Source organism: Dicentrarchus labrax, unplaced genomic scaffold (genome assembly GCF_905237075.1).
Source record: "Dicentrarchus labrax unplaced genomic scaffold, dlabrax2021, whole genome shotgun sequence".
Lineage (NCBI taxonomy): Eukaryota > Metazoa > Chordata > Actinopteri > Moronidae > Dicentrarchus > Dicentrarchus labrax.
The window spans coordinates 11,409,148-11,642,830 of record NW_026136715.1 but is presented as its reverse complement, the minus strand read 5'-3'; the positions used below and the strand labels follow the sequence as shown (position 1 = coordinate 11,642,830).

At 39.7% G+C, this 233,683-nt stretch overlaps 19 protein-coding genes and 1 long non-coding RNA gene across 47 annotated transcripts; 11 read left to right on the top strand and 9 right to left on the bottom strand.

Moving 5' to 3' along the window:
• Window positions 1–2,720: 2,720 nt before the first annotated feature.
• Window positions 2,721–16,414, bottom strand: LOC127376836 (DDB1- and CUL4-associated factor 1). Its single transcript, XM_051424149.1, has 25 exons — window positions 16,230–16,414; window positions 15,357–15,477; window positions 15,166–15,242; window positions 14,999–15,072; window positions 14,794–14,907; window positions 14,197–14,334; window positions 13,403–13,999; window positions 12,995–13,096; window positions 12,740–12,898; window positions 12,244–12,423; window positions 11,875–12,084; window positions 11,567–11,736; window positions 11,316–11,440; window positions 10,693–10,928; window positions 8,961–10,036; window positions 8,667–8,865; window positions 8,214–8,296; window positions 7,715–7,799; window positions 7,383–7,616; window positions 6,829–6,922; window positions 6,205–6,309; window positions 5,951–6,024; window positions 5,753–5,848; window positions 5,368–5,641; window positions 2,721–4,067 (listed from the first exon to the last, which is right to left on the bottom strand). The coding sequence occupies exons 2-25, from the start codon at window positions 15,467–15,469 to the stop codon at window positions 4,012–4,014; spliced, it is 4,671 nt and encodes a 1,556-aa protein (XP_051280109.1). The 5' UTR covers window positions 15,470–15,477; window positions 16,230–16,414; the 3' UTR covers window positions 2,721–4,011.
• Window positions 16,415–16,477: 63 nt separating this feature from the next.
• On the bottom strand, window positions 16,478–21,819 carry ssuh2rs1 (ssu-2 homolog, related sequence 1). 4 transcript variants are annotated; one of them, XM_051424156.1, is made up of 13 exons: window positions 21,584–21,819; window positions 21,242–21,303; window positions 20,563–20,670; window positions 19,518–19,593; window positions 19,218–19,347; window positions 18,936–18,996; window positions 18,706–18,827; window positions 18,555–18,617; window positions 18,379–18,461; window positions 18,176–18,268; window positions 17,922–18,027; window positions 17,367–17,474; window positions 16,478–17,240 (listed from the first exon to the last, which is right to left on the bottom strand). In XM_051424156.1, the coding sequence occupies exons 1-13, from the start codon at window positions 21,607–21,609 to the stop codon at window positions 17,100–17,102; spliced, it is 1,179 nt and encodes a 392-aa protein (XP_051280116.1). In that variant the 5' UTR covers window positions 21,610–21,819; the 3' UTR covers window positions 16,478–17,099. The 4 variants fall into 4 exon arrangements, with proteins under 4 accessions (XP_051280116.1, XP_051280117.1, XP_051280119.1 ...); XM_051424157.1 differs by lacking the exon at window positions 21,584–21,819 and adding an exon at window positions 21,427–21,566; XM_051424159.1 differs by lacking the exon at window positions 21,242–21,303.
• A 150-nt stretch (window positions 21,820–21,969) lies between these two features.
• rpl32 (ribosomal protein L32) lies at window positions 21,970–25,796 on the top strand. Its single transcript, XM_051424160.1, has 4 exons — window positions 21,970–22,112; window positions 22,795–22,895; window positions 23,008–23,189; window positions 25,632–25,796. The coding sequence occupies exons 2-4, from the start codon at window positions 22,800–22,802 to the stop codon at window positions 25,759–25,761; spliced, it is 408 nt and encodes a 135-aa protein (XP_051280120.1). The 5' UTR covers window positions 21,970–22,112; window positions 22,795–22,799; the 3' UTR covers window positions 25,762–25,796.
• A 2,337-nt stretch (window positions 25,797–28,133) lies between these two features.
• On the top strand, window positions 28,134–62,932 carry grip2a (glutamate receptor interacting protein 2a). Of its 6 annotated transcripts, none has more exons than XM_051424152.1 (24): window positions 28,138–28,582; window positions 34,162–34,242; window positions 34,985–35,123; window positions 37,433–37,578; window positions 38,796–38,879; window positions 38,965–39,040; window positions 39,625–39,770; window positions 42,175–42,322; window positions 42,418–42,587; window positions 45,822–45,950; window positions 46,223–46,348; window positions 47,785–47,971; window positions 50,371–50,516; window positions 50,613–50,693; window positions 51,082–51,145; window positions 51,605–51,750; window positions 53,140–53,284; window positions 53,584–53,723; window positions 54,422–54,604; window positions 54,693–54,852; window positions 56,756–56,870; window positions 57,175–57,399; window positions 60,197–60,343; window positions 60,890–62,932. In XM_051424152.1, the coding sequence occupies exons 1-24, from the start codon at window positions 28,405–28,407 to the stop codon at window positions 61,085–61,087; spliced, it is 3,360 nt and encodes a 1,119-aa protein (XP_051280112.1). In that variant the 5' UTR covers window positions 28,138–28,404; the 3' UTR covers window positions 61,088–62,932. The 6 variants fall into 6 exon arrangements, with proteins under 6 accessions (XP_051280115.1, XP_051280112.1, XP_051280111.1 ...); XM_051424151.1 differs by having other exon boundaries at window positions 28,139–28,582; window positions 34,988–35,123; window positions 46,187–46,348; XM_051424150.1 differs by having other exon boundaries at window positions 28,139–28,582; window positions 46,187–46,348.
• A 2,168-nt stretch (window positions 62,933–65,100) lies between these two features.
• On the bottom strand, window positions 65,101–83,135 carry slc6a6a (solute carrier family 6 member 6a). 2 transcript variants are annotated; one of them, XM_051424247.1, is made up of 15 exons: window positions 82,998–83,128; window positions 80,363–80,490; window positions 78,198–78,427; window positions 77,965–78,099; window positions 75,728–75,962; window positions 75,001–75,133; window positions 74,161–74,295; window positions 73,642–73,745; window positions 73,373–73,497; window positions 71,777–71,889; window positions 70,071–70,208; window positions 69,528–69,630; window positions 68,608–68,708; window positions 68,304–68,474; window positions 65,101–66,903 (listed from the first exon to the last, which is right to left on the bottom strand). In XM_051424247.1, exons 2-15 carry the CDS (start codon window positions 80,371–80,373, stop codon window positions 66,748–66,750), a joined length of 1,890 nt encoding a protein of 629 aa, XP_051280207.1. In that variant the 5' UTR covers window positions 80,374–80,490; window positions 82,998–83,128; the 3' UTR covers window positions 65,101–66,747. The 2 variants fall into 2 exon arrangements, with proteins under 2 accessions (XP_051280207.1, XP_051280208.1); XM_051424248.1 differs by lacking the exon at window positions 80,363–80,490 and having other exon boundaries at window positions 82,998–83,135.
• A 9,288-nt stretch (window positions 83,136–92,423) lies between these two features.
• Window positions 92,424–100,021, bottom strand: abtb1 (ankyrin repeat and BTB (POZ) domain containing 1). Its single transcript, XM_051424249.1, has 12 exons — window positions 99,779–100,021; window positions 98,921–98,983; window positions 98,764–98,819; window positions 98,455–98,599; window positions 98,174–98,333; window positions 98,028–98,073; window positions 97,131–97,247; window positions 96,852–96,964; window positions 96,654–96,752; window positions 96,393–96,560; window positions 94,824–95,024; window positions 92,424–93,496 (listed from the first exon to the last, which is right to left on the bottom strand). Exons 1-12 carry the CDS (start codon window positions 99,832–99,834, stop codon window positions 93,290–93,292), a joined length of 1,431 nt encoding a protein of 476 aa, XP_051280209.1. The 5' UTR covers window positions 99,835–100,021; the 3' UTR covers window positions 92,424–93,289.
• A 1,327-nt stretch (window positions 100,022–101,348) lies between these two features.
• LOC127377570 (deoxyribonuclease-1) lies at window positions 101,349–106,083 on the bottom strand. 5 transcript variants are annotated; one of them, XM_051425586.1, is made up of 10 exons: window positions 105,228–106,083; window positions 105,035–105,138; window positions 104,632–104,720; window positions 104,454–104,540; window positions 104,260–104,372; window positions 103,649–103,761; window positions 103,255–103,412; window positions 103,075–103,171; window positions 102,843–102,972; window positions 101,349–101,574 (listed from the first exon to the last, which is right to left on the bottom strand). In XM_051425586.1, the coding sequence occupies exons 2-10, from the start codon at window positions 105,113–105,115 to the stop codon at window positions 101,453–101,455; spliced, it is 990 nt and encodes a 329-aa protein (XP_051281546.1). In that variant the 5' UTR covers window positions 105,116–105,138; window positions 105,228–106,083; the 3' UTR covers window positions 101,349–101,452. The 5 variants fall into 5 exon arrangements, with proteins under 5 accessions (XP_051281546.1, XP_051281550.1, XP_051281548.1 ...); XM_051425590.1 differs by having other exon boundaries at window positions 102,855–102,972; XM_051425588.1 differs by having other exon boundaries at window positions 105,035–105,127.
• Window positions 106,084–106,303: 220 nt separating this feature from the next.
• On the top strand, window positions 106,304–110,404 carry si:dkey-222n6.2 (intermediate filament protein ON3). The gene is made up of 9 exons (XM_051425585.1): window positions 106,304–106,688; window positions 106,838–107,046; window positions 107,178–107,238; window positions 107,428–107,523; window positions 107,660–107,824; window positions 107,976–108,101; window positions 108,271–108,491; window positions 109,963–110,009; window positions 110,120–110,404. The coding sequence occupies exons 1-9, from the start codon at window positions 106,425–106,427 to the stop codon at window positions 110,200–110,202; spliced, it is 1,272 nt and encodes a 423-aa protein (XP_051281545.1). The 5' UTR covers window positions 106,304–106,424; the 3' UTR covers window positions 110,203–110,404.
• A 1,402-nt stretch (window positions 110,405–111,806) lies between these two features.
• On the top strand, window positions 111,807–116,439 carry si:ch73-233m11.2 (NACHT, LRR and PYD domains-containing protein 12). The gene is made up of 10 exons (XM_051424966.1): window positions 111,807–111,838; window positions 112,499–112,656; window positions 112,844–114,449; window positions 114,547–114,708; window positions 114,796–114,969; window positions 115,074–115,247; window positions 115,427–115,600; window positions 115,706–115,879; window positions 115,970–116,137; window positions 116,242–116,439. The coding sequence occupies exons 1-10, from the start codon at window positions 111,807–111,809 to the stop codon at window positions 116,309–116,311; spliced, it is 2,892 nt and encodes a 963-aa protein (XP_051280926.1). The 3' UTR covers window positions 116,312–116,439.
• A 159-nt stretch (window positions 116,440–116,598) lies between these two features.
• Window positions 116,599–122,432, bottom strand: LOC127378089 (ceramide synthase 5). Its single transcript, XM_051426652.1, has 10 exons — window positions 122,257–122,432; window positions 120,774–120,876; window positions 120,475–120,605; window positions 120,064–120,121; window positions 119,853–119,903; window positions 119,617–119,709; window positions 118,856–118,984; window positions 118,272–118,378; window positions 117,956–118,112; window positions 116,599–117,263 (listed from the first exon to the last, which is right to left on the bottom strand). The coding sequence occupies exons 1-10, from the start codon at window positions 122,430–122,432 to the stop codon at window positions 117,120–117,122; spliced, it is 1,149 nt and encodes a 382-aa protein (XP_051282612.1). The 3' UTR covers window positions 116,599–117,119.
• A 1-nt stretch (window position 122,433) lies between these two features.
• On the top strand, window positions 122,434–133,628 carry slmapb (sarcolemma associated protein b). Of its 3 annotated transcripts, XM_051426649.1 has the most exons (11): window positions 122,434–122,580; window positions 125,420–125,600; window positions 125,915–125,974; window positions 127,941–128,069; window positions 128,168–128,242; window positions 128,333–128,635; window positions 129,833–130,103; window positions 130,277–130,448; window positions 132,031–132,165; window positions 132,670–132,757; window positions 133,158–133,628. In XM_051426649.1, exons 3-10 carry the CDS (start codon window positions 125,923–125,925, stop codon window positions 132,751–132,753), a joined length of 1,221 nt encoding a protein of 406 aa, XP_051282609.1. In that variant the 5' UTR covers window positions 122,434–122,580; window positions 125,420–125,600; window positions 125,915–125,922; the 3' UTR covers window positions 132,754–132,757; window positions 133,158–133,628. The 3 variants fall into 3 exon arrangements, with proteins under 3 accessions (XP_051282609.1, XP_051282611.1, XP_051282610.1); XM_051426651.1 differs by lacking the exon at window positions 132,670–132,757; XM_051426650.1 differs by lacking the exon at window positions 125,420–125,600 and having other exon boundaries at window positions 122,444–122,580.
• A 2,133-nt stretch (window positions 133,629–135,761) lies between these two features.
• On the top strand, window positions 135,762–144,276 carry abhd6b (abhydrolase domain containing 6, acylglycerol lipase b). Of its 2 annotated transcripts, XM_051426653.1 has the most exons (9): window positions 135,762–139,730; window positions 139,908–140,039; window positions 140,806–140,962; window positions 141,574–141,687; window positions 141,803–141,935; window positions 143,133–143,311; window positions 143,401–143,455; window positions 143,554–143,654; window positions 143,877–144,276. In XM_051426653.1, the coding sequence occupies exons 2-9, from the start codon at window positions 139,915–139,917 to the stop codon at window positions 144,054–144,056; spliced, it is 1,044 nt and encodes a 347-aa protein (XP_051282613.1). In that variant the 5' UTR covers window positions 135,762–139,730; window positions 139,908–139,914; the 3' UTR covers window positions 144,057–144,276. The 2 variants fall into 2 exon arrangements, with proteins under 2 accessions (XP_051282613.1, XP_051282614.1); XM_051426654.1 differs by having other exon boundaries at window positions 135,765–140,039; window positions 143,133–143,290.
• A 97-nt stretch (window positions 144,277–144,373) lies between these two features.
• On the top strand, window positions 144,374–148,057 carry kctd6b (potassium channel tetramerization domain containing 6b). Of its 4 annotated transcripts, XM_051426658.1 has the most exons (3): window positions 144,374–144,539; window positions 145,588–145,689; window positions 146,438–148,057. In XM_051426658.1, the coding sequence occupies exons 2-3, from the start codon at window positions 145,663–145,665 to the stop codon at window positions 147,122–147,124; spliced, it is 714 nt and encodes a 237-aa protein (XP_051282618.1). In that variant the 5' UTR covers window positions 144,374–144,539; window positions 145,588–145,662; the 3' UTR covers window positions 147,125–148,057. The 4 variants fall into 4 exon arrangements, with proteins under 4 accessions (XP_051282618.1, XP_051282621.1, XP_051282620.1 ...); XM_051426661.1 differs by lacking the exon at window positions 145,588–145,689; XM_051426660.1 differs by lacking the exon at window positions 144,374–144,539 and having other exon boundaries at window positions 144,546–145,870.
• Window positions 148,058–149,048: 991 nt separating this feature from the next.
• LOC127378094 (small integral membrane protein 4) lies at window positions 149,049–152,056 on the top strand. The gene is made up of 2 exons (XM_051426662.1): window positions 149,049–149,345; window positions 151,366–152,056. Exons 1-2 carry the CDS (start codon window positions 149,192–149,194, stop codon window positions 151,455–151,457), a joined length of 246 nt encoding a protein of 81 aa, XP_051282622.1. The 5' UTR covers window positions 149,049–149,191; the 3' UTR covers window positions 151,458–152,056.
• Window positions 151,627–153,810, bottom strand: ognb (osteoglycin, paralog b). The gene is made up of 6 exons (XM_051426655.1): window positions 153,633–153,810; window positions 153,443–153,515; window positions 152,992–153,156; window positions 152,694–152,896; window positions 152,482–152,574; window positions 151,627–152,330 (listed from the first exon to the last, which is right to left on the bottom strand). The coding sequence occupies exons 1-6, from the start codon at window positions 153,729–153,731 to the stop codon at window positions 152,160–152,162; spliced, it is 804 nt and encodes a 267-aa protein (XP_051282615.1). The 5' UTR covers window positions 153,732–153,810; the 3' UTR covers window positions 151,627–152,159.
• Window positions 153,811–155,749: 1,939 nt separating this feature from the next.
• Window positions 155,750–160,784, top strand: LOC127378092 (14-3-3 protein beta/alpha-1). The gene is made up of 6 exons (XM_051426657.1): window positions 155,750–155,858; window positions 157,052–157,353; window positions 157,490–157,613; window positions 158,311–158,474; window positions 158,671–158,766; window positions 158,865–160,784. Exons 2-6 carry the CDS (start codon window positions 157,060–157,062, stop codon window positions 158,919–158,921), a joined length of 735 nt encoding a protein of 244 aa, XP_051282617.1. The 5' UTR covers window positions 155,750–155,858; window positions 157,052–157,059; the 3' UTR covers window positions 158,922–160,784.
• Window positions 160,785–160,926: 142 nt separating this feature from the next.
• On the top strand, window positions 160,927–168,614 carry pabpc1l (poly(A) binding protein, cytoplasmic 1-like). Of its 6 annotated transcripts, none has more exons than XR_007887820.1 (17): window positions 160,927–161,180; window positions 162,406–162,613; window positions 163,110–163,303; window positions 163,577–163,692; window positions 163,916–164,002; window positions 164,355–164,494; window positions 164,633–164,727; window positions 164,922–165,059; window positions 165,564–165,659; window positions 165,901–166,161; window positions 166,364–166,451; window positions 166,534–166,653; window positions 166,754–166,890; window positions 167,398–167,506; window positions 167,600–167,730; window positions 167,948–168,083; window positions 168,431–168,614. XR_007887820.1 is itself a non-coding variant. In XM_051426643.1 (17 exons), exons 2-16 carry the CDS (start codon window positions 162,418–162,420, stop codon window positions 168,008–168,010), a joined length of 1,971 nt encoding a protein of 656 aa, XP_051282603.1. In that variant the 5' UTR covers window positions 160,927–161,180; window positions 162,406–162,417; the 3' UTR covers window positions 168,011–168,023; window positions 168,431–168,614. The 6 variants fall into 6 exon arrangements, 5 of the variants coding, with proteins under 5 accessions (XP_051282603.1, XP_051282604.1, XP_051282602.1 ...); XM_051426643.1 differs by having other exon boundaries at window positions 167,948–168,023; XM_051426644.1 differs by having other exon boundaries at window positions 166,754–166,854; window positions 167,948–168,614.
• Window positions 168,615–170,144: 1,530 nt separating this feature from the next.
• LOC127377285 (RNA-binding protein 39) lies at window positions 170,145–177,570 on the bottom strand. 2 transcript variants are annotated; one of them, XM_051425023.1, is made up of 15 exons: window positions 177,318–177,570; window positions 176,362–176,419; window positions 174,651–174,700; window positions 174,350–174,541; window positions 173,870–173,923; window positions 173,570–173,687; window positions 173,321–173,479; window positions 172,944–173,081; window positions 172,787–172,852; window positions 172,492–172,696; window positions 171,805–171,891; window positions 171,618–171,714; window positions 171,043–171,148; window positions 170,795–170,873; window positions 170,145–170,706 (listed from the first exon to the last, which is right to left on the bottom strand). In XM_051425023.1, exons 2-15 carry the CDS (start codon window positions 176,410–176,412, stop codon window positions 170,606–170,608), a joined length of 1,503 nt encoding a protein of 500 aa, XP_051280983.1. In that variant the 5' UTR covers window positions 176,413–176,419; window positions 177,318–177,570; the 3' UTR covers window positions 170,145–170,605. The 2 variants fall into 2 exon arrangements, with proteins under 2 accessions (XP_051280983.1, XP_051280985.1); XM_051425025.1 differs by having other exon boundaries at window positions 173,327–173,479.
• Window positions 177,571–179,064: 1,494 nt separating this feature from the next.
• On the bottom strand, window positions 179,065–224,701 carry slc12a5b (solute carrier family 12 member 5b). 3 transcript variants are annotated; one of them, XM_051425651.1, is made up of 27 exons: window positions 224,164–224,684; window positions 202,955–203,058; window positions 202,686–202,826; window positions 198,900–199,046; window positions 197,358–197,412; window positions 197,140–197,270; window positions 196,066–196,313; window positions 195,762–195,973; window positions 195,508–195,675; window positions 194,508–194,606; window positions 194,112–194,169; window positions 193,303–193,477; window positions 192,690–192,808; window positions 192,443–192,541; window positions 191,945–192,064; window positions 191,647–191,751; window positions 191,306–191,474; window positions 190,998–191,193; window positions 190,460–190,629; window positions 190,162–190,293; window positions 189,885–189,992; window positions 189,474–189,590; window positions 189,029–189,231; window positions 188,767–188,781; window positions 188,546–188,661; window positions 186,166–186,167; window positions 179,065–182,642 (listed from the first exon to the last, which is right to left on the bottom strand). In XM_051425651.1, exons 1-27 carry the CDS (start codon window positions 224,216–224,218, stop codon window positions 181,344–181,346), a joined length of 4,563 nt encoding a protein of 1,520 aa, XP_051281611.1. In that variant the 5' UTR covers window positions 224,219–224,684; the 3' UTR covers window positions 179,065–181,343. The 3 variants fall into 3 exon arrangements, with proteins under 3 accessions (XP_051281611.1, XP_051281610.1, XP_051281609.1); XM_051425650.1 differs by lacking the exon at window positions 179,065–182,642 and having other exon boundaries at window positions 184,789–187,978; window positions 188,528–188,661; window positions 189,029–189,204; window positions 224,164–224,701; XM_051425649.1 differs by lacking the exon at window positions 179,065–182,642 and having other exon boundaries at window positions 184,789–187,978; window positions 188,528–188,661; window positions 224,164–224,699.
• On the top strand, window positions 224,284–231,019 carry LOC127377600 (uncharacterized). Its single transcript, XR_007887714.1, has 2 exons — window positions 224,284–224,373; window positions 230,888–231,019. It is a non-coding gene; the product is annotated as an uncharacterized LOC127377600 (long non-coding RNA).
• Window positions 231,020–233,683: the final 2,664 nt, after the last annotated feature.

Here is a 233,683-nt window from a genome sequence, read left to right as displayed (position 1 = left end):
TATGACCTGGGACTTGAGTGGAAACTTGTTACTTGCAACAACAAAAAAACAGGATTTGTTCCCACATGAGCTGCATCTGTAGATGTGACTGTAAGTGGTGAGTTCAAGGCCTGGAGCTGTATTGTTTTTAAATACATTTTATTTATTCTGTTAACTATTCAATTGTGTTTTCAGTGAATTGTATCTCCACACTTGCTTTTTTCTAAGCCTCCACCTTGTTGGGAACAAGTCTGGTGGAGAAGTCATAGTGAACTATTTACTTATTATTTAAAATACTAATTCAGAGGCAGTAACAGTAAGTGTAAGCTGACTGATTTGAATTCTAATGACGTTCTTGTGATGCACTGAATTTAGTTGAGACATCGTGTGGATTGAGTTTATGGCACATCGGTGTATCATGAAGTGACTCACTGCTGTTAAAATAGTCTGTGGGGTAACGATGAACACTATGAACACTGCGCACTCTGCTTTGCTGTGAAGCTTCAAACCTGCCGGGTTAACAGTCTACACAAAATCCACCAATATGACCTTCTAATTATTTCAGTGTGGCTGAAGGGCAGACGACTTTGAGCCACAGTATGGAGTAGAACATACTTAATAAACACAGGCTCATACTTGTGAACATTTCAGGTACATCATTCGTGTTTTTCCGAGCCGTCTCGACAAGATCTTGACTTTTAAACCAGATGAATGTGAAGTATAGTACCAAAAGCTCTTTGTCATATACAGTATCTCACCCATTGCTCAATGCATGTCTGGTAATTTCAGTGCACAAAGTTGTCTTGTCCTATAGACAAGGCAATCATGAGAAGAAAAAAAGAGTGATTTGGTGAATATTGAGCGTCCAGTGAGTTTGATGTAGTGTGGGAGGGAGGGCAGTATTCAGCAGGGTAATTTCTCTCCATCATAGCGACGTTGTGACTGACTCCCATCTGTCTATTACTTCAAGTGGAACACTGTGGGCGGTGTTCCAATCACATACATAAAGCTGGAGGAGTGTGGGGCGTTTTACAAGCTAAATAAGCATCCCAGCTAATAAACATTTGAGAAAAAAATAAAATAACAACCTTCCATCATACTTGCTAAAAATGTGCTTAAGTGAGGCTACTGCATGCAAATGGTAAAAGCCTGACACAAAGGACATTTAAAAGGATAAAAGATTTGAATAATACCTTGTGCACTTATAATACTTGTTCAGCTTGGGAAGAGCTGTGGCTACATTTAGCTCAGATGCAGCAGCAGTGTGAGGATGAGACACAGGGCCACTGCAAACAGGGATTGCCTAATACAGTGAGAGCTGCTATCTGTTTCAACACTCCCAAAGCCAGCAGACAATATAAGAGCCAGCCGAGGAGGTAATAAGAAGCATGTCCTACCAACTCATCCATCACCTGCCTTCACACAAACACACACATTCTTATTTCTTTACACTCCTCAGGATCATACATTTCATGCACTCAGTGCTCCCCGTGCAAATAATCACTGTCTATACACATGGACACACACGTGCCTGTGCAGGCGCGCGCACACGCACGATTTAGGAGACTTATTTGATCCTTCTTAATGTGGTTCTGGTGACTATTTTAATGTGTTCTATTATTAACTGTGGGGGAGGCCACAGGAAAATTTTGTGGCAAATCCCAGCATGCACAATTCGACAATGAAGAGACCTGAGTAATGTCACTTTATATAAAGGCATATAAACACTTTAAAGGGCAATAACGATGTTAATTCACCTGCAACAAATGTTAAGCATAAGTGATATATGACTAATGTACATATATAATGTGTGTGTATATATATATATAAATATATATCTAAACTCAGCTGCTGCTCATTGTTGATGCAAATGCACACTTCCCCATGCAGACTGTCTATCAGCTGTATTTCCTGCATGGTTCCAGCCTGGAAACTGATCTCATCTTACTGGAAATCAGAATAATTAACCAAAACTAACATTACTGATATGTAAAGTAAGATTTTTGCCTAACTGTTGAGGCACACGATTGATAACATATTACAGTGCACACGGTAGCTCGGCTGGTAAAGTGTAGGCTGATTACTTACTGCAGCAGCCCATATTTGATTCCAACCTACAGCTCTTTACTGCTCGCCCCACCCTCTCTCTACCCCCTTTCCTGTTTATCTTCAACTATGCTATGAAATAAAGGCATAACCCCCCCCCCAAAAAAAAAAATGTTTTAAATTAACATATTACAATAATCTTTATTTGCTGAGGAGGATCTGTTTTGCAAGAGAGACCCAATTGCAGCTTAGAGAAACAGAATAGAGAAAAGACACAACAAAGCCAGTCATACACAAGCACATAACAAGCATCATCAGAAACAATCACAGACATGTCTAAAAACATCCAAAACGATAAAACATTTAAATTCATCCAACTGGACCAATCTTCAAGTGTTAAAGGCCTTTATAATTTTTAGTAGATGTACTTTGACGGGTGCAACTGTCCCCAAGGATTACGTTGCAGTCAGTGAGGGCTCATTTCACAGCAGCCAGAATATTATCATATCTAACTTATTGAATTGAGGGTTTATTTTTTACTTTCCCAACAAAGTCGGTTTTGGTGAGGTTTATTTTGTTTCTGTCCAGTTTGTTTTACAATGATCTGCCAGGTAAAATCACCGTTGTGGCAGTGAATGTTGTTACAAACTTCAAATGAAGCCTCATTCACACTTCATTAAAGAAGCACACAAAACTAATTTTGCTGGTTTATTTATAGTAAAAATACTTTAGATACATACAAGCTGTACATAAACCATCTCAAGAAAGTCAACATAAAAGTCTCCTTATGGAAAATAAATCAGGCAAAATGAATAGATACAAGGCAAAAATCATGAAACGTTTGCACTGCTTTCAAAAGCGTGCAAGTACAAGGCATTTGTTTTCACAATGTTGAGAATTTGAAGCCTCCCCACTCAATCAGAGGAAACTCAAACTTGAAATGAAAATATCTGCTCAATTTCAGCACCATCTTGTATTTCCAATGCTTCTAAGCTCTCTTTTTCTATTCCACTTTGTTATTAGTCCTGAACCAAAGTCACTATGATAAATTCTGTGACTTTATCAACAGCACAAAACCCTGTAATCTTTGTAAGAAACATCCACTAAACCCAAATCCTTGTGTGGCACAATAAAGGGGTGTAAAAGAACAAAATGATAGAGAGCTGTAGAAGACTCTATATGTCATGTGTTGACAGTGAGTAGGTGTGTCAATATTTTTGTTACAGTGTCCACACTAGTTATGGTTTCTTCAGCAAGAGCACAAAGCTGATTTAATTTTCCTATTTACATAATGAAATCAGGAGGCGATGTTCACAAATGGCACTGCTGTGTGTGGCATTTTGGTCATCTGTTTTATGGTGAAAGCAAAACCAGAATGTGGGTTTGATGCTTGATGAACTATCGGCAACATGTTTGTGCATTACATTAGCTGCCTAATTCAATACTTTAGTACTTTTTGGTGATTATTCTAGGTGACAGAGCTTTATATCCTTTTCCACACACAAATGCAGATGCACAGCCCTGCAATGTAAGCCTTTTCACCTTAAAACACTAATATGTGACCAAACAGAGGCTTGTTAAGTGAGTGAATCAATATCAAATGAATAGGCTCATTTAAAGAGCCGTAAATATGATAAAATATAAAACTTTTCTTCACTGCATCTGCACACTAGCCATTTCGCTCATCATCAAGCCCACTTGTTTTATAAAACTATATCAAATACAATCATTTTTGCCCACCAGTAAGTCAATTTGTGTGCATTGTTTTTTTTTCCCCCCATCGATTGTTCTCACTTGGTCCTGTCACTCAGAGTATCAATATGTGTGGACACCTACTGTTTCAAACTGGCAGTGCTCCAAGTTATCTCCCACCTTATCTGTTGATATTATCCTCTTTTCTTGCCTCCTTTTCTGCAGCTAAAATGTCTGTGCGGCAGAAGTCTTGACATCTTGTCCGGTTCCTCGGTCCCAGATGCCAACGGCTCCTCACTCATTCAGGGATAAGATGATGTCATCCTCAAGGTCAGAGTTGTCGGAGCTGTCTGTTTGTGCGACAGACAAATACAGATTTTTAGGAATGTGGGAATACAGAGACTTGGTGCTGCATTGGTTAGTGGGTAAAAAGTAAAAGTGCCAGAATGGCAAAAACAAAGCAGCTTTGGCAAAATGTGAAAGAGCACCACACGCATTTTTTTCCCTCTCAAATTCATGCTTCCTCTGTTATTCTCTCAACGTCTGGAATAAACCAAGACAGCAGTTTTTAAATTCCACTGGGGAAGACAACGTTTCTTCACAGTGACCAGACAAGCAGAGAAACTGGACCAAACATCAGCCTCATTGCATCACTTACCTGAGACTGCAGATCGGGGCCCCATTCTTCAAACATAGCTCAACTTATGCAGGCCAACATGCTGTTATCAGGCTAGAAGATCCTGTTAATTCTCATCCAGCTAAATGGTTTTTGGAACGTAGATAAGTCCTCAATAACAGTGCACTCTTATTTTGAAATAATGGCAACTCTAGTTGAGAGCTGAAACGATCTTAAGTATCCATATAACTAACTGTGCCAATCATATGATTACACTTACATGAGGTAGGTGTTGGGAAGCCTCCCAGCATGCACTTGGCCAACAGATTCATGTACGGTCTAAATGTATGTGTGTTCTTCAATTATTGATTCTAGTGTTATATAATTACTTATTATGAGTGAATAATTTACCTTTTGTTTATAAACTCACTACAGTTTACACGTACTGTTTCAATCCATTACAGTCTGTTCTAACTATGCAAGTACCAGTCATAAATGTTACTGTTCAAATGACAAAACCTCATCATAAATGTTACTGTTAAATGTCAAATGTCAACAATCACTAACGTGACTTCTTAACACAAATATGTGGAAGTTATGAACAAAGTGCACCAATTTCTCTCTTGTTGGCTGCAAAAGAACCAACACAAAAGTCTTCTTCTAGTCCCATCATTAGAGGAAGTGAAGACCCAGGGGGATTGCTCAGGCTTGTGGGAGCTGACCAATCTGAGCAGACCGGGCTCATCGGGAGGAGGGGGTCAGGAGGTCAAACCGAGTGTGTCAGACACAGGGTGAATAAAAGTGCTGCAGCTATGGCCAATATGACAAAATAATGTCTTTTTTGAACATTTAAGCATGTAAACTTATTATAGTATATCCCCAAATACAAATATGAACCTGAACATGACCTTAGTATAAAGAACAGGGCCCAGACAATCAAAAAGTAAATAAAACATACAATAAATAACAATATAGTACGATTTTATAAGAACCTGTTGACACCCGACATATAGCTCACTTTAAGCGCCACTCACCATTGTCGCCATCCAGATCAACGTCGTCATTATCAGAGTCATCGTCGTCATTGTCATCGTCATCTTCGTCATCCCCAACGTCGACATCCTCTTCAAGAAGGCGTGCCACCTCTTCATCAGAGGGAGAGAATTCGTCATTCCCATCATCCTCCTCTTCGTCGTCCTCATCTTCTCCACCGTTCTCATTCTCCAGCTCGGCAATAAGGGGATCTGTATCAACATCATCGTCTGAATCCTCGTCGTCGTCGTCGTCTTCCTCCTGATCGTCATCCTCCTGGTGCACAGATGACCAATAAAAAAGGTAAATTAAAATGGATCTTTAACCTCTGCCCAAAGGAACCAAAGAGGTGCTGCAATAGCTAAAGTAAAAGAACAAAATTAGAACCTGGTCCTCCTCATCCTCCTCCTCTTCCTCTGCAAGTCTCTGCCGACCAACTTCATACAGCCTGCACACTGTGTCAGTGTTTACAGAGTCTTGGTTCTACAAGACAGGCAGGTAGAAAAAGAAGTTAAATATTTCATATATTTAAAGATATAAGAAAAACAATTGCATTCTAATGCCACATTATGATGAAGAATTTACCTCAATCACAGCCAGGTAGCAATCTTTGGTATCAGTGCACAGGTCAAATATATTCCTCTTGACATCAATCGTGGCTGAGAAGAGAGCAAAGATATGTCAGAAGTCAATCTCTGAAAATATTATCATAAATGACAAAATATTACATATACAGTAATTAATAATAAGTGGGACGAAAAAAATGTCTCCAAGCAAAACTCCTTAATTATTACATAAGAAAAGATTAGTTCAAATTAGGTGAAGGCAGGAAGCCTTACCAATAGGTTTGTAGTCTGTGGCGTTAAAAGTCCTGAATGACGAACCAAACGGACTTTTCATCTGCATCTCCATCATGTCGTCTTCGTCATCGGCCTGCAACATTGCTGCAAAGAGCAACCGTATGAGTGAGAGAGTAAATAAAAACTGTGCACAGCAAGCTGGTTTAGTCATAGTTCGGGCTCCTGAGAGGTTCAAGTGGTCGTTGTATGGGCAGAGCCATTACGGTTCTTCCTGTGGGGTGGCGTGAACCAGCTGGTTCTTTCTGTTCCCAGTCCAACACAGAGGCTTCTGCCCATATGGCTCTGAGCGACTGTGGTACCCCACACACACACACACACACACACACACACACACACACACACACACACACACACACACACACACACACACACACACACACACACACACACACACACACACACACACACACACACACACACACACACACACACACACAACTACAGGCTCTGTTCACACCTCTCATCAAATACACACATGCTCACTTTGGTTCATAATCACTCAAAACACACCTTTCACACACTTGCACTGACTGTGGAGTGAGTTGTAGGCTCAATGCCAAGTGCTCTCTACATTACCCATCATGCAGTGGCTTCTGTGTTTACCTCCATAGATGACAGTGCCATTGTTGTTGAAGACTATTCTGCACTGGTCCAGAGCAGGAACTGTGTGGAGAAGGTGGAAAGTCCGCAGATCCCACTGAAACTCCCACTAAGGAACATTACATTCTTCTTTATTTGTATCAACTAAATCTGCTATGAATTTAATTACATATTTAATGTTTAGCAGTGAAATAAAAGCTCAATAGTCATCCTATCATAGGAGCCACTACAAATTTAAACAGTGATACAATAATTTTTTTGGTCCTGGTTAGATTTATGAAATGTTAGACCATACATTCATTAAGTAAATGTTAAACAAGCACTCTTGAACCACAATAATGCAATCACTTTTAGCTGTTTGTTTTAGCAATTAATTTGGAAGATTATGTAGGTCTCTTAAATAGGGCAATATTTTTTCACTGTGTAGCAGATGACATGTTTATCATAAACATGTTATCTGCTACACAGCCGCTAGCATGGCTGTAGACTCTTATTGTTGTTTGAAGAGATTAGGGACGTGTTAGCCTGAATCCCAAGTATTGAAGTCTCAGGGATACAATTTCCGTGTTTACGATGACCTCCAAGCCGTTGGGATGGAACACGCCACTGATGTTCATGTTGAACTTGTCAAACTTATGGATGGCCTGAGCCGTCCGGACATCCCACAGCACGCCGTCATTCAGTACCAGGTCATCTGTCGGGTTGAAGGTGGCACAATTCCTCTTGTAGTTGTTAGCCAGGTCTGGGTTGTTTAAAGTCAGAGTTACCTGACCCGTTTGAATGTCATAAATCTAGCGAGAAGAGAAGAGCAAGAATGTAAGCATTTACACTGATCTGTTGATGTTTCTATGATTTCATATTATCACGTAAATTAAATGCAGATACGTACTCGTGCTATATGTTCCTTTGTCCCGATGACTCGATCTTGTGAAAGCTTACTGAACTCCACGTAATGGTCACCCAGAAAGGAATGCCTGAAGACAAGAGCAGCAGCATTTCAACATTTAATCAAAAACATGGAGAAGATTAAAACTTTGTTTTTCTAATTTCTTCCATCGGCAGAGTCTCAGTATGGCCTTGGTTAAACTGTGCAGATGAATGAATGAAGTGCTTGTGTCCCATGAACTGAAGACTGCAGCCCTCCGGCTTTTAGAGTGCATAATTAAACAGCACGTCATCTCCCTCTCGTGACAGAATAAAGCTGCCAAATCACTGGGCAGAGACCACATACATGGAGGCAGTGGGATGACCGACTACCGATAGATCAACGGTTGCTTTCTGGCAATTTTGCTGTTGTTTGAATATCTAAGAGTTTTATTGAAGTGAACACATTTTGTATGTATGCTGGTAAAAATATGAGTTCAGTCTCTTGTGCAAACATCACTTACTTCATGATGAACACAGATTTCATGCCCCACAGTGCAGACAGAGGGTAACTCCAAGAGGCTGATGTTAAAAGCAAAGAGCCATCCTAGAAATACAAAATATTATGGTGAATATATAACATATAAACATACTCTGCTTAGAATAATAACAATAATATGTGTCTGATATTATATTAGATACATTTCATCACAAAAAAAAAAAAAAAAACAATAATACATGAATACGCAAATATTGTTCATTTTTTTCACATACTTGTGTAAGTTGCATATTGGACCATGATTAACTTCAAAACTAGTCACAAATTCATGCTTGTATGTCTTAATCTCAGATCTCTAAGTAAAAAAATAGGTTTTAAATAAAGGAAACGTAAAGGAAAAGTAAGATTACATAAAATAAAAAAAAACAGCAAGACATAGCATAAAATTGTTGATGTATTAGCAACTTTCTCTACGGACCCGTGAGGGCTCCAGGTGAGTGATGGCTGAACTGTGACAGCTGTAGCTTGCTTCCTCCTGGCCTGTAAACACATTGTACAGTTTGAGCTGCCCTGTGCACGTCCCGAGCATCAAGAACCGCTCACGAGCTGAGAAGGCACAACACATGAATCCGCTCTCGTCCTCCTCTGCCTCCCTGAACACGGAGATGGGACGGAACCTGCAAAACGGAAAATAAAGAAGGTAGACAAATGGTTGTGGAAAGTGGATCCCACTTAGTGCTCAAGGTAGGAAACATGAATCTAACAAACCTACCTGCTGAAGATGAGATGTCTGTCAAAGCAACCTCCATCCACTCCTCCGTATTTAGGATATATAACCCTGCGTGTGTGTCGGGATGTAAAGTTGATGGGTGCTTGGCGTCTCTGTTTGGGCTCTGGACACTGATGGGGGGTGAAGAGAGAGAAAGGTGGGCATGTTGCCACAGGGTTTTTGCAGCGTGCATGCTGTTCCCTCAGGTACTCTGTGATGATGCTGTCTAGCGCAGGAGGGGAGGGCAGGTGTCGGTCAAACTGCTTCTTCATGGCCGGACTCTGGCTGAAGGCCCCATGGTCAGACTTCTGCCTCAGCACGCGAGGTTTTTTGCAGGTCACCACTCCGCACCCTGTTTGCCGTTCGCGGGAGAAGACAATTCGTCCAATCAGTGGGGAGCCATTGCTACAGTGGGGGAAAGACGTTGAGGGGAAAGCAGTAGAAGAAGACCCAGCGGGTTGTGATGTTGAGGGGCGTGTTTGTGGATTGCTGGATCCTGGGGTGGACGAATGAGATGGAGGATTTCCAAGTCTTGACCCAACACCGTTGGCCAGGCGTGGGGTGCGGGGTAGAGTGGCAACAGGGGAGGCAGGTAGGGGAGGAGCAACGGGAGGGAAAGAAGAAGTTGAATGTGTAGAATGAGTCAAACATGCCATTGGGAGATCTGCCTCTTTGGTGAGAGTGATGGCTGTGTCGTGAAGGCCTTTGGCCACAAGGTGGTTTCTAATAAGCAGCAGCAGCTCTTTCTCAGGGAAGGAGATCCTGGACTGAGCGACCACACTGGCCCTCTGCAGCCACGCCAGAGATACGTCCGTACCAATCAGCAACGGTTTCCCAGAGATCCTTTCTATCAGCTCAGCCGCAAACTTACAGAACTTGACATGTTCGCTGCGTTTGTCCTGGAGGACAGGCTCCTTCATGAGCTGCTGGATGTGTCCGCTGCTGAACAAAGGCAGCTTGCTGATGATCTGTCTGACGGAGCTGGAGCGAGACAGCCCCACCAGAGCCTTGCAGGTCAGAGCTCGGATCTGATCTGCATCTGTAATGGGCATCTTCACCGTCAGCAAGGACAGCAGCACCTACAGGACAGAGGAGGAGAAAAAAAAGGCTAGGAGAAACTGCTGTCCCACAATTCTTTGCTCAGGCAGCACAAAACTCACAATAAGGACATTATGAAAGGCAACTTTCATACAAAGATTTATGATTTTATGATGATAAAATGTGTGATTTACAAAACCGACTAAACAACATTACATGTTTTCATGCCGTAAATATCCCCTAGTCCAAGTATAGGTCGAACCTCTTTGCAAGATGGAGACATCCTTCTGTTGTGCAAGTGTATGTCAACTGATGTCACAGAAACAGATTTTTTTTGTTGCTTGTGAATAAGCATAATGTCTGTCTGGTAAAAGTGTCCTAAGGCATACACTGAGCCCCAAATCTCCTGCTGTGAAGTATTGCGCCATTCGTCGAGCTGCACTGCATTCAGTGTATGGATGTGCATGTGTTTGTGGGTGAATGTGAAGTTTTCAAAAGTGCTTTAAAAGATAAAGGGACTTTATAAATCCAGTCCATTTAACACAGTAGCTCTAAGCAGCACCTGTCACAAAGCATCAATGTCTTTAAATTTCATTCTTACTAGGAAGAGGTCACATTGTGTGAATGCTTTAAAAACCTTAAAAAAATATATCAAAAATCAAAAAGGCTTCCGGTCACTGGTATAAATTAACTCTACCTTGATGCCATTGTTGGACTGCACCACATTCCACATTTTGGTGAGCACACTCTCACTGGCTTTGGTCTGCTGAGGCAGGCGGCGGCGGGGAGTGCCTGCGATGAATTTGCCAATGCTGGACATGCGTTTGTCTGGAGCACAGACGCAGTTGATGACGACCTGCAGAGCCGACTTCTGAATCTCGGCATCATTTACAAATACCTCACCCTCTGCCACTGCCAGGACTATACTCATCCCTGAGAGAGGAAAAACAAACTGAATGAAAAACCTTTCAAAAAAAATAATACTTGAAGTGGAGCCATCTCTCAGCAGGGCTGGGCACAGGCTTTATGAAATAACCAAAAATTAAAATACAAAGCTACTGGCATGTTATTACATTCTGTGGACAGCAATACTAATACTAATTTTAATGCACTACATTTCCAAAAAGCACAGGGTTCACTATGGACACATTTACAATAACAGCTGCTAACACAACATATTGTATGCCATGCTGCTTGAATGTGTTAGTGACTATTGGCTGTTTATTTTCATATCGTTGTTTCATATAAAATACAAAACATTTCAATATGAACATATTCTAACGTTTCAAAGATGGCTCTATGCACACTGATAAGACTTACCAACAGTGGAAACAGAGGATCCGCCCTCATCAAGCACAGCCACAGCCTCAGACAACAACAGCTGGGTCTTTGGGACAACGGTAAGGATACTCAGGATGTCAAGGGCATAACGCACCGTATCGCTCCTAGCCGGAAAGGAAAATAGTCACATCACAAGTCATTTAATGAGTACAAGAGGGAACTGTTCTTTTTGTAAAAAAAAAAAAAAAAAAGTAAAAGGCAATAGGTTAAAATTACTGTCTGGCCCACACCTGCCATAGTAGGTCCTCCAGTCACAGGCAATGGAAATGAGCTGCAGGAGGAGCTGGACACAAGACAGCTTGTGAAAGACCTCCGCTGGTTCCCAGTACAATCGAAGTGGACCATACTCTATCAGAAACTCCATCATTTCCACCACCTGCTCACGGCTGTAGCTGACCGCCTGGGAAACGAGACAAGAACAAAAATTATCACTAGGGAAGGAACTCCTCCATCAACAACTAAAGCATAAACAACATAAACATGTTTAAATGAGTTGTCCAGTCATGTCAATCTCACTTATCCTTTGTCCTCTGTGTACCTTATAGTAGGGTTGGGAGTGAATGGGGGCACCTCCCTCCGTGCGCTGCAGGGACTGCTTCACCTGTTCTACCTTGATTGCCAGATGGGCCTCAAAGTACCTGCGCAGGGCCATGCAGGTGTGCTTGGCCGTCTGCCTGCTGGAGAAAATCTCATCATCACTCAGCAGCGCTCCCTGGTCCTCAGGATTCAGGATCTCCAGTGTGCTAATCTGGAAACGGTTCAAATCACACATTACCACACAATCAGCATTATGCCATGTTGAGTAATAGCTGTTCAGTTCATCAGTTCTTGAAATGTATCCTATTTTCTGTGAATGATACAGATGTTTGCATGATTAACAGTGAGGATCCAGTGTGGTTTGTCCTACCAGATTGACGAGGCGTCGGAGCCCGTCCTGCCTGTCAAAGAGCTCGAGGACGGCACGGAAAGAAAAGGAGATGGAGAAAAACATGGTGGCGTGGCAACAGCCGGACGCATGCGAGCATTCCAGTAGCCACAGCGTGTAACCAACCACATCTGACAGGATGGAGTGGGGCAACATGCACACCTTGAGGAGAGGACAAACCAGTGAATACAAATGTGCACTCCGACTAGAGCTATGTAATACGGATGAATCTAGTTTCATTTTACATCAAATACCAATATTAATGTCACAATGATTTTGTGAACGAATATGTTATTTTAATAAATAAAGTTTGTATAGCCCTTTTAAGAATGAGAATTTATACATATTTTGCACTGCAATATGACACATTGGCAGTACTTTATATTTTCCTTTGGCACATACAGTACACATAAAAAAAACGTTTTGTTGGCAAAATGATGGCAATATTCCAGCTTATAGATGTGTGTCTGCTTTGTACCCTTTCCATGGCGTCCTGGTTATAGGCAAGGTAGTAGAGGCACAGAGACACTCCAGTAGCAGCCATAGATGGCCTGGGGATTTCCAGCAACTTCTGAACTCCTCCATGAGCCACAAACTCTGCAGCAAATTTCTTGTGCAGCAGCAGAGACGCCAAGTACTGCGAGAGGAGAGGAAAGAAGAGAAATACGTCTAAAAGTGCTTGACCTTTTGTTCCGGCAACATGTTGGGTCAACAACAGGAGGCAAGGGTTTACCTTCAGTGCCTCAAAGGTGAGCTGCACATCATTGGTCTGCTTTAGATCCATGTAATGCATGAGCAGCTCACGAGCTCCCATCTGCATGAATACCGCCAGCAGCTGCAGGTAGAGGGAGAAATTGAAAGAATTTCACGTAAATTATATATATTTGCTTTACAACTGAACCCTGTGAACGGCATTAAGTATTATATAAATATATATAATATTATAATATAATATACAATATAATATTATAAAACTTTAAAACCACTTTTTCATAGTACCAGAACAGAACAGCAAATTTTATTTAATCATAATTAAAGAAGACTGACATCTGCTGGAGAGTCTGTGTCAAGACAAGGGAAATGCATAACTTGCACAAAGTAAGAAATAAAGCAGTGTGTAGGGTGATGGTAATGGACAAACCTCCTGATACTCTCCCAGAGGTGTGAGATACTGCAGGATGAGTCTCTGCTCAATCTCTGGGGTCAGAGGGTACAGATGATAGTTGTTGCCAATCACCCAGGGGCTCATCTCAGACCAGCTGCTGTTGGAAAGCTCACTGAAGTTCCGCTCTGGCTCGGGCAAAGAGAAATTTAGCTTGTGTTTTGAGGTCCTGCCGCTCTCCCTCTCTGCCTTTCTTCTTAGGTAACTGCTGCCATCAGACACACTTTGGTGTGTCAGCGAACCCGGGGCAGACATGGGCTTCATCATGGTTTTTACAGCCGAGTTGGCACGGCTGCTGGTCTTATGAGGGGAGTTGAGACGGAACGAAAGCTCGTTTTCAGGCTCGATGGTTGAGAGGGGAATTTCGCCATCCTCTTCTGGCCCCGTCCCCTCCCTTTCACCTCTGTTTCTGCCCGGTATGAAGGGCTTCTCTTCAAAGGCTCCGTCAATAGTCTCCTCATCCAAAGGTAGCAAAGGCTCACTCAAAGTCTTCCTGGGGCTGGGCCGTTTGATATCCCTTTTGTTCTCAGCATCCTTATCCTGAAGCTCACGCAGCCGATGTAGCATCAAAGGCACCTGTTAAAGTAAAGCATGACAAACAAATTAATGGAAAGTTTCTACTCCACACCAGCTTCTAACAATGAGCAGATTGCTCTGATGATTTGTGGGATAAGACAGTTTTATCAGGTGTTACCTTGTCTAACACTATGGTGCTTTCACATTATTCATTAAAATATAACTGACATTAGAGACAGCAAATATTCCCTACTGACCAAAACAGAGTTCTCCTCCCTGTAGTTGGCTGCAATGTCCTGGTTCTCCATCGCGCCAGCCAACAAGCCTGTGGCATAGATTCTGAGGGGCTGCTCGGCCTCCTGGGCCCACTTAAACAGCCTTTCAACTATGCCCTCCTGAGAAGAACCAACACATGAAAATGGTGAAATACACACGGAAACAAGAACATGAAAAGATTCGTACTCAGAAAAATGTTACGACTACTGTTTTTTTTACCCAACTTGATCTTACATTTTTGGCAGATAAAAATCTATGATCGCTTCATTACAATTTCATAAGTGCTGGGTTTTTAGTTTAGATTCACTTTTTTCGAATTAAAAACGAGGTTGCAATTTATCTATGTCCTCATGTTATCCTGCCTTTACACACATATATAATGTTGCTGGTAGAAGGCGTGTCAACATGAATTACTTAATACACCTTTAACTGCTTTAACACAGCATGTTGGATATGTATCTGAAATCTACATTACAGGATAACATAACAGCTGAAATAAATGTGACACATTGTTTGAACAAGAGAACACAGGAAACACTAAGTGCTGTTATCTTATCATGCACCCAGAAATAACCCACCTTTTCCTGAAAGACCACAGCTGTCTCCAATCCAGGCATGATGTTCTGAAGCAGGCGACAAGCTGCTGCATTAAGGGAAAATTCTCTGCTGGTCATCACATAGCTATTCACCAGCTACAAAGGGAAGAAAAAAAGAAGTCACTTTCTGACTCAGATGCAACATATTGCCCTTGATTTTGCATAAAAATAGTCCATCCATTCTTACTGTGTTCATAAAGTCATCATTCTTGAACAGGATCTTGAGCAGGTGCCCTAACACACATTCTGGATCAGCTCTCCCTAGTGGCCAAGAGGGAAATGTCAAAAACATACACAATAAAATCTCTAGTAATCTAGCCATCATGTGTTTTTTTTTGTTTGTTTTTTTCATACCAGGATGTCGATCATCAAAAGGGTCAGGGTCCGCTTTGTGGTACTCCTCCGTCTCTTTCTCAACAAGCTCAGAGATTCTGAAAGTTACAGCGCATCAACACATTTACCAACCCTCACGTCACAATCGCCAAAACTTGTGGAAACTAACTCATCATAAAACTTTAAAAGACACAAGGAGCGTCAGTACTGACTTGGTGAGGATGTTAACCAGCTCCTGTGTGCTGCCTTGTTGCTCCCTCTCCCACTGTTCCAGTAGAGCAGTCAGCTCTGCCTTTGAGTCCACACTGGCAGATGCCGACGCCATAGCGCAGCCTGTCAGGATGGTATGCACTTAATATGTATTCATTTTAGTATTAATCCATTAATAACAATCCAGTGCACTCTTATCTCCTGCTCCAGATGGGGGTTTAACCAAGTATGCAGTTGTAAGATGTGACTTATAATCACAAAAAGTCAACAAAAACACCAGTGAACACAGGAAACCATGACTGCTGTTGCACACATATACAGTGTATATATTAAGCTACGGTCAGGACGGACAAAAGGCATAAGAAGCGGATTTTTTTTTTGCTCCATTGCTTCAGATAACTGTGCAGGTGCAGCTGCCCTCCAGGGACTGCAACTGTCAAACATGCAAGGACTATTACTTATCAAGTTAGCATACAGATTAACATATCTTAGCATAGGTTCTGATTTGACTGGGAACTATAACACACAGCTCCAACATTTTGCATGCTCTCCTACATTCACTCACAGCCGATACTTACTGTACCAAACTCTAGACACTGCCTGTTGCGATGTACGGCTAACGGTTAGCTGGACTGTGGCTAAACAAGGAAGCTGGTATACTGAGCTAACTTAGCTTGCTAGCGACCACTTCTGGGTCGCAGTGTTACAGTGTACAGCAAGACCGAGCAGTCCCGGCGTGTATGAGACATTGTGTTGGATTCAGCTCCTACTCCAACAAACGAAACCTGCCTGTACAGGTAACCTAGCACTGAGGTGTTAGCTCGCAGCATCACAGGTAAAAAACCTAGGCTACCTAGCTAGCATGCTAACTTTACCTCGTTGTTCCGCTCGGTTCTTCTCCGGTTTCACCAGATTTACCAAGACTCGTACCCACCGAGTCAAGTCCAGACTTGACCGCTCCTGGGTGAATATCCACGTATCGATCACCGTTTCACAGCCAAAGCTTGATTTGCTTTATTGTAGCTTTGTGTTCACGGTTTATTATCATTATGGCGAACACGTTCCGCACGTCATTTCGCGAGCGACAGTCCACTTTTAATGACGAAACGATTCAACAGCAAAACATTGCGAAATACAATTTATTCAGCGAGTACATGAAGTACATTACAATACAGTTACACTTAATGTTCTGCAAGGTCAAACACAGGTAACAAAAAAAAAAATTACAGGAACCTTAAAAACGATTAGTTTTGGGTTAGGATCAAATACATATTAGTAACATAAAAACGTATTACTAGTGCAAAAATAATGTTCAATATGAAAATAGGTGTGTTTTTTTTAGTGGTGATAAGAAAGAATTGACTGCTGCCATTTAAGAGCAAAGATTTGGATTCAGGGATATATAGTATAATTATGGTTTATATTCTGTCAGTAAGCAGCTCATTTCTGTGGTGCATGCATACAACTAGCACGTAACAAATAACTTTATAATCATTTGTGATCTTGTAGTAGTTAGTAAAAGGTAAATTGACTGTATGTGTGGAAGATTCAACACTATTTATTCAAGAGGCAACATCAGTTCTATCGAATCTGAGAGATTTCATTGGTTAAATGCCTCTTTTTAACTGCAGTAAACATCCAACTTTAATAAGGACGTGTCAGCAGAACTGACTTATGAGTAAAACTGATTTATTTAGATATCCAATGATCTGGAAAGTTAAGGCCTTCATTCACAACCATTGCAATTACATTACAGCACAGCAACAGGTAGCAGGATAGTTATCTGCATTAACTTTGAACTCATTCCCGTAAACAAAGTAAATGTGTGATTTCCCTTTCCATGAGTAGGTCACCTTGGTGACAGGGATCAGCTCTATGGTTTGACGCTGCAGACAAAGAAAGCAAATATGAACATGTCACATACAGTAATCACAAGCATTGTCAAGTCCATTAACAATGACAAAATGTTATTATTTTATTTATTAAAATAAATATAGCAGATGCACTCTTACCTGTTGTAGAATGCGTGATGTCTGGGAGTACTTGCCCTGGTGTTCATTGACAATGCGCTGTGAAGCATTCACCACTGTAGGGTCTGGGAAGCCCATCACTGGGTACACCTGCACAGGTAATCCATTATAAGTGCTGATTCACTGTCAGTGTTTATATGACAGTTCATTTATTGGTCGACAGATCGAGCAGGATAAAAAAGTTGCAATGTGCTTCTGTGTGTTCAACCCATGTTTTGGCAGTGTCCAAAACACAGTTAACGGTAAAAACATGCATAAAACTGAAGCAAATAGACTTTAAGCCTACAAAGAGGCTTCAAGCCACAATGTGTTACATTATGTGAGCTGTTGAAACCATTGAGTTGACAGCCTGTAAGCCTGTTTTTGTAGATATACAGGTAAAGGTATATAAGGAACAACTGTACCACCAAAAAGCATGCATGATTATCAGAGTATAATAAGTCAGGCAACATTTCTGCCACCAAAATCTGTGCAATCTGCATGTTTTAGGTATGAAGAAAGCATAATCTTCCCTGTAAAAAAATAAGAAATGTTTACCATGTACTGAGAGTCTCTGAAGAGCTCCTTGCCAGACACCTTGCTGAGGTTGTCCACCTGCAGTCCACTTGACTGTTCCACAACATAGTTATCAGAGTTGTTGGTCCTGAAAACATGTACATAAAAAAACAATAAATCCTGTTACAGTCAAATTAACAGTGTAAAGGAACCATTAAATGTTGATGAGCTTCAGATTGTTAAGAAAGACTATTTATTGCATGGGTTAAGTCAGACAGATGTTGAGGAAGTAGCACCATTTCACAGTGAGGTTGATGTAGACCAGAAGCTGTTGTTTTCCACGACACGTGTCACATTGCTTCGATCCTTGCCCTTGACAGTGGCTGCAACTGTAAACAGAATAATCATTAAAAACTATCAGTATCTTTTAGGAGAAGCAGAAACTGTACTGAACTTACTGAAATTTTTACTTAATTAGAAATCAGTGGGGAACACTTACTTTTCCCTCCCTCTGCCACTGCAGTGGTGGCATCGATCATCTCCGTGGCGGTAACCAGATCCATTGCAGACCCAACAAACTTTCTGACAGGAGCAAGAAAACAAATCATATCATCAGATGATCTCTCTGAAGGTCTTAAAGTAACTGTTTTAATGAAGTCTGTGGAAGTTACTTACATTACCGGCACCAGCACAGTCTTTGCAAGGTTTTCTCCCCATTCCCACACAAACATGGCAGCTCTGTATGTGAAATGTTTGTGGTCAGTAAAGATCTCTAAAAGAAATTACAGGAGATTTTTCTTCTCCAAACACGTGTTGTATAATTTACCTTCACAGATGATGTGTAGGGAACCTTGATAATCTGTTGGCCATCGAGAAAAAAACTGGGAGCTTGGGCAGGAATATCCCAAGGCCCTGGAGGTGACTGGGAATAGGCATCCACTGGTTGTCCTGATCCAAAAATAATATTAGATTATCAGTATCATTAAGTAGCTGACTGATGGAAGAAGACAGAGAATTCAACTCATGCAACTGATGCACAAGGTAATAGTACTGTACCATTGTATGGCTTGTGACTCCACTCTGTAGATCTTGATTCAGTGAAGGTTTCCAGGCGGTACTAAAACAAAGCATGGGTGGAGAAAACAAACAAGAGTAAAGCACCTCTTCAGTTTGGTTATATTAAATGATCTACAGCCATTCACTTTGTATATTCATCGACTGAACACACCACAAAACCATTATACAACCTGTGAGTTCTATTGATTGTAATGTCCTTCTAACAGACTTTTCAAACACACACACACACACACACACACACACACACAGACCTCCTCTTACCCTGTAGGTATTGAATGCCTCCATGCTGGTGATCACGCCATCCTTTGCTGGTGCTGAACTGTAGCAGCACTTGCTGGAGGCAAACAGGGCAAATGCCTCCCGGGCAGTATCTTCACTTATAGATGGGATACTGTGAGCAGTGAGGGAATGAGATACAGTATGTCATCTAGTCTTTTAAGAGGAAGTAGTGTCTCATAGTGCATTAAGTGCTTAGACTGCATTCATTTTGCATTAAGAATGGAAAATGTTTTGTAATAACCTTAGTCATGGTGAAAAAAAAGGAAAAGATCTGGGGCTTACTTCCAGTGTGGTTGCTCGGGTCCAGGTTCAGGCTGAGGAGCAGGGTAAGCAGGCATGGGAGGAGGAAGAAATCCGCCTACAGCAGATAGAGAAAGTTCCCTTTACACAGATTATAATTTATGTTTTGATTGACACTGTCAGAAAGGCATTAATGTAATTGTATGTTTATTACTGAAGCTGTAGTTTGCAGTAGTGTTACACTGGGCTGCATTATATTTAGAGATAATTCTAAATTACAAACATGAGTGGGGGTCAAATATTAGAAACACATTTCACAATAATGCAACGCCACCACTAACAACTACCTCAGTTATACAAATACAGTTGCATTCGAGCTTGGGAAGTAACGTCTGACATGTGAGCAACGTAATCAGGATACAAAGAAAAAGGAAACCATAATCCATTACGGTTACATTTAATTAAAAAAGTTGACTTTTATGCCATATATAAAAACCCTATATATCTCACAGTTGCTAATGCATTATCCTGGAAATCTTTCACTGGGTTGTAATATCACCATTAATTTGTCGTCATTGAAAAGAGGAACAACATCACAGTACAGCGAAGTTAAGCCTTCCAGCTGTGAAAATGGTCCACAGGATACTGCCTGAATTTGCTTAATGAAGAGCAAGTTTTTATTTATTTTAAAATACATCGGGCAGAGCACACCTTTCGATGCTAAACCCCCCATTTTCTTTTTTAAGGTTACATTTTTCTGTGTTTTATAGAACACGCTCAAGTAAAATCCATCTTACATCTCTTTATTTAAATCTTTGGTATTGAGGTAATCCAAAAAGAACAGAAAGTAATAAAGTTACATTATTTAATATTAATATATAATTTTTATAACAGGTAATTAGTAATTGTATAGGACTTGCATTAACACTAAAAACTAAACATATAGGCCTAAGCTGCGTAAAAGGTAGAATATGTAACAGAGCAGTTGTACTGGATTTAAAATGGATAAAGGGAGTGAACATGACAGTAATGTGAGATATATTTTCTTACAACAGAACTACTAAGGAGTACGTGCGGCATACTGTACCTCCTCCTCCAGCTACTGTTCCTTCATAGCCAGGCACGCTGTCAAAATACATACTGGCTGGAGGAGCGGTGGGGCCCTGCAAGCCAGCTGCGGGTGGGGCGAACATTGCTAAAACAAACCAGAATAACCAGTTCAGTCATGTGGAGAGATATAGACTTTTAGAACGTTAAATCTTGTAAAGTTTCCCTGCATTACACAAACCACAAAGCTCATTAAAAAAAACTGTCGGACACATCACTTAATCTTCTCAGTAAATCCAGCTGAATACTAAGTCTTCCCAGGTACGTCCAAAGTTGTTGTTTCTACATCAGAAGACAGTGTCGTGAGTGAGTGACTTACCTTGTCCCTCCGCGTTAATATCCATTCTGAGATGATTTACAGGCACTTTTAAGACTCTAAAACACAGGTAGTATCTTTAACAAGCACTACAACTGATGGCAGGGGGGTGGGGGGGAGGATACAAAAAAAAAGTAGTAGCGCACTCAACATCCACTGCCACCGCTGTGACTCCAACCTCACATAACCTGCACGTCGCAAATGACGTCACCCAGATGTGTAAGTGCACGGAAGCGTGCAATTCTGACGCTGACTGGTTGTTTTACGAGCTTTATGTCTTAACAAAATAGGTTTAAAGTTTAGTTAAAAACAAAACAAAAAAAAACATAGAATTGGCTCTTACCAGGCCCTCCTTCTGCTGCTGGCATATAACCGGGATTGGCCACTCCATACGTGCGATTTTGGCTGTTAAGTAACGGGAAACGAAAGTTAAGAAACTATACCCTCTTACTCACTTACTCACTCTTTGGGTTTGTGAAAGAGGCCCACACACACACACACACACACACAACATAAAGCGACGGTCACCTCAATAAAGGCCGAGACTCCATTTAAATCCAAAGCGCTGGGGGGGGAATAACCAAAACACAAGAAAAATACAAACCACCTAAGTTAAGTCTTCATATGTGCTCTAATCACGGGGAAATACCACTCATCATGTGACTAAAACAACTTAATGATTTACCTTTTATACTCCACCCCCGTGTGCATGTCGCTGTGTTACCGCCTCTTCCCCTTAAACGGAAATAAAACTATTTTGTGGTCTTTTCTTTTGGTTTAGCTTGAGAGTTGACGCTTCTTACGTGCTGCACTAATTTCCGAGCATATTGTCAACGGTACAAAAGTACAGGAGACCCTCCGCCTTTTCCCAGCACAGAACCCCCTCCGTCCAGGAAGTGCGCACCCCCTCTATTATGAGAAGTAAACAGATGTAAAATATGGGCCTACAGATGTGATACGGCCTCAAAACATACCGATACAACATTCAGTGAACGACAACAAACACTGGGAGATTCATAGTGTTTCATTAAATAGGTTTTGAGACAGACGTGTCCATTTCAGCACACCACAGGCGCCTTAAAAGTGCTTCTGGACGCGGATGTTTAAAAAAGAAGTTAAAGAAATACAGTACCCATAAGCCTTTGCGGCACTCGCGGAAGTCCTTTTCTCTCCTTCCGCCGTCGCTGAAGTCCCTTTTGGATTTACATCGGCGGGTGAGTCCGTACAATCTGTGTTAATCCGCGCAATTAACGGCAGTATTTGACCATCCCGACGCGGTTTATCGATCATAAACGTTCACTCTATACATGTTGTGTGAAATTAACCGTTTTATCGTCACCAACCGTCAATTGTGTGTCGTTGTGCTCTTGAAGCGGTTGCCCGGTTGCTAGCGCGCTCTAACGGGGTTGTAGTACTCTGCTAAGGCCCGCCGTACAGCGTGGTTTACAGACGAGTGCTGTGAAATAATAAATGACAGTGGCCAACATTATAAACATATATATATTTTGTATTTCTGTTAAGGTTTTGTTGTTGGAGCCGAGTGCCTGAAGTAGCGTGGCTAGCTAGCTGAACATTGCCTGTATCGTAGAGGCTAACACGTTTACCTGGAGGCTCAATACACTTTGAAGAGACTTGGTTATGTACTTTATTAATTGCTGTTAGCGGCAGACTCATTTTGTATGTGTGAGCTAGTGGGGTTTACAAATGTTGTTAGTTGTCTGAACCTCAACACTTTATACCTATTCTCCACACATTTGCTCGCCTTTAGACAGCGATGTATGCGAACTAGTTTCTAGGAGTGTGCAGCATGTTGTGCTACAGTGTTAATGCTGCAACACTGAAGCTGAGGTAACTATGCTTAATTGGTTGTAACCTGAATTTTTTTTCTGTCCTCAGTCACCATGGCAGCCCTCAGGCCCCTCACAAAGCCCAAGATTGTCAAAAAGAGAACCAAGAAGTTCATTCGCCATCAATCTGACAGATATGTGAAGATTGCGGTAAGAGCCTGCATATCACACTAGACATGCTCAGCGAGTCGGACCCGTGCTTTTACTTGTAATTTTTGGTCTTGCAAGCAATTAATCCTTAATGTTTTTCATATCTGAACAGAAAAACTGGCGTAAGCCCAGAGGTATTGACAACAGGGTCCGCAGGCGGTTCAAGGGTCAGATGCTGATGCCCAACATCGGTTATGGTAGCAACAAGAAGACCAAGTACATGCTGCCCACTGGCTTCAAGAAGTTCCTGGTGCACAATGTCAAGGAGCTCGAGGTCCTGATGATGAGTAACAAGTAAGTTGTGTGCATATACTGTAAAAGGGTGTAATTATTTTTCCTTCATACCAATAGGTATGTAGGTATTAAGCTTGCAAAAGGGTTGTTGTATTAGTAAATATGAGATACCTGCTCAGACTTCCATTGCCACTTCAGTATAGATAATAGAAGGGAATATAATTAAGTACAAAAGCAAAGTGTTTGACTAAAGCTTTCACATTTCACGCTACACAAGCTTTTAATGGATTGATTGAACAACTGTCTTGACTAAATGTGACTTTGCGTTAAGAGATATTATTGTTGTTGTAAATGTAATTTCCCTTGAGTACCACAAAATAAATTCCAGATAAGACCACCTACGTCTATACACCTCAAGGGGCAAAGTGGGTGAAGTGACCCCTGAATGGCATTTTGTTAAGGTGTAAGATATAAGGATTTTATTAAACAGACTAAATACAGTAGGCTACAGTACGCATGTTCCAACAACATATCAAAAAGCCATCTTAGTCAGACACTACTCTGACAGTGTCTTTGTTATAGTCTGGTACTTGACATCTGATTTGAATATTGAGAGTTACAGGTGCTTGTTGAGCTTTATGTTACAAATATTTGGCTTTTATAAAAGCAGGAACCTGGTATGAGGAAGTCAAAGATAGTTTATCACTTATCACTTTCTAATTGCTGCCTTCACAACAACCTGCTACTGACAATAACCTAGTTTAACTAGAAAGTATTAGCTGTGTTAAAAGAGGAGTTTGTAAGACAATCATTTGGGTAAAAAGGCTTATGGCTGTCTTTTTCATACGGTTTCACTGAAGTTGTTAAAAGATTAATATAATAATCAAAATCACAGTGACACAGATGCAATCTATTACACAAATCACTTATAGGAATTTAATTTCCAGGACTCTGCCTTTTGATCACCCTTCTTGCCTCCCTTGCATTGTAAACTGTAGAAAACCATGGAGGATAATTGTAATGAAGTCATTCATGGGTTTCTGGAGGGAATGGCTTAGCATTAGGATGTGTTTTCATCTTGTCAGTTTACCTTAAGCCTGAAATGAAAAGTATGAATAACACAGTGGAGCTCAGCTGGTGCGTGCAGGTGTCAGTTACTATGCCTGTCAAGCAAGCACCACTCAAAGAATAACCTTTAATGGTGCAGTCACATTATCCTGTTTTGATTTCAATGAAGAAGGGCTGAGATTATTTTGCTTCGTCCTGGATTGATCCCTGATGTTGCTGGGTCAATTTCACAAAGAGTTTAATCTCTCCGAATTTAGACCTACAAAATAACAACCTGCCAAGTCCAGCAAATTTCAGAGAGGGGATTGAATTGATCTGCTGTCCAGAGATTGCAACTGTATGCTGCAATGGCAGGGATAGATGATTTGATTCCAAAGGTGTGGGTGGGAAATTTGCACCAGACAAATGCTGGTAAAATATGAAAGTGGCTTTTATACACAGAATGATTTCTGGGTAATGATTCATCTGTCAGTAGTTGGCACATGTTCACATTTAAATTTAATTCCCCACACATAACATGAAACCTGTGCAATGTGAGCCATCTATCACGCTTAAATATCCCGCCTGTTAATTGCCTCAGGAGTGAGTAGACTAACACTTGTCAACAATGTCTAAAATACGAAGGAAACAATCTGATTCAAGGGAGTTGTTTGGTTATCCCAACCTTTTTTTTGAAGGGCTCATCTAGTAGTAGTTTGAGCGGTCAGTCACTATTATTGAGCACATAAATCTATGGGAATGCCACTTTGGTCAAGGAGTATATATTTTGCTGTTTAGCAGCAATATAGCAAGCAAAATGTTGTAACAGCAAGTTAAGGAAAAAACAGTTTAACAGAAATTTAGGTTACTCAGCTGTTTTGTGAACTTTAATCACTAAACTATCTGACTCCAGTTGCTTCCAGATATGATGGTATTGATTTTAGTACAAGTTTCACCTTTTCTTCAAAATGGACTCTGTTTATCAGAAGTTCAGAGAGCATGTTAAGACATTTCCCACCTTTTTTACTGTTTGGATGAGTGGGAAAGTTTAACAGACTGTTAAATTTAAGTATTTTACTTGTAGTTGGCATTGTTGGCTTTGGGTTATCTGTTCTATCTGTAGTTTAGTGGCTACTTTGCATTTAATGTAGGATGGGTGCTATAGAATTGGCTTTTTATAGTGTGGTGTTTTTTAGTTGTCATGACCTCCCTTTACTACCACGTTGGAAAATATCAGCGTGACTTTTAGCGCATATAGAAGAATTGTAATTGCAGCATGATTAAGGTACAGTGTATTTAAATGTATAAATGTCCATCAGAAACATTCTTCAGTTAATGCCAAGACCATAAGCAACAGAAATTATAAATGATAAATCGGGCTACAAAGCTGCTGTAACACTAATAGTTGTAACACAGAACATCATGTCATTGACCCTAACACCTCTCCCTCTGTAGGACTCACTGTGCTGAGATCGCCCACAACGTGTCCTCCAAGAACAGGAAGCTGATTGTGGAGAGGGCAGCTCAGCTGGCCATCAAGATCACCAACCCCAACGCCAGGCTCAGGAGCGAGGAGAACGAATAAACTGGTTATTCACAATAAATGTTTAAAAATAGAAACTGGCTTTTGGATCATTTTTTTTGCACCTCCATTGCTCTTCAGCAGTACTGTCACACAAGTCTGGAAAAGTTTCAACTTGATAATAAACGGACTGGCTTATCTCTAGTTTTAAATTGAGTGGCTCATTTGTTAGCTAGGAAATTTGGATGCAACAAACTTGAAATTGTACTAATTCAAATTTGTGTCAAACCCAATAACAGCAAATATTTCAAATGCATTAATTTTATTTATCCTTCTACTTAATCAACATTGCCTGTATGTCTGAAGTTAATGTTGAGGAATAGCAAAGGCACTCAATAAGGTTTTATTTTCATAAGCATGAAAAACATTGCATTTGTCCCTAAATTAAACCAGCATCACTGGTGGAGGGAAATCTAATTTCCAAAAGGAAATGTAACAGGTGGTGACGTGACCAGGGAGTTATAAATGGGTAGTTCATTCCGGGTATGATACTTCAGAGACTACAGCTATTTTCACATGGTGCACAGGCGTCAAAATAGTACAGAAATGCTCTTGCACATGAGTTGGCGTCTACACTGATGGCTACGGAGCCGGTTGTATTCTCCCGTGGGTAAATGGGGTTATTCCTCAGCTCCTTCCAGATGACTGGACGCTGGAACAGAACAAAAGGGGCAAGATGCCTGAAGAAGAGTGTTGACCCATATTGTGAATGGAAGGAGGCACCTAACTTTGTACACTTGCTGTTTTCTGTCCAAGGATGTGATCTGGGGTAGCTTTTTTTGAAAGAGAACATGCTTTTACAGTTTGTAAGGCTTCTTGCTGTCAAAGAACATTCTGGACTCCCATCTTTTTTCTTTTTTTCTTTTTTTACTTTTAGCCAAATTATTCCAGGTCGTCAGATCTTGAGCTTTGAGTTATTCTGAGATGAGTCAGCATGAGTGCATGAAAGCTGAGTTTGGACATTTTGAAAAGACAGAATGGACTGTGTCAGTGTAGTCTATAGTTTAAGATTGAAAGGAATTTAAGGGTCACTCCAACAATATTGATACTACATTTCCTATAATGCAGCTTCTTAATGTCTCTGAATAGGCCCTCCCTGACTGGTAAATTTCCATTTGTTCCCAATTTTGACACATTCAACTAATCAAAAGTACCTCTGTGCAAGTTAGGGGTATTTTCAGTGGAAAGTACTTGTAAGTACTCCTTTATACTTTATTCTACAGTTAATTTCAGAGGCATATGTTGTACTATATACTCCACTACATTTGTCTGGCAGCTACCATTCAAATTTGCAGATTTAGATTTTACATACAAAACATGATCAACTTCTTAAATATAATGCATCAGTATGGATTGAATTAACAAACAGCACATAAAGTAGTTAAAATGAGCTCCACTTTGACTGGATTTAAGTTGTTATTTGATTTGAGTACTTCTTCCACCACTGATCACAAGGCAGTTCGTCACACTCTTAAAGATTTGTCTCCAATCTAATCGAAGATAACTCTGATGAAATCACTATGACATTATACAGCTGTTTTCACAGGCTGAGCAGCAGATGTGGCAAAAGTACACCCATTTACTCAAGTAGAAGTACAGAACCTTGTGTAAAAAAAAAAATGTAGTAGAAGTACTGGTTAAACTTATTTACTCAAGTAAAAGTGAAAAAGTACAGGCTCCTTAAGAGGTTTCTCTTTAGGACATTTGTACCGGCTGTTTCTTTCAAAGCTAACTGAAAAAGTCTTGGTGCTAGGGGGTACCTGTCAAATACATTTAGGCTAAAGTAACAAGCCTGTCTTAAAATGTAAGTAGCAGAAAGTACAGATATTACTAAAAATGTAGAGGGTCAAAGTAACAGACAGAAAAATAGATACTTCAGTATCGTACAGATACCTGAAAAATAACTTAAACAAAGTACAAAGTTCCTCTTCTGAGCAGCGCCAACCATGAGCAGCCAACTGATCTTAACGTGTAAAACTGGTTGAGAGCTCTTTTAAATAGCACACTGTATAAGGTAAGGCTTTAAGACCACGAAGAAGGCCGCACTGTCTTCTCCCAGGTTTTTGGCAAGGAGTCAGTCTGTTATTACGTGTCAGCATGGTTAGACAAATCCACAGCTGATACTCTGATGTAATATCAATAGATTAAATAAAATGTTATCCAAATGTTATTGCCTTGAAATGGCAGCTCAGACTGTATATTGTTTTGTGATGTTCAGAGCCGGCTCCCTGCAGAGAAAGTTTCCATTGCATTCTGGCAGCCAAGCTGTGCCCCACAGCCCTGAGCCCTCTGCCATCTGTTCCTGCAAAACTGACATTGCCAGAGATGCAAAAAACATAACATTTATTTAGCCAGTCAGCTTGTGGCTGTTTGGAACTGAAGGACGTGAATTACCAGGGATGGTTGGAGAGGAAAAAACGTCACAGGGTTAGATCCGAATCTCTCCTCTTTTTTAAAAAAAAACAACAACCTGGACCTGTTTGTGGAGTGGCTTGGAAAGACTCACCTGAGAGGACTGGAAGTCCTCCAGAGAGGGAGGAGAACATGAAAACAGCAGGACAGGCAGCTACAGCAATGTCTGCGAGATGTGTGTGAGTGTGTCAGGGAGAGGACAGAATCCGTTTATTCCTTGTCACTGGTCAGAAAATGAACATGTCAGCAAGGTTAGTGTTTGGGAAGGGGCACCTCACTCCCAAGCAGCTCTCCTTCGCTTTCCCTCAAACAGATTCTCTGAGGAAAGGTGGTCGGTCTGCAGGAGGAAAGAGGAGGATGTTCTCTTTTTCTCTCAGATGTCGACTGGGCATCATCAGAGGGAGAACCAAAGGTAAAGCCGACAAGTCATTCTTTGAAATGGAAATGTATTCAGTTGATGTTTTTAATATTGTAGAGCACATCTGAGACTTTGGAGAAGTTATTTGACAATTTATGCACTGTTAGAAAGGAAGAATTTAGTTGCAGACACAAAAATTACTTCACTTTAATACGTTTTATTTGTAATTAATTCCCCTAATAATCATCAAATTACATACATTACCTGAATTAATTAAAAAAGTTAAATTGTGTGCTGCAGGCCTTTTAATATGAGCATTTTTTGACTGAAACCTTAAAACCGAACATTACATCATGAGTGTGTGTGTGACACATCCTTATCCTTTTGGCTCTTTTGTTTTTTGTTGTCACACACTGATCCGTGCTGGCTGACAAATGAATTAGTAATTCTGCTTTTCACTTGCAACTAGATCAGATCACCATAAGATGGCAGTGTGGTCAGATTGATTGAGGAGCAGGACACGATTCAGGCCCTCCTTTTTAGAATACTCACTTTGTCTATGTATAATGAAAATGTGGGCTATTTTCAGAAGGGCTATTTTTACGATCATATCGATGAAAGGTTGTAAAAATGTACAAACCGGCACTAAATAGTGAATACAGTCATAAGTCATTCTCTTCTTGAGAGTCTTAAAGCACCTTTTCAGTCTTCTTCCTTAGTTTGTTTCTTTTCTGGTTTAGCATCCTTAACCTCTGCTTCTATGCCAAGGTCACTGCAAAAATCGTATTAATACATTATCTACATCAATCATGTTGATTTCTGGTCTAACGGAAGAGCAAAATAAGTCAATTTTTATTATAACCCAACGTTTGCCGGCCTGTTCCCAGAGGCTTTTATCAGTCCAACACACTGCTCCGTCTTCCTTTTTTCTTTATTCTGTTGGAAATTAATTAGTCTCGCTCTGAAAGACTACACTCGCTCACATTGTAAATGGGGTATTAAGGACAAAAGTCTCAGAGGAAATTATCTACACCGAAGAGTATTGTGTCCACTGGAACAGCTGACTAATTAGGCTCCACGCAACAGCGGGTAGAAACACGGAAAAATGTTTGTAATCACTTCACACATCTGTAAAATAAGCAGTTGTAGAACAGAGGGGTTAATTTCACATTGTGTGTTTTGGAGTGCTGTGTGGGGCTTGCTGGTGCTGTGCATTGGGATTTTTTTTTATTTCCCATTTGCTGTCTCCAAAGTCTCAGTGATGACAACAATTTGTGCAGTGACCAAAACAAATGAGGCAGAAGAGGCTCAGGGGGGGGGCTGCCAGTGAGGCTGGAGGAGGGTGTTTGTTGTTGTTGGCGTTGGTGGCTGCAGTGGGGATCAGGAAGTGGCAGGCGTCGGGGCTTATGTGCATGACAAATGGTCAGACAGGTGTGGCATCGGGGTCAGACAGCAGACCCGTTAGCCCTTCTGCATTTGGGTGGAGGGACCTTCAGCAGGCCCGGGGATTAGCAGAGGGTCATTTCACCCTCCCGAGGGGGAAACATGAGATGCCGGGTTTTGGTAGAAGTGTGTTTAATTTCCACACAGTCACTCAGATTCCCTAATATTATTTTTTTGCTTCTTTTTGGACACTATTTATTTTCACATGACGACAGTGTGATGAGAAGTGGAATCTGTTATCACAGCCTTGTGCACGACAACTGCACTTTTATGAATAACAGTGTGACATGTTCTCAAGCAGGCAGCTGTTCTGCGCAGGAATTTTGCATATTCATTTTCGATTATGAGCTTGTGTGTTTGTGTGTGTCTGTGTGCGTGAGGGAGAGATACTAGCAGATACAAGCTCTTTGAAATGGGTGCAGTCTCTATGTGAGAAAAACGTGACACTGTGCAGGGCTCAGTCTGACAATGAATGTGCAGGTGGTGTTAATTGTGTCGACAGTTGAGTGTGTGCAGTTTTGTCGTGTCTTAATCTCAGTGTGTGTGTGTATTTGTGTGTGGGTGGGATTGAGGATGTGCATACGAGGGGTTTTTGACTTGGTGGGAAATGGATAAAGAGTGAGCATGTGCATGTGTGTGTGTGTGTGTGTGCTGGGGGAGGGAGTGACTATCGTGTGTGCCTGCCTCACTGAACCCCTCTGGCAGAGGGAGAGAGAGGGAGCAAACACACTCACTCTAGCTCTGTATGAGAGAGAGACGGGTTGTGTGTGAGCTCATGTGAGTGTATGAACAGAGGATGATGAACCCTCTGGAAAAGGACGAATGATTTGTAAGAATAGCTCAAAAATGGAACCACGGCAAGATGGCAAGAAAAGGACATGAACCGTTGCTCTCCCTGCCTTGGATTTTTATAGAAAAAGAAAGCTTGGTAGATTTATAGTTTTGAAGAATGAGGGAAATAATTTAACATTGACATCTTTTTGTCAACAAGTTTGAACAGAGGAGAGAACTAGAGACCTTCTGAGGATCAGAATTTGCCCTCTGGAGCTCAATTCCTCGCTGGGTTTTACAAGCAGGGACAAGGGTTAAGGCAATGCTGGACTTGGGGCAAAGGAATGAAGAAACGAAGATGGTGTTTGTGTTTTATCTGAGCGGCTGAGACTCGGCCTCTCTACTTTTTTTATTTTTACCTCAGCTGGAACCTCAGCTCTCTGCCCACTACTACAGATCAGCAAGGTTACTTCCCAAGGGTGGCTGCGCTGACTAAACTCCAGCCATGCTGTGTGGTCTGAGGAGAGACACTAAGAACAGCATTGGTAAGAGCACCGCACTTTGATCTCTGCAGAGTGAAGAGGGTCAGTTTGTGTGCTGTAAATGAGGATTTGTGGCAGGAAGAGGGGGTTCAGTGATGGCCCGGATTGTTTACTAACCTGTAAAGAGCTGCTTATGTCTTAAATGTGTGTTTAATCTGAGGGCCAGCATCTGTAACTGAAAAGTATTACCCCAATGGTCCTTTTTGTAATCTGTAATCCATAAAGCCTGAATGCAAACAAATTTAAATGTAGAATCCTTACAGAGCGTGTATTATGGCTGTGATGGGTTGAAAGAGATTTAAATGTGAGTGGACTCGACCACCCGCTCTGCATACCATCCTGCCATGTGTAATTGGGGCAGATATAGCGACGTAAACTGGGTCTGGCAGGGCCCAGTTTATAAATAAAGTTTTTCATCTGAAAATAGAATTATGATTTCATTGTCATTGTCAGTGACGCCCCCGTATTTAACCTACATCCTGATTGGTTATGAGAGGGATGGCAAACAGTGCCCTGGATTTAACCAGGAGTTAATTAACTCACCACATATTTATGCAGAAGCGTAGAATTTTATTTCAGTCAGTGCGACGCTCTGAGGTCCTTTACATGCAGCTCTTGTGGCAAAACCTCCTCCCTGAGCTAATAACTAACCTCCTGTCAAGGTTTTTTATTTATTTTTTTATCAATAGTTGTTTTATTGTTGGGGCTGTTTATTAATCAGCTCCGTCCTGATCTTAATTCTAGCCCTAAGATTAAATGATACATGTTATTTTAAGCTGGAGGAGGATTGTAGGGGGATGGCTTGGTGGTACAGTAGCGTTCAGTCACGTGTAGAGCATTGGGTCTGTGTTACCCAGAGCTAATGGTGCCTTTTGACTGCAATGACAGCTGCCGGACTGTCAGGGGCCCTCAGGAGTCCGCGTGGTTGGTTATGGGGCTTTTGCCCAGCATAATGTGTTTGTGATGTGTCACTCACTTTGTGTATGTGTGTTTGTGCCTCACAGCTACTGGATAGGATACGTGTGCAAGGATGTGTGTAAATTAGTGTGAAATACCATATTATGCATATGTATGTTCTGTACATTGCCATCATATGCAAAGTCCAGTTAAGATATTTCCGCAGTTAAGGTCTGACTCATGCAGCTGTGCGCACAAGAAGGCTGAATGTTCTTCTTTACTGCAGGGCATGCCCAAAGGTTTTGGGTCAGAGAGGATTTGACAAATGATCCATGCTTCTGTCTAAAGGCCTCATCTTCAGTTGGGCAGATGTGGACACTTGATGTGGACGGAGGGAAGGCAGTGAGTTTGATGCCCTCCGAGCACCTCTCCTGCTTCCTCCAGTTCAGTCTTTACAAATCAACACAGATAGAAATTGATATACTGTCAGGCCTGCAGAAAAAAATGGAGAGAACTGACAACCCTCAAATTTTTAAATATTATATTATACATATGTATAGTGCAACATGAGTGAAGTTTAGACAAATATATTTTGTCACTCCTATTATAATTATAGCCTGAGTCTTGGGGGAGGTAAACAGGAAGAGTGATGTGACAATGGATGCAGCGAGTCCTGGTGTGGACTACAACTTGATTCCCATTCTTTTAGCCTATATTTGTATTCACATTTTGGCAAATTGGTATCATAAAAAGTTTGAAAAAAAAATCTGATCTGAGCAATTAATCAGAATTAAGCGCTAATGATTGCTGTGTGAACACAGCTTTACAATCCTTTGTGAGTGGCTTTATGGACCTTTAACCTATTGTTTTATGACATCCTCAGAAAGCATAAGTTACACCGAATCTAAAATTATGTGTATTATGTCTGTGTTTTCTGATTTGACTGAGTTATGACTCCAAGAAGGAGTTCTATTTTTGATGAAAATTGCAGTAATCAGGCGCTTAAGTTTCAAAAGTACCGTAATTGCCTCCTCTTGTTTCTAAATTACACAGTGTGTGGGGGAAAAAAAGTTTTTAACCAGTCTCTGTATCAAAGCAGTCACTGGAGACTTTAACTTGTGATGACTTAAGTTTTGATGCAGGTAGCGTACATCACTAGCATGGCCCCTCTGCTCTTAAAAAAGAGGACTTGCACAGCTTCTCTTTAAGTTTGTAATATGATGTTCAATCACTGTGCCGGACAGCTGAAAAGGTAATCCGCAGTGGACAGGATTAAAGAAGTGCCTAGTCAAGTTTCTTCATCACTGTGACTGCTGACATGCTTGTGTGACTGCATTATTCAGGTTCAGATGGCCGAGCAGTGGCTCTGCTAATCTGAGGCCAGCCCTGTGCTGTGTCAGAAATGGGTCCGACTGTGGGTGGGGAAAAAAAACCCCAAAAATTAGTATCCTTGCAGAGCAGATTGAACATTTCCCGGCTTTCTGTAGCAGCTGCTGTAAATGACATGAAAATGATGATTTTCTCTCCATGCCCCAACAGTCCATTAACCGCATGCTGTTCCTTCAGGAAAATTCCCATGCTTTAGTGGTCGCATACATCAAGCTCGCCGCAAATGCATTCTTGTGTTAAATTAATGGTTTTCAAGGGTCTCTGCTGCAGACAGAGAGTAGCTATTTTAAACCTGTGACCCTTTTTATAGGATTGTCGTGGAAACAAAGTGGACTGACCTTCCAGGGTCCTGAGTTCACTCTGTTTCAGTTGGCTAATGCCTGACGGATGGATGTGGCTGTTGGCTAAGTGCTGTTTCCCTCCCAGAGCCCTCTAGTTACCCAGGGTGCAGTTCAAAGCATCAAAGTGTGTGTAGCTGTCATGATGTAGAATGAATGGTCGTGTTCATTTAGCCTTCTGCTGCAGAGTTCCCCTCCATGTCACCACAGTGCTTCATAACAACACCTCCATGCCTCCCTGCTGTCTCTTCAGATGAAGGACCGTACTCAAAGGGGAACAAGGAGTCCGGTGCAACTGACCAATCACATTCGTCCCACAGGCGGAGCTTCTCAGGTACAATACAGTCAAACCTGACTTCATATCATTTTGTTTCCTATCTCATATCTGATTCATGCTGCTCCCAATTCACCTACATCCGCAGAAAGAAGAAGAGTCATGCCGTGTTGGAGGTTTTTGTGTGCATGTGGAGGCCTGTGTCTGCTGTGTTTTACTTGATGTTGCACTGTTTTGAATGCTTAGATAAGGGTAAAAAAAATGCTTGTGTGGCATACCTGTCATTTGTACTAAACCACACTAGACCTCACATAGAACAATTTAACAGCGCAGCACAATGTGGACCTCAAGACAGAATGAGTCCTTTGATGACACTATATAGCCACATATCAATCAGAGTTATGGTCAAACTCATTTTCATTCACTTAAGAATACAATTGGATTTCCATTTATGACCTGATGAGTCTGCGGTAAACTGTCTTTTTGCAATAACGCACCGAATTTCTTTCCATCATCAGTATTTAGCGTGGCAATAAAACAGGCTCTATCCTTCTCCTCCTCCTCTTCCTCCTCCTCCTGAACCCGTCACAAAGATTCACTCAGATTGAGAGAAGTGAAGGAACAAGGAAAAGACAGGACAGTGAGAAAATAAAGTATGTGGTCGTGTGTCAGAGAGCATCTCAATGAGAGATTCAGGAGAGAGATGAAGAAAGGAGTCGTTCGTTGCCTATCAGACAGGGTGATTCTGTCAAGCAGACGCTAATGCTGACTGTGGATCTGTTCCTGTGTCTGTATCTGTCAGCAGAGGAGTACCGTGGAGTGACCACGGTGGACCTGATGAAAAGGGAAGGCAGCAGCCTTGGCCTCACCATCTCCGGAGGGTCTGATAAGGACGGCAAGCCCAGAGTGTCAAACCTACGGCCAGGTGGGCTAGCTGCCAGGTGAGATTTCTGCTCTGTGATGCGGTTAAAACCTGGCAACCACACCAAGCTGTCCAGACTTGTTATTCTGCTCCCACAAACGTACACGTGTTGCAAAGATACTAACTGCAGGGCTGTAGGCGTTGTGTTAGATCAGCTTGATGCTGTCTCACAGAGTAATACCCTAACACTGCTTATTTGTAAGGAAAGTCCCCAAGAAGCCACAAAAGATATGTCCTTAAATTGAGATTTTTCATTTTGTATTGTCATTTCATGCTCAATTCACTGTATGGTGCCAATGATTCAATACAAACCTTTTGTGAGCTTAGATTGCTTCATTAAGATTAAATGAAACTAATTTTCCCTCGACAATGTTACGCTCATTTTCCCCAACATCAGCCACATGATAAGAAAATGTAGCAGCTGGACTCACGTTTAATGATGATTAAGCAGCGTGTGACTGAAGTGTAACACACGCATGCACACACAGTTTTGTAAGAATGACACAGCCCCTCTGAAAATGTCTAGGCCAAATATGCCATCGCTTGTCAAGTCCAAGGAGGTTTAAAGACAGACACTGTGCTAATTCATCCAAGCAGCTTGTCTTCCCACAGCTGAGTTCATTCTTGTGTGGAAGTGCTAGCTAATTTACTGGGTTGAGAGACACTCAGGCAGACAGGAGAGAGACCGGCAGTGACATTGTGTGATGAGACCGGACCGGATGACAGGCCGCGCGGCTCTGCTGGTTAAGACGTCTCTCTCTGTCTGCTGTCAGTGGTGACTGGCAGTAGCCCAAAGGTGAGACAGGGCAAGCAGGCCAGAGCATCTATTTAATTAATTTTCTCTTCAATGAGCAGCATGTTGACTCATAATGTCATATGTGAGACACCATGTACAATCATCTCTGTCAGTGTCGGAAGAGGAGACGCTTTCAGCCATCCCACCCCAGCATCCGCTCACTGCTCTACATAGCTGGCTCTGTATGTTAGTCTACATACTGCAAGGAGATTCATAATCAAATCATCATCGCTGTCTGGACACAAGTTAATACAACCAACCACGATAACTTGTGTAAATATTTAAAACATTAGACAGCGCTTGTTTTATTTCTCACACAGTGGGATCACACAGCAAAAGATCTGCCAGAATATGTTTATCAGATTAGACATTTGCATCTCATTTCGATCAAAACTGGATCAAATTGTTTTGGGGCCAAAATGTGCAGTTGGTCCCCTTTTGTTGCAACTAACTGAAACACAGTCTTCCTCAAATGTGAGTGTACTGCAGGGGGTACGTGAGATTAAATACCAAAAAAAAGTTAATTAAAAAAACATTAGTCATGCATAATTCCTAAGATAATTAATACATTAAATAAAAATCTGTAAATGTAAGTGCAATAAACCACGTTTTATATTCTTATTTTCCTTCTTTAACTGCTGTCAAAGCTCACAGAGGGTTAAATAAGAGGAAGAAGAAGAAGAAGAAGAAAGCAACAAAAGCAATCCTGTTCATGGTGATGGTAGTTCACTGTGAGCCGCAATCGGATCAAAAGCAAGGAAACAGACTGTGCCCAGAAAAGAGTTTGATCACTGCAGTGGCCTGCCACCAAGAATGACAAAGAAGCACAGTGAAGCACAAGCCCGTATTTCTTACAAAGTTCTGAATGCAACTTATCATTAAAAAGACGCAGTGCAATTCAACACCAATGCCATCTAGTGTTATTGCTACCATGAATTTAGTGATGGATTCTAAATATTTTGAAGTTATGCATTTGAGTGTTTTTCAGTTACATGGTTTCTGTTTAATAAATCAAACACTGATGGTGCAGAGCTGTATTGTACCTCTTTATATAAGCTTTTTTCTTTTCTATCAAAAATGTTTTCCACTGCTCAGCAAGCCCAAGGGGTACACAGCTGAGAAAATATTTCAAAAGGGGTACGTGTTGAAATAAGTTTGATAACCACTGCTGTAACAAACAGGTAGTACACTGAGTTTAGAGAGATGAGAGTGAAAGTTTTGAGCCGTAAAACCCAAAACAGTGAGCTGAAAGTGGGTAAAAAGCTCTGTAAGGCTAAGGAAGACTGCAGAGTTGTTGATAAATCTCTGTGTGTCCATCACTACAAGCCACATCACATTACAGATGTTTGCAGCTTAAAAATAAGCCCCTCACCACAATGATCTTATCTTGGGTGATAATGCAGAATTGAGTTGATATCTGATATTGTGGTGCAAAGCATGAAACTGTCCCTGGTGGTGTGCGGCCTCAAGGCAGTATGCTCAGTTTGTAATCCAGCCTTGATCTTTAATGGTCTGCCCTTAACTTTCCACAGGAGTGACCAGCTGAATGTTGGAGACTACATCAAGTCAGTGAACGGCATCAACCTGTCAAAGCTCCGCCATGATGAGATTATCAGCCTGCTGAAGAACATCGGGGAGCGAGTGGTGCTCGAGGTGGAGTACGAGCTGCCTCCGTTCGGTAGGTGAAGTTCTGTAAGATAAATATTCTGCCCTGTAGTCCAACAGATGCTCAGACATTTAGAGAAGGGCTGTCATTAAAACAAAGGCTTTGTATTTTCAAATGCACACAGGTGAGAAATTACTGGGCTAATAAATAAGCTTATTAGTTAAGGCTGCAGATCATAAAATGGGTTATGACCTCCAGACAGTGACATTTAACATCCATAGGACTCAACACATGCTGCTAGAACAAGAGTGGCATACCATATCAGCCACTTTTTGATCTCTGTGCTGGTGGATATCCCTTTGGAGAAAGTTAAAGATACTAGACTCTTGGGTATCACTTTGAACCACCATCTCTCTTGATCTCAGCACATTGATTATTTAAAAAAAAAAAGTTGGGATTGGGAAGTTATTTGAAAGATAAAGTTCTTTAGAGAACTTATTCATAGTTTTAAACCAATCTACATCAAACACGATTTAAATAATTTATCTTTCTAATGTTTATTAGTTCATCCAGAATCTAGGCTCCAGACAATAAAACAAAACAGAAAAACTGGCGTCAGACAGGAAAACCCAAATGATGCAGGTCGTGTTGAGGAAGGCTCAATGTGAAATTTAAGCATCTCATGTCTCTTCTATCTACACTGTGGCCTTTTATGTCCTCTTCAGGTGCTTTAATTTCCTACCACACCAAAACACATGCATTTTAATTGTAAAATATAATCTCCCAGTAAGCACTGATCTGAATAGTTTAAAACTGAGCTTAATTTGGTTTAAAAGTTACTGTTTTTTAGTAGCATTTGCATATTTGAGTGAATTATAGTCATTAAAAGTGTGTTGAAACAACAGTTATATCCCTGATGGCTAAAATTGTCATCAAAATTTAGCCCAGATTTAACCTCGACATCTAGACATCTTTCGACCTGCAAATCAATACTTATTGGGTTTCCTTTATCAAGGCACCGGCCTTAGAAACAGAGTAGGTCCCCAGGCGCTGCACTGCAGCTGCTGACTGCTCTTAAATCATTAGTATGGGTCAAATAGAGAGAATTCATTTCCCCACTGAGATTAATTAAACACATTTCCTCAATGCTTTGTTCATTGTCATGATTCAGCACTTAGAACACTCAGATGGCACTATGATCAAACTTTTGAGAAAGCTCTATACATTCATTTTATGTGTAGCTTTAGAGGAGTCTGGTAATAATTCTGTCCTTTCCTCTCTGCTCTTAGTCCAGAACCCCTCAGGAGTCATAACCAAAACCATTGAAGTGTGTTTACACAAGGAGGGAAACAGCTTTGGGTTTGTCATGAGAGGTAGGTGGATGCGATATTTTTGTGTAAATCCTTCAGTAAAAATAATTAGCTTTAGCTTATTTATTCTCTGTGTTTTGTTTTATAGGAGGCTTTCATGAGGACTGGCGCAGGTCGCGTCCTCTGGTGGTTACATGCGTCAGGCCTGGAGGACCCGCTGACAGGTGAGGACATTGTAGTGTAGCTTTATGTGTCTTAGCTGTGCGTGAATGAACCCATTCAAATTATTGTATGTGTGCATGCATGCATGTTTCTATTGTGTGTATATTTAGATGGCTCAAAGGATATGTGTTTTATTGATTGCCTCATCTTTGTCTGCAATTAAAATATTTGTTTATCACCCACGTAGGATTATAATTGATTGTAAACCCACAATATCTTTATGCACACATTATTTCTTTTGCATCAGTCTGTGCTCAGGCTGCTGCAATAGAAATTGTGGCTGTGACACATATATTGTGTGTTATCTTGAAAGCAGAAAGGGCACTGCTCATCCTGAGGCTAATGCAACATTGCACTTTTCCCCATGAAAACTGAGAGCACCATAACACTGGAGCAAACGTAATTCGCCATCAAAGACTTTACGGTCGTTTATCTCATTTATCCTCCATCTCACCTGGGAAGGGACACTCATGTGGAACTGTTTAATGATTTACTGTGACTGGTGCTTAAACGCTTGTATGAGCATCTTGTGCTGATCGCTTGTGTTTTATATTTTCTCTCTCTTTCTCCTAATGTGTTTCTCCAGAGAGAGCACTTTGAAGGCCGGAGACAGAGTATTGAGCATAGACGGGATGCCTTTAAACAGAGAGAAGCATGCTGACGCTTTGACCATGCTGATGCAGAGTGGCCAGGAAGCCCTGTTCCTGATTGAGTATGACGTCTCTGTCATGGGTGAGCAAACACACACACACACACACACACACACACACAGACACACACACACAGACTATGTGGAGGCATGGTAGGGCAGTGTTGCTCTGAGGGTAAATAATGTGGCCGTTTGGCTGCATGGATGTGAGTGAGTGTCTGTGCTGGAGACGCCACTAGGAGAGTCACACTGGCCCATGAGCACACTTCAACAGGGGAAGGGTAGATGGGTAATATTCAGTGTTTTATTGTAATGTGTTGAGCTCTCTACACTTGGCAGGTTTAATCCCAATATTTAAAAAAAATATTACATTTTGTACCAGTACATTTTGTACTTGTCTTTATTTTTCAGGCAGTTTGTTAACACATTTTTTTAACATCATAAAACAAGGTTGGATGTGAGCAGTAGTCAGAGATCTTATGGTATGTCCCTAAGCCCTGGTAATGCCACATTCTGTATTTCTAGGGGCAGGATGACAGGCTTTCAAATGAGTGTTTTAAAGGGCCACTCCAGTACTGTACTTCTATAAAGTTGAGGGATTCACAAGAGACGGTTTACAAGTAGAATGGTCAAAATCAAAGCAGCAGAGGCCAAGATATCCAAATTTTTTGTAAAGGTCCAAAGAAAATACTACATTTCCCATGATGCAACTAGCTAGCATCTTTTTATTAGAACTTCCCAGTCTTTCAAACTCCACATTTCAGTTTGTAGGCTTCCTGATATAAATGTGTAGTCGTGCACAGGCCAAGATAATCCTGATGACATCACTATGACCTCATCTGGTATATGGAGTATAAACTTCACATAGGGTTAAGTCTCTAATGCAAAAAATAATAGTAATCCACAATTCCCCTCAAATGACTTAGAAATTAAGTAACAAACCTGTTTTTAAAATGTAAGGAGTAGAAAGTACAGGTATTTGTGTAAAAATGTAAGGGGGTAAATATAAAAACAGAATAATACAGAAAAATAAATACTAAAGTTAAGTAGAGATACTGAAAAAACTACTTAAGTACAGTAATGAAATATTTGTACTTTGATACTTTTGCCCTCTACTGTTGAGTACTACTAAACTGACTTTTACATGTGAAATAGGTGGAATGCCCCTTTAAATTAATTGTTGATGGAATTTAGTAGACAGTAAATATCAATATTATTTTGCCGCACAGGTTTCATTTGTTAATGTTTCTTTCTTTCATTTTTTGACTCCATGTTGTGAAAAGGAGCAACCACCAGCACAAGTCAGTTTCACTGTGAGTGTACAAAGTGAATCAAATCTATTTTGAGCTCCTCACCACTGGGTCAAAAAGTAGTAAAATATGCCTCTGAAGACAGGAACTCACTACAGTGTATAACCTCCATTTGGTCATGGTGACTAATTCTCCATAAGATCACAAACTCTGCACTGCTCTGAGCAAAATAGGGCAGGTCACCAAGGACAGTTGACACACATTATCTTTCTGTCTCCAGACCAGAACCAGTCAGAGGGTTCACAAGTGAAATCTGGAAAATAAATGTAACATTATTTTTCAGTTTAAGCTGGTTACAGATTTGTCAAATGCTCAAGCTCACTCTCTGTAACATCGTTGCAATTCTCAAAACATTAAGATCAATCACCACATAATTTTATACTGAGCAGCACAAGACTTAATTTGTCCTGCAAAAGAAGTGAAGTGCTCAGTCAAAAGTAGCAAGGTGAAATGTTGAGTTGGCTCTTTAAGGAGGAGACTTTAGTTTTTGCAAGATTTATAGAAAATGCATGGCAGTTAAGAAAGAGAGAAATGTATCCAACATAATAAGACATTTAGGTTATGTAAATTGAATGTTATGAAATGTTCAGTGTTTATCATAGTGAAAGCTCTTTGAATAAAGCTCCTGTTGAGGTCTTCACCGTGCCCTTATCTTGTGAGATGTACTTTAAGTTTAGCTCTTAAATAATAATCCAAACTTTAAAAATAACAATTTCATTTAGTTTTCACAGAAATTATTGACAGAAATGAATGAAATGCTGAGATATAGGCCAAGCTGTGTATATTTTTAAAGTTTTCTTGCACCTCTTAAAATGAAGAAGGCCTCGCGACTGCCTGTGAAGCTTTGGCGACCCCTAGCGGGAGGTCGGGAACCTGTGGTCTAAATGATAGCTGAGGAGCTGCATCTGTAATCTACATTGTACAGCAGTCAATAAATTGCACTAAACCCTGACAATAAGCATGTTTCTAAATGAATCTGAAGACTCACCTGTTGTCAGTTCTTGGGGAATTATGACAATACCAGATTAATGAAAATATGAAACATTTATGTGTAAAAGGTTATGGTGTTTGGGTGCAGTATTTTACATGTAGGAGTTTACACAATGAGCATCCAGTTACAGATCCATCCAGTAATCTTGATGATCTCTATCATGTCTGTGTGTCTTATCTGTTTCAGAGGCAGTGCAGCAAGCCTCAGGCCCTCTGCTGGTGGAGATAGTGAAAAGTCACTCTGCCAGCCTGGGGATCAGCCTCACCACCACAATATACAGGAACAAACAAGTTATTATTATTGACAAGATAAAGCCAGCCAGCGTGGTGGAAAGGTGAAACTAGAATCTTACATTATTCTGCTCCACAGACACTTTCCTGTTAAACAACAACTTTCCTGATACAACCTGCCGCTTTCTCACTCTCTCAGGTGTGGAGCACTGCATGTAGGTGACATCCTTCTTTCTATAGACGGGACCAGCACAGAGCACTGTTCTCTGATGGAGGCCACGCAGCTGCTTGCCAGTACTTCTGATGTTGTAAAACTGGAGATTCTCCCAGCCAGTCAGAGCAGGCTACCTGTCAGACCTCAAGACACAGGTATGTCCCAGAGGTGATGCAAAAAAACAGCAAATAGATTGCAACAGAAAAAGCAAATCAGAGACTTCTGAGAATCAACAGCAAAAGAGTAAATCATCTGAGACAAAGCCAGTGATAAGCATGACTATATATTATTTAGGGCTTCAACTAACAATATTTCATTGTTGATAGTTTTATTGATGTGTAAAATCTCAGAAAATGGTGCAAATGGTGCCTGTTTTTGTTCAACTGAGCATCAAAAACTCAAAGATACTTAATTTATAATAGTATACATCAGAGAAAAACAGCAAATCTTCACATTTGAGAAGCTGGTATTTTAAATAATTTATGATAATTGTTAGAAAATAATTTTCTATGGATTAAATCTGCAGATTTAAGAACTAATAAAATAATGTATGATGTTTTTACCATATCATGCAGCCCTAATTGCAGGGTGGCATATTCTCAAAGCTGTGCTAAAAGACAAGAGTGCAATTAATAATGATTAGAAAAAAGAAATATGAAGGTTTAATTTTTATGTGACTTTATGCTTCTGTTCCACTATAATTTTACATTTTACTCCACTATAAAGTATCTAGTTACTCGTTAGTCACTTTACAGATTAAAATTTTACATAATAGAAACACTTATAAAATACAACATATCGAGATTAAAGATGAAACCAGAACCAGTGGTTTACAACCTTTTGGCCTATGACCTCTTACTTAAAGAGGAGTCTGTGAAAGAGGTCAAATTTCTTAATATTTCACAAACACGAACGGTATCTAAATTAGATAAATTAGCTCCACCCCAACTAGCAGCAGTAAAAAGCTGCTTACATATTGTTGCATCAGTTCAAACAATCTAAAAATGTTCAATATTTTTGAGTGTATTTAGTTAAAAAGACTCCTGTACTTTTACTTGTAATATTGTATTTCTGCAGCGTGATAGTGGTACTTGTACTTAAGTAAAGGATCTGAGTACTTCTTCCACCACTTCATGTAATAAAGGTATTAAAATATGTGTATATTAACCTGGTGGGCTTTAAATGTTTTTAAGTATATGTAAAATGTATAAATGTCACAATTTTATATCAAAATATAAAATAAAATTCTGTACATGTTCGAGTGAAAATATGCAAATACATAGGTCAATGCAACGGATTCACAGAGGACAATGTCGACTAATTGACTAATTATTTCAGTGCTACGTGATTTAAATCCTTTGAAGAAGTTCCGCATGTACATTGTGGAGAATATAAAGTAGACCTGCTGGAGTTCCAGCATGTTCTCCTCACTATATTGTTACTGGTCTGCTCTTAGCCGTTTTACCTACAGCTGTAAAGAGCCTGGCTGCCTCCCAGCTGCCTTCTTTCATGTACTGTGAATCAGCCTGTGTGTATATGTGTGTGTGTGTGTGTGCGCGCACACTGCCGACCACAATCCCTCTGCCTTTTGGGTACACACTCGGCCTCTTATGCATACCAACAAGCCACACACACAAACACACTTTTCTCTGTCAGAGATCATGTTCGTGCCATGTCCTGCAGGCTTATTTCTGGGTCAGCAGCTGCAGGGGCTCCTTAACATGTAAGCATGAGAAGAATCACACAACATGACAAAGAGAAATAAGATGTAGTTTAGTCTTCTGTTGGGTCACTGTATTCTTTCTTCTGCTATTTCTTTCTTTATCCCTTGTTAATTTTTTATCTGGTCCACTCTTCAGTGTTTCACTTTTATTTTTGCCAAACTTTCATCCTAATTTACAGGCTTATTTCCTCTAAAGACAACATACAGATGATACTTTCTAAGTAAAATTATTTAACTGCACTGGCTCCTGTTGACCATTAAACAACCTCAATTCAAAGTGCAGCCCAGGTGTCACTTCTCTATGATATTACAGGCATGTATCTTCTGAAATTCCTATTCAGTAATTATTCACTGAATAGGCGCCATGACGTTTTGATAAAACTATATTTTCACAGCTTCTTCTCTCCCCCCTCCGAGGATAAAGCATGATTATAAGATGCAATTTGTCTAATCTCCTGTGGGGATTTAATAAGACTGATATGGCCACTAAGAGATTAGGAGTTAATGTTTCTTTCCACCCGCGTAGATCAGGAAAAAAACACAATTTCTTGGAGAGCTTCCCCTAGGTGAGCTTAACATAAGCTGCCAGAGCCAAAGCTTTACAGGTTTTGATTGAGTCCGATAGAAACTGGTTCTCCGTAAAGGGCTGGAGGTTTCTCCTGCGAGTGTTCTGATTACATACGGTTGGATTTAACCAGGTTCCTTGAATATGGCAAACATCCCAGGCACTACCGCAGTCATGCATGTTTCCAGCAAATCCTCCATCCATGTGAGCAAGTTGTCAGAGATTAGACCCCTGCAAATGAAGCAGCGAGGATTACTGTCACATGTAACACTCTGTGACAATTTTAGCTAAAAGAATCTGTAAAGGAAAGTTAATTATTGAGGTTAGTGTCACACGAGGGGTCAGTTGATTCCCTTTAAGTGCTTCACAGATACTGTTTGACTGAATGCGCTGCGTTATGCAGGCTTTGACATGAGGGATAAGACGCCTTTCAGAATTACCAACAATCTGTGCTCTCCATTTGGTTTAAAGCAGGAAAAGTCAACAGAATAGCTTTAAAAAAAAAAAAAAAGAATATTATCACACAGGATTAAATTAAAACACAGTTAGACCAAACTGTCTGCCAATCAGAGGCAGAAACAGACACCATGCATCATCAGCAATCAAGCTTTCAGCTGTTCCCAATCAAGGTCAAGCCTCATGCCTCCTAACAGCCAGTATCACTTCCTGCTGAGCGTAACAACATCATGCCCAGTGGTCAACTTTCTCAGACTGTTTTTGCACCTTCGGGCTCTTTTGAATATGAAATTATAAAAATGATCTCCAGTTTGCACTTAGCTTTTTGGAAGCTTGCTAGTAAAAGTAAGATTTTTTTTTTTTTTTTACCACATTCCATTCAGCCAACTCAGCTCTGTGTGTCTAAGTGATTCTCAGATGCTCATCAAAATACATTAAACCACAGGATTTAATCTAGTGTACCATGACGAAAACATCAAATATCAATTACTCTGCTCTGAATTATCCTCCAGGCACTGTGCAGTGTGGTACAAATTTAGACATGGGAATGAAAGCGTGATTTCATGGGTAGAATTTAGAAAAGTATACAACAGAGGAGTGGATTTGGTTTACTTAATGGATGTGTTTGCCTCCGTACTGCTGCAGTAAAAGTGCAGAAGAGCAACCATCATCACTGGGACCAAAGCAGCAACTACTGCCATCCCCCACATGCCAGCCACGGCAAGACATGGAGCAGCCCAAGCCACCCACACAACCAGCAGGACCACTGCAAATGTAAGTTATCACTTGTGACAGCACTGCTGCTGGCGAGACACCATAGCAGGAGCTTTTTTTTCTTCAGCACGTTTCTTAAATCGTTTCCACGAGGTTTATTCCAACACTGCATTTCTTTCTTTAGTTCCCATGAGCGTATTCTGCAGCTGTGGACGTGAATAAAAATGTCATGGTTGATGTGATTCGCTCGAACTGTACAAGGCTTTTGATACGTGTAGTGCTATGTCTCCTTTCAGCTCTGGTGAGTGGTGGCTTCTCCCCTTCCTCCACAGCCACCTCAGGCTTCAGCAGCCAGGGTAGCAACACGTTGCCCTGCCCCATCCCTCCGATCGCTCCCAACAGCCCCCGCAGCTCGACTGGCAAGAGGAGGAACAGGAAGAAGGACCACAAGAGCTCACGTATGACAAACCGCCTTCCTTTTTGTTCCACGTTAAAGCATTGGTTCAAGCCATTTACATGAAACATATTTCCTCATTTAAAGCTGGTGTGTAGTGCAGATTGTTTTGGTTTTTTTCTCCCTGAGGTGTGTGAGATTTACAGGTGTGTGTACCTCTCTATAAAATGCAATACAATTTAAACAGCACCACAAACTGCAGCCTCCAGAAAATGATTATGAAGTTGAATCAACACCTCTTTAAAACAGAATATTATAACCTGCAGGACTGTTGTATTAGACTGCATTATTTTTAGCTAAGTGCTCCTAATAAACTGGTATCTGAGTGTAAACCTACCAGATTTCTGCCTCCAGCTTTGCTCTTTAACGCAAACATATTTTTATTACTTTTTGGCAGTTTGATATATACAGTACAGTTATCCATACATACAGGCTTGTAGTTGTAGGCTTATTTATAGTATCAGTGGACAAATGAATGCATTAAAAATAAAAGAGATAAATGTAGTACTTGTTAAAACAAGATAATCTTCATCACTGGACAGTTTTTATAGATATTTTTCAGTGTGAATTCAGTAGCGTAGTAGTAGGCGTCCCCGCTACCAACGTTCATGTCACCCTCATGATGAATCATAATCACTGAACCCTTTAACTACTCTTAACTTTAGGGGTTAGGGTTAGCGCCATCATCAGGTCAAAATTTCAATGTGTCAGATACTTTGATTTTATGGCCAAAGACCTAAATACACACTAAACGGAGATGGTGAAGATGGTAAACATATCTGTTAAACATCAGCATGTTGTCATTGTGAGCATGTTAGCATTAGCATTTAGCTGAAAGCACCGCTGTGCCTAAGTACAGACTCACAGAGCTGCTAATATGATCTGTAGACTCTTATTATTGTGCGAATCACAAATGAAGATCTATTAGTATAGGGAATGTGACGTCATCAACAGCAAGTCGGACACTTTTAGAAGACACCAACTGTGACTTATGATGTGAGAGTGTCCTCCAAAAATGGCAGCGCTGCCCCAGAATGCTCTGTGAGTTGAGTCAGACATCTCAAAACCCAATTGAATGAAAACCAAAAGCTTCCTGCAGGGCTGAATCCCCTTGCTAAGATAGATGGATATATTTATAATTTAGGTGAACTTACCCTTTAAATATTTATTTGCAGTGCTGTTACAACACCTTTCCCTCCCGTTTTGCCCCCTCGCTGTGTTAACAGATTTGTCTGATCACTGACGTAAACACGACTGACGTAAACTCTGATATGTGACTCACTTCCCTTTCCATTCCCATGTTGTCTCTGTGGGTGCATGTCTCTTCCCCTTACCCTCTTCCATTTTTTGTCTCCCACAATCCTTCTCTTGCTCCATTTATCTGCCACTTCTCCACTATTATCCCTCTCTGATGTGTCCCCTCCCTCCCTGTCCCTCTAGTATCTCTGGCGTCCAGTTCTGTCGGCCCAGGGGGGCAGGTTTTTCATGTGGAAACAAGTGAAGTCATCCTGAGGGGGGATCCGCTCACAGGTTTTGGGATCCAGCTGCAGGGGGGTGTCTTTGCCACAGAAACCCTGTCCGCTCCCCCAGTCATCCGCTTTATTGAGCCCGACAGCCCAGCTGAGAGGTAACGCACTGAGACACCTAACCAGTAAACAAATATCATATAGGGAGTCACCTTGAACGAGACGGCCCCAGTGCTAATCATTCAGCCACATGTGAAAAAAGGCAAATTATAGCCTGGTGTCTCTCTGAGTATTTCAACTGAAGGCATTAGAGCTGCGTTAGTATAATGCAGAGGTTCACAAAATGGGCCTAAAGAAGGGGTCACAAGACAAATTTGAGGGGTCATAAGATGATTAAAAGCAGAAAAACATACTGTGTACTGTGCAAAGTAATGCTTATCTTTTCAGAATCTCATCTAATCTTTGCTTTTCATTATCAGTGCTAGCAGCGTGGCTCTGGGTGGCAGTCAGTCTGTCCACCACTTTGGTTCGGATTGATCAATAACTATTTAATGAATTCTCATAACATTTTGTAGACATTCATGGATTCAGGATGAATCCCAATAGCTTAAGTGATCCCCTGACTATTCCTCCAGCACCAATTTAATTTATGACTTTGATACTCAGCCATTCCCATCAGCCTCAGTTTTGCCAACAGAATTGTATAAAAAGCTTCCTAAACAGGAAATAATCTGCTCAACGTCATCCAAATCACTCGTTCTACACAAAAATCTTGCTGTTACTGAGTTCACTGTTTGGGTTCATTGTACAGTTTTAAATATAATGTGAAATTTCCATAAAAAATGTCAGCCAGTTGTCATCAGTTTACCAAATGAAAGAAAAAGGGTCCTTTTTTTAAGGAAAGAAGTTGGGAACCACTGTGCTAGACTAAGTGAACGTGGTAAAAAAAAAAAACACCAGCCAAACATAAGCATGTTGGCATTGTCATTGTGAGTATGTTAGCATGCTTCGTTTTAAGGGCTTTAGTGCTTGTCACCTCTTGGCGTGGTGACGTTTTATTTCCTTAGTGAGGGAGGTCACAGCCCTAAAAGGTCAACAGATGTTCTCAGTAATTTGTAATGACAGTAACTTTAGTCTCGAGTGTGTTTCTGACTAATGTAGAGGAGCAGTCATCTGCAGCAGTACATGTATCACACATTATTCATGAGCCATTGATTCAGCCAGTGTTTCTCTTTTTAATGGTGAAAAGCATCCTATTGGTATGTAGCATTGTATTGATCAAGACTACGTGTTGCAGTCTAATTAACACACAGCTCCGGATCAGGCCAGTGCATTGTATCTGTCCTTGTCTTGCAAGATTAATGACGGTGTCTGTGCCGGCAGTGCAGGGCCATCTCCCCTGGGTCTTGTAACACGATTAGTCCAGCAGCACTTGGACAGGAGTGACTCAAGTACAGCATCCGACTGTGATGTTGGTGTCTCAGCCTCCACACAAGGTTAATGAGCAGCGGTGGTTAGTGAATTAATATCAGTTGACAGTGCTTCGGCGTTTGCCCTTGCAATTAGGGGTCTGATTAAATGTGTGATATGTGTGATTATTTTTTATTTTCTGTATGTGTGCTCACTGACTGAGGTGATTTTGTAAGTTCAATCTAGGTCAGTGAGCCAGTGTGTTCGTGTCAAGACTAGAGGCAATGTGTCATTTTATAGATGAAATTTTATACCTTCAGCCTATGAGACGTGGTGTCTGTGTGTGCTGAATGTGGCACTTGTCAGAATAATTTCACTGAAAGCTTTGCTGATGGTTAGATTAATTAATTATAAAGACAGAGAGTTATTCACCCAAAATGTTGGCGATTGATTAATCTTAAATTATTCATGAAGCAAAGGTTGGTTTTGTTTTTAAATGTTTTTTTTATTTAATATCCTTGAGACACTCTTTAGTTTTACTTGCTGATATATTTAAATAATATTTGTATCTGTTTTAATTATGTGTGTATGGGATGACTGCATTAGTTTTAATGAGGTTTACATAAAAAACTGGCAGCTAAGTGTGTGTATATGTAATTTGTTCTTTCTTGATCTTAATGAAACCTGAATAAATGAAGATTACCTAACTAAAGATGACATATTCAGACTAAACAATTAACGGATTGACTGGGGGGGGGGGTTTTACTAATCGACAATTAGAATAATTATTATTTTCTGCTGTAGCTAGAATTCAGGACAGTTATTTAACACTATACAAGGTTGTATAATGAAATGAAAGTCTGCAGTTCCTTCATGCTACACACAATAAAAAGATAATTAAATTTACAGAATAACATAGAAAATAAATAAAATAAAATAAACCAATACATATACAGTTATTTATACACATTATATACATACACGCACACACTCTGGAAATAATTGGGAAGTACATATTTTGAATTTGTGTCTGGGGAAATGTAAACAGCAGTAACAAGTTAGTGCTAATATCCATTTTATTTTTTAATCCTGTTGCTTTTACACCATTATAAAAACTGCTTTTTGTGTGTGTTTTTTTTCCTGTGTGAAGGTGTGGGCTGCTGCAGGTTGGGGACAGACTGTTGTCCATTAATGGGATCCCAACTGAAGATGGCACTTTGGAGGAAGCCCATCAGCTGCTCAGAGACTCCGCACTGGCCAATAAGGTCACAGTGGAGATTGAGTTTGATGTTGCAGGTATCATGTTGTGAATTTCTTATTTCTTATTGTGAGCTCTTGTTACATTTGTGCCTTCCTTCCTCACATTTATCTTTTACTTTTAAATCCAATTAGAGTCAGTGGTTCCCAGCAGTGGCACCTTCCACGTTAAACTACCCAAGAGGAGAGGAGTGGAGCTTGGCATCACCATCAGTGGTGAGTTTGTCAGCATAGAGTCATACAGCAGGGGGCAGTGTTGCTCAGTAATGCTCCACAGACCTGCACGCTGTAAATGTCCTTTTGAATCAATGTTCTGTGATCCATAAAACACAAGGCTTCCAAAACCATGAGGGCACATACCTCATTACCTCTGAATAATACTGGCCTGTACCAGCATTCATCATGACCCTTTCAGCTCTAACTAACTCTGAAAAACACGGACAGGAAGCTTAATTAGTGCAACAAAAAGAAAAGAAAGTTGAGGGTTTTGTTTTTTGTTTTTTTTAATGTTTCCAAGTTTACACTGTCTTATCTTCTCATCCTACTCATCGTCATCCTCATCCTAGAATAAAAAAACATGTGAATTTTTCTTCTGTTTTAACAGCAAGTAAGAAACCTGGCAAGCCCCTCATCATCTCTGACATCAGGAAAGGAAGCATAGCACACAGGTATGTCCTATAAACACACAGCTAATGATATTACTGCTGAACACACATTACAGCTCTCACAGCAGTTAGTCATGTAATTGTTCTTGGAAATGCAAAAGCGGTCCGTGGCTTTCAGTTCCGGTGCAGGTCACATTAGAGAGACGTCATTTTGCTTTACAGTGCAGGGGGTGAAGTAGGTTCTAGGTTCTAGGCTTATGTGGGATTATTCACGAGCAAAATAAAATTGTTGTGAATCCACTGTGTAATACAAGCCTAATTGGATTAAGCTATCAAAACTGGATCAGTAGGGCAGCCACATTTCAGAAGGGCTCAGTGTTGATTAGGTTGAGGGTGAGGTTACGGTCACCCCCAAGAATCCCACTGAGACACCAGGCTAATAGGATTCTCATACTGAGTCAGGAGATGCAGCTCCCTGGTCCCAGTTAATAGTTGTGATCCTCTTGCTCTTGTGTCTGTTAGAACAGGCACTCTGGAGCCTGGAGACAGGCTTCTGGCCATCGACAGTGTGCGTCTGGAGAACTGCACCATGGAGGACGCCATGCACGTCCTGCAGCAGGCCGAGGACATGGTCAAACTCCGCATCCAGAAAGATGAGGACAACATTGGTACAAATAATGCCTTCAAACACCAAATACACATCCTGTATAGAAGCAGCAGTGGGAAATAACCAAGTACATTAACTCAAGTATTGTACTTAAGGACAATATTTACATTTGATGCTACTTTATGCTTCAACTCCATGATAAACTATATATAATATATATATAATAAATTACATTTAAACCAGTTCCAGTTCCTTTTTGCCTTGTGACCCCTTATAAATAAGCATTGTCCTAGTTGAGGCCACTTGATGTCTATAAGTTAAATCAAAAAGTGATTTCTCGTTTTAAACGTCTCCAGTGATTTCATTTAAATAACTGTTTGAGGCCTAAAGAAGTAAAATGATCCACATTTTCACCAAAAAGGACTGGACTTGGGCTGCAACTAACCCTTCATAAGTCTTGCCTGGAGCCTCTGTGCCTCTGTGCTCCGATAACAGTTGTGCAAGCTTCGATTAACTTTCTCCTTTCCTTCTTCCTGTCTGCCCGTCTGTGTTTAAAAGATAAAGCAACACATAGAGCCAAGTTAAGTTAGATAATGTTAGCAAAATGCTATCTAACTAGCTAGGGTAACTAATGATTGATGTAAATTAGTTATCTTGTTAGCTGGCATTTTGCTAACATTACCTAGCTAATTTAAGATGTGATGTCATTTCTGTCTTCAAACCATCCTCAAAATGTGGTTGTCTTTTCAACATAGACGAACCTAGCAGGTAGCAGATCCGAGTACAGGAACGAAGAAAGTTGGGAGCACAGAACAAAAATGGGGCGGGACTCAAGACTGGTCAATTCTTTGCTTTATTGATTTTCTTTATTTTATTTTTGGTCCATATAAATATCAGATAATAGTAACAAATGTCTATTTCAGGTTGCCAGAGCCCAAGTTGACATATTCAAATGTCTTGTTTTGTCGCCAAACAGTCCAAACTCCAAATATATACATTTTAATATATTAGAAAATTAAGAAAAACAGCTAATATTAATATTCCAAAATCTGGAACCAATTTTCTGTTGTCATTGTATCGGCTCTACTCTGGATTAATTACCCAGCTGTATATAAAATAGTTAAAGTAGCTCCAAGTACTGACAATGTAATCATGTCATAAGATCTTTTTACTGATAATACTTCTGTACTTTCACTTAAATAATAGTTTGACTTTCTCTCTTGTATAGGTACTTTTACTTAAGTAAATAATGTGAATATTTCCACTGTGTATAAGCCATACAAAAATTCTAAATCAGTACAATGAGTTAAATAGCTCCTATTATTTATCCATTTACACAAACATTTTAACATTTTATCATAAAATTGTTCTATCTTCGCAGGGTTTGTAACATCTGTGTAATGTTGAGTCTTATTTATGGTATCTCTACTGTCTCCCGCTATTGCTATAGATGAGTTGGAGATGTCCGGCTCTATAATCTACACAGTTGAGCTGAAGAGATATAACGGACCACTCGGCATCACAATTTCTGGCACAGAGGAACCCTTTGACCCCATCGTCATTTCTGGCCTCACTAAGAAAGGCCTGGCAGAGAGGTGAGGAATGGGGATTAAGATGGTTTTAGAAGATGGTAACACTTAAATTAGGCTATTGTTAGTCATATCTGCAAAGGAAACCTTTTTCTTTTTGTCATTGTTAGCATGTTAGCTCAGTTTTCTTTCTTTTTTTCTAAAATAAAGAAGACTGTTAACAATGGTTGTCTCGTCTTTTTCTGTAACAATAAGCCTCTTTGTTCCCGTCTCAGTCAGCGCACTGGCAGTCTGACAGGCCCGCCTGCCGGTACTGTCTGGTATACTCTGGTATCTCTGTCTCCTCTGCTCTCCTAACCCTGCAGGACCGGAGCCATCCATATAGGAGACCGAGTCCTGGCCATTAATGGGGTCAGTCTGAAAGGAAAGCCACTGAGCGAAGCCATCCATCTCCTGCAGATGGCCGGGGAGTCAGTCACCCTCAAGATCAAAAAACAAGCAGACAGTATGTTTTTTATTTTTTATTTTAGTTATTATTATATTATTTATTTTCCCTTTTTAAAGGTCCAGTGTGTAACATTTAGGAGGATATATTGATTAATGTGTAATCACCTGAAAACACAAACCTTCATGTTTCTACAGTAGCCCAGAACGGGCAAACTGAGTTTTGCAGCCACAGTAGTTTCTCCTTTAAATACAGACGCGAGCAGTGTTCAGTTAGTTGCAATCTGCAACTTAACTGCTGGACGCCACTAAATCCTATACACTGGACCCGTATTTACCCATAGCAGTTGATTAAAACTGATCTTACAAATACAGCTGCAGTATTGAGGGGAAAAAAACAAGCAAAATAGAATTTTTCTATAGTTTTAGTCTGATGGTAATTTTTTCCATGAATCTTCCAGCCCAGTTGAGCCAGTGTTCACTTATACATTGCCTTCATCCTTTGCAGATTGTATGTTTATTTATATGCAACTTAATAGCACATACACTTACATAGCACTTTTCAGTAGTGGGAAAAGAGTAGAGGGAGAAAATTAGACAAAGATAAAGTTAGTTTTAATATTGATTTAGTTCTTTCTGAGGCCTAAAGGCAGTGAAAGTGAGGCAGTTTTTATTTTTGCATTTAAAAAAAAAAAAAAGAGGCAGGAAGTGAGTTTCTTCCTTGTTTAATGCTGATTTGACACTCGTGTTCATTCCCAGAGTCTGATGGTCGGCAGCTTCCGGACAGAGAAGCTGGCTTTCTAAGTGACACAGAGGATGAACTGACAGACTTCCAGAAGACCAGTAAACACTCAGAGGTCTACTCTGCCACTGTACCCAGTATAGACTCTGCAATGAGCTCCTGGGATAGCTCAGGGTTTGATGCAGGCTACGGTAGCCAAGGTGAGGTCCACTAGACGCTCACTGCCTAAAAATTACCCATCTCCTTACTTGCATCTAATGAGGTCAGTTGATTTTCTTGCTTTTTCAGGGACTTATCTTCACAAAGCATCCGATATATTGCTCAATCCAAATGAGTGGCGGCGTACGAAGCACAGGAGCCAAACCAGTTCCAGCTCTGCAGGCCTAGTCCACCACCCAGCGCTGTACGATGGGAGATTCACTGAGGATGAGTGGGACAAGATACCTGGGTAAGCGCACACAGCTGCTGTTTACTTCCTGTTGACATCTTGTTTTCTGCCATTGCAGCTTTTAAGTGTTTTTGATTTCATTGTAAAGGGCATATTTAATTTAAATCATATTCTGCATACAGGCAGTGGTGGAAAGTAACAAAGTGCATTTACTCAAGAACTGTACTTAAGTAAATTTTGGGGGTAGTCGGACTTGGACGTAGTTACTTTACATAAAACACATATAATAAGTTTAAAAAATATAAAACATTCTTGAGATTAAACCAGTTCCCAACCTTCTTGGTTTGTGATCTCCCTGACAATAAAGCAGTGCTTAGTCAGGACTAAGGGGCAACCTCTGTGGCTGGAAAATGAAGCCAACAAAAACTGCAGTTCCTCGAACGGCCACTTGAGGTTGGCTGCAGAAGTGGGTCAATCCTCCATATGGCCCAAAAAATGCCCAACTTTACAGCAGAACTAAACATGATTACAGCCGGGTCCAAAAAATGAGCAAAATATCCCGTTCATGACAACTGTACGGGCGTGAATTTTAAAATGTTGAGGTTTAAACTTTTGCATAATTAAGGAAATGGCCGCTTTGAGTGACAGGTGTGTGCTGTCACAGGCAGCTGTTTTCAGTAACCAGGCTTCATTCAGCCCACCTCTGCTCCACTTATGCTCCACCTCTTTACCCCAGCTGCCCCCACTGAGCTTGCACAGCTCTTCAGAATTTTATGGGGGACGTTACGGGACGTTATACAGTCTCTGGTTGGGGACCCTTGTCATGTGTCAGATTCCTATAAATTACCTACCTAACCCTCTAAACTTCTCACATTGGTTTTGTTTGAATAACTGTTAAGAGACCTAACAATTATTAAATTATCCAGTATTTCACAAAAAAAGCAAAGATTTGAGAAAAGCCCCAAAAATGAATACAAAGTTGTGTAACTTATTTCCTGCCTCATTAATCATCTCATGACCCCTCAGATACATTTTATGACACTTTGGAGGGGTCTGACCCCTTACTAAACAACCTAACTGTATATAAAGTAGTTTCTTCCCCTAAACTAGTAACAACAGTTAAAGGCAGTTTACACATTTTTGCATTAGTATTAACAATCATATGATTCAGTTATAGGGGGCATTTTACTGCACATCGACACTTTCACTTTTGATACTTTTAAGTGTATTATGCTCATAATACTTCTACTGAATTCAGGACTTTTACTTACATTGGTACTTTTACTTAAGTAAAGGACCTGAGTACATTTTCCACCACTGTGTATAAATAAAAGCTTCTGTGATTTTCTTTTCCCGTGTTCGGGTTCATTAACTAAAGCAAACTGAATTACTTTCTCTTCATTTTGTGTTGTATGCTTTCATGTTTTGAGCTTTTCCAAACTGTCCTTTTCTCTTCTTTCTCAGGTATTCTCTTTCTCATCTGCTTTACTAACTGCCCACGAGCTCTTTGGTGTTTCACATAGATGCATCTTTTCTGTCACCCTTTGTCCACACCAAAAAAACGTTTCCTCAGAATGCACCTAAAGCGCCCAAGGATACATCAGCCTTATCTGTCTCTTCACACTTGACTTCTTTTTTTTTTTTTTCCTGAACTTTTGTGTCACATGCTTTCAATTTTCTGCTATTTTTTGGGGGGTGACGTTACTTTTGTTTTAAAAAAAAGAAAAAAAAAAAAGAAAAAGAAACTCTTAAAGGCTTTTATCTAATCTAGCGGACTCCTCAGCGTTCGAGCTGCCACAAGTGAGAGAATTTACAATAAACCCTGAATGTGGTCGTGAGAGTTTTTCAAAAGGGATTCTCCAGCACTCAGCCCAAAAACTGCATTTCCCATGCTGCTTTTGTAAGCAGCGGGCCTCAAGACCCACAGGGCTGCTCTCATGTTCTGGTTCCTGCGTTGTCATAGATTCATCAGCCCTCCTCGTTGCCATGGCACCCTGAACCAGGAAGACAGCTTCTGGTCCCAGGCTCTGCAGGACCTCGAGACCTGCGGCCAGTCAGAGATTCTCAGGGAGCTGGAGGTAGGCCACGCCTGTCATCTCCAACCCCCCTTCTCCTCCATCTGCTTTGTCCTACTAGTGTATTCATAGACCGGTGTCAGCCTAAATGACCATGCCAGATAAAGCATTATGATAATCGCCAGAGTGTGTAATCTGTTATTAAATCTGACAAGACAGGCCGGGCACCTGCTGCCATACTGACCGGCTTTTACGCAATGCCCTGGCCTCTTATCAGACTCTGTGTACACAAGAGAGGTTACATGTTTGTTTATGTACTTGTTCATACGGAAATGATAATCCCTTTTTAAATTTTGTGCTCTTTCAGGCATCCATGACAGGTAGCGCTCTTAGTCTGTACCTAGAGGAGAGCAAGACCAACGAAGACTCAATGTTTCAGTCTGAAATTAGTCCTATTAAGAGGGAGGGAATTCATGGCGACCCCAAGAACAAAAGCAACCTGAACATGCCAACTGGAGCCAGAGACGTACCATCCCGGGGCAAAGGGGACCCCCCTGACATTTTGTCCCCTACCACCCTGGCACTTCACAAGGTAGTTCTGTTGGCAAATAATTAAACTTAATGTGTAAGGAATAAACACTTTAGATTAAAGCCCACAAATTACAATGTGAATATTTTCTACCAATTACATAATTACTTGCTACCCAGAGGAGAACAAGGGGCTAACAAATTTGGAGTCAGGAGGGTCCAATTGCTTAACCTTTGTAATTTTATAGTTTCTGTGAAAGAAGTCAAGCTCTTTCACTTGGACCCCAACGTTAAACTTTTGTTAGCATGGCGCTGCCATTTTAGGGGACTGAAAATGTTAACTTTTGAAACCCGTTCCAAAGTGCAATCTTCTGAAGCCACACCTCCATTACCCTTGGTGTGTGAACTGATAAAACGCTTTCGCTTCAAAAAATGGTGAAGACATGGCCTCACTTTGCACATTACTATTATGTTTTTAACAGCGACAACATTGGCGAACTATCAAGCTTTTTTTTGTGTTGCAAGCTCTGCTGAGTTTATTAACACTCTTCCAGCAAAGTGTAGAGTTGCTGCACCATTATGTGATCAGCGGAGACGCAACACAAATCGCCACACACATTTGCCCATCTGCCACAGCAGAAGTGTAGCAAAAGTCACCAATTGAGAGTCCTGGTGTAACCGATGAATTGTCAATATTTCCAACTCTTGGAGCAAATACAATACAGCCATTAATATGTATGTCTGCATTTACAGATTTATCTGCACTTTTTCAGATCTTTATACATATTTACAGATTCTTGTACGCATTTACAAATCTGATTATGCACGTGAATTGAGATACTGTTACTCAAGTCTCTTTTTTTTTTTTTTTTGCTACAATAATGGCACCATATTTTTTGCAAAACCGTTGATGTGTAAATAAGGACTGAGTCAGTTAGACATTGTCTTGTCTGAGGATGCTCTTCTCCAAACTCAGCATTGATCATGAGGTTGATCCTATACTGGATCCTAAAACTACATTACTGTTTTCATTTTAAGCACATATAAATTAAATATTTCATAAATACAGCTATAAAGGTGTACCCTGCTTCCCAGACTTAATGTTTTGATCCCCAACAACAATAATAATAATAATAATAATAAACATTTTACCATATAATTTACCAAAGTATTTTTATACTTTATCACATTTTCCATTCCTGGTAACAATATTAGTGTACCCTGTAATTAAGTACATAAAAACACTTCCCTCATAAACACAAAATTCTCCCTTGAGTCCATTAAGCCAGCCTCTTCCCTTGAACTAGCAGATTTCTATTATTCATTATTATAGATACTAATCCATAATTTTATTTTATTGATACCGCATTTAGTTTGTTGTACTTCCACTGTAATTTGTGGGCAGTATTAATGAAACATCGAGGCCAAAATGGGATAATTGATTGATCCGTCAGCTGCACTCACAGCCTGATGAACATGGTATAAACAACAGTGCCTGCGTGCCTCCTTCACTTGGCTCATTGTGCCTGTCGGTACAGTGTAACTGGACCCAGTGGATACCCGGCCAGTCAGGACTTGCAGTGTGTACAACAAAAACACACAACACTCATTATACATTGCCTTAGCAGCAAGCACATGCTGTGACTCCAGCCAGCGCTTCTGTACTTGTTTGGTGTCATGTGTGCATCTCACTGTGCTGTGTTTGACTGAGCGACTGACTGGGCTCAAACTAAGGGAGTAATAACAGAGCATGTCACAGTCCTGCAGTGTGGAAATGTTTTGAGTTGACACATCTTACATGATGTCATGGAAAGTCATCAAGTCCCACCTTTTTGAAGCTGTTTCTTGTTATGGTTAAAGCTGCTGACCTTGTTATAGAATAGGTCTAAATCCAAAGAGAAACCAATGACACAGAGGCATGTGTCTTCAAAAACTATTTGTAGTTTTTGGTAATGTTTAGTATATACAGAATGTGGATGGTGGACACAATAAAAGACACCTGTGCAGTGCTGTGATATACAGTACAATAGCTGTGTAACCGTTATTGTGTCCAACCCCATGTGTTTTTTCACCTGGCCACTGAATTAAGTTGTAATTTTCTTTTCAAAAGTTAGATGAGAAGATCCATACCACTCTCACATTTGTTGGTATAATATGAAGCTGCATCCAGTCTAGAAAGTCACCGTTTATGAGGAAAGGAAAACAAGATGCATGTTAAATAATGAGCTTTAGAGCTGTTATCTTTGGCTTTTTCCTTCTGTTTCCTGTTCTAGTTTTAAATTAACTGTCTCCAGCTTCATATTAAACAGACGGATATGAGAGTGCCATCCTTCTTCTCATTTTAACTCTTCTTTTTCATTTTATTTAATAATTTATTTTCATTTCCTGTCTGTTAAAGGAAAAACATATCAAAATCTGTTTGCTGTTTACGACAGGAAGAGTACAACTCACTCAGCCTGTGTGAATAGTTTTGTAACGTCTTCTGAGACTCTGAAAGGAGCTTTGTTAAGTTATCTCTGCCTGGTCTCGGAAACTTTAAATTTTTAACGTAAAGCCTGAAACCGGAGATCTGCAGTTGGGAAGTTGCAGACATTTAGGAGGCAACTGGATCTAATAAAAGATGCTATTGAGTTGCATTATTAGAAGGATCCAATATTTGTGGACTTTTACTCAACAGCATGAGTAAAGTCAATATCTGGCATTCTGCTATATCAATTTTTGACCATCCTTTTTAAATCTGTCTCTCACAAATCCCCCAACTTTATGAGAGTGCAATGCAGAATGGCTGGAGTACATTTTATATGTGTAAAAGCCTTAAAGACACAATCCCTGTGTAACTCTGACGTCTCCTGTGTTTGCAGGTGACCATAAGGAAGGACCTTGAGAGCTGTGACTTTGGTTTTAGTGTATCCGATGGGCTCCTGGAAAAAGGGGTTTATGTCAACATGATCCGCCCTGATGGCCCCGCTGACCAAGCAGGGTTAAAACCTTTTGACCGAATTCTTCAGGTACTTTTTACGTCAACCAAAAATACGTTTAAAGAAATTTAGACATTTTGGGAAATTCCCTTTCTGATCAGAGTTATATGATAAGATCAACACCAGTATCGTGTCTGTACACTAAAGCCAACCATCTCCTGGCCTTATTGGGAAAATTGGGAAATTAACTCCTTCAGAGTGTTAGATAAAAATATTGATACCAGTCTCATGTCTGTTTGTTAAAAATGAAGTGACAGCCAGGAGACGGTTAGCTTAGCATAACAACCTAGAAAAGGGGAAACAGATAGCCTATTCTTGTGAATTTTGTGTAACCTCTCCATTTATACATTTAAAATTTTGTTTAAGGTTTTTTTCTTGCTGTTTCCTGTCTAATGTTGTATTATTTACCAAAAAAAAGTCTTAACTTTTTACCTTTTTGTATAGTTTATTTTTCTTTTCTTTATGCTATTTTATCATAGTTTCTAAATGGAGTGTTTCCCTGGTCAAACTATTCATTTTAAAGAAATGTTATAGCATGTTGAATGGTGAATAATTTGATTGATTCTGGTGTTCCAGGTGAACCGTGTCAGGACCAGGGACTTGGACTGTTGTCTAACAGTGCCCCTAATTATAGAGGCAGGAGACTGCCTGGACTTGGTCATTAGCAGGAATCCACTGGCAGCAGCAGACACCCAACTGCCCGACGACTGTGACGACCCTTCCAACCCCCTTTTCTGCTTTCCAGAGCGCAGGACCAACAGCATCGCCCTGTGACCACAAACACTAGCTTTTGAAAGCACCGTAGCGTCGGGACCCTCACACACATCACGGACGGTTAAGTTTGTCACATTGTACCTCTCAGACAGACCTTCACACTCATGTTCAACACACCTAAAAGCATCTCTCACTCACAAAGATACAAGTGCATGTGTTCACTATTGCCAGTTTTAGTCACTGTGTTCACATGATTCAGAGGAGGCTCTGGCTTCAGGGCAACCCCCTCCCTCCCAACCACTTCCCTCTCGAGAGGCAAAGCCACATGCAGGATTATATAAGAGGGGGAGTCATAGCTTCTGACTGAGCCAGAATATCAACACACACGCCTCAGCTCTGGAGAGAGTCAAATGCTGGACACACTGCACGTTTTTACTATCTTTTGCTTTAATGAGCTTCATGCTTCCATTGTAAGAACATTTACCCAGTTGTGTATTTCTTTTTGTTGTACACAAAATATGCACATGCAATGCTTCACATGCATATAAAACACACACACATACACACAGGGTGTTAATGGTCTCAAGGTTTAAATCACGTTGTGCGTATTTTAGTTATTTCGGCCACAACTTGGCTCACTGCCCTCGTTTCCAGTCTCTCCTCCACGCTGCCTGGCCCAGAGAGGTGACAGTGCCTCCAAATAGACAAAATATGCTCTCTGTTACTTGCCAAGTATCATTAACTACATTTTAAAGCCCCTTATATCTTAATACCAGGAGTGCTTGTAAAGACACTCTAACCTTTTATGTTTTAAAGTGGGTGTCCCCGATGGATAAATAGTTTCTGAATGATTTAATTTTTTTGTTCCTGTTTCGATGACTCATCCACATGTTTACAAAGATATTGTTTTCCGTTTCACATTCTGTACATGTTTCTTTCTAACACTGCGTTTGCACATGATGCACATTTCTCTGACATGATCTCTACCCTTTCACTTTTTCACACCTCACTTTCACTATGTGAATCTGCGTCTCTGTGGCATTGCACCAGAATGACTTATGGGTTGGTTTGTGGTCAATCACTGATGCTTCCTTAAGTGAATCACTCATCCTTTCCCCCAAACGGAGGATGAAATGCCTTTCAATTTTCAGTGATGAATGATTTTCTTGTTTTCACTTTCACATGTGACTGGATTCATTTCAGTTTTATTCCTCTCTGCAGTAGCTGTTTTTCCTACCAGTATCTATAAGCATGTTAAGCATGCATAGGGTTTGTCCTCAGAAAGTAGCTCTTCCTTACACTAAAACAACATCGGAGTAATCTGTTTGCTCCAACAGATTCTTTGTGAGGATGCTCCCTTTTTTATCATGACATTGTGTTTTTATAAAGCTTTTGTGTAAGAAAATTTGGCCTGCTCATCCAGCTGCCTCTCTGGTAATAAGAAACATTGTTTCATGTGTTGGCTGAAGTGAAGATGTGAGATAGTTGCACTGTCCCGTTTAGAGCAGCCTGAGACTGATTAATCCTTGGGATGGTAACTTTTTTCAATCTGATTTCAGACTCATGTCTTATATTAAATGTCATGTTGTATACAGAGGCCTATTTTTAAGGTTTTATATTAATTTGCTGTAATGTACCTTTTATTTTACTGTATAATGTATCATGGTATGCAGTGCTTTTTATTTACATTACAAGCACATACAGTATAGTATCTTCACGTAAGCTGTGATACTGAATGTGGCTGTACATTTTCTTTGGTTAATTTCCACGTCCTCCCTGAATACGTCAGGAATCATTTCAAAGGAACTTGAAAGATTTATTGGATATTATTTTATTTTTGTTATTTATTTATTATAAATTAAGAAATGTATTACTTTTTATGGGAATAAAGTTATGAAACCGTAATGGATTTACGCTGTTTGATTTGGCTCTCCCCAACTAGAATATGCACACTGACTTAAACGTGTGTCAATACTAAGGTTTAATGCAAAATCGTATGTCTGTTAAGGTGATTCACCACTTGGATCCAGACTGAAATATCCCAACAACTATTTAATGTAGAGCCATAATATTTGGTTCAGGCATTCATGTTTTGCTCAAGATTAATTGTAATCACTTTTTTGATAACCTGATAAACCTTTCATGTAGCACCATCATCTGGTTAACAACATTTAGTTATTACTGAACTAATGACATTCCCATCAGCCTCAGCTACACTTTTACTGCAAATTTAGTGAATGTTAGCATGCTAAACTACATTGGAAACTACATTGGTGACCACAAACTTACCGACTTGACATGTTAGCATGTTAACATCAGTGTGAGTATGTCAGCATTTAGCTTACACACCCACTGTGCCCAAGTCCAGCTGCTACCATGGTTGTAGACTTAAAGCATCAGTTTGTAGGATTTAGTAGCTTTTATTGGTGAAGTTGCAGATTGCAAACAACTGAACACTGCTCGCGTCTATATTGAGGGAGTGAGTACGGGCTGTGAAGTGTCTCGGAGAATCTGGTAGCTGCGAAAAATGCAAAAGGCCTGATCTAGAGCCAGTGTTTTATTTGTCTGTTCATGGCTACTGTAGAAACATGGCGGGCTCTGCAGAAGAGGACCTGCTCCCTGTGCAGATATAAACGGCTCACAACAAAAACACAATGATTATTATTTGAATATGGTCATTTGTTTTCCCCAGATTTGATAATACAAACTACTAACTACCACTACAAACACTAAGTACGTGTCTCTTAAATGACTCTTCACAGAAATGCATCTGCAAGCTCAGATAACAGGATTTCACGAAGTGCTGTCCAGTTTCCATGAAGCATTTGGAGCCCTGGATTCCCCCCTGTATCCAGGTGACGTGAATATAAAGTGTTTGGGGGTTCAGTCCTCCAAGGGCTTAGGACGGACAGTGGGTCACTGAGACATGCCCAAATAAGCCAGTTCAATCTTTGTGGGTGAGATGTCAATGCAGTTGCCACCTGCTGTGGGGGTGGGATGAACACCCTGAAAAATTTAGGACAAGTGTCAATGAGCCGTCGCAGGGAGTTGGGAGAGGTCGGGGTTGCATCGGTATTATAAATACATATAGATAGCTATTTCAGAGGTGGTATCAAAATGTATTGTATATGATTTGTATAAGTAGCCTTTACTCAAAATAGACAGTATTGATGGAGGTTGGAAGAGGGAAACAGTTATATGATCAAATGTACTGCTCACAGTTAAAGTCTGAAGGAAACAATACTCGGTAGTGTTTGAGCTCTAGTGAAGAGTCACATGCAACAACGTTCTCTAAACTAAAGACTAGAGGCTGTGCACCCACCACTTAGAACTTTTAGTTAAGTCATCTTGAAATTTAAGAGCTGCAATAATATCCAGCTTGGTGTCATTCCAGCGGGGCCTTCATGTCTATGAAGACAGATAAAATGATATTGTGATGAAATCTGGTCTCTAAATCATCCCTCATGTAATGCTACATCTCTTTTCAACAAACAACTCTTTCAATATGCAGTCATGATTATCATGCCACCAACCTTTCGGTGCTTCCTGGAGCAACAGGTAATTGGACATTTTATATAGTGTTTTTGTAAATATATCTACAGGGTAAACTAAAATACTCTGCAGAACCAATTACAGTTTGATACGCTACCAAACCTACAACTACTACAACTCAGATGGAGGAGTTATTGAAGAATAGATGGGTTATGTTTCCAAAATGACGACAGGGTTACTCGCCAATCTTGGGCAAAGTTGTTTTAGGGTTAGGGAAGAAAAGGGGTTCAAATCTTGGAATAATGTATAAAATAATTATAATATACTATAATAGTATAATTTCTTTATCCCACTAACAATGGTGTTTTATTGGTACCAAATTCATACAGCAAAATGACACAGTTAATCCTGGTTTATATTATAAAGGGGGTTACATGTTAATCACTTAATAATTATTTCAGCCTCAAAAACAAAATATCTGACACATGGACATACAGATGGACATTTTTCCAATTTGCAGGAATAAACGCTTCAGAGACGTTTATATATTTAAAGAATGAAAGAATTATTGACACAAAAAGTTCCAAAGAAAAAGATGTTTATTGATAATCTATATAGAAATGATGCAATGTGCATCTCGGAGGGGACAACTGTGAGACAAAAATACTTTGGTACACTTTAATTTCCAAGTAGCACGAGAATTTTACGGACAAAGCAGCACGGTACGGTGTGGTGGCTCCTGCACATGCTTCAGGATAACAATTCCTTCAGATTTTGTATTTAACTGTGCAAGTTGTTGCATTATTGAACATTTGAAACAGTTATTTTAAATTTGATGCTGCATTTTGAACGAGCAAGGAATGCCATTGCTTCAACGAATATTGCACACTGAAAAATGTAATCCAGGCTCACAATGTAATTGATATTTAGAACACAAATTGCTGAGTTTTCAGTAACATGAATTAATTGATGATGTTCATATGATGTACAGTATAAAATTGTTACAAAAAGGCATATGTGATTTACAAACAATTCAAATTCTACAATACTAATGCCTAAACTGAACATTAAAAACTAGAATCCAGTGGTAGTTCTGCAGAGCACGTCTGCTGCGGACATGAGCACAATGGAGAGCTGTTAGGATGTTTAGGGAAAAAAAGTATGTTTTACTTTTTAAGTGATGTTCTCACAGATCCTACAAATAATTATGAATCAGAATGTTTGTTGTCAGATTTCTACTCTATTTTGTCATTGTCTTAAGGAGACAACTAGATACTGTATATCAAAGTTTACAATATCAAAAGGTTAGAAGCTAAAAATATTTCCTCCTGAAATGAGTTGCAAATGTAACTGCAATACCTTGCAACAATAAAAACAAATACTACAATAAAGGTGAAACGACATATAAAGTGCAAAGAGAGGTTTCAATAAATGCACTGGGACTGACTATAGTAGTCACACAGGCTGTGTACAAATACTCTAAAAATGCCACTTCCCTTTTCTCCTTACTTCCTCTTCCTTAGCTGTTTTTCTCTTTTATTATTTTGTGGATGGATCTTATTATGAATGCATTTCTCACAGTATTTGGCCAAGGCCTTGTTTAACTTGTAACTTAAAGGACGTCAAGCAAGATTAACTCTATACACTGCATATTGCCACGCAACTTTACGCATATGTACTCTGATAGATGTGGGCGGCTCGTGGTACATTCATTTTCACTGCAGGGATGAACAACAACAACAATAACAACAACAAGAGATTAGACGTTATCTTGGGGCAACGAGACTGCCACAATCACGTGAGGGTGTTTAGACGAATTTTCTACCTTTTTAAACGGTTAATTACTCGTTTAGTTTACTGAATTTATGTGAAGTGAGAATTTCTTCTATTACACCAAAAAAAAAAAAAGCTAATTCCTCGTCTCTCCGGAATCAACAAAAGGTAGTAAACATTGAACATCTTCTATCTCAAAATTCTGCCTAAACTGAGATCAGTGCCAACTACAGCGACAACAATTGTAACATCAACAATATTGATATAGTAAAAAATAAAAAACAATTACAAGAGAAAAAAATTACAACAATAATATATAACTCTCTTCATAGAAATCAAACCAGAGTATCTCTAACGTGAATATATTGGACAATGTAAACCTACCATTATCAGTGTTAGCAAATATGATATTAACACAGAAAGCACACCAATCTTATTCCTCTCACAGAGAGCGCTCACATCATTGTTTCTACAATGGTGTGGGTGGGCTTGATCAAGCCATTGTTCCCGTTTGGATCCAGGGGCTGTGTCAGCTCGCTGCCCTTCAAGTTGTACTCTTTTGGGCGAGAACTCACGCCTGACTTCGCCGGGGCTGCCACAGCTTTGATCCTCTGAGGAAAGGACATTTGAAGTTAGAATAATGATCATCACAAACTGGTTTAAGGCTCAATATGACAGCTATCACAGTTTAAAATACATTTCAAGATACACCATTTATTAAAGCAATAGTTTATAATAGTAATAGACCATTTTGGGGAATATGCTTGCCAAGAGTTAGTTGAGAGGATCAATACCATTGTCATGTTTGTATGCTAAATATGAGTCTACAGCCAGCCAGCCAGCCTTGGTAACGGCAAAGGGAGAATTGACTCTTGACAGACCGTTATGACCTGCAGGGCAATGGTCATGTGACCAACTGGAGTAGGATAGCTAGCACTACCGCTAGCGAGCTAATGAGCTAGCATGTTTACTGCCAGCTGACCCCTATTGGCTGTATGAGCTGTTACAGCGTTAATTAACTGACAATATTGACTGGGGGTTTGACGATCTTGTTTCATGAGTTTGTATTTTAAAAATGGTGCAATGGACACATCTCAGAAGAAATTGATGACTGATTATTACTTTTGTTGTCTAATAACAATGGCACTGAGCTGTATCTCTTCATTATTTGACATTTCTCTAGACTAATGTTAACATCAGCTAACCATAAGCGACCTTCTGTTGCTTAGATAGCTATTAAGTCTTTACTTTGTTTCTCCCATGATCATAAATTTTACATGGTAGACAAGCTAGCAATGCTACCAAAAATGAGCGCACTGCTGTCTCATTCACTGATGTGACTTTACATGCAGTAGTTCAAACTACCCATCCGTCCAAAACCCGCATATAAAATATCCCCTGGGACTGAATGCACATTGCTCCAAATATCAGTTTTTCTGAAAATACTTACTCTGGTATCCCCAACTTACGTACCTAACTGACACACTTATGATCTTTTCCTGAACCTAATCAAGTAGTTTTGGTGCCTAAACCTAACCAAACTGTGACCGTTTCACAACATTAACAACGGATATATTGTTGTTACCAGGACAACGAAGGTTACCTGACCTAGGTCCCCTGACTTCATCCTGTCCTGCATGTCCAATTATACAGATATTCAGGGGAAAAAGAGTATATTTTCGGAAAAACTGGCCTTCAGAGCATGGCCTTTTCTTTCCGAGATAATGGGCTGTCGAACAAATTGGCTTCTAGTCCAATGGGACATTTTTCGGACTACTGGGGTTTCCAAATAGTTGGTCGTTGGAGTAATTGGTGGTCCCCATTCTGGTAACCTTTGGACTGAGCCAGACTAAGCTGTTTGCAAAGCTAAGCTAATAATCTCCTGGCTTCATAGTCACGGTACAGATATGAGATATCGATATCGATCCTTTCATTTAACTCTGAGAGAAAGAAAAGTGTATTTCAGACTATTTCCATCAGTTGCTTTAAAAGCAGTTAGGAGTCAGCTCACCTCGATCAGGGGTCCTTCAGACTGTAAGATCTTGATGACCATCACCATGGGGATGCAGATCATGGAGGACAGGGCCAAACACCAGCCCAGACCGATGGCCCAGTCAGGGTACTCATACACCTTGTTATAGGTCAAAGGCTTGTACTTCACCAGGGAGAAGACAAAGCAGCCCTGACAAACAAACACATGCCTCTTTTAGTATAAGTTACATCTCTCTGTGACCTTGAAAGTAGCAGCATTTGCCACATGTCCATGAGCCCAACACAATAAATTGACACTTCATAAGCTGTTGCTGATCTCTCACCATGCAGAGGACAGGAGTGATTATGGTCCAGCTCCATTTCATCCATGGGTTTGGTCTGTAGCCAATCATATCCTCAAGTCCATCATAGAAATTATCAACTCCTATGCAACACAAAGACGAAAAAGAATAACATGAGTTCTTGCACAAGTTTGTCAAAATAGTGAACATCACGTGCGTTTGTTATTATGGAATGACCTTCTTATCCACCCTTGGAAATGAGGTTTATGGCCCCTTATCTCTGTTATCGGCCCTAAACTGCAGCATGTATTACCACTGGGTCACGTCCCATGTAGTGTTTATAGTATAAACAGTCTTGCTTTGTCAGTTATAATTAGCTCACTAGGTCATCCTTTATCTTCTGTGTTGACTGTAATAAACTATGCATTTATTTATGGATGACATATGGAAATTATCATTCATTTAGAGGAATTATCTTGTGTTTACTAACAGAATATTTTGTAGGTTATTTCAGGGAATATTTGATTTTTGTCTGGACTGACACATTGAAGAACTGTTCAGATATGTGTAGTACACAGTTTATTCTGAACCCCTTAATCTGAACCTTGGGGAAACATACTTAGCCTCACAGTCACAATAACATACATATAGTACAGGTTTAGAGTTACTTTTTCTCATTAGGCTAAATCATTGTCTGTCATTAATAGTAGGATCAAATCTGGTGGGAGGCAACCCGGGATAGCCAACCACAATCTAGTGCAGGACCAACACCATGCCCAACCCCCCCCCCACCACCACCACCACGCCCCTGCATACAGTTAAACATATTTACTACTGATGTGGAAAGGAGCACAAGGACACCTTTGTTTACCGCCAAGAGATCATTTGTGCACTTCGGGATCATTACTTTGAAAAACGACACACACTACAGAAAGCTATCACATAGACTCGCTTCCACTTACCATAAACCCAGGCAACAGCAATGCATTCAAAGAATGCAACCCACAAAAGGCACACACCACTGGCTGCATAGTAGTCAAAGAGTTGAAACACGTACATGCCACCCTGGAAAAAGAAATGAAGGAAAGCTGCATTAATTATCTCTCTGATGTGTGTGGAGGGAATGAAAGTCACAGAGATAGAAGGGGGTATCAAAGCAGAGGGGGTGAGTGTTGGGGGGGGGTTGAAAGCGGTGCACAAGAATGCTGGCACCCTACCAATAGAGGCAGAGTTGAACAGGTGCTGAGACGTCATTGAAGCACGGTTAACTGCTAAACGGAAAACGGCATTCCGAATTGTTCCATTCAGACACACAGGATGTGAGTGGTGAAGGTGGTGGGGAGCCATATTTGGTCGTAACAATGCAGCAGCCAACAGGCAAGTGGAAAGTTTTTGGCGTTATCGCTGCTGCTGATCCGAATACACATTCTCTTTTTCCTTCTCTAAACAGGATAAGCAGCAGAAGTGAAGGGAGCAGAGGCTTTATGAAGTGTTGGTGAACTTACTTTTGTTACCATGGCGAGTCCCAGGAGATAGCTTATGCAACACATCACAGCTATAAAGATCTCTCGTCGGTAACCCTTCCTGAGGACGGAAGGATATAGATCCACAATAGAGGTGATCTGTCCTTCCACTTCAACAAACTGTGGAGACAAAAGCAGCTATTAAGTTTTCATAGGAAGAAAAAAAAAATCAATGTTTCTTTCTGTGTGCATGCAGCTCTTGTTTTGCCTTTACAATCCAGTGATTAGAGAATGAGAGCTGTCTTTGTTGGGCAGTAATGAGAATTTAAACAGGGCTCCTCTCTGCAGCACTAGTTTGTTGCTACCAAGACACAACAGAAACAAAACAACAGTGAATCACTGTCTCCATCTCCCCGTCTGTGTCTCTCTCCCGCTCCCCTGTGTCTACACATTGCCTCATAAGCTACATAATGTCATAACAAAATTATGAAATTGTTCCTATTTATCAAAGTATGCTGTCTTTTTGCACCAAGAACATGCGCCTTTGTTGCATGAGAACCAAACAAAAACCTCTTACATAACAGTGGCATGTACGTGTGAGCGATGTTAACAATATATAGCATTCAGGACTACAAATCTGCATGAAATTTATGGTCAGAAATGTACCCACACACACACACACACACACACACACACACACACTTACACATACACGCTGTCATTGGCACCATTTCTCTCATGGCCATAGCTGCATTTACATGTGCTCAAATTTAGAGCATCGGCCTGATCTTGCAGTTGGCTGAGATGAGTAGCCGGCCATGTGCAGCACTGAGTTAGCACAGGAGTAGAATTACACTTGGAGGCAGGAAATGTGATATAGCCGGAGAATCCCTCGGGCACACACTTGTGTTTTGTCTGCTTAGATTATCTTCTCTTAATCAAAGATCTGCCTCCTATCAAAGCTAGATGGCTTCCATACACGCTATTATAATGACTTCTTCTCCTAACTAAATGTTTGGCAAACATCCATCAACTTCTAAAAACGTAATTTGTGGTATTAGAAGGCATTAAAAGGGCTATAATCCTCACACAGTGTGGTTAGAGCGGTTTGTAAAATGCCTTTGTGAGAACAGGCTACTTTGTCTGTCAGTTATCTGATACCTTGGAGACGTTAGATGTGGATCAGAGAGACACTAAATGTGTTTTACACATTGGGGCTGGCAAGGGCCAACTAACCCATGGGACCTGGCAAGTGTCTGTGTGCAATTCATGGGCAGTACACCAACTAACTGTCGATGTAACTATGTAACTATTCTATTCTCGCTTAAGAAGCACCTTCAGAGCACAGTGAACACCAGCTCCTAAATCATAGTATGATCCCTCCGGTCTCTGATCTCACTGCACAGTAAGGAAACGCTCCAGAAAGCCCGCTCCATCCTTCAGGACCCCAGCTATGTCCTACACGTGCTCTGCAGCTAGGACTAACTGGAGGATGGCTACCTTCATACAGGAGGCTGGTTGCTAACTAAACTCCAGTTTTATCCCTCCTTCTATCACGCCTTGGACTTACCTCCACACTTATTGGCCCTACCGCTGCTCTTTGTTTATCATGTCTTGTCTTTACATGTCCTGTGCGTATGTTCTCTTTAACTATGCCTGCCTCAGGAATTGCCCCTCGCGGATAAATAGAGTTGAGTCAAATTAAAATGTACATAGCTTGGCACCACAGTCATTGTGAAAATACTGACCTGGCTATCAAGGCCCAGAAGCAGCAGCATGATAAAGAAGAGGATGGCCCACAGGGTTGGCAGCGGCATCATGGACACAGCTTTAGGGTAGGCGATGAAGGCCAAGCCAGGACCTGGAAGGAGAACATAATGGGGATGGGGAGATGGGGCGGAAGACAGAATTAACATTTCTATCAGATTTCAGCTTGGACGACATGAGGGGATTCGAAAAATGTATGTAAAGATTGAGCTAGAGAAGCTGAGCGGGGTCTGGCACTGCCAATAAGCTACAAGAAATATCAGCTACCGTAAAATGTCCAACAACTGACTGACGTGGGATGAATGTAACTTTATGTTTATTCTATTCTATGTGTTGAGTGGCTTTAAGGAAATAAAAGTGTTTATTCATGCTCTAGTGTCCTTTTCGTGTTTATTTGCAGGACAAATATCAACCACCATATCAAACTGCACATACTGACATACATAAATACCTTCTGTTTATACTGTATATAACATCATCAGCCCATTCTACTGTCTGTATATGCACTTACTGCTACTGTGTGCAAGATGGTGAGATGCCAAACTGCATTTCTTTGTACTGATATTTACTGTGTGCAAAAATAATCTAATCTAATGTAATCTAATCTAATCTAAACAAAGCAAATGAGGATTTTAGCAAAGCCAAGAACCAGTTCAGCAGGATATAATAAGAGCATGAGACAGAGTCAGAAATCACATAAGCTAGTGCCTCAGTTGAACAGCTGAGCAAAATACAGGTCATTTCTCTATGAAGAAATGCTGTAATTTATGAATTTTCATTGTTTTCATATATGATGGAATATCTTCTATGTACACACTAGCATGCCATCACAGAATATCTGTCATTATCATACAATTGTAGTTTGATCTCACATGATTATATTCAAGTTGCAGTCTCAAAGATAGCAAGAGTTTAATTTTAACTGAACAGAGCGAGCATGCTGAAAGAAGACGCATCTCCTTCAAAGTCCACATAGAGTTTAAAGGAAGGCAGAAACAGAACCGGTGGCGTCCACCTCAGGAGATCCACAGCTTGTTAACAGAACTGGCCTTACAGTGCAGTGCTGCTGGTCAGAAATATCACCTCAGGGTGCCAGTGCACATACAGTAGAGTACAAACAGTACGGTGCCAATCTTCTGAGCAATGTCCCCTGGTCAAAAAGATGTAAAGCTACGAAATGACACGGGCAGGTTGAATGTGGGACTTTGAACACCTGTAATAATGATGATGGCCCGGAACAAGAGCTCTTTAACACGACAGTTCATTGTGTAGCTACAACACACAGCACTTGACCGATACAATGTAATCTGTCCTCAGAAGAGGTGGAACATGTTTCACACTGAGGTAACAATTCTGTTTCTTTAAAGCTTTTATTCAAGGAGTGTGCAATTGCCGATACCTCTACATTTCAGCATCATCGTTTCCGAGACTTAAATAAATTACTTGAATTACTTTTTTCCCCTCTTTGCTGTTGCTTGACTATCTCTTTTGAGTTTCCAATTGTCTTATCTTTTTTTTTTTTTTCGTTTGGCAGCAGCGCCCACCATCACTGCTGCCATCACCTTGGACCCTCGTACCTGACTCTGCCACATCGGCAATGTCCACCCCTTGTTCTTGTGCCATGAAGCCCAGGACGGAAAATATTGCGAAGCCAGACACAAAACTGGTACCGCTGTTGAGGCCTCCCAGCAGCAAACAGTCCCTATGTCACACATATGTCATGGAGGTTGTTAATGAACACAGGCGGAACCGAAGTTCCCATTTTCTTTTCACGCAACCGTCTCTGACACGAGTTGCTGTCACTACTACAGTCCCGATTCTCCCCCCCAGCGAAAACACAGCTCACCTGTAGCAGTTGTATTTGTATTTGTTGTAGCTCCCAAGTGACGTCATGGCTCCCAGGCAAATGGCGTAGGAGAAGAAAATCTGGGTTCCTGCATCAATCCACACCTGAGGAGACAGAGGAAGAGGTTCAGTGTTTTCCAGACAAATTTTATCCTTACAGTCAGCAACAAGTGATTGCTCTCATATTTTAAGCTGATAGCATTAACTACACAATAGGCAGATTCCATGAGACGGATGAGAAGTCTGATACCACTTCAATATCTGTCTGGTAAATATGAAGCTACTGCAGCCGGTTAGCTTAGCTTAGCATAAGGACTGGAGACAGAGGGAAGCCTGGCTGTGTCCAAAGGTAATCAGCACAGCACTGGATTTTGTTACTTTTAGACAATGTTTTTATGCTATACATAAAATCAGAAACAGTTCATTTAGTACCTGGAGGCAGAAATGTGAAAGATATGAGGGGGAGTTAGAGAAGGGAGTTATTACAGAAAAAGAGGAGATGAAGAGTTCTTGATCCTACCTCTGGATCTTGTAGGCGGGTCAGGTCAGGGTAAAGGTAAAATTTGATCCCTTCAGATGCCCCGGGCAGGGTCACTCCACGCACCAACAGAACAATCAGCATCACAAATGGAAAAGTTGCTGTTATGTACACCACCTAGAGAGGAAAAAGGAATTATTAATCAAAATACTGAACAGCATACTTATGACTCATCATCATACTTGAGATATAATTGGATAAACTCAACTTCCTTTTTAAGTTCTCATTTCAAACTCCTATTTTTCCGACAGCAGGACAAAATAAACACTGTTCTTGTTACCTGGTAACAATTCCTCCCTACCCCAAGTATTTTTACAGAGAAAAAGGAGGTAAGGTTTGTGAACAGTGATGCAATGCCTACATTAGTCATGACAAGGATTTGAGATAGAGTGCATGCACAATAGAGCACAAAGCACGCTCCTCACTTTCTGAATCATTATCTGATTAAAGATTAACGGTGAACATTTTAAGGCACAATAATCCACAAAAGCCATAAATAGTTCTTATTAACGTTAATAATGTTCCTCACACAGTTCCTCCTGTTGGCTCTGGCCCAGTTTCTGTCCCACTAACAGAAACAGAGAGCAGGGCTAAGGAGCGGCAATAAACTGTTTACAGCCGACAGTGAGTCTGGCCAACAAGTAACTTCGAGGACAGCAGAGGCTTGTGTCTTTAAATCAACCACATTAACTGCCTACCAAGCATGTGGGTTTTCTCTGAGCAACAGTGTTTTGTCATTGACTTGTTGGGCTAAAAAGTAAAGGCCAAACAGCATCCAGGCAACACAATAAGTACAGGATGTGTCTACGCCTCAGCACTCACTTTCCCAGTGGACTTGACTCCCTTCCAGATGCAGAAGAAGCAGATAACCCACACTGCAAGGAGACACAGGGCCAGGTCCCACTTCAGGGGCCCTATGTCCTCAATCCCAGTGGAGATGCTAAGGACGTTCCGTCTGCAGAGGATACAGAAGCACAAAAGAGGTTTGTGGGACTCAAAACAGAAGAGGTTATCTTGTACATTTTCAAAACACACCCAAGGAGTCATGTGGCATCCCTAGATTGTGACCATAAGAGACTCATAAAAATGACAATAAAAGTGAAAATCAAACAGACACATGACTCGGTCTTTCTGTGCCATTTTGCTGTCCAGAGTATGAATATACTAAAATGGTGAGAAGACTATTCAGAAAAGCTTTGTGTGTCTAATGCTGCATAATCTGATTTAGTGCTGCTTATTGTGATAAATCGTCATCAAATTCAAACAAAGCGAATGGGCATGAAAAAGTTTGCAGTTGATATTTCAGTTTAGTTTGACAACTTAAGTCAAACTTTGAGGAGCTGCAGTGAATGTATAAGAACGTGTCGTGCAAATAAAGTTTATAATAAACTGGGAGAGAGAAAGTAAACTGCCTTTTGTAGGAACTGCTCTTGTTCAAACACATTTACGCAAGCAAGATAAAGAGGCAGTGTTACTTTAGTATATTCACGTGTGTGTGTGTGTGTGTGTGTGTGTGTGTGTGTTAGGCATGCTGTCAGTAACTACTCACTCCCAGAACTCGGTGACGGGGGAGGTAAAGTTGGTAATGTTGGCTGCCAGCCACAGGGTCTTGTTCTTTCGGACTGTGTCCTCTACACAGAATTCAGTGTTCCAGGGCTGCTTGCATTTTGCCCAGGGGAGCTCCGGCTGAAAGCATTGAATCAGGTAGTAGAGTCCCCAGGCCAAGATCACGATGTAATAGACGTTCAGTAGAGATACAATCACAACAGAGGCATAGCCAATACCTGGAGAGGAGAGGGGAAGAAGGTAGGTTTTAACATCAGCTCAAGATATCATCCAAGACGATATGATTTCTATTTTCTTCACATCTTACAATTAAGCTTTGTGATAGCTGAGTTTAAACATGCAAAGACTGTTCACATGGTGAACATGTTGGCTATTTACACATCCAGCAGATACAGAGCAACATTAGCATTCACTTGGAGTTGTAAGTCCAGTATTCACTCTCTCCTTTAGCTTCTTTTTTGGTCTCCACCAACTCCTGAGAGAAATGTCTGCCAGAGTAACTAAACCCTATCCTGAAAACCTTTGTATATGGGTATTTATGTACTAGTGTTGTTGATTGATTCAGGTCAAAATCTTTACATTTTACTGCAAATATTTGAATTCTACATATTTTGCTATAAGTGGTTGAAACCCGGCTATTGCAATTGAATTTTGCTATTGGCTGATCTGAAGGCAGTGGTAGCAGCTTTCGTCTCCAGCGTCCGCTCCTATAAAAACCTCCACTCTGCAGACTGTGGCCTGCTATGTAGCAATAGCCACAGACAGCCTCTTAGCCTCTTTGAGCCACTAGCTTAACTAACGTTACAACACAGGAACCACACAGAAACTTTTACAAATGGCCATTAATGTGCTTCTAGTGACCAGGGGGACTCTCTATGTTTCCAACGCGGAAATAGAGGGACAGCAGCTGCTTGTGGCTGGTTAGCTGGGTTAGCTATGACTACCGGCAGCTGTACTCCTGCTACACTGAGCAGTAGTCAGTCTGTCACTCAGGTCGGTGTTACCGCCGGCATCATATACTGGGTGGCCACAAGGCCACGCCCCCTGTTTGAGTGAGGGTAGACTGCTGAACAAGCTTAAAAACAACAGCAAAAGAACAACTAACTCTTTATTAGCTTCCCAAGCTCGACTCTCCTATCTACTGTTATAATGTCCTTAGTGTTTTTACACTATTTTTAGATGACTTTGCCATGAACCTATGCACAGAAATCCCCGGTACTCTTCCAATGCTCAAGAGTATTTTTAAACTCATCATCTCTGCGCCCCCACCTCCTTGTTCCCACATTCCAAAAGCAAACTGATAGACAAGTCAATGCTGTGACAGGTGGGTGTGTACGTATATTCAACTGTGTGCTGGTGTGCAGGGAGTAAAGTCATGAATACTCCATGTGATAAAAACATGTGAACGCTGGGGGGGGGACAATGGGAGGATTTGTGATTGGCCGGTTTTGGGGCCACTTGTGGACTTTCTCTGGTGTGCCAGACGCTGCGCCAGATGGACAGACAGCAGTCTCAGCGCTCTGTGAATAGTGGAGACCATCAGCAGCTGCTAGAGATCCGGTGCCGCACAGTTTCCTCTCTTTTCATGTCGCGTCCTGCGTGCGAACATGAGTAAGGGTGTGACGGCAGCTGCTGAGGGTGCCATGCCTTAGTGCTTGTCTACAGCTGTCACTCAAACGTATGAGGGGCTGCACCTAATGAGAGGCCCTGGAGTCTTGGAGTATCAGTAGCTCGTGGTGATCTCAGGTCAAGAGACCGGTTGAGAGAACCCAACCCTGACAACACTGGCACAGCACACATACAGTATTTATAATATCCTATAAGCTGAGACAAAACAAGTGAATCCAAACTGCAGCTCTGTGTCAACAAAAATGATCTTTTCATGCAGACCTGCTGTGTGAGACTGTACCCATTGCTAGGCAACTTGATGTTTGCTAGTCTGTTTCCACGGTAACCGAGAAGTCATCAAATCCATTATACACACCAAATCTGCAATCCAAGGATGACTTTTCTTGTTTTGGAGCACCATCAAGCATGTGGTGATCATGTTTACATAAATGTGTGTGTGTGCATGTTTATAGTTTTATACGTTTTAGTAAATGAGCCTTTTACTCGCGTTAAATATTAAATGATCTAGTCAGGAATGATTTGTGCTGTGAGGCACATCCTCTTCTTCTGTGTCTGTGTGAGCATGTGCAGTGTTTGTGTGCTCAGACTGACCAGTGAAGATGGGGCAGAGCTTGGCCCAGCAGGTGATCCCTCCTTCAGAGGTGTACTGGCCCAGTGCAACCTCCAGGAAGAACACAGGCAGGCCACCCCCAAATAGGAAGATGAAGTAAGGGATGAGAAATGCACCTGGGTAATGAATACAGAAAACAAGTCAGTTTAAGACGTCTTCTTGCTACGCCAAAGGCTTAACACAATGGCATCTGCTGTGTGTGTCCGCTGCCTACCTCCACCATTTTTATAACAAAGGTAAGGGAAGCGCCAGACGTTTCCTAATCCGACGAAGCCTCCCGCCACAGACAGGACAAAGTCGAGCTTACTGGCCCACTTCTCTCTCTGAGGAGCCTTGCCTTCGGCCTCGTCCTCGGGCCTCGTGCCTGGGCTCTTCCCCGGTGAAGGTTTCAGGGTGTCCTTGTGAAAGTCCTTGAGGCATTGGAGCTTCTCTTTTTGTGCCATGCTGTGGGTGGCAAAAATAGAGAAAGGACATGTAAGATGACAAAGACAAACAGAGAGAGAGACAGAGGTGAGCGGGATAAGACAGATAGGTAGGAGCATTAGGTAGATGATTAGGGAGTCTCCTGATTGTGTTACCGCGTGCTGTGTAACCACTGAGTACATGATATACAGTACTATGTCACTAATCTTGCTAATCCTAACAACTGATGCATGGAGGTCATTCAGTCTAGAGAAGTGTTTGGGGAGCTGATTTGCGCTGATGTGACAGCCACACAACACCACACATCTCACAGTGCAATCAAACAGTGAAAAGGCCCACTGTGCGTCTTTATCTGCCTCAATCTTTCAATCAATCTGTGGATAATCAGAGTATTTTGGTTTTAAGGAAAAACATCTACACTAAAAAGAACAAAAACTGCCAGACAACCATCTTGGTGACAGCGCGTGCACATTGACAACAGTGTTTCTGATTAGCTGTACTTAAAGTTCTCTGTTTTCCATCGAGTCTCAGGGTGGGGCTTTTCTTCTCAGAAGGGGGTACATTGTCACTGAAGGAAAAAGGAAGGGAATGTTTGGACATGATACACGCCCTTAAGACCTCGCCAGACCTTGCTGGAAAGTTTCCTTTTAGCTTTCTTCTTATGCTACTGTATCAGCAACAAGTCAGCCCAGCGTAATCCAAATTTAGAGAAGAAGATATCCCTCTGCATTCCCAAAGCCCTGGCTGCTCCCCGGAAGATACAACAGCTTAAGTTTACTTTAGTGTTTACACTGTAAACCTCCTTTCCAAGAAAGACAGGATTTGTTATTACCGACGGAGGTATCCTATTTCCCGGCATGAGCCAAAGAGGAGAAAAGAAAACCTTATAGGACAGGAATAACTGAGTAAGACACGTCAAGACTGAATGGGATTTAAGCTCCCCGCTGGCGTATAATAAAGAACAAACGAGGGACAATGAGGAAGCTATAATTAATTGTAAGATATGAGATTAATTGGGATACTAGTTCTCTTCCTTTAAGGGAAGAAGTCTGCATAACATTGCATACTTCCCCTTAAATTTAGACTGCGTTGTTTATCAAAGCTCTGACAAAAGAACAAGTTGTACTGAAAAGTGTCAATCCTTCAAAGTATGAGTTTTGTACAAAATGTAAAACCGCTAAGAACAAATGGAACATTTTAAAAATGGACAGTAATGTCAGAGCAGAATAACAATTATCACAGTGATAATAACAACGTTCCCCTCGCAGAAATCTGCACTTCTACCAGCGACCACATTTAAGGAGAAGATACCCTGAAAGCTTTCACATTCCTACCGGGAACAATGTGTCTGCTCACTTAATCAACACTTGAACAACAACCCCTCCACCCCCCTGTGTGTGCACACTGCGTCCCATCGTTTTCTGCAATTTCTCTCTTCCTGTTATGCATGACAAGTCAACTTGAACCACATTTCCATTCTCAGACCTCCTTATATAACTGGATCAGTTCTTGCACACACTGTTTCTCATCCTGTTTGCTGTCTCTCTCTTTATCCCCTTTGACTCTGGTCTGCTCAGCGTATGTTTTCACCTGCCTGCATGGTGTTAGGAGGCTGTCTGCCCGCCAGATAAGACTTAAGGCAAACTGTCCTGGGATTTAAGCCCAGACATACTTGACTACAAATTCCCTAAAATAAAAATAAAGAACAGTTTTGTTTCTACAGAAAGCCTCACTGATGTACAGTTGAAAATCACTCTTTCTACAGAGACATGTATCACAAAAAGTCAACAATGAAATCTATTGGCAGTTCTCCCTTTATTTATTTAACCTTTTAACATACAAATACACTCTTAAAATATCCACAAAAGCATTACACTTTGATTTGACTATTTTTAAGCCCATTCATGCAGAAAAAATTAAACTCTCCTTTCCGGCAAAGCAGTTTAGAAAACTTACATTTCCTTCATGGCTGCGACTATGTATAGAGTCCTTCTCTCTCAGCTGTCACCATTCCTCTGTACTGAATGCCTTTATGCCGACACGGGTCACAAGAAGTGGAGCTGACAGCAGGGCCCGCCCCTTGGCTAAAGACAATTAAATCCAAAGTAGAGATTGGACGCAGCCTAGCTGTGACAGACAACTCAGGTACCAACATGGGAGACTGTAAATTTCCACTTCCCACTACTCCCTGCCCACAAACATACACACAGCCAACACACACACACACACACACACACACACGCACACACAAACACAAACACTAATTCATGCTGGAGACACAGAGGACAAGTCAGAGGAAAAGAAAGGCTGGGCTGGTCCAACACTGGGGGTTGGTCTTGAATTATGATCTTGTACAAATGAGATGAACTGAAGGCTGCATTCAGAGTTTTAGTGCCGTTTTTTACACTAAAATATGAAGCACAGCTTCATAACAAGCCCCTCATAACATCACCATGCCACTTCCAAGCATCTTTGTGTGAAAACTATTTTTATTCGCTCTTGTGCTGTGATAATTTCTGGTATGCGGGACATTTCGAATCACTGTTCACCATTCTTTCATGACATGTGGTCTGTTATCTGGGAAATGTAAACCAGTACAGTATCAGCTTAAAACAATTCCTAATAAGGTAATGTGTCTCTAGTGCTCGTCCATGGTCTGTTTAGATACCATTCACTTCTTTGAGAGCTCACAATGGCTGGATAGAGAGTGGCATGCAAGAGTCAATTAAAAACTGATGAATTCCTCTGCAGGATTTGCACAGTTAAATGGGGGACAAGGATCAGCTGATGACAAGCTGTCATTTAAAACACAGCACACACACACCTTTGACACCTCTTAGCTTTGCACGACATTATAAGCCATCATATTTCGGTCTGTGTCATGCTCTGTATACTATTTTGGTTATGTAACTATTGACAGACACTGTCTAATGTATTGTGTGAGAGACTACAGGGTTTGTATCTTGAAAGAGGCTTGCAACAGAAAGAAAGTCTGGTTGATGTGAGTCAACTCATAAAAGAGTTCCCCTTTAATAAAGAGAAAACCTTGTAGTGTTTGTTCTTAACTTAGACACTGAAAAGGGTTATTGTTCAATGAAAGCAACATCATAGTGTAAAACTGGATCTGTATTTTAGTGAATTATGAATACACTGTTCACTTCAATTAAATAAAATAATTACACTTTTTTCTCCAGAAACCATTATAAGCTTTGGTTTTATTGTATCTTGTCTCAGTTATAGCTTTAAAATCTTCAACTTTGTGGTGCTCAGATATGCTGTAAGTGAGGAGAACATTTGTGTGCATGTGAATAAGTCTGTGTTGTGTTTAAGGAGTATTACACAAATCTAGGAAAACACAGTACTATAAAAACAAACGGTATTATCTGTTAAAAGGTCCAGTGTGTGAGATTTAGGGGGATCTATTGGCAGAAATTGAATATAACATTCATAACTATTGTTTTCATTAGTATATAATCACCTGAAAATAAGAATGATACAGCGCTAGATTTCATTAAATTCTACACACTGGACCTTTAATTTATCGGAAAAACAAAAAAAAAATTAAGGTTTGAATTACTTTTAGTTTATTAAAATGTTAAACTGTGCTGACAGTTTGAATACAATGAGCTTCAACAAACTTTCATGAGCTCATTTCATACAAAAACACTGAACCAGTAACTAAAAAAGTCAAATTTTTATAATCACTAGGCTGTTAGGTAAAAGAAAATTAATAAACTACTCCTTATTTTGCAGTTTCCCAGCTTGGGGACTTTGTTTTCAGCCTCTGCAGCTAAAAACAGGCACAGTGACCCCTCAGTTTTTATCCTGCTGAGAGGGTGGATTGAGGTTATTAAAGGACACCTGTCAATCAATCATACACTGGAAGGGGCGGAGACAGAAGAAGTGGGTTAAGTATCTGCTACTAAGCATAAGATAAATGTCTTAGTTAATCAGACCTTCTTCAACAGACTCTCCTCTAAAGGGCTCATAAATATTAATTCACTCATCCATCCATTCATCCATTCATCCATTCACCGAGTGGATGATTTGTGAGTGTGGATGGTGAAGGTGTGCCTGGAGCCTGCTGGAGTTAATAAACATATTTCACACACACACACACACACACACACACACCACGTCACTGTGAAGCCGGGGCGCGCCTGAACGCATCAACAGACCTCCAAAAATGATCAAAGAGAAACGAGGAACAGGGTGTTATCAGCTTTAAACACAGGAAACCGGGTTCAAAGGCCAAACCCGCGTTTTTATAACATTATTTGCTTAAGTTATTTTATTTTTTTTAAAGAAGGGTTAAAACGCATCTCACTCTTTTTTTTTAGCGGAAGCATTATGAAAATAATTAGGACACAGCATCATGTGGAAAGAAAATACCTAAAATGTGTTTATATCAGAGAATAAAATGAATCAACATGCCTACAGAACAACATCAGAATATTCAACATGTTTCTAAAAAAAAAAACAATAATCTTAAAAAGACAGTTGAAGAGCGGATACTTCTTAAATACAGTTTTTTAATAAACAATATTAACCTTATTTACTGATTTGATATGTAAAGAAGACGCCGGATTACCTGCCCTCGTTTTACTAAGAAGACTGTTGTTCCTTGCAGCCTAGGTTTAACGCTGAGTGAAACAATTTAATCTGTTTGTCTCTGGGACCATTGTTTCTACGAGCTGGTGCGCGTTTAATATCAGTTAGAGTGGAAAATCACCAGCTTCTCCATGCAACAACTTCTTAAAGCGACAGCCTCCCTCCGTCTCCCTTCACCTGATTCACTCACTACAGTAATTGATCAAATTAATCGCACCCTTAGTATGTTTTTATGGTGCTTTACATTTTGATTTACATTCACCAATGACCTGCAAAAGCGTATTCAGTCAACATTTGGCACATAGTTCAGCACAGACTCTGATCTGCTGGTGAGAATCTTTTTTTTTTTTAACACCAAAATAGTTGCATAATCCTAAAATGACTCTATGTGAGTCATTTTGGTAGCACTTTCTAATGAGGCCGCCTTTATGAGCTGTAACTAATGGCTTAATCCGTGGTTAATAATAAAACAAATGCTCAGACTGCAGGTATAGATGTTAATAAGTCATTAATAAAGGGCTGAAGTATTGATAAATGGTTTTCAAACTTTCTGCAGGGGCACACCTGTATTCATATCCATGCAAAATTAGCCTCTATAAATTATGTTATCATTCTTATCTTTCTGTTAACATTTATTTTTTATTAACTTATGCCAAATTTGACAAACAACAACAATATTACTATAAAATATTTATTAACAAAATCATCCAGTAAAACACCTATTTAAACCAGACAGGTCACAAAATAATAAATAAGGGTAGCCTAATGAAACTACAAAGTACTGATACAGTTAAATAAAAATGTATTCATAACGTTTTGTATAGCTATATAGGCTATTGCAACAAATAGAAAATCAAAAACTAAATTCCATGGCACACCTGGACTGTTTGGGAACCACTGGTATAAATAATGTATTTTGGTCTAGTTTGTTTGAAATTTGAAATATCTACTTATAATACCACTTAATACCACTATTTGATGATATTTTGTACACAAATACATGGTCCTCAGAGGATGAATCTACTGACTTTGGTGATTCCTGACTTTATATTTATCTCCACCAGCAGGTTCACATTTTTATCTGTCAATGAAATGTCTTGACAACTACTGGATATGAATGCATACAGTTACTATCGTATGCTATTTGTATGCATGCTAATAGCAAGCAAATAATGTTCCAGGAAATATCCAACAATGGAAATTAAATAAATATATGAACACAGCTTAATTCAATTCAATTCAATTCAGTTTTATTTGTATAGCGCCAATTCATAACAGAAGTTATCTCAGGACACTTTTCAAATAGAGCAGGTCTAGACCAACACTTGGCGACAAGGGCAAGGAAAAACTGCCTGTTAAAAGGCAGAAACCTAGGATAGATCCTTCGGCTCTAGGTGGGTGGTCGTCTGTGTATTATGTATAACATAATATACAGAAACACAACACAATCTACATTTATGCGTCAGTTCAAGTAAGTTAAAACTGTATCTGCGCACCCCCAAAAGGTCACAGTAGGATTTTTCTTTCCAACCATGACCCTTCAGGGGCTCTATATATATCTGACTCAGTTAAAGAATGAATCATATAAAGTAGCCTATATAGTAGAGTATGCTGATTTTATCTATCTTAGCAAATAATAGCATGCTAATAAGCTACACTAACATAGTGAAACTGGTACACTTTGGTTAGTATTAGCCATAGGCGGAGCCAAGGTTTGGGCAATGGTGGCCATGGACACCAAGTCTGGCCACCCTACACAGCACCATATTTTGGGTTATTTTATTCTTGTGCTGAACCATTTCTGTACTGCCACAGCTCCATGGGGCACACTATTTAGCAGCGAACTCATCTCATTGTGCTGCCCATCCCCAACCCACTCAACCCAGCAAGAGACGATCTTACATAGTGGCCAAACCGTGTAATTACAGCAATGGCGTCCGTAATATGACACACACTGGCCCAAAAATATTTTTTCCCATAAGGTCATATTGTGATAGAAGCGGCTTTAAATCTGTGGATACATTTTTTGGAGTGTCACAACCCTGGGAAAATTGTAATAAAAAAGTTAACCATTTTGGCAGGTGGAAGTCTTTGGTATACATGCATTCATTCAGGTAATTTCTTCACAGCAGACAGTGACTTTTTTGGCTTCATGTGCCACTGAGCAGCTTTCATAGAAATGAACTGAGAGCTGCCTTTAACGCTCTACCAGTTCTCTTTATTTTGTTCCACATATAAATGAATAGGAAGCACAGGCTACAAAAGTAGTAAAAGCTGCTGCTGATGGTGATAACAAAAGGGCGCTGTTTCTCTGCACATCCACAAGGCCATCAGGGGCTTATTTTAGATACATACATTTTTGTCATGAGCAAACAAACACCATAATCTAACCTCTGTACAACGCTATGCCACGCAGAAAAAAAAATTTACACAATTTTAATTTCATGTTAGCATGCTGACTTTTGCATTAGTAGACTCTTCATCTAATCTTCACTCTTAGAAATAAGTGGTCAAATTGTCTAATTAGTGAGTATATAAGTGAGTTTTTAAAACCTGGCAACCCAAAAGTTTATCTTACTAATAGTTTATAACTGATCTATAAAGCATTATTTAACACTTTGTATATGTTAATGAAGCCATTACTTTTTCTTAACTTCTAAACTTAAATACTATTCATAAAGGGTGCCTCATTAAAAAAGTGATACTAAATTTACAGTTTATTCATTTAAATTATAATCTGAATGTTTTAATCTAACAGCATATTTTGCAACATATCTGTAAAGTACCTTATCGAGTACAGGCAAAAAAATGAATGTGAATATTTCTCCTATATCCACAAGACTTGTGCGTTTAGTTCACTGTAGTGTGGTAATGTCTTAATCTGGAGCACCACCCATGCCAAACAGACGACACAGCCACGTGTTTGTATGTCATGTATTGCAGGCGTATAAAGATAGTGTCCACTAATGCAAACCACAGAGTGTTCACTAGAAGGTCAATCATGATCAAAATAAATCTTCAAGATCAACTTTAACTAGGTGGTTGTTGTTGCTGAAACAGGAAGTGAAAGCATGTTGAGATGTTGAAATGTTGAGATTAACAAGGTTTTGACAAAATATTTTGCCAGAAATGAAGTATTTCATTGTGCAATTATATTAAAAAAATACCCTCAAATCAAATTACAAGGAAGAACAGATTGTTTCTCTGTTCCCTATTTTTATGCTGTGTTTGCTTTTACTTGCACGTTTCCTCATTAGCCTTAAAAGCAACATCTCATGTCACTTTGGTAAAGCAAAGTGTATTTCAAAGCCACCCAGTCCCCTTGAGTTTCAGCGTTGGTTTCTCCCTGCAGAGAACAAAAGCTCTGTCAGCAGGACAACTGCTTTCTGATGCCTGAGGGCAAAATGGCCAGGAAACAGGAAAGTGACTGGAAAAAAAATGCAAGTTTGGACGCTCACTGAATGTAACTGTGACAAAAACCAACCTTGAATCTAAAGTAGCTGAACACACACACGAGGCAGAAAGAGCTTTATCTAACTTGTGTCAAGCTACAATGGCAGGCATGCCCACAGAGTAAACATCCTAAAATCATCACCTTCACATAACAATTCATGTGAAACATTAATAGTTTTTACAACTCTTACAAGGCCATAATCATGTTTGTTACATTAGAATATTCACATTCATATTCACATTGTTCTTTGACAACTTATCGTGTTTTTGTGTACGTTTATTTTGACTTTGGTGGCCCTGAAATTTGTTTTTTATTCCCCAAAGTCATTCTCTAGCTTTGCTCTAATGTCCTACCTGCAAAGCACCAATCAGGGGCCTGAATGTGGGCGACCTATCAGGTTCTATTTTTTTTACTGTGTCACCTTACTGCTGCTGAATTTTAAGTTCTGAAACTACAATGTTTTATGGAAGACCTTATGGATGACACCATATAAATGCCAGTTGAGAATCATTATTAAAAATATTTTTTGAACTTGTTTCAACCTTTAGCTAACATGCTAGTAGCTTGATAATGTTAACTATGGCCCGACTTTATAATAAAAAAAACTAATTGTGGCCTAATTAGCCTATTATTTTCACATTGTTGTTACAATATAGCCACCATATCTGGCCCTTGGACAAATGTAGCTAATTCTTGGAGCAGAAAGGAAAAACAGCACAAGAAAAGACGTAGACCAAGGAGAGAAAACATCAGCAAATTAAACATTATCACTTTGTATCCGTCCGTGACCATGTTTCCATGTCTAAACTTAAAGTATGTAGCTAAATCGCTGTCTATGCCCAAATATCCAAAATTATAACTCCCTTTGGTACTGTCAACTTTCTTTCAACTAACTCGCTGCTTTCTGTAAAGCTTTAGGACTTTTTAATACCAGTGTTACGATGTGTCATCTTCCCAGCAGGTTTGATGCATCACTTCACAGAAGTCGGTCTGATTGTTTACATTTGAAGAGTTCAGGGGCCAGAGGTAGTTGTTCTGGATAGATTTAGCTGTTTTTTTTGTTAGAGGTCTGCCTAGGGACAGACCAGTCACATGGTAACAGAGTAATCCTGTCTCACATGCAGACACTGTTTGTATCCATCTGCAGAGCTGGCCCTGTTCTCTACCGGCAACCTTGTGATTCACCTCAGGAGGAGCGTTACTTACCTCAGGAGGAGCGTTACTTTGCACTATACGATACACCGACACACAAACAAGATAAAGGATGAAGTGAACACATATCGGAAACATAAAAACTATATCTAAAGGACCTAAACTGCAGCAGATGCATTGTTCCTATGATTCACATATGCATGGGTCAGATATATTTACTCAGCTTTCTCAGAGAGCCTGCACAGTCTTTGACAAAGCTGACTAATAAGACCACTGCTCACTTGCCTGTCTGTGTCCTGGTTGCTAATACTTAAAGGGAGCACGTAAGGCTTAATCCCATATTACTGTGGCTATGTTAAGTGTAAGCATCTGACTGTCACACACTTCGAAGAGGAGCCTCCATACAGAGCAGGGAGATAAACAGAATTCCTGGTTGATAAGCTTGAGCTGCAATCAGTGTTTAGGAAATTTTATAGGCATCCTCAGCGTGGTATTTGCATGACATGAGAGTGGAAATGTAGGGGGAAAGTAACTGGCTGCTTAACCCTTCTCATTTCAAGACAATCCTATAAAGAGATCTTCTTGGCGGGCACCTATCGTTCAGTTTAGTGCGTGCGTAGTCTTTCTTACATAATGGCTGGCTGGGGCTACACTACACCGGCTAGGACTAGGACTAGGACTGAAACTACAGTGTACAACCAAAATCAATGCACCTGTATGTATGTGTCCATATCTTACAGTATTGGGTTTTTTTTTAATGTTCAATAATGGAAATGTAAAAGTCGGGTGTAAGATGTAGTGAAGGAGTTAGAACCAGAGCTTATTAGGTCAGTCTCTGGCTAAGTATGAGCTTACCACTCTCTCTCTCTCTCTCTCTCTCTCTCTCTCTCTCTCTCTCTCTGTCTCTCTCGCTCTCTCACACACACACAGGTGGTAATCCCTAACTAATAGCAAATTAGGATATTGGCAGTGACAGCAGCAGTGAGTTATGTCTTCCGTCGCCTGAGAGGACGTATCAATACACAGGGACAAGGTCGCAAATGTGCTCATCAGTCCGTCACAGAACAAAACACATATGGCTGACACATTTAATACACATGTCGTAGTCTAACTTGATTTTGTAGTGTTGAAGGTATAGATGATTGCAGCAATAAGGTATACGCTCCTGTAAGCATAAGAGATTGTAGATCCTCCAATGGTTAAAGAATTCAGACCATTACTGTAAGTACCACAAAGTACAAAAATACCCCATTACACTGTACTCTACACTCTATCTTTGTATTTTCATGAAAACCTACATGTGAGCTATGTATAGAAGATTATCATGAGATGAGCATGTTGTTCCTGGAAAGACAGGCGGACAGATGGTATGAATGACACAGCGCTGCATGTTCTGTACACGTCATCCATATAGCACCTGAAGTAAAATGTCAGAATGAAACAGCAAAACCTAAATGATAGAGACAAAATAAGGTAGAAGATGATGTGGTGGATGTGAAAGGAAAGTAAAAGAAAGCAAACTCTACCCTCACACTAGCTTTCCTGTCTGTCACTGCAGCATTTATTGCTCTGCACACCCAGGAGTCAAACCTTTATTGTTAGGAGGTTAAAAAAACAAGAAGAAAACAAGGCTCTTCCTCCATTTCACTGGTAGATTTCTGCCCTTGCAGATTCCTGTATGAGGAGACAGAAGTCACAGTGAAGTCTCAATGAGTCACGCAGAGGCATGAGTCAAGAGCCAAGAGATTTTACCCTTTGCTGCCCTCTTCAAGGTTTTCTTTCTGCAAAAACACATGGAAATCATCAGGGCATAAAATGTTTTTTTAAGGGCTGGACACATGGCAAAAATATGAGTCATAACTTTAACAGAGAAAAAAATGAAAATATCTGTTTTAATAAGTCTTCTGTAAAGGAGACTGCAACTTAGGAATATTCAAACTGAAAGCATGCCTGTATGTTGCAGTCAATTTGAAATGGAAATGCTTATTTGAATTGAAATCAAAAGTGTTGGGTGTGTGGCATATTAAATATATGTAACAGATAAGAATATTGATAGATAACATGGTTCACGTTTGAGGTTCAGGTACTACGCTGCATACAAATTCTGCTATTTGACTTGAATTTTTGTTTTAAAGGTTGTACCTATTTGCAATCATACATTTAAAAGCTTTACATAATTGTGAAAATGTATAATGTGTACCAGTGAATTATCTGTCAACACGTGTATTGTTTTGTACACCGATCTCTCCCCGATCACAATCTCAAATAAACGTCATATTATTTTGCGTCATCAGGATGTACGAGTTTCATTATACATGTGACTCTTCTAAATCATGTAACTCATGGCAGCTGAGAATGACATTAAAAACAATGTCAGTGATGTAAGATTATGAGTTATTATAGGGCTTACTTGTAAACTATTCAAGAAAATAGCATCACAAAGGGCAAAGGGAGAAAGTGATTAATTACTTGACAGGCTACTAGTAGCCAAGAAACACACTGACCATGAGATCTAAAATAGATTTATTTGTGTTAACTGACAACAAAAGGGTTGTGCAATCAAGGTGGGAAAAACAAGAGTCTACAGCCAAGCTAGTGAGGGCTGTATTTCAGCGCAGCAGCGTTTTGAGCTGAATGTTATCACATTTTGGTTGGGTGTGCTAACATTTGCTAATTAGCACAAAACGCTAGGATGATGGAAACGTCTTTGGATAATAACTAGCTTTGTCAATTTTTTTTAATCTACCCATCTGGCAGTACCTACACATCCACTAGATGGCGCTCTAAGGTCTATTGCCCAATGAGAATGGCTTTCTCACTCTGCTTCATCATCTGGATATCCTCAATTCATTCATGGCAATCCATAGATTAGTTGTAGAAATATTGTAATACTTCAGCAAGAGACAAAGGCTTCAACCTAGGCTCCATCGTCAGGGGACCATGAGTGTCTGCAAAACATTTCATCTCAATCTGTCCAGTAGTTGTTGAGCTATTTCAGTCTGGGCCAACGTGGTGGAAGTTAGAGCCGTGCTGTTAACATGGCTAAAAAAGCCTGGGTGTAAACTGACCTTTTAAAGTCAAATTTAACTGACAAAGTCACGCTTTGAACTGATTCCAATGTTCACAGTTTCCAGGCTTCACTGTCGCTCTGACTTGGGGCCAGCGTGGAGGTGTACAGCTGTTGAATGGGAACTAACTGAGGCACCAAGCTGCTATCATAAAGAGGCTGGTTTGACTTGTAAACACAGTTTCCATGGAAATTGAATAAAGTGACCGAGGAAATTAAATAAATGATGAGAAATATAAGTTCCTCCTCTACAGAGCATAAATAACCGTTTGTCCGTGCAGTGTGATGTCAGTCTGAAACCCATTAAACTGGACTTTCCCACCCAAGACCAAAACCACAGCGAGTTGCTTAGCAACCATAAAACTTTTGTATAGGAAGCTTGCTGGGGTAATAACTAATTGTGTTGTTTATTCTTGTCTTTTTCAGCATGTAAGCCTTCAAGACGCTGGGCTGAAAGCCAAGGGTTTTGTTGTCTAAAGGATGGCCTTAGTGTTTCGGTTGAACTGCACTTTAATGTGTCCCAACAGCAGCACTGCTCCACAGCGTACTCCCTTTTGGGATTTAAGTTTACCCGCTGTTCTGAACCTCAGGGCTCCATTAAGGTGACGTAAAGCTCTTTTTCTTCACCTCCAAGACTCTTTGAAGTGAGAGTGATGAAGCCCACAGGGACGCCAATTATAAACTATGGGGCAAGTACACTGAAGCACACATGCAGTTTTAAATCACTGCTAACATGTAACAGTGCCCTTCATCACACCTTTGTGGACTTAGTGATTTGAAAAATGGAAAACAGCCCTATTCAGAAAATGTTCCCATGAATTCAGAGACCTGGATGAAGAATGTATTAGTTTCCCACAATGCATGAGGAGGTGTGTTTCTTCTAAGAAGCAGCCATGGTGAAGTGATGATAAACTGAGAAATGGCGCCATCTTTAGGTGCCTTCCTTCACTTCATCTTAAAATACATGGAACAAGTTCACTCAACTGTATCTGCATTTTTAAAATAAAATAATCTCAACCCAGTTAAACACCAATGGGAGATTTTGGAGTGACCTGTTAGACAACCCTCTCCACTATCATTATCAAAACACAAAATTAGGGAATATCTTTTGGAGGAATGGTGTTTTTCCCTCCAACCGAGTCGCAGACACACTCAACGCCAAGGAACATTGAAGGTGTTCTGGTGGCACGTGGTGGCCTGACACTTTACTAAGATACTTTGTTGATTTTTCTTTTAATTCGTCACCCATCTGTATGTATTTTAAAGCCATTTATTAAATGTTTATATAGTGCATATAAATGTTACATAGTGGAGGATCTACCATTATAGCTGGAGTTGAAGGGAATATAAATGGTTAGGACAAAATTAGTGTTTGACCAGATGATGGTGCTACATCAGCGTTTCTCAAACATTTTATACCACGTGCCACCTCAGAAAATATTAGGGTCATCAAGCGCTGCCATTATGACCTGTGTTTAAATACAGTTGCACAGGATGGCCAATATTCAGCTATGGACAGTTCATGCACGAGGCAGGTTTATTCCTAATAGTATTACTCATTCAGTGCGGCCCAAGGTGGTGGGCCGGCTGACAGACTGACATTGCCATCCCTAGAGCCTACTACAATGGCTAAAAAACAGTCATGATAATTATATAAGTAGAAGCAATTCAATTTCATGAAGCCATGCTGGCACACTTTAAAAAGTTCATGAGATTTGTTGAATAAAACACTATTTGTGCTTGCAATACCATGTTTAATTGCCAAAACCAAGAACAGTTACTTATCCATTTTCATAACAGCAGGGTAAGACTGAGAAATGGATGATGTGTTGATAGTGGATTTTACATGCAAACAGTTTTATAACAACTGTATTTTCTTGCGCACACACTGAGACAAGAGAGGTTTGCTGTCATACAGGGCAGCAGGGAATATGTTTTTATCTATCTATTATAGGTTTAAACAAAGGGCAGACATATGTTAGAGGGTGTGTAAGTAAGTGCAAGTATTCACGGTGGAGGAATGTTACAGGTCGAATAGTGAGGTGAAGTTCTGCAGCCATATTCAATCAGATCCAAAATAAAAGCTGCGTGCTCCTGTGCATGAAATACATCATAAAACTATATTCTATGTGATTCCAAATAAGGAGTTAGAGGTTAAAAATATTTTCCGGATAAATGAAGTGAACATATACTGTACTGTACTACTACTGTAAGTAGATAGATTAAATTCTATCAGATACAAATAATGACTAAAATAAATTCATGCAAGTGCAATTCAAAGATATATATATATATTCCACAATTTCCTCAAGACCTTTATACCAAATATCTTTTCTCACATTTGGCATATCTCACTCAAAGAAACCTTTAACACTCAACATAAACAGTGTTCTCTGAATATACCCCCGTAACATCAGCGCATCCTTTGAAAATATATATTCTGTACAATATATTGTAAATAAAAGAAAACCGATTAACATACAGACGCATATGTTTTTCTTACAGCGGTTGTTTGCACCACCATATGTCCCCTCCCGAAGGCATCCACTTTAAAAACTCTGCAGGATCTGCAGCCACAAAACCACGACCTGCCGACCCTTCAGCAGTCAATGTTAATGCTGCAGAGGAGCTCCTCCAGGGCCTCCAGCTTCTGATTGGCCTCTTCGATTGCGCTGTATGTCTGCACATTGCTGGCGATGTGGTAGCGGATTTCGTCCACCAAGGGGACAGAATCGGTCTCGTGTCGCTCCTCCACCGACTCGGCATCCTCTTTGATCATCTGGGCAAACTCGGGCTGCTCCAACAGCTGTGACAGATTAAACAGGTAACACAGGTGTGATTTTATCCTGAGGGGCAACTGAGCATGGCTGACCACAACATCCACAACACTGACCAATAAAAAATATCATTATATGGCCACAGAGGTCAACCTTTACTGTGACTTTTGATATTATGGTGGTGACAGATGTACAAGGGGGAGTCAAATATCACCAAAGCACCAATAATGACAGTAAAACATTCACTAAAATATAAGATTTTATGCTATTTAATCTATTACTCCTGGTGTTAAAATATAATTGTTTATTCTTGTGATCTTCACTTCCGTCTATTATGGATTGTTCTTCATGCTGCTTTTTTGAGAGATCCCTTTGTAATGATCAGCACTGCCTAGTTTAACAGTTTGATGTGATTTTTGTGCATTGCATTGGACGGACTCACTGAGAGTGACTTGCCAATCACAAGGCCCAAAAGCATACCCTGCTTTATCATCTATTTTACTCTAAATGGGACCATAATTTGCTATATAAACATCATGCTGTACAGAAAAAGACTTAAAACTGGCAATTTATACTAGAAACTAATTAGGAAATTGTTTACTGAGCTAATAAATCATGTAGAAGGTAATTTCTCCATAAGACTCAATATGATTCTTTTTTTTTTGTGCAGCCATCAGAGCTGCCCCCTGCTGGCAATTACATAGAATACATGTTTAAGACATTTCTGCATTGGCCTCACTTCACAGATCCAGAAGCTCTGTATACTGTGGTTGAGATAAGAGTTGTTCACAATTTAGAACAAACAGCTCAAACTTCCCTAACTGGGTCACTAGTTGGGAGGATAGTTCACACAGCAACCAAAAAGCACAGTTGGTGTGTTTATTTTAGAAGCTGTTGTCTTTATAGGAGCATCTTAAAGGAATAGTTCAGCATTTCGGGAAATATACTTATTTGCTTTCTTGAGAAAGCGTTAGATGAGAAGATCAATGCCACTCTTTTGTCTCTTTGCAAAATATGAAGCAAGAGCTGGGACATGGTTAGCTTAGCATAAAGACTGAAAACAGGGAAAGTTAAAAGCTGACCTGGCTCTGTCCAAAAGTGAAAGAAATCTGCCAACCAGTGTGTAGCTCACTGAATTTACATACTGTTTAATTGTCTTATGGTGAGTTACGTGCTGAAAGTGCACTAACTTTTCCCTTCCTCTCAGTATTTATGCAAAGCTAAGATGAGCTAAGCAAAACACCTGCTGACTCTCGCTTTGTATTTAACATACAGACATGAGAGTGGTATCAGTCTCGGCAAGAAACTAAACAAGTGTATTTCCCAAAACAATTTTTTAATGAAAAGGTCACCCACCCGATCAATGATCTTGGCCATGAACTCTGTGCAGTAATCCTCCAGGCGAGAGAGACGGAAAAGCTTCGCCATCTTCCACATGTACAGAACGTTGTCCTCACATATAGTCTTAGCAAGTGTCTTCCCACAAAGGCGCTTCAGCCCCGGCAGCAGATACATGTCAGCCACGCACAGCACATCAAACACAGTCTCTGTTGTTAGCTGGACATAAAGAAAATCCAGTCAGCTATTATGATTAGCATTCAAGTAACATTACCTTTGTACCTTTGCTCTGTTGCCTCTTTAACCTCAAAATGAAACCAATGAACCTCCAATTTACTAGCTTATTCTTTCTCAAAGGGTGTAAAACAATATATTCCATACTGCTCCTTCATTTGGAGACAGTTTAAAAGATGTTGATAATATTTATTTGATCCTGTGGTAAAGAAAAAGCACTATGCATGTTTTTCTTCTTGTTCCTACAGTTGGATGCTTGAGCTTTCACTGTGGAGAAGGATGTATGTGCAGAGTTTGACACTAGAAGGATGTTTTCACATTCCTCTGCTGAAAGTGGAAAGTTTCTCTGTGCTCAGTGATAATCTGGTTTTAAGGGGCGTGGCCTACGAGCATGAAAACATACAGTAACTATGGATAGTAGAGGGGGTGTGTTCAAAACTTTAAACTTTAAACCAGAAAAAAAAGCAAGTTAACAAGCTGTCAACACATTATTGACCTATCACCTTCTTTTAAGTTGTTATGGCAAACCAACAATCAGTTTCTTACATGGAGCAACATAAGCCTTCATCTGAAGTTTGAAGTAAGTCCAATAGCCCCTCTCCGTTTAGCTCTGCTTTGGTCACAACCCGACTCTTGAGGGAGATATCTGGGTCTTGAGCTACTAAATGCTCCACTATGTTCACCACCTAGTCGTTATCTGTGCCGGCTGTTTTTCATTGAAGACAGCTGCTTCCTGCGGTCAAGAACACTGCTATGAGAGCGGTGGGATGAGTTGCGTAGAGCTGAGGGGAACTTCTGAGTCAGGTGATAAGTACTGGTTCATCTGATTCATTGTTAATATAAATATATTGATTATAGCTGCTTTAAGTTTAACGTTAATATAGTGAATTTTTCATTTGGAATACAACAGAAACAGTAGTAGGATTATCAAATAATTTTAGGATTATTTCAAATATTCAGCAGTTAAACTGAATATCTATTTCATATACCACCATACTGGTGCATAACTAGAACAACTGCTGTAACTCATTTGTTTCTTACTTGCAATAGAACATTTGATAAATAAAATAAAAACGGTTTACATTCAGCAACTGTTTCATGCATTTTGATTCCTTCATATCCTAATTTTGTGGGCCAAGAAAGCCCTACAGTAATCAAAGCCTTCAGTACGTTACACTATGACAATACAATGTGTTATATGTTATATTCTAGTCCTCCTGACATAATAACCCACTATAAACCTATATAAAGGCCCAGTCATGCATAAAACAAAAACACGATATATCGTGAAACTGCCAGACTCTTAAAAGACACTGTCCACAAAATAATTTCAGACAGAAATTGTGCACTAACCTCTGTGTTGTCCGTGTAGATGAAATACATGACGTGGATAAATATTTCATGGGAAATGTTGTGTAAAGTAATCACTGGGGTGCTGGGCTGGGACTCTAGCTGCTCTCCCTCACTGAAGTGGTCCTCCAGTAAGGCTTTAAAATAATCACTACGTCCACAGAAAAACGCCTGGAGACACAAACAGACAAACAATAAAACTTTAAATACTGATGTGAGCGTCAGGACCTGGACCTCAGGACAAATGTTGCTTTGTAGTTTTACCTTATGACACAAGAAATCATAACCATTCACTCTGAAGCAGATATCAGGATACGTAGAGAAGCCGTCAACTCTGTTAAAAGGAAGTTCACCAAATCCAACCTGGGGGTAAAAAAACAACAGGAAAAAAAAGGTCAACATGGGCTCATTAAAACTGTAATATTAGTTTAAGTTCTTGATTTGTTGCTCCCATGTCCTTACTTTTAATTCAGTAGGAAGTGCAGAGTCTGCTAACTGGGCAATCTCATCCTGAAGTTGACCGCTGTGAGGCTCCAGGCTGAGAAATTTTACACAGATTCCTGGCTTGTTGGATACTTCAGTAGGAAGAAAGAAATTAAAAAAGAGAGACATCAAGACAAAAGACAGACATCATTAAGAAAAAAGGGTAAAAAGTTAGCTGACAATTAAAATGTCTTTTGGTATTTTGAGCTGTTTGTACCCATACATGTATTTGAATGTTAACCCAGAGTACCGTCTTACCATATTCATACAGCTGTTTACATTTATTCTCCAGCGCCTCTATAAAATCGGCCATTTTGCACTGTTTAGCAAGTCGTCTGGAGTCCTCCACGTGGCTTATATCAATATCCATTCGTCCTGTGACATTAAGAAAATAAATGCATCAAGAGAGTCGGGACACTCGCACCTACCCGACAGGATTACACATACAGTACACCCGCACGAGCATAGTGGTTTGTATGTTACGGAAACATATTACATGACTGAATTCAATGTCTTTAAGATACAGGACTTAAACAGGCTTTTCTTTCTATTTCAGGCAACAATGTAAAAGCCAGTTTGTAATCATTTCTTTCCTAACATACTTCCAATGTAAGTGATTTGTGACTAAATCTACAATTTAGTTAATATGAGGCTCCCGCAGCCCAGTCGGAGTTAATGAAATTAAGGGGATTTTACTTTTTAATGCTAAATTGCCTCTTTGTATTTCTTGGACAGTTGTTTCCTTGCTGGGCTGCAGTGGAGGGACAGTAACAAATAGCAGGAATTTGTTGCTAAAAATACTGTATCTTTGGATGGTTATCTTCCAAATATTATTATACCCTCATATTAGCTTCAGATAAACTGGAATGTACTTTCGCCCAGAACAAGGAATGTGGAATTTCAGGAAGGGATCTCTTAACGGTCAGTACGACCGGGAGGACTAATTGTTCACATGGGCACCAGACTATTGTTTTACATCAGATGTGGAAAACTGTAAACTTATCCTTTAAAAAGTGCTTTAAATAAAAATGAAACTGAAAAGAAATGAAAAGTTTTCGTAATATCATGATATTCAAAGAAAAATATTTTGTAAAATGCCATTTATTTGGCAAATCCAATCAGAAAACCAGATAATAAATAGCTCTACACACCCACCTGTATAGATGTATTGCAGGATGGCTCCAAAGGCTGCAGGGTTTACCTAAAAACCAAAACCACTTTTATCCATACAGACAGGAAGAGACAAAGCTGACAGCACACAGCAACAGAATGAATCAACCAGAATATACATGTTTATCTACCAAAGGGTGCTTCAGGGTGATCAGGTTCTTCCCCTTCCATTTTTTCTCAAACATATCCATGAAGTACTCGGAGCGTGCACTCAGAACACATCGGTGGGCCATGAATATTTGTCCATGGACCAAAAACTTGACGTCGCTGTGTTGACCCTGCTCCAGTAACCTAAAGCAGAAACATCAAACGTTAGATGGAGGTAAAACTGTAATGGAGAATAAACTGCTCTTTCTCCTGCTCTGTAGAGGAATGAATGTGCATGAATGGCCAACAGGCACTTGACCCTTACATGTGCAGAAAGTAGTTAAAATCATCCCGTTGCATGGCGCGGACACTGACGCACTTATAGTCTTTGAGCAGGCGTCGTACGGAGTCGTTCAGGGAGCCGTACATACACCTCTCGCCATCAAACGTGTTGGCTTCACACTTGGCACCTGAAGGCAAAGATAAGGGGGAAAAAGAGCTATAATTATAGAACAGAACATTTCAGTGTGATTATACTGACATCAAACTATAGTAGTTTTACCATGCAGACTTTTATTATGTTTGCATTACTTAATAAAAGCTAACCCTAACCCCAGTGAAATTCCAGCCTTACCACTAGCCAACAGGTACTGGACCAGCTCTTCATGGCCACAGAGACAAGCGTAATACCTGAAGAAATAAAGTGTACATAAATCACATTTTAAGATATGATAATAATGATGATGCCACGTGAACAGGGGCATTAGACTGCTTGCCTAAATTGTACTTACAAAGGGGTGCTGTCCCATTTATCTCTTACATTGAGGTCCACATCTCTTTGCTCAACAAGGTATCTTAGAGAGAAAAGAGAAGAAATGAGGGGACACAGTGATACTGAGTGTACTGAAGTCTACCATATGTAAATATATCTGAATGCAAGGTGGATAAAATGGGCATTGCTCACAAATGAAACATTAGGATTATTTCACATACAAGCATCACTTCTATCTGACTGTTTTCTGCTTTCATCAGCACTGCTGCTTTTATATTTATATATATATATATATATATATATATATATATATATATATATATATATATATGACATAGGATATATCCTGCAGTGCTGGAGTTAACTGGATGCTTAAAGACTAGTTAAGACTTGTATTGTCTTGACTAATTACTGCTCTCCTGTTATCATCAGGAGAGAGGAAGTGTCTTACATCAGTGGAAAAAATCTAAAAGCTGCGTAGCTGACAGCAGTGAATTCTCCACATATCATCCCGTTATACACCTGACACTGACGGTATAGTATCTTACCTACGTTGCATCTGGAAACTGAGCATCTGACCTACAAACGCTAGCTAAAGTTACCAGCTGGCTCATCAAAGCTAATGTTAGCAACCCTGCCCTGTCCGTGTTTACCACAGCGACACACTGCAGTTAGCTCTCGGCTTCAGCTGCAGGGCGACAGCTGAATAACACTGTACAGAGGAGCACAGACAATAACAACACGTAGGATTCAAGTAGCTGCAAATTTACTGCAAAAGCAAAAGAGAGACAACCAAGCCAAAAACAACAACAACAAACAAACAACAACAACAACAACAAACAACAACAACAACAACGTCAGCTGAGCCGTTGGTTACCTGACTCTACAAATGTCGCCCTTTCTGCAACTACTAAACAAATCGTACACATCCATGATCGCCGCGGTGTTTTCGGTCCTCTGTAATGCATTGAGACGGCCTGTCTACTGGACAGGTGGAGCTTGTTCACAGGTTACTCGGTCGCCGCTGAGAAAGTTTTGCTGGCTGGCTGGTTGACACCTTCTTGCACAGTGTTGTTTACAAGTCGAGTCCTGAGTTGTTTAGATTAGGGCGAATGAGGTCTGGCCGTCATGTGACGAGTGTCTGCTTCACTTGGTTGTAGAGAATGGCGGAAAAGTGACGACGGCTCACAAGACGGCAGACGTTTGTTTTTATTAAACAGACAAAAAGTTATATACCGCCTTATTTGTTTTTTGTTTTTTTTACATGACTTCAATATCAACCGCCTTAAAACCATGTTTACAAGTTAAATTTGTTGTCGTTTTAACCGTAGGCATGTAACTTGTAGCTCGTGTTAACGCCTATTAGATGCTAAAAATCTGACTCCACTTGAATGCAGCACACGTCATTCTATCAATCATGTTTGTTTACTACAATAAAACTGCATCAAAAATCATCTCCCAGTGCTGTGGATGTTATTTTTTCTGTTGTTTTTATCGAAATGGGTTTTTTTATTAGAATAATAAGATGTTTTATTTAGTGGCGTGGTGCAGACCAGAGATATTATAGTTTATATTTATTATTCTTTTTTCATTTTATTTTTCAACTGAGTTTAGTTTCATTTAGTTTCAAGAGTGTTTTTTTGTGTCAGGGTAGTTTTTATTGTTTAGTTTAAATATAGTTATTATTAGTTTCAGTGTTTGTGTTAGCTTTGTTTAATTATACTATGGGGGATATTTGTCAGCAGCAAGATTTAAGAAATTCAGAAGAGATATTACAACACAAACACACCCACTGTAAAGAGCAGTTGACTTACAGTCATGTAGACATCCCAGTCTCAATAATGCACCAGTGCCTCGTCATGCTGCTGTTGACCAAATTTGACCAAAGACTAAAACTGAAGACATTTCCTATATATTTTCATTTGTTTTTCAAGAATACAATTATCAAGTCTAGTATTTTTAATTTACTTGACTGTTCAGTTAACTGTTTTTTTTTTTTTAGTGAGCGCTGCAATTCACACACAACACTTTGGCAAGCAGCACAGAGTAAGAGAGAAAAAGCCGCACTCAGCAATGTCTAAACTAAAACTGCTTAACATTTCAAATTATTATAAAGTTATTTGTTTCAGAACATAGCTTTCTTAAACAAATAAGTGCACAATCCAATTAGAAAAGGTCTGTTTTTATTCCAGCTCAAAAATTCACAATATCAGCTGTCACATTGAGATTGGAATTTTTTCTCATCTTAGATTACTATTGGTCTCAAAAATCATCATCGCGCAAACATTAGCCGGGCTCTCATTTCATTTCACCAATAGACTAGATAACCTGCCCCAGGTTGTTCCTCTCACTGGGGCCAGACAAATCTTTATGTAGCCTGAAAGCCACAATGCTGTTTCACATCAGTACTATTTACCTCATTAAACAATAAAAGGGCAACAAATGTGTATAAAAGCATTCATATATACGCATATTGCATATTTATTAATTCAAATAAAAAATTGTCATACAACAATAGTGCAATAAAAAGATAGTGCTTGAGATCTTTTAATCATTTGTTCACTTTGAGTGTGGAAAGCCGATGTTTTAATAAGGAGATCTGAAGTTGAAGTTTTTCTCGCTCCAGGAGGAGGTTTTCCTTCTGCAGGGACAACAGATCCACTTGCAAACTCTCTGTGAGTAGAAAAATACACAGAAAAACATGTAATTAGTAGTGTTACAAACATAGTATGTAATTACTGTCACTGCAAATAATTCTTACTCACATACGTGTATTTTTTATTCAACTTCTAAAGGGAAAAACACGCTGTGATCCAACCATCATTCAGATTTGTTCCAGATTTGTTTTTCCTTAATAATTAGCAGTAAGAGCACCCATAATGCCATGGTATGGCAAATTAAAGGGAACAAGTATTTCAATGTTTGGGTTTGAAATGCTCAGAAATATGACATAATTTTGAAATGTAACTCCAGTAGAGAAGACAAACTTTCAACTTGTGTCAGTACAACGAGCTTCCATCTAAAAGGCTGAAGATATTCTGTTGTTATTGTCAGAGAATCCCATAAAGAGACCAAATTCAGTGTCTTAGGGCCTGACGACATCAACCCGAGGGTGCTCAAGGTGTGTGCAGAGCAGCTGGCAGGATGAATTGATTTTCAGCCTGTAATGTGGGGCTCAAGCGAGTAAGGCAGCATGGCTGTATATGATACTTAAAATAACTAGGGGTTTTAATAGTTGGAAGACAGCAATCAAGACAGTGTTGTTGAGAAAATGAAGTTTCAAGGCTCTTTGCCAAACTGTGTTACAGATGATTATTAATGATTAATGAATAATCATTGATAATAATAATAATAATAATAATTGGCACAGACCTTTCATAATACCTAATAAAACATTTTGATACTGCATGTTTTGGCTAATCTAAAAGGCACTGGGATAAGACAAAATAAATTGTGTTTCTTCTTTGCCCTTCTTGTCTATTTGACCTAATGAGCTAGTTTAGTAAATTAACATATACATTTTAATGGTTTTTACCTAAGTTTTCTAGTTCTTGCAAATTCTATATGGTTAAACAGAAAATCAATTAACTCTATTGAGTCTACTTTTTTATTTTTCTTACTGTATCTAACACAGTAAGAAAAATATAGACTGTCATAAGACATAACCTTTAAGCCCCATGATGCAAAAAAGTTAGTAATTGTCACCACAAAGGTAGCATTAGTCAATCACAAAAGTGGAAAGTGCAAATAGTTTAAATAATGTGCTTTGAAGAAAAAAAAAAAGGGTCTCAGTAAAACCCTTAGGTCAAGAAACGCCCAAATTCCAAGCATTCCCTCTCATTATTTTCACCCCTTCTGTTAATAAAAGAACAAGCAGTTCAGCTTTTGTCTCAAATACTTCACTCATTGTTCTATCAGCGACAGGACATACAGTAAATTACCGTTTTTCTCACCGCCTGTGACAGCTCTGTTAACTGATGGTCTCTGTCTTTGGTGGCTGTTTGCCATCCAGAATGGAAGAGCGCTATGTAATTCTACCTCGACAGGGTAGTGGTCGCTCACTCTCAGGGCCTGCGGGAGGGTGCATATACTGAATGAGGAATGTTCTCACAAAACAAGCCAGTGAAAGAGCAATACAATTGCACAATGTGTTGGTTATTAGGGACAACTCACCATTTCTTCTGTCATAGAAAACTCCTTGTGGAAATTGAATGGCTTGGCTGAGTTTGGCACAATGGCTGCCAGCATGTCATCTCCGTAAACCACAATCCTGTGAGAGAAATATATGAATTAATTCACATATAATGACAATATGTGGAAGTGCCTGAATGGAGTTTATGAATGCACACATGCCGGTCGTAAGTGTGTTCATTTGACGTTTTTGTGGTGGTGTCCACGCCATCACCGATCAGCCAGTGGAAATTCTTGTCGCTGCGAATACGGATCCCCTTCATTTCCTTCTGGGTGACATACGCACCATCCGCATTGAAATCCCCCAGGATCATTACGTTCTAGAGGAAATCAAAAATGGTACTTTTAGTACAAAATGTTAATTTATCCTTTAGCTTGGATATTGGAATACAGAGAAATCCTATCAAAAGTAGCCATGTTACAACATGGTAAAATTATCATTATAAGCTATATAATTGGTATGATTCTAAATTAAAACTATATGTGGTCATCAATCGAGTTATGATGTATCTCACAAACAGGTAAAATACTGATGCAACAGGATGATGCAACCCACATCTGTTTTCCATTTGTCTTTGACCATCAGGAAGACCTCATACAGCTCATCCAGCTCCTTCTCCGAGTCCCAGGGTGTGGTGCGGACCGGGATGAGCACTATATCCTTCAGCACTACAAACCAAAACAGTCCTGTCAACAACAAATGCTTGTATCCATGTGGATGCACACAGAACTAACTTAACTTGATAAACCTGCCCTCAGCTCCTTTGAATCGCATGTCAGACCAGATCAGACTCAGTTAGTTAGACAAAACAAGCAGGTGCATATATAGACATGAGTCAGACATGCCACAGAAGTTACAGCGACAACGTCTACAGCAACCGACTAAGAATGAAATAATCAAACACGCTAATATCCATAATTGCCTGTAAACAAAACTCCCCATGCACTGCCAACAACAGTCAGGTGCTGGTAGGTCGCAGGACCAAGAAATCAGAATTAACAACCACACACTGGAGGGACTTTACTGTGATTTATTTAAGAGCGCACAACGCATTTCGCTTGGAGCTTCCTCAGGTTAAATTAATCACAATCACTCCAGTGTGGTGGTTAATTCTGATCCATAACTCCCTGTTATTCCTTAAGATCCAATTAAGTGCAGAGACTGACCTGTGTTGTGTGGTTTGAAGTGGAGGATATACGGCTCCCTTGCAAAAGCATCCATGTCGTTCACCTGGTTGTCTTCATATTGATAGCAGTCAATCAGGTCAACAACATCATCCCTTCCAAGTAGGAAAGAAATGGCTTTCTTATAAAAAGCACATTATAAAAATATTACAGTCTGCATTATGATGTGATCTTACCTGTACAGAAACAAAAATTGTTCCTTGTATCTGTTCCTTCCTAGGCGGGTACTGAGCTGTAGAGCGTAGTGATGGGTCGTGTTGACTCTGAGATGGCATTGGATAGTAAAAGTAAGCATACATATAAAGTATAGGCAACAATCTTTGCTTCATTCAGAAGTAAGAAATGTAAACTCACGTGTTCAGCTCTTTCATTAAGTGTTCCACAGAAGCTCCGCTCCCATCCACCACCTCCAGAATCACTATGATGTCGTATCGAGACACAATCTACAAAAGATAAAAGCTCTCAGTAAAGTAAATGTGGAACAATTGAAAAGAAAGGACACGTATTTTAGGTTATCCCCGGCATTCAGGCTTATATTTTTCCTTTGAACTGGTTACAGCTTAAAGAAGGCTATAATTACCCACGTATGAACAAAGAATGTTCAAACTTTAGATCTCTCCTCTTGGCTGTTTCCCAAATATCACACCAAAGACATGGACCATGCATTCCCAATAGTTTACCCTTGTTATTATTACTGATCTTTTACTGTGTAATGTCTTTGTTTATGTAACCACCTGATGCTTTACTGTTGTTTTACCTTAACCAGAGCTGCCAGGACATCTGGATCGGAGAGTTTTGTGATTCCAAACCTCTGGACGTTGAACGAAGCAATCTTCATATCCGACAAGAGCTAAAACAGACCTTTAAAATTAGAGAATTATTCAGTATTTCTTTAAATATACACAACACAGACACACAGTCGCAGCTGTTTTCTCTCTCAGTTTACTTACCTACAATAATGTATTGACGTTGTGTAGATGGTACAGCTTCAGTGGCACACAGCCTTGACAAGAATAAACCTCAATCAGGTTGTACGAGAGACTTATTTCTCTGTAGTTGTTTTTCTAAAGGGAGGTGATGATTGCATAATCACTTCACAAAAGGGAGTGAGGGAGTTTGAAAAGAAAGAAAACTGTTTGACATCAAGAAGACAGCCCGGTTTTTTGTTTACAACCAGCTGTCACTTACAATGAATATTGACATAAGACATTAAACAGAAAGTTGAAGAAAATAAGTGCTGTTATGGAAGCGTAACATTATGTCTATAGCTACAATTCCAGCATTTTTGTTTTTTGTGGGGGGTCTTTTATTGGAGGGGGGGGACACAGGTCAGACAGCTCAGACCCTGGGGTACTCCAGCAAGGACTCAGCCTTGGTACATGGACACTAACTCTGCCAGGTGAGCTATCTGGGCACCCCGAATTCGAACATTTTGATTCAATCTACTTTTCTCTCTGATCTTAACTGTTCCTAACTTGATCTTAACAGGCAGGAAAACGACAAAAACAACAACGTTGTAATATTCTTCCCAATAAACAGCATATTTCACCTGGTTTTATAATATTTTGGCACATTCTCTAGGCAACCTACATATTGTGTGCAGTACATTATCGTCACTTTTTGTGAACTTGTTTCAACCCGACATCAATCTATCTTTGCCCTTTACCAGCTTTTGCTTCCTTCACTGTTCTTGCACCGTACACTAGACTGACTTTTTGGGGGGGCATAAAGCCACTGAAACATTTATTCTGATTCCGCACATTTCACGTTTTTATTTGTTATCAGTTAAGATTTTGGCTCTTGATGACTTTTACATCTAATTTTCAATAGATCCGGTGGTTACCACAAGGAAACATTTTGGATGTATAATTGTTCAAAAAACAGCACACCTGAAGCTGCATAGCAGGCCTGAATTCCAGCATTACAGGAGGAACAATGCAACTTTTGCAGAGGGGGTAGGTGGGAGAACGGGTGGTATGTGTCAGACTGGTTTACCTGCATTGGGGAGGCACATATCTTCACTATCTCGCCACACCCAGACCTGCCTATAAAGTAGCACCCAAAAGATAGAGAGATGCACAACAGAGCTCAACCGCCGCCCGTCCACTTCATCCTCTCCAGCAGTGAAATCTCCACACAGCACGACCATGAGTCTGAGGAGCAAGCGTACCACCCGTCCGGGGATACGCCAGTCCGCAGGGGGCTTCAGTAGCATGTCCATGGGATCCTACTCCATCCCCAAGATGAGCGGTAGGGCCACCCCGGCGGCCCCGATTACAGCCGTGTCCATTAACAAGAGTCTGCTCGTCCCACTGAACATAGACATCGACCCCACCGTCCATGCTGTTCGCAACCAGGAAAAAGAACAGATCAAGAGTCTCAACAACCGCTTTGTCTCATTCATTGATAAGGTAAGAGGAAATTTCACAAACATTCTTGTGTGTCCATTTAGATTAGATTATTGGCCTTTGGATTGATGTTTAAATTACTAACTTCTATGATCTCTAGAAAGATGTTAGGATCAGTTTGATTTAGTTGGAACTTTCTGCTTGTGCCACAGGTAAGATACCTGGAACAGCAGAACAAAATGCTGGAAACCAAGTGGAAGCTGCTGCAGAACCAAACTGATGCCTCTTCTAACGTTGAGCCCATGCTGAAGTCCTACATTACCAACCTGCAAAGACAGCTGGAGTTCATCAACAACGACAAACACAGACTTGACATGGAGAACAACGTCATGCACAAAAATGTGGACGACTACAGGACAAAGTAAGGCATTTTTGCAGAAGGAACTGAAGCACTGTTAAATCTGTTTACTAGAGCGGAAGTTCATACATATGGTAACTAGGTGCATACTGATAAGATCTGCCTGAGTAATCTGATATCTGTGGGTGTTTCAGGTATGAACATGAGATAAACAAGAGGAATGATGCAGAGAATGAGTTTGTCATGCTCAAAAAGGTACAGTATGAAGTCAAGATGGCTTTTATAGATACAAGCCAGATTAAGCTCTGAACCAGTTAGTTAGCTCTATTTATAGTCACTTTAATACCAGCAAATTTCCTAGTAATAATTTTCCTTGTTGGGCAACAAACCTGTATTAGCAGTTTGTTTCAAACATTGTAAAAAGGTTTTATTGACTCCCTGCAGGATGTGGACGCAGGCTATATGTCCAAGGTGGATCTAGAGGACAAGGTGTCTGCCATCAGTGATGAATTCAACTTCATCAAGGCTCTGCATGATGCGGTACATAACCATACACTGAAAATCTTCTCCAAATTAAAAACAATATATACAGTATTATACAGTCTATGCGCTTGTTTTGTTTTCTGGAATTTACCTGCTTACTTACTGTTGCTGTGTGTGTTGTTTTATAAAAAAGGAGCTGCGTGAGATGCAGGAGAGCCTGAAGGAGACCTCTGTGGTGGTGCAGATGGACAACTCTCGTGGCCTGGACATGGATCAGATCGTGTCTGAGGTTAAGGCTCAGTATGAGGACATTGCCGCTCGCAGCCGTGCAGAAGCTGAAAGCTGGCACAAGGAAAAGGTGAAGAAGATTCTCTTTAAAAAAGGGGTCAATGGTTAATTAAAGCTCATACTAGAATACCCTGTATTTTTGAGAAGGAACTGCCCTTGTCAAACCTGATAGCTACTGATCTCACATATTTGTTCTTCTGTTTGATCTCTGCCGCCACCAGTTTAACCAGATGAGTGCTCAGGCAGACCAGTATGGCAATGAGCTGCGCAGCACCAAGGCTGAAATATCTGAGCTCAACCGAATGATCAGCCGCCTGCAGAATGAGATCCAGTCTGTAAAGGCACAGGTGAGTGAACGGTTTATAGAGTGTCTGAAAATCAAAGGGAACTGGACTTTTCTTGCTGGATATTGCATGCAAGCTTAATACTCTTTAAGCTCTTTAAATTCCTAATTATTATGAAGCAGTCAGTCACACATCATCAATGAAATCTTACTGAATGCTTACACTTTTCCAGCGTACCAACCTTGAGGGCCAGGTAGTCGAGGCGGAGAAGCGTGGGGAGGAGGCCGTGCAGGATGCCAGGGCTCGCATCAGGGACCTGGAGGTGGCTCTGCAGAGGGCCAAGCAGGACATGGCTCGCCAGCTCAGGGAGTACCAGGAGCTCATGAATGTCAAGCTGGCCCTGGACATAGAGATCTCCACCTACAGGAAACTGCTGGAAGGAGAGGAGGAAAGGTGAGTTGCATTGGCAGAGTTCAGCAGTGTAAAGTTCTCATCACCTAATCACTCACTGATTAAAAGCTAATTTTGTTTTTTATGGGGGAAAAAGCCTAATGTATCTTATCACTTGTTTTCTTCTTCTTTTTCTTTTACACATTTGGCAATAAATTAAAAAAACAGTTCTTCATCCACAAAGTTTAAGTTTACTAGAAAAAAAAGATGACCTGCTTGAAGACTGGAGACAGAGATCTTGGACGGTATACATACAGTATAGGTTGGGCTTATTAAAATATGATTTATTCCTAAGATGCTCTATAAAACATTGCAGTCTATTAATTTAAAAGTCTGCTCGAATGGTTGGTAGATGATTACCCAAAACCATGCCAGGTGAACCAAAATCATGTTACTGAAGTCAAACATTTTCTTTTTATTAACTATTTAATTGTTAATACAAAAACTAGCAACCATATAGCTTTAAAACAATATAGAAGATATATAAATCTACATTTTTGGAGAAAAATATTAAACTAATAATTTACACTTGATGTTTTGGCATAAAGCTGATTATATCCGCCCCCAGCAACTGTCTAACTAATTCCAAGTATCGATGTTCGGTTTCTCACGTTTATAACAAACTAAAGTTCATGAAAATCGGTTCAGAATTAAGCGAGTTCCGGTCGATTGTGTAGTGAGGTCAGCATCTCTCATTGATAACTAGCAGATCTTGACCTCACCAATATGGCGACCGCGCAAACGCATAACGGCGGCACACAGCAGCAGGGAGGCGACTCAACACGCAGTTAGGGTGGTTATCTAGACCAGTTATTCTTCATCCCTGAAGTATTTTCTTATGTAAAATCTTAAAATACAGCCTGAAAGCACGTCCGATAAAACATAAACCTCACCGTTGTGTCGCTTGTCTCAGTAAGTTTTAAAGTGCGGCGTCTTTTTCGCCTCATGGTAATGCGCCAAACTGTAGTGTAATGGGCTCATTACTGCCACTTGAGGCCGAAGGACAGCATACACCCACGCAGTGAAAACCGCAGTATACCTTTTTCACAGCGGCCATTTTTGACATCAAATAGGGTAAACACACTTATTACCAATTATACTAATTAAGGTTCTGTTGCACTCAGGTCAAACAGAGTCAGGGTGCTGCTGTTGTGCATGTTGGCTCACTGGAAAAGGCTCTGCTACACTAAATGGAACAGAACCTCTATTAGTATAATTGGTAATACGTGTGTTTACCCTACTATTTCATGTAAAAATGGCTGCTGTAAAAAAGGTCTATCTTGCAGTGGTTGTTTTTCTTTCAACGGCCACAAGGGGCATCAATGAACCCACTGCACACAGAAACAAACTACCTTGTTGTTTACAGTCACCATCATATACAGCAACCCTAAGACCTGCAAGTTCCTCTTAACAACTGTTTACTTTGTCAGTACATCAATGCTCACAGTGTATTTCCTTCTTTTCTCTCTGACAGAATTGGACACAACTCTATTGTCAGTATCCAAACAGTGCCCACCAAAAGTAAGTGTTCGACTGAATATAGCACCATGCTTATCACAGGCGTTAGGATTCTTATGGCAGCCTGCAGTGTGTGTTTGTATGTGATTTTAATACTGTCCTCTTCTCCGCAGCTGTCCCGGCTAACAACTACCAGCAGCGGAGGTCAGCTGCAATTCTCATCAAGACAGTGGAGACCCATGACAGAACATACTAAATCACTAAATCAGAAAAAAAACAACACTGCAGTACTCTAACCTGTTGGATTGCTGTGAGCTAACTCTAAACTTTGTATGAATCTCTTTATAACCAACAATGAGCCATATGTGTGTAATTTGTTTATTTCCATTCTCCTTGTGTTTGATGTCACATTAATTACCACTCGTGTGTTTAAAATAAAGATGTACTCAGCTGCACAATCATGTGTCTTCTTTTTCTTGGGTAATAATTAAGTAGAGACATGGAAGTAGGTACATTTTGTTATATCCTCCTCTTTACATCACATCAAACATGCTGCAACTTGTCAATGTGACACCGAACAAAAAACTGGAGAGAGTCAGAAAGACAATAATTTATCCAGTCTGAAAACAGGTGTAATGTTTTATAAATTCACGCTGATGAGACATTAATATCTCCCTCCAGTCAACACTTTCCAATCCATTCAATTTACTTTATTGTTTGACCTTTGCTGTTCAGAATGATGTTATGTCCAGAGTTTGACGCTAGAAGATGGTTTTCACATTAATTCACTGAACTGTGAAAAGTTTCTCTGTGCTCACTTTCAATCTTAGTTGAACATGTACATACAATCATGACTGAGTGACATAACTGCTAGTTTGGTCACGGTTCAATATTCAACTTGCACAAGTGCGATACAGAAACTGGAAGCATCCAGTGCACATACACTGAGAATGGACTTAACACGTGTTTAGAAGTTAAAATCTGGAAATGATAAATATTTGCATATTCACAGATTATGTACTTTTCAATAGGAGAGACTCAAATCTAATTTTAAGAACTTACAACTAGGTAATTGGACTTTTTGTGGAAACTTTATCATGTCAAAAAACATGTCTGGAGGGGGTGCAGTGATGTACATGTGTACTCAAGGCCCCAGTGATATCACTGTTGGGTGTGGTGAAACAGCGTTGAAACTAGATATAGACAATTGACAACAACTACAGTCTGTTTTTGCTCTGAACAAAGGAAATGTATGTTACTGTATCTTATAATAAGGAAGATATGAAGTGCTGCCATTGCCATTCTCTTTGCTTTTGCATAAATTAGACTTTATATCATTTAATGCCAATGCAGACAGCTGGCCAGACTAGGCTTAACTAGGGCTCTGGAAAAAATACAGTGCACTGCTGCTATCCAGTGCCTGTTCAGAGAAACTACAGCTCACTTTGACAGATGTATTTCACAACCAGACGGACATCTGACCAGAGTAGACCTGGAATTTTATGGCCAACGGCTGTTTTTTACAGTTTTACAGTTTTTTTAAGCTGGGACTTCCTATATGCTAACACATATCCTAAATTATTTTGTCCTGATAAATACATACATAAATAAACATTTTCAAATAGGTTTGTTTTCTGGGATATTGTTTTTATTTATTATTTTTACATTTGCAACATATTAATTCAGATGTATGTTATTTGTGTCACTGGTGGAAGAAATACTCAGTGAGTAGTTGAAATAGCAATACCACAGTAAAGAAATACTCTGTCACAAGTAAAAGTGTTACTAAAGTAAAAAAAATACAGAAGTAGGCCTACTATAAGCTAAATGTACTCAAAGTATACACAAAGTGAGGGTAAAATGGCTCCTATTAGCATCAAAATATACCAAAAGTACCCGAAGTAAAAGTACTCATTATGCAGAAAGGACCATTTCAGAATCATATATATATAATATTAATGGATTATGATTATTAATGCATTAATAAATAGGCATCACTTTAAAGTTGCAGCTGGTAGAGGTGGGGTTAATTTGAATTACTTTATATACTGCTGAGTAGATATATAATAATACATCATTATTTATTTATAATTACATATTGTATCAATAATCTGGAACTGCGAAGTAACTAAAGCTGTCAAATGAATGCAGTGGAGTAAAAAGTACAATATTTCCCCTTTGAAATCAGAATCAGAATCTGGTTTATTGCCAAGTAAGTTTTTACACATACAAGGAATTTTCCTGGATGCATTGGTACATAAAAAAATATCACAAAATGAAAATCAAGTACTTTTAAAATATAAATAAAGATAGATAAAGATAAAAATGAATGGAGTAAAAGTATAAAGTTGCATTAAAATGAATTACTCCAGTAAAAGTTTATTTACTTTCCACCACTGATATTTTTCTACCTACAACTTAACTTGGAGCCTATTAAAACAGCTTCAAAGTGTTACAGCTCGGTGGAAAAATACTTTTTCAGTTACTTGCGACACTGACGCCTGTAAGGCAGCGCGCAGGGCTTAAAATCACTCTGCACTTCCTGCTTTGAGCTGCTCGTGGTTTAATTGGCAAGTGGCTCGTGTGCGACTGCAGCTGCATTCCCAGTGTAGGCGTAACCCCAACATTAAAACACAAATCTGTCTGCTTTCTAAATACTTTTTCTTCTTTGCGACACTTTATTTTGTTTACCAACAAGACTGCATCCAAGGTAACTGTACTTCCGTGTTATGAATAATGACAATGTGCATCTTACTGTTACTGTCAGACATGTGGGTTGACAGCTTTCAAAGTAGAGGAGTGCAGTTTATAACACTGTAATTAATCTGCAGACATGATTGTTTCCTGCAGTCTATTGTGCTGACTGAGAGTCAATAACATGTTCTGCATTCTTTCAGCACTGGCTTACACAATGGACAAAGACACTGTGTTGACTCACATCCTGAAGTCAAAGGGCACTTCGACACTTCTTGGTGGAGAGGCACCAGTCACTGTGATAAACAACAATGAGTACATATCCCCGCTGACTTGTAAACCTCAGGTGACAGACAGAAATGTGGAAGACAACCTGCCCTCCCTTGATCATGCCATCCACGCCGCCCTGTCTGGTGAAATAAAAAACGTCATACTGGTTGGTCCTGAAGGATCAGGTAAAACCACCGCTTTAGAGAAGCTTGTTGTGGACTGGGCAAAAGGAGAACGCCTTCAGAACTTTTCTTATGTTTTCCATTTCCGGTTCAGGGAGTTAAGTTCCCTCAATGGGACGCTCTCCTTAGAGACATTATTGCTTCACCATAATGGCCATATCCCTCCTGAGTCCGTGCCCCTGGTTCTGCAGAAGCCTGAGGGTGTGCTGTTTGTTTTTGACGATCTGGATCAGTGCAAACAGAGCCTGGACCCCTCCGTCCACACCCTCTGCTCTGACCCCAGCCGGGCGGCCTCGCTGCCTTGTCTTGTGGCGAGCTTGCTTCATGGGTCATTGCTGAAAGGAGCTGCCTTTGTGGTGGCAACCAGGTCGACAGGATGTGTGACATTTCTGAGTGGCACCCAGGTGCAAGTGTTGGGGTTTCTGAAGCCACAAAGAGAGGCCTACATTAACAGGTTCTTTGCTGATCCAGCTGCTGCCAACAAAGCACTAGTGCACATGGAAAGGACTCTAGGCTTTTATGATATCTGTACCTCCCCAAGATTCTGTTGGACAGTTTGTTCTATGTACAAGTCTCTGATGGATGCTGGAGAAAAACTTCCTGAGACGCTATCTCAGCTGTATGTAGATATCCTGGTCCACCTGGTTCAGATGCTCTCGCAGAACAAGACCCGCAACGCAGAACTAGTGTCGTCCCTCGGCAAGATGGCGTCTCACTGCTCCCTTGACCAGCGCTCCAGCTGTACCAAAGAGGAAATGCATTCCTTTGGCTTTCAACAGTTTCCTACCACAGTTGGAGTTTTCTTGCAAGTAGATGGTGACCAGTCAGATAGATGTGTCTTCTCCTTCTACTCCCAATTGATGCAGGAGTTCCTCTTGGCCGTCTCTTTCTTTATGGACAACTCGATGTCCGAGGGTGTGGAGAAGATGTTGGAAAAGCACAAAGGCCATGCAAAGTTTCTAGATGTCTTCTTGTCAGCCCTCTCAGAGCCGAGTCAGCGCAGACCACTGGAGAGCCTGCTAGGGGAGTTGAACTCTGAACGGATTGTGGATTTCAAATGCTGGTTTAAAGGCAGCTCAGAGATTACACTGAAGGGATGCTACAAAGATAAGCACCACCGCTGCTTCCATATGCTTCATCAAGCTCAGAATGAGAGTTTGGTGAAGGAAGTCATCACCCCCTCAGCACGGATAGGTATCAGCTATGGAGACCTGAGCGTCCAGGACTGTGTAGCTCTGAGTTATGTTGTCACGTGCCTCGGTGAGATGGAGCAGTTGAATCTGTACCATACGAGGAATTTGACAGAGGAGGAAGCAGAGAGGCTGGCTCCAGCTATGAGCTTGTCACATAAGATTATGTAAGTCATGATAAAAAAAAAAAGAAAGAAATGGTGGTATCATTCATTTCATGTGTTCAGTATGCTGTATGTTATATCAATCTGTTGTGTCCGCCAGCTTGTCAGGCAGCTCCTTGAGTGCTGGGGCTGTCCCTCATCTGGCTTCAGCACTCAGCAGAGGACTCACCAAGGAGCTGGACCTCTCTCAAACCCGCCTCGGAGATGAAAAGTTTAAAATTCTCTGCGCTGGACTCAGGGACTGCAAGTTGCAGACATTAAAGTAAGAATACAGCAAAGCAATCTCAAAAGGCAAAAATCACTCAGTTCAGTTAACAAGTTCTTGATATTTTGCTTTTGATTTACCTAGACTTGTAGTATGCAGTCTGACAGAAGCAAGCTGTGAAGATCTGGTGTCTGTTCTGACCTCAGGAACCTCTCAGCTGTGTGTGTTAGACATGGTGTTTAATCAGATCGAGGACCAGGGCTTCATGAAACTGTGCAAAGCACTGCATAGTCCACACTGCAAACTACAGGAGCTCCAGTATGTACTAGTGTTAAAATTCTTGTTTTGTGTTAGAGTTGTCCATTTATGTTTAAATAATTTATTTTAGGTTTGAAAAATGACCTTGTTTTCTTTATTAAAAGGCTACAGAGCTGCGGGTTGACTGCAGCGTCAATGGAGGCTTTATCAGCAGCTTTGTGTTCTGGCCAATCAGAGTTGAGAAAAGTGAACTTGACACAAAACGAGATTGGTCTCAGTGGGGTGGAGGCTTTGTGTAAATCCCTGCAACACCCACTTTGTAAACTGCAGAGCCTCAAGTAAGTGTGTGTTTCAAGATGATAAAACTGCTGTTGTTGCCTTTTGTTTGATGAGCTGCAAGTGTTCAGAACATGTGAAAAGGACACTTAAAATACCTCTTCTGAATGTGTGATAACTCGTAACTTTTATTTTCATATTTTTCTGGCATTGGTGACTTTTTGTTTATCTTTTATTTTAGTTTCTTTGATAGCGAGCTGACAGGTGAGTGCTGTCCCGTGTTGATGGCAGCCTTGCAGTCAGAGCACTGTTCTCTGTCAGAGCTGGATCTGTCAGTGAATGATTTAGGCCAGGAGGGGGCGCTGCTGCTCTGCCAAGCCCTCAGTCGACCTGGCTGTCGAATTGAAAAACTTGGGTATTGTACACCTGTATACTCTTTTGATTTGTGAGTGATAAAGTACCACCTTTCACAAATATTTCCTCAAATTCAGATAACTACATATTCCTCTCCACCCTACAGCTTGAAACGGTGCGAGTTAACCCAGTCAGTCTTCAAGGAACTGGGCTCAGTGCTGAGAAGTGGGACTTCTCAACTTAAGTCACTGACTGTAGGTATAAATCAAGTCGGAGACCAAGGGGTTAAACATCTCTGGGATGCCATTGTACATCCAAACTGTCTGTTGGAGGAACTGGAGTGAGTTCAATATTCCCCTTGAACCATTTTTTTTTGTCCTCACATTGCAGTGTGCGCTACATTCAAATCCATCTGCCCCTTTTATCGTAGTGTTGAAATGACTAATTTGACGGATGCCTGTGTTGGGGACTTGTGTGCTGCTATAAGAGCCAGCAAGACTCTAAAGAGTCTGGAACTGAGAAACAATTCACTGACCGATGCTTCCGTCCCAGCCCTCGTCCAAGTCATGCAGGACAGCCAAAACATGCTGGAGATGAAGTAAGCCTGATTGACTTAGGTTAATTATAAACTATCTTGAGCCAGTTTACTACAAACATTTCAAACTAACATCTAACTGCTGCTTTTGTATCCGACTCTTTTAGCCTGAAGTACAACGACTTCAGTGAAGAGGTCTTTGACTTGTTGGACGAGTGTGATAAAATAAGATACTGAAGACGGATCGATCCATCACTCTGACTGCTGGAGGATCACCTACAGTACTGTATTAAGTGCATAGTGCATCAATCATTTGTCAACAACTGAAAACTAACTAGTAAAATAACTGTTTTGATAAAAAAAAACAATTGTGTTGTTTTTTTTAAGCATATATGGCTTTGGGGTGAATATAAATGAATAGACTAGCAACATGTGATCAGTTAACTGATTGCAGTTGCAACCCTACTCATTATACAGTCAAGTTCCCCATTCTTAATATAATAAAGATCCTACACACCCATCACTGGATTTGACACAATAATGTTTTATTAAGAAACCTTTGGTATTTTAAGAGATCTACCTGCAATATTTGCAGTTAAGGCAGTGTTTTTGTTTTACAGCTGTATAATATATTACCAGTTTCACTAACAAATCTATTTACATGTATAAAATGAGTTTGACGTTAGCAGTGTAGACATGCCAGGGCATTCGCTGCATATTCTAACTTTGAGGCATACACACACACACACACGCACACAAACCACACCACACCACACCACACCACAGTGTAGACAGACCACACACATTTCTCTGTCTACTCCAGTAAGCAAAAAGCAGGTGTAAACCTCACACAGTGTAAACCTGACTCAGTAAGACAGTGCTGAGTCTGTATTCCACACATTGACTTCCCCTGTATCCAAGTCCTCTCTCCATTCAAAACAACTCAGCACATCTTTCTAAGTCTTCTCAGGGGGTCAAAGTGACAAGGTATGTCAAACAGGCACGCAGGTGAATGAAAGCCACACCGGAGATCCCCTCATGGTACTCAGTGGTCATGAGTTTCTCCATTAAGGTTACCAGTGTGACTGCTGTCCTTTGGTTTTATGGTCTGACTGGGATTTTTACTGCAATTTGAATAAATCTCCTCGTCCGAGCTGCTCTCAATGTCACTGCGGTCATCTTTTGATACCTGTAAAATAAAACACAAATAGGAACGACAATTAGAATAGTGAGGAAAGTAAAAAGACAAAGTGTACAGACACAGTAGCAGCTCTGTGAGGCTGTCAGCATGCTAATATGCACACAGTGACAATGCTAACATCCTGATGCAGGTAATGTTTACCACAGTCAGCATCGTAGTGCAGTGTTAGCACTTTCTAATAAGCACTAAATACAAAGTATGGCTGAGGCTGATGTCGTTAGTTTCACAGATAAACTAAAATATTGGACAAATTAAAAAATTATTAAATTTAATGGCAATTCACCCAATACCTGTCGAGACATTTCACTCAAAAACACACATTTCAACCTGCTGGTGACACTAGAGGAAAAGTCAGGGGATCACTAAAGTCAGCCGGATTCATCATTTGGCAACAATGAATATCTTTAAGTAGATTTGAAGAAAATTCACTGGATCAGGGGGTGCTAGATTCGATATTTTACTGAAAAACACAGATGTTAACCGCATGGTGGCGCCAGAGTTAACATCCAAGGATCACCAAAGCAAGTCTGAGCCATTCTGTGGGTACCACAAATTTCATAGCAATCCATCCAATACTGAGATATTTCAGACTGAATCAAACTGATTGAACTGACCAACACTGCAATCCATAAAACTACACAGTTAGGGCAGTTAAACATTGAACCACACATCACACGAACCTTTCCCTTGAATATGGCTTTGATAGCAATGCGAGCAATGAGGTAGAACCAGATGATGTGAAGAGCCTGCAGCACCAACAGCAACCCATTGAGCAACCACCAGGCCCGGTATGGCCCGACGATCTCCCAGCTCTCAAACAGAACGCTGTGAACAACCCTGCAATGAATACACACACAGAGGTTACTGGAGCTGTCAATGTATTATTATTATTATTAGACACTTTTTTTAGTTAATAAAGAAACAAATTTAGTGCAAAAATGGCTTCTAATAGTTAAACATGCGACAGGTAGTAAAAAGTATGTAAATTTGTCTCACCAGAAAGGATAGATGACTAGTCGCGTGAGGAAAAAACTTATGCTGAACACAACAAACAGGCCATCACACAGCCTCTGGAACTTGGCATAGTTAGCCAACTTGGCAGCCTTTGGATATAAATAAGAGATAACTGAGGCAGAGGATATCACACCAGTAACTTTGATGTAATTTACAGCAATGACATCTAGTTACTGAAAGGCTAAGAAGCATGTTTTGCGATTTTTTTCCCCTTTCAGACAGGTATTACAAGTAGCTAACATGTACTTTTACTACGTTATAATTAAACAACTACATTTCAATGACATCTTGTCACTGAAGTGCCAATGAGAGATGTGTGTTTTTCTGTCAGACAGGTAGCACAACCTTGCGCTACAACATTTCAAAGACACCTCGTCAATCAAATGCTAGTAAGAGATGTGTGTTTTTCTATGTCAGACGGGTAGTACAAGTATCTGACAACACAGCTCATGTGTCACCAGCTGTTTGCCTACATTTTGCATAATAATGTGTGGCTCCGCCTAGTTAAACCCCATCAAGTTTGATTCTTGGAGCTATAAGAAAATAATCATCATTAAGTTCTTTACCTCAAGGAAGATGTCGGATGCATCGTGCACACACATGACCAAAGTGCCAGCTCTTAGCATGTTGTTGGCATAGGAGAATGTGATGAGCAGTATGGTGGCCAGGTGGTGCACAAGCATGATCATGAAATCCTGTCGTCAGTGAAATGAAGAGATATGACAAAATAAGATTAAAGTGGTTAATAGGAAGCTCGAGATATTTGTATTGTAAATGAAAAACACCTGCAGCTAATGACACAAACGGATCCAGTGTTTCCTCTAGGATTTTTTTTTAGCAGTGGGGGCAGGGCCGTCCGAACACCCCCTGCCCCATTTCTGATACCGTGGTGGTAGAAATTTAACAGCGGTGGGCCGCCGCTCCAAAATCAACATAGAGGAAACACTGGGATCAAATTGCTGGCTGTAGGCTAATCGTCACTGCCGTCTCCGTACATTCATCAAGACTATCAGTTACGCACACCAACTGAAAGGCTTCGTGTTAAATACTGGGATGACAGGCTAATGTGAAACTATAAATAAAAAGCATTGTTAATCTTTGTGACGCAGCAGCTTTTCATCGTCTAACCTGTTCTGCCAGAGCACATTATAAATCCAAATACGCCGGTAACATTAAAATGTTATGAAAGTTAAGCCTGTAAACACACCGTTAAAGAAAGAACAATGGATATGATATGAAGTGAATATGGAAAGCAGGCAAAACAGTTCTGATACAAAGGGCGTTGAGAGGCAGCACAATAGTGTTAGTTAAGCCGTTGCTGACTCACCTTACGTTTAATGTCTATGAACTGGGAAAACATCAGAGAGCAATAGAAAGCCAGTTCAGCTACGTAGTAGTTGTACTGGCCATGGCTGACTGGCTTTGGGAGGGAGTGAAGCAAAAACAACTTTTACAAACATGTAGCACCTCTGGCCTACCAACATTATGGTTCTGAACAGATTAGAGTCATAATATGGGCCGCTGAATATGATGATTATGCAGTTAATGAAAAAAATGATTAACCTGAAAAGGATAGTTGTGCCAGCACTGTCTGGTATCCCACATCCAAGGCGACTATCAGAAACAGATTAAATGTGCATATGAAGCCTGTCTCTGATTAGATCAGAAAAACATACAGTAGACTTGTTCACAAGCTTCGCAACACTTATACGTACTTATAAGTACAACAATATTAGTATGGTGCAAAAGCATACAGTATGCTAATTCAACTCACCACCCACAAATGGCAAATGGCATAGATAAAAATCCCCAGGTAAAATGTAAATCGCCACCTGAAGTGAAAGAAAAGAGTTGCATTGTCGCTGGGAAAACAGAGCAATGCTATATACATGCTACGGTCAGAATGCTAACATGCGCACAATGACAATGCTCACATTTACCATGTTCTCTGATTGGACTGATAGGAATGTCAAGAGTTGTGCAAGTATTTGGTCTGTTGCTGAATGTTTGTGGCAATCCATCCAATTGTTGACTTAAGATTTCACTCAAAAACCTCAGTTGATATAGTAGCTGAGATAGTTCAGTACGGACCAAAGTGTTGGATCTACTGACGTTATGAAAATTGCAGATAATTCTGCACTTATTAAGTGGGTGCACATTACACAGCAGTTAAGTAGGAACCTACATGCTCTCACAGAACTTTTTCTGAATACTGGGCCTGTCTTGGTTCCGGCGGACGCGAAACCATCTTTGTATTTTCCGCACATCCCAGTCCAGTTGCTTTGAGAGTCCCTCCAGTTGCCTCGTGTCTGGAGGCTAAAGAGACAGCACAGGACAAATACAACACCAGTAGGTATGACTGTCACACTGCATGAAGAACATATTATTATGCCTGTGGTGGCATATTCCAGTGGAGTAACATCTGTATTTCGGTGTGCAGAGGAACACTTAATGGACTGCAGAACAAACGTGGGCCTTATGTACCGTTTTGGACTGATACACCCTCTCCAGGACATCATTGGGCTGAGCTCGCCGAGGCACTCCCGCCTGAATCTGAAGTATGTGGGCACAGGGCTTGGCCACTAGCCTGTATACACACAGACAGAGGCAAAAAAAAAAAAAAAAAAAAAGGGAGGGAGGGAGGGAGCAGGGAGGGGACACAGAGATGGTGTGGTAAGAGAGAGACAGTCAGACAAGGAGAGTCAGATAGAGAAGTTAAGCACTTTGTACAGGCTATAAGAACAGATGAACTATTAGCTTAGATTGGATAAGGACTTCCCCTCACTAACAGGAACTGCTGAGCTCCAGCAGTTTTCCCACAAAGTAATGTTTGACGTGCAAGTGTGTGTCTTCAGGGGAGGGAAAAGAGTACAATAGGGCCTATGGGTAAGAGTTAGAAGGAATCCTGGGGAATGTAGCACCTAGTCTAAACAGAGCGTGATGACCTATCATGTGAGAGGGTGGGAGAGAGAGATGGGAGGGCCGCCTCCAACCAAAATACTGATTTGTGTCACAAGATCATCTGGTTCATCTGGTTGAGTTGACCACTGTTCGTGCTCAGACCCAGAGCCATGTATTACATCGAACTCTCACAACCCCCCTACTTATCTTGAGTGGTTTCCCCAACATGGAAAAAGACTGAATGAATAGAAGTACAGACTAGCCTTTAGCCGAGCCCTTTCATTGGTGATTTTTACTCTAAATAAAGCACTTCTAAGAAAGTCTGCATAACCCCTAATTTAGCTGAACTTTGCTGTGAAAAGAAGACTTTCAGCGTATGATACACACTGCACAGACCGGTTTAAAAGGCCACTAACGCAGGCACAAAACACTCAGTTTCTGGTGATCACATTAGGAATCAAGCTCTGTGATAATTATAAGCCATTCCTGTTTTTTCCCCCCAAGCTATCCTAAGAAAACTATCATTGCTCAGCAAGGCAAACTGGTGTCTCAAGCCAGTGTGAGTTCATCACCTAAAAGGAATGCTTACACTGTTAATTAAGGGGTTACAGCAAAAACAACAACAGTGAGTTATTTTATTCTTACGATCAAAGAACACAAGAATCTTCTCACGAGAAGAGAGAGATAGACCATAATTATCTGTCACATGAAGTCCCATCCAGGAATCAAAGGGGATTTTGTTAAAAGAGAATTTATTTATCATTACAACTCACTTTGTGTGACAGAAACAGCTCAGGATAATAAGCATACAGAGAGTTGTCTCTCTCTAGTTCACAGTTTTGTGTTTATAAAAGAATGACTCATCTGTTAAGACTGCTGCAAAGAGTAGCATTTGTATTGCTGTACTCCCCAGAAATTCCCATTTTTGTGGCTGGTTCTTGTTTCGTTAGTTTTTTTCCTTCACGAACAACAGTTGCCACATTAGACTGAAGCCCCTCAGCTGTGCAACCACACATAAATAAGGAGTTTATCACCACATTTTGTGCAAAAACTGCGTCTCATTTACCTTTCAAAAAGCTGTCTTAGTAGAAACACTGCGACAGCCAGGGGCAAGGCGTAAAGGATGTCTCCTAATCGGGGATACTCCACACCAGGTGGCGGACGCTCCAGGTCCGCCCATGAAACATTTTCGGGAAGCCAAAATCTCTCACTCCAAATCCAGTCTGAGATAGAGGAAGTCATCGGGGATCAGAAAAATACTCGAGTCGCAAATTAGGAAAACCACAAAACAATTACTGTTCGGACATGTGGTGGGATTAAGTTAACAAACTGAAGCCCTTTTCGGCAGTGATGTCCCCACCTCCTCCCTAGCTACACTAACATTAGCTGAGTGAGTATCACTTCTGGTTAAGTCCTACGAGTAAACTGCACGGACCGCTAGGTTGACACGTAAGGCTGAAAGGCAACACCCACCACACTGATTAGGCAACTTTCAATGAAGTTTTTCCATTTGGCGGATGTACTGACTATTGTTAACCCAGAGTTGAACCTTTGGGACTGTCTCTCCACCATTACATTGTGCTTTTAAAGTAGAGGTAACGATGATGATGATGATGATGATGGGGAATTAAAGACAGCTAATGTTAGCTAACGTTAACTGATTCTTACGTTACGTTACGTGTCCACCCCCTGTTTGCAATTAGCGTCAATCGTCATCTAATTAGTCCGCCATTATAGTAAATTAACGTTCAACTCACCATATTTTGAAGTTGTTTGGCGGTAAGTTGCCGTAGTTGAAATAAATTTTTAAAGGTATTTAACTCTTGAACTTACTATAAGTACATTTAAAGGGAATATCCTCTAACAATTAAAACAAGAAGCTAGTTCTAGCTATCAGTTTTAACGGTAACTTTCCAAGTAACGTTTTCTAACGTTCTCTACTTAACGTTAGCAACCTAACGTTCTCTACCTAGCAACCTAACGTTCTCTACTTAGCAACCTAACGTTCTCTACTTAACGTTAGCAGCCTAACGTTCTCTACTTAGCAACCTAACGTTCTCTACTTAGCAACCTAACGTTCTCTACTTAACGTTAGCAACCTAACGTTCTCTACTTAGCAACCTAACGTTCTCTAGCTAGCTTAATGAATAGTTGCATTTTAGCTGTTAACGCTATTTTTGTTCACTTACTGTATGCCATCAAAGTTAAAAATTACATTAAAGTATGACAAAGTCACTAATGTCATTATCCAATGGAGCTTAAATTAATTTTCTTTAGGATTTCTAGTGGGTGACTGTCACAAAAAAAGATTAATTTCATTAACTTCCTCCTAAAATAGCCAATATTTCCACAGCCAGCCGTACATAATTATGCATATTATAACATTACAGTAAAACTAATGCAAAGTCCAATGCAACAGCCCAGGCAATAAATCCTAACTTTGTGACGGTTATGATCCTCCAAATAGATCATAAAGTTAAATCAACACCTCTCAGCAACAATAAACCTGAATGTTACAACATCGATGAAGGTAAGGTAGGTGTACATAATAAATTGCCAACTGAGTGCAGATTTATACTGTGCTTGCATTCAAGATGACCTCTCAGTGCCTTATGCTTGTGTCCAGAAGTTTTCATATTGAGAGCACATATTTTACGAGTTCCCAATAATTGTAGTCATAAAGTAATTTTGATGCAGAGCTTTATGCTTGTAAAGGTGTTTGAATCATAAAATGTGGTTCAGATCTGATTTATGTGGGTTTAACCTTAAGTTGTCTGTGTAGAGAACACACACTTATTGCGTGCTCTTTAAGTTCTTAATCCCCTTAACTGAAGTTAGGCATGGTGTCTTCTAGAGGAGAATAAGAAGCTTTGTGGGATGCCAAGACACGGTTTGTAAAGATTGTAAATTTGTATTGAAAATAGAGTAGAAGGTTGGAATGGTTGATTATTGACTGACAACACCATCAATGATTTGCAGCTTTAATTCGTAAACCTTTACCTCATTACTAGCCTGCTCTACCAACCTAGGTTAAGGTCTCAGTGGAATCTGGCCACACAGCAAAACTCAAACTCATTAGGAAACCTGTCCCTTGTTGCACATTGGAGCTCACATTTTACTCTGAGTCCTTAAAGATAAACCTTTTATACCTGGATTTTTATAGGCAAAATTAGCCATTGCAGTGTCCAACAGTTTCTTATCTCCCAGCACACTATAGAGGGAATCTATTGGTTTCCACACTAAAACTTGGAAGTTGTGGACTTTTTATGTACTTTGTAATTTATTCCTTTACAGCTAGCTGGGTGACAGTCTTGTCTTAACACTGACTATCAAGCACATGCTGTATGAACATTAAGTATGCCCTGATCTGGAAAAACACTTGGCACAAGAACTGTTCATACTTATACCACTTGGCATGTGACATTAGTGTTACGCCATCTATAATGTGGAATTGCCCAGTCTAAAAACAAGGTGAAGTCATATCCGATGACTGCTACATTTCTGTCTGTGTGCAATCTTCATGCATTATTCAAGGGTTTCCTGATATGACACTATACCTTTTTATAAAAGCGTGTAACCAGAGGGCCACGTGTATTTGCTTATATGTAAAAATAGATTTAAGGATTTAAATACCATTGTGACATCCTTTTTTAAATTTAGGTCAATGCTTTCTTTCATTATCTTGACTTTACGTCAGCACACATTTCAAAGCACGCTTCAGAGGCTAACAGGGGTATTTTATGTGCCAATACCACACAAATACATACAGTTTGTCCCTGTAGTAGTTACAGCACAACTTCACCCTTCAGGATGACATGCAGATCTAACCCTCAAAGCCAGTAATTTATGAATTTTAAAGCGACAAAAGGGTGACCTGCAAGGGTAAAACAAGAGAGGAGGTGGGTGCAGCACATACATGACACCCACTCCCACACTGGCCATCCTTTTATTCTGCATCATCCTGTAGATTTTTACATCAGTACCAACTGACCAGAGAGCAGCCCAGCTCCCTGAACAAAACCTCTCTGTGTCAGTATGCAGCTGCAGCTTCCGAGATGCCCTACTCGGATGTATGACCTAGTGTGTGGGGGCTGGGGACTTAAGCCACAAAATGGGGGGGTGGGTCATGTTTTAGAGGACACTCGTTTGACTCTAGTGTAGCATTTTAATCACATTTAAGGTATTTGTCCACTTACTTCAACCAGTTCTTTTGTCTTGACTGGCTTCAGTCCAACAGTAGCAGGGAGGTCCGATACACAGCGTCTGTCGTCCCTTCGGCATCCCCCCCCTCACTGCTTGGACTGTTCCATTTCGCGTCAGAAAAAATCTGTTAGTTGGAGAAGAGTTCTTCATGTCAGGGACTGCTGTAGCCTCAGCACACAGAGTACTGTAGCTCCTGGATCACATAAGGTAATATTTCCTCCCGAGTTTAATTCTTAACCTTTTGATTAATATGTTTTCTGTGACCTAGTCCTCCAAAGGGAATTTCTCAGCAACTATGCAGCTGCCTCTTCCAAAAGTACTTATGTGTTCGTAGATGAGCATGCATTTTTGTGTTTACCTTTTTAAAAATACTCAAATCCTTAACGATAACAACAGCAACCACGGTCTTAATAATTTAGTGAATATATTTATTTAAAATGTATTGTATTTGTCAACATGAACTCTTGATTTGGTGCTATATATGTTTACATTAAATGTAGTTATATATTTTTCTTTTACAGATAATCAAATGGATGACAAAGAACTGAGTGATCCCCTGAATAACGTATCAGTCATTAAAGGTAACCCAGCTGTATTATTATTTTCCTGAGAACATGGACAAAAAAGAATCGAAGTGAATGACTTGGCATTGTTTTGCTGTTCAAATGGCTCTCACCTGCCACAGCACATCTTACTAAGAGAGAGAGAAAAGCATGAGTCACACTAAAGAAGAGTGTCTGTAGCTACGAGGGCAGTTGGTTGAGTGCTCTAGGTGGCCTTGTTTTAGAGGCTGATTTCTCTAGTGTCAACAGCTTATTAAGAGATGGAGTCACTTTTCACAGAGGGCACATCATCTGACTAATGTGTGTTAGTGACAATTAGGGTGGCTTATTAAAAAAGAATCCAGTGGATAAAGCAATGCGATGTGCAAGCATATTGGTGAGTAAATCAATTTTGCATGATGGATGAATTTGTAATGCTGCACTGCACAGGCATATGGGGCACTTCCAGGAAGGAAACAACGGTATCAGTCACATAGAAAATGATGAGGATATTTCTCAGTTTCGGTCACATACAGCATATTTTGTAGCTGTAATTTAATATCACTCTTGGCAGTTTGATCAGCAGAGATTCACTGAACGCTGTATGTGTTGAGCTGCGCTAACCGTCTGATTCAGTTAAAGAATGCCGTCACATTCAATGGGAAGGAAGCCGACAGCGGGGGAAAGATAGAGCATGATGGCTCTAGCCTTCAGCACTTGAGCTAAAAAAAGACTTTCTCCTACATTTTTTTCTGTCGTCACTTGAGGCAGTGTGATGCCCAATATCCCCCAACTAGGCAGAGATGTATTTTTACACACAGACTAATTCCATTATTACTTTGTCAGGTGTCATTCTCTGACATTAAGACGTAATGGCTGTAATAACTAATGTTGCTAAAGATAACACGTTGGACGCACTCATCTGAAATACTCTGGTTATCTCGTGCTCTCCAGAGGACATTCATCTTTCACACAAACTGAGCACAGACAACCCTACAGGGAGCCCACTCACATTCTGACTCTCACTCATACATATGCATGCATGAAGGAACACACAACCTCATACACACATGCAGGACCGAGCACTGACCACCCATCCTTTGTCTGGCACACAGCAGGGTGGTCATGTGCTTGAGTCAGAGGGTGCCACCAGCCTCCAGCAGGCTCTTAATACCCTCTCATTTTAGGGGCATTTATCAATGCCATCTGGTAGCGCTACTAACAATATGTGTGTGTATTTGTACAGTGTGTTTATGCAGCTGTGTCCGCCAGACACAATGAAATCACAGTTTTCATGACAAACGCGGCATTTCATGGCAGACTCGGTCCTCTCATGTGTCCATTTATGGTGCACATGCTTGACCTGTCCTGACTCTTGTTTTCCCCTCTGCCAAATGCTCGGCACGAGTGAGGTCATCTCTTTTCCTAGCCATGGTAGATTAGGGGATCAAGATATTCTCTGGGCATTGCAAAGCCCAAGTATTTGTGGGGTTTGTTTCCACCTCTAGGAAACACAACAGACCCTTGACAACCTTGGCTAGTCCATTCCCTTTGTGCATTGTTTACAGTAACCTACTGTTCACTAGCACTGTATGAGAAGTGCCAGAGATTCGTGTGTTGCTTGGTTAATGGACAGTTTGGAATTAAACCTTGAATAAAAAAATGCAGATAATGTAGTTGTGTCTATTTCTGGGTTGGCAATTAGTTTATGTAATAGTCCCATTTTAATATCTTGGGAAATCATCTAGTATGTCAGCCCTGGTTAAATATTTGGGACTGAAGCAGAATTAATATTGTGGAACTTCAAGTTATTCTTCTATTTTTATAGTATTGAATTGTTATTGCCCGATGTATCATTATGGTTTAAACTTTACTTTCTGATGTCTCTGTATCCACTCCAGTGACTATGCAGGGAGATAAGAAGCTATATCCTTACAGCTAGACACTCTCATGTTAGGAGAAAGGGTCTAATAATCCGGATAATCATTTCTGTTTCATTATCCAGATGACCTGACCCGGTCAAACATGGGGTCCTCTGGTGACTCAGAAAAGATTATCCAGCGCTTGAATGATGAACTACGAGAAGCCCAGGAGCTAGCTAATACTGAGAAGCACAAATGCATTGAGCTACAAGGTAAAAAAAAATTTTTTTTTCAATATTTCATGTTATAATTCTCTCCACTTTATACTGTGCACACACATGCGTGAAATAAATGAAATAATATTTCGTAGGTATCTTGGAGGAAGAGAGAAAAGAAAATAAGCAACAAGCTGATGAATCTGCAAAACAGATCAAACTTCTTCAAGGTACATTGGTGTATTTGTGCCTTTTGAAAATGTTGTCTAGCCTAATAAAAATGTCCACACTAATATAAACACTGACCCTCACGTGGACAGGCCAGCTGCGGCAGCTCCAAGATGAAATGGGCGTTCTCAGAGAGCAGATAGATGTCTCCTCTGGTTCACGCGACGAGCTACAAAGTGCACGTGATGAGGCGAAGGCGCTGAAACGTTCCCTGGAGGCAGCCACTGCTGAGCGGGACCGTGACGTCGCTGCTATCCAGACGAACCTGTCAACCGTGTCAAAGGACCTGGACAAATGGCGTCAGACTGCCAACAAATATGAGCGTGAAATTGACAACCTACAGCGTGACCTGCAACAGCAGAGCAAGCAGTGGCAGAAAACTGCAGAAATACAAGGTACTACATGGTGCACATAAACATTATAAATCAAAATATGATGATGATGATAACTGGTACAAAGGATACCATATGTATCTGACACAGTGATTGTAGTCATCATAGAAGTATTTACTTCAGTCATACATACATGAAAGGAAATATGGATAATTAAATATGTACGACTCAAAAAACATAATCTGCGTAATTGACTCTTAGGAGTTTTGGAACAGTTTACAAACTTAAATTTCAGGTAGTGTCAATTGTAATCAAGTCGTAATGTTAATCACTACTGAAGAATGTGTTGCTTAGTGACCTTTTTATCTTGAAATATGGCATTATTTATTTAGTTTCTAGTAGTGCTGTCAAATGATTAAAATATTTAATCGCATTAATGTCATAGTTAACTCGCAGTTAATCGCACATTTTTATCTATTCTAAATGTCCCTTGATTTTTTTTTGTCCCATTATTTTTTTTCTCATTTTAATGCTCTTATCAACATGGAAAAGTGGATCGACTTGCTTTGTGCAAATGTTGTTTTTATTGAAAAATCATCCATTGTCACCTGGCTTTGACGAGGGGCGGAGAATTGAAATCAGCTGTGTGTTTGGCCATCGAGTGGTATTTCAGACTGGACGTGCTGCGATGATAGCTCAGTTCACAACGACAAAACACACAGATCACTTTGGTCTTGTCAAGGGAACCATTTGGCAACTTTTTAAAAGTAAACTTTCCATTCATAATATTATTGGCACCCGTTTCGGCGTCTCGCGCTCGCCATCCACTCAAAACGTAACGTCTACTACTCTTAAACAAGTGTGTGCCTGTTGTTTTGTTTCCGGTCTAGCTAGATCCGGTGTGGTGTTGTAGTTTTTCTAACGTTACTAGTTGTTGCAACAGCATGTGAAAAAAACTACAAAGTGTGCTAGGCCAAAAAGAACGTTAATCTCGCGATTTAAAAAATTGACGCCATTAAAATGGGTTTGGGTTTACGCCGTTAATAACGCTTTTAACTGACAGCACTAGTTTCTAGCATTAAGAAACTTGACCCTGTGTTACAGTACTGTGTCAGATGTACACTAGCCTGTCCATGCACGCAAAAATGTTACATATATTATTAGAAACTAGAAAGAAACTTTCTTCTCTGTAAGCCAATTAAGAAAGAGCATCTGCTCAAAGAATGCACCATTACATAAAACCATTGTATTTTTTCAAAGCCGGTGAGCTGCAGTCCATGCAGGTGGAGTGTAATGGCCTTCAGAAGGAGTGTTCTGCCCTGCGATCTGAAAAACAAGACATTCTCAACAAGCACCAGAAGGAAAGGAGCAGTCTGCAAAGTGAGTGTGCTTCCCTCAGGGCTGAAAAGGAGGAACTCCTCAAGACTCACCAGAAAGAGAAGGGCAACCTGCAAAGTGAATGTGCGGGACTGCGCTCTGAGAAAGAGGCGGTGCTGCAGAAACAGAAGCAGCTGGAGAAAGACCTTGCCAGGTCAGTGCACTGAGCGACATTATCAAGCGTTCGGCTACGCCCCCGCCTCGGTGCTTCCTCTGTTTAATTTGCTTGACTCTGTTCCAACATGTTTTGCTGCACAGTTTACCACACACCTCCCTTTGTCTGATCCTTCACCTATTGAAGTCAGTGTTTTTTTTTAATTCTGGTAGTTCGCGTGCCCAGAATGCTGAGCTGAGCAGTAGCCTCAAAGCCCTGGAGAGATCCCAGCAGGAGTTGGAGAAGAGGCTGGCGGCCCTGCAGCTCCAGCATCAGCAGGATAGCACCAAGCTGCAAACCCAATTGGATGAAGCAGAAAGTCGCAGCAAGACTCTGCAGAGAGAGGTGTGTTCTCAAAACTAAAAAGTCATTAACCAAGTGTCAAGCGCCTTAGAATCACATCTTGGAAGTACAGTACATCCTCAAACCTGACAGTTACACCCTGTCTATACTTGTTGCTATTAAGTCAGTTTTCAATGCCTGCGACTGATGTAATGGCTCGCACATTAATACCAGTCTTTTTTATTCCATGCAAGTACATGATCTTTCTTTATGTTTGTAGTAAAGATTTTATGTGAGACTAACAAATCTAAAGGTGTCACCAAATAGTGTGAAATCCTACTTTTTAAATAGTTTTTACCATGGTTAAAGGTTCAGTGTGTAGGATTCAGTGGCATCTAGCCTTCCATGCTTGTAGGAGAAACTACAGTGGCTGCAAAACTCATGAAAAACGCAAGATATCCCTATCCAGAGCCGTTGTTTGGTTTGTCTGTTCTGGGCTACTGTAGAAACATGGTGACTTTTGTGGAAGAGGACCTCTGTAGATAAAAATTACTCATTTTAAGGTAACAAAAACATGCTGATTCTTATTTTTAGATGATTCTACACTAATGAAAACAATAATTAATATTATATTCCATTTCAGCCAATAGATCTTCCTAAATGTAACACAGTGGACCATTAATAGTTGATTGTGCGTAGAACTGGAGCTCGAGGAAATTGTTGTTCTTAGTTTAGACAGTTGCAACTTTGAGGATTTTGGGCCATTTAGGACGGATATTCTGCTCTGCCAGGCTCGATAAATACAGGCCTTGATCCTTTATCTGTCCATCTTTGAGGTTGTAGCCTAGCTTATAATCATTTAAAATGGTGGCATTCAGGGCTTTACGATATTTTGCAGCAGCTCTTCGTAGTCATCTAATCCAAATGTTTAGTTTTAATTGCCCTGATCATCCGACTGTCATGCACCTACAAAATAAAATAATTTCCTTTCGTCAAAAAGAGCTTTTTCTCCTATGCCTAACAGTCAGATCAAGTATTTTTGCTCAGTTAGGGCTGATTTTCTATTTTGAGACATTACAGAAGAGACATACAGACCCTGTATTGAGCCTCAATGACTCACATTGTCTTACAAACTAAAGTCTAAAACAATGTTGAAATGACTGTGAAACTCCCAGCTTCTTTCATAAAACAAAAAGTTAGGAAATGTTAAGCATCCTACAGTCTAAACAGTCCACAGGTTGCTTGCTGCAGGCAGAAGCAAACTACTGTAATGCTCCCAGTCAGATTGATTGCAGCAGAATGGAGGGGGGTGAGCCGCTGCTGTGACACCCAGACAGGAGGGGCACTGTTGAATAGCAGAAAGGAGAGATGAAGTCATCCTTAACCACAAGTAATTCATCCCAGCGTGGTGTTGCTTTACAGTCACTGAATGAGAGTGCTCTCACAGTGTCCTTTTTAGACTGAGCTCGTCCTGTGAAGACCTGTCAGATGACGAAGCCTGTGAGAAACAGTTGCCACGTTAAAGCAAACAGTGATGCAGCAATTTTTGCTGCCAGCATGTTCCCCATGTCAGCCAAATTGACCCTGAAAATACATGTATTTGAAAGTGATTTGTGTTTAAAAACGTATGATTTGCTTTATGCAGTATGAGGAGGCTAAGACGGAGCTGTCAGACCTAAAGGAAAAGTATGAGAAGACTGAGCAGGAAAAACAGTCGCTTAAAGATGAACTTGAGGAGTGCAATGCCAACATGAAGGAATTACAGGAGAAGGGAACAAAGGTGAGTGCTGGTCTATCATACATGCTACAGTTTATGGTTTTTTAAAAAATAAAATTGTATATAATTGTTTGACAAACTTTATCAAGAAGTGCATGGAATGTAGAAATAATGATCTGCAGTTAAGTTTAAAAAAATAAAACTGCACAAAAGCTTTTATTTGCATAAGAAGCAAACATCTTCAGTTGTTTTGGTTTTGGAAGCATGAGCTTTGCTTCAAATTTTAATAAACATCCATTTATTTTGTGAAATATCTCCAGGCACAAAAGGTGAATCAGTTGTAGGATTCACAGTACATTTCTTTTTATGTCAGCACACCTGCTCCCCTGTACTCATCCACTGCCCTTTACTGTTGCTTTTAGACATCGACAGCCGTGTGTGGCTTTGAGAGTTGTATAAACATAAATTACAGACAGACATTGACTGAGAGGTTTATTAATAAAGCTACACCCAACTAAAGTATGTCCCATTGCAGTTGATTACTATAATATCCCTTCCCTTCTGTAGACATCCCTATTGCTGCCTGTTCAAGCCATAGTCATCGGCCTTATCCTGGCTTTGCTGTATTGGTGCTTCGGCGCATTGTGGTAGTAAGGTACACATTACTCCTGTCAACTCGGCCTACATCCTTCATTCTCATCAGTGTCTTTTAGCTCATTGCATGACTTAATCAGGTTTCCCTAATTCCCCAGAATGCCTTCCTTAGGGGGGAAACTCCAAAAATTGACGTCTTTAGAAACTCTAACTTCTCTAATCATACAGTTCCTACATCTGACATCTGTTTGTCTTGTCTGGATGGCTAATGCTTAACAACTGTTTCTCTCAGTTGGCTTATGATTGGCTTATGTTAATCTGAAAGCGCTAACTCGCATTCTCTGTGCACTGCATTGGTCTCAATGGCAAGCTCCCCTCTGTCAAAGCTTTGGCGATCTTTGGATGGGCGGTTTCAAGCGGTGATGCTCATGTTTCCATTTCTGTGTCACCACTCTTTTCAGAAGCCATGGATGATCTGGGGACCCGTGGTTGCTGTGGCTGTGACAGCAGTGACTGCTGCTGTGCTCTTCAGGACCTGAGGGCAACATGCTCAAACACATACACGCAAAATCCATATTTGTCGTCAGATTTCTCCGCACTTGCCCCCTTATCATATCTGCACTATTAATTAGGAGGGCTCATACTAAACACTGTTTAATTTTTAAGATGCTCTATTTTAGATGACAGAGAGGTTAATAAAAGAATGTCTGTCTTGTGTGCAAATGAATACGTTTGTTTGTATGTCTATTATTTGAAGGAAATCTAGTTTACTATCATGACTTATAGGATTATCCATTAATGAATGTAAAGATGCTCTACACAATTAATTCTAAATATATATGATGATATTTTAGGTGGATCACCTGGAGTTTAAACCTCCCTAAATGTAACACGTCTGTAACTGTCAGAATAATAAATGTCTCAATAATGCAGCCCCTGATGGAGTACATGATGAATGCCCCAGATACATAACATCAGTCAGTCAGTGTATGGTTGTGGTGGGCACGTTATCACTCATCATAACTGATATCAATGTAGAAATGGGTAGGAGCCAAACCTGGGGAAGGTATTTCAGCAGGAATATATCTTTGCTGTGATGATTGAAGTGATGCAGCCACAAGTGAAATATTTTAGGTCTGGAAAGATGGTTTTCCTTCATTAACAGAATCTAGTTCAGGACTGTAAGTAGCCAACTCCTGTGTTACTGTTTGCTTCTGCCTTCCATTTAAGATAAGTCTCTCCCATATAGACTGTAAAGGTAAAGAAGATAGACATATTAAATTTACTTTTGTGTTTCTGCACTAGCTTCTGTATATCATATTAATCAGACACACAGATTCAGTTGGCATCCTAGAATCACCCATTTACAATTGCTTTAAAACAAGGAATATACATTTTCAGTCTTATTGCATTGTGTGGTGCTGGTGAAAACATTAAGAAGGGGCCACAGAGATTTGTATTAATAATGGCAACCATAGCCTGTACATCAGTTGTTTACCAAAGGGAAGTCAGTATTACATAACACTATAATTTAAATTCACGTTATTGTGTCACATCTTACAGATACAACAAATCTGGCTTTCATTTAGAGTTTTCTGATGATTATATATATTTGCATGCATTAGAATTTGTGGAAAATCTCAAATTTGAACAATGAACATATTTGTTAATTTGCTGTATTTGTGACTGCTCAGTTTCCTGTGAATGAGTACAAAATCTATGTATTTTGTAAAGAGATGGGAAGGTAGTTTCTTGGGTTTAAAATTCATGATCTACTTCACTAACATGTCAGAGTGACCTCGATTAAAGAGCTCAACCTCATAATTGCACAAGCAGGCAGTCACTGTAGCCACCACGCTTTATAGAGGTCAGACCTGCTGCTGTTCTGTTGCTTCTGAATCATTCAAATCATTGCAACCCTGTAGAGGAACAATGAGTGCATGTAACATGTATGAGGTAAGCTCTTTTTCATTTTTAATATTAGGTGATGGGTAATATATTTTGAGAAATATTTTTTGCTTCTACTCTCCAGCAAAGTGATCTTCTCATATCTCATATTTCCTGTTTTACCTCCCTCTAAAAGCTCCCTGTACTGCGGATGGCATTTAAAGATGCTGATTGATGCTGACAGGCAGGAGCACAACGTTTCCCTTTAAGAGTTTGGTTTTCTCAGGTGAGTACGTCAGCTGGCCAGCAATGCACCATGGAAAAAGACAGAGCATACCCACAGTATACACAGTGGTACAGTGAATACATACGGTGTTTGGACAGACTAATTAGTGCCTTGTTAGCCTTTTGGAGGTACTGGAGCACAGTAAGATGACCAGGAGATGATAAATATCTCTTGCAGATGAGACTGGGCAGTCAACATGTGAGTCAAAGAAATGTAAACAGCTCAGTCATCTCCCCCACAAAAATACCCCAAACTCTACTTATATAGTATAGTATATAGTCATGGTCCCAGGATTCAGCCTTTCACAACAGGGACCACACCTCATTCTTGTAGGCCTTTAGAGGGTTGAATCGTTAATTTTTTTAATAATTTGATCAGTTTCTAGGTTTTTTAGAAAGAAAATAGTATGTGCCAATGATATGTTTTTTCTAATATTTTGTAAAGGGAAATTACATCTGACAATCTTTTCTCAAAGGAAGACAGTTAACATAATCATTAAATATTTTTGGGGAGCATTTATTGTGTTTAATTGGCCCACTCTGGCACGTGGGGTGCCTCCTCCATCAGGTGAGCTATCAGGGTGCCTCATCATTGCATTATTTACATCCAGTATAGTTTCAGTAAGTAACAATATAATAGTTTTCTTAAAATGAATTAAAAGTTTTACACTGAAAGGTCAGTTTATTTGTCATGAGGAGTATTGCTCAGCTTGTGGATACAGCTGTTTGTCTTATATGGCTCTGCAACAGGCGGACTTGAGGCTTGTGCAAAAAAAAAAAATTGAAATAGGCACATTTTTGATTTCTAATAACCACCTTTAGATATTTCTATTCAGTACTTAACTAATATGCCAAAATAATCTAATGTTTTTGGGTTCAAGTATCATTTAGGGGTTCATATTGTAATTAAATCAGCATATACACTATATGGACAAAAGTATTTGGCCACACCTGTTCATTTTTGAATCCAGGTGTTCCAATCAAACCCCCCATGCCAAAGGTGTAACAATGTGTCGTTCTGAAGAGCTCAGTGACTTCAAGCGTGGTTCTGTGATAAGAGTCCACCTTTACAATAAGACGGTTCATGAAATATCATCCCTGCTGGATATGTCACGGTCAACTGTAAGTGATATTATTAGAAAGTGGAAGCGTTTAGGAACAACAGCAACATGGGCACGAAGCGGAAGACCACGTAAAATCACAGAGCGTCTATGACTGCTAAGGCGCATGGTGCGTAAAAGACGCCAACGCTCTGCTGATTCCATAGCTGAAGAGTTCCAAACTTCCATTGGCATTAATGTGAGCACAAAAACTGTGCAGCGGAAGTTTCGTGGAATGGGTTTCAATGGCCGAGCAGCTGCATGCAAGCTTTACATCACCAAGTCCAATGCCAAGCGTTGGATGGAGGGGTGTAAAGCCCATCATTACTGGACTGTGGAGCAGTGGAAACGTGTTCTGTGGAGTGACGAATAACGCTTCTCTGTTTGGCAATCAGATGGTCGAGTGGGTTTGGCTGATGCCGGGAGCTTCCATCAGTTTGGGGAAGGCCCTTTTCTGTTTCAACATGACTGTACCCCAGCACACAAAGCAAGGTCCATAAAGACATGGTTTGATGAGTTTGGTGTGGAAGAACTTGACCGGCCCGCACAGAGCCCTGTCCTCAACCCCATCCAGCACCTTTTGGAATGAACTGGAACGGAGTTTGCGAGCCAGGCCTTTTTGTCAAACATCAGTGCCTGACCTCATAAATGCTCTACAGAATGAATGGGCACAAATTCCCAAAATCTCCAAAATCTTGTGGAAAGCCTTCCAAGAAGAGTGGAAGCTGTTATAGCTGCAAAAGGGGGACCTACTCCATATTAAAGTATATGTATTTGAATACAATGTCATTTTAGTCCCTGTTGGTATTATGGTCAGGTGGCCGATTACAGTGTCCATATAGTGTATTTCTGCCACCCCTTAAAGTCTCCCTGCCACCTTCTGGCCACCCCATGATTATTTCTCTAGATCCGCCCCTGCAACGGGACTTCCTGGATCATATTTCATCGTCTCACTGTTACCACAACACGCTGTCACCATGCTGCCTCCAGCACGTTTTAACGCATGCTCAAACCCTACTTAGACTTCAGATTTTTCATCAGACTTTTATGATCTATGTTGATGTGACTACTGACTGTGGGGACCTTAACATCTGCTGGAAGATTATAGGGTTACGCTCTCAGTGCAGTTACGCCCTTTAGGCAGGCTGACCACACTGATGGTACTTCTGTGTAACAGGATGCAGTATATTTCTCAACAGGATATCTTGTTTCTACATTTTCAATTTTTGCCACGTTACTGAGTCAGTGTGTATGTGTCATTCATCCTGACACATCTGATCCTCATTTTTGTTGTCCTGCATTGGCTCTGTCATTTCTGTTCTGCAGGGTTTGCTGTCTCAAGGATCCATGTCATGATACAATGTGACGAACAAGATGATGTGGCTAATGTGACGCGAGGCTCAGGCAACCTGGGGAATACACTGTGCATGTGAGCAGATTGAGGACAGCCTCTTTGTCCTATATAAACCAAAATATGAGAATCGTTCCCACGCATGGAGAGCCTCTCTGCAGAGTTGCTGTGTCCATTTGTTCTGCTCTAGTTTGCATGTAGGTCATGTAGTGGACCAGAGCTGCAGCAGAATGGCAACTGCATTAGATGGTACTTTTACTGTGTAATCTTGGGCTTCCTGTAGCTCTAATTTACAATGATTTTGACTACTGTTCAATGCTTAAATCCTTGTTAAACAGAGAGTAGTTAATCAATCGTAATTCAAATTCACAACACCATAAAAAGCTTCAACCTTTTTAACAGATGTCTATTTCAGATGTTATTACCTAAAATATGTGTAATGCATTTCCTGGTACTGAAAGTTTATTTGAAATTGAATTGAGAAGTTTGGAGAAAAATGTCTTTAAAAAAATGTCTGTAACTCTTTTTGGGATTTCACATACTGAGAATTTAAATATTGTACATGTAGCTGAATCTTAATATGCAAATCTTTCCCCTCTTACCATTTCAAAGAAATGTAGCATATTATTTCTTCATAGTTGTGAAACACCACATGTTTTAATATAAAAATATCTGTGTAAAACCAATAGGCCTGCACGTGGAAAAACATCGGCGTGGACCTTAAAATAACACCATTTTAAGTCATTTTGATATACAGAACATACCGTGATCTATCAATACCATATCACCTCTGGAGGGCAGTATGTTCATGGAGAGGCTCTGTGGGTTCATCAGTTCTGTTCTTTCCCCCTCAGTCAAGGAAACCTCCTCAAGGTTAGACAGAGGTCAAAATCTGTAGTCCACAGCTGGATCAGGAGACTGTACAAGCTTCACTGTCAACTGAAGCAGAGCTGATGATGGCTCACACTCTGTGGATGTCATGACACCCAGGGGTCTGTGCAAAAAAGCTCTCAGATCCTCACTACTGACTGCAGACAGGGGACAGTCTACAGTCTGCCTCTATCATGACACCCAGTGGTGAGTTTTGGACTCGAAGCTTCAAATTGGATGTGAATGTATGTGTATGTATTCAAACAAACAGTGTGGAGATAGAAAACACATCCAGTGACTTACTAATGCTCCTTTGGTCCTCCAGGTGTGACTCAAACGCACCACCACATAATGTGCTTTAATTTGGAACTGCATTTTTTACATTGACACTTAAAACATACAAATTAATTTATTTTGTAATGTTTTTTTGTCTTATTATTTCATGTTCTTTCCATCATTGACAAAATAAAGTTTCTAGAGCATGACTGCTGTTTATTATTTCTGTGTAACAGAATCTGGAGTAGTTAGTAACACCAGGATCTTTTGGGGTTCTTGCAGACGTGCAGCATGTCGTACTCACTGATAATCCACAGTAAAACAAAATGAGCTGCTAATTGTTCCTACACAAAACACATTTACAGTAATATTCAATAAGAGGAAAAGTGTTGAAACAATAATTTGAGATTTATGTTCAATACTGACAAGTAACAACTGAAACTAACAGAAGCAGCCAACACCTGAAAATCATCTTTATCAAGATAAACTGAAGCAAAGCTTGTGGAAGTGTACAGTAAGAAAAGTTGTTACAGAAATATAATATTTATAGTATAGTATATAGTGTTTGCTATTTTAATCTTGACTAGCTATGAAATTATACTTGTGAAAAGAAGTTAATACGTAATTTTGCCACTTTTTTTCTTTTTGTTAAACACGACCAGGTCAGGTATTCTCAGCATTAACCTCTTTTTGGGTATGAATGTCTCGATCATTGCCTGTGAGCAGGTCTGCTATTTATGTGCTGTTCTTGATATGTGATTGTAGATAGTCGTATACCTTGTTTTCACTGCAACGTTGGTCAATAATCATTTGTTACACACCAGTAAAATTCTTCACTCTGGGTTTATTGTATTCACTTTACTGACTGTAGCTGCTTATGGAGTCTATTTTTGTATTTCCAGATACTGTTTCTTTATTGCACTTGCTGTGATGTACACTGTTTTTGCTAAGAGCTTTGACAGTGTGTACAGCCTGGACTCTGTCAGAAGCAATGTCAGGCCTGCACGTTCACTTTAAAAGATTGACCGAATAACGTTGTGGCCCGATTTCCCCAATGATGAGTAATAATCAATGAGTTTATCCAGGGCAAACATATTCTGCTGGGACTAACTGCACACTCCACAGGGACAGTTATGCTTTCAACACATCAACAATACCTGCAAACTAAAGCATCTGCTAACTAATCAACAGAATCACGGTTGAACCAGCAGTCACATGTGTCTGCCTGTGACAAAAGAATCAAGGGGAAAAAAATCTACTGAAAAGTAAGTTTTTATATTTTTGAAAAAGCATTTTGTGGCATGGTAAGATATTTCATTTTATTTTGGTGCGTTATTATAATATTGAATGGATGTTGGATTCTGACTTTGCCTCTGCTGACGTGTTATTCTTATGAGATGCTGCGTGTGTGTGTAATGTGTGTGTTGTATGTATTTTTTTAGGTGAGCCATGGCAGCTGATCTAGACGTGGTGAACCTGTTTATCATTGCGGGGGGAACACTGGCTATTCCCATCTTGGCCTTTGTTGCTTCGGTCCTTCTCTGGCCCTCTGCACTCATTAAAGTATATTACTGGTAAGGTCGATTACTGTGTTGTCCTGGCTTTCACTTAGTATGTTCAATACCTGACGTGAATGCCAAAGATGATTCCATCACAAATATTCGATAAAAAAGAACAAACACTAATGACAGAACATGCCTCTAATCAAAATACACATCATTTGTATTCTCAACCTGCAGATATTTAACAATATCAACAACAATATATATAACAATATCGCTGCACAGGCCATCTCAAAACAACACTCATATTTACATTGAAAGCATTCTTGGTCACGTTAACTTTTCCTCAGAGCCACAAAGAGATCCCTCCTTGGGGGAATTTCATTCTAAAAAGACTGCAGCTTTGGAAGTTACCCACTTGATTTAACTCAGACTGCTTAAACCTAACAGTAGCTCATATTAGTTTCAGCTGTACTTGCAAATGCATCTTTGCACAGAAAGAGGAATCTGGATTTTGTCTTCCATCACTCAAATTGAAGAGAAAGGTTCTGTCTGCAGACTGTGGATTAAGATTGACTTGAATAATGTGAGCCTATCCTTTAAAAAGATTCATGTGACCTTTTATAAACATTAAAGTGTGAGCTTTTATATCACCCAAGATCACAAATTTGCCTCAACATGAAACCCTTAATGTATCTTAACAGCAACAGAAAGAAAATGCCAATGTTGGCAACACATGTTCATAAGAATTTGCATCCATTATCCCTCGACCAAAATTTGAATCCCAGTGACGTCATGTCTGCGTGTGTAAGCTCAGACACACTTGCTTCCCTTACAGGTACTGGAGGAGGACGCTGGGCCTGCAGGTGCGCTACGCAGACTGCGGCGGTTATCGCTTCTGTTACACCTACAGAGGAAAGCCCGGGATGAGACCTTCCATTTTAATGCTGCACGGCTTCTCTGCTCACAAAGACACATGGCTCACTGTTGTCAAGGTCAGGGGATCTGCAACGCTAAAAACATAACAGTTTGTTGCTGTGAGATAACACTCATCCAGCAGTGACAGAAAAACACAGAGGCTGACAGGCTGTTAAGTCGTAATAGTAATGTAAAATGTGGATTTTTTTATACATAAATAGTCTTAGTTTATAAGGAATTTAAGGACATATATGTGGAAGCACAAAAGGCCCTTATAGATTTGAATCTTATAGGCAACTTAACAGAAATTGAATCACTAATGAATACTTTATTTTGAAATTTAAATGAATGTATGGTATTTAAAAAAGACACATTTGATTTTAGGTGTTTTAAATTCCCCTCTTTGATACTTCCAGATCAGGTGCTGTTTCAAAAACCTGATTTTAAGTTTTGTTTATTTTTTGGTTCACAAGGCTTCACAAATTTGGGTAGAAGATTTAAGTGTCCAGTTAGATTTCTAAAAATCACATCAAAAAATAAAGTTCAACGTGGATCTGTGAAATTCAAGATGAAAAATTCAAATTTGGACATCCTCCAGACGGCTAAGGATAAGCAGCCAGTCTTTCTTGGCTTCCATGCCTACATTAATAGTTTCAGGCTGTACTTTCTCTCTCTTTTACCACTCTAGTATCTACCAAAACATCTTCACATTGTGTGTGTGGACATGCCTGGCCATGAGGGAACAACACGCACCAACACAGAGGATTATTCCATTCAGGGGCAGGTCAGAAGGATCCATCAGGTACACTGAACAGAGAGAGCAATTAAATTCAGTATGTGGGTGTATTTATTTATTTTTTTTCCAGGTACTGAAATCATTCCACTGAAAACCTGTTTTTGTTCTTTGTTCTTCTCAGTTTGTGGAAACCGTTCGCTTAAACAGGAAACCTTTCCATCTGGTTGGAACCGCCATGGGGGGAAATGTAGCCGGGGTTTACGCAGCGTGCTACTCGTCAGAGATCTGCAGCATGACTCTCATTTGTCCAGATGGTCAGTCACTTTGTGTGTGTGTGTGTGTGTGTGTGTGTGTGTGTGTACAACATTATCAATGAGCATCTGAGTGTCTGGCCAAAAGAAAGGTCAGATGCTGAAATCAATATTTTTCACTTTAAAGAGGCACTCTTGTGTCTTTTGTGGCTCTGGAGGGAGCTTTTTTTTTTTTTGTTTAAAAAAAATGTCTTAGTGATGTCACCTGGGTTTTCTCGGTTTGGGCTCGGGGTCTCCAAATTTATAACACAAAATCTGCATTTCAAACTTGGGGTGTGGAGTTTGAAAGATGTGGGCATTTACCCCAGAGGGTCAAACACTATCTGCGAGCCAATGGGAGCAGAGCAGGGTCGTCTGTTAGTTCTGTTGGTTTTCTTTTAGCCATATTTGAAAATGTTCAGGGTTTCTCTGCCAAAGACTTTTGCTAAATTACCTAAAATGTACAGTCTGGTTGTGTAGGTGATATTTGCCTGTTGGAGAAGCATAGCTCTGTTAGCCCTATAAAACCATGTTAAACTGATTATAGATATACCCTGTTGATAGTGTTTGATTTCAGATTATATGTGCCTAAACTTATACTGCCTGCACCAAAAATAGGGTTAGGGGTTTTAAATTTAAAAAAGCTATTTCTAGTATTTTTTAACTCCTGTATGATCTGAATAAAACAGGTACTTCATCCAGAAACAAAGAAATCTCCTTATACAATAAAGTTTCACTCTTTGTGCGGCTTTCATGGATTTGTATTTAACTTAGAATGGAGCATTTTTTTTCACAGAGAAGATCCTGTTACAGCCTCATTCTGAGTGAAAATGAGCTAAACTAAGAATAAAAGTAGAAACTGATTAGCTTTTATACTTTTGTGACAGAAAAGGAAGTCCTTGGAAAAACTACTCTCTTTCCATTGGCTCACACATAGTCTGCAGTTGCTGGACCCGTCTCCATTTACTGAGTTGCATTATGGGAAATGTTGGATCTAACACTGTAGGTGCTTCCTTTAAATGTGTCTTTTGTAAGTCTCCCAACTAAATAAGTAGAGTTTCCCTTTAAAAGCAAATTAACTCACCCAGAGGATTAATTTCATGCCTACAATCATTTGCTGTTCCTGACATTTCATTTGATCACCAGTATTCATCATTCAAAACAACATATGAGCGTGCACCCTTCAGTTTCTAATCAGAAAACACTATTTTATTCCTGCAGGTATAAGACACCCATGTGAGACCAAATTTGACAATCATCTGCAGGACCTGGAGCACAGCAATTACACATTAAATATCCCGCTGATCCCAACTACACCCGAGGAGATGGAAGACATGTTCAGACTTTGTTCTCACGTTCGCTTTAAAATCCCTCAGCAGGTCAGGTCCACACTTGAAAAGGAAAGCACTGTGGATTTCACTTTGTTTGCACTCACAGACAAATGTAGCTACATTTTGTGGATGTTTAAACGTGTGTTTTCATTGTTTAGATTCTTCAAGGATTGGTAGATGTTCGGCAGCCCCACAACACATTTTACCAAGAAGGTTAGTGCACGTTTGTCTGAAAATAATTAGGATTTCCCATGTAAGTACAGTATAGTCCATGTGAACCAACCAGTGATTTTGTTTCCTTTTTCAATCAGTATTTATGGAGATTGTTGGTGAGAACTCAAGATATGCCTTACAGGAGCACGTACATCTGATTACTGCACCTTTACAAGTGATATGGGGCAAACAAGACCAGGTAAAGCATGCTGTTCCACTAATGCGGTGATTCAGCAAAGCCTCTATAAATACCAGAATGATTACCTTGCAGCTTTTTGCTTCTAAATGCACCCGAAGATTCATGTGGCTGTATACCAACCTGTAACTTGAGGCTGGTGGCTCAGGTTTCTCTAGCTGCTTTGGCCTGAAAAAAGAAACTTCAGCCACATAGACATGATCATTGTCTCTGCATTTGTCCAAGGTGGTGGATGTCTCTGGAGCTACAGTCATTGCAGAGGTGCTGCCTGGCTGCAGGGTGGACCTGCTGGAGAACTGTGGACACTCTGTGGTAATGGAGAGGCCATGTCGGACAGCCAAACTCATCCTGGAGTTCATCATCATGCAGCAAGATGCCAGGGGTGGCACAAAGAAATCCTCCTGAAACCCAATGACTTGTACTCATTTCTTTCCACTGCAATGCCTCACATGTCCCTTATACGTGACATGCATGCATATGTATACAGATGTCCAAGCTTCAAACATTTACATTAAGACAGTAAGCAAGGGGTTGGGTAGTGCACCAGCATCTCTTAAGAGAAATAAATCGCGTTTAATTTGTAATGTAAACTTAAATCACCATGATAATAAAAGCTAGTATATGAGTGTGTTCGGATGTGTGCATGTATTCATGCAGAGGTGCCTGTGGTTGCAGGAGGACCTCCTCCCCTCCTTCACCCTCCTTGTGTGCGTAATTTTTGCTGCAGCCTGGAGCCGAGCACAGCTGCCCGGTGCGACCAGCGGCAAACATCAGCGACTGTCCGGCTGCACCGTTACATGCCGACCGCAGACCGCGGTTCTTGGACACACACACACACACATACACACACACAAAAAAAAATAGACAAGTAGGCAAGAAAGCGAGCAGGTAAGGCTTTGTTTTTTCACGTCTATGTTTCTTCCGGGTAGTCTAATTAAGAGCCCCGGCGTTAACCTCAGTAGTAAGCGTCAATGGCTCGTGGACTGTTAGCTCGGTTAGCTCGCTAGTTAGCAAGCAGGAAGCTAACAGGCTACATTTCCAGTGTGGTAGTCGCTTTGTGTTTAACGCCACCAGACATGGTGCCTCCAAGCCGGATTTACTTAACGTATTAACACAGTTTTACCTTTTTAAAAAACACATTTTGTTGCTTGCGATGTAACTTAATCTCATAAGTCAGCTTGTTTCATCTTCAGAGCAGAGAGTGAAAAGAGGTCGGATGGCTACTTTTTTTTTTTTTTTTTAACACTAGCTCTATTGAGCAAACATTAACTTAGCTGCCTTCACTAGCCTCCACCTCTTCATCAACGTTAGGTAGTTCAGTCACACGGTTGCTGTATAAGTGGGTAACTTAACGAGAGGTAAATTAATGGGTTTATGTTCATTTAGTAGCGCCAGGTTTCACTTTCCATTGGGTTGGTATTTTGATCTTTAATGATGGATCATCCTCTGCTGTCATAAAGACTCTTGAGATGCAAAGTTAAATCTTAACCTTGCAAAAAAACATCTTAACTTTAGTAGCTTTTCTGAAGCTATTTAAAAAGAAAATCATATTCCATTATCTTGTTCAGTAGATGGGGTTTGTCAGCTGTTATGGACATGCAGATGTTTAGATTTACTTCCTTTTTCTTCCACTTGTCAAAAGCAGACTGCCACTTTAACAGCAAGTACCCTGACAAGTTATTAAAGAAACGTGTATCCAGTCAGCTCACACTGCGGGACGGGAAATAATATAACTCACAAGTGCTTGAATACAGTATGTATGTTTGAGTACACAGGCTCCCAGGTAGATCATTACTTGTGTAGTTCAACACACACACACACACACACACACGCAGAGGTGCTAGTTACATGACTTGACTTAAGTCTGCATGATTGTGTCCCTCACATTTTGCATAACTCTGTTACAGCTCATGTTAACGTGACTGTTTTTTCACAGGTAGAATTGAAGTAAGCCAAAACCGTATCTGTTCCCTCTCTATTTGGTTCTGACCAAGTGGGTATTGTTCAACAAATGGATAATGGAGACTGGGGCCATAGGGTAAGAGATGGATAGAAGTCAGACTAGAATAAGAGCAATGTCAGCTGTTTTTTTTTTTTTTTTTGCTGCTATAGAAATGTTGGCTGATGGCTTAATGTGAAAGGACCAGTGTGTAGGATTCAGCGGCATCTAGCGGTGAAGACGCAGATTGCAACCGTTTGAATACAGATCAGCCCTCCAAGTATGTATGTGAAACTTGCGAAAAATGGGAAAGGCCCTATCTAGAGCCAGTGTTTGTCTATTCTGGGCTACTGTAGAAACATGGCGGTTCAACATGGCGGCCTCTGTCGAAGAGGACCCATTCCCTCTTTAGATAAAAACGTCTCAGTGTAAGGTAACAAAAACAACGTATTTTCAGGTGATTACACACTAATAAAAACATACCTATGAATATTATATTCCAATTCTGCAGGATCCTAAATGTTACACACTGGACCTTTTAATTCACTCTGTTGTCAGTTTATTTTACATTAAGAATCAAAAACGAACGCAGTCTGATACAGCATCCTTGCGGTAAATCCTTCCTTCATGAAGGTTGTAATGTTCATAAGGGTATAATGTTTAGATATATTTTAGAGAGATTTGGAGCAATTCAACAGCACCATTACCAAATTACAAAATAACATTTATTTTAGTGAGGGAACTTCACACTGTTCATGTTATCACCCACAACTGCAGGATGCTAACTTTCTATCACTTAACAAAAACATGTGATTCTCATCCTGTTCTCTGTTCCTTTTTGCCCTAGATGACTACTCCTGTTACCTTGAACGTGGGAGGCCACATGTACACCACCAGTTTATCCACCCTGCAGCGCTATCCAGACTCCATGCTGGGTGCCATGTTCCGGGGAGATTTCCCCACCACTCGTGATTCCCAAGGGAATTATTTCATCGATCGCGATGGAACACTTTTCCGGTATATCCTGAACTTCCTGCGGACGTCTGAGCTCACGCTCCCCATGGACTTCACAGAGACAGACCTCCTCCGTAAAGAGGCGGACTTCTACCAGATTGAACCTTTGATCCAGTGCCTTAGTGATCCCAAGCCTCTGTACCCTCCCGACATCTTCGAGCAGGTCGTGGAGCTCTCTAGCACTCGGAAACTCTCAAAATATTCAAACCCAGTCGCCGTCATCATCACGCAGCTAACCATAACTACAAAGGTTCACGGTCTGCTGGAAGGTATTTCCAACAACTTTACCAAGTGGAACAAACACATGATGGACACCAGAGACTGCCAGGTGTCCTTCACCTTCGGACCATGTGACTACCACCAAGAGGTGTCCCTAAGGGTTCACCTCATGGACTACATAATGAAACAGGGCTTCACCATCCGCAACACGCGTGTGCATCACATGAGTGAGCGTGCTAACGAGAACACGGTGGAGCATCACTGGACTTTTTGCAGACCAGCTCACAAAGTTGAAGACTGAGGCACAGCACAGTTGTTGTGGATGACATTACGGTTTGATTTGTCTTCATAATACACAAATCATGATTTAAAAAAAATTGACCTCTGTTTCAGTAATGTATCACTAATAATGATTTTTACCCCTAATTTTGAACAAAGTGGTACAGTGCACAAGTCCAGACAGGTAGCATTAAATAAAAAAAAAAAAGAGAATTCTTGATTTATTTACCTATTCAAGTGTTATCTTAGCATAACACTTTATTATCTGTTCTACAACTATATACACATATATATCTGACCGTTCTTGAACTCTACAAAGCAAAAACAACATTCCTTATGAAGCAGAAAGACCCTATAGCAATGATTCTATCCATGTAGAGACACTGTTATACCCTAATAATGCTAAAAATGTGGTTACATTGATTTTTATAGGATTGTGATCTCTTTATTCTGAAGTGAGTAATAAAATGATTGTGAACAGGGAACCAGGTTTTGAAACTATATGCCTACATACAGTATCAGATCTACATCTTAACATCCATTAATGTAAATTTAGAAAGGAAAAAAAGAGGAGATTGTAAAAGGTTTGTAGCTCATACACAAGCTGTCTTTTCCATATTTTGGACAAGAGATACTGAGCAAAGAGCCCAAATTGTCAGGAGGGTACCCTTTTTTTAAAATTATAATAAATTATGATATTCTTTAGCCCAATTTCTTTCTGTGAGTTTACAGTAGATCTTAAAATTAGTCTTTTAGCTCTCTATTAGCTCATTATATGGTACTATTTCTTAAGACCCTAGTTGTTGTTGCATGTGTCTGAGTGTCCTGTGTATGTACATGTATCTTCTGTGTGCGCTTTGTAGTATTATGTCCTACTGTTACACTTTAGAGCTCATATCAACAGTGATGTGTTTGGTCATTCCAGCCAAAATAAACCCATTTGTGTATTTGTCAATTTTGCTTTATGTTTGAACTTTTCATCTTAAGTTGATGATATTTTTGCACACATGACAAATTGTGTTATTGTAATCCCACCATCAGTATTGTAGCAATGTCGCATCATTTTTGAAATATTTTTAGAAAATGTTTTCTGGCAGAGATGTACATACGCCAAGCTCCCAGTTGGATTTCATGCCTTCACTCATTCACTGTTGCGAAGGACAAATCAAATATGGCAGTATGGAGTAAATTGAATGGTGGGAACAAAATGTTTTAGTAAATCCAGTTACAATTCAACAGTTACAAATAAGTGGGAGCAATTACTAACTGTGTTAAACTATATTGTCACATATTTTTTTGTATGCCAGTGCAGCCCCGTGGAATCATTTGATTTCCATCCATCGAAAAAAGGCATGAGAAACTCCACAAATAATTTGATCTGACAAACCATACAAAAAGCTTTCAAGCAATGCTGATGGTCATGCTTTAATAATTTTCTTAACCCCATATCAGTAAACATAAGTGACTGCCCAATTATTTTCAGCATAAGAATTACACAACAAACTAATGTCTGATCATTACTGTTTTTCAACATCAGTACAGAGCCAGTGATCATCTCTTTATTCAGTAAAGGTGGACATTATTCCAGTGACAACAATTCCTTTCTGTTATGTTGCTCATAGAAAATCTTTTATTTAAAATGTATCCATAGATTTGTTCACAATTTTTTTTTCTCACATTCAAAATGTTATTATTTTATTAATATTTTTGGCATTAATCTTAAAAGGGGTTTAAGTATTAAACCATTATAACTCCCATTTTAACTTGAACCAACCAAACACAATGTATAAGGAATCGCTCATACACGCAACCGGAAGTTACGACTCTTCTTGGGTGAGTTCGTTTTACATGACAACACCGAGCTGCCGTTGGTTCTCCTCTACATTCCATACAACTCCGCTCTGTTGCTAGGTGCCAGGTCTCAAAATGAGCGCACCCTCTCTCTCTCTCTCTCTCTCCCATTGCTGTCATAACGTTACTAAAGGACATGTAAGGTCCACGCTATCCTTGAAACAGCCCCACCGCCAGAGTTTACCCCCCCACACTTACAGTTTACCGACACACGGCGTCTGTAACGTTGTTAGCCAGCATGTTTAAAAGGAGTAATACCGTAAAGTATGTCCTGGACCTGGTTCCGGGTAAAAGTCGTCTCGGGACGTACAGGTTCCTTCCCATCTTCTTTTGCATCGGAGGTGTCATGGAGTGGATCATGATCAACGTGAGGATAGGAAAAGAGACTTTCTGTGAGTGTAAAACGACAAAATGGAGTTTCTTTTTTAATAGTAAAACCTTGGTTTGACTTGGTATTAAGCCGTAGTGTTAGCATGGTGAGGAGGACTCATGTTAGCCTGTTAGCCTGCTATCTGTTACCTGGTGAAAAGTTAACTACTTTAATTTAATAACAAACTAAAACCTGCGAGGTGAGAGCAGTCTGAACTGAATTTAAAGCACTTCCTGTCTGGCAAGCTGTTTCTTAAACGAAAATGACCATGTTGCCACGATGTCACAGTGGGCCTACTGTTAGGACTGTGCTTGTTTACAGATTTGGGACACATCACCCTCGTTGACCTTCCAAATATGTCCTCAAACTTTCCTACAACCTACTGCAGGCTCTCTCACCTCTCCTCTGCTCTGCTGTCATTAGGAAATATGGAAAAAGTGAGAGAAATATGGAGGGAAAAAAAAAAAAAAAACAGGCATTTTAAAGTAAACACATGGCAGTACAGGCAGTTAGATGGGTCAGACTGCTGTAAATAAATAGCACAATATACTTTAATTTGGATTCTTTAACAATACCACAATGTATCCTTGCAATCAAAATTGTACTAATGTATAACAAATAGAATGAAAGTACTCAGTATGAAGAATGGCCCATTTCAACGTGTTTTATTATATTATAGGGCTGCAATTTTTATTATCAATTCATATTTATATATATTTATGGGTTAATCAGTTACTTGTCTACCAAAAATTTAATATCTTCTCTTGTCAGAGAGTCTAAAACCTAAAGATATTGGATTGTTCAATGTTATATATATGTTATGGAACTAGAGATGTTTGGCATTTTTGCTTGATAAGTTATTAATCTATGATTGATCATATTATTATAATCATATTATTGGATTTTAAGTTTCGATGCATTCGTGTCTAAGCAACATTTTAATGTTGTACCTGGTACAGGTGTAACCCCACAATTTTGTGTTCTGTTTAGTAGCATAAAAGTACATCATATGTTATAAACTGATGAAAAAAAAAAGTCAAAGCAACTAGTAACAGCAGCTGTTGAATAAATTCAGTACAATATTTTGAAATGTAGCAGAGTCGAAGTACTAAGTATAATAAAACGAAAAACCTCATATAAAGTAACTCAAACTTGACAGTACTTGAGTAAATGTACTTCACCACAGCTTATCACTTTGTCGATATGGCAGTGACGCGTCTGTAGCTACACCTGTAGAGAGTGTTATGCTCATTCAAAAGAATTTAAAAATAACCCTAATGTGTCTGTACTCTCACTGAACCCACATCCCTTTATTCCAGATGTGCTCAAATGTGCCATTTCACGAGAATTAAAAGGATTAAAATCCTCCTGTGTATAAAAACCAAAAAAAAGCTGCCCTGCATATTTTATCCTGTAGTATTCTGAGGCCATGTAGGGATACAGAATACAATCTCCTATCCCTAGTTTTATTCCTCAGCTTGTAAGTAGTTTCTTGTTTTTACTTTTTCCAAAATCTGCAGGATAACTTAAAGGCCTTTTTTCACATTTCACATTAGGATAAACTAGTGGAAATATATGTATAAAAAAAAAAAAAATCATAACTGACTTCCAGGTTTTTTTCTCACAGTAGACATTTTGATTTATCATATTAGGAAAAGCACAGGTGAAATCATCAGTAAGCCATACCGATGAGCCAGCATCCTGAAGCTGGCTCACCTAAATAGAATGCAGTCATCATTAATGTTATTAATTACACCTTTGCTTTTCCAGCTGTGACAAGCCAAATTGCCCGCTTTGGAAAAAGGTATATTGTGCATGCTGGCTCACTGTTACAGTGTCGTGGAAGACAAAGCCATCATTAATATTATTAGTAACACCTGTGCTTTTCTTCAACCTGTCCGCTGTTTAAAAGGTCTATTGTAAATAAGACATGGGTGACCAGCATCAACCATTCAGAATATAGTCTCAATAGTTCACCATCAAAACTGCCTATATTACAGGTGTCTCATTTCAGTCTGTTCGTTCTGTTTTCCTTCTTCCAGACGATGTCTACCGGAGAAAACAATCAGAGCGGGAGTACGAGCAGAAGATAGCAGATGGTTTGATGGTTCGTAATGAGCCGGCAGCCAAGTGAACGTGGTCGGGTTTAATGTGGACTTCACATGTGTCGTCTAAGGACACATTCCTGGACTCCTAATTGTTTCCAACAGGCTGGAACGGACTTTATAGCATATTACTGGGTTACAACAACTATGTCACCGTTAGGAATGTAATTAAGAGTGAAAGGCTGATGGAGAAATCACTTCCAACATGCAGGTTTTATTGTTAATATGATCTTCAGTTTAAGAAACATTAGCAGTAATGATGCCACTAGTGTGAAATCAAATGTAACAATGAAATAATGAAATAATATACATATCAACAATGTCTTATATTATAGTCTATGTTGATGTGTTTAAAAATGTTGCATAGCACCTGCCAAGACAAAACAATCTCAGCTCAATGTAACAAATGAAAAAATACAAAAAAAGAGTCTTTGTTTGTAGAGACATCTTGGATGATTTTACACAGATGTGTTTAATACTGGCAGAGAGCATTTAAAAAGAAACAAAAAAAAGCTCTTTCTTCTGCTTGTCTGCCTTTCTGTTCTGTAACTATATAATTCCTGTGTAATTATAAAAACTGTTCTCGAACTGTACGGTAGATTTGAGTATATAAAATGTAACTTAAGAACTGTATTTTCCAAATTTTATTTTTACTATCTGTGTATCTGCATCCTTCATTTTACACAGACCTCCTCCCCCCAAGGTTTACCTCTATCCATGCTAGGGTTATTTTAGTTGTACCGTCCAAGGGGGAGAGACTGCAGACAGATGAAGCTGTTAGGGTGCATCGACAGCATGATGGGGTTCCCGTCCAGTCTCACCTCGTACATGTTGGTCCGGATGTAGTAACTGTTGTTGCCTTTGCAGAACGTCTCATCCGTTATTTTTAAGATCTTGTTGTTCTGCAGAACAGACACAGGAGACCAATCCAAAGACACAAATTGGTGCATCATGTAGCGACAACCAGCTCAGCAGACAGAAAGCAATCTAATTGCTTCTACAGAGCTTCTCTGATTAATTGCTGTGATTGCAGTGAATTAGAGATGAACTTACATGCAGGTGCACAACGTGAAGAGACTCTGGAAGTTGGGGCACTGCAGTCAGTTCATTGTTTCCAAGGTAGAGGTATGCCAGTCTTGTGAGCTTCTGCAACAACAAAAGTCCGCTGTTTTGTATTAGGCTGCTTTCTATATTAAACATCTGAACACATGCAAAGTGCATAACGTCTACAGCATTTTGACATGAGATCGGTGGGCTTAACTTACTTTAAAAGCAGTTGCCTTTACACCCTGGGTTTTAAGCCTGTTGAAATTGGCACTGAACGACACCAGCTTGGTGGGCAGCATGGGAAGTTTAGTCAGTCTGTTTTCTGCAAGACTGAGCTCCTCAAGATTGGGAAGTTTTGAAAAAGCTCCATCTTCTATCTCGGAGATGAGATTCCCCGTTAGGTCAATTCTTCTTAAAGTGGCTGGAGATTAAAACAAAAACAAAGAGAGCGAGCTGACAAAGATGGCATTCGCTGAAGAAGATAATTAGCTGACTGTTATAAGGACTTTTATTTACCCATGTCTGCAAAGTCTCTGTTGGTTAGTTTTGTGATTTTGTTGAAACGTGCATAGAGATACGCTGTTTCCTTTGGCAGTGACGGGACGCTTGACATTTCAGGGGACACCTCCTCACAGTAAACAGATCCACTCAGGCAAACACACAGCAGACATGTGGGCAACTCTGAAAAAGATCACAATGCTGTTTTTATCACCTTGTTTTTTAAGAAAAATCCTTTTCTCATTAACTTGTCCTTTGGATAAGTCGGCTAACTGGTCTCAGCAACGAGACTGTGCAGCTTAAAATGCACTACACACAGTTTAGATGAGGACACTTGATCAGCCCCATTATTACATAATACGGGCTTTAGCTACATTCACAAAAATGTGGAAGAATGCCTCAGCAAGCGTTGCATAATCGGCTTTGAAACAGTTGTTGAAAACTATTTATCTGTGAAAACAAATCTTACCATCGACTTTTGGAACTACTGCTGGGTCAGAGTCTTGGAGCATACCGTAGTCTGGAAAGCTTACAATGTCTTTCTGTAAAAAGAAGAAATCTTCATAATAGCTCCACTTTTCCTCCCAACTCGACACTTTCATGCATTTCTTCAACCCACTCATTTACACAGTGTATAAACCCCCGAAATATATATTTACCTTAGGTTTTCTTACTTCCATGTATTCATCTTTTGCTGCAGAAGAGAGTATCCATGGGAGCATAACAGATGTAAAAATTAAAGTCTTTAATTGCATCATTGTGTCTTAGCTGCTGGTCAGAGAGGAGAGTGCTGTCTGCTAGGCTGGAATCTGAGGTACATGTGAGCAGGAAAATTTTCCATCCAGTTTTTATTAAGCTGCCAGTATACTGCTGAGTAAGAAAAGGAAACAAACTTTAACTCAATACATGCTGTGTTTGTGTTGCTCTCAGTGGTCAGGATTATTGTAAAGACTATATACTGTATGTTTAGGACAAGTGTCTGTCGATGATGAGCAGAACATAATGACCCAAAGTGATTATTAAAATATTGTAGGAAAATCATTAAGTAAACCTAATGAACTCTGCTTTTACATTTTACTTTCAGTGACAAAGGAGTGTTGTTACTGGAAAAACAGTGGGTACCGGTGATTGATGGGGGGAAAAATGTAGTTATTTGTGAATGTGAATTGCCAAAGCAAGCACCAAGCTGGGGAGAAAATCATTTTGAATAAGTCCCTTTTTTAACTCCATACTTCAGTTTGAACTTAATAACAGCAGTTAAAACACTCTGTCTCTTTAGGAAAGGGCTGTTCCCTCATTATAAGTGACTATATTTCTGAAGAAGCAGCCATCTTTGAGGGTGATTTTTCTTTAGTTTGTTTCTTAATCAGTTTGCCAGAGATGAACATGTGCAGCTCTTTTCTGAATTATGATGAACATGCCAGCTTTCAAGCTGCTTGACAGTTAGAAAATGTCTTCAACAGTAACTCAGTTTTCCATTAGATGATGTAGTTTTGTGTCTTTAAATCTGAAATGAATAGTGGTACCTCTTTTCTCTAACAGACATGGATTAACAACATATGTGACGTGTCAAAACTTCAGACCTGGAAAATATACAAGCTTCCCCTCTGCAGAGAGATAGTACAACTACTTACATCACAGATACTCTGCATACAGTCACTTATGGGCAAAATGTAGCTCATTGTCATATAGTGCTGAAATAATTAGTCAAATAATCAATAAGGTGATTGACAGAAAATTAATCATGAAGCAGTTTTGATTAACATTTAATCTTTTATTTATTTCTGGGGTAGTTTAGTGTCTTTAAATGACAATGATAGCTGAAGAGTGACACGGGGGGGTGACATGCAGCAAAGGGCCACAGGTTGGAGTTGAACTCATGGCCGTTGCAGCAAGGATTCGGCCTTTGTACGTGGGGCACTGGGTCTACCAGGAGGGCTATCAGGGTGCTTCAACAGTTCAACTTTTAAATTCTTTATTGTGCAAAAATGATTATTGATCGGATCAGTTAGCACTTTTGTCAAATGCACTCAGGCAAAGATCAAACAATGCGCCAGCAGGAAAATGTCATAAGGTTTAAAGATGTTTTACTTTACTCTTAATAACAGAAATCAGTCCTCAACTGGATCAGGTTCAAGACCCTGCACTGACAAATATCTCAACTGCTAAAGTATGGAGCAAAACACTGAAGCCCTGCTCTCACTGACCTTGACCTTTCACCTTGCTGTGCAGAATGGAAAGCAAAATGAGCTTTCTTACACTTTTCTTACAGTGCCACACTTAATGATGCAATGTATTCACACAATGATCCCCAATATTAGTCTACAATATAGTATAGTTAATATAGTTGTGTAATGTGTTTAAATGGTGCAGACAGCTCTAATGTTAAAGCAGAAGTGGGTTGTCCAATTGTTTAAAAAAAAAAAAGTTGTCTAAGTAACTAAAACAGGAAGCCACAGCCGACAAGAATGTCAGAAAAAAATCAGCAGCTACGTTAATGTGCACTGATTGCTTCAATCAAGTCTGAATAAATAAATAAAAAAAACTCGTATAACCATCTGAGTACAAATAAATCAGCATATTGTTAAATTCATGGCATGGTCCTTATTTTTTTATTTTTATTTTTTTTAATAAAGCCTGTTTAAAAAGCAAACATAATGTAAGCGTACATACCTATTAATTTTAAGTCTGGCTGTATTAATGATCTCCTTTAGCACATGAGCGCAATGGTCGCATTACGTAAGGCAGATGTGTGTTGAAAAAAGAGGAAACACAAGTGCCAGTGTAACGGAAGTGGTACTGCCCTGAACGCTGAGCGAGACGGAGGACGGAGGCAATCGTCCAGAGAGAGAAAAAAAAAAGCAGGATTAAAAGCCGCCAATATTGTAAGTGTAGCAATCTCGCATTCACAAATAACGCGGCATAACACCACATTTTCATTCGTGGCTCAATGCTAGAATCGCTGTTTCATCGTGTCCGGTTGAATCCTGTTGAGAAGCCCGTCAAGCTAGCGGAGCAGGCTAGCTGGGTTTGTGAAAGGCTAGGCGTCTTAGCTCGCTCGGCTAACAAGCTAATGCTAACGCTACGCCAGCTAAAAGGGGGGTTGGAGCTAACGTTAGCCTGCGAGCTAACCGACGGTCGGATTCCATGACACTTTGTTCTGACAGGCTCGTCAGCCTGGGCGGGCCGTGCTACAGCTGTTCAAAATGAATTAAACGCGAAAGTAACACCTCGCCGTGCAAATATTTTATTTTCTGTGGCTTGTTAAAAAAGACATATGTTGATTGCCAACACCCCTCAACCGTGGTTTTTTTTTTTTTTTTTTTTTTTTAAAGACGAAAGTCGGTCGTTGCTTTTGCTGGCCTAGCTAACGAGGTAACGATGCATTGAGACGACGGAATTGTTTGTCACTTCGCTCGCTTTGTGATATCATGAATACGACAGAGTAGCAGCGGTACGTCGTTGTTTGATCGAGTGGGAAATACACAAAATGATGAATCGGATCGGCTTGCGTTTACAAGCTAACGTTAACATCAGTTAGCGAAATGTATCATCCCGCTAGCGTTGCTCGCAACATTAGGGGAGGGCATTAAAAACCTGACCCGGGAAGGCTTCGGCTGGTGTAGCAAGGTGTCGGTTCAAGCAACGTGAAAACGAGCCAGTAAAGAAAACCAAAAAAACCCCAAACAAACCCCTGTGAATATTACATTTGACATTATTGTTGTTGGCGGTGTGGATTCAGTTGTTTTCATGCACGGATAGTTGAAGAACGACAAAGACGGAAACAGGATTGGAGGACGCTATCAACTAGCTAGCAGCTAACCTTAGCCAGTGATTGTGTATGGTTGACCCACTTGTAAAGGGGCCCAGTTCGCACTGCTTATCCTCACTTTCCTTTTGAATCCAGTAGTTTCCTTACTTTAAAAGATCTGGTCTGTCAAAGTGAAATACAATCACTTTATAACACATACACAGGTATGTCTGGTGTGTGGACAATGTGATGGTGAATCATTCTTCCTGTTTTTTTTTTTTTAACTACACTTAACTACTTCTAATGCTGTATTTTCTTTTTCCTCAGTCTAGAAAATGGATAAGAACGATCTGGTACAGAAGGCCAAGCTTGCTGAGCAGGCTGAGCGCTATGATGACATGGCCGCAGCCATGAAGTCGGTGACGGAGCAAGGTGGGGAGCTGTCAAATGAGGAGCGCAACCTTCTCTCTGTTGCCTACAAGAATGTGGTAGGCGCACGCCGTTCATCCTGGCGCGTCATCTCCAGCATCGAGAATAAGACTGAGGGCAATGACAAAAAACAGCAGATGGCACGTGAATACCGGGAGAAGATTGAATCTGAGCTTCAGGAAATCTGCCGTGATGTGCTCGTAAGAGTCTCTAATTTCTTTGGTGTTTAAAGACAGTTCAACTTAATGTACTTTTTTGTGTGTGTGTGTGTATGTGAGCGTGTGTGTTATTTAACCTGATTTTCATAAAATTTTAAAACTCTGTCGTTGTTTTCAGGGGCTACTGGACAACTTTCTCATTACCAACGCAACTGCTGCTGAAAGCAAGGTGTTCTACCTGAAAATGAAAGGCGATTATTATAGATACCTCTCTGAGGTTGCATCTGGGGATGCCAAGAAGGGTAAGTGAGGACGTGATTTACATTAGAATTTTGTGCTGTAACACAATGTGCTTAAAGCTGCAAAAATAAATATTTTTATAACAGAGGGTCAAATAACTCTATGTAATGTGAAAGGTGTCGCTCAAAGTGAACAGGCCACAGAGCACCAACCAACTACAGTTTCCCCTCAGCTCTTTGTAGCGTCTTTTAAGCTAATTTCTTGGTTTTTACAGCCCACAATGAATTATTTTGGTTCACTCTCATTGTTTCCAGAAACAGTAAGCAGCTGTTTTATTTTTTTATGTTTTATTTTAAGCAAAAAATAGAACCCAGAAAAAACAAAGCAACCCCCCCAAAAAAAAAAAAATATACAGACAGTTGACCACCTGCCCTTAAACAAATGGCTTCTAATCTTTAGTTCAGAAAGAGTGAGATATTCCCTCAGGACTTGGTGGGGAGTAAAACAGAGCTAGAAGGAGAGTGAATATTGGACTTCTTTTTCAATGTGGACACAAACATGATTCCAAATTACTGCTAGTGTCATCAGTGACTGTTTGACTAACACATCTGCCATTTCAATAATAATGTGACATATGTCAGTTGTTTGCTTATTCAGCTGCCCCCAAGTGGCCAAAAAAAAATCAAAATTAATCCTGCTTTAACATGTTCTGTAAATTATGGTCATTTTATTTTTTTCTTTTTCTGTTTCTGCCTAAAGATACAGTGGAAAACTCCCAGCAGGCGTACCAGCAAGCTTTTGAAATTAGCAAGGGGGAGATGCAGCCAACACACCCTATCCGGCTTGGCCTGGCCCTCAACTTCTCAGTCTTCTACTATGAAATCAGAAACAACCCGGACAAGGCCTGCAGCCTGGCTAAAACGGTATGGACTGATGTTTTTGAAATCTTTTACAATTTAATTGTGTTTTCAAAGAAAATTTTTGCGCACATTGAAGTACTTGCATATATTAGGAAGAACATTTTAGTCGAGTCAGAACTAAAGGTTGTTTGGTTGTTTTGTCCCTGCCTAACAGTGTTCGGGGGAGTTTAAATAACAAGCGTAATCTTTTGTATTTCAGGCATTTGATGAAGCCATCGCTGAACTTGACACTTTGAACGAGGATTCTTACAAAGACAGCACCCTGATCATGCAACTACTAAGGGACAACCTGACTGTGAGTTTTAAGCCACATGCTGTTCTGCCTCTGATCGATCTTGATGTATTATTCACAGCAAATCATAACATCTTTATTTCTTTTTACTCTGTTCCCAGCTGTGGACATCAGAAAACCAGGCAGATGAGGGAGAGACCGGAGACGGGGAAAACTAATGGAATTGCACTGTTAATCCACCTACACTCTTATCTTAAACACAGACAGCTTATATACATCCCCCTCCACTCCATCAGCTCCTCCCACTTCTGTATGACAAGCAGTCTGAATTGCTCCTGACCAACTAGTTTACCCCTCTCAGTTCACTGTGAGGTGACAGGGTAATTTTCAGTTAGCAGATTCAGTCACTTTGTGGAAACATGTTGTATTGATTAGTGAGTCCATGTTGCTGTTTTTTTTTTTTTGTCGGCTTTGTGTGTGTGTGTGTGTGTGTGTGTGTGTCTGTATGTATGTATGTATGTATGTAGCGAGTGAGCAAGTGTGAAAGGATGAGAAAGATGGTGTGTATGGTCTGGGGGAGGGGGGTGTTGTGAATTCTAGTCGTCCTTCCAAATCCCTTTGTCCCAGCTGGTTTGTTGTGCATTTTTCATCCCTTTTTTTTTTTTTTTTTTTTGTTACTTTCTTATTTGTGATTCCTCATATTTACAGGTTTTATTGTATGGTAATTAAACTGGCAGTTGATTTCCACCAAACACTGTGATGGTAGGCGTCCCATTTGCTTCACAACCCAGAACAGTTTTATTTTTGTGTTTGAATTTTCCAGACACACGTACAATCCTGTATTCAACTAACTGCAATTCTGCTGTGGGCTCATACAGAAAGGAGGCAGGCTGTATTGTGACACTGACATCTTGGTGTAATGCTCCTTGATCATGTTCACAAATTCACAGTTTCAAAAGTTTTAAGGGACCCCTTAAATTGTCATGTTAGATTTGTTCAGACATCAGACATTCCACGTTATTAGGCTTTTGGAAAGGCAGTGATCCTTTCTTGGGGTTTTTTTTTTTTTTTTTTTTTTTTTTTGAAACTAAGTATGGATTGTCATTGTAGTTTTACTCACTGTTCAGGTGCTGCTTGATCTCAGTACAATGGAAATTGTATGTGCGTAAATGTGGTTCCATGTATTTTGCAAGATTGACTATCATCTGTATGTAAAACCTAAAGTAACCTTTTATTGATGTTAATTGAAAAAAAAAATGTCTTACCACACTGTATCGATCCTGCTTGCAAAAATATTCCTCTTAAAGCGGTTGTTTTCTCCAAAAAAAAAAAAAAAAAAAGCAAAACAAAAAAAATTCTGTGCCTGGCTTTCTCTTGCAGCCTCTATTTTCATTATGGTGGCAGCACCTGCTTGTTTCTAGAAAAAACTTAAGAACGAGTTAGACCAGACGAACCCAAATAGCTAAATCTCGACCTCAGTTTTTACCCCAGGTGCATTTCTCTGCTGTTAAAAGATTGCTGGTGTGAATGATTGCCTCAAAAATCAGGTCTATTCTGAAGGTGCAATTCGGAGAAGCCCAATCCATCACTTTGGAAAAGAAGCTCAGTGTCACAATACCATGTATCACCACTACATTCCACATATTGTAGTTGAAGACACCATTCCACATTATAGCTGACAGTCTGTTTATTCTGACAATGCTCCAATGAATTGAAATAATCTTATGTTTGAAAAAAAAAAAAAAAATCATGTCAGTTTATTATTATGCTTGATGAAAAATGCAGTTAGTGAATGTGGAACGAAGCCTGTCTGTATATCAGGTATCTACTTGCTTTGTTTTTACTGACAAGTCTTATGGCTAAAAATTTGCTTCTGTAACAGTCTATTACCCAGTGCACACACGTGGTTGTGAAAATTTAGAATAGCTCTAAAAAGCAATGACGAAATGGAGATAAACAATGGTTGGTGTAATTCTAGCTTTGTGTTTATGTATCTTAAAACCATTCTAGTTTCACTATACATGTAAGAAATAGGAAAGTGTCAAAGACCATTCAGTGAAATAAAGTTTCGTTTAAGATAACAGGCAAATTACGTCTTCATTTTTCTTCACAAGGAGTATTTTCTTAATTAAATCCTGGCAAGGAATTTTTTTTTTTTTTTTAAATAAAGATAGCAGAAAATCACTAAGATTCGTGTGACAAGTCTCCGCCTTCCCTTTGCCACTAGAGGGCGGGTTTTTAACGAATTTTAGCCCCGTCGAGTGCGAGAACTAGTTCTCATCGCGGAGTGACACGCAAGAGCCTTCTCACAAGCTTAATTGGAACAGCGATACGCGGAGGAGCGAGGCAGGTGTTCCACGGCCATAATTAAACGAAAACAACCTCCCGCCCTTGTGGAAAAGTGTGATCGGCGCTCACAACCTGCTGCACGTAAAAGTCATACCTCAGATTTACGACGCACTGGCCATTTAAAACCTGTAAGTAACGTTGATTTGAAGCGATAATCCATCCGTGTGTTTAATTGGGATTTGGCTGCTTCACCTGCAGCAGTGTTGATGTGAAGTTCACAAAGAAAGGGTGTAAGTTTAGCTAACTTTAGCTAGCTCTACAAATGTTTTTTTATTTATTTTATTTTTTGCCAAACATATCAATATTTTTTTTAACTTTTAATGAATTTTAATTCATCTTTCAGAAGCCCTAGCTTGATATGTGTATTTAAGATATGTTATCATTAGGTGATTAAACTTAATTACGTTAGGTTAAAGTTAACATGAGTCACACCCTTTCTCTCTTGACATGTTTTTTTCCATATTAAGATCCCCATTAACCATACATGCACTCAGTTACCACTTTATTTGGGGCATCTAGTCAAAACTTATGCAGTATTTTAATCCTATCTTCATAATTTTAAGTTTTTGTTTAAAACTGCTTGTTGAGATGTGTTGATGAAACTTCAGGATCATTTTGGAGGATGTATTTTGTGGATTATACAGAGAGATGTTTGTGTTATTTACTCCACCCTCATTTATATAAATGGGATGGACCTAATAAACTGGTGATTGAGTGTATAAATCGTCCACGTTTCTACCTGCATTGTGATTTATAGTAAAAACAAATCTTAACCAGCCATATGCACATTATAAAACCTTTTTCCAAGCAGGGACTAATCTAAGATTATTTTTTTCCTACTCTTTGCAGTTGGATGAATGCACTTTATAAGTTAGTGAAACTGTAGCTTAGTAGCTAACGTTCAAACAAAAACAGAATAATAACTTTCATAAAGGTAGAAACTGGGCAGAGCTGTTATCAGGGGTGCACGATGTGGTAAAACAACAACAACAACAACATCATCATTGAGATTGTTTTGACAGATAGTGCCATTATGACAAGACTCTTGATTAATGGGAATTAGCATTTTAGCATCACAATTGATGTGACATTTGTTGGGTCTTTTCCAAACATTGTTGTTTTGGTTTTTTTTGCACTTGGCCATATTGTGATTTCAGTAACATTTTGAGTAATTATGCAACCCTAGCTATTGTATAGGTTTGCATTGGATGTAACTTGATGTACATAATAAACTGGCAACTATAGCCTTTGTGTGTAAGAGTGTAGCTTTTCTACTGTTGAACTTTTAATCTGGAACAAACACAAACTCTATTCAGTAAGGACCGCTCATATCTATTTTCTGTCTTGAACTAGCTGTTACCCAAGATGAACAGCAGCAGTGGACAAGCGTATCCCCTCGCTTCTTTGTATGTAGGAGACCTGCATCCTGATGTTACAGAGGCCATGCTCTACCAGAAATTCTCTCCTGCTGGACCCATCATGTCAATCCGTGTGTGCCGGGACATCATCACCCGCAGATCTCTGGGATATGCCTACATTAACTTCCAGCAACCAGCTGATGGTATAGTACTTATTGAGGCCAAGTTAAAACTGTGAAAATGCTGTTTTTTATCACTGTAAAAATTAATTTCAATGAACCATAGCATAAATAAAAACACTGAAATGTTTAACCAAGTGCCTTGCTACCTGTGACTATGATTTTAATATATGATGTAAAATAAGAAACTCCCTGAATTTGAGCATGGAATAAAAGACAAAAGAAGACAAAAAGAATTTAGGAATCATTGGATGTTATTATGATTATCTGGCAGATGGATTAGCTGATACTAGCTCATATTCATTACACTGAACAAAAGTTTTTCAGAAATGATCCTGTGAGAAATCTCACTGTTTAGTTTATGATTAGAGAAAATTACTTTTTTCAATCTAGGACATTATATATATATGTGTGTGTGTGTGTGTGTGTTTGTGTAAAACGGAAACAAAATACAGTAAAAAGATCTTTGTGTATGACTAAAAGGAGATCTTGCTGGTTATGTTTTTACATTGTTTTTCAGCGGAGTGTGCCCTGGATACGATGAACTACGATGTCATCAAGGGTCGACCTATCCGAATAATGTGGTCTCAGCGTGACCCGGGACTCAGGAAATCTGGTGTGGGAAACATCTTCATCAAGAACATGGATGAGTCTATTGACAACAAGGCACTGTATGACACCTTCTCAGCCTTCGGCAATATTTTGTCCTGCAAGGTCAGTGGCCCTTGTGACTACTGCGTTGTTGTCGTAGCTCTCTGGTCTTAGAAACATGTTTGTTTGTACAGTGTGTGCATGATGCTAATGTTGCACTGAATATTTAGCAGATGTTGTAGGGCTATACAGTATGGTTTAAGTCAACATTAATATAAATGTTGCATTAAACAACATATCCTGAGGTGGTAAATGTATGCAAAACGCTATGAACATAACTCATGATCAATGCAGTGAACCCTTGTGTGATTTTGATGCCTTTTTGTCTTTTTGTAGGTTGTTTGTGATGAGAAAGGGTCCAAAGGTTATGGCTTTGTTCACTTTGAGACTCATGAGGCTGCGAACCGTGCCATTGATACCATGAATGGGATGCTGCTGAATGATAGGAAAGTGTGAGTGAACTAAATACGTTGGAAAAAAAAAAAAAAAAACTGGTGCAATCAAACAAAATGCAATTTAAAATAAGCAAGTTGAGGCAAAGAGTAGTGCAGAATGTAGAGTGTATATGTGTATATTAACTATATAAACTGTTACTGAATGCTGATGACTCTGATGACTCTTGAAGACGCCACAGACTTTTTGCAGATGACTGTTCCATGTGTCTTTTTTGCTCAGTCAAAAGACACGTAATCATTTGGAATCTGGCATTGTCAACGCAAAGGCCCATTTCCTGGGAGAAAAATGTCAGTTGTCCATTCTTAGGTCAGTGAGTAGGTAGGATGTGTGTCTAGATTTGTTGTGTGTGTATATTGTATTGTAATTTAAGAGGCAAAGCAAGATCATCAGAAGGCTATTATGTCCCTACAGTGTAGGAGAAATAAAGATGCATTAACATTTGACTAAAAGCTTGACTTGATGATTATCTTTGTGACTTTTAAAGTCTTAGCTTGTTCGCATTTTGTTCTTGATTTCTGTCCTCATCAATTTCTGAGACTGTGTTCTGAATCCGAAGTCACATTTTATCGTCACTGTGCAAAGTCAAGTTTTTAACTAACTTGCTTTCTTTTATCTCTTCGTCATTGTTTCTTGGTGATGGGTTTGGTTCTATCCGCAGCTTTGTCGGCCACTTTAAGTCCCGCAAGGAAAGGGAGGTGGAGTTTGGGACCAAAGCTATGAAGTTCACCAATGTCTACATCAAAAACTTTGGTGAAGACTACACTGATGAGAAACTCAAGGAACTCTTCACTGCATTTGGTAAGAAAGCGTAATGTTTTTGTTCTTTCTACTCAGTTAGGGGCCTCTCCTCCAATAAATTGATTGCCACAGTTGGTAACATATTACATTTCTATGCATATCAGATAGTTACAGGCTGGTTTGTGCTCAAACTCTCAGGGAGGACTCTCAGTGTGCGGGTGATGAAGGACGAGAGGGGCCATTCACGAGGATTCGGCTTTGTGAACTACGCTAACCACGAGGATGCTCAGAAGGTAGCGCGTGCCAAGTTTCTGTGTCCTCTTGAATTGGGTGCCTGCCAACAGAACGGTTAATTATACTGACATTTAGAGCCAAGTTGGCTACATTTTCACCAATAATACCACCCCAGTGTTGATGAGTTAGTTGATTCAGTGTTGATACGAAAACTCACACAAGTAACACGTTGATGCTCCTCTTGTGTTCCCAGGCAGTTGATGAAATGAATGGAAAGGAGATCAATGGGAAAGTCATCTATGCGGGCCGTGCTCAGAAGCGGCAGGAGCGCCAAGGAGAGCTCAAGCGCAAGTTTGACCAGATCAAACAGGACCGGATCCAACGCTATCAGGTGCTGAATCATCGTTCGCTTGTAGACAGATGATACAAGGGGTTAATTTGTTTCTGTCCTATTATATAAACTGTTGTCAATATGGCCAATAATGAACCAGAGAGCAGAGTGCTACTCCAAAACTGTTTTTTTGAATAGCCCACAGTTTAATGAATTAGATTTTCAGTTTTGAATGGCTCTTGTCCCAGTGCTGTCTTTGTTGTCTTTTTCAACTTGGCAACTTAAATACTTCTGGAATCAGTAACACACATCCCTCAGTCCAACAGATTAACTTTGTAAGGGCAAAAAATAGGCTTTTGATACATCTGTGTACGTCAATATAAAGGTACAGGATAGCTGGTAAGCTTAAGACTAGAAACGGTGAGTTTGACTCTGTCCAAAGGTAACTAAATCGAACTACTAACGCCTCTAAAGCTCACTCATTAACAGGTTATATCCTGGTGCATTTTCCTGGTGTCAGAATGGTTTGGAAGCGTGAACATTTCTCACTCTTTCTGGTTCCAGGGGGTGAATCTGTATGTGAAGAACTTGGATGATAGCATAGATGATGAGAGGCTGCGGAAGGAGTTTGCCCCTTACGGCACCATCACCAGTGCCAAGGTAATGTGATGAGATAAAATTACATAAAATAATGCTGCCTTTCCTTCTTTTTGTCTGAGGATGCGGTCGTCGGGTTTAAATAGGCTTCATTGGAACTATCACTGAACAAAACCGACCAGGGGTGCAGTGTTAATGTTCAGCCCATGTTGTGGTCGGTCAGTGGATCCGTACAGCGCGAGCATAAAAATCTAGTCTACAGATCTGATACGTTTCTGAACTTGAGCTTCTTTGCTTCCTGTAGGTGATGACAGACGGCTCCCAAAGCAAGGGCTTTGGCTTCGTCTGTTTCTCTTCACCTGAGGAAGCAACAAAAGCAGTAACTGAAATGAACGGGAGAATAGTTGCGACCAAACCACTGTACGTGGCTCTGGCTCAGCGGAGGGAGGAGCGGAAAGCAATCCTGACCAATAAATACATGCAGAGACTTGCTACCCTGAGGACCATGACAAGTCCGATCATTGACTCGTACCAGCAGGCTGGATACTACATGACCGTACCACAGGTATGGACGTTTGAACAATGTAAAATTCATCACGTTGAAATCACAAACGTCTTTTTTTTTTTTTTTTTTAATTTGTGGAGCTAAATAAATCCCTATTAGTGATATATTATTATTTAATTTTTTTCCCCTCACAGTACCTTCAAGTAACTTATTCGGTGGTTGACCCTCAATATGATTCCATTAACTAATATTTATCTTGCAGCCTCCCGCTCGCTCCTTCTACAACCACAATGCTGTCAGCAACATGAGACCAGTACCACGTTGGACAGGGCAGCCACCCAGACTACAGGGTAAATGGATCCTTTTGTTTTATGTTCACGTGGATGTAGGTTCAATCGCAGTGTGTATAAACGTCGTCTCCCATGTTGTCAGGCCCCTACACGACCCAGTTTGTCGGTAGTTCAGCCCCTCGACGCGGATCGACCCCGATCGCCACAGTCAGACAGGCTTCCACCCAGGCTCCGCGCATCGTGAGCTCCACACAAAAGACAAGTGAGTAACAGATTTGTGATAACACGAAAGGCTCCGTTCGTCAAAAGATGTGCCATTTACATACATGGTAGCATCTGACAGGTGTAATGTCTTCATTTAGATAACATTGGGACCCAGACTGTAGGAGGGCGTACTGACATGCCTGGTGTGACAAGGGGCGGCCAGTACAAGTACTCCTCTGCAGTGAGAAACGTCCAGCAGGTCATTACTATACCGGCACCCATGACAAGACTACAGGTACTTTAGTCTGTACTGAACGGTCTAATTGTAGTGCTACATGATTAGGCTAACGCTACTGTAACAGGCTTTCTGTTCCAACTATCTTGCATCATAAATAACATAGGTCTATGTTAGTTAAATTTCCAAACAGTCATCACATGAGTTAGTCTCATGTTCCAAAACACATCCAAAAACAAATAGTTTGATTACGTTGTGGTTAGGACAGTAGTAAGCTTACTAATATTATCTTAGCATGAAGAAAATAGAACCAACATTAACATTAAGATGGCACTTGGCACTGGGGAGCTTTAATAATGTTACACAAGTGGAATTTGGAGTAACACGTACACCAGCTGACGTTTGGGAGTCCATGGAAATAACTAATGTTATATCCAAATTGTGATGGCTAGCGTTTGCGTATCAGGCTCATTAGATTGACACGAATCGCACAAATGACCCACCTTGGATTCAAAACGCAGATTTTCGCAGAAAGGTGACAGGTTTGCACCCCTGTATACTCTCCAGGTTGTTCCAGCACCTATGATGGAGCCACCGGTGCACATTCAAAGCCAAGAGCCACTCACTGCCTCGATGTTGGCTGCAGCTCCACTCATGGATCAGAAACAGCTCCTCGGTTTGGCATCGTTCCTTTTTGTTCTTTGTTTGTTTTTATGCAGATTAAAGCGACTTGTGTATTTGGTTGCTAACCCTCTCTCTGCTGTGATAGGAGAGCGGTTGTACCCACTGATCCATACCCTTCACCCAAACCTGGCTGGAAAAATCACTGGGATGCTGCTGGAGATCGACAACTGTGAGCTGCTGCACATGCTGGAGACGCCAGAGTCCCTGCACTCTAAGGCATGATTATGTTCACATTTAACAGACTGTCTTATACTCTTACCATTACATAGTTGCCATTCAGGGATGGGGCAGATTACAAGACAAAATAATTTGATCCCCCCCATTTTCTAGTCTTAATGCTAAGCTAAGTGTCTCATTCACCATACAGACATGGGAATGGTATAGATGATGAGACCGGCGTTAGCGAATGATCTTCTTTCTCTCCTTTGGTCAGGTGGACGAGGCGATCGCTGTCCTGCAGGCTCACCAGGTGAAGGAATGCTCTCCGAAGAAGTGAAGAGCCCTTTCAGGTCAGAAACAACTTCTCCTCCTCTGTTGAGAGACAGCTGTGAAAGGATCCCTTACAGCAAGTATGTGTTTTATCATCGGCTGCAATGCCCATAAATGTTTAATTAAGGTTTATTTTATTTTTTTTCTAATTATGTCCTGTTGTGGAAAACTCGTCATTGCTCCCCTCAATCCCAAGTGTTTTTTTTTTTTTTTTTTGCATTTGTGTCAAGCTACAGTATTTGCTTGTTTGGTTAAATGAAAGTACATTAAATTGAGTGAAAGATCAGGGATCGGCTGTTGTAAAATGATGCCCAAAATTCAGAAAGAATCCTGCACAGCTGTGCTTCATACAAAATGTGCTGAGTTGCAGACACTTACACACTGAGTATCACCGCAAAAGACTTAACCATGTCCATGTTTTTTCCAGATGTCAGCGACTTTCTGGAGGAGGGGAAAAAATTGAAAAAAAAAAAAAAAAAAATTTTGAAAAAGAGGAAAAAGAAAAAAAAAACTAAAGAAAAAATGTTCTATGTAGATTAAATTGGCAGTAAAGAGAGATTTGTGAAGTTAAAACTATTTTGTTGATGCAGTACCTTTTGTTAGAAGATAAAGTTTACAGTATATGCATTAAACCTGTCTTGTGTCATTTGTTAAACGTACAAGGACTTTCTAACTGGTTATGAAACTGTCTCAATTTATTACTGATGGCTTTATGTGACCTACATAAACAATGTTCCATCAGAGAGAAGATTTCTGTATAGTTATAGCCTGCCCCCGGGTCACATTCAGTTGGACTGCCCATGAAGTCAGACGAAGAGGTGGCGGACACTACTGCTTTTATTCACAGGGGCCGCTGGAAGAACTTTACACACTAAAGGTCGATGCAGCAGTGCGTCTACTTTAGGTTTAAAATTGTGCTTGTCCCCATTTGTTGTCCACGTCTCAAACCTACGTCAACAAGGGACACAGAGGTGAGGTTTTTGACTTAACGTGGAAAAATGATGATTAACTGGTTGTTTTGTCAAATGTTTGGTTAAGGTCCTGAGCTTTTCTGTGAGACTACTTTCTCCAATTCAATGAGAGAAGACTCATTGTGATCAGGGATCTTGGTTTGTGCCTGCTGCCGTGGTCTTGCTTGATGCCCATTGCTTCAATATTGTTATCATCATTATTAGTTTTTGCTCATGTCCATATCTTCCCCCTTTTATGAGAGTCATAAAGTTGGCAAACTTGTTCAACAATGACCGTTACACCGCCGTATCTAGAGAAAGCAAACATTAGCCGCTGCTTATACTCTACCAGACCCAAATGAGGTCGTGGATGTGGTGAATTGAGGAAGGGTGTGTTTTTTTTTGTTTATGAATTCAGTGTTTTATTTGTAAGAGGAACGATGTGCCATTTCATCTTCTAGGTTCCACAATTTAACTTTACAGTTGTTTGGTTTAATTCATTCATTTGTATAGCGCCAATTCATAACAGAAGTTATCTCAGGACACTTTTCAAATAGAGCAGGTCTAGACCAAACTCCTTATGACATTTAATGATATCACTTGGTTCATGTCTCCCTTGTATAGTATGTAAGACCTTTTTATTATAAAATCATAGGACATATTAGCCTTTGTAGTGGATAAAATGCTCTTTAATATGGTGGCAGCAAATTCTGAGTGAGGAGAGACAAAATCAGGCAGCATGAGGAACTTAAATTAACTCCTAATATAGTTAATAGCTTTCTTCTGACCATGTAGAGTACATGTTTTATTAGTTTGGTATGTAATTGAACCACAGCCAATGTATACTCAATCTCAGTGGCCATCAATAGATATATGTAAATTGTCACATCAAATCTGGTCTTAAGTTTGTTTAACAGTACAAATGTGAAGTTATGGTGGGGTGAAACATGCCCACAACAAATCTGAACAAGTGATTCCGATTTTCTGACTGAGCCCCCCAGCAGGGGGCAGTTATTACGTGAGGTCACATTGATTTACAACACGTCCTCTGTTGTCCAAAATGGTAGAGGCTCCTATTCAAATCCAGTCTGCTAAAGAAGTTATTAAAACGTGTTTTAATTAAGACTTCACAAAAGCTTTTTTAAATTAATCCTGGGATGACAAACTCACAAAAAGTAGACTAACACAAACTGAATTGTCAAATTTGCCAAAGTTTATTGGGAGCCTTCATACAAAAAATGAAATTATGGCTGTAAAAAGTTACAAAGGATTATTGTTGACATTGATATACTTTTGGCATTTAAGGCCTATTAACCCAACACGTTTCTGTAACTCTTTGCAATTTACTTTAAATCTAAAACTGTTGATTTAAACAAGCAGATAAGACAGTAATATTTAAAAACATACAGACCAATAGATACCTGCAGATTACTTCTCAGTGGTAGTTTACAACACAAAACCACAAAAAATCTGAAAAGCAACTCAAAAAAACAAAAACAAAGAAGAGAACTGCCTAATTTTCAATGTGAACACATGAACTTGAGGCAACTTTTATTACACACAGCCAACTAATTTCAATGCGTCTGTCTCAATGACATTTCCATGAATGCAAACAAATGTATTTACACTGACTTTCATAAGCATGTCTCAGACTATCGACGTTGCGGCATTAGAAGCTGCTTTGCTGTTACTGAATCGGGGAAAAGGTTGTGGTAGGTTGGTAAGGGAACGTAGGCAGCGGTTATCATCTTGCCTGGAAGGAAAGAATGAGGGAAAAAAGAAAATTAACACCCCTTTGTTGTTATATTTGATATGCAAAACCAAATGGCAACATTACATACCTGCAAACCAGCGTCCATGAAGTGCATTTACAGTTGCCATTGCTGCTGGTATTGAGGGACACTTCACGTACACATTACCCTGCGGGAAAAAGAAACGATTGTCACTCAGGTTCCAGCTTTCTTATCCATTTTCTAGTTCAGTGAAGTCTGTGGGGCGGCTAGAACAATATTTTCTCTTTGATGAACTAGAGATAAGTGCAATTTGTTTTTGTATTTAAGCTCTTGAATATCTGTAACCATCAACTTACTTGAGCAGAGTTCTTATCAACATAAATGTGAACAATTCCTCCATGTTTGTTGCACTCCTCAATAACATCATCTTGGATCTCGATGGCCCAGCTGGGATCGTTTTCTCTGAAAAACATGTTTGGTAATGTTTAAAATCAAGTGGCTTCAAAAGCTGACAGATAATATTCCTGAAATGAGAATTTAATAAAAAAAATGGGTTCACATATTTTGAAGTCTTTCTTAAAAGATAATGCTGACTTGCCCACATGTATATTGAAAGCTGGTTGCTGTAACTTCGAGTCTCTAAATGCTTCCCTCAATACAGACCGAGTACTTTCGTCTGTTTTCGTTACTAAAACTGGGTGAAAGCAAGAGTTTTAAAAATACCTGCATTGCAGAACCAATACTAGTCTTCGGGGCAGTTACTTGCAGTTGTGTTCTTGTAAACTGTCCTAACAACCTGAAAACATAATGCCTTAGGGCGTGGCTATCGCATCAAAAAACTATTTCAATGTACATATGGGCATGTAAGTATTGTTTTAAGAAAAGCTTGAAAAAAAAAAAAGTGAACCTATCCAAATGACGATGTCCTTACGCTTGTGGGTTGAACAGGTTGGACAGCTGAAGGCAGTGTGTGGCCAGCGGCTGTGATGGGAGGTTCAAGGCTTGACTTGGAGCAGGAGTTGGAACAGCTGAAACAAGAGAATAATGATGTGTCACTGCAAAAAATAAACAAACGCGCACACACACGCGCACGTGTTTCTCATCATCTAGACCCTCACCTGCTGGAGCAGCGATGTTTCCAAAGGGTATGGAGCCGGTCATCTGTAGAGCCTGCTGAGCAGCCGGAGGAATCTTCAGACCAGTTCCTGTGGAGAGAGACAGAGGCTTAATTTAAAAAAACTAAATCTAACGATTGCTTCGCGATGCTGACAGAGATTGTGACATTTAGATGAAATCAATAAATGAAAATTCCTTTCTGTGTCACAGCAGTCAAAAAATTTAGAAAGTAAATATTCAAAGCTGTTATTTACATGCTGTGTCTCGTTTACAATTCAGAGAAAATCAGGGTTGGGTTTCGGATCAAAATCTTTTCTTTTTTGGACACCTAGTAAGAAAGAAAAGTAGGAAACTAGGAAAAGTTCAGACACCTTAAGCCATAAAGATGTAGGGCTGCAACAAATGATTATTTTCATTACTGATTAATGTGCTGATGTCTACAGATGTCTTGTATTTTCTGACCAAAAATCCCAAACCCAAAAGATAATCATTTACTATGATATATGAAGATAAATAAGCATAATAAGCACTGAAATTAGTTGTTGGGTAAGTCAACCCAATCATTTCATTGGTAGAGCGGTTGTATTTACAGACACATGAACTCTTGTAATCTTTTTCTTTTAATTAGAAATTGGATCCATCAATGTGATTCACGCAAAGCCACAAACACGACACAGGTTAGAACGAACCTTCTGCTAGTCGAGCCATAAGCTGTAGGCGCCCTGTGGTGCCGAGGTCAATGCCAGTTCTCTCTAGTTCGTCGTTGTCCAGGAACGAGCTGGCTGTCGATGAGTCTGAGCGCTCTGTAACATGCCCCACCTTCATCGGACGTCCGGCCAGCTCAAAGCCATTCAGCTGCTCCAAGGCCTTTTTTGCACATTCTGCATCTGCAAACTTCAAAGCACAACAAACCGGAGGGAGGTTAGAGTCATACTAGCTGCAAACATTAATGTACTGTCAGCGATGTAAAGATGCATTAATTACCGATATAAAGCCATATCCTTTGGACCGTCCAGTCTCGCTGTCCATCATCAGCTGGATTCCCTCAATCTTTGGAAACAAAACACACCATTACAAAAGACTGTAATGAATAAATCTACAAGACTAGTAAAAACAATTACTCTTGAAACTTGTTCCTGACCTTTCCAAAGGGCTCAAAGATCCCTCGAAGCATTTCTTCAGTAATGTTGAAGTGCAGCGATCCCACGTACAGCCTCATTGGACCTGAACTGCCTTTCTGTAGATTATTGGCAGCAGCTGCCGCTCTGTTCTTCTCTGCCTGTAATTACATTAATGGAATTATGTCAATTCAGTACATCAATCTGTAAGTGCCTAATTTGTGCTAACCGAATGTAATCTGATGTAATTCTATGGCATATAAAAAATGTTAAGCTCTAGCTACAGTTCTAACATGGTTTTGTACAATATTCACAAACATTTCATCACAAAAATTAATGTGTCGACAACTAGACTGCTCGTTAGGAGGAAATCCAGTTGTCCATATTTAGATTAAGTTACCATAACCTGAGAGGCCTGGACAATGATGGGCACTCCTAAAAGCCTCTGGCCGGTCAATCCAATTGCCAGTGGTACAGATGAAGCCTCCACAAACTCGATGTACGCAATGCCCTTCGATCTCCTGGAGTTTCTGTCCGAAATCATTCTCACGTCTCTTACCTACAGAGGGAAACAGTGACCATTTAAGATACAATTTCCACTTACAGGCTTGCTGAATTCTACATGACAATATCGTGAACATCGACTCACTTTTCCGACAGCTGAGAAGAAATCTTCCAAGTCTCGAGCTCTGATTCTCGCAGCGAGCTGCATGCAAAAAACTGTGCGGGCATCCCTCTCCTCTGGTGTTAGATTGTCAATTGGTTGCCTGGAAAAAAGCAAAAGCATCCAACAAGAAATAAATATTACATGGTTTGTTTTAACAATTCTAGAGGCATTTTAAATAGTAAATCACATTAAAGCTCTGTAAAAACCTTAAAATCACTGGATTTGAGGGTGCTTTAAAATAAAATCAAACCTAGAAGTGTTTAATGTGAATATTCATCTCACCTGATGGGACTCTTTTCTTTTTTGAAGGGGCTCCGACTTTTGGAACGTTTCCGACTAAAATATAAAAGAAGAATTCTTTGTTCAATTTGAAATAAAGCTTTAAAGAGTGTGTGTGAGCAACAAACTTCAACATTTATACAGTAAACGCTGATGTCTTTGTTATGTACTCAGTGAAAAAACAAGCAATTAAGTAATTTCCTGCTCCAGCATCCTAAATGCCTCCAGTTCTCCCAAGTAGAGAGGGGCTTTTCACATATACAGTAGGAAAAAGTATACATTATAAAATTAATGACGGCTAAATTCCATTTAGCTAATTCAGTTTCAGGATGCTGGCTCACTAGACTTTAGTCTAGTACATCATCTTTAACTTCCTCAATAATAAACATAAAAGTGTATTTACACATTTCTGATGTTGTAAAGATATCTAATAAAATAGAGACAGAGTGTAAATGCCATCAAGTTTAAAAAAAGGTTACATACACGGGGCTCTTGCGTGCTTTGTATCGCCCAGAACGTTCCTTGCTTCGGGAGCCGCTGCGATGGCGCTCTCTGCTGCGGCTTCGTTTTCTTTCTCGGCTTCTGCTCCTCTTCTTACCCTTCTTTTTGTCTTTGCTTCTACTTCTTCTTTTCCTAGAGCCAGGGCTTCGGCTCTTGCTTCGGCTCCTCCTTTTCCTGAAACATGTTACAACACTGCTATCGTCGTGCAAAGTGAACACATTTTAAATGAAATGAACAGTTTTATGTAGTCCGGAGACATGACGTTAATATATTCAGAACTTACTTCTTGCTCTGGTCGTCATGTCCATTTGCATGAGAGGACTTGATCTCATCCTAAGCAAGGTTGATAGAAGAACATCATGAGGACGTAGATGAAACATTTCAAGTCGTCAAGGTAAAGGGGGTGGGGTGGGACAAGAGAAAATGCAGAATATATTCAATTAATAATAATACTTCAAACTTCCTACTGTCATGTCCGGACAGTGTCCTTCCACCACCCCAATAGCTTCCCATACCACTCTTGTATTTTTTTTTTTTTTTTTTTTTATTGTTAACAAGTTTGCTCAGTACTTAATGCAACAAAGCAAAGTTAAGGGAGAGTGTCCAACATATTAGCTGAGTTCAGGAAGCTTTGACAGTAGTCAGATCATCTCCACCAATTCCCCTTCTAATAAGTCGTACCAATGCCACTGCCACTATTTGTGCCTAATCATGTGACCACGCATGGCCCATGGCCACTAAAAGAGATCCTGTGTGGTTGGTGTCAGTCCAGTGATCTTCACCCATTTTCGTTCTTGGACTGTAAGAGCTCGATGCCACCTCTGTCACACATCTTGCCCTGAAGCAAACAGGGATTCACACTTCTTAGTAATATTGACGCCCAAGAAAATGAATAAAATAAAATAAAATAAAAAATAAATCCATTAATTCAGCCACGTGTTACACTTCCATTATCTGCAGTTTGCATAATATATATGTGATATTTCCAACCTTTTGACTTAAGGAATTATTAACTAATGAAAAGTAACTCACTTTATAATACAATGATGCTAGATAGAAGTATCTAATTTACAGTCATTCTAGTAATATATCAATATCTGTGGTATTGTGTAGCATGCAAAATCAAGATGCTGATTCACATTACAGTTGACTACGGCAAAGAGGCAGTATTCATATTTACACACAAGGGAAAGTAATTATTCACCTGTATTTTGCCATAAAATCAGGACATGGCTCATGTGTTTGCATAATGAAGCTCCACAACTGCAATATCTGGATTTTCAAGCATACTGATGACCAACTACAACTTTTAGATTTAGAGGTAATAGTCTGATAAAACACCATCCCTTATGAATATTAGGTTAAAAAAAAAAAAATCTAAACAAAATTTAATAAATGATGATTTTTTTTACTTAAAGAGCAATTAGGTGAAAGTTGAATCACTTGATGACAGACTGATACATTCTTGTCAAAGCCACACAGTGTAAGTGGGCTTTAAACCTGATTATATAAGATTGCATATTTCTTGAATTTCCCTCGGGATAAATAAAGTATCTACGTATATTCAGAAACAGAGATGGCATGCAGATTGTAAATCTGAATACTGCCTCCTTTGCTGGACAGGTAAGGATGGGCTTATCAACCATTGGCATTCACCTTGTTGCAACCGAATACGGATTGGATGTTCTAGGTTGAATCTCTTTTAGTCCTAAGGTGAACCACAGTACATCAGTATATGCACAATAACTACCTTCCTTTTTTTCACAGTTCACAGTGGAATCAAAGATGAATTCATGGGAGTAGAGGTGAGATATCATTAGGGAAGTCTATAAAGAGAGATAGATGTGGATTTATTTATAATTCTGTATTGCGTTTTAAATACTCAATCACACCACACAACATTCAAGTAAACTTTGTCACAGTAGCAAATATAAAGGACTCAAGAGTAAATCATAACAGTGAAACAGGCCTCATCTCTGTAATCTGCAACCCACCTTTCTGTATGGAGCCTCCAGCATGGCCTCTACGTCAAAATCATCAGCCATGATGATCCTGTAAAAAAAGAAACAACAATGACCGTCTTTAAATGCAAACAAGAAACTTATTACTGTCACGTTTAAGCAATAATCTGGATAACGTGATGTAATTATTAGTCATTTGTTTTCTTAGCTAACCACACTGATACTTTCTGTCTTGGACCCTTTTGTCATGTAACTGCATACAAATAAAGGTTTGAGGGTTTACGCGGGTTTCACCAACACACATTTACATTTGTGAAACAGCTTTTACTTGACCTGATAACTGAAACCAGACATTTCGTTTACATGTTAAGTCCGAGAATGTCTAAACCGAAACCACTGACTATTTATACGACCAGTGTGTGTGTGTGTAAACCCAGTAAATTACTGCTAGATTAACGTTTGCTAAAAATAAGTTAGATAGCGAAGATAAGAGCGTTTCAAGTAGTTTGCCCAACTTCCTTAATATCCCCCCCCGAAATAAAACAAAATGTAACCTTGAATGAAATACGTTTAAATACAGCTAATATGACTAACTTCACCAATCTCAACGTTGTAGACTCAACAGAGCTCACAGGCCGACACATATCACCATAAGAGGTAACATAATGGATAAACACGCGTTGCACTCGGAAGCACGAAGCTAACGCTAACTAGCCACCTCGGTAAGCTAGCGTCTCCGTCGTTTGAACGTTAGCTCAGTGACCCTTTATTATTATTATTATTATTATTATTATGAATTCTAGACAGACAGGTGGTATGAATCTCAATAAACGTGTACACATGTGAATCGAGAATCGCTTTTAAACATCATAACCCCAAAGTGAGGGGGAAAAAAACAAGCGGTAAGTGAAGAGCAGAGAGCCAATATGGCCAGCTAACAGCGTTTCCGCGGCTAGCGAGCTAGCTCCATTAGCAAACATTGACGTTACCGTTTAAAATTGATGAAATGATGTGCCAAAGTCAAAATATCACGGGAAATGTGCTGCTGGAGAGACTCGCCTCGACGCCTCCTTTCTCGGCAGATCACACAATGCTAAGATGAAATCACAATTGTCGAAGTTATGTAACCTTTTTTTTTTTTTTTTTTTTTAACGTTAGCAACTCTCCGTCGCAGCAGGTCGTGGCCTGGTATCAAAATGCTCGCCTTCCTTCTGCTTCGTCTTCTTCCTCTACTCTGAGGGTTTCACGGCAGCGGCAATATTTTGTGTTTTCCTACTGCCACCTACAGGAGATGTTCAGTTCAGTTCAAAGCGGCGTTAGAGATAGATGTTGTGGTTTGTTATTCGAAGTTTTATATTTTTTTAATTTCGTTTCTAGTTTTTAGTTTCAGGTTCCAGTTTTGTTTAATGTTTGGTCTAGTTTTTATTAGGGCTGCACAGTTAATCAGATTTAATTGTGTTTTTATTGCCAAGTAGGTTTTCACACACAAGGAATTAGCCTTGGTATATTGGTGCATGACAATAAACATACAACAATATAAATAAAGATGAAATAGAGACAATAGAGAGAGGCAATATATATATATATATATATATATATATATATATATATATAATATATAATACATTTGAGTGAAATGAGCATGGAGTATTAATTCATAATGATGAACATGAAGAAGAAATGTGAAATTATGTCAAAGTATGAATTAAAGTGCGTGATATATATATACTGTATATATATATAAGCTTACACTAGCCCAAAATAATGATAAGAAGTGTTGTCCGAATCACCCCAATATTACAACAGCAAAAAAAAGTTTTGGATCAGTGTAGACAAAAGGGTACGCCACGCTTCCTTAGAATATGATATAACCTTCATTCATCTTCAAATGGGTAGTTTACATCTTCAGTATTACAGAAATGTGTCATGTGTTGGGCTAATGTTTTTAATTTATGGCAAGAAAGGTTTCACAAGAAAGAAATTTATAAACTGTCCCAATCACCCTTAATTCCCCAAGAGATGTGCATTAATGTAATGCATAGGTTCATGGTGTGTGGTGGGTATAAGAGTCAGTGTCAGTGAGGATTCTGGCCCCTTGTTGATGAGATCAGCTGCAGACGGGAAAAAACTTTTCTTGTGGCGTGAAGTTTTGGTTCTGATACACTGCAGCCTCTTGTCAGAGGGAAGTGACTCCAAGAGTTTATGTCCAGGGTGGCAGGGGTCAGCCACAATCTGCAATTTGTTTGATAAAAGTAAAATGTGTGACAGCATTATAATGAAGCTCTGTAGTGCTGCAGTGTATACAAATCCTGCTCTCCAGATGTTTGTTTGGTACAGACACCAACAAAAGTCACATCATCATGATTTTAATTGTTTTTTTCATTGTGAAATTTAAATTTGTGATGCAAAAATGTTAATTCCCACACTAATTGTGAATCATATCTCAATATCTGTCTGTGTGCAACCCTAGTTTTTATTTGTTTCAGTGTTGGTTAATATAAGAATATGGAGGCTATTTGTCAGGGTCAGAATAGGAAGGCCTTTTACAATAAAAACACTTGAGGGGGGACAGTTGACTCACAGTCATGAATTCCAGTCTCAATCAACAGAAGCACCGATGCCTCCTCATGCTTGTAGTGTTGAGAAATTAAATTTGAGAAATTAACAAAGACTAAAACTAAAGACATTTCCCCTGGTGTATTTGTGATTATAGACTCAAGCTGTATACACAAGATGTTTGAGCTCGTTGTAAACTTCTTTTAATAAATAATAATAAAATAAAGTAATAAATGAATACAACTAAAGTGTTTGTTAGTTGTGTAAGAACACAATATTATATAGTTTCTATTTTTATTTCAGTTAACAGAAATGTTTTTTCAGACCTAGTTTTAGTTTTTAGTTTAGTTTTAGTTAACAGATGTGTACATTGCCAAAACAATGACATAATGAAATAAACACAACAAACTTGACCGCTCTCTTTTCTGAAACTGAGGTCTTCTGCCTCCACTGCTGCAATTATTTGACAGCTGTAGTTACTTTAACATGATGCATTTCTAGTCAATTCATTCATTTGTAGATTTGCCACTTATCAGACAATGAGTCAGTCACAGATTTAAAAACCGAATAATCCTTTAAGTCATGTCAAACCTTTCACAGCTTCAGTTTCTTAAATGTGAACGTATACTGCATTTCTTGTCTTAAAATGTAGCTTAAACTGAATATTTGAGGTTTGGATTGGACAAAATAAAAATGAATCCCTAATGAAAATAATAATTACGACCCAATGTAAAATTGTTAAAAAAAAAAACTGTAAGAGAAAATGCTGCTTCAACACTAGTAGAGTTATATCTTAACAAAATAGTATATATGTGTATATAAATAGTAAATAGTATATATGTGTATATAAAGAGTAAATAGTATATATGTGTATATATACTATTATATACATTCACAGGGCCAATTTCTCTGCAGTGAGTACTTTTGAGGATTTGATACTTTTCTGATAAAACCTTTGTAATTTTCCTTAAGTAACATTTCAAATGTAAGACTTTACAGTGTGGTCAGTACTTTTAGGACCTGAATACTTCCTTCACCACTACCATACATTTAAATACTTATATATATATACTGTCAATGGTCCCTATATAGCTCTTATAGGTCCAGAACAGGTGGGCCATAACATAAAAGCAGATCAGAAATTTAGAGGAAATTCTGTATGATTTCCACTTCCGGTGTAGACAGGAAGTTAGGAGTAATGGTTGTTGCTGAAAGTTCAGTGGCCTTTGCTTTGGCGTCCCCTGAAGGTCCGTGGACTAACAGCTTCTTCTCTCACAGGAACAACCCTCCTCTTCCTCTCCTGTAAAGCATCACTGAGGGCACAAAGTCCCGTGGGACTTTGGAATCGCGCTTTTCCACGCGAGAACTCAGTGAGAGGACCTTGTGTCACGGCTCTATGTCGCCATCTAGTGTTATAGTTTGAGTTGTATTAAAAAGCTATTCACAGTACAACAGTGACAACAAAGTGATAAAACGAATAGACCCCCATCTTTTATTCCCTGTTATAGATTATAACATCATGTACCAGAACACCTCTGAAACCCATCCTTTGAATGCAGTTTAAAATATCTGTTAGTTACTCTTTATACTCTCTTTACTCCTTATCTTACACATCGGTGGACTTTGAAATAGCGCTTTCCCACAATTTCACTGGTTTCCACTTAAAGCTGGGAGACTTGTTTTGAAATGCATGTACAGCATTTTAAAAACAGCTTTTAGTTCCATTAAATCATCATACTCAGTTAAACAAATGTCACACCCTTTCTTTTGTGTACCTTGAATTTGTAAAGAAACTAGGCGATGATTAACTTTAAAGCACCATCAGACTGAAATAACTCCCCCAACTCAGGATTTTATTATTTTATTATTTGCTTTTTTACAAGACTTTCTCGCTCCTGTTTTTGATTGTATTTAACTTCATCTTTCATTACTGCTTTAGTTCCTATCTGTATTTTTTAATTAAATTTTAAATATTAGTGTAGAGATTCAAGCCCTGTTTGCTTATTTGTGTTATTACGTGTAAATATTATGTTTTCATTTTTAGAAATTGTTGGACATTACATGCTTTCATGTCAGAAAACTCCCTTGAAACAAGATCGTACATCTCAAGCTTTAATTGTTTGTTCTCCCTCTTCACAGCTTGAATTATTGACATAATTACTTGAAGAAAAAATGGCACACAACTTAAAAAGAGAATTTCACATCCCAAACTTATGAGAATTTGGCCAAGAGAGCAATAACACTTAATTTACTTTTATGTTTTCATGAAAGACAATAAATAACACAATTACTGATTGTATTAGATAGTTTTGGACAGTGTACCCGACAGTGTTTTTAGATATTAATCAAATAATTTACAATGTAATGGATATAAACATTGAATTAGTAGTTAATAGTCATAGGCGTATTTACATTTTCTTCTTCAGTCACATGCATTGACCACACTTGGCTGCTGCATGTCAAGCAGCAGAATCCTCTGTTGTAATTGTGTTATTGAGTTTAAGTGGTGAATCGTAGTCCGGAGGAACATCAAAAAACGTCTCGTCGTCAAAACAGAACTCATCGGATGGTGACGCGAGGTGCGGCAGCTTCAACACAAAGCCTGTAAGGACGCCTCCCAGCGCTGACACTCCTATTGTGGAGAACACAGCTGCGACCTGGAACAGAGCCTGTTCCCTGGCAGTTCTTCCCAACCCTGGCTGTAACCCAGGGATCAACATCTGGAGCTCCTGGAGCTTAGGGTCTCCTTCCACTGGTGCTCTGTGGGCAAAGATCTCATACAAACTGGGGCCATAAACCTCCTCTTTAGCCATCAGTATAGCACATATCCCAGCAGCACAGGATATAAGTCCAGTTAGACCGTGCAAATTATGTATTCCACACTGATCCTGGATCCTGAGGCGCCGTGCCAGGAAAGGGCTCAAGTACTTGTAGCCCAGCATACACGCAATGCAGCCCATCATACCTAGAGCATACGCAGCTGCAGGCGATATCATCATATCCACAGATGCCCCGACCGTCACGCCTCCAGCCAGGGTCACATTCTGAACATCAGCCATGGTGAGCTTTCCATTTTTGTTCAGCATGGCAGAGAGAGCGAAAGCTGTGAGCGTGGAGGCACTGAGGCCGATGAAGGTGTGGAGTATGGCTCTGTGCTGGTCGTCTCCTTTCAGGGTTAAAGCTGAGTTAAAGGAGGGCCAAAACACCCAGAGGAACAAGGTCCCCATCACAGAGAGGATGTCAGACTGGTAGCTGGTGTTCTCCTTTGCGTGACCTTCATTTAGGGAAGGCCTGTAGAGTACAAAAGTGACACCCAGGCCAAAATAACAGGCAAAGAGGTGAATGAGAATAGAGCCTCCTGCGTCGTTGATCTTCAGATACTTGAGCACGGCCCATTCTGTGACTGCAAACACAGGCACTTCCAGCAGAGCCATGACCAGCAGCTGCAGAGGACTCGTCTTGCCCAGCACTGCCCCGAAAGATATCAGCACCACAGCACAGGCAAACTCTGCATTTATGAGATTGATCACTCCAAGGTGAATCTTACCATCATGGCTGAACTGGAAGTACCCCTGCACTAAAATGGCCCACTGGATGGCAAAAGTAGCCGTGAGGAAGTTAAAAACCATCCCCCCAAAGCCATAAAGTCGAAAAAATGCCAGCAGGCACCCAAAGCCAAGGAATATCATGACCTGTATGTCGGTAAAAAAAGGGTAGTCCCTGTACACGGCATTGTCCATGGGGTTAGTCTTGTTGTTCTGAAATCTGGCGTCTGCATGCTCATCGTAGGTGACAAAAGCAGCATACAAAACAACAATAATCACCTCTGTGACAAACACAAACCCAGGTAACCTCACTCGAAGGTTGGTCGACTGTGTCTTCATCCTGACAGATCTTTGGAGCGAATGGCAGTCATTTCTTTTGCAGCCTGCATTATCTCTGTCTAGATAAGACAAGTCAAATGGTCAAGCCTGCTGTCTCTCACACAAACACAAGCTTTATTCCCCTTGCAGAGAAACAGTGCTGCATTGGACTTTGGCCATTGTAATAAGACATATGTGTTCTCATACATCAGCGTTTTTGTGGTTATCTTATTGCAAAGCGTATGCAGACCTGACATCAGAATAAATGTTTATTAGATAGAGCGATAACATTATGAATGCATTTAGCACAAATGGGTGTAATCTAACAATAAAGATATGCATTATAAGCTTTTATATATACAGTAACATCATTCATGTTGCTATTAAACTGTAATGCTTTTGTCATGCTGTGATTATTACAATTTTATATATTTTGATCTGCCTTTTTTTAACCAATTTTGTTTGGGAGTAGCTGTATTTGTGCCTTCAGTGGTAGGTGGTTCAGTGCCTTCAAGGTAGGTGGAAGAACCCAGATTCAGACTCGGAGACACAGGAGTAGGTAAATTAATAATTTTTTTTACTGAAGAATACTCAACAAAGTACAAAAGAAATTTCAAGTTGCAGAAAAGAAAAACTACTGAGAGCCTGAAAACTACTGAAACTAGGAACTGCAGGCCAACAGCGAGGAATGCTGCCATCACTTTATTATATAAACTCCTGATGAGGATCCGCCACATGTGTGCTCTCGGCAGGAGTTCGCTGATGACATTGCAAGCAGGAGTGCAACTCCCCCAATAGAAAGCGAGAGTAGAGTGAGAGAGACAGGGAGAAAACCAAACACTAACAAGCACACAGCATTCCTACTAGATCAATAGATCACAATAGAAAATCAATAGAACACACACTCACTGTCCAGCTCACGCAGGTGGGACAGTGACAATGATATTTCTCACTGCAAATCAGAGAAGGGAAAAGTGGAATGAAAATAACTAAATTTTCTGATTGTAAACATTTTATGTGCTTTCTTTAATTTATGAGCAGAATTAACATTTTGTCTATCTGGAACTGATTTCATCTGGTCAAAAAGGTTTGCTCTAAACATTTTTTATCCATGGGTTGACTGCCATTAAACTTTGTACAAACATTCATGGTCCCCCAGAGGATGAATCTTACTGACTGATGACCTTCTGACATTTCCTGTAGCGCCACGAGCAGGTCAAAAGTTTCACTTATCCAGTGAAATTGCTCAACATCTATTGGATGGTTTGACACAAAATGTCATATATTCATGGTTCCCAGAGGAAGAATTATGATGACCTTAGTGATTCCTTAGCAGCATCAGGTCAGAATTTTGATTTTTTGTTGATTGACACTCCCATCAGCCTGCGTTTCGTGCGTATCAGCTAATGATAGCATGCTAACACATTTAATTAAGACTGGTAAACATTATACATGCTGCACATCGGCATGTTAGCATTGTTATTGAGGACTTGTTAGCATTTAGCTTAAAGCAGAGAGGGGCAATATTTTGATTAAATGTATTTGAAATATGTGTTTAGTTACTTTTGAGTATTTTGTATTTGTAACAAAATACTTAATATGTATTTGTATTTGTGTATCTGAAATACTTAAAATACATTATTGAATATGTCATTTTATTCTCAAATATTTTTATCCATAGATTTAAACTTTATAAAAAACTGTACAACCATTAGCCTGATCACAGTCCTTTGATTAATGCAAGTGAATCATGTGACATGTCCTGTCAGGTCCAGCAATTACTGTATTTAATTTGTGTTCCTTGTGAGCAGTAGCTTGAGAAAATAAGCTGCTGTTGTGTTTGGTGCAAATCTCCCCTAAGATAAAGGTATCAGGTAATCAAAATATGACTGGGCAAGCTTACTGATTGAAAATACAACAGAAGGAAAGAACAATTAGTAAACACAAAACTGGCGAATATACTTACTAGCATGTATCTCTGAATTTGTAGCCTCCCACCGGCCAAGATATCTCGAGAAAAAAATGACACCAGAACGATCACTGTTGTATTAAAATTATTTTAATTTATTGCATTTTGTGCCGACATATAAAATGGCTTCTTTATACCATTACTTGTACATAATTGCATAATACACAGTAGAACATAGAAGAAATTGTATCATTTTAAAAGACAATACAAACTGCCTATTTTATATCTATAAAACCTTTCTGTTTTAATACACATTACACGTGTTATCTCTAAGTCTAAAATCACAGATCTATTTACAAATGTCCCATCTTCACTCCCTCTTGCTCTTCAATTACCATACAGGCACACACACACACACACACACACACACACACACACACACACACACACACACACACACACACACACACACACACACACACACACACACTCTGGTTGAGGGAGTTCAAAAATTGTGACTCTCAACTTCTGCAGACCAGTGACCGATATATATATCGACCTGTACAACTACACCATCTTCAAAATCAAATCAAAAGTTAATACAGTTTTTGTTGTTGCAAATGTTCTGCAGATACACATTTCAGAGTTATAAGGGAAATACTGAGGGCTGCACAGATAGTCACCATAAATAAGACATATCAATATGTGTATGATGAGGTGAGATTCTGTATGCTACTATACAATAAATCTAAAGGATACTTACAAGTCCTATGATTTCCTGGTAAACATACCTAATACCTAAAAATACTTTATGGCACCAATTAGGCCAGGAAAGAGGAGAATAAAATCAACTACTACATACACGTTTGAACAAAAACTATATATATAAAAAAATTATACTAAATGCTTTGTTTCAATACAACTATGCACGTTCTGGGTAAGATAATGTACACTGGCCAAACTCGTACTGGTCATATCCTGTAAAATGTTCGCAGAATCAGTGTGATGTCTACAAAACAGCACAAGTGCATGAATTAATATACGTTCAAAAATTACCAAACCACACACAAAATAGAAACTAAACATTCATTGTAGACACACTCACACAAAAAACAATGTCTGAGAGGTACTCTGCAGGATAACATGACTTAATGCATAAATCATGCTAAAGCGGCTGAATATGCACCTTCCGAGATTCCACTAAAATTCTCTCATTGTAGGTATCTGTGTCTAATGTTTGTCAACATCACCGCTAATTCCTTCACATTTTCATTGGTGTGCATTAGTATAGCAGCAAATTAACATTTTAAGCAGTCTGACATTTTGGGAAATACGCTTAATCGCTTTCTTTCCGTGAGTTAGACGAGATCATTGAAACCACTCTCATGTCTGTACAGTCAATATGTAAACTACAGCCAGCAGCTGGTTAGCTTAGCATAGCACAAAGACTGGAAACAGGGGGGAAACAGCTAGCCTGGTTCTGTTTAAATGTATAACAACCCTACTAACACCTCTAAAGCTCACACATTACCATGTTATGTGTTGTTTTTTTAATCTGTACAAAAAGCAAACGTTTTAATTTGTGAGATTTTGCGGTGCTGCAAGGCGGATTGTGTTATCTTTGGAGTCATGCTTGCTTTTTCCAGTCTTTATGCTAAGCTAACTGTCGCGTGGCTGAGAGAGATGCCATCAATCTTCTCTGGGCGAGAACTCAAACAAGCGTATATCCCAAAATGTCAGACTACCCTTTTAATACTAAGTGCTTACCATGCTTAAAATACAGTATATTTAAAATATTTTAAATAAATTACTTTTACCTTTCTAAACCTCACCATTAAAAAATAAATTCTCTAAAATAAAATGTATGATATATTGTCAGTGTGTATCTATGAACACTGACTTTTGTCGTAAAATATCTGTTTTACTCACATAATAAGTAATAATGTAATTCATATTTCCACAGAACTTCCAGGTGCCTCATCTGAAAACTGTTTATATTTTACATTTAAATTCCAGTTAAAATCTCATATTTATTACTTTTTTCTGTACTTGATTCTAAAGCTGGTATCAAAACATTATTACAATATATATTGGCACATTTAGTTTGTAAGTAATCAGGAAGGAGGAGGGTTTATTAATTAAAGAGTTAGAATAATTTTGTATATAGAGATAAAATGCAGATTTCATATGCCACTTGAAATCATGTAAAAATGTACTTTTACTCACAAAACACCAGAGAGAAAAAGATCCCAGCGCACCCTGATCAACTAGCACAACAAGACATTTACTGGGCGTGATGGGAAACATGGCTACATAACTGCAGAACACAGGAGGTAATACATATAAAATGATTGGTGAATGTACAGTATTTAAAGTGGCTGTTGCTGAGCTCAAAGGCTTTGTATTGCAGCATGTCACTAAGTCCATTCAATCTATCCAACTGTGGGGATAATGAAGTCAGTCAGGTTTGGTCAGGATAATCTGCATCAAATCATTTCAAATGTCTGCGAAGCTCTCTCTGACAAATAAATAAACAGATAAATCCCTGCCATAACAAGGACGAGCTAGCGATGATATTGTTGTTCTCAGGATGGCCGAGGCATAAACTGCAAATTGAACACAAGTGCAAACTAAGTGGTAAATCGATTTGGTGTAACTGGGTTGTCTGTTTTGGGAATTTCTGTACATTTTGACATGCATCTCCCACCTCCGCTTCTTTAATACTTCAACATAAATTAATAAGTGAGTGTGTGTATGGACATAGGAAGGTTCTTATACAACCCTTTTCCATTACCATTATGCGCTTCCAACCATACAATGAAAGACAAAAACAGACCAGGACAAAGACAGACATGATTAGATGAATAAATACATAAATAACATCAATAATAAATAAAAGAAAATAAGAAAAAATGATAAAGAAAAAATATTCCTCTTTTACAAATGACCAGGAACAAAGCAAAACGACAGAAATGTGATGTAACACATCAGAAAGGGGACATAAATGTTTAAAAACCTTCCATTTCCCATGTTTTGGGAGTTTTTTTCTTCCGGAACTAACCATAAACTCATCTGCTGTTATCAGCTGACAAGTTGAGAACAGAGAGGGGACTGCTGCGTAATTCTTTGTGTACTCTAACGGTTAAAAGGTTAAACGAGTAGAGGTTTTTTCCTGGAATAATACAAAGGGAGCAGAGGGCAGAGTCTGTGTAGGTGCCGTATAAAGCCCTTCAGGAGTAGATGGTGATGACCTCACGTCCACCTCCACGCACTAGGAGGACACGGTTGAGACCTTCAGTGAGCACCTCAAGGAACTCCATGTCTGAGAGACAGTCGCAGTGAAGGAATGCACTTTACTTTACCCCAAAAGTGTACAAACCAAGCAATATGTTATACAACGTGATTCAGAGCAGTGGTTTCCAACCTTTTCTGCCTGATGTAACCCCACAACACCGTCAGATGAACTCAAATAACTCTTGATTGACACACACAAGCTCACAGTATCCATTACTTTTAGCAACTTTGACCATTTATCCATTAATTTTAGCTAACTATTAAAACCACCAACTATTTAAATTATTTCTCCATTACTTTTATACCTATCTCAACCATTTATCCTCATCGATTAACTATTTCAACCATAGCCTATTACTTTTAATTAAATATTGAAACAGTTTATTCATTGTACCTTATACAATATATATATTACTCAACTAGACTGTGTATATGTATAGAGCACTTTTAATGTTTTCAATTGTCTCATAATGTTTAATTGTGCCAGCTTGTGTGACAAAAAAATATCTGAACTGAACTGAGCCAAGTACACAAAGACATAAGGAATAAAGCACGTTGTATGTACGATGTAGGATACAGTTTTCATTGCCCATACGGTTCTTGGGTGGTCCGGGCATGTTGAGCAGGACAAGTTTGGCCTCCTTGGACTTCTTTGTGATGACCTCATTGAGCCGCATAGCTGTATGCATTCGCCTCAAATCAGTCTGGTTCCTAATGCAAGAAACATTAGGTCACATTAGGTTTGGTTTACAAATCGTTTTTTTTTTAGCTGCTTAGCTCACGCAGTATGTCTCGCTACAAAATGTGAATACTTACAAGTTCTCCCATTCCCTAGGGAAGCATGTTAGGAAGGGAAACAGTTACAGTTAATAACATACACGGACACGTGCTCACACAAGATGCTGCATTTGTTTGAGGTTTAAGTTCAAAGTTTTGTTTGTCACATGTGCAGGAACAAAATGTATCTCTTTAAACCCCCGGACCAGGGTCGATACACACAAATATTGACCATTGACCCTCGCTATGTCTGCTTCCTGTGCAGCATGCTGAGCTACGTGAAACTGATCAGGTCACTCACGGCTTCATGTTGAAGTGGTCTCTGCCTGGCTCTGGGTTCGCTGATAAAAGGGTCGGCCCCTTGCCTGCGCCCTTGTTGTCCGTCCAGGTGGCAGCGCCCCCTGCGGGCCCAGCGGGAGACGTGGGGCTTGTGGGGCTGGTTGGTGTGGAAGCGTTCTTAGTGTGGATCAGCTGTACCTGTTTTGGGTTGGAGACAGCCACAGACTGAGAGAGGGACACCGTGACGTGACATTGTGACAGGGTGAAAGAGAGAGAAGAGACACATGTCAGTATAGGGGAAACTCTGGGAGCCAGTGGGACATCACTGAGCGACCAGTGGAAAGAGTAAAACATTGCTGTGAAAGCGATGAAGACTCTTCCAAAGTTGGTGAACAGGGAGACAACAGGTGTGGAGGGTACTGTAAATAAACAAGTTATTTCTTCCTAAAGGGCCACGGCTGGATTACCTCGTCTTCTGGTTTTTCTGCCAGGCTGGCTCCCTCCTCGGTGCTGTGCTGGGAGCGCATGGCAGACGGGTTTTTACGGCGGATGGACCCACGGGATGAATCCGTAATGCTCTGGATCTATAGTTATAAAAAAAAGCGAGGAAATGGGTTTGGGTCAATTTGTAATTTCCCTTGGGAATTCATTCTTTCCCCCCTCAGATCAGTGAAAACAAGTCCAGACACAGACACCTTATTATAAACCAATTCCCTGCCTGAGAGCTGATATTTGGAGCGCACAGTGATAATGAAATCAGACATGACATGTTCTTCGGGGGCCTATACTGACTAAAATTTCAGGTTTCAAATTATATGAGCCTTGTGTAGATATTAAGGTTTCTCCAGTTATGTATAGTATAAACATTGCTGGTTTACCTCTCTCTCCATCTCATTCTTGGTCAGATGCATCTGTTTGAGGATCTGTGATCGTTGCTCCATTACCAATGTCTTCTCATAGGTGTAGGCTGAGATGTCTCCGTCATGCTTTAAAGCAAGAAATACATTTGACCTTTATTATACAGTTGTCAGATGCTGAAACAAGAGTCATACTATGGAAGAAAGTTTGGCTTCACAAAGCAGTTTTCAAAACAAAAATCCACTCTTTGCACGATTTGTTTGTGAACTCTGAGTATGTGTCAGACAAGTCTCTCACCATCTCCACCACCTCCACCGCAGCATCAATACGCAGGTGATAGAGGAAGGTAATGAGGTCTTTCTTCATCTGGATACTGTTGTCATCCATCTGAGCTACAGTGAAAATGCGCATCTTGCACTTCCTCCACACCTACGGGACACAACAGGAACATTCACAGACATGAACAAAATGTTCTCAGTGTTCTTTTCAACCCTCTACACTGTGTCCCTTCGGTATTTACAAAGGTTTTCTTCAAACTAAACCTAATTAAACCCTCTCAAATGTGAACAATATTTCATTGTGTCCTGTCTCCCACCTTATGTTGGCGCAGCAGGAAGGGCAGAAGCATCAACATGCCTCCGTCATGTACAATCCACCACACATCTATGTGACCTTCAGTGAAGCGCTCTCCATTGGACGGGTAGCTGGAGATATTCTTAGGAACCAACAAGGCCAGACTGGCTACTGTTGTCTCTCTAACCACCTCTGCAGAGGGACAGAAGACAAAGGATTATAACATGTAATGAAGGGCCTGGGAATGGTCTTATTTTTATTTGTTTAATTCATCCCATTAGATGGTAAATGGGTTATTTAGTAAAATACACATAATTTCTCTAGTGATGGAGTGAAAGTGCATTTAAAATGATAAAACTATTATAACTTATTAACTACTCCCATCTGGTCACAGATGTTTAATGTAGAAAATAATTAAACTTGAAGAAAGATTTAACCATTTTAGGATAAAACTTAATCAGACTTAATAAGATGTTGAATGGATGAAGAGGGAAATCACATAAAACTAACATTCATTCTTTTATGTCATGACATTATTTTACCAGTCACTTAAGACTTACCGATAAAGTTCCTAAACTGATGGTGATACTCAGGCTGTTTCCAGTTTCGGGGCCAGCTCACCATCACAGTGTTGTGCTTCAGACCTCCCAGTCCTCCAACCTGGATCAGGTGGGACGTCCCATCTCTCAGATTGGAGGAGATGACCACCTGAGAGAAGCCCTTCACCTTCTCTGTCTCCATCAACTTACGCAAAGACTACGAATACAGAGAGAGAGGAAGATGGCTGTGTGTGAAAAACTGACTGTATTCATGTGTTTGAAGATGTAGTAAAAGCACAAGTGTGTGTGATAGAGATTAGAGGACGGACCTGATCTGCCCTCTGGGCCTCAGTGTAGTTATCGAGGAAGGTTCCTTGAACTGAGGTGCCAACGATGGTCAGACCCTTCCCTGCTTTCAGCTGATTGGTCAGAGAGATCAGACGAGGCTGTTCTACGTTCTGCTCGGAGTCCACACTCACCAGAACCAGGATCTGAGGCCTGACAAAAACCCGAAAACACCAAAAGAGTGTGTTTTAGATTGCAAATAGAAATGCACGTGTACAGCTGTATGACAGTGGTATTGCAACTGGGGGTGCCCAAATTGCACAAATACCAAATATTACGTAGCTTTAACTGTGAGAGTTTAAAAGTTGAAGGTGTGAAGACTGACCTCCAGTTCTTGGTGTGTGGCGGTCCCTCCTCCAGCCTCATGAGAGCGAAGCGAGCAGCACTAAGAGAGATGCCACGTATTCCATCACCCCACTCCTTCTCGGCTCTGTGACACAGCACATTAATCGGTTGGCAGGAATCATGATATAATACATGCTCAATAGCATTTATGGTCAATTAAAGCTAGCCAATCCATCACTATCATTTAACTAAAACAACTACTGGCAGAATAAATGGATGTTGGTTTCTGCGACACAATTTTATTCTTGTTTTTAGTCGCTGTCATGATGATTACTTACCCACAGAACTCAATGTATTTGTAGATGCAGGTGGCGATGCCCATGGCGATTATGGCGTAATACCAGGAACAGATGAACATGAGTGACAGGCACAGGCTCATACCCAAGAAAGACAGAGCCCTGCAGGGGACAAGAAGTCACACGTTCGGTCTGAAAATTTCTGCCAGCTTCACACAACAATGACCACAGCTTGTGGAAAGAAAGTTTTGTATTTAATCTGCTGCTGCTAAACTCTTTGGTTTCCCATGGTGATTCAGGTGCAGACATCAGTTGATATTGTCAGCAAATTTGATCTCACAGGTGCCCGCTGTTCCTGAGAAATCTTTTTCCTGCTATAACTTGTGACAAATGTGGCAATAGAAAGTAAATGGTGCTTACGTCACGAATTTAATAACGTGTTATTACACAGCAGCTTTCAAAACAAAATCAAGTAGTGTTTCACACAATAAACAGCCCTGATATGTATGTAAGTCTTTCAACTCTGACACACAAGCTCACCAGTGGTAGAACTTAAAGCGTGGCCTCCAGTTTGGTGTCCTCAGCAAAGTCTGCAGAGCACAGGCCAGATTGACAAACATGTAGCACATCAAGAAGAACCTAAAAAGAGAACGACAGAAGAATGGAGGGAGGAAAAGAGAGAGAGAAATACACAGAATTAAAAAAAGGAAGACAAGTCAGGATACATATAGAAGGATATAGTGGGTCTGCACAGAAATGAACATACAGTGTGTGTGAAGTGACTTACATGGAGAGGATGGGTGCCACTAAATCCAGGGACGCAATGATGATGCCAATCTCACATATGCAAGCTGTGAGCAGGAGGGCCCAGGTGGGCTCCCCGTTAGCTTTCCCATGTCCAAACACCTGCAGCAACATGAAAGGGTTAAATTGAATTAGGGATAAACCAATTATTGGTTTCCATATTCAAAATTTTTCTGATTATCTGTATAATTATTTTTTTTATCCAATTGCCTATAAAATAAATTAGAGATATTCAGATTTTTTCCCTTCCTGATACCTGAACTTTACCGATCCAATACTCCATCAGTGTGTAATGAAATATGTATATTATTATTTTTCAACATGCCATTAGTTCCAAATATTGGTTATTGGTTTCCTTTATTACCAATAATTGATATCTGTATCGACCCTGAAAAAAACATATTGGTCCTTAAATTAAATTAAAGTGCTATTCAAATAAATTATGGGATTTTAATAATATAGTAATGTAATGATAATGTTTGAACAGCCTAAATGAGAAAATACACATGCTTCCACACAAGCTCTGGTCCAGTTGACATGCGTTAGTCTGGCTTTGAGAAGTTTTAAACACTTTTGAATGCTACATGTGTACTTACTCTAAGAAATGGGATGATGCCGTCTCGAGAGATGGCCTGTAGGAGACGTGGAGCTCCAGTCAGACTCTGAAGCCCCGCTCCGCAAGTGGAAAAGAAAGAGCCAAACACAATGACCCATGGAGATGGCCATGCCAGAGTTCCAATCACCAGGTTACCATTGACCCCTTCACCAAACCTGTAGAGAGAGGTGAAGACAAAATACTTTATTTAATGCTCTTAAATTGATATGTGACCGGACATATGATTGTTTCCTAAGCCCCCCGTCCTACTGTTACTGTTACTGTTGCCCGCATGTCAAGTTTTTGTTCTGACACAGTGAGCTAGTTTACAAAACGGGCGTCAGATAAACCACTCAAAGTTTTTAGGAATTTTTGAAACAGTGAAAAATGGTTGCAAAAATGAATGCAAATTCAACCAATCACTGTGAATTCTGCAAAACCTTGCAAATTTGACCAATCACTGTAGTCTCCTGCGCAAAATGGTTAGCCATATGTCACCAAAGGCATTTCTAAAGGTTTCTGGTTGTGAAGATGGACACTATGCAGACCTTTTTTGGTAAGGTTACTGGCCTCAGATTTGTATTAATTATAATTCTGTATTAAAAAATTGCCGTTTTGCAGTTTTCACTTTCTCCTGCAATTTCCAAGCTGCCATGAAATCAGGCATCAGGCAACAATCCCCCAAAAAAGGCTGCAAAATCCTGAAGGGACTGGAATCTATATTCCACTTTGATTTAAAAAACAAACAAATAACAATAATAATACTAATAAAAACCCTAATTATCATAAAATTACTTGAAATTCACTTACTTGTCCCTTAGGACTACTCCTTCTATACAGGCACCAAACAACACCACACAAGACATGTCTAAGAAAAAGATGTTAAGAAATGGTATGGTTGGAAATGTTAGATCCAAACATTATGACAAGATGCAAAAGGTTATATAAAAGTCAACAATCAGCACTTTCTATAAAAAACAAAACAAAACAACTTCTCTGGCATTTTGCTTTATCTGGAAATGACAGTAGAGCATGACAGGACAGAGAGGGGGAGACATGCAGCAAAGGGCCCAGGGCCAGGTTCAAACTCAGGCTGATGCGGTAGAGACTCAGCCTTGATATGTCGTACATGCTCTGCCCGGTGAGCTCAGCACTGTCAGATCCCCACAGTTTTTGTTTAATTGACCTTGGCCCAGTAAAGGATACACACAGTAGATGTGGTGGTGATGGCTGCAATTGTGCCGATGGGGATCGACTTCTGAGCATCACGCAGGTCTCCAGAGCGGTTAGAGCCCGCCATGATACCTGTGAGTGGAGCAAGAGGAAATAATCAGGAGCTTTGTCCTTTTACACCAACATCGGAAGGTAATACTTACTTTTGGTTTATCTCTTTTCTGTCCACTGGAGTAATCAGGTTCTTAATGTGGACATTTTTTTAAAAACACAACATTAAATCAAGACAGTTTTAATGCAAACTGGAAATACAACAATTAAAAGTTGGATATGTGTTGCAGTGAGAAGAGTATGACATCTGAGTTTAGTCTCAAGTTGACTGCCTAACTGAGCTCACAGGCTTTTCTTTATTTATATATCACTGTTCAAAGTCTGTTAAAAAATATACAGGAAGACTATATTCAGTTAAGTGATGTCAGGCCTTTAAACCTGCAATAATTGATCATTGCGTCTTGAAAGCAGCAGAAAAACAAGTTGTAAACACAACATTGACATATTATCCCCTGTAAAAGTTAATGAGGTGAACTAGTCAGCATTCGTTTGGAGTCATCTCTCTGACCACCTGATGAATTGAAGTCCAACTGTTTCTCTTCTTTTTCTGGTCTACAACAACTTTTAAGAAAGATAGTTATCCGTCTCTTTAACAGATAAATGCTTTACTATGTTCACCAGCCAGCAGATAACTTTGTCTGCCTGCTGTTTGGTGCTGTGCAGAGCTTTTTCACTGATTCTGAAACAACACTGATGAAAGTTGCAGGCGTGAAACCAAAACAGTAAAGTTCTGAGCCCTAAAATCCAAACACTGAGTTAAAAGACCATGAAATGCTCAGCAGAACAGAACTATAGCATAGTTTGATCACTATTACATTGCTCATATTCATGTGATCCATTGTTTATATAGAAATACAGATTAGAGCAGCTTTAAAGAGCCTTAACTGGGTGAGCACCTCCTCTTGTCCTGTCTGGTGCTTACCTGTGACAGATGGAAAGTATATCCCGACCAGCAGGGTGAAGAAGCTGGTGATGTCAGCCAAGACGTAGCGGTTGGAGCTAGTTGTGGGACTATCTGGATCCACGTCCGATGAAAGCCCACGCTTCTCCAGGATCATCCCTTTTTCCAGGTAGTTACCAAACAGGTTCTCTAAAAGACAGATGTATTTAAATGAGCATGTGAAGTGACTGATCCTCAGAGGGTATTGTCATTTATACTGATAAGGCATCTCCTACCTGCCAGGATGCCACTAGTGACCCCTGGGATGCCTTGTATCTCTGTGATGTTGTTGTTGGTAAAGTATTCGTCACAAGTGGCATTGAGGTACTCAGAATCACAGAAGGACCTCCACAGTTTGGTGGTGATGGTTTCATTGTCTATTTCAATGACCTTTGCACAGATGTCATATCCTTTAGAAACAAGAGTCCGATTTCCCAGGAGGCAGACGCTGTGAAGAAAGTCAACAGAAGCATTATTGTCACATACCATCATGTTGATCATCACCGGAGATTTTGACCTGTGAATGAACAAGTGACTTACGGGAAGACAGGGGGGTCGATGGCGGTCTTGATGACTCCGGCATAAACAGCCAGGATGGAGAGGATGACACAGGCCAGGAAGAGCAGTGCCAGCTTGTTCACATATTTGACCCCCACGAACACCACCAGTGCCATTAAGCTCAGTACAAGGGTGCCGTACACCCGCATGTTGTTAAGGAGAGCCAACTCTGCCTCTGGTCCCTCAAGGCCCTCGATCTTGAAGATGGCTGCCTGAGGAATGATGTAAATCTGACAGAAGGGATCGATGGAGGAAGTACAGGGAGGAGAATGTGGCAGATAAAGGTGAAAGCGCATGGAAACAATAAAAGAAAATTAAACACAGTACATTACACCATAAAACTTCACATCTTAAAACACATCTTAATAAAATAAATATTTTGACATATATTAATCCAACTCAACTCAAAAATTAATTGTTGAAGCAACTCAGTTGTTTTGAGCGCACTAACATGTGTGCAGTATTTTAAGTGATGATTTTAATGGGGATGTTGTGCATTCACATGTAATTTTTTCTAAAATATGACCAATATTTTCTCTTTTTTTCCTGCTATTTTACATGTTACAAACTTTTTTATTGTATTATTTTTCTACTGTCCTTTCTGTTTTGCATTTCCTTTCTCAAGGATAAAATAAAAATTTGTTCCATTGACTCATTTTCTTTAAGTTGACTTTATGATGAAGCATTTTGTAGTTTAGGATTTTTCAATTTTTGTTTTTATTTCATTTAATTTCATTAATCTCTATACGACCAATTATGCATCCAAATAATTCTTAATTATTTGATGTTAGTCACATAAAAAACACAGAAAATTAATTGGCTACCATTTTGATAATCAATTCATAATAAATAGTTTTTATGGTACATAGAAGAGAAACTTAGTGAATTCAGCTGCATTTAAGTTTTTTTATTAGAGAACAAGATATTTTCAATGCAGTTGTTTATTTTTAGCACTGATGATTCAACTAGACGAATTTCACTCCAAAATAAGGCTGAAAAGACAATATTCAAAACAATGCATGTGTAATTTATTATTTCATAATTACAGATACTTACCAGCAGAATTTCAATACAGCCAAGAATGTACATGGCACCTGCAAAAGTGGTGCCTAAGTAGAAGCAGATCCCAACAGCGCCACCAAACTCAGGCCCCAGGGAGCGAGAGATCATGTAATATGATCCTCCAGCTGTGAGTCACAAACACACACAAGAGTCAGTGCACTGCTTGTGTCACGCACAAACACACTAATACACCCCCTCGGATATACACTCACCTGGTACAACCCCATTTGTTGCAATGGCACTCATGGAGATGGCTGTGAGCATCGTCTGAAAAAAGCAGCACACGAAAGAGGAGGGTTACTGAGAGGCAGCAGGTGGGCACGTCAAATTAAATATGGCTGACTGCGGGGTCTTGATGAACGGAGCAAGTGAGCAAAGAAAAACATCCAGCAGCACAAGAGGCTGATTCATGTGGTCATGATGTTCATCGCAGGGATGACTACATGGCCGGTTAGGCACACACTGTGACTTCAGTGATACTCCCTACTGCAGCCAGAAACAAAATTATTAAAAAGATCAGGTACGCTTTCAAGGTAATGTTAGTTGAGTATTTCCATTTTGTGAGACTTTTATTCCACTACATTTCAGAGGGAACTACATCTTCCCTACTACAACTGACTGAATACAGCAAGACCACTCACAGGATCCAATAGAAGACTGCATATAATTTTATAATAACTTAGGAGTTACCTCCTCCTGACTCTTTTTCTAACCTGTTAAAATAACACAAGTGTAGCGTTAGAGCAGGGGCCCATCCAGAGGGGGGGCCTGGGGTATCACTGGCCACCCTTGAAATCTGATTGGCACCACCCCATCATTCTTACCTCTTCCACTTCCACTCTTTTTCCAAAGCTGTAGCGGGTTTTAAAGCTAGAGTGAAGATACTGATACCATATAAAAACTAGACCTAACGCGTCCTTTGGGCCATCCATCCATCGATAAGGGGGCTAAATAACGCGCCAAATTTAAGCTTCATTTTGCCAGTGAAAAAACTGGCATGGCCATTTTCTTCTTTTGTGGAGGAATACAACTTGTTTTTGATAAGTGCTAAATAATTAAAATCATGATCTGATTACAGCAGTTACTAGTTTGCAGATTTTGTTGGGACACACAACAGATTACCCATATCTAACAACTACTGGCTTAACATGATAAAGTAAGTACTCAGGGTGAGTTGAGAAAGAGATACAAGACCTTTCTAGGCATATGTGAGAAGCTACTTGACACCTTTTCATTTCATATTTAATAAAATTAGTTTTATAGTATTTCATTTCCCAGTTTTACTTGCTGGATTGGATCTAAAGCAGCAGATGAGGAATTTTTCTTTTCTTGTAAAACTTACATTATGCTATGAATTACAGTTTTAAAACCTGGTTGTTGACAGAGCAGCAAAATGTTTGGTGATGGTGGAGTGTTAAAGGGTTTACTGGCAAATTGCCTTATGCCAGGATTTAAGTCACCTAAGTCACCTTCAGCATCTGTGCCATGCAAATTATAATTAAATATAATTATATCTAAATTATAACAGCCTCTGGTTTAATCACAGACTCCATGAACTGGGAATGTGTGCACTGAGGAACCACTTTTAGAATAATTTAATTGATGTTTATGGCTCTATTGCCCTGTATTAAATTTAACAGCCATATTTTATTGTAACATTTTTTGAGTGGACTGCAGCCATCAGTGACAGAAAGTGGTCGTGTTACACAACAAATAGGACGGCACACAGCAAGGATGTCTGCAGTTTTACTCACGGTGGAGCAACACATGAAGACGATTATGAAAGAGCCGAAGACGCCTCCGATCCCAACCATCCAGGTCATCCGCAGGAAGAGGATCACCCCAAAAATGTTCTGGATACACGGCAAGTACACACCCATCAGAGTGCCCAGCTGTGGAGCCTGAGGAACACAAACAGGAAAAGTGATTGGTCAAAGTTTGTGTGTTAGTTGTCAGTCTAGCTCATCATACTGAATTTGAAATCGGATTTATAATCTTTTTAGAAGTGCACTTTGTTGTTGAGTCTCCTTTAATCTGCTCTCACTTTTAAATTCATGAAACGAGGTCCAACTCTTTCATTGGAAAGGGGTTTATTCTTTTCAAAAACAAAGAGATGGTAATCCTGCGTACAAGAGGAAGACAGGCTCTTTGTTTTGTAATGGGTCTGTTTTATTGAAGTTCCCTGTCTGAAGAGAAGCGGCAAGATAAGTGTTTATTCGTCTTTTTGTGTTAAATTAAATTAAACATTTTCAACAAAAAATGAAATTGTCTCGGCCGGCTGGAAAGAAATTCAAACATTTTCCAGCATGCATAATAAATATCTGCAGACCTCTATCCATAAATTCTGCATTATTAAATTATAAAAGCTAAAAGTAGTTCATACTATTTTGTTGCTGTTTTTTTTGTGTGAGATTAATATCCCTTTTCACCCTTACATTACACAAATTTTTAACTGTACCTGGATACAGAAAATGTTATATTACATTTTTAACACTACCCGTGTGACTGTGTAAAGAATACATCAGAAAACAAAATAAGTCTTTTCTTGACCTTCTAAAGTCCTCATTTAAATTCTGCAGAGCCCTCTATGAGCAGAAGTGATGAGAAGGAGCTGAAAGATGAACGGACAGATCAGACAAGTCACAGCTTGTGTTTGGTCCACAGGGGGAAGCCGGTGAGAGTGAGCCAGTGATGCTCTTGACTGCCCGCACTGCAGGATCCTCCAAGTAACTCAGTCTTCAGAGTGTCTTCATATTGCACAGACTGACCCCTTACTCAGCATCTAGTGACCGGCTCCTCTGTCTGTGTCTTTCCCCGCAATCTTAATCCCTTAAATGAGTGCAAAAGATATCAAGGTCCTCTCTAATATGCATAAATGTGCTGCTGTATAGCAGGGTTAACAGTTAATTTCAAGTCTTTATATTTAGCATTCATAAGCAGTATATGAACATTTAATACATGGCTTATAATGTATGTATAATGTAGTTGTATATACTTATTGTATATACATATTTATATAAAATAGAATACAATATAATGTATTGTCATTCATTATCGATAGCATCCTCTTATGGGTGGCTCCAGGAAGAGTTATAGTTGTTAACTTATATCTGCTTTAACTACATTATAATGTGTTTTAAATAATTAATTAATGTTTATACACTGCTTATAAATACTAAGGGCACTTGAAGTAAATTCCCCTTTAACATATCCCAGACATAACAACCACTGTCCGAGTGGATTTCTTTCATCATACATAATGAATACAGTTTAATATCTTTGTTACACTAACTCACATCACGACTCACTCTGGTCCACCATGGAAGTTCTGCTACTTGTTCCCTACACTTATATCTGAATAAATAATTGAAATCACCTGGGGCGTTTGGTCACAATCAGCTTTGTTATTCTTTTAGTCATTGGTTGAGTTACTTGTTCATTTCTAACTGTTTGATCAATAAATGCAAACTGGTTTCTGATTGGTATACAGCGGGGAAAATAAATACATAATAATCACAAACTCACTACAGCAACGTTTTTATTTAAAAAATAATCTACAAAACGAATCAAAAAAAAAAAAAAAAAAACTGCCTGTGCATGGCGCAAGAGGAGAGGGAGAGACCTCTCTATGAATGAGTTTAGGTGTGTAAGAGTGTGTGTGACATAGCTTAGAGCTCTTGTGGGTGCCACCTCAAATTTCTTGAATTTGAACACCCAATTAAAATGACATATTCCATGACACATACATTTTATGATTTCACTGGTCAATTTCTCTACTGTCCCAGGATTGTTGTAGACACCGTCTCCCCGGTGCTATTTTTATTGTGCCCTGGACAATGTGACATCCTTAATTTTTAATTCTCACTCATCAGCGGTTATTCTTACAATATTTTTTTTGTAACTTTTTGTATTCAGTAGTTTCTGCCAGATGCAGCATATGTCAATGATTTAAACCTGAAATAGATGAGTAATTCAAAATGCAAATAGTTTTCACAGAGCACAAAGAGCTGAAAAGAAAGAGACAAAACCATGCCTCACTGACACAACTGAAAAAGCAGAATAATTCTAGTTTGAGGTTATTACTGTCAGTCACTCACTGAGGGCAGCGGTGTCGGCTGAGCTTCAGCTAATGAGATCACACTACCTGCAGGTGTATGACCTCAAGTCACTGCCTCCAGTGCTCTGCATATGCGAACACAGCAACTCTCCACCACAAGTCAACTCCTGTGTTCATTTTCTATGTTGTGAAATTTAAAGTCAATGAAACACACTTGAAAATGTGCTTAAAGGCAACATTGATATCCACCCTGCCTTACTCGACAGATAGCTCAGCCACCACTCCTGTTGTATCACATAAACTTAAAATATGGTCACACTTAACTAGTATGTTCCTACCACTGATAAATTGGTCCTTTTATGCCTTAACTGGAAATATCATTTAATTTGTTTAAGGATCTTAATTTAGATGGAGTTTAGCAACATTAACATGCACTCATTTGCACATTTCCACATAAGCCCTCAAACACCTCTACTGACCGCTATGATTTAATAGCTCAACATTATTTCCATATGTGTAAGTAATTTGGTAATTGATATAGCAGTCTGTTATTTTATTGTTTTACACTTTAATTGTATTATTTGAAGGGATTTTAGTGAGGGGGGAATGGATTTGTACGCATGTATATCTTTGAAAACTCAATAAAGATAATGTTACGTATATACAGTATATAAAAAAGCGTAAAAAAGCAAAATCCCTGGATCTCAGGTTGAAAACTACTGCTGTAGACCAGAGTTCCCAATCCTTTTAATGTCAAGGACCCCCACAATAGATGCACATTACACCACAGACCCCCAATTTGAGAGGATTGTGCCTTAAAAAATTCAATCAAGATTATAAAGTCTCCATTGTCAACCAATGATCAAACTGGAATCACTATTTATTACAATCAATAAAAATGTCCAACCCTGTTTCTTCAACTCACTGTTATTTCAACCAAAAAACTAAAAGTATTCTATCCCTCCTTTTTCTCCACTGAAGGACCCCTGTTGGTCCTCGGGCCCCAGGCTGAGAACCACTGCCCTAGACAATAACTAGAGTAAAAACCTGGAGAGGATTCAGGTTATTGTGTGACTAACCCTGTCTTATGCTCCACTGAACACATGCAGGATAACTGAGCCGACATAAACCCTGATGAGGGCCAATAAATGATAAGAGGAAACAACTATTGCTTAATATTTGCTCAATTTTCCTGGAAATCAGAGAGGTTCTGTGAAAACAAGCATCAGAAATAGACTGCAATGCAATGCATTTGAGTGGCTCAGCTGGCTAAATTGTGGATCATATAACATCTTAACAACATAACTGCTTTCATGGTTAGTTTGCCTTGATACCCTCCTCAGCAGCCTTTTTTTAAAATAACTGTACTAAGCAAAAACTTGACATATTAAAGACATGTAAAGTTTCCTCTCTAATGCCTGTTACAGTTTCTGCTCTTCTGGTTCAAACTCTTGCAGGGTGGGGATCACACGCAGAAATCTACCTTGACAGGTTTTTTAGACGGACGTGCCCCCTCCTCGATATTCTCAGCCTCTTCATGCTCTTTGCTGCCTGTTGGCAGGTTGGAGTAGTTGGCCAGGCTGCTGAGCAGAGAGGAGACCATTGGACTGGTATCCATCTCCTCCTGCAACACACACATAAAGACATCAGACCTGGAGAGCTACTGGTAATATGAAACTGTCTGCATCATCCCTCAGAGGCCACCCATCATTCCCAGTATGTTTTATACTGGGTTTTGAGATCTGTCCTCACCTCAAACAGAGCCATATTCTTTCCGTCATACTGCTGGCTCTTCTCCGCGTCACTGGCTGCACTGCTGTTGATGAAAGGGCTGCTCTCTTTGGGGATCCCATCACCTGAAACAATAGAAACACCAATGAGCAAATTTAGTCTTTGTCGCTCACAGCTGCACACAGACATCGCGTTATTTGTTTTTAATACTGGAAAGTGTAAACCCTTTACTGGAGAAAAGAAAAACTCAAATTAGAAACTCAGGTATATGTATTATATTTTGTTTAAGTACAGCTAACAACAGCAGCCAATTATTCAATCAATCAATCAATCAATCAATCAATTTAAGATACGATTTTAAAGATGTTATGGTTTCAGAGTCAAGAGGCAACAACCTCTAGAAAGCTCCAGAAAACAAAGTGAGTAAGTGGGTCTTGAGTTGCTCGACAAGCTACATTATTTTGTAGTTATTGTGTTACACAACAATAACCTAACTTAAAAAATAAACTCCTTTTCAGTCATCGCCAAGAACTGACAGTGAATTATTTTGTACTTACATCTTATCACATTCACAAGCTGCACAGTATGAAATCAGAGCCGCTTGCATCATGCAGATTAGTCTGCTGCTTGCTGGGGGTGAACACCCCCTTAATCCTGATGGGAAACCTCGCCACAGATGGACAAGGCTAAACAAGGTTAAAATTCCTTGAATGCTGTTTTAAGTAAATGTAGAGCGACATTACACAATTCAACAAGATGCAGTTTTACTGAAACTAAACTTACTTCATGTATTGAGATCAGCATCAGATAGCGCTTCCTGAAATTTAACTTGTCCTATATTAGCTTTTATTCTTCTCTCCCATTGTTATGTTAGGCCATCAATATTTTAAAGAGATAACAAGCATCTTGCTGCTCATCCTTGGTGTGATCAAGGAAAGATAGAAGTCTTTTATTTGAAGAAGCAGGTAAGGAAAACTTTATTTAAATCTGTATTCACTGATTTTTTACCCCCAACACTTGGGGGCAGCACAACAAGAGGTAAAATTATGTTTTTTTTTAATGTGTGATTTGCTGTCTAAAATATAATTATTATAAGTGTTTAATAAGTTGTATACCCCAATATCATTTATCAAATCGTTCTCAAATGTAATGATATTGTTCAAAGCTGTCGTCATTATAGTTGCAGTGTGGACTTCACTTGACTCAGAATGATCTTTAAAAAGATATATTTATAGTTACTGTTATAGTTATTGTTCTTGGTGTAGACATCCCTTAAGTCCAATATTCACTTTCTTTAAGCTCTGTTTTTGGTCTCCACCAACTCCTGAGTAAACAATTCTGCCTCTTAAGCTGCTAAATGCTTGACTATATTCATATCTATATTTATATATATGCAGCTAGGAGCTAACTGTGACTGTTGGAGTGTAAAGTGGGTTTATTAGAACTGCCTATGTCTGGAAATGAAGCTAGTGAAAGCAGAGAGAGTGAATCAACAATGGGCCAAAAAACAAAAACAGTGAGCTGAAAGATGGTAAGATGTTTCACAGAGCTGATGAGAGCTGCAGAATTGAAGGATAATTCTGTGTGGGTTCGCAATAAAAGAAACACCTTTCACATTTTATAATTAGAGCAACTTTAGGGTCAGGTCAGGTCAAACCAGTGCACAAGTTTCATACAGTTTCAGTTTGTAAGCCACTAAAATCACAGGCAGCCATATCAGTTTAATGTAACCCTCCTTTTATAAGATTAAGTCTGCACTGTGAGCACTTCCTCTTTAATCTAAGTCTGACAGTCTTGAATTTATGCTCACACTTTCCTCACCCCTATGACTTCTCATTATAGGACATATCTCTGCCCCTTTCCTTATACCTCCTAAAGGAGTGAGTGCAAAAACAGAAAAGTACAATCATGAACAAATTAAAGTTTCACCTCAGCATAGGCATGCTTACATCATTTTGACATTTAAAAGGTGTTTAACATGAGGGGACATCCTGCTGCTCCTGAAAGCAAAACAATCAAGTCTTCTCTTTCAATTCCCCCAAGCTGCAGCAGTATTATACACTAATCTTTAAAGCAACGAGGAGAGTCAAATAGCAGCCAAACTGCTCTCACGCAGCACATAATCCTTTGAACGACGGACTGCTCTCCTAAAGACACATTGCCTGTTAAATTGGATTAGAAAGCATTTCAATTTTGTGTTGTTTTTGAGTTTGTATGAAGGATTAGAGCTTTTATCAGCTTTCTATCAATACCTGAACACAACACATTCAAAACACCTGAACACTATATGCCACTTTGCTATGGACATTTGAAATCATTATATTACTTAATTTTTGTCTGTTTGTTTTTTGTTTAAATTGAGACTGATTTTTCAACTGCTGTAAATATCATGTGATATCAGATATGTATTGTTATTATGAATTGATTTCAAGACCTGTTTGTTACCTGCTGTAATGTGACCATTCAAAGTGCATTTTGTGACATTAAGACTCACAGCAGGTCTTTTATTTCTACTCGAGATTATATTGAAGCCAACCACCTGAGTATGCTGTAATCCACCATGATTTTTAAATCTGCATTTAAAGCTCATTTCAGCTCTTGGCTTAGAGTGGAATCAGCTTTTAAAAAATTGCGATTTAACCATGTTTTACTAAATGCTTTTGTGTGTGTGTGTGTGAGAGGCTGTGTGTGTCATGACTTCTCTCTGTGCATGTATAATTATTGTGTGTGTGTTAGTCACATATTTTGTATGGCAGAAGTTGCTCCTGTTGTCTTGTTTAGGGGGGCATGTGATTGGCTGAAAGGTGAAAGGGCATTAACTATTAAAAAACAATATGAAAATAAGTCTAATAAGACTATTATATTTCATAATATCTTTTTATTTAAATTAAATATTGAACACTTTGGGGCACCAGCAGAGGAGGCTGTACTTCACAGTCTGGATCCAACCTTTGTTTTCTGTTTATTTTCATGTGTGTCACGCAATAAAGCTGAGTGTCAAAGTCAACGCGTCAGCAGTGATGGATTTGTGCTGGCGGCCCTGCGCTGTGATATTACCCATGGGATGGAAGTGTTGTGTAATAAACATCCATCATTACACTGCAGAACATTCATACAATAATAAAAAAAACTGTACTGTAATTTCAGAACTATTAAATTGATGTATTTCAGGGTCAACGATACTCCATTTACAAGCTGTACACAAACACACCTCACTTGTGTATGGATCAGATTAGAAACCACATCCCCCTCCTCATGCTTCACTGTAATCAGCAAGTGACCTTGAAGTGTAACCAACCATCAGAGGCCTCGCTCAAATTGATCTGCTGATGCGTCACAGTGACAGACGACGTTGCAATCACATTTTGTCATAGTGTTCTTCATTTCTGCACACTTCATGTAAAAAGCAACATGTTTCTGTTTCTTATAACAGCAACTTAACAATCATTAGACCAATACTCAATTCTGATTGGAAGCTGGGGTCCATTAATTCCTGATATAGGACACTAAGTAGTTCCAGCGAAACAAATGAAGTAAATTTATTGAAAACAAAATCTGTATGTCTCACAACACTGAGTGCATTCCTTCAGTGCCTCATCCTCTCAACACCACAGGATGGCATCTGTACCACACAGTAAGGGGTACTGTGCCCTACACTGCCCCTCTGAACTTACTGATAATTTGTATAAGCGATTCTCACACATCGTATGTACTATTCAGCCCGCTACTTCAGGCTGCGGCCATCAGTTCACAAAATCTCAATATTGATTTGGGTACAATGACATGGCTGGATATCCAGCCTGTCTATGCTGTCAAAGTATATTTACCATTTGTCGACTGTCGCAGTGTTACTGACTTTGAATTTTGCTAGCATAACATCAGTTCTCTGTCTTGTAGCTGAAATGAAACGAAGCCAATATGGAAGTACCAAAAATCTGTGGTTTTGTGCCCAATAACCAAGTAAAATGGTGAACATGGTAAACATTATACCTAACATTAGCATGTTAGCATACTGATATTAGCATTTATCTCAAAGCACTGCTGTGTTTACTGCCTCACAGAGCCATTAACTGTAGACTGTCTTATTTATCTGTAAAAATAAACAAAATAAAGGCTTCTTAATATCTAAATACATAATGTCTCTTAATGGCCGATGATGTGCATATAGAGAGATCCACATTTATAGCAGACAAATAATAAAGACACTGTGCAGAGTCCACTTTAATCCAATTAGACCTGCTCTTTATCCTTCACAAATCCTCCTGCTCAGACAGAAATGACCTGTTCTCCTGCGAGGGCTCAGGTGTCTGAAACCTCACATGGCATGAACTGAGCTGTCCTCACTATAACTGACTTTGCTCATTTTGATGTGAAATATAACTCAGAGACCTTTTCCCCCGCAGGTCTTATTATTCCTTAGAGAATGAAGACCTAGATTCAGTATTAATTGGACCACTGACATGCACTGTGAAGACCCCGGAATTTCGGAAGAAAACTTTCAGCCAGAGAAATGTTTTTGTAGAGAAATGAAATTGTTGTTCCTAATATCACCAGTTTTAAAGAGACTATGATACTTAGGGTTAGACATAACAGTTATGCTGATGACACACACATATTTATTTCCCCTTGATAGTTGAAACTTTTGTTGAAAAGCAGAAAATTTTTGCACATTTGAGGAGTTTTAACAACAAAATGTTTGGCATTTCACTGCATAAAAGACAAAAAAATTAGTAGAATTTTCATTGAATAATTTTCAGCTTGAATTGTTATCATCAATGCAGCTCGGATGTTTTACAGCCCCATTACAATCACTGAGTCATTCTGTCATTTGAGTTATATTTCTATTTTCTATATATTCTGAGATTTTCTAAATCTGTTTCTGGATCATTTGCCTCAGACAAACAGGACTAAAATGACCGCAGTACTCAATCTCTCAAATATCCCAGGAATTTCTTGTACTCCTGCTTGCCAAAGCTCTTAATGGCATGTATCAGACATGCTTTACAGTATGAGCCTCACTGAGCCTCATTTATGCCCCCAAGTATTGGACTAGCTCTGGCATTATCTTCATTTAAAAGCAAATGTGAGACATACTGTGAGTTATTACTTTTATGGCTGTTTTTGTAATAAAAATAATTCTAATTCAAACATTTCACTGATTTCTTTTCTTTAATATATTATTTATTATGTTATTCTTTACTGTTTCATTATTCTCTGTAATGTAAATCTCTCTGCACACAATAAAAAACCCAGACCACAGTTCATGTTGAGGTGATCTTGACAAAAAAATGTTTTTAAAGAGAGTCAGCAAGTCTGGTAGAACTGCCTGCGGGCTGTAATACAGGAAGAACATTTCTGGTCTTCATCCTTGATTATGATACAAGCAGAAGTGCTCTGCTTGAAGATTTTACCATCTTTTTGAGCTTGTAAGTTGCTAAAAGATGTAGCTTGGAACAATGTCTTAAAGGTCTGGGGCTGTCTGTCTGTCTGCCTGTTGGCACTTTGGACTACCTGTCATCTAAGTGAGCCCTGAGAAATGTAGTGCACGTCTGATTAAATCAAAGCACAGACAACAGTTCCTCTTTGATTTCACAACAAAGAATAATTATTAGCTAGGAGTTTAAAGAGTGTCGAAAGTGACCTACATAGATAAATTCCTGCAACTGAAGAGATCTACAAGGTTTATATTGGTGTTGGCAGCACTTAAGATTGATCTGTATTCAGTTGTAAAAGCTTCAGATACCTGAAAATACCCAGAAAGCTGTCATGTAAAGGGGCCATGCAAAGCTTCAACTGCCAAACATTGCCACAGCAATGAAAACTTTAGGGTAAAGTGTAAAATGTAATCTAGATGCAGAAATTAAGCACAGTATATGAAGAAGCTCATTAAAGCCCCAGACGCAGGTTACCGTGGGGCTCATGTAACTATTCTGTCAATAACACACAGTACTGAGTGGACTTTGTATTTAACGTGTGGGTCAGATCAGGACAAGCTGCCCCATCTGACCCATTCATGTCCACAGCAAATTACTGCCCCAGGATGAGCTCTTTTGTATTCCTTTGTCTGTGTGCATGTGCTAAAACCCACACATACAAACACACGCACATAAAGATAAGATATAGTCTATTGTCCCCGAGGGGAAATTTGTCTTGGGCAATAGTGCTGCACATAGCTGCAATCAACTTTACCACAATATGTAGCCAATGGACAGTACAGTGGTGAACCAAAGGCACAATAAAAAATACATAGAATAAAAAAAATTAAATTGCAAATTGTGAGATAAAAGATACAAAATACATAAAAATAAGGAATCATAAAAACCATAATCTATAATACACAGAACTAAATGCAACATTGCCTTCTTGTGACACTACATAAGTAAGGATTGAGCTGGTTGTTTGTTGAGTGTTATTGAAGTTGGGAGGAAAGATAGCTCAAAGCTCCAGTGTGTAGGATTTAGTGACATCTAGTGGTGAAATTGCAGATTGCAACCAACTGAATACCCCCTCGCCTTGTGTAGGAGAAACTTGCAACAAACACAATCGTCCTCTCTACAGCCAGTGTTTGTTTTGTCTGTTCTGGGCTACTGTGGCTTCCACTGCATAATTAAGGGAATGACCGCTTTGAGGGAGTGAGCAGCTCACCCAAGCTCCACCTTTGCCCATTTGCGGACAAAGATGGCGACAGTCAGAGATTTGATATTTGTAGTTTTTTTTTACTCTGTTTCTAGCACTGGGTGTTAAGATGATAAAATATTAATAATAATTGCAAAAACATGTAAACATTTACAGAATACTTTGTGGAAGCATTAACATTTCTTCAATAAAAGTATAAAAAAATACAAATAAAACATACCCTAAAACCAAAACATTTGCAGATATGTTTGTGTGTCGTAGTCAAATGTTAAGGGGCTTTAAACTATTTGTTTGCCATTAGTGGATAATCCTTCTGTTTACATCCCTGTTTTAGCTTTAGGACAAACAGCCATGACTTATTGATAAGAAATGATCAGCTCAGAAAGATAACATCACTGCAGAATTACAAGATCTGAAAATGTTTAGAATGATGCTGCTGCAGCAGGCAGAGCTGTGACTACGACTTCCCTGCAGCATGCAGATGAAAAGCAATGAGCGGTGTAGCCTTTGTACCCTTGATGTGACATGGCTATTACAAAATGGACAGTTTATACCAGCTTTTAAAAGCTTAATAGGACACAGGCTCAACGGGATTATCTAGCAGCTGCTGGAGGCCACAGTGGAAGCAGAAATTAACTTCTGCATGTGAGAGACCTGCACCAATCAGCAACCTCACAAATACATCAACCACACACATACCTCATTCATTTTCACCTCGCCTGCTGTAGCTGAGGAATTAAAGCTAATTCCATGAAGTCATTTGTTTAATTTAAATCTATCTCTTCACTAACACACTCTCACTGTCTGTTGCCTGCCTGTGTTTTTGTCTCTCAGGCAGATTCTAGTCAGCAGGCGTGTTATACTTTGACGGATTTACTTTAAATGTAAATCTTGCAATTCAAACAGCAGGAGCTGTTCCATCTGACACTATACTATTGATAGATTGATTACCGGTATAGATGGACTTGCAGAGATTAATAGAGCAACAGGCTGCTGATATGCTAGGTGACACATAAACAGCTAAGATGTGTGGGGTCATTCATCATCCTGATTCACTGCTTTTAATTTGGAGTAATGCTCTGCCTGGTATACAGATGTGCAGTATAACTTTCTCCCCCACTTGATCTCTTGTGTCGCTCAAAATGCACAACATTGTTAAACACTGCTCTCTGACCTCACCTCAATATCCTCTGGAAGCCATGCAGTCTTCAGTATGTGATCTGAACATGAAGATGCGTGTAGATGTTTGTCGGCCCATCACTTTGTCCAGACTGAAATATCTCTACTACTATTTGATGGATTGCTATGATATTTGGTTCTCTTGGTGGTCCCTTAACTTTTCATCTAGTGCCATCATGAGGTCAAAAGTTTGTCCAATACTTTGGTTTATGACCAAATACTTTAAAAACAAATGAAATCCCATCAGACACAGCTTAACTTTGTGTTTACTGCTAATTAACAAATGTTAGCATGCTTACACGCTAAACTAAGATGGTGAACATGGTAAACATTACACCTATTTAGCATCAACACCTTCCTCACAGCGCGGGAAAAACGAACAGTCAGACCGAATGGCATGACGACATGTTGCCATGGTAGTACTGTCTACACAAAATGGAAGAAAATATACGAAATAAAACTATTTTGAATATATTATTCATAGTTATTTATTAATTATTACCATCTTGTTGTTTAGATTGCCCATGTTTTGTCTTTGTGTGAGTAACATCTGGTTTTAAATATCATCGCAGAGGACGGCAAATAGGTAAAATATTTCAACTTTGGACGGCATTGCTGTCTACCACAACTGTCTCCTCCACTAAGAAGACATCCAGTCTGCCTTCTACTGTTTGCTTGAATCCGTGTGAATGCAGCATTAACATCGTGATTATGAATAGTCAATTTACTTAAGTAGTTGTACCATAAATCTCCCACACTGGTTTTCTGTGACTCATTCTGACAACACCAGGCTATTGAACAAATGAATGCACCCAAAAAAGTTTCTTTTATACTCTTTTATATGTTTTCCAGACACGCACAACACATTTCAAAGCAGCCCAGCATCAAACCTTATTAGCTGCACTTTATGAAAATCAGATGAATTGTGGCTCATTTATATCTGCCGTCTTAGCATTCCGCTAAACTGAAAAATTGTGCTGATGCTAAATTTTTAACCCTGGATAGTAATTTGGGATGGGTTTAGTAAATATCCCTCTTTGTCTTGTTTTGATAGTAAAGACAAACAGAACTTGAGCTGAACTGTAAGCTGCTACATGTATAAAGTCCCAGTGTTTGTTTTTTTTTTCCACATTAGCTGTCTCATATGTTACAGTTGCATAAGTTCCTGAAGTTTGTGTGATGGTCATATATAATTTCATCACTAGCGATGCTTCACCAGTCCCAAGACATGAGCACATAAACATGAGCGCCTCCATCAACTTGTCAACAGCTGTCATCATGGTGTGCCAAAAAAAGGCAAAAAAAGGAGGCTAAAAACTGCTGAAAATCCAAACCAGACTCCCCATTTCCAGATGTGAAGCTCTTGCGTGTTAAACAAAACAATGTTATTGCCTCTGAAATCAGTTTACACTTCTGCCTCTCCAACACATATGAGCATATCCGCCAAACAAAATCGCACTCAGTTAGTGATGAAAACTGGCATTCCCTGTATAACTCAGCAGTGAATGAGACCACCCTGTTCCTGCATTTGTTCACATGCTTGTAAGTCAGGAGAGGCTTGGATGTGGTGGTGTGAGGATGCAATGTGATAAGAAGCCAACACAACACAGACCTACATAAACTGTATATACAAATAGTCTATAAATACATGAGATATAGCCTATATATAGCCAACTAAACTCAACTAAATGAAAGCAACATAATATCACATGTTTACACTTGTATAATAGGATTATTTTATCTGATCTACCTGGAGAAGATTCACATCCACGTATAGTTTTCTACCTTCCTGTATGTCCTGTTGCACCATCGCTGTTAATGACATAATAACAAATAAAAGGGAATATGTCCCTATTATGTAAAATAAAGTTGTTGTTTGGTAACAACTTTGTCATTCAAGTATCATGAATCTTAAATGAAAAGTTTGGGAAAATATGTTTATTCACTTTGTTGCAAAGAGAGAAAAGATTGCGATCATGCCCGTACGCTGAATATGAAGCAACTGCCAGCAGTCAGCTAACTTAGTTTAGCTCTGTCCAACGGTAACTGTGGTGTAAAAGTGATGAATTGCTGTTTTAAATGGGATTATGTGCTTGGGTTAGGGTTAGGCCAATCAAGAAATCCAAAACAAACAAGATAAAAAATGTGAATTAGTGAGCTTTAGAGGTGCTGGTAGGCAGATTTTGTTACCTTCAGACAGAACAGGGCTAGCTGCGATCAAATTGAAAACAAAACCTATTCCTTAGTTACTGAAAGTTATGGCGCATAAAAAACACTATTATGTCCTGTTTGTGCAGTACAAGACCCCAATCTTTTGTATTGAAGTCAGAAGGGTTCACACCAATCCACCAACCACCCTGACCATGGTAATATCAACCACTTTTCACAGTGGTATAAGAATGCCATGTGAATGGTTTCTGAATAAGAACATAGCTGGTTTTGAACCAAACAACAAGAACTAATTTCCTGGTTAGGAAAGTCTTAGATGAGAACAAAACAGTGAAAACAGAAAGTGTTTGCCAGAATGTTGTCTTTTGTTTTTGGAAAAGGCACCAGCCCAAATGCTTTTCAGGCCTCAGTAATTTTACCAGCCATCATCTAGTTGTGAAACCAGGAAAAACAAAAATCTGGGTGATTTATTTGTTGGATATCACTCCACTTCTTCTTCTATAGACAGTTGAAGCTGAGATATAGGCAGGTAGAAAAACACTTCCTCTCACATTAGGCCTCTAAACCTTACTCATTAGCATAATCTCTAAAATTAATTTTCCTATAATAAATGTGCCCCTGTGTATCTGTTACAATACAAAATGAGAAAGGCAAAGGTTGAACGAGCAAAGTCTTTGTAATGAATTATCCATACATACAGCTACAGTTTATTCTCCATGTTTTCCCCAACAGGGGGACAATGATTCATCCTCAGCTAACAGCACTCCAGGGTGTGTGAAGGTCAATAAGGGTGAATTCATCATATGACGCAGAGGAAAGGGATTCTCACCATTTACTGGGTCACTTTGCCTCACCTTGTTGTCTCTCTGTCTCTGTTTCGGTGTCTTTCTGTGTTGTAATCTGCAGTGATTGTGTCGTAGCATGCAAACAATGAACAGGTGCAGGTAAAGGCAGAGAGCCACTTTGGCAGTGTGTAGGTCAAAGGGAAGATTTCTGTACATGCAGGTATACAGGCATCTGAGTTGAGAAAAGTGAGAAAGAAAGAGTATATGGTAATAAAGATGAGTCAAGTGATGGATTGAAAAAGAGAAAGAAGAGAAAGTAGCACAAAGTTTGGACATTCAAATATATAATATGTAACATGTCTGCTTTAAAATGAATATAGACACTATACCTATGTTATATATTTTGTTGAGTTGCGTACATTATCCCAAATGTTTTAAACAATGTTCAAACCCAGAGAAATCACTGTTTCACCGGTAGCCTGTCAATGCTGTCATATCCTCTTTGTGCACACGTCAGAGTTGAGGTTGTCTACCAGAAGCAACATAACCATAAATTCGCTTTTTATCCAGATTTAGGCCACATTTTTAAAATACACTTTTTTAGATCTTTTTAACAATAGACGTCTGGATCGCAAGTTATCGGCTCCGGTAGCGTCCCCTTCAAACTGTGTTTTTAAGGGTAAACTGCTTTATTCATTATTTTTAGCGGTTTTAATCACCAGGTCAATTTGTTTTGGAGGGGAGGAGATCTCTGCAGATAATTCGGCTCCTGCTAAAAACCTCTGGAACGTCTGGATCTTAAGTGATCAGACAAACAAGCAGCGTTAACGTTAACAGCAACTCCACTGGCAGGCCCTCTGGGACATTGTTTGTCAGCGTCAGTGTCATCAGACTTCATCTTTTGTTATTTTTGTGTATTTTATAGATGTGTATTGATGTGAGAGAGCCCCTAGCAGCATAAATTACATATTGTACATTTAACAGAGGAAAAAGAAAATGGAAATTCTGATGTTTGGTCACAGAACATTTAGCTCACGTTTCCTTTACTTTAAAAAGTGGAGTACGGTAGGTTGTCTAATTAAAGGTTACAGTTTATTTTTTCCTCCTTCTACAGTTCTACAGTCACTCTACAGTCAGTTAGTGTTGATTCAATCACAGATAGGAAGTGATGTTTTAATATTAGACAAGCTGCTACTAAAGGATAAAAAAAAGACCAAATTGCACACAAACACAATAACTGTTAGAATGATCCATTCATTGCCCTTTCATTGGATTTGTTTACAATAAGGAAAATTTAGACTTCCACCTGACTTAACCTTTAAATGCTGACTCAAATAAACCTGCATTGACAATCTGGTGACACAAAGTTTAAGGATTAACTTTAACAACATAACAATGGACAATATAAGTTTCCTCCACAGACCAGGTGATGAGAGCGAGCTGTGGGAGGGAAAGTGGTGAGAAAGGAAAGAAAGGATTAGACCACATTGTATTTAAAAGTCTCCAATCTAAGATGACTGTGTGGGAGGGATGTTGTAGCTCACTTGGAGGATTAGAGGAAAGCTCTATCACTATTTTTTTATTCTGCTTCAATCGCTCTGCTCCCGGAAGTGTGTGCCTCTGTAGTGTGATTATGGTCTCAGTAAAGCTGTCAAAGCCCCAGTGAGTCACCAGAAAGACTTATACGTCCATATTGTTATGTGAGACTGTTACCAGACAAATGACAGCATTACAGCTGACTGTCCACCTACTCGGGTACTGTACAAGTACAATTTTAAGTCACCTGCAATTTACAAGGATTTCCATTTTATGCAGGTTTTTACTGCTGCTACTCAGAGGCAAATGTTTTTAATCCACTACATTTATTTACATACCCAGACACTTTCAGATGAATAATCTTAATATAATCAACAAATAAATCATGATGTATAATTATTATTAGGTTAAGATAACTTTAGTGATCCCAGCCAAGCAATTCACAAACTACCAAGCCGTATATATTATTATTAATATTAGATCCACCTTTACAACATTAAAGTGGTGTGTACATTAATTAAACTTAACCAAAAAGTGCCAAAATAAAGGTAAATAAAGGCCCCTCAGTATGACAACATTAACATTACAGCATGCAATGTCAGCAGTGCAGTGACGTTACATCATCTACTGAAGGTTACTGAAAATGTTTATCTGACTCATCCAGTAAGAAGACATGACAGCAAATGTGATGTAGGTTGGTTTGATTTGAAATGGACCACATGCATACATTAAGCACATTGGGTCAATCCATATAAATGTGCACTAGATGTCAAGACCTTCTTAATCCAACTTCGACCTTCGACTCTATATAGATTAAAGTCAATGTCTGACACACTTTTCATTCAGTGTTCAGTAATTGAAGAGCAACAAGTCAGAGGATTACTGATAATCACTGACGTGACTTATCTCCCCCGTTGCTCACTGTTTAGAAACTCTCCTCCTCTGTAACACACTTCTGTCACACACTTGAGGTAAAAGATAAACATGTTTGTATCAGTATTGTTGGATACTGCAGACAAATGGCCGGTGTGTTTTCTGTTCTGAGACAGTTTTTATCAAAGCTTGCAAATCAGCTTATGATACATCAGTTAAATTACAAGGAAGCAGCAACATTAAAATCCTATATATGGTTTTAAAAGAGCAGCTTTACATAATGCAGTACTCCCCTGTAATGAGATAATACCTGATGCACCAGTACATGACAGCTCATGTCCACTAGCCATGGAAACAATAACTCAATGACACACAAACATATTTAAACTTTTAATAATTGCTGTTTCCTGATCAATTTCCTATTTAGTTCAGTACAATAACAACAGTGACGGTATTGCTTCTGTCACTATGGTTAATACTAATAATGTGCTAAAAGAGTAACGGGTCCTAATTTAGCCGACAGCTATGACCCTGGCAAAGACAATGAATCATCACCTGCATTAGGAGGAGAAAGAGGTTTTTGTCAGTGCATCATTCATCCACCTATGCTAATGTTTTAGATGACTCCTCTCTCTCATTGAAATTATAATGGTGGACACTCTGCATTAACATACAGTATGGGCAATCAGACAAATTGATGCAAATGATTCAAACACCAGTGGATGAGCTAACAACATCTGGCAAGCAGATTATGTCAATCTCAGCAGGCTGTGGTAGTGATGGCAGGAGGTACATACATATCAGACCACCAAAGGAATTGCTCAACATTTTGGTAAATACACTTATTTACTTTAATCTTGCTGAGAGTTAGATGAGAAGATCGATACCACTCTTGCGCTATGACTCTACATCCAGAAGATAAATTAGCTTAGCACAAATATGGGAGCTAACCATAACAGCCATAACACAATGTGTCTACCAACACCTTTTAAAGTTTACTAAGTAATTAATGAGCTTTAGAAGTGCTAGTAGTCACATATTTTTGCCTTTTAAAAATATTGATCTATTCCTTTAAAGCAGTAGTTCTCAAGCTTCATATATTAATTCATGTATCCCCTTTGAAATATTTTTTCCAGCCACGTACCCCTTGACCAGCACAAAACCTTTACATGAAAATGCCTGTATAAAGAGGTACAATACACAACCAGTGTCTGATTTATTAAGAAAAACTTAAATGCTTCAATTATAATGTTTATAATCCATCACTTAATTCATATAAACTCATTTTTTTGTCATCATGCAATATAACTGAGATGCCATTGTAGTTGCACTTGAGTGAGAAACATGTGCTTGTGCTATGTGAGGTTTTACTTGACAGCAGTTGGTAATTGCATTGGAAATATTGAATATTAAATGTTTATTGAACCTTATTTAGCTAGTATAATTATTCTGATATTTTTAATATTAACATAAAGAAGGGTCATGTAACCCCCTGCAGTACTCCAAAGAACCCATAGGGGTACCCCTACCCCCATTGGAGAAACACTGCTTTAAATCATTTGGAAATATACTTGTTTGCCTTCTTACCCACAAGTCTTGAATGTGTTTAGCTCATTGTTACTCAGCATAAAGTCTGGAACCAGTTAGACTCTGGCACAAATTTATGAAAAACTATTATCATGTTTCTCATCTTGCTCTGTGTCAGACAACAGCCCCCCCTCCCCCCACAAAAAATGTTGGAGCATTCCTTTAAGCATAATTAATTGATTTGCTCCCTGTCTGCTTTGTTCAGCCATTAAGAATTTACCTGAGAGAGAGAGCAGGAGTGACTATTGGTGGCTGAGAAGCAATTTAGTTAAAACAATCCTTTTGAATGTGATTAATTTCAATAACATGAACTGACTAATGAAAGCAACCAGCATGCTGTGAGGCAGTTATTCCTAACCTGGGGGTCGGGACCCCCACTAAGGGTCACAAAATGAATCTTAGGGGTCAGGAGATAATTAACAGGATAGAAAAGCTGAATGGAAAAAAAAAACATTTCTGCTTCACAAAATGATGTAGTTTTTTTAAATAATTTTATTTTTGTGAATTACTGGACAATTTGAGTTTGTTAATACAGTTTGAGTTTGAATACAACAGTCCACCACTGTGGTCCAGATTGAAACATTTCAGTAACAATTAACTGGATTGCCATGATATTTGGAACTGGCTATGGCGATCCCCTGATTATTCCTCTAGTGCCACTATGTGGTTCAAAGTTAAATATCGTGACAATTATTGAATGGATTATCTAGAAATTTGCAGCAGATGTTCCAGAGGATACATTTTAATGACTTGACTTCACCTCTAGTGCCACCAGCACTGTGAAATGTGGTATAGATATTTATGTTCCCTTCGGGATGAATTGCAATGATTGATTTTTCATCTATCACCCTCAGGTCAGAATTTTTAATTTGTCTAAGACATGCAACTAATGACCGACCTCAGATGTACTTTGTGTTTAGTGCTAATGCGTTACACTAAACTAAGATGGTAAACGTGGTGAACATCAGCATGTTAGCATAGTCACTGTGAGCATATTAGCATGCTGACATTAGCATTTAGTTTGAAGCACCACTGTACCTCACAGAGCTGCTAGCATGGCTGTGGACTCTTAAGGCCTTGGCACACCAAGTCTGTATTTTTCATCTTAAGTTGTCGCACGTTTAAAAATAAATACAACCTTACATCAATCATGTTTACACACCGACTCTGAAACTTCTGCTCATCATCCAATTTTTCGAAACAGGTTTCGATTTTCTGTGTTTTTTTCTGCACCTTTCAAAAGAAAGGAGAGGACAGCACAGCACACAGACAGAGAGGGAGGACTCAGCCTCTTGTAGCCACGTTGCCAAATGCAAGAAGCGGGCAGTGAGTGGCGACAGCCTGCGGAGGAACCTCCAGTGGAGAGAAGCAAGAAAGGAAATGACAGAGAAGCTCATTGAGAAAAACATTGTCATTGCTTGATGGCTCCGTGAATTCCACAATAAGTAGGATAATACAGTGCACCAGTTTTTATGCGTAACAATGTGTTTAAAAAACACATGAAGAGAATTGATGTCCACGGGTTATTAATTTGAAGTCCTGTTGTTCAGCGACTTGGCTGAAATTAATAAACTACCCTACTTCACACTGCCTAAACAACTGGTACATTTCTCTTGCACCTGGAAGCCTGAAGCTGTTTTGGGATGTTGTGCGCAGCCAAAAGTATGTTCCCTTCAAGTGTTTTGAGTGTTTTTATACTATGTACCGTCTGTGTGTGTGCACGCACCTCCAGCCAAGGTTTAATCCCTCCCCGTCTAAACAGCCGTAAGAGGTAAGAGGGAAATTCCAGACACTTCAGAGTTCCTCCAGAGTTGGATAGCAATGTCTGTAAACCTGCCATTGTTTGTCATAAATGAACAAACTGTTGAAATGAATGGTAGTCCATCCAAAAATCTACAACACACACTTGATATAAAGACAAACCTCACACAAAAACATGAAATCCTAGATTATTGGATCACTCAATTGTAGATCATACATGATCGATCATGATTTAGCAATAGATGTGGCATCACTAGTATAAGACCCTACAAGAACATTCAGCTGATGTTGCACACCAGCACTTCACCTGTCAAATGACTTTCTTCACATTTGTCTGAAAACAACAACTGAAGATAAATGTACAGCTTTGTACTGGAGTTGTTTGTCCTGATGCCTTGCAAGCATCTGCGTTTTTCATAGACTGTCTCTTCATGGAGGGTCTAAAGCATTTGTCAAGGTCTAGGGCCCCTTTCTCATGTACATTACATAACACTTCTCAGACATCCCACACAAATAAATCAATTGTGAGGGTTAAGGTGTGGCAATATGAAGTTTCTTTTTTTGTTTGTTATTGTTTGTTAGTTTTGTTTTAATAAGTAGAGGTACAACATTAATATCCTGTTGAACATCCTCATTATTATGTGTTTCTGTTTCCCTGCTGATATACTGTGTGTGTCTGTGTGTTTGTGTGTGTGTGTGAGTTACTGTTCAGATCTAGCAGGGTCAGTGGTCACTGCCCACTTCTTCATAGAAATACAAGTTTTTGTTCCTTTATGACACATTATAAAAGGCCTTAAAGTATTTGTCATTGATACAAGTGTTGCATATCCCTGCAAAATACCAAATAAAGTGTTTTTCTGTATCATGGACAGCTGATACATGCCCAAAGCTGCAATGAAATGGATTTATTTGGCTGCTTTAACTTTTATTAGTAAATGTCATCAGTTTTCTGATTGCAAACATTTTCTTCATGTATATTTCTTTTCATCTATCAGCTCCAGTATTACAATAAAAACCCTGACCACTGACCCTGCGTTACTCATACATGGTGTCATTACATGCTTTTATATAAATGCCTCCAAAAAATTGACATTGACATGACCTTTGTTTATCTCCTGCACCAGCTGCTCCACAGGATACAAGCAGTATTTTGGTGGCTACAGCTGTATTGTAAACTCTGTGACTCAAAAGTACTGTGAACATGGAGTGAATCTCGCATTTATTAGAATTTATTGCAGGTCCAGCGATGCACTCAGGATGTATCACTCTAGCAGATTAGTCTCAACAAAAACTGAACATAAGCCTCACAAAGGTAATACATATTGCAGCATGTTTGTATTGAATGGCATTACACTGTAGAGATGTACCTAACCCTATAGAGTATTATATATAGTGAAGGGCATCTCCTTTTGTACTTCCAAGTCAGATTTTAAAATCTAAATGGTGAACCACGAGGCAGCTCCCACACATGGATTACTCATCAGTTCTTAAAGCCTTGATTGTACATTGTAGAAAATTCACAAAGATTATGAATTCATACAAATACTCCACAATGTTTAAAGCAATTCAGAAAGTATTTATTGACAACCATATATAACAAATTCCTCTTCTCACCTCACAATCACTCCTGTTAAGCTTATTGATTAGAACTCATCCATTTTTATTGCGGGTGGACAGCGTCCAGCAGCCCCCAGGGAATCTCATAAATCCGTCATCTTGCCTGCTTTTAAAACTGTCAGAAATAGAATAAATTGGCATTTCTATCCAGGTGCGATCCCAGCTGGGTCTTTAATATACTCTTGCACTGTATGCTCTGCTCATATCATGCTCCCACTCCATTTGCACCACGAATGCCACCTCATTTTTCACCCCTGTGGTGTAATATTGTAGCTCACATTGTGACCTTTAAAAAGCAAAAGATCAGTATTCCTCTGTTGTGTAATGTAATGCACACAAGGAGTTGAAATTTCTGGCATATACAGTATCTGTCTCAGGCAACTGTACATGGAATTTATGTTTTAGTTTGTTTACCTGTTGGTCCAGACTAAAATATCTCATAATAATGACCATGGTTCAGCATAGTCATGCTTAAATGTTGTTCTATTACTGGGTTTACTTGGCATGAGGGACAATAACTAATTGGACAGCTAATAATATGCTTTTGCTCTTCAAAGATTAACTACTGTCTCCTTCACTATGGAGTACACAGGCTTTAGGCGAACAAAAAACAGAAAAAACATTTCACTCTCTTACCAGAGACTAAAATAAGAACCAAAGTTTTGATAATGTGTAACATAATCAAATCTACTCTCAATTATCACCAGGTAGATGGAAGACTACGTATGATAATTAAATGTTTTATAGAGAAACCATGCATGTTGTTTGTTTCATTACTAGATATATTAAGGCCATGTTCTCTACTGTTATAAATTTCACTCATGAAAACAAAAAGACAAGAACTTCATCCTCATTAAATAAAAGAAACTTACCACACTGGTGTTTAAATGAACAAACAGACTCTAAAATCCAGAAAACTTATTCTCTTGAAAATACATATTTGCTGTAGTCCCAAACGGATCCCATTCTGTGATGTGCGAGGGAAAAAAACAAGCTTAAAACCGCTCAACATCTCTGTAACACCTCAAGTGATCACAATATGTGATGTTAAAATGATTTGTCTCACACACACACAACAGCTGGCAATGGGGCAAGTTACTCTTTCCAACTTTTCCTCATCAAGAGGTAAGGTAAATTAGTGTAGTGCATTGCAGTAGTGTTATTTCGTATTATAAATACAGAAACTGAGCCAATATTAGTAGCAATAAAATTGCTGACACAAGTAGATTACACACAAAGTTGATGCAAAAACAGACACAAATTTGTGGCGGGAGACGCAAATGATGCAAATTGGGCAAACACACAAAATTCGCACCATTCATCCCCAGCCCGGGGAGCTCATTCACTGGTAAGAAGAGAGCTCGGAGTAAATATTGAATTGAAAAGTGGATTTATCTTATCTCTTGATTCTGAACTTGTTTGCTGCGAGTCATGGAGGTGCCACTCCCACCTGTAGCTGTCTGTGTAAAACCAGAACTCTATGATGCTATGTATTTACACAGACTGGACAAAAAAGTAGAGTAAGAAAAGTAACCCCCAAATTCCACTGGACACGGCTGCGTCGTGTTCTGGCTCCACCGTGGTCGCTAGAACTAATTTTGAGAGGAAGTTGGACTACCTGGTAAGTGCTGAAAGGACTTCAGTTGTACTTTCCTATGAACTAAGTTAGCATAGCCCTGATAGATCACAACTGAGTTCCGAAAACATGAATTTTAAAAGTTGTTTGCTTGCTGTCTTGTGGACAAAGATGATGTAGGTATTTCGGCATCCTTTTGATCCCTTTATTGTACTTCAATAATCGTTAAATCTGTTTAGTTCGGGCTCACACCACCGTAGTAAGCCAGATTAGAGGACGAATATTCCTATTCCTATACACAGATACAAACAGCCAGAAAACAACATTTGTGATAACTAGTGCTGGAACTAACAATTAGTTCCATTATTGATTATTCTTTTATTATTATTATTTATTTTCTCCAATTGGTTTGTTTGTCCAACCAAAATTTGCAAACCTAAAGATTAAAGTATATTTTTTTTGGGGGGGGGGACTTTTATTGCCTTTATTTGATAGAGACAGCCGAAGGTAGACAGGAAAGGGGGCAGAGAGAGGGGATGACACGCAGCAAAGGGCCGCAGGTCGGACTCGAACCCTAGTCGCCAGCTCTACCCACTGAGCTAACCGGGCGCCCCAGACCTAAAGACTAAAGAAAACCCGGAATACCTTTCATATGAGAAGCTCAAACCAGAGAATATTTTTTCTGCTCCAGTAATAACTAATGAAAGCAAACTAACAGTAAACAGAACAGGTGAAAAAGGCACCTGTTAAATATATTACAATATGGAAAGTTGACATCCAGGACCTATTTGCATGCTTGTTTAGGCACACTCAGACTGTATACATACACTCATACACAAACTCTCCGAGCCACACATGCACCATTATGAAACGCAGATATTGCCCCTGGTGAGATGTTCTAGATGGGGAGAGAGAATGAATGAATTTGAGAGTAAAAAGCTGGTTTCCCCAGATGCTCTGCAGGGGCTGCACTCAGTCCACTAGAAACCTTTTTGTACAACGCTTAAAGTGTTTGGCATGGACATATGAATCTACAGGCACAGGATAAACCTCTGGCGGACCACATCTGAAACACATCCACTGATGTCAAATTCATCCATCCAAAAACCAAAACAGCTCATTTTTAAAAACCCAGCAGTGAGCCAGCAGAGGGGAGGAAAAAGTCTATAGAGCAGACAGATCCTTGACTGGAGCACCTCCACTTTCCACTCTCTCAACATGTGCAACATTAATATTTGTGCCCAGTGAACCTCCACTCATACAACCAGAGCTGAAAAAGTTTTCAAGTTTCTATCTGTCTGTCTTAGCTTTTTACATACAAAAAGGCAGATGCAAGGACTAACACTTATCTCTGTATCCCTGAAGTGACATAATCTTCTTTCTCTAACTTTCCCTAAATCACACGTGCGTGCTCACACGTTCAGCACCCACACTGACACACATACGCAAATTGATGCACCCACGTCCACACACTCCTCTCTCATCAGTCTGTGGCAGGTTTCGTCACTCACCCTGGCTGTTGGGTCCCCCCTCTCCCTCCTCGCAGTCTGTCATGTTGTTCAGCATCCTCTCTCCTCCTCAGGCTGTGCGCACTGAGCACAGCTCTTGATCCTGTTGCTCAGAAAGAAAAGCTCTGGGTGGGCAGGAGCCTACGACAAGATGCGCTTTACTTCTGCGTCTCACTGCCTCTGGTAGCTCAGTTAAAAAAACTGTAGAGAAAGGTAAGCAACATTTTATCCTCTCTTTTAGTTATCTTGTCAGTTGCGTGATTCCCCCTGTCTCTCTTCAGGAGGAGGATGGAGAGACTGAGAGAGGCTGCAGGGGGAGAGTTGATGATGGTGCTCGGTGTCACTCACATGCACGCTCTCAGTCTCTGTGCACCACTCGCCCCCCAGTCAGTTTAAGCCTGATGACTACATTCATCATGTATTCAGAAGGTATTATCCCTCCCTCCCTTCCTCTCTCTCTCTCTTTCTCTCCCTCACGCACGATCATCATCATCCATCTCATCATGAGAGAGGGATGGATGGAGAGGGATTGAGAGACAGAGGGGATGCACGTCAGATGACAAAGTACTGCCTCCTGAGATTAAGCATCTCCTTTGATGTTCTTTTCAGATGGAAGACGAGATTCCATTTCATTACTGTGTATTCATCCCTCTTTTGTTATTTTTCCCCCACCCTGCTTCTCTCTTTTATATTTTCCTGTGTGGCCGTGGCCCATTATCTATGGAAGGGCTGCGGGCTACACTTGTGTAACTCTGTGAATTTAAAATGCAAGCCTCTCACCATTACCACACACACAAACTCTCCTGGATAAGTTTGCGTGAGGGACTATTTTCTGAATTTAAGCTTTTATTTTAAATCTTCATCTAAATTACAAAACTGACAAACACTTCTGAGTGCTGTTCTGAGTCGATGTATAGGCAGGGATGGGAAACTTAGTAGTGTTTTATTTATTTATCACACATAAATCACATTCTGCTGATGATAGGTTGAAACCTGAAGTTTGTATCTTTGGAAAGGCCCTCAACTCTTTCCATACCTATTTAACAGTATGAGCATGTTTTAAGTCCCATTATATTCCGGTGTTCCACATGGTTCAATCCTTGGTCATCTCCTTTTTTCCTTTACATGCTTGCACTCAGCCACAACGTAAATTTTCATAGCTATGCAGATGACACACAACTGTACATATCGTTAGCACCAGATATTCCCAACAGTTTGAAGTGAGTAAGATTTAGGAGGCTCTATTAAATTAATATGGCAGCAAAGGAATATACTATGCATAACTATGTTTTCATTCGTGTACAATCACCTGGAATTTATGTTTCTACAGAAGCATAAAACCAACTCACCACCATAGTTTTGGTTGCCTTCTGCAATCTCACCATTAGATGCCACTAAAGCTTACACACTGGTCATTTGAATTATTTGGTAGATGTGTAACAACTATTTGAAATTAAATGAAGACAGACCTGAAATTGTTGTCATTGATGCTGATTGTGAAAGAGACCAAATTCTAAGTGGACTTAAAACTTTGGCAAAGCAGACTCAGTCTAAGTCAAACAGCTTGGCTGGCTGTCATCAGGGACAACAATTTAACCTTATTGACACATCAGTAAGATATACTATATACTGCTTTATTGTATTTCAGTGTTTTGTTTTCCACCTTTTACTTTATTTGCTTAAATGTTTATTTTTTATCTAAACAATTTAATGGAGAGAACTTTGCAGAGAAGCTCTATAAATATTTTTGTATCTTTTTACTCCCGTTTTAGCTTCTACTGGAACATGTGTCAGTTTCACACGTCTCTTCTCAGACCATAGTGTTTTACCAAGACAATGAGTAAGATTTCCATCAATAAATTGTAATTATGGCATGGGGGTCACCTAAAGGACCCTGAGCTCCAGTAAAATTCCAATTTGTAAGGAAGGTAGCATCATGCAGCTGAAGAGAAGTGGCTTAATGAGTAGAAATGATAGATTGCAACAAATGAAAAATTAAATAAAAGGATGTGGTACAGCTGGTTGATGGGGGGCACAAAGGCACAAAATAGGAGGAAGATTAGAGGAGTAAAGTGAGGAGAAGCTAGAAGATGAGGTAATTAAGGAAAAGATAGACAAGAAAGAGACACATACAGGTGGCTGTTATTGAGGACTAAAATGCTACAGGCATTTGGATTATACATTCTTGTGTGGTGCATGTATCATCCCATACTGAAGTTTAGAGAGCATCACTAATCCACACCACCTGCCTAGTGATAAAGATAGCATGGCCAAAAACACAACTGGCATTTAATGGATGACAGGAGAAAAAAAAAAGCCTTTTTCAAACCATTAGTATTTGTATGCTTGACATTATGTCACAGTGAACTGTGTGCCCATCTCTGGTTAGATGATCTCTGAGTTTTGGCAGATGTTCAGAGAGACTTTATCCTCACTGACTGGCACCAACTACAGACTGCATCATGTTTGCTCGTGTCACGCCGCGGTGCTCAGTCCTCGCTGATATTTTAAACATCATGTATTCTTCTGGCTCCACTGTAATTACCCCGAGAAAGCTGACATAATGTTTGACAGGAGCGAAGGAGGAGAGAGGAATTGCTACTAATGAAGGAGGGCTGTGCTGAAACTGGTCAGATGGAAGCTGCAGAGTAGGTCACAAGAGGGGAAGAGGCAATTCATAAGGATAATGGGGCATTTTAGGCTATAATCAAGCATGTTACCCTTGTGAGAACAGCACATTTAAAAGAAGAAACACAAAAAACATAGACTGCTGATTTTTAGCTACCACCTCAAAATCAACACTCCCTGCAACATGATGAGAACATGATCTCAATAATCATCCTCGACCATGCATATCAAGATTTATTTTCTGTTGGACTTGCATTTTGCTTTTATCGATACGCCAACTTTTCCACCTGAGCCAACTATTTTTCAATATTTCAAGCTTTTAATTTTTCAGTGTTTCCACAAGTTTTTCAAGCACAAATGTATGCGCATAAAACAAAGACTGAAATGCACTTAACATAAACATGTTAGCAAACAGCTGCTTATTTACACACCCAGCTGATAAAATTGTCATTCATATGGAGTTATGCTGTGTGTCTTGGTTTCCACCAACTCCTGAGGGAAATTGCTCTTTAACTTCTAAATGCATGTGCATGTGTTCACCAGCGAACTTAGTCTTTTTGCTGTTTGAGGTGCTGTACAGTGGGTTTTTAGAGCTTTTCCTCTGATAACTGCTGCCAGCTGTGACCAAAACTATTACCCTTTTTCCACCAAGGCAGTTTGAGGGGACTCTCGAACACCACACAAACACTCAACCAAAAAACGCTTAAGACAGGGGGCTGGGGGGGACCTTGTGGCTAGCCAGCTATGTATTTATTAGCTGTTTTGCCCATAGATATTAGGAACGTAACATTGAGCTAGCTAGCTAGCTAGCCATTGGTTGGCTAAAATTACCCAAGCAAGCATAGATACTAATTTCTCACATCAATGTTTTGTTTGTTACTTTAATGTTATGTTTGACGTTTGTAACCTTGATGTGAGAAATTAGTAGCTATACTTGCTTGGGTAATGTTAGCTGACTGTCAGGTAACATTAGTGATATAATGCCGTAGCTTTATGATGGCTCTCTATCCTGTGGCAGACCAGTTCTTAGAAAGTTTTCAAGTTGAACCCACTCTGAACCTGCACTAGCACCAGCCCAGAACTAGCTCTAGGTTTGCAATGGTAGAAAGGTAGTATATTAGATTGGTGAGAGTGATCCCTTTCACATACTTATAAACAAGGAGTAAATGTTATTTTGAGTACAGCCCTCATTTTTAGTCTCTGCCCTAAATGTAATGATCTGTTATTTCATTCACCATACTATGTCTGTACTATATGCTGTGGGTTTCACGTACATATATGCGTGTGGCCTGACTCACCGTTTCCCTGCCCTGTCAGTGAGAGTGGGCTGTTGGCTGGGCTTTGATTGGCAGAAAGCCTGAGAGCCATCTTCATCTGGGCCAAGCGGCTTTAGCTCTTAACCCATGGGCACCTCCCTCCCTCCCTGTCTGTCTGCCTGCTGCACATGTGGCTCTGGATACTACTGCTCACACACTCATTCACACCTATGTTGGTATGGAAAAGCATGTAAGCCACGCAACACACAAGCAAGTTACCTGCAAAAAAATCTTTAAAAAAACACAAACACACACACAAATGCACACAGACACAAAACACACACAGGGAACCTTCCGATGCCCTAATCCTGCAGATTAAGGCCATGAGCGCTGGATTTGATTTTTTTTGATGGTTTTTTTTAAATAAACAACATAAAATGACATAAAATGAATCAGAACCTTTATATCTGTTTTACTAAAAAACTTTAAACCCTTTTCTCAGCATCACTGTTTTACTGCTATCAGTACATTAGTATCTATATGACTATGTTGAACTGACATGTTATTTAGAATAAAAAGAATAATGTAAGCTTTTCATATGGAAATATATCAAATACAAAACATATGAAGTTTGCACACTAATGGGTGGTGATTTTTCCATTGTTATTATTATCCATGTTATTCCTTATATTAGATGTCTGTACCATGTCTTCATCTCCATCATGAACTGAATTTCTAAGGGGGTTATCAGTCGCCATGATGCAGCTCACACAGGGCAGCGGGTCTTGAAGTTGACAGAGTGCAACATGCAAAAGTCCTTTAATACCTACAGGGGCAGCTTTGTCATTATTGGCAACGCTGTCCTGGGAGGTTTAAGATTTACGACTGATATGGGGATCTGGGAGCAGTCAGGAGGAGGGATGAGAGATAGATCTGTTCTGAATTTGTCCCCAAGCTGGACTCTACGAGGACATCCAAAGGCAGAAATGATCTCTGGTCCTGCCATCTGTCTGTCAACACTAGCATTTCCCTGAACAACAGGGAGAGCAATATATACAGTATATGCCCCTACTGCCCCCGCCACCTGCCAACCACCCATCCTCCCTTCCCCCCAACCCGAATAGCACTTTAGCTATAAGCACAGTCAGAGGAGGATTCAGCCTTGGTCGACGTTTTAGGCCACGCTGCATTTCAGTGAGCATGGGTCAATATTATAAGCTGGTTCCTTCCATTACATTAAATGAATTAGTCAAAAACATTTTGGAAAATACACTTTGCATTTTCCTGCTGAGAAGTGGATCAGAACATTGATACCATTCTCATATTTCTTCGTTTAATATTAAGCTACAGCCAGGAGATAGTTTGCTAAAGATAAATTGAAGGCTATGATGTTGGTAAAAAAAAAAAGTAAACTAAAACTAAAAGATTTTTTATGCATATCGTGGTGTGTTCTTTGTGCTATAAGAGTTGCCTAAAATTTTATTTTTTTCAAATTAAATTGAAATATATCACTATATTTTGAATTGTAACTCTCTTGCCAACCTTGGAGGTTATATGCTGGATTATATCTTGACTTCCTGAAATCTTGTCGTAGAATAAGCATACTTCTTCTCATTGGGAGTGATTTCTGAAACAAACCCTCCTTTCAAGTCACTTAAATAGACAGAAAGATGGGGATATTACAGGATAATGTGACCATTGTAAACCTTGTCATCAAGGAAAATTTAATTATATCACATACTTTTGGAGTGTCTTCTATTATATAGTGTACATATATAAAAAAGTGTGTCTATTGGAAAGGAGAATGTTTCATCTCCAGGTGAGGTAGAGTTCATCAACTTTTGTTTGGTTCAACTTTTATTCTATATAATTTTATATTTAAATCATCTGATGACTTTCATGTAGAAAAATACGGACAGAATGTACATGTGGAATCTATACACTGTCATATCAATTTCGTGTGCAAATCTGATCAAAGAGCTTGAGGTTAAAGGTCACAAGAATTTAAAAAACAGCTACAAGCCATCTGGATTACAGACATGATAACAGTAAAAAGGGGAAATTTAAGAAATAAATCACAAAGGAATAATGGCTCAGACACCCCATCTAAGATCATATTCATACAACAGTATGATTGATTCGATCTGAGACTTTAAACCTGAAATACATTTTTTTTTTACTATATTCACCAGGTGCGTTTAGAGCTGCCTGCTTGGGCCAAAATAACTACATTAACTTCCAAAATGATACTATGAGAGCAGTGAGAGTGAACCAAAACACTAAAGTTGTGGGCCGCTGTTGTGTCCAGATCTGTTTTTCCATCGATTTGTGTTCCCCCTTACCTTATCCTGAACTAAAACAATACCCCTAATCCCAGCCAGTTTTTGATAAAAAAAATATAAATTTAAGCAGCATTAAGGTACATTTTATTCATGTGGTACAATTTTATACAAATGCATTTCAAAGTGCTTAAGTGACCAAACTAACTAACAAAAATAAAATGTTTATTTGGTAGAGCAGCATCAGATTTCCAGTTTACCGTAATTAGAAGAACTGGGTAAGTTGGGTAAATTTTAGCTAACATAAACATCTTGTGAGTGAAGGTCATGCAGTGTTTGCCAGGACTCCTGCTGTGTGATTGTGTGATTGTGTGGTTTTGTTTTCTACCTTGGTATGAGTGAGGTCTGCTTGTTGGGTTTGTCTGTCTGCTTGTTCCCTTCCCCCCTTGCCCTCTCTCTTTCTCCACTCACAGCTCTTCAGCTCCTTTGAACTTGTTAGCCAGTGTAGTCTTTTGATTACCAGCCAGCTTACCAAATTTTTATAGCCGTTTCCTCTGCCACCAGATTCGCCTGTCTGCCAGCTCTCCACACCGATTTTCCTCTAACACCTTCACCACCGGACCCAAACCCCTGACTTCAGCCAGCTTCCAGATCACCCTTCTTCGCACCAAAAGAATAAAGACTTTGTGTTCACTATTACCAGTCTCAGTCTGCTTTTGGGTTCAGCCTCAGAATCGTGACAGTGTTATTCTTGTATATCCACAAAACAAAAAAACAATAAAATGAATCAAATAAAATCCAAATCCAATACAATCAAAAAATGTCATTGCCTCTCACTGAAGGGCCTGCTTTCCTTGTGTATCTTTTCACATAAATAATCAAAAAAGATATTAGAAAGACTGGCTACAAATGACCAACAATGACGTGCTGACACTTTAGTGATTTACAAATTGTACTCATACCAAATTTAGCACAACCCCTGAGAGTCCTCAATAAATGATAATAAATGAAGGCGGCTTCTGAAAATGTGTCTAATCTCTGTAAATTAATTAAGAATGACAGGAAATAAAAATAGTTGATAGACGGGTGGAAAAGACGGAAGGAGTCCCAGTTGATGAATTATTCATAAGGCTAATCGGACTGACATTTTATGTCCCCATCTCACTTACAATGTCAGTGTATTTGCATGTGAGGAAGACGAACTTTGTGCAAATTTCTTGCAGCGGTTCAAATCTGCCTGAACACAGATGCACACAGAGCCCGGAGTGACACATCCTGCCTCTGAATCTTCCAGCTGCAGTATAGTTTAAAAAATCAAGTTTATTTAACTGAATAGATGCAATATCATGTGGGCCAGTAATCCTCTCATTTCAAATGTCTTTAATTTTCTGTGTGCCTTTGTCTTTACCCTTCATGTTTTATGGTTTTGTCCCCTGAATGACCTTGGTTTGATCTTTGCCACTGGGATTCGACAAGATTTGTCTGGGGGGATTCAATAAGGCCATGGGTCACTTAATTGAACAGTATGGATTGTACATATAAGTACAAAGTTGGCCGTAAAAAAGGTACTGCAAATGTAAAGGTCTGTACATCCGGGAAATATCTGTATGTATATCACAATGTTAAGGAAAGGACATAATAAAGCAAAAGGCTACAGTGTGATAGGGTCTCTTGCATTATGGTATTGATACATGGTGATACGTTTACTTGTGACACTGAGGCAGAGATTTTCCCTTCTGACAGTTTGTGGCTGTTTTACATTTGAATGATGGCAGGTGTGTTCATACCGATATCCAAAAAATGCTCTCGCACAGAACCTCTTCACCTCAGCTGTTTGGAAAAGTTTGTGACAATATTTTATAGATATATATATTAAGTATATTAAGGATTGGGAAGATTACTTAAAAAATTAAATCTGATACTAATGGCCTGTTAAAAAAACATACAGTAACCTAATCCAAGAATCACAATATTAGAGTAATGTAACTTGATTACTTTCAATTATTTTTGGATTACCTCAACACCAAATATGTAAATAAAGACAAGAGAAAGATGATGTTATATTCTATCAGACAACAGAACAATGCAACCAAAAGAAAATAGGGAAATGGGGGAATTTTTTGCATCAACAATGTATCCTCTGCCTAGTGTATTTTTGCTCTTTATTAAGCAAATTCTTGCAGCTGGAAGGCATAATTTACACTGTACTGTAATGTTTTTTAAAACTAATCCCGATAATAATCCCCATTTTTTCAAAATGTAACTGTAATCTCATTAGGGTTACCTTTTTTTTATATTCTGATTACATAACTCAATTACATGTAATCCGTTACTCCTCAAGCCTGGGTATATTATTGATTGCTGCAATTTGAAAAACCAAACATTTCTCTTACAGTAACACAGATATTATGATATACTGTATACTGTGGAGATTTATCATACCATAAGCTCAATTGAGAACAGCTGATAGAAGACAGTAAGTAGGCAACATCTGGAACAAATCAATATATAGTCTAACATGTGAGTGTATTTGGTGGTTGATATAGATGAAATTGCTTTTCAGGGATCTGAATAAAGCAGGGGTCTCAAACTAAAATTGGCTTGGGGCCATCTCACAGGAGGGCCACTTCAACGTTTTAGCAAGAAAGTGCAATATTCTGAAAATATTTCCATTAATAACATCATACTTAACAAAACAAGAAAAATGCAAACCCTTCCCCCCTCGGGCCGGCAGTTTGAGATTCCTGGTATGAAGGCTTTTGGTGCAGAAATCTAGCGACACTAAGATGGATTTTTAAACTATAATATGATGCTAATTGTGTGTTATATAGAAAACATGTCTCCTGGGAAAGAAAATGTCTCATCTATGGTTTAATGGCAAGTGAAATTTCAGGTTGCGTGGTTCTTTTGTGTATTAAGCATTAAAAGAAGCATTTAATGAACTGATGTAAGTGAACACAGGGAAAGATATATGGGCAATCTAAAATAAAATGCCTAATAACGTAATTTAGTTATTTCCTTTTTATGCATTTATTGTGTCATAATTAAACAAAAACATATGTTAGACATACATGTGTTTAGGGTTTGTATTTAATAACTGAACTGTGATATACATTTTCAATGTAGACCTGCCAATAATGTTTTTAATTTGAATTTTTTAAATCTTAAATCTTCCATAAAGACACCAATGAAGATAACATTTACACTATACTACCTATGCTTTCTCCAGCCAGAGGTGATACAACTGTGTCCTCAAATGATCTTCCATCTATCCACGATTCAGCCACATCAATCCCACAAGAACATAATCAGCCCCCCAAAAATATTCTGAATTGATCTGTCACTTCCTCATAAATGTTT

Excerpts from the sequence above, each read along its gene's own strand:
- slmapb (XM_051426649.1), top strand. The coding sequence starts at position 125,923 with ATGGATGACAAAGAACTGAGTGATCCCCTGAATAACGTATCAGTCATT. Across the intron at positions 128,070-128,167 it reads CAAATGCATTGAGCTACAAG|GTATCTTGGAGGAAGAGAGA; the intron begins GTAAAAAAAAAT and ends AATATTTCGTAG. Across the intron at positions 128,636-129,832 it reads GAAAACTGCAGAAATACAAG|CCGGTGAGCTGCAGTCCATG; the intron begins GTACTACATGGT and ends ATTTTTTCAAAG.
- ognb (XM_051426655.1), bottom strand. The coding sequence starts at position 153,731 with ATGATGCAATTAAAGACTTTAATTTTTACATCTGTTATGCTCCCATGG. Across the intron at positions 153,516-153,632 it reads TGGAAGTAAGAAAACCTAAG|AAAGACATTGTAAGCTTTCC; the intron begins GTAAATATATAT and ends TTCTTTTTACAG. Across the intron at positions 152,897-152,991 it reads CAGAGACTTTGCAGACATGG|CCACTTTAAGAAGAATTGAC; the intron begins GTAAATAAAAGT and ends TTTAATCTCCAG.
- si:dkey-222n6.2 (XM_051425585.1), top strand. The coding sequence starts at position 106,425 with ATGAGTCTGAGGAGCAAGCGTACCACCCGTCCGGGGATACGCCAGTCC. Across the intron at positions 107,524-107,659 it reads TCAAGGCTCTGCATGATGCG|GAGCTGCGTGAGATGCAGGA; the intron begins GTACATAACCAT and ends TTTATAAAAAAG. Across the intron at positions 108,492-109,962 it reads CTGGAAGGAGAGGAGGAAAG|AATTGGACACAACTCTATTG; the intron begins GTGAGTTGCATT and ends TCTCTCTGACAG.
- abhd6b (XM_051426653.1), top strand. The coding sequence starts at position 139,915 with ATGGCAGCTGATCTAGACGTGGTGAACCTGTTTATCATTGCGGGGGGA. Across the intron at positions 140,040-140,805 it reads CTCATTAAAGTATATTACTG|GTACTGGAGGAGGACGCTGG; the intron begins GTAAGGTCGATT and ends CTTCCCTTACAG. Across the intron at positions 143,456-143,553 it reads CAACACATTTTACCAAGAAG|TATTTATGGAGATTGTTGGT; the intron begins GTTAGTGCACGT and ends TTTTTCAATCAG.
- kctd6b (XM_051426658.1), top strand. The coding sequence starts at position 145,663 with ATGGATAATGGAGACTGGGGCCATAGG. Across the intron at positions 145,690-146,437 it reads ATGGAGACTGGGGCCATAGG|ATGACTACTCCTGTTACCTT; the intron begins GTAAGAGATGGA and ends TTTTTGCCCTAG.
- rpl32 (XM_051424160.1), top strand. The coding sequence starts at position 22,800 with ATGGCAGCCCTCAGGCCCCTCACAAAGCCCAAGATTGTCAAAAAGAGA. Across the intron at positions 22,896-23,007 it reads ACAGATATGTGAAGATTGCG|AAAAACTGGCGTAAGCCCAG; the intron begins GTAAGAGCCTGC and ends ATATCTGAACAG. Across the intron at positions 23,190-25,631 it reads GTCCTGATGATGAGTAACAA|GACTCACTGTGCTGAGATCG; the intron begins GTAAGTTGTGTG and ends CTCCCTCTGTAG.
- LOC127378094 (XM_051426662.1), top strand. The coding sequence starts at position 149,192 with ATGTTTAAAAGGAGTAATACCGTAAAGTATGTCCTGGACCTGGTTCCG. Across the intron at positions 149,346-151,365 it reads GATAGGAAAAGAGACTTTCT|ACGATGTCTACCGGAGAAAA; the intron begins GTGAGTGTAAAA and ends TCCTTCTTCCAG.
- grip2a (XM_051424150.1), top strand. The coding sequence starts at position 28,405 with ATGAACATGTCAGCAAGGTTAGTGTTTGGGAAGGGGCACCTCACTCCC. Across the intron at positions 35,124-37,432 it reads CCAGGTGGGCTAGCTGCCAG|GAGTGACCAGCTGAATGTTG; the intron begins GTGAGATTTCTG and ends AACTTTCCACAG. Across the intron at positions 37,579-38,795 it reads GTACGAGCTGCCTCCGTTCG|TCCAGAACCCCTCAGGAGTC; the intron begins GTAGGTGAAGTT and ends CTCTGCTCTTAG.
- LOC127376836 (XM_051424149.1), bottom strand. The coding sequence starts at position 15,469 with ATGGCGTCGGCATCTGCCAGTGTGGACTCAAAGGCAGAGCTGACTGCT. Across the intron at positions 15,073-15,165 it reads TTTTGATGATCGACATCCTG|GGAGAGCTGATCCAGAATGT; the intron begins GTATGAAAAAAA and ends CTTGGCCACTAG. Across the intron at positions 8,866-8,960 it reads AGACATCTCATCTTCAGCAG|GTTCCGTCCCATCTCCGTGT; the intron begins GTAGGTTTGTTA and ends TCCGTTTTGCAG.
- slc6a6a (XM_051424247.1), bottom strand. Across the intron at positions 71,890-73,372 it reads TGCCGATGTGGCAGAGTCAG|GTCCTGGCTTGGCCTTCATC; the intron begins GTACGAGGGTCC and ends TTCTCCTTCCAG. Across the intron at positions 70,209-71,776 it reads TTCTGGGCCTTGATAGCCAG|TTTGTTGAAGTGGAAGGACA; the intron begins GTCAGTATTTTC and ends TTGTCTCCACAG.
- LOC127378089 (XM_051426652.1), bottom strand. The coding sequence starts at position 122,432 with ATGACTTCCTCTATCTCAGACTGGATTTGGAGTGAGAGATTTTGGCTT. Across the intron at positions 120,122-120,474 it reads AAAAAGTTCTGTGAGAGCAT|GTGGCGATTTACATTTTACC; the intron begins GTAGGTTCCTAC and ends CTTTCACTTCAG. Across the intron at positions 118,113-118,271 it reads CTAGTCATCTATCCTTTCTG|GGTTGTTCACAGCGTTCTGT; the intron begins GTGAGACAAATT and ends TATTCATTGCAG.
- LOC127377285 (XM_051425023.1), bottom strand. The coding sequence starts at position 176,412 with ATGGCTGATGATTTTGACGTAGAGGCCATGCTGGAGGCTCCATACAGA. Across the intron at positions 173,480-173,569 it reads TCTTCTCAGCTGTCGGAAAA|GTAAGAGACGTGAGAATGAT; the intron begins GTGAGTCGATGT and ends TTCCCTCTGTAG. Across the intron at positions 172,853-172,943 it reads TCTTTGAGCCCTTTGGAAAG|ATTGAGGGAATCCAGCTGAT; the intron begins GTCAGGAACAAG and ends TTGTTTCCAAAG.
- slc12a5b (XM_051425651.1), bottom strand. The coding sequence starts at position 224,218 with ATGCTGAACAACATGACAGACTGCGAGGAGGGAGAGGGGGGACCCAAC. Across the intron at positions 202,827-202,954 it reads AGAATATGGCTCTGTTTGAG|GAGGAGATGGATACCAGTCC; the intron begins GTGAGGACAGAT and ends TGTGTGTTGCAG. Across the intron at positions 194,170-194,507 it reads CACCACCACATCTACTGTGT|ACATGTCTTGTGTGGTGTTG; the intron begins GTATCCTTTACT and ends TCTTTTTCTTAG.
- LOC127377570 (XM_051425586.1), bottom strand. The coding sequence starts at position 105,115 with ATGAAGATTGCTTCGTTCAACGTCCAGAGGTTTGGAATCACAAAACTC. Across the intron at positions 103,762-104,259 it reads CTTCAAACCACACAACACAG|TGCTGAAGGATATAGTGCTC; the intron begins GTCAGTCTCTGC and ends TTTGGTTTGTAG. Across the intron at positions 102,973-103,074 it reads TTTCTATGACAGAAGAAATG|GCCCTGAGAGTGAGCGACCA; the intron begins GTGAGTTGTCCC and ends ACCCTCCCGCAG.
- LOC127378092 (XM_051426657.1), top strand. The coding sequence starts at position 157,060 with ATGGATAAGAACGATCTGGTACAGAAGGCCAAGCTTGCTGAGCAGGCT. Across the intron at positions 157,354-157,489 it reads AAATCTGCCGTGATGTGCTC|GGGCTACTGGACAACTTTCT; the intron begins GTAAGAGTCTCT and ends CGTTGTTTTCAG. Across the intron at positions 158,475-158,670 it reads CCTGCAGCCTGGCTAAAACG|GCATTTGATGAAGCCATCGC; the intron begins GTATGGACTGAT and ends TTTGTATTTCAG.
- si:ch73-233m11.2 (XM_051424966.1), top strand. The coding sequence starts at position 111,807 with ATGGCTCCTATTAGCATCAAAATATACCAAAA. Across the intron at positions 114,709-114,795 it reads TGCAAGTTGCAGACATTAAA|ACTTGTAGTATGCAGTCTGA; the intron begins GTAAGAATACAG and ends TGATTTACCTAG. Across the intron at positions 115,601-115,705 it reads TGTCGAATTGAAAAACTTGG|CTTGAAACGGTGCGAGTTAA; the intron begins GTATTGTACACC and ends TCCACCCTACAG.
- pabpc1l (XM_051426643.1), top strand. The coding sequence starts at position 162,418 with ATGAACAGCAGCAGTGGACAAGCGTATCCCCTCGCTTCTTTGTATGTA. Across the intron at positions 163,304-163,576 it reads GCAATATTTTGTCCTGCAAG|GTTGTTTGTGATGAGAAAGG; the intron begins GTCAGTGGCCCT and ends GTCTTTTTGTAG. Across the intron at positions 166,452-166,533 it reads GCAGCCACCCAGACTACAGG|GCCCCTACACGACCCAGTTT; the intron begins GTAAATGGATCC and ends CCATGTTGTCAG.
- ssuh2rs1 (XM_051424156.1), bottom strand. The coding sequence starts at position 21,609 with ATGCACACGGGGGTGGAGTATAAAAG. Across the intron at positions 18,997-19,217 it reads AGGCATTCAATACCTACAGG|TACCGCCTGGAAACCTTCAC; the intron begins GTAAGAGGAGGT and ends GCTTTGTTTTAG. Across the intron at positions 17,241-17,366 it reads CATCACGCATTCTACAACAG|CGTCAAACCATAGAGCTGAT; the intron begins GTAAGAGTGCAT and ends CTTTGTCTGCAG.
- abtb1 (XM_051424249.1), bottom strand. The coding sequence starts at position 99,834 with ATGGATGTGTACGATTTGTTTAGTAGTTGCAGAAAGGGCGACATTTGT. Across the intron at positions 98,334-98,454 it reads TTTAACTACTTTCTGCACAT|GTTACTGGAGCAGGGTCAAC; the intron begins GTAAGGGTCAAG and ends TTTCTGCTTTAG. Across the intron at positions 95,025-96,392 it reads TCTACACGGACAACACAGAG|CTAACAACAGAGACTGTGTT; the intron begins GTTAGTGCACAA and ends CTTTATGTCCAG.